The sequence below is a fragment of the Amphiprion ocellaris genome, chromosome 14, assembly GCF_022539595.1.
Source record: "Amphiprion ocellaris isolate individual 3 ecotype Okinawa chromosome 14, ASM2253959v1, whole genome shotgun sequence".
Taxonomy (NCBI): Eukaryota; Metazoa; Chordata; class Actinopteri; family Pomacentridae; genus Amphiprion; species Amphiprion ocellaris.
In genome coordinates this window covers 16,234,091-16,522,448 of record NC_072779.1, presented here as the reverse complement: position 1 = coordinate 16,522,448, position 288,358 = coordinate 16,234,091, and the positions used below count along the sequence as shown (strand labels likewise).

Genomic DNA, 288,358 nt, shown 5'->3' with positions numbered 1-288,358 from the left:
CTTAGGTGGCCAAGATAAAAACCCTAATTGGTGCCCTTGATATATAAGTGCAATTTTAATCATAAAGTGTAGTTTCTACAATTCTAACTATACTTTTACATATGAAGCTATTTCTACCACCCTTATCGACATGGTAATGATTTTTTTTCTACCATTTTGTTCGTTTTGATTCTGGTGCAAATCCAGAAATGGACTTCCAAATGAGGGTGCCATAGTGCTGCAAGATCCATGATGTTTCATATAGATGCACAGTGCTGCTTATCCTAACCTCCAGTCCAAAGACCCAACATTTAAACATCTATTAAAAAGTGTTGATGAAGCTGGAAGACAACAGGATTTTCACAAAGGTGCATGATCTTACAAACACGTTAATTCAAACTGTTCTTACTGGCTTCAGCTAACGGATGAGAAGAGAAGAGCCTGCATAGAATGATGATACAATTATGTTGAAAGTTAGTGCAGCTGTTGTATTTCTTGTTTTCCGTACGAGCCCCTTTGAAACCCAAACTGCAATCTTTTCAGACAGGACACTTTTTCAGATTTTGTCAATTATTTTGGAATGACCTACATTTGTGTTTGGTGGTGACTCTGTTCAAGTGATGCTCTGGAACAATCTGAGCAAGCATGACACTGATAGTCCCTGAGATCACAAACCCCCAAACATGCATTCCCAAAGAGAGCATATTAGCAGAGTCAGCATTAAATGAAATGGAATTTAATGAAATTAGCTTATGTGTAGTGACAATCATGTTGCATTTTCTTTGAATTCATGCAAGTTGCACAACCTTTTCATCTGAATGCATAGAATCAGCAACATGCTGTATGCAAACAGATGAATATCTGGCAAAGCACTATTATTATGACTTGATACAAAAGAAATATACTATGAGATATGAGACTATGTGTGAAGTCAATAATGACACATTTCCTTTGAATTCATGGAAGCATGCATGTCCTTCACATCCGGATGCAGGGGATTAGCGACATGCTGAATGCACAACAGATAAACATCAGGTGAGGCACTACTATAGTGACTTGATACAAAGGAAATATATTATGTGAGATGTGAGACTATGAGTCCTATCCTTTGCATGCACAACCTTCATAAACTGACATGAAACGGTGGCCCAATTATCTGTAGTTATCACAGATTGAGTATAATATGAACTATTCATGGTCCTTGAGCAATATTTGACTGTATTCAGGCACTGGAAATGGTTATATGCTGCAGAGGCTGAGGAATGAAGAAATAGGTTGTGTAGTTTAAGTGAAAGACCACGGCGTTGACATGGAATGTGGAGGCAAGCAAACCAAGGCCTGAACAGGGCCTTCTCAGAGTCCATGTTGAACAGAGGCTCATCTTTGCTTGCATTGGTTAACCATTCTAGGCACCGAATCATAGAAGAGAGGGAAGAGAAAACATGTGAGCTCCGGCAATAAAGATCAGAGCACCTTTGTAATAATATTAATCAGCCTTGAAAGTCTAAGGTCAATGGATTGCTTATGCTTATCTTGACAGAAGACAGATATAGTGAGGTCAAGGAATAGAATTTCACTGTGCATGAAATGACCTTCCTATAACTAAGAAACACCCTAAGCCACAAGGAGGAATATTCTAAGAAGGTATCTACATATAGACTAAGTGAGAACTGACTTTGCACCAAGAAAGTGTAATGCTAAGATGTTTATCGTTGTCTGTTGGATGAACTTTCTTGGTCCACTGAAGCGGTAACAATATCCTTTCCCAAGAAAATTAGACTGCAGAGCTGATGATCAACTTTAGTGTGCCAGACTAATTTTAGTTCTATGTATAAGTTTCAAAATCCACCTTAAAACCAGTCACTGTAAGATTCTACGACAGCCTTGAGTCATGATCTTGAGCTTAACAGATATTTCAACACAATCACCAAGAGTTTTCTTCCACACTGATTCAGAAGAAATCAACAGAATTTTAAAAAATAGATTGATATCATTACCTGCCAGTATGTGGCTACAGAGGCAGAGGGCGCTATGACGTCACTCGAGTGGGCGGAGACATCAGACTTGAACCCTGAAGTTGTCCAACAGGTGACAGTCGCTGAGGAAACTTGATTTCGGGGCTTGAATTAGAGTTTATGGTAAACGTTCTTGATAACTTACGTTGCTTGAAGGTTGAATTTGCCTGCTAGAAGTTCGTACTGGGATTTGAAATTGTGTGAGGGGGATGAAAGGGCTTTCTCGAGTGACGACAGTCCGACCGACGCTCGAGATTTACGTGTCATCAATAACATCTACAAGGTTGGCCCACTTCGACGACACTGAGATCTGCTTTAAAGAGGGATCATCCCGTCCTGACATGGTCACGGTCAGAAGGTAAGAAGAAATGTATAAACACTGAGTTTTATAACCTGGAGGACGGATCTCTGAAGATCAGCAGATGTTTGGCGGCTGCTGTAGCCTTGTGGATCAGGCGGAATGAATGAATGCTGCCTCGGTTATAAAGCATGGTAAATGGGTGGGCTGGACTTGAGTAGCAAACGATTGGACGCCCTGACACTGTGGATGTATAAACCAGCGCGAGTATGTCTTTAGTAAAACTTTCTTGTACACATTAACTTTTAAGATTTAAGATTTTCCCTTTTTACCAAACCTGTAGTTCACAATTTTTGCATATATGACATTAAAATCCTGTGCTGAACTGTGTGGGAGACTTAAACACTAACAAGAGGACAAGATAAAAGAAAGACAGTCTGCTGACATACTTCCAAAACCACTGCATTCATTGAGGGCAGTCATCCTCTCTGTGGCCCATTAACAAGTAAAACTTTGCAGTGTCTAGTACAAAAGGTGGGGTTTGTTCAGGTCTTTATATTGATCTGCAAACTGTGAAATCAGGAAGGTTGCGTTCATCAAAGAACCAGGAGAATAGTTTCATCCTCCTGATAAAAGTGACGTGTACAGCAGACCTGCTCAAAGTGACCAACCTGCAGTTGGCATGAAACATCATGGCGGTGATGGTTTGCAAAATTTCATCATATTCCATTTCCAATTAAAATTAATGTCATATTTGACTTTGGTACAGAACAGACATTTTTAATATGTTTAGGTGTTAAGACTTAATTATCTCATATTATTTCTCACAGTTCTTACACTACATCTGGCTAAAATCCAAATTATGGCTAAAAAGTAATTTTAAAAAGTAATAAAAACCATCCAAAAGTAAGGCTGATGAAAACGACTTCAAGCTCACTGTCCATATGCCATGAAGTATAATTTGAAAAATATAGTATTTGCACTGTACAACATTTAGAAACTTAACATTCATACACATTTCAGTGCTTGTTACAGTACAGCCTTTCTACACAGTGTGCACCTCTGTATCAGTTCCCTGCTGATTCTGAAGGATTTTCTGGAAAGAGTTCAAGGTAAACAACAGCAGCAGGAAAGCTGGGCGCACAGAGTTCTGATGTACTTTCTAAATCTCAATAATACACCAAGTCTTTCCCAATGTCTGTGGTCAAGTTAAAAGCTTGACGGATCAAGGAGAAAAGCTGCATCTGGGTCGTGCAAATAACCTACTTCTGAAGTTCAAAGTGTCATTATTGAGTAACCTTTTATACACTGTGAGCATGTGTGTGTCCAGGTATGAACTACTGCAAATACTGTGGATGTCAAACTTCACAACCAACGATTTAAAGCTTAAACCTATGCTGCTCACTGGCTTTGTCTGTTCTGCACCAGCCTGTGTAGCGGCCCCTTGGATTCACTCAGCAAGACGCAGAGTTTCAAACGGGTGTTGATTTATTCTCACTCTCGACCAGCACCGTGTACCATAAGCACCGTGAAAAATACAGAATTAAACAGAATACAAAATACCTCACTGTAGTATCAAACAATTCACATATAAATCATGTTCACATCCAATACAAATAAACGCAACTCATCTGATAATAATACATATTTAACATTTTCATACCTCATTCCGCCGTTCCAAGGGCGCTAATTTAAGTGTTAGCCATCAGCTAGCATGCTCTCCTGCTCGATATACACACACGTCGCTGTTCAGAGCTACGAATACAGGATAATGAGGTCAATCACAATGTAAACTTGTCCTTAATACAATTCAAACAGACAAATGTGATGTATAGCTACTGTTTTTAGACAGCTTTTACCGTTTCTCCGACGATGCGTGAGCACAAAGTTGTTTATACAAAGAAACAGGAAGTTCGGCGTCACAAAAACCGCAGAAGAAGAAGAAGAAACGCGCGGGTAACAAAATAAAAGCGGAACAGACCACAAGGTGGCACTGCAGGACTACAATGTCTTCTTAATACATAAACAATATTGTGCAGGAGAATAATAATACAATTTATCAGACATTTACAGCCTGTAGAGCTGTTTCGGAGACAAAACTGGTCCTATAACATACAATCTGTTAAAGACAGATATGCCTCAGAGACACCAGTCTCTGCCTGAAGTCAGGGCCACTGTATTGGTGTTTTACTCTCTGGAAAGAAACAATGTCGACTTTCTTGACATCTCAGCACTACAGAGATTCTTTGTGGTCTGTGATGCCTCAGTGTTTTAAACACCACAAACAGCATTTCATTCACTAGTGTTATATCATCTGTAGATATCTCAACGCACTGGCATGTAAACCAAACACGAAGTTTTTATCTCTTTAGCTGATGATGGGTTTTACCCAGATCTATTACTGGATATCAATTTGTGTCAACTCTTATTCATTTTTAATTTTTTTGTAAATATGAAAAATAAAAAAAATGCGTCAGTCCTATTGAAATGATTGGTAGGATTTGAGCTACAGCTGTCTGCATGTGGATCATATTGTTATCCCACAATGCAGCTCCTCTGTTGGCCACTAGATGCTGGGAACAAGGACAGTCAGACTGTACTGAAGATCTGCAGAAAGCTGCCACACTGTGGTCACTGTGGTCTCAGTAAATACAACAATGCATGAACAGCTCATCATTAAAAACATATTAAAGTTTAGAGAGACATGCTTTTGCTTCGTGTTTGAATTTGTCTTCACAAATCTATGGATTAAGTCAGATTTTCATATTTCTTTACAGTCTGTAGTTTCATCCAGGGAGGATCTAAATAAATGCACTCATATTTGAATTTATAATGCAGCTGTTAGGTAAACACAGACGGTGCATTCTGCCAGCAAACAACTTGTTGCTCTTTATTTTTCACTGTTCTTCCATGGGGCAAAAAAAGTTTGATGTTGCATGAATACAGAATACACAGTGAAGACATAATACCACATTACTGACTAAAACTACCTGGTATAGACGACAACTGTGACTGAATTTGTGTCATCTTGCTTGTAGATAGGCGGCTTGTATTGTCTGCTGTGGAGGAGCATCTGGACTAAGTAAAACACATTTCAAAAAAGTGGGAAAACTAAAGTAGCGCAAAAAAAATATGGACATGATAATAGGTGTTAAATGGCAGCTAACAGTGAGGAGCGAACTTTTTTGATTGGTTCCTGTGTTTTGTCTGCCACACAGGTGTTTCCATGTGATGCTGGATGTGGGAAAGTGTAAAGTGTAATCAGTAACTGCAAAGTTGACAGCTGTTATGTAACACAAACTTTACTGTTAATATACCATATTAAAATATATCACAAACAAGTGCCACCAACACGATGCCAGAAGATAGGTTAGTCTGCATAGATGAGAAAAAAAATCTGCTTTTTGCACCGGAATGGAAGTTCTCAACTATGAGCCATATCTCTGTTGTTTAATTCATTCTATGCAATGTCAGACTGACCTGAGGAGGCTTCAACTTTAAACAAATAGTGTTTAAAGAAACACACTATTTGTTCAATGAAAGATGTTATTCAGATTGCAGTTTTATTCACAAGAGATCCCACCACACACATATTTGTACAACCTTTTTCATTGTGTTTCCAATAGTTTTCAAATAAAAAACAAAATCAGTAAACTGAAACACAGAGTCAAACAAAGCATCATAAATACTTTTCTCATGAGCTTCTTAGCCAAACATAATTTAGCTGACACTTAAATGGCTGCATTAGCTTTTGCTTGCATTGCATTCCAAAACATCTTAAATAGAGTCACATACATTTGTTAAAAGACCCTGTTTTACCTCCAGGCCTGGTCAATCCTCAGAACAACAGCAACTTTAGAGTAGTCTTTCTCTTTCATATATATATATATATATATATATATATATATATATATAGATATAGATATAGATATAGATATAGATATAGATATAGATATAGATATAGATATAGATATATATATATAGATAGATAGATAGATAGATAGATAGATAGATAGATAGATAGATAGATAGATAGATAGATAGATAGATAGATAGATAGATAGATAGATAGATAGATAGATAGATAGATAGATATAGATATAGATATAGATATATATATAGATAGATAGATATAGATATGGATATAGAAATATAACAAATTTATTTTATCAATCTTTATCCTGACTTGTTTTTGCTGCCTGTCGGATACCATGCACAGCACTGTGGTCAACTCAGGTTGTTTTACACATTCTATATGCCTAAATCTGATTTTAATTTAAATAATTCAGTAAGGAAAATGAAAACTGTCTGAAACTTATCAGATGGCACAGATTAACCAGGATTGCTGTGGCATTAAATCACAAAGTTATCAATTCAAAACTGCGCTTCTGAAAGCTGCCATCATTCTCAGTCCAGTCTAAAATGTTCCTGAAGTAATGTAAAGATATTGAAAAAATAACTGTTGAATGTGTTGGATGCTCAGGAGATTTTCTTTTTGCAGTAATTTCTTTACAACGACAGCATGCAAGCTGTACAACAGGTTTGTAGGTGAACAAGTTTAGAGCAAGCCTGTGGGATTTAGACAATTACAAGATTATGATGTCCAGCATGATACATCTTGTTAGGTCATTCCCTGTTTCTTTGTTCTTCCTCTTGAAGGATGGAATTTAGTTCCAGCAGGCACAAGCACTATGAAGGCCATGAATGACTGCCAGACAAAAATGTCCTCGATAAAACCACAGTCAGCAACATTTAACACCTGCATTTGTAGTTCTTTTTTGACCTCGCTTAAGCCTGTTGGAAAGGGAGTCTACCAAACATCCAATTCAGCAAAAATGATTTTTTTATTTATCTTTGATGAGATTTTATGTGCTGTTCTCAATGAAATTGGTCCGTTACGATCCTTTTGTAAACATTTCAGTGTAACTCCACATGAGTTTGCTCTGCCTGATACCTCGCTGGCTTTAGAGCGATGAAACCAACATACTAATTTACAGTGTAAAGATTTGGCAAAACTTCAAAGTAATTTACTGTAACTCTTACTCTTTATCACATTAGTATAATCTGAAAACTAATATTAGCCACATCCTTGAGCTGGAAGAGGGAGAGGATAAAAGAGGGAATGTGTGGGAGAGCGGAGAAGAAAAAGCAAGGTTTCTAAGAGGCAAAATGCCAAGGCTGACACATTAGACCTTCTGCTCCTGAAAAACTGGGAAATCTGTGAAACAGAATATTCAAGGTTACAAAGATGCATGAGAGTTCCCAGTTCCTAAAACCACAAAGATCTCTAGCAGAGAAATAAAAAGGTGATTCCTGCCACTACTTATAGAATAGCAGTTAAAGATAGCAGTAATATTTTAGTTCTAAAGCCTTTAAAGTGAGCTCGTAATTTTAATGCTCCATACTTTTTGTGTAGGAACATTTAAAATGATACCCGAGCTGTTGTGTCTGCGTGGGTGGTAGGAAGAGTGCTGTCACCTTCGCAAGTTATTACTGACTGGAGCACATGACACTGATACAGACAGGTTTATCCCCATAATGTACAGAATTGAGCACTGTACAGAGTTGATCCATACCCAAGCTGGTTATCTATGTCTGTAGTAATATTACCTAAACTGATAGATTACATCACAAAGCACACCACTTACACAAAGGTAGGAAAAACACTATTTACAAAAAATATATACTTGCATTAAAAAAAAATATTGTACTAGAAAAAAATAGAAACAACAAAAAAATACTCAAGGCCAATCAGAAAATGAAAGCTGGATGTGAAACACTCCCAGATGATAAGTTTCTTCAGAGAGGAGTTTAACGAGCCTTTAACTGAAAACACTGGTGATATCCATTATGTTGTGTGGCATCCTCCTCTCAAGCAGTCACCACAACAGACTGGTAAAAATATCTGCAACATCTTGCTGCACACATTAAAGGACCTAAGCTTCCTAAAGAAACAGGAAATTGAGCCTGCTCTGTTGCTCCGTCCAGTCGGCTGTCATGGGGAACTCCTGGGTATTTGCAGTTCTTCATCACCTCCACCTCTTCTCCCAGGTTGAAAATTGCATTAAAATAACCCTTGAGCCTTTTAAAGTCCACAGCCAGCTCCTTTATCTTGATCATATTTAGGAGAATATGGTTATTCCCACATCATGCAACAAAGCGCTTGACTGATTCCCTGTACTTAGTCTCTTCTCCACCACTAACACTGGACAACGGCAGAGTCATCAGAGAATTTCTTCAGACAGGACTGTGATTTATACCAAAGGTCAGAGGTGTAAAAGGTAAAAATAAAAGGTGAGAGTACAGTCCTTTGTGGTGTCCCTGTGTTGCTGACAGACTCCCCTCAGTCTGGCTTTGTCTAGATGAGAGTGGGCTCGCTGACGCAGATTGATGATGGCATCCTCAACACCAACCTCAGAGTGGTAGGCAAAGTGCAGTGGGTCCAGGAAGTTGGCCATTTGAGGTCAGAGATGGGTCAAAGCCAGTCTCTCCGGGACTGTCATGATCTGAGGTGTTTAGGCAATTGGTCCGTAATCATTGAGGGCATATGGAGAGGAATTCTTTTGAACCAGAACAATGCAGGATGTCTTCAGCAGTGCTGGAACTTTCTCCTGGTGCAGGTTAACGTGCTGTAGAGGTGCTGTAGAATTCCCCATAGATGGTCCGCACAGGCCTTCAGGATCCTGGGGCCTGGTAACATCTAGACCTGCAGCTTTGTTCTGTCTCTCCAGCTGTCTCCTCATCTGGCTTCTGGAAAGAGAAAAGAATGTGAGGGAGGTAGAGAGGGTGCTTAGTGTTTCCTGATGTTGGAGGAGGTGTTGGTGGGGCTGTGTGGATGTCCATGGTGGAGGTCAAGGGTTGTGAAAGTAACAGTCTGAATACACATGATCTAAAAATTTGTCACCCACACAAATCAAGGATCATTGAGGTTCTGTGTGGACCCCTCAGCAAATGTCTACATGCAGCCCAGGAAAACCAGTGGTGCTTAAAACAAATAAGGAGGGGCAGTGCGAGGAGATTCTTCATCATCAACACCTTTTTAATTCATCATTGAAAGAGTTCTAATTGAAGTAGTCACTGCTAGATTTTGGAGGTGCTTTGATTTGTGTATGCTTGCCATCAACAAAGCTGAAATACAGTAGAAAGTCCTAATTTCTCCAGAAACCCTGTGCAGCCCACTGTGGTCCACACACCTCAGGAATAATCACATTAACATGGTGCTACAACGTTATCTGTAACCAGCTGCTTTATCCCCATGTGTTTGTGCACAAGGGTACAGTCTGGGTTGGGTGTTGTTTATGTTTTATTAGTTCAGATTCCATTTCCGATTCTGTTATCAATTCCAGTTTTGTCTTGATTCCCATTCTATGACTTGCAGGTAGTTAGACTTACTACATACATCAAGCTTTTATTCTTTATGTGCATCAATTAGTGCATGAGTAAGAATATTCTAATGATATAACACACTGTATTATAGCATAACCACCACTGGAGACATTTTTCTGCAGTGCATGCTTCCACCATTGTACATTCTTTGTGGTGTCAGTACTTTCACTTTAGTAAAAAGTCTGAGTATTTTCTCCATTACTGGCCGTCTGAGACTATCAAGGTAAACAAACACGTTTACCTTTACTATATGTTTACCTAACTACATGAATTAACAGCCTCACTGCACATCTCTTTTAAGGAAAGTGGTGATTAGTGGGGTTGCTGTGTTAAGTGCATCTCGGCTGGTGTGTGGGAGAAGTAGCAGCATGTTGCTGCAATCACAGTAAAGTGTTGGTCTGAAGGGCAGTAAAAGTTATTTCAGTCAGTGATAATGAGCCTCGATAAGCAGAGTAGTTACTGAAAGTCTGTGTGTTGCGTTTGCTGTCAAGGAAAAGAAATAAATAGCCTGTTCGTGTCATGTTACTATGATGTCCTCCTGCATTCTTCACAGCAGAGTTTGTGAAACTCTGCTTACCACAGATAAGTGCTAGCAGCGGAATCACAGAGCTAGATAAGGAAGATCCACGTGGACCCTCCGCGTGCAGAATGTCTGCACTACAAGCGTGCCGACATATGCCAGAAAGACAAGCGGTGCTTAAAACAAGTGTTTGGTATGAAGGGAGACAACGAGGAGATTCTTGGCCATCTACACCAGTATAACTTATCATTAGCAGAGTCATGTTTGTAGTAGTCAGTGCTAAACTTTGGAGGTGTACATGTTTTCCATCAATAGTGCCAAATACAGTGGGGAATTCTAAATTCACCAGAAATCCTGTGCTATATCTACCCACAGTGCAAAACACCTCAGGAAAAGTCATTAACACGGTGCTTCAGCTCAGTCTGTCAGTTGCCATGTGTGTTTTTCTGTGTTCAACATGAAGGGCAATGTGACCGTCAGCGCAAACCAGCATGGGTCTATTGTAGCATGAACGGAGCCATGTGCTCATCCGCTGATCGGCCTGCACAGACAGACAAGGAAAACATGAATTGGCCTATACCTCCCCTTTCAAAGCCTGCACTGGTTTGTGCACATGAACGCAGAAAGCATGAATTTGCCCCAAGTCACTAACCCTTCTCACTGAGGAGGTGTGAGCTGTGAGCAGCTATGGGGGCAGGAACCGCATGGGGTCAGTGTGACTGGAGGAGAGGGATGAGGACGCTGTTGGGCAGCACATTCAGCTTGTGGGCTCTGTTAAGGTTTCCCTCAGTCTGATTCTCTTCACCTTGAACCCAGTGATCTTCTTCATTCTTGACCACACACCCCTCACATTGTTTTGCTTGAGTGTATTCTACAGCTTTCTAGTTTACGTTTCCCTATTTTCTCTTGGTTTCACTTTCAGCTCCTTCTGCATGCTCCTCACTGCCTCTGTTTCCATTGCATCTTCTTCATGTTAAACAGCTTCTTTAGGTCACTGGTGATATAGGGGTTTTTACTGGGGTGGCATCGAACCGTCGTGGTGGGTATGACATTATTAACACAGATGGTAATGTACTTTGTTGTGCAGTCAGCCCTGGAGTTGATGTCATCTCCATGGAGTTCAGAGTACATCCAGATCTGTGAAATGAAAAATCCCTGCAGTGTCTCATTTGCTTCTTGTGACCACTTCTTTATGACCCGCATGGCCACTGGGCACTACTGAACAATGGTGTGTAGGTGCGGGTAAGAAGTGTCAGGTTGGAATCTGATCGGCCAAGGAAGGGTAGGGAAGTGAAGCTGTGGGTGTCATTGATATTTACACAAAGTAAGTCCAACATTTTACTATCTATAATGGCCAGTTGACAGACTGTGGAAAAGTTTGAAGTGTATCTCTGGAAATCGCCATGAAAGCATTGAAATGTTGGGTTCCCACTCTAGCAGTAACAGCAGCAACAATTATGTTGCATTAAACTCTCTTGGCAGATAATACGGACGCAAACTCACTGCTAACAGTGTCAGTAACCGACAGTGGTTATAACACTGATGAGTAACAGAAATGCTCCTTTGCAGTTTGTTCACACAATCTGTAATCCCTCCTCCTTTCTTCTCACCACTCTTTCTGCAATGTCCGTACTGTACTATTTGAAAGTCAGGTACAAAAGAGTTTTAGTATATGTTCATGCAGCTATGTGTCAGTAAAACACATAACACTGCATTCACGATATTCCTGAGATGTCTTTATCGGGCCTCTAAGCTGGTCAGTCTTATTCCCCAGGGACCTCACATTCCCTAAGACAATCGATGGAAGAAATGCTTTATATTTCCTCCTCCTTGTTTTTCATATTGGCACTAGCCCTGCATCCTTCATGTCTCCTCTTTACCTCATCTGAGATTTGTGGTCTAGCAAGGGTTTAGAGGAGTAAACAATATTTCTGCACCAATTGGCATGGTGAGCTGCTACAACAGAAGCTGAAAGCGCCAGGAAAATGAGAGCTAGTTGGTTCAGCTACGAAGTGGCCGTTTCAACTTGCAAAGTTCTATTGAAAATTGAAAGTTTAGCACACAGCAAAACCAAACAACAGCACTAAAAAAACCTAAAAACTCAAGACACTGACTCAAGCATCTGCTGCGACTGGAGTGGTGTCATTGTATTGAAATATAGAAATATTAAGTGGTAAAATATCTACTATTATATAATAAATATATGAAGTAATATCAGTAACTACTGTGTGCCTGTTTACACAGATATTGGACAAACCGAATTACAGTGTCATTATCAGTCTCAGCTAAAAGTCACTGTTGCTGATCAATAATTCAGTTTGACTTCAATGAAAGTAACATGCTGATGTGGAAGTTGCAGCACTTTGTCTGATGACTGCACTGCAGAGATGGTTGTCCCAGACAACATCAAGGTAAACACAGATCAAAAGAAGACATCCTTGGCCTACATGTATTCCATGGTAGGAAGCCAAGGCTTGGTCTCACGAGTCAGGGCTTTTGATGGTTTAATGCCTAAACAGTTGGTAGCCCCAGCTTACTTTGATAATAATGTCATCTGAAAATCCTATTCATCCATGCTATTAATGTTCTTAAGCATGTCTTCCAAGCCAACTAACTGACTGAGTACATCTATTCTGAGCGGGTTTAAATGTTTTCCTGTTGGTTTGCTTTTATTTGCTGTGAATTACAATGTGCACCGCTCAGTGTAGATCTACTTAAGAACTGGCTTTTAGGCTTTTTGTTGGACACTTGTTAACTGAGAGCAACAGGAAATTCTGTGAGACATGCAATAACATGCAACAGAATAGAGTATGCATACTGGACTATGGATTATTGTTCCTGGGGGGTTTCCAATTCATTTCAAGTTTGTTCTTACCAACTGAAAGTCCTCAGGCTATAGGATTACAGTGCCACATTTTCCACAGTTTTTGAATGAGGTTGGGAGTACGTTGGTGAAATTTATTTGTGGTGATGACTAGAAGACTGAACGGCATGAATGAGCACTATTAAGTTAAGGACTTTTGTTCTTTTTCTTCTTTAAATTCATTTCAATGTAGTATGGCTACCTTTTCATTTTGTATTTCAATGATGATCCAATGATTTAACTACGATAGCTTTCCTTTGAACATGCCATAATTATGTTCCTGGTCGTCTGTTGTGTCAGAGCAGCCCTCAGACTGTGCTGAACCCGTAACCAACAATGTAAAAGACAACTGTTAGACAAAAAAATTAAAAGCCAACTAAACAACCAGGCACATTCTCGAAATTGGGCAAGAGGCTTAACCCTGCACTGTTTTAACTACTCAGTGGTTACCCCAACCAAATGCATCGTAACTAGATGGACTTTGAAGGGTTCCACCGGGGATGAGTAGCCTTGACATTTTAAGGAGGACCTGAAGTACAAATGTCAGCAGATTCTGAGAGACAAAGAGCACCAGCGAGTCCTGCTCTAGTAGAAACAGCTCGGTGAGAATGACCACTGTGTCAGAATGACAGAAGACTGCCGCCCACAGAGCCATCTTCTCCCAGCTGGCAATCAGTAAAATGGTCACACAAGGGACTTTTTTTTTTTTTTTAAATCCATGAAGGCCACCTTTTAAGAGAAGTTAAGATCACTTCTCAACCTTATGAGAAAAACAGCCCTTGGAGCGACTATAATGATCAGTGTCAAACCAAATTGCACCGAGGACACAGCACAAGCACAGAATAACACAGATTCCCAAAGATATCACCATTGTGGCAATGTAGGATTAACGTTTATATGTTAAATACCATAATAAGCTGGATTCGTCAAGTCAGAGATGAACTATTTTATGATATGCAGCAGAAAACATGAGGTTTTGGCTGCATATAAAAGAAGAAATGCCTTTGTTACACCTAAAAACAAATACAGTAGAGATAATACTGAGTAGTTTGCATGCAAACCATCACGCATACTTATTTGCGTACAGTGTGCATGGATCACGTTACAGCTGTGGCTCATGTAAATCCACATGGACCAGATGTGTTCTTGTTAAAATGCAGGCTGTACACTTTCAATTACAAGAGCTGCTGTAGGAATGAAGATTGTGTTAACTGTGATGTTTGGGCCAAAGCGGCACTGTGCAGCTTTAAAAGTGGCTTATGGTGACTTTCTGCCTTCACTGAGCTGCTAAAGGTCAGTCTTCCAACTAATCAGCACTTGGTAATATAAAAAAAATGTAATAAAAACTATAAATTCATAAACATTCAGTTTCATATCTAAATTGACAAAAATCCAGGAGACAATAGCTTTTGTCCATAATTGACAGCCACTGGAGATCCACATGAATGTACAGAAGAAATAAGTCTATGGAGACAAAAAAATAAATAAATTCATATTTATGTATTATCAGGTACTTTCTTGTTTTTGTTTGCCAACAGCAGGTCTAATTTATATTATTTCATGCACCTATTTTGGATATAAAACACTGACAAACCTAATAAACAGTTTGAATCAATTTGTTAAATAACAGATGTGCTGAACAGAACAACAGTGTCAGATGGGTGGGTAAAATCCAAATTGTCAGGCCGTTAATTATTAATTATCATGTATTACGTGATAAAAGCTGAGCCTTAATCCAAATATGTGCACTGGAGACAAAATAACAGAGCTGTCGTCAAATACATACATGCTGTAAAGCTCTTTAAATAAACATTTTAGGTCATGTTGGCCTCCACTAGGGGATGAGTTAGGAGGCCCAAGTGAGCCTTTGTGTGGGTGTAAACTGTGTCACCGTGTCCACCAACATCAGGAACATCACAGCATCAACACACAAGCAGCAGCATTCACTACACCTGATGCTGCTACGTGTGAAATACCCACCCAGGTGACTAAACTGGAAGATTAAACCAGCTCACAAGATTCTGGCGGGAGATATGAAATGTTCACAAACTAGATATCTAACGAGGCAAAAGAAAAAAAAAAACAAGAAAAGCCTCAGAGAGCGCAGTACTCCACCAAGGCTGCTCAGTCGTTATGTCATTTCTGACGGATGAAATCCTGAAAAAATTTGTGGCAGAAATCACAGCACCATAGAATGTGGCCATTTAGTATAGATGTACCCATAAACAAAATGACCTTGCGCTCAGCACAGGTGTGTGTTATGCATGTGTACATTATGTACGGATACCGAATCGTGTAATCTAAATATGTAGCGGGCAGTGGGAATTGATGGGACTCGGAAACACCCCCACAATTTAATCAACTGTTTCTTTATCATTTCCGATGGATAAGTCCCGATAAGTCCGCAACGGTAGATTTGTAGTTGGATCACAACCATGTGATCGTCAGCAAGCAGTTGACATAGCGTTCACTTGTTGTCATAGTTACAGTGACGCTATCTCGCAATAATCTGTGGATCCAGACTATAAGCTGCATCACTGCCAAAATCTAATCACTTGGTCCCTGCATCATTTCTGACCTTCCCTGAAAACTTCATCTAAATCTGTTTGTCTGTTTTTGAGTAATATTGCTAACAGAGAGACAAACAGACAAAGCAGCGCCGATTGTCACAAAAATCCACCGAGGCAAAGTAACAACAGTAACAACTATTAGATTCAGATACAAAGAGCTTAAAGCAGTAAACCAAACTTCACTAAGAATCTAGGCTTGCATGCATTTAAATACTGCAATATGCATTGCCTTCTGTAGTTTGGAGGTGATCTAGTCAGTTCATTCATCTTCATATTTAGATACACTACTGTTCAAAAATTTAGGGTCACTTAGAAATGTCCTTATTTTTGAAAGAAAATCTGTTTTTTTTCAATGAAGATAACATTCAATTAATCAGAAATACAGTTTAGACATTGTTAATGTGGTAAATAACTATTCTAGCTGGAAATGGCAGATTTTTAATGGAATATCTACATACAGCAACCATCACTCCTGTGTTCTAACGGTAGTTTGTGTTAGCTCATGGTGTTGAAAGGCTAACTGATGATTAGAAAACCCTTGTGCAATTATGTTAGCACATGAATAAAAGTGTGGGTTTTCATGGAAAACATGAAATTGCCTGGGTGACTCCAAACTTTTGAATGGTAGTGTAGCTTGCAGGTTTTTTCAACCTCGTCAGGCCCTCTAACTTACACATCACAAACCGTTCATATCACACAACATTATTATCTTTTTAATTGTCAAAATCCAAATATTTCAAACATCCAAGTGAAGTTGTTAAGTAAACATTTCAGCTTGACAGTGATATCAATAGTGTCTTGTCACAGATATATCAGTAATAGTGTGTATTCTGTTCAAAGACACTGATAATAAAGGGGGGTTTATTAGTTTTTTTCAGAATATAATAAAGGAAAAGATGCTTTGGGTAAATTATGAATAGCATCATGAGATAGTTCATCCAGCAGAGCCGTTCTGACTGCTTATAAAACGCTCAATGCCATCTGCAGCACATGTAGCAGAGAACAGGTCACACTAAGCAGACAGTTTTATGGAATCAAGCGGCGTCGTCATGGTAAGTTGCTAAATAGTTTCTTTTAGAAAAAGAATGCCAAGTGCAAATCTAACATACTTTCTGCCGATATATTGATTTGCACATTTTTTTGCTTCTTAAAAAAATGGTATTTGGTATCAACCCCACAAAGTGAGTAGAATGTGAATTAAAAAATACTCGGAAAACAGGGCTGCAAAGGAATTCCCATATTGTAACACTTGCACACTACTTAACAGTGACATTTCCAAACATTAATCTCAGCTTGCACTGGTGAATCCTACTCTTTTTATGTAAAATTAAAAAAAACAAAAAATCATGTCCTTTTGACCTATTAATTTGTAGTTAAAATGACTGCAAGATAAATGGAAGGATTACAGCTGCAGAGCACTGAGTATCAAATTTGCACTCTCAGTCTGTGTTTATGGTTCTGATGAGAGGCTTGTATATATGGGGTGGATATTAACAGGTTTCAGTCCTCAACTCTCTGACTTTGACGTGTCTATAAAAACAACCATCAAAAAATTATATCAGCATGTAAACTTTAGGAATCTGATTCAACACCCAAGGCAACCGATTAACCGTGACACAAGCCACGGTTTATCTCGTGAAGAAAAAAAAACAGACTGAGTCAAAGCTTTCATTTTCCATTTAGAAAGGTTATGATTATGTCTCGAGGAAATTGGCGAATAAATCAGTGTCGAGTTGATAAAAATGTGACCCACATATGCTGTAAAACATACATTGTGTTTTAAGTTTGGTCTTAAATTCCACAAATGAATCATTTGTTAGTGTGTCTCTGGGGGAAAGTGCGCTGTTAGTTGGACACAAAGCCTTAAACTCTTTTCCTGAATTAGCCAAACTGAACTGGAGCGCCTGTGACTCGCAGTTTAGGAGGAGTTTGTGACTCCTGTTGCTCCACTAGGACCTTTACCAAATCGCTTTTTTTTTCATTACGTGACAGTTGGGCTGAGCAGTAGCTAACAATTACTGGGACCAGAGGACGCTGTAGTCGTGCAAAGTCCGGTCTCCTGTCCAAGTAAACACTTTCTGGGGAAAGAGCCAACCTGACCGAGGGTTATCCTGTAGCAAAATTTGCCCAGGGGCTAAGAAAATAAAGACAGGCGACGGTGTGAGCGCTCCCACTATGGCACTAAAAACTGAGGAAAGTCACGTTTATTTCTCCAAAAACCCAACTGGAAGCGGTGCCGAGGGGCTGGCGGATAATGCGGTCATTTACGGATCCGGACGCGCTGATCCGCAAACCTGTGACATGGAGAAACAGCGCTGTCAGACAGCTGCTGCCCCTCAGGAGGAGTTGCTGAGCGCAGACTGCCGTGTGGGCGACAGTCGCTCCTATTCTGCCTGCGCCACAATCTCAGAGACAGCCAGGGAGCTTTGCAAAGCCGTGACCGTGTCGCTGGGTCTGGCCATGGAGTCCGGTGACACCAGCGACGTGGATCCCGCTCTCCAGCCGTGCGCCGCCGCTGACCAAATGCGCGGGGAGTATTTATTCGGGGTGGAAGCGGCGCCACTGAGCTGCCCCATAGTCCAGCCTGAGTTCACGTGTCCCGACCGAGACGAGCGACCCCTGCACGGCCAGAGGCAGCAGGTGAAAATGTTCAAAAGTTCCGAGACCGTTGCGCCTTTCCACCACATCACCTCCACTCGGACATCTGCGCAAAACTTCCCACTGTGCGAGGCTGATGACATAACTTCAAAAGAGACGCATCATCTGGACACAACGCGCGCTGCTGTTGCTGCCTCTTGCCCTTATGCCCCGAACGCGCCAGACAACTTGGCACACTTCGCCCATGCGGCTGCGGAGAGGCCGTGCCAAGCCTACAACCCGCCCGACGAAGCGGCAGACTTCGGGGATGCCGCGGAGAACAAGTGCGGCGGTTACCAGCTTGAACCCTACGGCGTCAAAGTCAAGTGCGAGGAAGGGGAATCCGCAGGGCCGTTGTGGGGCAACAATTACCCCGTCAACAACTCACAGTTCTGGGGTTCCAGGCAGTATGTGAATGCGCACGGCTCAGGTGCCAACACCACGTTCGTATGTAATCCATATGAACGCAGCGTCGTGCGTCCTGAGCAGTGGTACCCAGGCGGGATGCTGAGGCCGCCCTATCCCAACTCCAACTACATGAAAAGTGCAGTGGGTGAGTGGCTGGATGTCGCCTACAAAGATACCAGGTGAGTTCTAACAGGATAGCAACTACATTTATCTCACATCACCATCAGAAATGTGAAATGATACCTAAGGAGCCAAAAACTAGTGAGTTTGTTTGAAAAAAAATAAATTACAACCTGAGCACAGCTTGACCTTAGTGTGACCCCAGACATGAGTGTGGGGATTCTGTCTCCCAAAGAGTTATTTCTGGCCACATGTAGAGAAACTGACAATCCAATAAGCAAATCTAACAACAAAATGCAGCCAAACATCATCACAACCACACATGCATTAAATCTTTACATGCACATTGTTTCTGTATTGCAGAAAGCTGTTTGTCCTCTTGATTATTTTTTAGTGACACTGGAGGTAGTCATTGTATTTACCATAACATTTATTTTTTTCCCAGTTAATACCCAAATGGCAAACTGAAGGGATCACTCCAAAATATCACATTTTCCCAGCATGCAGGAGAAAATTTGTATTTAAAGTCTTTACAGGGCTACTTTATAAACTTTAATGAACCAGAGGTTTAAGCGCATTTTCAAAAGATGTAGGAATGCATTTGGCTGATTCATATCTTTGGCATTTTAGATGCAGTTATTTTTTTTATTTCAAATCCTTTAATGATTTATGAATGTCAAGATTATTAAAAATAACAATACATGTTAGTTTAGTTCTGCTATATAAACTTTTAAATCTTTTTGTTGGCTTAGGCTTCCATTTTGTTTGTTTAGCCACCAGCAGCAAACATAAGAAATATTTAGAATATGACCATGATGTTTTAAATAGATAAAGTGTGATGCAGTTGTGTTCTAAACTATCTCTGAATGCAATGAATGAAAAACCTACGGTGGAAGAAATGTTGTTGTCCTCTAATAATAACCAGTTTTGATTTCAAGATGGAATGAACCTACAGCAAAGAAATGCTGCTTGATTTTTCTTTCTTGAGTGTTGATGGTTCCTGTGACAGGTTTATTTTGTTATGTGCTAATTTTATGAATGATTTTCTAGTTTTTTTTTTATGTGTGTTTGGTACCTTACAATGACTCCACACATTTTAACTTGTGTCCAGCCGTGAGGAGTACGAGGGACACGGAGTGAGCATGTTGACTGACAGCCGTGGTTATCATGTGTACATCAGGCGAAGCTTTTCTGTAACTACCTGTGAGATTACTGAAGTGAATGATTGAGAGCACTGCCTGACACCGGCGTCTCCGGCTGTTAGGGTTCAGTACACTCAGACCCTGCATAACTGTGTATGTACTGTAAAGTCGTGGTGCTTTTATGGTACTTTGCCTTTATTGAATATTTTGACTGAAGGGAGCAACTAGAAAACACCGAAACAACTGATCGGTGACAGATGCCTCCAGCCTGACCTCAGACTGAGTTCAACAAGCTCGTATTGTGTGCAGTTTAGATTACTGGGTCAATAGTACGCCTCCAAGACATTCCTCAGGTCCAGAAGCCTGTTCCAAAAATTGGGTTTTGGTCAGCATGTAGATGTACCTGGATTTTTATTTCTTAGTTGAGTAATCATGTGGATTTACACATAATACAGCTGTTTTATTTTGCTTTTTCTTTTTTCCATTTAGTGATGGCTGATCACTAATACCCATCACTGTACATGATGGGTGCAGCTTTATCCTGCTATAAAGACAAGCAGATATTTGAAGGAGAAATGAATGGGACTCGTTTGGAGATTTAAAAAAAAAAAATAGACACAATGGAAAAAAATTAAAAGAAATCAACAACACAACCCACTGTAAACACACTGAGTCTTTGTTTAGCAAATGCAGGAATGATCTGCAGCTAATTTACAACAAGCTGACCTTGGCTGGACTGGTTCCTGTTACTGAGCTATGTTGTTACTGCTCCTGAGTTCAGCCTAAACTGAAAGAATCTGTGACTCCGTGTCACTTACAGGGAAAAAAAAAAAATCAGCTCAGTAGGTGGATACATACAGTCAAGTGTTCACTTGATGAAAGCTTGTTGGAGACCTGTGTAGTTTACGGCACAATAGATCTGAGAAAACATGGGCGTTTTCCACATGTTTTTGACCTTGTGTGGCAGTTAACTCTGACTGAGGATCCACAGCAAAACTGTTAAACTCTGGAAATAAAGGCAGATGGGTCTGCAAAACTGGTCTGTCCACATTAATCCTGCTATGCCTTAAGGCCAAAACATGTTACCAGAGCAATTTTCTGTTCCCCATAGTTAGAAAACATTTAACGTAGTTTAACATTAGCCAGGGATGGTGTTTATCTTTAGCAACCGACCGGATTTGAAGAATTTTACAAGGACTGTGCAAAAGAGCAGATCGAAAAGTGGCTCTGGACATTGCTATGCAGAATGCAGTGGAACCAAAGGGAATCATAGCGAGAAACATGTAAAAACATATGCTGGCACACTTACAGACATGGGATCCATCTGCAATCAGACCAAAAATGCATCATCCTCGACCATCTATGTCAAGGAGAAAGTGCATGCAATGACCTCACAGTGAGTGAGTGAAAGCAGATGTTTACTGAACTGTGTAGTTCAAACATACAACACTGTATACACAGCATGACAGAGATATATTTAAATCAGACAACCTGAAACAAGCTGAAGCAGCTTTGTGCAAAAAATAAAATTAATAAAAAGCAGGCCAATGAAATGCATCTGGCCAGCAAACATGGAATCGGCTCATGCAGCTTCATAGAAAATGTTGTGGATGCACCACAGCCCACTAAACACGCAGAGGTGGGTGTAGTCCTAATAATCTACTGCATGAATCAAACAGTATTTGGGAATGGACAAGGGCTTGAATAAGATTTTACTTGACTCTATAGGCATAGAACAGTAGATGACTCAGTTCTATTTTTTGTGTAATTCAATTAATTGAATGAGATGGTTTAGTAGCAATGTCATGTAAATGTAAAGGGGAAAAAAACTCATGTGTATAGAGTCAGTGGACATAATTGTTTCTGTACTTTTGTCTTGTCCAAGTCACGTATTTCTATTTTCTGCAATAAAATAAATCCTGTTAAAAAATATACACTCGAAGGATGTGAGAAACACGAACAGGATCACACCTTTTATCAAAACTCTTTAGACAAATCAGCTACTGTACCACTGAATCATTAGTATTCAAGCCAGTATGTCAAAAAAGCTGAAAAGTAAGAATGAATGTCTGTATTTTCAAACTCTGACTGAGAATCAATTCTTTAAGTAACATAAAAAAAACTATATGTAGTCAGACATTATCTATGTACAACTAAATTTGAACAGAGACTTATAGTTGCTTGCTTGTAAATGGAGGAACTTCAAGATCACAGGATGGTTTCATCTTAAATGCTCCACACTAAAATACCACTCTTGGCAAGCTGTTATCATGACCGTGTAACTGGGGATGGAACTAATAACAACACACAATCAAAGTGAGAATTTATTTTGAGTTTGTAACTCTAAATCTAGCATGTTTGAATGTATTTTTTCATCCTTTGCTGTTTTCTGTTGTCTGATCTGTTGAACAAGTGATCTGGATTTTATTAAGATGTCCTGATTAATTAATGACTTCATTTTTCAACATCTTCTAAAGATAGGTGGATGTCATTGCAGTGTGTTGCATCCTCTCATCAAAAAAGTTATTTTTTTTATTGTTGATGGAGCCCAAAAGCTGAAAGATACAGTACATCAGCCAGACTGCGCTGTACAATGCCACATTTGAACTTCACTGCTCTACCTCATTTACTGCTGCACTTTTTTTTAACATACACATTCCACTGACTTATCTGCAATAACTGTTAGGACCCCAACCTCTTCTATATAGTGTTCTTGAAAAATGTCATCTTGTGTATATAATGTTCTCTGCATTTTTTTGCACTGTGTCTTTAAGATATTCTTTTACTGCCCTTATACCTCTGTCTTCAACCACTGCGGGATCAATAAAGTTTATCTTATCTTTTCTTAAGACACTCTACACTTTTATACAAAGAATCACAAACTGTGCTCTATCTCAGGCTTCATCTAAGGCAACTTGGCTTGTTAAAAATAACATGGTTATCACCTTTGTTTTGCCATCAAGGCCTGTAGACATGTCTAACAATGTTATTTTCGAGTGTTTGCATCAGTAGAGATAACGGCCCTATTACAGTGCGTTTACACCTGGTGAGAAGCTGCAGCAGTAAAGGGGGTTACAGTGTTACTGTGTCTGTTACAGTGGAGGTTATTAGCAGTTGCCTTTGTTGTGTGCTCTCAGAGTACTGGCATGAGGATCTTGGCATGTGCGATTTTCACCTTTATTGTCCACAGATCCTGGGCTGCATAAGATTTTTCTGTTGCTTTTTTATCACCACAGTTCTTATTGTTTAAGCTGTCTTCTCATGTCTCACAGCCTGACTGGACTTTAGACGGAAATTTCTAAGTCTGATTGAATTCAAAACTGTGAATACCAGAAGTCTTGCCTAAAATGAAACAGCTAGTGTCCTTTTTTTAAAAAATAAATAAATGAATAAAGCTACTTGAATTGAAATAAAATGGCAAAAAAGAGAAGAAATTGCTCTGGAAACAGTCGACATTCTTCACTTCAGCTTCATCCTTGTCTCTTTTAGTCCGAACCTTGATATCTTAAGTTGCACGTCACTGAGGCAGCGTTATGTCTGAGTCTTCTCCAATCTCTCTGTGTTCAAGGCTGCAGCTAAAGCCAGCCTACCCCACCCCAGCCCCCAGCCCCCCTCCACCTCCTAGCCTCAGAGCCGGCGCTTCGGTCTTTCCCACACCATCATCAAGTCATCACACTCTGCCCTCCTTAAATAAGCCACACAGAGACTTTAGTACGGCTCTGGAGAATGAGTAGTAGCCACTTTGTTGGTGGGACAGTTTGTAAGCGCATGAGGTCTTGCTGTGATGTGTGAGTTCAAGGTGTAGTCGTCCCAATTTTGCTTTTAGTCTTCCAAGACAATAACCTTAAATTGAATACAAAATGTTGAAAACAGGGGAAAATATCTAATGAAAATAGTCATGAATATAAAAATGCTGTGTTGTGGCATGTCAACGCTAAAGCAAATGTAAGTCGCCAACAGATCACCTGCTAGTTTCTATTACACAAGCATGTGGTAGCTGTTAAATGCTTCATGTAAGTCACGTCTCATATGTCTGTCGGCAGGTTCGAAGCCGGCAGAGAGCATGTGTTCCCCATGGAGTTCTTCTTTCCTCCGCAGAGGACATGCCTGATCTGTTCAGACGAGGCATCTGGCTGCCATTACGGAGCGCTCACCTGTGGGAGCTGCAAGGTTTTCTTCAAAAGAGCTGCAGAAGGTAAAACCAAAGAGGTCCAGCTCAGGATTCTGCTGTCCGTTTCTATAAGCATCTTACCCTTTGCCCTGTTAGCGATAGTTTCACATCCTGTTACCCTCTTTCTGCTTTTAATGATGCCAAGGTAACCGATTACCTTCAGCTCTCAGTTGGAGTGATGTGTACACTATTTTACTTTTTCAGTTACCTGTGATTTCAATGTTTCAGGCAAACAGAAATACCTGTGTGCAAGCAAAAATGACTGCACTATTGATAAGTTAAGGAGGAAGAATTGCCCCTCATGCCGGCTGAAGAAGTGCTTCGAAGCTGGAATGACTCTCGGAGGTGGGATGGATTTATGTACTAAAATCTGTTATTGACAGAAATTATTAGTATTTATTAATATGATGCTTACATTTATGACAGCAGTTCTAACCACTAACTGTTTTATTATATATACACGATAGCATCAGTCACATGTCACTTCAGATGTAGGAAATATAAAGTGCTTTTAGTATATATCTATATAAATATATATACAGACACTCAGTATGGACTATAGTAAATACTGTGCACTACACATTAAATGAACAAAGCACACTACAGAGAAAGTAAAGTCCTAAAAGTGAAATTATTAATGGTTTCCCAAGACCAAGTACTTTATTCTCTCTACACTGCACATCTTAGCTCTCTTCAATTGCAGCATCATCACAATAGGGGATGTTACTGATAATCAAGCCCCTGACTGAGCTGCCATGCAATTTAGACCTCTTCCATTCACTTCTCCTTACTGTCACCCAGACCTGTTCGTCATATTAGGCTGTAAAGATTGACATGTAGTGGACTAATTTTAGTCTTGTGTTCAATTTTCACTCTCTTCCATTTTCTCATTCTGTTAACGGTGAAAATTGTACTGGAAGCACAAAGCTGACATGAGACATGTGAATTAAAGCAGCAGACATGCTGGTAATTTTGCCACCACTCACTGACAAACCCATGGAGGGAAAATGTGATCTAATGCTGTGATTGTAGTAAAAAGGCACACCTTTTCTAGTTGTGGCTTAAAAGATCCTTTCACTTATGTTCTCATCATAGACATGTAATTCACTCCCGGCATTTCACTGGGAAATTTGTGGCAATAATTTATTGAAGTGGAAGCAGGAAAATTATACATTTCGTCTTATTATCCTAGAGTTTTTTTTTCATTCAAACTACTTGAAAATCCAGTCGTAAAGTCCTCAAAGAAAGGGAGAGTTGTAATTTGACTAATAAGATTGTGATTCATTTAGCTTTCAAATGTAATTAAATTATATGGTGATCACAACTCATATCAATTACATCTGTTTTCTATTTCACTCCTTGTAGTTCGGAAGAGCTGAAGAGAAGCAATAAAATCTTTAAATGTCGTTGTGTTAGGCTTCTTTTCAAGACTGAAGCTCAGTTCTTATTAGTGGTCTTTGGTTTGATTTTTATCATTTGAATTCCGTATTATTTCTGGAATGTTAATTACACACAAAAATAGAAGCAGAGCACGGAATTTACTTTTCCAAACCATGATAGAAGTTTCATTATACAACAACCTGGAGGACGCTCACTGCACATCTGCTCTCTCTGCTTCTTGTGCTACACTGAAAATACATTTCGCATCATACTGAAAATCACATCATACTAAAAAGCTTTTATTGCAATAAGATTCCTTGGACCTGGCTGCCATTTCACACCTAGCAATTGAGAATTTAACTTAAGTTAATAACTGTCTTAGAGTTCCTTAACGCAACTAAGACAGTGCAGCAGTTGCAGGACTGTCCCGTCAAAGTCCACTGCCAGGTTTGGTGTAGCACTTAATAAAGAAAACAATTCCCATGCAGTCAGGGTGTTCGTTTCATGCCCTATTGAAATTTCTTTCAAGGAAGTTTTTCTTTGCAGCTGCATGCCAGGGGATAATTATACTGTGGGCGTTAGCTCAAGGGCTGAGCAGGTCTGATATATAAACAGGTGATGCTAGTTACCTTAATTGCAGGGCAGAACTCTCAGATGGTTGTTTCAAAAATTAATTATATGACAAACATCGTTCTGTAATAGCTGCCAAAGCTGTCTTTTCTCCAGAAACTCCTCAAACTTGTTCTGTGGGCTTCTAAAGTGCAATGTGTGATCGTAAAATCAGATAGGAGTTGCCATCACATCAGTCCACTGCTCGCTTGTCAAGTTCAGTTTGAAAAGAACAAAAAGGCAACTGTCCAGCGGCAAACTTCAGGCTTCACAACGGTACAAACAAATGTTGCTACATTCATCTTTTACATACAGTCTATGGTCTAAATGCTAGAAGCAGTCAAATCTGCCTCTTATACTGTATACTAGAGTCCAAGAAACATCTTATTTTGTCCAATGATCAGTCAATAGCTCAGAGAGAATCTTTTTACAGTTATTAGTTGGTTAATAAAACAGTGATACCCTTTTAGTCATTAGGCAATATTTGTGTCATATTTTAATTACCAAAAACATAAAGCTGATATTACTCTGTGAAGGAATGCTGTTAAACTTCAGATATAACTAATTCCTCACACAAAAACACATACAGTAAAAGAAACCAATACATACTGTACAAAAGACTGCAGTAGTTGACAAGATAATACATGCATTAGTGGGTTAAAGCAACAGCATGTTTTGCATTTTCAAGCGCTTAGTTGTCATTTTGACAGAGAAACTATCCGTGTGTTGCCAAGTACATGTTCTGGCCTGTGATGTTGAGCCTAAATTGAGTGACTTAAAGCATTCAGCCACTAATTAAGAAGAAATAATAATGGTTTGCATCCACTCTTGAAATATGGACATTTCCCTAAAACTACCGCATGTGCAGTTTTGACACCATCAATTATTAGAATCAGGATGCCACCTTGATGTAACCAGATTCATTTGAGAGCAAAATCTTCTAATAACTTTTATCGCCATATTATTACGGAAGTTTAGCCCTGTTTATTACCTATCTATTTATAGGGAGCTCTAACGCAAAGAGCTACTACGTTGTTGATTACTTCTCACAGATTTGTTCAGAATTGCCCTCCCTTTGTGAGTGTTTCTCTGGATTTTGCCTGTTACTTACTAATGGGAGGTTGCAAGTGACAGGTGATTTTTATCAGATCTCTCGTGCTTCCTTCTCTTTGTGTCACACTGCTCCAGCCTACCCTTCCAGAAACACAATTTACATTGGTGAAATAATGATGTAATGACATCTACAACCTGGACACCAAAGTGAGAGTAAAGTGGGATCTGAAAAATCTCTCATTTACACAAAGGCATTTCCAGAGAAAGAGAAGGTGTTAAACTGACCTTTGTGTTATTTTTTTATGCAATCAAGCAGCCTAAAAAGACAGATATGATAAAGACGGTGATTATAATGACAATGAGGCTGGTAGCAGGCACAGAAGCAAGTGAACCGAAAAATGTGAGCCCACTGAGCAGAGAATGGGCGATAAATTCCACATGTGCAATTTGATTTGAGGGAAAATGGGCTTGTAATGGATAAGTCTGCAGCTTATTCACTGGAGGTCAGTTTTAGCGGGAAACAGAAAGTAGCACCTATGCTCAGGAACATGGCCAACCTATGGTAATTCTTCATGCTGACAGTTGACAACGTGTTGACTAATTAATTGCCTCCTGAGCTAAATCTGTGAGCATAACAAAGACTTTCGCTTGAATCCACCTTTTGGGCGTCTCTATTTATATTGGCTTCAACTCAAGTTTGGAGATCTTAAGGTTAGTTCAACCCTACCTATTTACACTGCACTCTATAAAGATCAGATACCTGCCTGTTACACAGTCGAGAATCCCAGGGAAGATTTTTTAATTAATCATTTTTGCACAAAATGTTTGTTATCGGATCAGGAATGGAAATATGAGACTTAGAAATTATCTTATATAATCTGCAGTTTTCTTTCAACCCTGCTACTTTTGCGAGAGACTTAAGTCGTGTCTAAAACTGGCGAGTCAATATTTATCAAACTGAACTGAAGAGCGAGGCTTCAGTTTTAATGAGACACCCTCGACACAGAAGCTGCAAGAGGCAATTGCTCGACAATTAACAGTTCCTTTTCACTGTCAGTCAACACTGATAAAAATGGACTAAATGATTCGTATGTTGCCTCATATTTCAGTTCTCGTAGTTTTTCTTTCGAAAACTGCAAGCGATTAATTGTATTTTGATTTAGATTGCATTATTAGGTTAAAGATATTTGTTGCACTTTAAAAGAACTGTCTGTTCTTCAATGCTCTTGCCAAATGGTCACCACTGGTATTCTGCCGTCACTCACTCCAGCACAGGTGTCAGTCTGAAATAACAGGCTGAGCTGACTGTTCGCAACTCTGTTAGTTGTGGAAGAAAACAGTCGGTGATTGAGTGTAGTGAATGACCTGTCTGTTAAAGAGCCAAATGTATTTGGCAGCTGTTTAGCAGAATATCATCATTCCATTATGATTGTAGTACTGATTACTCGACATGGTGGTCTGCTTTAGCAGATCACGGATCGTGCTTCAGTTTACTGTGTAAGTGCAGGCTGCCATATGAAGCAGCTGCTGCAGGATTTTTAGCATTTTAGGGAGAAGAAATTGCAGCTTTGTCAGTGCTCAATATGTGAGCTTTTTTTTTTTAACATACATTATTTGTTGCTTTTGCTTTTTCGTCTCTGAATTCTTACGTACGTGCTTGAACAAACACAAATGTAAAGCAAATATGCCCGATTTACCGAGTTGTATTATTGCATTTAGAAACCTGCAGAGCCATAAGAAAAAGGGGGAAAAAATAATTTAAGCTTTCACATTACCAGTAAGGACTTACAGATGATGACGATAGGCCTTTTCTATCAGATGAGGCTCATCTGCTCAGGGCGTTTTCTTTCAAATGGAATATGATTCAATATCTTCAAAGCTATTAGTAGATCTCTATTGAGTATTGTTGAGTAAAATTGATATTGCCCTTAAAAAGGTTACTTAAAATCCACAGTTGCAGTATGAGACATTGCTAACAGACGATTTGGAAAGTAGAATTGCATTAATTCTCAGCACAGTAGGTTCTGCTGATAGTTTCTCCTGATGTTCCGAGGACAGGAGAGTTAATATGTATGTGTTCTGATTGTCTGATTTAGCAATGGTGACCTGGAGAGATGTAATTTGTTGATTTATTCAGCTGTCCATAATTCATATATACCAAGATTTACGTATTTTTTAAATCTTTTCAGTCTGTATCTCACATTATGGAAGAAAAATCCATAATGTTGGATTGCTACAGACACAAATCTTTGGATTCATCGGTTTAAAAAAATCATCTAAATATCAGGCTTTTGACTGTTGCTTCACTTTATTCAGTGTCCAAAAGTCTTATCTGAATGTCCCTTTGTTTCATTGCAAAAGCCGTTGGCCTCATGATCAAAAACAACTCTTGAAATGTTTGTTTGACGCTTTAGCACGAACACTAATTATCATTGCTGGAACTGATGACAGGTTTTAAACTCCTTGCTATTGTTTGCAGCACGAAAGCTAAAGAAGATTGGACAACACAAGAACCCAGAAGAGGATCAGCCTGTGCAAGAGCAAGCAGACGTCATCCCAAACATCTCTCCAAAATCGGGTCTGAGTTTCAACTCCCAGCTGGTCTTCCTCAACATCCTGGAGTCCATTGAGCCTGAGGTGGTGAATGCAGGACACGACTGTGGACAACCAGACTCGGCCGCTACGCTGCTCACCAGCCTCAACGAGCTGGGAGAGAGACAACTGGTCAAAGTGGTCAAATGGGCCAAAGGATTGCCAGGTAGGACACTGGTTAAAGAAGTGATCTTTGATATAAAGACACTTTTTTTTTGTTCAGAATAGACAGATTTAGAATTTCACAATGAAAGAAATAACAAATGTTTCAACTTTTAAATATGCACGAACTAACTTTGTGACCAGCTGGTGGCAGCAGAAACAAATTGTACAGTTGCATATTATCACCTTTAGGTTGGTGGACTTGTTTGCTGCTTATTTACGCATTCAGCAAACACTGAGCAGCATTTGCATTCTTTTAAGGTTGTATATGTTTACCCGTCTCCTTTTTTCTCTGTTTTGCTCTCTACCAACTCCTGAGGGAAATGTCTGGCTTTTTTTGGGTAACTTTGCTCATTAGTTAGTCTGAACTAGTCTGCACTGTGGATTTATGTGAGCTTCTCCACCTAAAACAGCCGCCTATTGTGTGACAGCAGTATTGATGAGAGCAATGAGAGTAAATCAAACCCAAACTGTGAGCTAAAGAATGCAAAGTACTCTGTAGAGCTCTAAGGTACTGCAGAGTGAGGCGATAATTTCTGCTGCTTTGTCACCAACAGGCCTACATCATATTTGTGCAAGAATTTGATCAGTTGTTAAGATAAAAAAAAAATAATAATTACAGCGGATGCAAAAAGGCAGCAGCTTCAAATACTGTTAGAAGTCTGAATTTTTTTTAAAATAATATGATTCCATCTCATACGCGCTTTCAGACCTGTAGCACAGTGCAGTGAAACGGCTCTCTTACATTTTGGAGGTGCGACCTGTGGTTTTTCTTTTCACTTTTGTCTGATAGGAAAAATGTGGCATGAGAACAGAAGTGCCACTGTGCTCATAAACTTGGAAACGCTAACTGGACGGGTTGCAGCAGTACAGCCTGATGATTTCTCGAAAATTCTAAATAGAAAATTTCTCCAGTTACAGAATATCACCCTTCTCGTCCTACCAGCAGGGAAATGACTGGAGAAAAAAAAGCTTGATTTGATGTCTTAATAATTATGCAGCACAGCAAGATACTAATATATGACATACTGGTAACTATGAGGACTCTGAAGTATGTGGACCAGACATTTGTTGTTTACAATTTTACAGCTAAACCCCATGCAGACTTGAAAGTAACTGTAAGAACTTTGCCGTATTGTCCTTCTAGCACGGCATCTGAGCTCAGTCTGACGTCATGTTACAGTGGTTTCTGAACATGGAGCTCCTTGAACCACAAAACTCTTGGTGGTTAATAATTGTCAGAAGAGCAGAAAGAATTGTTGGATGATTTTTGGTTTTTTTGGCTGATCTTGTCTTAACTGCAGGCTGTGTTTACAACAAGCAAACAGGAGACAAGTATGGCGAGAAAATAAAATTGTAAGTAGTAAAATATCTGTAGTATGTACAGTGACTATTTTTCCAGTGACACTTGTAGGCACTTGGAAAAACACTTTACAAACTGATTCCATTTTTTTTTCTTTTGCATTTTTTGTAAAGTCAACAATCAAAGAAATTCAGTCAATTTTTTTTCTTTTTGGGAATTATGGCATTATAACTGTCTCATGCTGCATAAAACACATTTTGATGTCTGCTTTTCCAGACATGATTGTGCTGTTTCCATGGAGGTGCAGGACTTTATATTGAGCAAAAATGTGACAGGAGCAGAAAGCTTTGAGTTTTTAAAGGGGTTAAAGAAGTGAATTAGTCACCAGAAGGTTGCTGATTAAAGACTCGACAGTGGAGGTACTGGTGTATTCTAACAGAAGTTAAAAGGGAAAGCAAGTTTATTTGTTTAGCACATTTCATACATGAAGGTAGTCCAAAGTGCTTTACAAAGTGCACTGATATGTTTAACAAGAAAAACATAACATTCACAGGAAGAGTAAAAGAACTAAAATAGCAAAATATTTAAAGGTTAAAAAAAAAGACAAGTTTAAACCTGAAAACGCAAAAATGGCACATAATGTAAGAACAGTGGGGAAAAAACAGCTTTGTATTAAATATGGTGGTAGTTTTTTAAGTCTCCAAAGGAACTGATTCTAGCATTGAGCAGCATAATGGCTAACCACCATTTCACTGTTTGGTTAAACTGCAGACACCACTAGCTGAACTGCAAATCAAATCAAGTAAACCTATTTCATATATATTGGGCCCTGAGCTTAAAAAGACTTACAGAGAATAAGTAGGGCTTAGAGTTTTCTTGCGTGTGATTTGGAGTCTTTAGAATTTATCTTTGCAGCCAGTTCTGTGAGAGTTTTGAGCTTATGACTAATCTACATGATATGATCTTCATTTTACCATGATTGAGCTGTAAAAGATTTCTTTTTTTTCTTTTGACAAAAAAACTGTTAATTAGGGGTTCACTCTTTTCAGTTTTTTGCTTGACATTCTAATTCAGTGTTACTACAAAGTTACTATAGTAGTATAGTAAGCTTCTGCAAAGTCACAGCATTTATTTCTGTCCAGAGATGCATTAATTTTCTGCCAATAACTTGCATTGATGGCGGGAGAGTTGGATCAGTGAGCAAAGTCTTCTCCAGCACAACTCAAAGACTTTCAGTGGGGCTGAGGTCTGGACTCTGTGGAGGCCAATTCATGTGTGAAAATGACGTCTCATGCTCCCTGAACCACTCATTCACAATGTGAGCCCCATGAATCCTGGTATTGTCATCTTGGAATATGCTTGTGCTATCAGGGAAGAAAAACTCCATAGATGGAAAGACCTGGTATTTTTTAGCATACTTAGGTTGTCAGCTGACTTCATTCTTTGGGCACATAACGTTGCTGAACCTGGACCTAACCAACCCCAGATCATAACCCTAACCTCCACAGGCTTGTAGAGTAGACACTAGCCATGATGAGTGCATCACTTCATCTGCCTCTCTTCTTACCTTGATGCACCCATCACTTTGGAACAGGGTAAACCTGGATTCATCAGACCACATGGCCGACCACATTTGTTCCTCGAAGACGATGGTTCACCACTATCCTTCCGGGTTTAAGTGATGCATTGGATGGTTCAAAACCCGATTTTAGTAGTTTTAGCAATCTTACGGTCTCATCATCTCATCATCTTAGTTGTTTACTTTGCTTGATGCAGGCCAGTAATTTTACCCTTCTGAAACAGATTAACATCTTTTCCATGACCACAGGATATGTCTTCCAACATGGTTGTTTCAGTCATGAGAAGCTCTTCACTGCATCAGCTAGGGTAAATAAGTTGTTGCCTGCTGAAATATACTCATCACTGCAGTAACTATCCAATGGAAGATTCTTACCTATTTGCTTAGTTAAATCCAGGTGGCAACTCTTTTTTTGGACAGGCAGTGTATAATATTATAGGAAGGTTAGAATGTCACTGGGGTAGAGAGCTTGAGAGAATAATGGCTGGCTGAGCCTAAATTTAATAGAGAGCTTGGGTGGCAAGCCAAGGAAGGTATTAAGCAAAGTGGGCTGACTTAATAGCAGAAGCAAGGTAAACTAGACTTCAGACGATGAAGCTGAAGCACAGGAAGACACTGGGATTAGTAAACAGATGTAGAGACAAGGGAAAATTTAACTGATTTGACCATAGCGTTAGTACTATATTGGCAAACCGAACGATCTTGCAGGGAGTGGATGGTCGATGTACTGCTGGATCTTGATTGACGAAGGAGTCTCAGGTGATTAGTTGGAGTACCATGCCCACACACACAGCAGAACCAACAAGAGACACAACGAGAAGGTTAAAAAAAATGGGGGGGGGGGGGGGACAACAGCCGTATCGTGGACAATAGCTAAAACCATTCCAGAATAGCCAGTGAGTTCCCCTAGTCTACTTACAATGAATTATTTGATGGATTTTGAGTGATTTTACACAATGTTCTAGTAAGAATTCACGGTTCTGTTAGTACCGAATGTACCATGTTAATATTGTGCCATATTTTATAATTCCAAATGTTTGTCCTTAGGTTTTAGAAATCTCCATGTGGACGACCAGATGACCGTCATCCAGCAGTCATGGATGGGGGTGATGGTGTTCGCCTTGGGATGGAGGTCCTACAAGAATGTCAACGGCAGGATGCTTTACTTCGCCCCAGACCTCGTCTTCAATGAGTATGTACAGCTCTGAATTTTTGAATTTAATTATTTCCTCTACGATGATTTCATTAGGTGGTGACCAACACGCTGAACTCTTCATTATATTTAGAGGTCATCCTCCGTGAGCAAGCTGGTGTTCTCATCTGTCTTCATCTCTTTCTCTCTCCATCTTTCTCTCATTTGCTTTACTTTTCAAAGACATGGGCAGAATTTCAAAAAATATAAAGCAGAAATGTCTGCAGGCCTTTTAGGACTATCGTGTTCATGCAGTTTCCTCCTGTTTTTTTTGTTTTGTTTTTTTTGTTACTGTGAAATTGGACCTGCAGAGTGAAGCTGTTTCTGATCTGAATATTCCAGACAACAGTGACGAGGTCTGCCTGAGTGTTAGTGGGGAATACTAATAGCTACAATACTCAAATTCTTATTTAGTTCCTTCAAATGTTTACTGTCACAGACATATAGTAGTAGATAATGCAGCTTAATTGTTGTTATTGTGACGTATAGGGCAAATAATCTTTTACACATTATATTTAAAGATGCCATACAACTGTAAACATGCATTATTCCTTTGCATAAGTTATTTTTGCGTGGTTAATCGACAAAGCTGTTCAAACAACCTTTATACTCATAAATAATGTTTGTATGAAGTTTTCATAATGTCAGAATAGACTTGTATGATTCTAAAGGGCTTTTCAAAAGCCAGAATTTTATTTTAATTTTTTGGGGGGAGACAGCTGTCTATGTTGCATACTACATTCGGTTATAATGAACAATGGATTTGCTTTTGAACTTATTTTATATTATATAGTTTAGAGTTTACAATATACTATAGGTATGAAAGCACAATGAAAAACACACAGCAAAAAATAACGTTTGATTGACTCCTATTATGCAATTGTAGATTTTTACTCAGCGAACTTGTGCAGAATAAGTAAAGCTTTTATCTAAGTAGTTGTTCAAATTATCCAATCAGACAAGCATCAGGAAATATGACGAAAATAGCATCTAACATTGATTCAACTACTCTTTTGGACACTTAATCACAAAAGCCAGAATTCTGAAATAAGCACATTAAGTAAATTAAGCTATTTGCATGTAATTATGCGTAAAATTTAGCTGTTAGCCGACTCTGTAGCTGCTGTTCGGTCCACTAAACCCAAACTGTATAAGTTAATAAATAAAGAGGTCCATTAGTGTGCTGATTTTGAGAACAAAAACATATTGGTTTATCTTTACACTAATGCACCCTCTGTAGAGAATTGCGTTTGCTGTTTTTTTTTTTTTTTTATTACTCATACCATTTTATTTGCAACTCAAGGACGTAAGCAGTAAATGTCTTATTTTGTTTTTTGGGGTTTTTTGGTATGTGTGTGTCTTTTTAAAGTGAGGTTGATGGAAATGCTGAGAGAAAGTGCATTAGGACAGTGTAATTAAAAGGCCCCTCCAACAGTTTGCTAAGGCACTTCCATAAAGTTGACAGACAAGAGAAACACAGTGGTCAAAACTGAAGCAGCAGAAGCAAAAGTCCTGACATTCAAATAGAGTTCTTTTTCTTCATTTTTGTTTTAGTTTCCATCAGCCAAAGTAACTGTAATACTTTGCTAATAGAGAAGTTTTTCCTTTTTTGCATTTCCACTGTCAAGTACAAAAAATTAAGCAAAAATGCAAAAGCACTGCTTGAAATTTGATCACAGGATTCCATTTTTTTTAAATATGCGTGCGAAATGTCACCTGATCCAGTAGCTGTACAGGTTATTTTGAATATAACATATTACTAAAACTGCTACCTTGGAGCACAAAATGTCACTGCAGTGATGAGTTCAAACCTTCTTTTTATGTGGTTTCCACAACCTTATGTCTGGTCAAAATCCAAATCCAGGAAACTAAAGATTAAAAAATAGTGGTCTGTTTTTTTCAAGGTGAATCAGGGCAGATCAAGTGTAGAACATACAGGCCAGAATAGGTGATAGTGTGAGTTAACTGAAAGAAAAATTAGCAAAAAGTGTAAATGGATGGTTTGTCATCTTTTTAATTTGCTGCTTACCTTCACCTGCCAAGTCAAGTTATTCACTCAGGAGAAACAGAAAACCCATTACAGTCATTGTAATTGGAGACTAAATGAAGGTTTGATTGACTGATTGTATGGCTTTTCCACAAAATAGTTTAGCTGTACTGAAATACCTCATCTTCATTAAATCCCATTAAGACCACATCAGTTCTGTGGTCTGATTTAATGGTTATCGATATGAGAGCAAAAATCTATTGTGGAGTTATCACAGAAGAAAAAGTCAGTTATCAGAGAAATATGTTTGTATGTAGGTAGTCCCACAGACAGTCTTAGATGTTGGTATAAATGCCCTTTTGGGAAATATTTTAATATTATGATATTTGGGAAATACTAGTTTTCTTGCCAAGAGCTAGAGGAGAAGATTAATGAATAACCATTCTCATATCTGTGCAGTAAACACACCAAAAACCACAGCATTAAACCACCTGCCTAATACTGCGCAGACTCCTGCTGCCAAAACAGCTCTTGCATGTCAAGGCCTGGACTCCACAGACCTCTGAGTGTGTCTTGTGATAACAGGCCTCAAGATGTTAGCAGCAAATCCTTTAAGTCCTGTAGGTTACGAAGTGAAGCTTCCATGGATGAAACTTATTTAACCAGCACATCATGCGGATCAGATTGATATCCAGGACATTTGCAGGCCAAGTCAACATTCTTTTATCATGTTGCTCAGACCAATTTTTGCAGTGTGGCAGGAAGCATTTTACTGCTGAAAGAAGCTATGACGTGATGTTCTTGGTGTGCAACACTGTTCAAGTGTTCAAGTAAATGCAGGGCTCAAGGTTTCCCAAAGGAACTTTGCCCAGAGCATCTCACTGCCTGCTCTAGCTTGCCTACCTCCTCTAGTGCATCCTGCTACCATCTCTCCACATTGTGCCGCTTTGACGACGCAATAGTCGCCCCGCAAATAGGACACATACATTTATCTTTCACTGTCGTGAAAAAGAACTCTTCCTCCCAGTCATCGTGAAAATAGTGTTTTGGGGCTAAAAACCACATCTAGCTTCTCAAAGCGTCTGCGCCCGGACGCTTCAGCAGTGACGTGGTGGTTTGACATGCGCAGTGAACTTTGACTCGGACAAGGTGAAAGTTAATTTACACCAAAGACATTTTTGTTTTAAAAAAAAAAAAAAAAAAAATTATAATAAATATTGTAATTTAAAATCTGTATTAATGTAAGTATTTTTGATTTAAAAAGAACAGCAACTATAATTTTTTATATGGAATTTCATTGTGACTAGTGTTATATTTAGAACAGGTGTGGTGGGCAACTCACATGGTCTCTGCGGGCAACCAGGCGCCCACGGGCACCATGTTGACTACCCCTGGTTTATAAGATACAGGGTAGCCAATTAACTTAGCTCAGCATACAGACTGAAAATACCTGGAAATAGCCTGATGAATTATGTTTACACTGTCAATATAAATTAATGAAAAAAGCTACATACTGGTAATTGTTGAGCTTTAGAGGTGCTGGTAGGTGGTTTTTGTGACCACTGGACAAAGATAGAGTAGCTTCTGCTATCCTCAGTTTCCAGTCTTTACTCTGTGCTAAGCTAAGCTAAGCTATCAGACTGCTCATAGCCACATGTTAAGTAACACACTAATCTTATTTAACTTGTGGCAAAATAGTGAATAAATGCATTTCCGAGAAAGTCAGTTTCTTTAATTAAATGTACACTTTGCAAACGGTTTGGCAGTTTTAGGTGTGTTAGTTTTCTATTTCACCTGGTTGGTGGAAGTCTGCATTCATTTCCATAGAGATGGAGAACATTCAGCTCTATTAAGCTCCATTTCACATCTCTTTTTCTTTCAATTTTTGCAATTTTGGTGACATTTCTATTCTAATTCCTAAAATGTGCTTCATTCCACCTTTATCTTCACAGCATAAGAATACTAATATGTTACAAACTATCATTTTTCTGATTCATAAAAAAGGCAGAATGATTTCACGTTGGAAGAGATGTTAAACTTTGATGATAATTTCTCTTGTTCACCCTTTGTTCAGGTTTCACGCCAGTGATAGATGATGGAATTCTAGTGTAACAGAGTTTTGTGTTTTAACATCTTTCTCCGGATGTCAAAGATTACAGAAATCTGTATTGTTGTAATGTAATTCAGTCAGTGGTATAGATATGGATTTAACCTCTGACTTTCTTTTCTCTTCTGTAGTCACTCATTACGGAATAAATATCCGAGGTGTAAAGCTATTTATCCTTCACCTCTTACAATTTGAACATTACCACTTGTTCACATCTCTCATCCTGACCTTTTTGTGTCTGCAGACATCGGATGCATATTTCCACCATGTATGAACACTGCATACGGATGAGACATCTTTCACAGGAGTTATTGCTGCTGCAGATCACCCAGGAAGAGTTCCTCTGCATGAAGGCCTTGCTCCTCTTCAGCATCAGTAAGTACTGTCCTGTGTGCTGAGCATCAAAATGTAAAAGCCAACTCCTTTCCTTAATCCCAGAAGTGGACATGCAGAACAGAGAATAAGGTCAGAAATGTATCTGCTGAGCCTGTAGGCAAACCCGTTTCTTCTGTTTTCATCAGTTCCAGTTGAGGGTCTGAAGAGTCAGAAGTACTTTGATGAATTGCGTCTCACCTACATCAACGAACTTGATCGCCTCATTAACTGTCAGATGACAACAAATTGTTCTCAGAGGTTCTACCAGCTCACACGACTCCTGGACTCCCTCCAGATGGTGAGTTACACTGGTTCTAGTAATCTCAAGTTAAACTGTTGTGACGTGCCCACATTAGTTTCCCTTAGAAGAGGGAAAAGATACAACCGTGCCTCAGCTACCTCAGAATACAGCATAAGTTGTCTGAACATGAGGGTGCATTTTTACCTCTGGACAGATTGGAAACATAGAGTAAAGAGCTGTTATTACATTACACTAAAATATTTCTTGGCAGCTTATGCATTTAAATAACAGGAAATGCTGTGTTTTTAATAGCACATGTACAATTGTACAAATAGACTCTGATAACTGTACTTCAGAGTAAAAAAAAAAGCCTAATGGACGAGTTCACTATGATTCAGACCCTCCAGTTTCCTAAGCCAGGCCACTTGTTTTAGGAAAGAGCATTAGCTGGTTGTATACCTTCTGTTTTTGTGACTCATGTTTCCCGAGTCATTGTCAAAACACTGCTTGTAGTACATTTCACTGAAATTATATCATGTATTTCTTTCACCTCTTCTGTTTCAGACGGTAAAGAAGCTCCATCAGTTTACGTTTGACCTGTTTGTCCAGGCTCAGTCGCTCCACACAAAGGTCAGCTTTCCAGAGATGATCGGAGAAATAATCTCTGTACATGTACCAAAGATCCTGGCAGGTTTGGCTAAACCAATCTTGTTTCACAAGTAGAAGGATTTTTTTTCAACTCAAAAATGACTCATCTTTGCTGCCTCCATAAACTTTAACAAAGGCTTTGAACTGTTTCCCCACATCTTCAATCTGATTGCTTTTAGCCCTGTCCTGTAATAATTATTTTATTGCTCAAGTTCCCCCCCCCTTTTTTTTAGCCATAATTGAGATTGTGTGTTCAGGACTGTTAAAGCTTTTATCTGGAGAGATGCAAGGCATCACCTGTTGACAGCTCTGCAGTTTCTGAATGGAGGTTTTTTGTTTTAACATGGAGCAAAGATGCTACTTTACATACACAGAAAGCCTGTAAATTGTGATAACAGCAATTAAAAGTAGCAGGGTTAAAAACATGACGTTTTGCATATGACCTTCATTATACATATACTTGACATGATAATCAGAAATCCAAGAGCTAACCTTAACCCTAACCATACCAGTAGATGAAAATTGGATCGCAGAAATAAACAAATACTTGTTTTTCATAAACTTACCAAAAACTGTTTTGTGGAAGTCTGCGTAATGCTTTGCAGTGCTTGTAATTAAATACTAGGCATGAAGCTTACATTATACATGTATTTTTGATTATTCAACAAATGCCTAATGGTGTCTCAGTTAAATTTTTCATTGTTCACATTTGGGTTGTCGCTGCAGAATTATGTTATATTTCTATATTTAACAATGAAAAAAATGGCACAATGCTTTAATACTCCAATTCTGTGTCTGTTGCTTATGGTTGGGCTGTACCATTATTGTTTGGGAGAGTCTACAGCCGCATTGTGTATTGCACAGCACGTCTGACCATGCAATAATTGCTTGGCATCAATATCATGCTAGCCTAAAGACAATGTGTTGTCTGTGACATTATTATAATTATGTTGTCTTGAGGCTACTTTCATTTTATGATTAAATCAGTCTAGCCATTTATTAATTCAATTTATTAATTAATATATTTATTCATTCATTCATTGATTTATGAGCCTTAAAGCTATATTTGAGGATTTGTATCATTACATACATGCATGGGCAGACACACACTTGCATACATACACATCTGCCTTACGAAGAGTGGAATATTGAGGTACACTGCTAACAGTGGACCAGTGTTTCTGGTCATTTGAAGAAACAAAAATGAAATAGAACATTTTTTTAGAAGGTTTTTTGCCATAATGAAACTCCAAATACACATTTTATTTGGAAATTATGTGTTGATTTAATATAACTAGCTATTTAGCCATTTAGCCATTAATTTAATCATCTATTAGCCTATGCGGTTTTTTTGAGGATTTGTATCCTTACATACAAGCACACTCAGATTCATGCACCTTTTCAAAATAAGATAGCCAATAAATTGCGCATGATCAGATGTGCTAAATAATACAGCTGCACTACTGGATCTGTGGCAGGAGCAAAACACAAAATGGGATATCCTAATACTGAGACATTTTTGACTTCTGTTCAAATACCAGATTCTGAAGCAACAATCCACACAAGAACAATCAAAAACCAAACTGAGAGGCAATTACCCATTTGTGAAGTAATTAGAAAAAATACTGATAATTTCAAAAACATTTTCATCATCATTTTGATGGTGCAAATTGAGCAAAGAACAGCAAAGCGTTACACCAGCTGTTTGTGGAATTGAGAGTGTTAAAAACAACTTGGGAGATATATTTTCATTTTACTTTACATTAGTGCCAAATCTGAGGTATTACTATGACAATCAGTGTAGATTAGATAGTCGGGTATTATGCTGACTTAATATGGTACATTACATTTGCTGTAAACTAAACCAAGAATATTAGTGAAGTGAATAGAGTACATTGTGCAGTAGTTGCAGTGCTGCACAGGACTCATCAAATATAAACTCTGCAATGATTAAGTTTGGTTTTTCCATTAGAATCAAAAACAAAACAGGGAAACTACAAATCCATACCGACAGGCCCACACCTGCTGTCACACACACACAAAAAAATCTCTCCCACTTCCTACTTTGGATTGTTGCTACAATGATTCTGCAAGCAGTTAAAAGCAGTCATACAACAAAAACCTCACATTGTGCATCTCAAGCATAAATAATATTTCACCAGATCATTACTATTTACTCTTGTCTTCTTCTAAAATCAAATATCACACATGATGAACAGTTCATTTTTTGTTGTAAAGTATATCTTAGCATAAATTTTCAGCTAACAGTCATTTAATTTTTTTATTTTTTTTAAAACACTGTCTATCCGCTGTAAAGTGCTTTTACACATGTTGCCTTAAACAGTACAATTAATCATGCACATAGAACCCACCAATGCTTCTTGGCACTCTTTATTTAAAACCTTTTCTCATCATATGAACAGCAAATGTGTAGAACTTATGTTATCATTTTCTAAGCATTAACTTATAGATATGTCGTGGGTCAAGATGGTAAAACAAAAGAAAAAATATCCACGACACGGCTTTAAAATCAGTTTTGCTTTTTTTTAGGAATTAAAATAAAGTGTTAGAATGATTTTACAGTTCAGTCTTAATGTACCACAAATTCCTTGTGAATGCTTCATGAAAATTCAAAATCACAATGCAGCTGTTATATTGTGCCGACTTTTGCATGCCAAACTATCTGTGTAAATATAGTGCCTTTGATTTTTGAATTTACCGTGTGACAGCCTGAATTTGGCAAAAAGTGTCCTGACATAAAGTATTCTGAGGTAAATCAAAGGAACAAGAAGAATTACAAGCTTGACGTACGAGACTCATTGATAAACTAACATCAAATCATCAGCTGCAATGCACTGCGTGAAGAGTTTCTTCAATCGCAGTGTTGACAGCATCAAGCCGTGAGCAGCGGCTTGCAGCAGCAGGGACTTGGAGACTTGTAGGGATACGAGAAAGAGAGTATGGCACCAAATACAGGAAAATACTAAAGGAGAACTTGATTCCAAGTGCCAGAGATATTAGATTAAGGCAGTAATGTTCCAAAGGGGCAACATATACGGAATTAAAGCCAACTCAAAACTGGAAGACCCTCAGATGTAGAATGTGAAAGTCCTTGACTGGCCCTGCCAACCGTCAGAGATGAAAACCAAGAAAAATCTGTGGAATGCCTTGAAGATAACTGATCCCAGACACTCAAGCTAGAAAGTATTAATGCATGAAGTTGAATACAATTGTCACTGGAAATTTTATTTTAAAACCATGAACCAAATGGTGAAACACAAGGCATTTTGTACAACTTGGTCTACATGACTCAGAATGTAATTTTAACTGAAACAGCATCTTTCAGTAAATGAACATAAACTGTAGCAGATCATGACTTCTAACAATCCAGCTGCTCTGTGTTTATCAGAGACTCGACTCCTGTGGCTTATTCTGCAATGTTCAATCATTTTCAACAATGTTTTATAAGTCTGTAAATTCAACACTTTTTAATGATTCCATGTTATTTTTCAAGCTTGTAGATGCATGCATCATGTGTTTAACTGTTTGTGTAACTTTTAGCTTTATAAAAAGCAACATGTGGACATTAATATATCCCTCCAATTACTTGTTTATTGTATACTGACTCGTAGTGGCATTATTGTTAAATGTACAGGACTTTTATCATAAGGTGCCAGAGCATTTTGTTGTACAGTACAGTGATGAGTTGACTATGACGGTCAATTTCACGTTTTTTTTTTCTAACTGATTATTTCATAAGCTTTAGTGAAATGTGTAGAGTACCTTGCTTCATCTGCGCAAATGAATTTGTCATGTCTTCTACTTGTCTTTTAATATGTTCCTTACACAAACAAAAGCGGGGACAAAGGAAATCAAGCCGCTGTGTAAAGTACATGTGACTTGTGAGACTTGTCATTTTACCCTGACATTGAACAAAGAATAGAAACACTACACAGAAATCAAAGAAAACTGATGGCAAAACACAGGTATATATTTTTCATCTGCAAAAATAGTAAACTAATTTTAAGTATTAGAATTTTCAGAGCTTTTGATCAAATGTGAAAATTCAGAAATACATATTTATCACCCCATTTACATTTCCAGACTGCACTATATTGTTGCAGCAATTCAATTTTTTAAATTAACTCTGGTTTTCAATAATGTAGTTATTATGTTGTTTTAGTTTAATTATGCATTACACAGGGGGAATATGAGAGCATTACATGTGAGAGTGCAACCTGCACATCAATGGGCCACATAGAAGCTCCTGTAAATTTTTAATACTTATCTGATTGAGTCATCTAAAGTGTTTGTATTTTGTCAATGGATAATAGCTGGTATGTGCCCAATGTACTGCATATTAGCACAGTTCTTTGTACATGCTACAGTAACTGTATATATAGATTAGTTTAATGTCTGTTTGGGTGTCTAAACACAACTCTTGTATGATTTATATCTTTTGTGACCTGTGTTTTTCCAATATGTGTGTTTTTCAAAGATGTAAAGTTGCATCAACTTTTAAAGGTAATTAAAATAATTCTGACTCTATAAATGGTATGGCTTTCTTTGAAACGTAAAGCACTTTCACAAGTGTGATAAAACAGTAGTAGCAGAAAGTTCAGCTTTTTTTCCATTCATTCTGGAGGTAAACACTGAGTAGCATCACAGAGGACAATAAGTAAGCAATTCATTATATTTATAAGCAGAAAAACAATTATCTACTGCTGTCAGGTAGTAGTAGTACAGTCACTGAAGCACAAATGGAAAACAGCACAGTAACGTTTCAATGAGAACACACATTTTGTTCTTGTGTGTACTCCCGTTTGAGAGTCATGGGCTTGGTGGTAAATTAATTTACTGAAGCTCAAGGCCATATGAATTGGCTTAAAACTGCCATGGGAATTTCCACCAGTTCCTGGTGTGTGCCGGCCATCCGCCCCTTTCAGCACCGAGGCTGGTGCAGTAAATGTGACAAATCGAGGCACTGGCTGGTGGAGTGAAAAAGGCCAAGGCGAGGAGGGAAGGCTGTGGCTGGGCAGTGGAGGTTGGAATGTGGTGGGAGAAGTGGATGGCAAAATAAATACATAGATTTCAGATAATCAGTGTCTAATTTTAGAAATCAATTTGTTCCTTTTTTTTAATTTACAGTGTTGTTTTTTTAGTCGTCAAACGTCATGGAGGCACATGATCAGTGATGCTCACTGAAGGCTGGTTGAGGCTTTACAAAGTTTCCAGTCATGGTCTGAGAGTACTAAGCAGTTTCTTCATGAATTCAACGCCAGAAAGACAGACACCAGAAAAATTGGAAGAATGTTATCAGCAAGGCTTTAAGGGGGGAAATGTTAGGATGTTGGATCCAAGCAACTGTTTGATGGACTGCCATAAAATTTTATGGTCCTACAGCTATCTGACTATTGATCTGACTTTTATGCTGGCGCCATCACCAATTCACCATGTCTTACTTTATGTCTGTCTAAATACCCACAAAATTACATGAGCCTCCTCTATTATTTAGGTTTCTGTCCAAAAGCTGATCTTAACTATGATGGTAAATATAACTGTTTAAAATTATTAATGTAATTGTGAGCACATTGCCATGCTGAGGTTATCACTCTAAGCACCACTGTGCCTGTTTATAGCCTCCCAGAGGTACCAGTATGGCTCCTCTTGGATAATATCAGTTAAAAGGGCAGCGCAAAGATGAAAACCAATTGTTATAGTCAAGCTTTTCAGCCAGCGTCAAGTGGTTAAGTCATCATTCTGAGCTGGCATTTATTTGTGGCATGTTGGTCACCATCAAATTGCCACAATTCACATGCTTCAAAGTGCATACTTTTAAAAAAATAAATAAAAATCATATGTGTATATATATATATATATATATATATGGACAGAAGAAAATGGATGGCTGGAGGGATATATATATATATATATATATATATATATATATATATATATATATATATATATATATATATATATATATATATATATATATATATATATATAGCCATTTCTTGAAAATTCACTGAAGCTTGTAGTCCTTCCTGTTACTTGTGCACCTTTTCCTACCACACTTTTCCCTTCCTGCCGACTTTCTGTTTATATGCTTTAATACAGCACTCTGCCAACAGCCATCCTTTTCAGCGATGACCTTCTGTGACTCCTTTTGGAGGGTGTCCATGATCATCTTCTAGACAACTTTCAAGTCAGCAATCTTTTCCGTGATTGTCGTTGTTTACTGAACTACACAGAGAAATACACACTGTTATTATGTTTGAATAGTAATTTACTGAAAGTCCAAAGGAAATATTGCAATACTTTAGATGCTGGATTTTTGATTTTCATGACTATGACCACTAAAATCAAAACAAAAAAGGGCTTCAAATATTTCACTTTGCATGTAATGAACATAGAACAGATGAAAGTTTATCTATTTGAATGAAACTCTGAGAAGAAAAAAAAAACAACTAACTTTTTCCACAATACTCAAATTTGTTGAGCTGCACCACAAATCCCTCCAGAGAGTTCTGTCTACTCTGGAGTCTCCTCCCAGTTGGATGTGCCCAGGAAACCTCGAAATGCCTGGCTATAACTGTGACCTTTTGTCATTTTAATATAAGGTGACCTTTTAAAGTTGCTGGCCAGAGTAGTGTCTGTGTACCGGAGACACTGTCTGATCAGTGTCCTGTAAAGCCACACCTGAATAGAGTGAGGATTAGTTTAATGGTTGAGAATTTATCACCAGTTGAACAACTGACTAGCTATTTAAAGCCTTTTCAAATCATAACAATGGACATTAGATTATGAACTTGTTTTGGAAGTCTGAAAACAAAACCATTTACATTATTGCCGTCATAAAACTAAGACGAGTGAATAAATTGTTGACAACCCATTGATTTAATGAGGTTATTCAATTTCATTAGGTGTTTCTAAACTAAACCAGTGTTAAGATGTTACACCCTGTAACGTTCTTATGTGTAGCTACTGTGTCTAAAGCCGCGTTTCGACAAGCACCTACTCGGCGCGGTACGGCTCGCCACTACTGTACTGGACTCGGCTCGACTCGGTTTAATTGTTTTTCCATTACATTGAGTACCACCTCATCGTGGGTGGAGTCGTCATAGCACGACTGGCCAAAAGTCCCTTAACGTCATTTGTGTGCGACACAAACGCAACACAACAATGTACATGGAGGCGATGGTTCACCTGCTGCTCAGTCTGTGGCTTTCTGTCAGATTCAAAGTAATAGAAGAGTCGGAGAAAGCTGAGAGCGGCGAGTCGAAACACTCAGGAGACACACAGGAGAGTTTGGGAGGCGATGCAGTAGTATCAAGCTGAAGACAAGAAGATATGAACTAGACGACATATGAGGGTAAGCTAATGCTAGTTCGCTAGCATTAGCGTGTATCAGTCCTGTGAACGACCCAGTAATGGCGGCAGTTTATCGCTATTAGGTATTAAAATATGTATGATGTGTATGTGTTTCAGATGGCTCTTATGAGACTTCCTGGGATTTACCTGAAGCAGCAGCACATGAGCCTGCAGTGGCACAATTGCTATTGTTTTCTTTAATGCAATTCTGACAATAAACTTTTCTACCTTTTGCAGATGTGCCTATGCTATTGTTTTATTTGCGAAGGTTAGCAAAATTACATGACAAATTAAACGCCAAAACATTAAAACAGCTGTTTTAAGAATATTCCAGTTTGATAAATCAGTATTGCTTTGGTGTAATTCAGTCAAAAGAATTATGAACTATAAAGTCGTTTGTGTTAACACATTAAATCCCATTAAACATAAATGCATTATTAGGGAATGCAGAATTGTCTAGTTAAGACTGTTGACTCTTTTCCTACCAGTGACTTAACAGACAAAATGAAAAGTTATGATGCAATCACATAAGTCACAAAACAGTATATTAGTCAGCAGCAAAAACAAAAATATTTACAATGTGCAAAGTACAAACTAGTCCCCAGGAGCTTGAGGGACTCCACAGCTATGATGTGATGTGTTTAGCCACCTGTCCATCCATTTTCAATCATGATCATGTCTTTGATAGTTTTACTTTAATACATTTTTGGCACTCTTCACTTTAACCAAAGCACAAACAGTACCTCCTCCACCACAACTAAAAACAACGTGGTTTGAACTTCATTTCATCTTGTGCACATTTTGGAGTTCCTAAGAACAGCTGTGTTTTCTTATTTCTATGTATATTTTCATCCAGTTTCACAGTTACCTAGTGATTATAAGAAGAATGGTTGCAATACTACACTGTACCAGAACGTAAATTAATTAGAGTGACTTACAAGTTAAGTCAATGGGGAAAAAATGCAGCTGCATGTGTTCTGTTCATGTGTCACTGTAGCTACATGTAGCTTTCATCAGGTGTTCCTGAGCTGGCATGCTGCACAGTTTGCATTTACACCTGCCTGAATTCTTGGTCGTTGGTCTCGTTGTTCTGATCATGTTTGCAGGCATTTACACCTGCAATAACAATAATGCGAAAATCAACCATGCTTTCTGTTTACCGTGTCTTACCGGTGATAAGACGTTGCTGTGACGTGCTGGAAGTTGATGTTGACAGGGTCGGTGTCCGAGCTGGTACTGGTGTCGAAGCTGGTGCTGGAGAGGAGGCAGGGGAGCTGGGGGCTCCATGACGGAGGTGGAGCAGGCTTCGCACGTGGAAAGGAATTTTTGAACAGAAATAAACATTCACCCTAAGTACACGAAAAACACAACATTGTAACTTGTGAAAAAAAATGAACCTGTAAGACCACTAGCTTAGTTCGTCATGCTGACTGAAGTATTAGCTTCTGAGAGCTAAACGTTAGAAACAGCAGCACGAAATACAAGCAGAGCACGGAGTTAGCGCTGATGGCTAACTAGCTATCTTATTGTCTGCTACAGGAGACAACAACGTTACTTTCTAAATATACTTGTTTGCTTAAAGGGAGCTTGCCACCAATGGGATAAATGATGTAAAAGTTTCTTGAAGTTACAAAACACTCACCGTCCTCGAACGTCTCCAATAATGCAGCAGCTGAGTCTCCCTCCTGTTGCTCACTGGTGCATTGCCAGTAAATAGCTTCCATTAAACCTCTTCCAACACCTCCTGGTTGACCCACGCCGGCCGTTGTGGTCCTTGGAGGATAGACATTTTTGAGCTTTTTCAGCTTCTCCCTACACTGCTTCTGTCCTCTCTATATACAGTCTACTGTATGTGAAGGTGACCATCCGCTCAGAGACCTCCTGATAAACTTTCTCCGTCCAGCTCCCTCTGTATTCTTTGGTCCGCCACCAGAAACAGAAAAGTCTCGACCTCTTCATTCACCCACGGTACAGGTCTGGCTGTCATATTAAAATTATGAAGAACAGAGTGCTCCGTGAAGAGCAACGCACACGCTGTTTACAGTTTTTTTTGTTTTTTTTTTTTTTTAAATGCCGGTTTTGTTTACACGCTGGAGTCGCTCTCCTGTGTCGTCACTCCCTGTTCAATCAGCGGCCTGCACTTCTGTCCAATTAGTGGCCTGCACTATGTACACGTCACATCTGGCTCACTTCATCTCGCTTGGAACCTCAGCCGAAAAGGTACGGAAAGTCGTGCCTGGTACCATGCACTAATCCATATGGAAACGCTCGCAAACAAAAACGAGCCGAGCCGTACCGCGCCGGTAGATGCTTGTAGAATCGCGGCTTTTAATGCCTGTAGGCTGCGCACAATATAATAGCTTCTATTCTTAATGAGCCAAAACCAAAAAATATTACAAAGATGGAGGTGGTACCAAATACCACCACAAACTGTGATGAACCTTTTGAATAAATCAGATTCTGTTCTGCAAGCGGCAATTAAAAAAATAAAATATTACATAATAAATGTGACACAGAAGTCTCATGAAAAGAGACAGGACAAAAACACCGTTAAATAACACAGAAGCGAATGATGACAGCTCTAGTCTAAATACTAAAACAATAACATTCATGATACGTGTCAAGAGCTCTTCATGTTTATTTTCCTCTTTGAAAGTCAGACAACAACGGGTATTTTCAAGCTGGGTTATCAAAAATACAAGAAAAAAATTTACAGAACGGCTATAAGAGCAAAGAAATAAAAATAAAACAACGGAGTGTTATATTCACATATTGTAACCATCAATTTTGTTTCATGTTTGACCTACTTTTTAATCTCAACCATTCATCTGAGGTGCAACAAATTCAGGTAAACTTTGAGGACTCTCCTGTACAACCTAACCTACCCACATTAGGTAAAAAATGAAGGAATGCACACTTGGAAATCTGTCTTTAAAAGATTTTTTACAAAACAAAAAAACTCTACCATACATTCACTGTAAAGTCAAACTACGCTGACAGGAATACAGGCTGACACTTGAGCAAAATACTTCTCTGTAATGCCTCTTAAAAAGTGACTTATATTTGAGTTATGTCTCAATTGATACGTAAGATTAAAGTTTGTTCTAAATATTCTTGATGACCAACAAAAATAGTCTTAAGAGATAATTAGTTTGAATGTAGCTTTTGCTTATTAATTTTTCGTCCAGTTTGTTCAGACATTTACTGTATGTCATTAGTAAATTCTGTGCCACACTATTTGATTTAATACTGAAATGTAATTCCTAGTAGTTTATTTATAAGCAAATAGTTCCCGCCATCTCAACCCCAATACACAGTCCATTTTATAAAATCTAGAAGTTAATATTCAGACAAATTTTTCCACATTTTCAAATGAAAGCTGATTAATTCAGTTTTAAATCATGGAGTTTTCTTTGGGAAATCTATTTCACACTGCTGTAATCAACTGTTAACAATGCAGACACATTAGAATCAGTACAGCAGTTAATTCCACTAAGAAAGTTGGCCAAGAGTTATTCAAACAATTAAACGCAGTAAAATGACCACAAATTGTAATATTCCTTGACAGGTGTGGAACAAGGAAGAAAAAGGGAGCTTTTACTGCAGCCTCACTTTGGAATAAGGATCAAATACAGAACCAGTTACTTTACGAGGTCATTCTAAAGACATTTTGCTACTGTGTTCCTGTACAACACAATTCTTACCGCTAAAAACAAAACTGAAGAAACTCATCTAGTTCTGTTGAGAGCTTTTTCTTCAGTCAATTCTCATGCAGTCACAGCTGACCAAGTTCATCAGTGGTGACCAGCTTGATCTGCGCATGCAGTGGTCACATGATATCGCTTATGTCTCTTCGACATTAATTCTGGGGAAACAAAACAAAAACAAGATAATGTTCCTTTTATTACACCACAAAATTATGATAAAAGGATAAACAGCAATAAAGTACACTGAACATGCTGAAAAATTAAAGTAAATCTCACCTGTTTTTTTATATTTGTCACTACTGTTGGTGACGGAGAGGCTGGTGGACTAAATTAGAGGAGAGAAAAAGGAGATTAAAATAAAATGAGTTATTTTACAGTACACCCATGTGTGATAATCTTAAAAGGGTAAAGAATTAATTATTAAGCCTGAGATGATGTAAATAATATGGTAATGCATAATTTTCAGTGTTGATGTCAGAGAGCCTGCTCAGATGGTGACAATGTTTTAACTATAGAATGACAAGTACTGCAGTCAGAATTTGCTTCTATGCTTATGAGTTCCACAAGCCAAACTGAAACTTGACGCCTCAGAGGCGCTTTACGTGTCAGCAGAGGCTACAAACTCTCTTTTGGACGCGCTAATGTAAACTGTACATGGAATCAATCGAGGAGATTACAATAAAGAACAATACAGAGATGAGCTCTCTTTGATAAAACTCCCACATATTCTTCCCACTCGGACATTCTTCATTTATAGCCTCCATCACTGCCTGCGCAGGGCCCGACAGCAAGGAACTTAACTTGGCTCATCTTTGCAGACCATGAAAGCCAAGATGTGTCTTTTTCCAACTCACAAAGGATCATGAGGCAGCATGGGCCAAAATGGGAGGCTACATTTAAGAACAGAGTTACCATCTACACATAGCTTGGTGTTGTTGGGGATAAGGGTTTGTCACACACAGACACACACACACTCCTATCACATGGGAGTCAGGCTCTAAGCGAGGACAAACACAACAAAGATATGTTTTATTTTCTGAAATAAAAGTACCAAACTGCCCTAAGCACTAAACATCTGAATAACGTTCAGTAGCTTACATTTATTCAATCAGCAGGATGACTTAAAATTAAATTGAATTCTGACTATTTTCACCTTCTGTTGTGGTCTTAATTACTGAAATCTCCTGTGATTACTGTCCTGGGTTACAGCAAAGGACAAACTGGAGCACACACAAAGAAAAAGCCCATTACATACCTGCCGACATTCCTGGAGGCATTCTCAAAAAACTTGGTTTTAGATGCAACACTGCAGGAAAAAAAGACAACTGGCATGTTGATATTGCAGATAAAGAAATGATGCATTTCAGATTTGAAACCTGTTGGTAAAAGTCATTTGGGATGCAGCTGTCTGCGCTTACTGTAGGCAAAAGGCTTTGTCCCAGTAACAGGTTGCTTAATCCTTTTTAATTAATTTAACAAATCAGCAACTTAAACCTGCAGTAACGTATATAAGGCAGAGGGAAAGTAAACACAAGTCAACAGGTTCCATATTGTGTCGATTTTCAGCAAGTTAACGAAAGTCTTACATGTCCCCAGAGTGTGTTTTTAGTCTTTCAGCTCAAAATGTTGCAGTGAAGGTTCATTTCACTATGACACTATAGCCACTGGTTTTAGCTCTATTCTAAATGCTGTCCACACCCCCTTAGCATACAGTGTTTTTGATAAAAATGTATGAAGTATAACAAAAATATTTTAGAATCCATTCTAATAATCCTGGATTCAAATAATTGTCACCAATTCTGCTTTTGGCGTTCATACTAATCACAGTCCAAAGTGAATTCAATCAGCTGTGCAGTCAGGCCATTGGATGCGATAATGAGATTCGGTGCCTATAAAAAATAAAATAAAAAAGCATTCACCTGGCTTAGAAGTTTCCTCCTTTTATTACATTTCAACACTGAATACTGGTTAGTTTAATGTGGCATTTTTTGACAACAATTTACCAAAAAAAAAAACCTTCTACATATCGAAGTGATAACAGACTTCTACAAAGAAATGCCATTTATTTAAAAATCGAAAATGTAAAATAAGTGACTGCATAGGTATCCCCCCCCCTTTATAGTGACTCTGCTAATTCAATACAGGTGCAGCCAGCTGGAGTTGGATGTCACACAATTGGACTTAGAAATGCAGTTCATCTAAATGCAGTGAGTGTCTAGAGTGACTACAATATAATGACACCTGTACCTGGAAGGTTCAGTCATTGATGAATCATTACTCCTGTTTATAACTACACCAGAAAGACAAAACAACACTCCAGGCAATAATGTGAAAAGGTTATTAATAAGCATAAGTCAGGGCAGGCATACAAGGAAAGTTCTAAGTCCCTGAATATGTCTTGGAAGTACAGTTAATCCCATCATTAAGACTTGAATAGAATATGACGTGTAAATCTGAAGCAGGCCATCCTCAAAAACTGACAGGCAAGTAAGAGAAAAGACGAGCAAGAAAGACTAGTCAGAGTGGCCACTAAGACACCTATGACTCCTCTGACAAAGTGACAAGCCTCAGTTTCAGATAGGAGAGACTGTGGATACAGCAGCTGTCGCCAGTCAAAGCTTTGCGGGAGAGTGGCAAAGAAAATCCTGGCTAGCTTTCACTAGAGGGCATGTGGGAGAGTCTGACATCTACTGCAAGAAGGTTTGTTTTCCAACAAGCCAGTGACCTGAAGGATACAGCCAAAGCTACACAGAAGTGGTTTAAAGTCAACAAGGTGAACCTTCTGCAGTGGATGAGTCCGAACGAAGGCTTCAATTTAACTGAGAATTCATGGCTGGGCTGTTGACTGAAATTACATGGCCATTCAATGTTGAAAACCAATAAAAGAGGAAAACTTCCAAGTAGGGTGAATGTTTTTTTTATAAGCATTGTAAATGCGTGTCCCTGATTTGATGCTTCGTCTCAGAAACACACCATAATGACGCCGCCATCAACAGCCTGCAGCGCTGACAGGGAGGATCTGTGGTCTCTTTGTGTCCATGCCAAAATGTGGCCCATGTATCTGTACCAGTGCAAATACCTCTATTGTTTATTCATTTGATTTATTTGATGGTTTTTATTAACAAAGCTCATAATGGCTTAAGTGCTCCTGATTCCGACACACTAAAATTTGCATGTCTGCCACAAATTAAAAGTAGCCGAAACAGTGCATTATATTGTTCTTCGACAAAGAGAGCACATCCTGTAGTTGAATATGCATTGGACCTCTTCTCATTTGCATACCTAAAAGGTTGTGGCTACAGATTTTTGTAGTTGTGAAGAGCACTTACTAGGATGTAGCTGTGCCCTCACTGCTGGCTGCACTTGGGGGCTTTAGTGGGGCGGGGCATCTAGAAGGGGGCTCCGGAGGCCTGACTGGCGGTCTACAAATGGCAGGTTTCTCTGTCGACTTTGTTCTTGTCAGACCATCAGAATCTCCTGTGAAACAATACAAAAGCCTAATGTAACCGTGCATGAGAATGTGCAGGAATTACGGAACTTGCAGAAGTAGAACTTGGAAATGACAATCTTGAAGATCTTCATTTTGGTCTTGTTGGCTGCACCTACAGTGTTGAGCAATATTTGATATAACATCAGAACAATATTTGCAAAATCACATAAATTAAGTAAACATACTTTCTTTTCAAATCCTTTGGTTTATGGGGCACTTGCTAAACACAGGACTGCACTTTTGCTTTTATAATGCTGCGTGAATAGTTACTTTGTTTTAAGCATTCGAGCGTTTCAAAGGGAGGGACTCACATGCACTCACAAAGACAGCGTGGTTTGATTCTCAGATAAGGACACCATTATTCCACTCTAACATTACATAGCAGATAATGGCTTGCTGCAACATTTCTGTTAGAAATCTTGCATACTGAACCCTTATGTTACAATATTTAATCCACCAAGGAACGGCAGAGTTATATGACGATCGGCATACGTTTGTCTGTCTGTCTGTCTGTTAGCAACATTACACAAAAACGGGCTAACAGATTTGGATGAAATTTTCAGGAAGGTCAGAAATGACACAAGGACTAAGGGATTAGATTTTGTCAGTGATGTGGCTTATAGTCTGGATCCAGAGATTTGTTAAAGATTTCATCATCATCACGGCATCACTGTAACTATGACAACAAGTGAACACAATGTCAGCTGCCTGCTGACGATCACATGGTTGCGATCCGACTACAAATCGACCACTTTGGACTTATTAGGACTTATCTGTCTTAAATGATACAAGGAACAATTGATTAAATTGTGGGGGTGTTTCCGAGTCCCATCAATTCCTGCCACCCGCTACATATTTAGGTCACGTGATTCGGTATCTGTACATAACATATACATGCATAATACACACCTGTGCTCAGCGTAAGGTCATTTTGTTTGTGGGTACATCTATATTAAATGGCCACATTCTATAGTGCTGTGATTTCTGCCACAATTTTTTTTAAAGATTTCATCCATCGGAAATGATACGACTGAGCAGCCTTGGCAGAGTACTGCGCTCTCTGAGTGCTTTTCTTGTTAATGATTTGGTCACTAACATCTACACACTTCATTGAACATATCAGCAAAATCTTGATATCTACAACCGACCAACTCGCAGTGACTGCTTTTTTCATCATCAACTGTAACTGCTTGCATAACACTTGACTGTAGTGCTGTGTCATTTGATTTTACAGACATAACAAATTTCTTAGTAACACTTAATTTGAATTGAACAAGCTCAAATATAATAGCTTTGTTTGTTTAACAACGATCTGTGGTACCGAGAAGTCAGTTACATATGACTAATAATACAGCACAACTTTGCTTATCATTTTGCTGTACTCTAAATCTCATGATCTTTATCTATTAAAGCACATGGATGAGGCATTCAATGTGCAGGTTAACAAGGATGAGATAAGGGGTTATCATTGGCATGAAGAGGGTTCCTCATACCTTCTCTGTTGGCTGATGTGTTCTTTGGAGGTGGTTTTCTGCTCTGAAATGATGGCACCCTGCTCACATAGACTCCAGACTCCCCATTTGGTGCTGAGGATGAATCTGGCCTTTGCCTTGTATCATTTATCTTCGCAGCATCCGAGTCCATTTGTCTATCCTGACGGTTAGCTGTCCTGGGCATTAATGCTTGTCTCGGTGGAGGCTCTCGTGGAACAAGCGGAGCAAAGCTTACAGGTTTTGATCGCTGAAGAGGAATGGGGTTCACCGAGACGTCCTCGTCCACAGTGGGGGTGTCATTCTGACCATCTATGACAAAGGAGTAACATTAACAGCACAGTCATTTTAAACGTCAGGTAAATGTAAATGTTCTCTTCTATCATGTTTTTCAGGTAAAAATTGAAACGTAGAAGGTATAGAAGAGCTTGGGGTTAAATTAAACTGGTACAGCACTTCCCTGCACGCGTGCTTCAAGCTCTCAAACAGAGCTGGTTATTTGGTTAAACAGAGCAGTTTAATATCACACAACACACTGAGGACAAGCACTGTGTGCTCCCGTCGTCTCTGCCTCAGTCTATGCGAGGATGGAATCACACCCACTTAACAAGGGGTTCAAACAGACAGAAAATTACATGATTTTGCCTGAAGCGTTGAAAAAAAAGACTAATGTGAGATAAAAATGTAGAGTAGATACATTTATTTGTACTTTAAAAGAATTTTTTAAAAAGCAGCAAATGATTTTCTTCCAACATTTAAGGATGATACAGAATAAAGAAAAAAAATAATAGAATTTGATTTGACAAACAAATCCCATGTTTGGGAATATGTCATAATTGATTTGATGGACACACACACACTACAATAAATCCCATTTAGGAAATGTCAAGAAATGACCCTGCAGGTACGCTGTGGTACAAGTCTTTAAAAAAAAACTTTTTTTTAAACAAATAACTTTCTAAATCATCTACTGTATGCGCCGCAGAGAGAGGATGGGATAATGATGAGGACGATGACGACAATCAGGGCAAGAGAGGCTGATAATTACTCTCTGTGTGTTGGAAGTGGTCGTGACTAAGAGCTTGATAAACACGGGCTGGCCGCTTGGAGATTGTGATGGGTTGCCGCTTTCTCGGGGTGATGCGCGGAGGAGGGACAGGTGGGGCAGCGCTGTCCTCTGGCATATAACTGAAGATCTGCAATCACATTTAAAAAAATAAAAATAAAAAGTTAGTTGGTTCAGTAGCTGCTTTTAACAGCTACATGCAGCCTGTAACATAGTTGAAATAATGGAATGATTTGCATGACAAAGAACAGGACAAACAGACTGGTAAACTAAATTACTGTATTTTGGTAGAATGATATTAACAAAGTAGCAACAAGTACAAATACCCAAGCAGTGATTTAATGATTTAGCTTATGACAAAGGCCTCTGCAGCACTGAGCAAGAAGAGGTTCAGTGCAGCAAGAAGCGAGGTAGTCAGTAGTCCAAATGTGTTGAATGTTGTTAAATTAAATTGGGATAAAAACCTGAAAAACATAAAAATGTCAATTTACGATTTTTCTGGGGATTATGTGCAGGAGTATTTCTTGGCCAGAATCAATAACCGTCTGGAGTCTTCACAGTCTCCAGCTTTGTGGCAACTGGATGGAGCCAAAAACTACTTTGGTTTACAACTAGCTGAGGCTTTATGAATGGTTTAAACAAAAGAGGCAAAACGAGTCCAAGAGTGACTTTTAAATGTGCTCCTAGGTACATTTTAGTATCTTTGGAGAAAGCCCCAGTGGCACTTTTTCCCCAGTCTTCATATTAAGCTAAACTAACCACTTAGTAGTACTGCATCACAGCAACTACATATTCTCTGTACGGACACGTAGGTGGTAACAATCTTCTCATGTAACTCCATGCTGTCCATTTCAGCCATACCTTTTTGTAGTCCTCAATCAGAATCTCCACCACAATATTTTGGAACTTGATATCCAACATGGCCGCCACCGTCTCCTCCTTCGCTCTCATGAGTGTGGGTCCAAAGATAACCGCCATGTTGGAAGGTGTCATCAGGTTTTCCTCACTGTGACTGCACACACTGTCCACACATGCCAAGCAAGGCTGAATAAAATGTAACTTGACACAAGTAGTTACACATTATCTCAGAGAAAGAGGTACTACTGTACAGTATAAACTTTAATATTTAAACCTGCTGCGTCAATCCTATTTTTCCATTTGGAAGGTTTTGACGTGATTTGACTCTAAAAGCAGTAAAAAAAAAAAAAAAAGAAAAGAAAAAAGAAGACCGTGTCACAGTTAACTAAACAAGCTTAGTACTCACTTGACCAAGTGTTTAATAAGCATCTCCAGCATTTCCCGATTCTTCTCTGGTAGTTTGTAGGTAAGAGAATGAATTTCACTGAGTCGAAAGTCCAGATTATCTGACTCTGTGAAACAAAGAGAGCAAAAAAGAAGCTATTAATTGAAGTAATTAAAAGTTACATGCAGTTTACCTGTGTAGACCTAAAGCATTAATCCAGCCAAAACTAAGAACAAATGTCCTCGAAGCTGATAAAGAAATGACCGTTTTGCTACATTTTCTTTGGTATCATCTCAGTACAACCTCAAATTCAGGATTCAATATTTTGTGTTGAACACAACAGACATTAACCAATTATACACCAATCAGCCACAACATTAAAACTAGACAAGGTGAAGTGAATAACAGTGATTATCTTGTTGCAATGGTGCCTGTCAAGGAGTGGGATATATTAAGCAGCAAGTGAGCAGTCGGTTCTTGAAGTTGATGAGTTTGAAGCAGAAAAAAAATCTGAGAAAGGTTCTGAGACAATTCATTGTGGACCAGATTGTGATGGCTATACAACTGGGTCAGGGCACCTCCAATACAGAAGGTCTTGAGGCCCAAAAAAATGGCCAGAGGAAGAACAACGCGTAAATCATCAATGAGGTCATAGGTGCCCAAAGCTCATTAATGTCTGTGAGGAGCAAAGGCTATCATGCGTGGTTCAATCCCACAGAAGAGCTACTGCAGCACAAACAGCTGAAAAGGTGTCAGAGTGCAGTCTATCAAAGGTTGAAGCGTATCAACCTGAACCATGGAGCCTTGAACTTTGACAAAGAGTTCAAGGTTTTAACTTCCACAGATGTCAATCTGATCGAGGCCTTGTGGAGTCCTTACCTCGACAGATCAGAGCTGATTTGTTGGGGTGGGGGATTATGTAGTATCAGGTGGGTGGTTTTAATGTGTGGTGGATTGGTGTCTATAATCACAAAAGAATATGAAAGACAGCGCAGCCACCCAGTGCAATGGCATGAAACTAATAAAAGAAAGTCTACAAGCAGTCAGCCTGTATAATGAGGAGCCCCTTATTCAACTAATGAATGGCATTTCCAGTAAAAATGAAGCCACCAGCTGCCTTAATGCAACATCCTGACAGAATGAGGCTGATGCTATTAAACTCATTGTCTTGTCAGTTTTACAATAACGTTGTGTGACACACAAAAACAAACAGGGAACTCAGATTTCCTCTAATGTCCACACCTGCACTGCACGGCACTCCTGTACTCTCTCATGCCTTGAATCCACATTCTTTTCAGGCATTGCATACCCATGGAAAAGTGGATGTAAGCCTAGATTACATGGCAAGTTCATAAACACTGAAAAAATGATCAGCAAAAAACACGTGAAATTTCCACAGAGCAATAAAACTGTACGCCAACAGGCCAGGACACGTGTTAAAAAGCTGCCTGGAGCATTCAAACACTACAAACGATGTAGCGGCACACCTTTACCTTTTTGGATTCTACTATGATGATGATACACACAACAAGTTTCATTGGTAGGCTGAGATCCAAGAGGAGAATTTAATGAGGAGACACGAAATGTAACACAACCTCCTCGATCTCAGCGCTGGGTAATTTCCAAAGCATCTCTTACTTGCAGCACACATGAGGTCTCTGTGCAAACTGTAGGTCATCAGAGGTTCGGACAGACTCCTGCAGAGAAATAAGGACACGCAAGTAAACACAAGTGCAGTATAACTCACCATAATAAACATAAGACAACCAAAAGCAGCAGCCACAGGTTGCAGTTACAACAGAGAGCAATGACAGAGTGCACACATCATTACATGTGTTACAATCAAGCAGGTTTAGGAAAATACTTGAATCATTGGGATTTTTACAAACATAAATTTAGCTAAATGTAAAAGGAGTCAGATGTAGGACAAATTAAAATGTTTTTTTAACAGAATAGCCTGACTATATTATGAAGTAAACTCATGTTTCCAGTTGCACACAAACACACCTGAGATAAAACTTCAATGCACTTGTGATGGTTTTCACATCCCAGTCGCTGCTGTGGAGATCCACATCTCCTGGGTTTGTAGGATCTATGAGAAAACAAAGAGATTTAATTCATCAAAGACGCTGCCAGCTTTAATACATCATATTTTACATAGGACTGAACAAGGTGCCAAAAAATATCCACTCTGCGAAATGAGTTCAGTGGAAATGGTAAGTTTTGCATTTCTTTTCAACTAAAACAAATGATTATGTGATTCTTGCTACAGTCTGTACAAATGTTACTGATTAACTGATCATAGATTTATTCCAGTACAGCAATCATTTGGGTTATTTGAATGAGTGCATTTCAAAACAGCTCAGAAGAAAGAAAAATGCTGTGGTAACCCAGAGAGAAAATCCATAGTTTATTTATGATTTAAACATTAGACATTCTGTTATCCAACTAGATCTGTGTAGATTCTCAGTCATGCAGGTCGTGGTAATCGTGGGAGTTTCAGCAAAAAGCAAATGGACTTCTCTTTTATATTTTTTTGAAGAACTTAAAAAGAGAAGTCCAACTGTTTTTGACTGCAACAACTTCTGCTACAATAAAATGTGTTTCCATTGTTACTCGGCTACCTGTTGCCATATTTTCTTGGTTACTTGAAAGGAACTAATAGAAACCTTGACAGAAAAATATTCTGGCTTTATTAAACAGATGAGACTTTTACAGTGTGACAGTAAAATAGTGTTCAGCTGTGACGGAGCTCTGAATTCAACAAGTGTGTAACGAGGGATTTTACTGTAGATGATAAAATGTTACTCAGACCGTCTGTTTGAAGTGAAATCGCTTAATGATAGATCCTGACAGATTCTGTCTACATATCTGGCATAATTTAGAATTACAAGCAATTAATGATGTTACCGCTGTTGTCTATTGTGCATAAATGTGAGCAAATCTGTCTGCCTGTCTCTCTGTTTGGTGACTCTCATATGGATCCTAATGCTACTTTTGGTTGTTGTTGATGGTGAACCAAGCGAGTGTGTGATGTTTTGCCCGTTTTGTGGGGAACATATGAACCGATTGACGCGGTTTTGTTTTTCGTGTGGTCGGTCTTTAGAGTGTTTAAATGGCGCAGATCAGACCGACAGAGTGCATTAGCCGCTCCTCGTCGTCACTTCCGGTTCAACCCCGGAGTTGGGACATTCCCTTTCCGGTTAAATTTGGATTTGTAAAAGTGTTTTTGGACTTGTAAAAGTGTTTTGTCGCTTGTAAATTTGTCTTGGAGGTTGTAAAAGTGTTTTGCATTATGTAAATTTGGTTTGCACCTCTCGGCCACCGTAGATTTGGCCATATATTTCCATTTTTTATAGCATTTCGATTAACTGTTCAGCTCTATTTTTTTAGTTATTTTTTTGGCCTTTTGTTGGCTTTATTAGATTGGTTAGTTTAGAGGCAGACAGGAAAGTATGAAGAAGAGTGGGGGGAAGACCTGCAGCAAAGGGCCTTGAGCTGGAATCGAACCCAGGCCGCTGCATCGGGGAACTATAGCCCACTCAACCTGCTGAGCTATCTGGACACCCTCAGCTCTTCTTTTTAGCTCATTTTGCCAACTTGCTGCATATTTAAAGGTCCAACAAATACAAAGCAACTTTCAGTTTGAGTTATGTCTCTGGCCACCTCTCCACTGACTGCTGGGGAAATATCTTGGTCTTCAACAGCGAACTTCTCCGTTACTTTCTGCTAACCAGCTGGCCTCTAATCTGGACTGTCTGCCATTTGGTTTTGGCCACTGCCGCCTGCTATGACCAAACACAATGCTATGAGAGTAGATCAAAACCAGAAAGTTGCAGACCGGACAATCAAAACTGTGCCATCAAGCTCAGTGCGGCTGAATGGAGAAGCAGAGCTGAATGTTAATTCTCTGTGGGTTTGTCGCTACAAATTATTTCCAATCATAATCTCGATCGCTCTCCAGAAAGAACGCACCATCAGCCAGAGACTTTTGATATTTTCCATCATATTTACAACTAAGTTTCACAAAAAGTTGCATAGTGTATTTCACTGTACAGTCACGTTAGCAAGTTCAACTGAGGGAAACCGAGTGAATGGACAGATGTTGCGCATATTCACTAGCTTACTTCCTTACCAAAGAAGGCATTTAGAAGCTTCTGCACTTGGATGTTGCTGCCAACTGTTCTGTACACTCCTTCTTGTGTGGCTCCTGGAGAGAGATGAGGGGGAGGTGAGCACGAGAGAAAAAAAAAGAGGGGAGTGCAATCTGGACAAATGTAGAGCAGTGGAAATGTACCACATGCTTCAACACGAGCCAGAATTAAGATACAGATGTTCTTTCCTTCATTTAACTACATAGTTCGAGACACTTCAGAGTCAAATTACGTGCCGATGGCTTGACTACTTAATTCCATTGCTGCAGAATGAGTCATGACAGTACAGAAACTTCTCTTGATTCTGATTAAGTTTGCATGTGTTTGGTTTGGAGATGTTAAGTGCAAAGGGTGCATACAAGGAGAAAAGAACAGTCCAAAAATCAAATAAAGAGGATTCACTAAAATATGGAAGGTACTGATACATTATGATGAAAGTTTGTTACAATTTGTAATATACTGTATTCGCTGGTTTTGTAATGAAAGACATTTCTCCCTTAGAGCGGCCAGCAGGACTGGCATCCACATGGAACACGTCTCAACTATGCCCCCTTAAGGGCAAGACAGAAAACTAACAGAAGCAAACTGTTGGGACGAACCCTTTTTAACAGGCCCAGTTACCTTTTGTTTCAATGTAGTTGATGCACTTTCGCACAAACTTGAACCCAATTTCATTCAGTTCCACTGCGGAAGGAAAAAAAACACGCAAGAAAGTTAGCACAGTTAACAAGAAAAGACTCATTTTAAGGCCGTACTTCTTGGTAAAACAGATGCAGTCAGTGACATGAGATGTACAAGGAGACATCACTCTCCACACAAACATTACACATGCACACCTTCAGGATAATGACTTACTTTCAGCTTGCTTGTGAATTGGGGAATGATAAATCTGAAATGAAAAAAAAAATGTGAAAAGAAAGTGAAGAAAATCTACGACAGTGTGACGAATGAACACATCTATTATAAAATGAAATTACGTAAACGTAACAATAATGAACAGAGGAAGGGGAATAAAAGGTGGGTTTTATCTTGGAGCAAATTTGTCTCCATGACTTCAGACACAGTCGCCAGAAACTCAGACACCAGCTAGTCACTGACAGATGAGGTTTTTATATCAAAGCTTTGTCCGACTCTCCCCTTAAAATAGCTCACTGCCCTCCCTTCTAACGGACATCAGAGGTCAGAGCAGCCACAGAGCAGCTGGAGACACTACAGTCTTGTTCAAGGGCTCTTATGCAGGATGAGCATTTGTTGTCAAAGGTGGCTGAAGTGTGAAATATCACGGTCACACCCCGTTATTGATTTAGCACTGAGAAAAGAACTTCAACTCAATTATCGGTCACATCTGTGTGAATGAGCTGATTCTCAGCTTTCTGTCACTGACGTAATGTGTATTCTGTTAAGGCATTCTGATGGAAACCACTGAGTTACTTTGCTATTTTAAAAAAACAGAATTGCACAGTGGCTGGGCATTATGTTTCAGAACTCACAAATCTGACATATGGATAAAAACATAATAGAGCTGTCAGAGAGCGACATTACTAACAGTTACAACGGAGCTTTCTTTCCCCCCAAGACTTGAATGATGGAAAAATACTTTAATTTCTGCGGCTAACACAAAAATTGCCAAAATGTCCAGTTGCTTTGGAAACTCTGAAGAAGTACACACAGGCATTTTTCTTTTACCGATGAATAGTTATAAAAAAGACTGAATGTGTCGGAAGAGTTGAATTTTATGTGTTATTTTGGAGAGTGAGCTCAATCATGCCAATTTTTTGGATTAGAGATCCGACTAACTTTGCCAAAACAGACTTTAAATATAAATTCGTAAGAGACGATGTCAGTCTAGTTTTGCTTCAGGAGAGGCTGGACATGTTGCTTTATGTGCACAAGATCACGCAAACTTTTATTTTCATCGCTATTTATCCGGCAGCTAATTTGCTGAAGCAGTTGACGAGTTGTTGCAGGGCCACATGGAAGTGTAAACTGACATTGTAATAATTAGTTTTTTCTCTGATAAATTCTATGATATGAAAAAAAGACAGGAATTCTAACTAGATGATTTGAATTTGGGAAGACTTCATCAGTATAGAAAGACTGGGGGGATTTTAAAGAGAAGCTAATATGCATCAGAAATGGTGAAATAAAAGCTTTGAACTTTTGTCATGTGGCGTAACAGTAGCAAAGCCATCTAAAGCAATAGTTTATTTGCTTTGGATAATATTCACGCTGGTCATACAGAGCCCTGTGGTGTTAACTGAAATGGTCGAACACATTAGCCACGTGGCCTCGTGTGCTGGCAACAACTGCAAACAAAGGACGCGCTTTGTATTTTTTTCTGCAGCTGAAATATTTACATGCATTGTGTTACTTTTTGCAACCAAATCTTCCTTTTCAGTGTTTTTCTCCTGTTCCATGTGCACATGTAGATGCACGTCAACAAGCTCTTTGTCTTGTAAATATGGTAATAAAATAAGAAATCATTTCATACCAGAACCCTCGTATCAGAGTTAATTACATCAAACACATTTCTCTTTAGATTGGTCATGGGAAATGAGAATTGTGCAACATTTTCTTTGTGACAAGCAGAAAATAAGCTGCGTCATGATGCGTTTGACCGTCCTTAACTCGCCACTTCTTACGATGGCACACAACAAAACGTCGACACAGAAGCAATATGTTGTGTAGCATGAAGCTGCTTTATCAAGGGTGATAAAAATGCCATAAAAGGGTGAAAAATGCAAATCTGAAATTAGAGGGGCAAAGATTAATCGATTATCAACTATTAAAATGCTCGGTAACTATTTTGATAATTGATCTGTTTTTAGGGAAATAAAGAGTCAAATTTCTTCTTAAAGCTTCTTTAATTAAAACATTTTTCTTGCTACTGTCCTCCTCTATGACGTTAAACTGAAAATCTTAGATTTTAGGTTGTCATCTTAGGCTTTTTGGACACACTGTTTGATATTGACATTCATTTGTTTTTCAGCATTTTATAGACCAAGTGACTAATTAATCAATAAAAAAAATAACCAACTAATTCATCAATAATGAAAATAATTTTGCATTATCAAATCTGCAAGCCTACAACCACCAAATATTCAATTAACTCTCATATATGACAAAGACCTCCAGAAAACTGTCCCATTTGAGAAGTTGACCTAGTAAACTCAAAAATTCAAAATCAGTTACAGGATTAGTTGCTGATACTTTTCTACTTTTATGAATTGACTGATCAGTTGTTTCAGCTCTAGTGTTTAATGTAAAAGGAGATAGAAGAGCAAAAAGGAAGTACAGAAAGACCAATGCACAGACATATTGAGCTATGTGTGCCACAGAAAGCGTCCTAATGGCAGCACTGAATTTTAGAAGTGGGGCTGCGCCTTAAATTTCAGCGATACAAAAGGCATTCAGAGAGCGGTGAAGTTGACAGAGAGGGTGTGGCAGAAGCTCAGAGGTTCTGCATTGGATTTCTGCTTTAGAATATTGGTGGAAAACCTCTTGAGTAACTTTTAGACAGAGGTTAGTGGGGAAGTTGCACAGGAAGAGGGCACTGAGAAGTGTGAATTCTGTCGTTTTCACATCCTCTCGTCGTTATGGTTTGTTTGTTTCGTTCACAAGCTCCACCGACAATCAGCCTATTAAGAAACCGATCTGACAAGAAGCGCCCAGAGCAAAACTGAAAGCTAAACAGCGCTGACAGCTACAAGCAAGTGAGGAATTAGCAATGTTTTACATTTTTTTCTCGTGACGCACATCAGTGTTAGATCGCCTCATGCCTGCTAGGTACAGAGAAGCTAGCAGTTTTCTAGTTTCTCTGGATTTCAGAGGCAAAAAAGTCCAACAGTATGAATTCAGCCGTGCTACCAACTAACTGGGTGCTGTGTTGACTTAATGTGTCCAACAGACTTCATGCAATCTCTCACACATCTGTAATAGAGAAGCCAAAGTGAGATTAGCCATGACTCCACCCTGCAGTGCCTAACAACTGTCAGATCTGAGCTGTTGCATGTCTGATACAAAAGATTTGAAAAATAAAATACCGATCCTGACAGCCATGATATCTATGAATTATTTTTTCTCATTTGTTTCAGTTTTTCTTTTCTGGGTTCAACAAATTGATTTTGTAAAGACTTTACAACTGGCTGTGATGCAATTAGGAAGCTGCAAATGACAAAAATCCTCACAAAAATAGTTGTAATTACAGACTACAGGAAGATTTTACTGGCAGAAAGAAATAATAAATAGGTTCAGATTGACTCTATAAACCCTATAGGAACTGCGCTGACTCCATGATGTGAAACTCCAGATTGTCTGGCAGTGAAGCAGTTTTCACATAATCCGAAAAGAATAATCCCTAAATAGACGGGAAACAAACTCACAGGCTCCTTTCCGTCCATGGCCTCCATCCACAACTTCCGGTCTCCCTCCGAAAGAGCCTGGAAAGTGACGGGTGTGTTTCTATGGAAACAGTAACAAATGCTATTAAAGAGGTAAAGGTTGCAATTTAATTACTCTGTTAAAAGGATGCACTCTCACAACACCCAACCATTGTGAGCAGCAGCTTTTTTAAGGTCTTGCACGTCACAGCTTGTGCACACTTTTCAAGCAAAGCAGCGTAGACAAAATAACAAGAACACCAGCAGAAGAAGGGTCTTTGAAATAACTGATTGAACCCCATGTGGCAGTGACGGTAGGAAATTGAGATACATAAGACAAACATGAACAGATGATGAAAATCTATTGCTGCGAAATGTCTCCTGCACAAACAACACAGTCTAGTGCCAGATTTTAAAGCTTGTAGGCAACCGAATCAATAGTTAACTAAAACAACTGTGCAATGACTTGAAAGCTGTTGCTGCCAACCGTACTACTCAAAACGCTAAAACCTTAAAAACCCTCTTATAATATTAATTTTCTATCAGCTTTCATAGTTAAACTACCCTGATGTCTTATTTTTGGCATGCAGGATGCGTTGCTGTTCTAGTGATTCAATGATTTATGTAATTTGCTTTGAAGCTGCTGCAGGTCAGTAAACCCAAAGCACCTAAAAACAGCCAATTAAATGGCGATCTACAGCATGGAAACTGAGGTGAAAACAATTTTGGCAACAAATGATCAGGTAGATGAATGTGTGGAGGCGTAATCAGCGTTTATTCATTTCCTGTAAGGTCAAAGGTCAGGCTCAGGGCCAAGCGCTGGAAACATTACAGGGACATTCAGACGGGCTTTTCCTCAAAGCGTCTTGAGCCCACAGCATCACCTTCTACCTTAGACAGCACTGCCACCTTGAGTTTATCAAACAGCAACTCCTCATTATGTTCAAATTAGCTCCTTACATTCTGGCTCTCAATGCATAAATCAAGCTGCTTTTAAACCTTTAAAACGCTCAAGTATTTCCACGGATTTCAAAAGACAAACCCCGTTAGGTGGCGGAGCAGCTTATAGCTCAAGAGACTATTAAAATGCATTTTGTTCAGAATGGCCTGCTTATAAAAATATGAGCTTGTTGTGTTCCTTCCCCTTAAAGCACTGAGTTTGCCATCTGTTTCCAGCACAAGCCCCACTGCTTAGGGATTGTTTGGGCTACAGTCCATTTAGCCTTCACACTCTGTCCTTGTAAACCACCTGTTCACCTCGCCGCCCGGACCTGTTTATCCCACAGGGCTTTCGTGTTGCCTCGTTTCACACTTCTTTTTTTTTCAGATTTGTTTGCGCTAACCTCTCGTTGGTTTCCACGTCAAAGCAAAAGCGCTTGTCGATAGACTCTGTCTTCCGGCGGATGCAGGATTTCAGTGTCAGCTGTGTTGGGCCCTGTAGGGAAGGAGGTAAAGTTGGAAAGTGTTCAGTTCAGGTGTGATGGTGAGAAACATCAGTCAGAGGCTATAAACTGAAAATAATGAGTAGTAAAGGCACACATTTGGCTTTTGATCATATATATATATATCTTTTCAGTGAAGCACCTGTTTAGTTGTAGGCTTCTGTTCACACGGTACCATGACCAGCCGTCTACCTTCCTTGTGATACCGGCAGTAATATTTGACCCATGTTACACCCAAAGCCCCTGGAGGAAGGAATAAAAACAAGACGCTGCTTGTCAGAATTGGCATCAGAGGGAATCCTGTAAAAGCACGGAGCTTTTGTGTAAACACCTGGTGCACTTACACTTCTCCTGGCAGTACAGATAACCCTCCATGGGCAGAAAACTGTGCATTTTATACAGCTGGGACGGGTGTTTCATTCTCTTCATCAGCTCCTCCAACTCCTCACAAGTGCTCTCATAGTGGTTTCGTGTCTGCAGGGAAACCAGAAAGCACTCTGGAAACTTCTAAAACATCAGATAAAAGGGATATTAAATGGATCTAATAATACGATTTGTTGCCAGTAACACTACTTACGTTCTGCAAGCTGAGCTGCAGCTCCTGCTTGTAAGGCATGAAGTCCTGAGTCATCTCCACTGTCAGGTTGTTGAGCGTTAAAATGCTGTGAAGAAATGCCAGCACCTGTCCAGCCAGAGCAAGAAGGACACGCTTAAAACAAAGAACCATAAAACAATGGATTTGTTTTCCACCCAAGCGTACTGTGTATGTGCTCAGTTCTTTGCTACATATGTGTGGCAGCACAGAGGAGGAGACATCAGGCTGAACTCACCGGCTCCACCACATCAAACTTCTTCCTGTCCTGCACCTGATGGATCTGGTACACGTACTCCACGGATGATTCATAGAAGTTCAACCGCTCTTTCTCTAAGAGTTCATCAGCCTACAGTTTATAAAAAGGGAAATTTTTTAAACACTTGTGCTCTCAGTTCTACATTTCACTACACAACTGCTGCAAAATGTTTGTTGTACTTCACCGTACCTCTTGGAGTTGAGTCTCTTTCTTCTTAGCAGAAAGATTCAAGTGCTTGTCCAACTGGGAGTAATATTTTTCACTCTCTTTCTCGAACTTCTTCCTCTTTTCCTGCAGATCACATGTGGAAATGACGAAGAGGAGAGATCAAGAAAAGATTGGATAAACTGAGTTACAGCTGGAGGACAAATAGTTAAGAGGACATTTTAACCACCATGTCCTCACTTGGTAAACACATGTTGCTCTAACAAACCAACGCTATCGAGTCATTTCAAGCATATTTTATAGGCTGATATCAATATTTACAACTTGAAAATATTCTACAATGCATACTAATGTTCACTTTTTGGACAAAAAACATCAAAAACAGGACAAAGATTCCTTTTAGAAGTGAGTGTGTAGTTAGATCACAGCATGTAATTGGCTCTGAATTCAGCAGTGGTAAAAATTTTTCAGAGATTATTTATATTATCTGCATATTTCTGTACTAGTATTTCCAACTGACATTGTTAAAAAAAAAATTAATTTCACAGAACTTATCATTTTCATGTTAGAAATTGTTTTCGGTATATTTTAAAAAGCACTAAAATGTCTTTAGCTGTGAATTTACATTGGTAATGTTAAACAACATTAAAAACCTGTAAATGTGAATAACCACAAAATTGTATTTTCTTACACCGTTAAAATACATTTAGCGTAATTTCACAAATTTTTCCCTGTTATTGAACTGATAAAATCCTTGCATTCCAGTTTGATATTGTAAACATGTTTCGAAAGTTAGACACCATTAGTGACAATTAATAGAAAAAAATGTATTTTAATTATAGAAAATTACTGTACTTTTATTAATGTTATTATTCTTATTAATTTTTTCAATATTTTTTGCACCCTAAATGACAAATTATTATATTTGGTTTTTATTTACAGGTTTGTTTGTTGTTTGCAGTGCACATATGCATATAGCTGATACCAATACATACGTAGCAAGTTAGCATTAGCTATTATATCAAGGTTGATTTATAAGTCAAACTGAAGCTAACTGAAGGTAATTACACCCCAAAGAGTACAGCTGAAAAAAATGTAAATTACATTTTAATTAAAAAAAAATAATAAAAATATATATATATATATATATATATATATATATATATATATATATATATATATATTTATGTCCACATACTGAGCCAGTTTCAACAATATGTGTCGTGGCTGACAGAGTCTTAGCTGAGGAGGTCTAAATGACTGCTAAAAGTGGCAAGTAAAAGGTTTAAATAGCTCTCCAAAAATAATCAATAAACACTTCAAATCATTAACTAAACATTATGCAGCTGTTCAAAATGTTAGCTAACAATAACCTGTGGGAAGAGGGCCTAAAAACCATGACCGAATAGCACAAATAATGCAAATTTGCTAATTTTAAAGGATGAACAGATAGTTTTAGGTAATAGAAGTTAGCTAGAAGTAACAGTTTTGCTACAAGTAATCAAAAAATGGTATAAAAAGACAGCTGAAAGTCGTGAAAAAACAGTGAAAATGTTAGATAAAAATTAACATTTTCAGTAGACAGCTAAAAATACCGGATAAGTGGTGAAAAATGCTGACAAATAATTAAATTAGGGAAAATGAAAACGATTCTAAATGATAGAGAGTAGGAAAGATGGACTAATGGTTGAAATTTAGCTTTTGTCAGTTCAAGTGGAACCGACTTAAGACTGGCAAGACTCCAAGGCTTTCTGAGTTATTTAATATAAAGTAGTGTGTGAGTCAAGTGTGGATATGTAATATGTCAACAGGTTTACTACAAGATCTTAATCAATAACTTTCAATTTCAATTTTACTCAGTTGTACATATAATATTTAGAAGAATCCTTCTCTAAAAATGCCATGTGGTGTTTGGTTATAGACGGCCGTGTTGATGTTGAAAACAGCAAAAATGTCAACTATGTTACAAAAAGACCTGCAATTATATATTGACCCACTTACAGTTCAAATACGTGTGAAACACAATGTGCCGTACCTCCACAGAGGATTGTGGGTCAGAAAAGCATGTAAAATCCAACCTAATGCAGCAGGACATTCTAGTATTTTACTGCAGTTTACAGGTTATATGTGTATGTATTAGGACATAATCATTTTTCAGTATACTAAAGTAGTATAGATATTGGAATGCACCTATGTTTTTTATCTAAATTCATGTAGGACCTGAATACTTCATGTAATATTTGATTGGTTTTAGCAGAAAAATAAAAATCAAAAACACAGCAACAAGATTTAAAAAAAAAACAAACAGCAAGTTAATCAGCATATTTTGGTCATCAGATGCCCATATCTCATCTTTATTATTTTAGGTGATTTCCCACAGAGTTTCCTGATGACTTTGAAAGCACCACCATAGAGAAGCCCGAACTGTTCTCAACAACAGAGCGTACTTTCCAAAGACAAAATGTCTTCATACATTTAAGGAAGACCTACACGTTGCTGTTTGTAAAAACACAAATGTTTCATATATACACAAACACAGAGATTTGAGGAAGTAGATTATAACAACCCGTTTGGTCTAAGTAAGCAGCTCTACAGGTTCTACACTACCAGTCAAAACTTTGGACACACCTTCTCATTCAATGCTTATTTGTATTATTTTCTACATTGTAGACCAATACTGAAGATTAACACATTTTTGTTTACAATATAATTCCATATGTATTCTTTTATAGTTTTGATGTCTTCAGTATTAATCTACACTATACTAAATAATTAAACAAAAGCCACTGAATGAGAAGGTGTGTCCAAACTTTTGACTGGTAGTATATATATACTTGTACCAATTTGAAACTTCATGTATAAAAACAGGCAGAATCATGAACCTGCTGTGCTTCCTGTGATGACTCAAAAGCTGACTAGTTTTCTTCACAGGAGTGAATTATTTCACCTACAGAGCAGAGGAATCAGACAAAGGACTCACTTTTGTTACTCCTATTTGCTCCTTTCTGAACTTCTCCAGGGGCTTGATGAGCAGATCGGATGCATTTTGAACCTGAACAGGAAAACAGGGAGCAGTTGTTAGTTTAGCCCAATTGAAAATGCATAAATACTGGTTTTGCACATGCAGGTCACTGTCTGTGTTTGGACATTTGAGCTGTACAAGCATGAGCAGAGTATGAAAATAAATACCATGTGTGAGTTTGTAAATACATTTTTCATAACCGGTCCCTGTTTTAGAAATGTTTGAGTATCAGGATTCCAGACGACCCAGTCTGACTGGAAAAGCTTCTCCTACTGTGACAACTTGACTGATGAAGTGTGATGATGGAGGATCTGCTGCTGATAGGAAACTCTGCTAAAGCGTAGTAAAGTGTGTTAACCAACAGCAGCCTCAGTGATAAAGTCTGCACTGAAACGTGTCAGCATGTGGGTAATATGGAAGCCTTGTTTAAAAAAGGGGGAACAAGAAACCAAAGAGGGGAAGTGATACCAAATAATTAGCAGCATTTCTCCAAACAGTTCTGCATGACGGACGACATTTACACAATCAGCACCTGCGTGTGTTTGTTTGGGCAGATGTATCATGTCAAAAGTAATAGATTTAATATTTTATCAACACATTCAAACTCATAATAAACAGAAAGTTAGTTTTTTGCAGCAGAACGTGCCAAAGGTTTCCTTCCAAGTTGTCTTATCTTCAGCGCAGGATACGTTGAAGTGGATTCTAATGTCTAATGAGGGCTTAAATAGGATGCAGCTCGAGCGTGGAGGAAGCTGATAACCCACCAGCATCGTCCTGTCGTGCTCCACTTCCTGCAGGAGGCCGGCGAACTCCTGGAACGACTGAGCTGAGGACCAAAACACAAAGATGATGACCGGAATGAAGACTTTGCATGCTGTTATCTGAACCGTGTGATGCAGGAAAAGCTTCTGGAAAGCATGCTTGATCAAGCCATTACATTATATGCACAGGATTTTTTTTAAAACACATTTGACATTAAGCTCTAAGACAATTGTTTGGGTTTTTCCAAGTCTTTATGTTTCCTGATTCCTCACATTCAAGCTGTCAGGAATTACCAGTTGGCTGCCAAAAATGTTTCTCTGAGCCGAGGTCAAGTAGGGCAAGTCTTATTGTAAACTCTAGTTTAAAACCCAAAAGCTTTATAATAACAAATTCTATTCATTTTGAACTGATTTGCAAGTTCTCTAATAGTTAATCCACTACAATGAGTTTAACAGTAAAATTTAGCAGTGTGTTTGTGTAATTTTACCAATGTTGATCTCATCATCTGTCAGGGAATCGCCGATGAAATCGAACTGGAACATACTGAGAGTCTGGGAAAACTTCTGCACTGCCACAGAATATCCTAGAAAACAACATTTAGTCTTTTAAAGTTTGCTGAATAGACCAACCACCACACACACATTTCTTCTTCATTCTTAGAATTGGTCTAGCGGCGCATTTTTTTCTTGTTTTTCCTGGTAGGAAAGTGTAAAGTACGAAAGACATCCTTGGCAGGATTCAGCAGCAGAGCAGCAGCCAGTATGCGGTCGATGCAATATACTATCCCTCGTATGTCTGGCTTTTATTATCAAAACAAAAACCGAGTCTGTCAGATCAATACTGTAGAGCATTTGGTCTGAGGAACTTGGCTGGCACATCTAGTCTCATATTCTAAATCCTTCATTTTGTAATGGAACAGTCTGCAGTCATTTTGTGGTTTTTCCACTTATCCCAATTGTGCTTTTTCTTATTTATTTTTTAACTACTGGATTCCTGCATTAGCTGTAAAGAAATCATACTTCATTATGCATGTACTCAGTATGTAAGTGGTGACTCCTGATCATTACAGATTGACATTAAAATGGGACTTTGTTGGAGTGGTGCAGTTTATTCAGGCTACAAGCACTCGTGACCTCTGACTATTATGCAGACTGACTATAGGACCCTCACTCCACTGTTTTCGAGGTGAAAAGCTTGTCATTCAGGATGTACACAGCAGAATGGTATCTTAATAGGGGACCACACAAAACAGACAGTGTTCCTCCAAAATCTAAACACATCTCCAGTGCAGAGAGCTGCTCCTCACCGTCTGACTGATGGGGAAAAGCAACACATGGGAGGATGCGAGGCCTGCAGAGGGAGTTTTGAACAGACAGCACTGGTCATCCTGCACATCTGCATCAGATCCATGGCCTTTCAGAGCAGAGGGGGAGCACTAGCACCTCCCTGAACGTGCCTCCCACACACAGTGACCCTGCAGGGCCTCCAGAAAGGCCCCACTGATGCTGCTGCTCCCCTGTCATCACTACATCCACATGCAATATGCAACATGAAAACTCATAAGCAAGCTCACCCTTGATTGCAGTGATCACACTGTTGCCATCTTTAATCAGCTCTTTGAGGAATTTACTGCTCCTCTCCAGGTCCAGCTCATAACACTTGAGAGTCTCCCTGAAGTCGGGACTGTCCAGATAGCAGTCACTGAACTCCAGGGGAGGATGACCCATCTTGTTCTGGGCGGCTCGGTTCGACGCAGCACAAACAATGGGGTTGTTTTAGAGACACGCTGCCTACGCTCGTCTCATTTCTGCTCCGTTGAGGCAACTCATCTGTTGAGAGGAGCACAAACCATGGTGTCCGGGGGAGCCTGCAGCCGCCGCAGCTCGGATACGAAGTGAAGTAAACCGGGGAAGGTGCTCGGAGCGGGTTCGCGTCCCTGTTTCCCCTCGTCCGAAGCTCTGTTCACGCTGTAATTTAATTGTATCCTGCTCCTCTTTACCACTTTTTCCTCGTTACGGTGTCGTGATTAGAAGAGCGGCTAGGTTCCCTGTGGACGCGTCCTATTTCGAAACGCTTCACACTTCCATCAACCCTCTTTTCTGTCCTTCGGCAGGTTTAAAACCAGCTTTTAATCTGTAAAGTCAACAAGACGCTCTAAAAACTACTAAACATGAGTTAGTCTGTATATATTTTTAAAAAAAAAAAAAACTTAAACTGAATTATATCATATTTTAGTCCCAAAAGCGTGACACAAAGCGCAATTGGACGGATCCAACTGGCTACAGCCTCACAAAAAACTTCCCATTTTCCACACCCAGGAGGCTCTTAAAGGGGCCGCAGCCTGTCCGAGTGTCTGTTGGTGCTGCGTTCAAGTACCGTGGGAGATGATAGATAGATAGATAGATAGATAGATAGATAGATAGATAGATAGATAGATAGATAGATAGATAGATAGATAGATAGATAGATAGATAGATAGATAGATAGATAGATAGATAGATAGATAGATAGACTTGAGCAGTTCTTTTTAATTGTACTATTTTTGAATATCAGTGTTTATTCATACAAATGACAAATTAGATTAGTAATGAAAACAATAATGAAAATTCCAATAGATAAATAAATAAGATTGCAAACATGCCAGCTTCCACAGAATCATACATGTTCTCACACTGGAAGAAGTTCTCCACCCAGTGAATTCAGTTTCATAAGTCTCATGTGAATTATAGCATTCTTGCAGGAAATCCAGGGAAACAGTGGATTTGTTTGTTCTAAATTAAAGAGGTTTTTCTCAGTAATCAATGATACTGTAAGGTCTTAGCCTTTTTTTTTGTTAAAGTCATGCACAGTTTTATTTTATAGATTTCTTTGTGGGATTTTAATACTTAATATGTAAATTACTCAAGTGAAAGCACACCATAAATAACACTGTAGGGTCCGAATCGCAATATTTGTATTTGTTAGGTTAGTTCAAAATGCCAATTTTAATTTTTTACTGGAAAATACTGTGGTGCAACAGCTGTTGCTTTAAATATACAGTGTAAATTGACGTAAGGTGAAAATTAATTTGTGAGATCCTTCTGTGAGGCAATTATATGATATAATCAATCAGGATTTAAGAGTTATTTTCATTGTAATCTACTATTTTACATGTTTAGCAATTGTCTATACAAATTTCATTTTATGGGAAATAACTGAGAATCAGATAACAGCAGAGATTATTATTTAAATTCGGAATTACATAGAGGTAAAGACCTCATTTAACAATAGAGCTAAATAAAAATTTACATAAATTGTGGGCACACAAATGCCAGAAAGGTTCGAATCAGATGGCCTGAATATGAAAAAATATACCCATCACATAACGTTCATCACAACCCGTATATGCAGATGGGCAACAAAATAAAGAAAAAACCTGAACTTTTGATCTCTACAGTGACAGGTCTGGTGGCTCTGTGATTCTGTATGATCATTTTGCTGCTGTTGTTTGGGTCCACCTGTCTCCTCAGAGGGAAACGTCTCTGCAAATCAATATAAATCTGTTCTCAGTGATCACCTTTGTCTATGAGGAAACATGGGCTGATGAAAAACAATGCAGCAATTGTCCATCTACGGCTGGTTTAAACACAGAAGCAAGATTACTCACAAACACTCAACACAGGGAACACGTTATTCCAGTCGTTTTGGAATTACACTGGCTCCACATTAGCTACACAGTTCAATTTAATATTCTGCTGATTACGTTTAAATGTCTGGCTTCGCCCTGTATTTCACAACTTTTAACCTCATATTCTGCACCTACACCCCTCAGATATGATGCTGTTAAAAATTTGAAACCTTTCCACAGCAAACGTTTAAAACAAAGGGGAACATGGTTTCACTGTTGTAGCCCCAACGCCCTGGAACAAACTTCCCCTTACTGTCAGAACAGCTCAGCCACTTTGAAAAGTTCTTGAAAAGAAACATGTGCAGCCAGGCAGTTATACAGCATTTTATATTGTCCACTTTTATGTTGTATTGTTACTCGTTTTTATAAAGTACCACCTAACTCCAGTTTTGAAAGGGGTCACTGAATGGTTTGATGATGTGAATCATATAATATATATTTTTTCACTAGCAATCACCAGATCTCAACACCTACGAGAGATTTTGGATGTTAGACAGTTCTCTGGACCACCACCATAAAAATACCAAATGAAGGATGTATCTTTTGGAAGAACGGTGTTCATCCCTCCAGTAGAGTTTATTGGAGAATCAATGCAAGGGTGTAGGAGGACTGAAGGTGTTCTAGTGCCACACAGAGACCCAACACCTTACTGAGATGCTTAACGTAGTTTGTTTTTATACTTGTCACCTTTGTGTATTATTAAAGTCAAACACTATTCAGTTTACCTTTGTCCATCATTGCACTACTGGTTGGATGCCAGCTGTGTTTCTTTGTTAAGCACTATACTTGTGCAGTCATGAATCTAATCCAGTCTAAGATGCACTCTTGCAACAGAATAACTGGATAGATCAGGTAGGATATTGCCACCACATCACCACCAGTGAGGTGCTCTAAACCCTCAGCAGCTCTGGAGATCATCAGTTCAGTTCCTTGGTTGTAATGTGCAGCTTCAGGTGCAAATAAGCACTTCCAAGTAGCACTGTGCTCAAAACAGCTCATAATACTGACCGTCGCATCAATATTATGAGCGTTCAGCAGTCCACACCCAGAGTGGACTGTTGAACGTATCGTAAGAGTCATGTGGTTCTGTGTGAGAGTCACACCTGCCTGTTACTGGGTGTGTTCCCGGATTCAGGATCAACTACCAGATTATTTGTTGCACAGGCAGTTTCACCAGATTCGGTTTGTTCGGAAGTGTTCCTTCCTTCCTTACAGCACGCAGCAACAGCAACAGCAACAGTGCAACATATCTAAACACACACATTGGAAACCTGTATGTAAAACTATGACATCATAGAAATATAACAATGATACTAGCAGTGGTGGGAAAATATATATATGAATTTCTCTCTACTCATAGTCTAGCAATATCAAATAATATATAAACATGATTCTCTGATCTGATTACATGTTGAATAGTGCCTGATGGCAAATCTTATGAGTCATTGTTATCTTGTCGTGTCACATGTTTCTTTCTTCAGTCCTGTGTTGAGGCGTCACATTTGAAGAATGTCGATTTGGATCACTGAATGAATTGCTGCTCTCAGTCTTAGTGGTGGAATGTAACAAGTTCATTTACTCAAGTGCTTATCTTAAGTACACACTTCAGGTACTTGTACTTGAGTACTTTCACATGCAGCTCTATTCTTTTACTTCACTACTTTACAAGGGAAATAAAGTACAGGTCACAGCCTTAGTGAGTATGCAATTGTCGACTTTTGCAATCAAAACAGATAAATAGCCTTTAAATGTGTTTGTTTTAAATTAAAATATCAGACATCAATATACACAATAAGCTAAAACTATTTCTGGTTAATCTGTAGAAAAATAAGTAACACTGTTTGCCAGATTATTATTGTTCACTATAAAGTCAGTATTTTTTTCCAATCAGCAGATAAGCAAGCTGTAGCATAGGTCATTTTTCTGCATTCAGTAGATTTATTTTCAGTACCAGATTTTAATTATTAAACTTATTATACTTTCAGTGCATTATATTTACTTGGAAAGGAGTGTTTTGATGCAGTGGAAATAGTACTTTTACCTAAGTAAAAGGATCTGAGTATCTCATTGCTCAGTGACTGTATATTTACTGCTGAACATTCACTTGTGCAGAATCAGAGAATCTTAACTGAGTTGTTGCAGTAACTGTTAATAACCTGCAGATGTCATCCTGCAGACTGAAGTGAAGCATGAGATGACAGTTACCCTGCAAACACACACACACACACACACACACACACACACACACACACACACACACAGAGAGAGAGAGAGAGAGAGAGAGAGAAATACACAATGTTTAACTCCTTACTCAAATCTCAAATCCACCAGCTGTCTTGCAAATATACAAAATTTGATGAACAGTCAATACATTATGGCTTTTTTCAGACTTGACATAATATGGAGAGAAAATAATATACCCTTGCAACCTATTGGTAATATTGCTCCTAGAGGGAACAGCAGCAATTCAATCAAAAATACAGTAGAAGTGTTACCTCTATCTATCTATCTATCTATCTATCTATCTATCTATCTATCTATCTATCTATCTATCTATCTATCTATCTATCTATCTATCTATCTATCTATCTATCTATCTATCTATCTATCTATCTATCTATCTGTCTGTCTGTCTGTCTGTCTGTCTGTCTGTCTGTCTGTCTGTCTGTCTATCTATCTGTCTATCTGTCTGTCTATCTATCTATCTATCTATCTATCTATCTATCTATCTATCTATCTATCTATCTATCTGTCTGTCTGTCTGTCTGTCTGTCTGTCTGTCTGTCTGTCTGTCTGTCTGTCTGTCTGTCTGTCTGTCTGTCTGTCTGTCTATCTGTCTATCTGTCTATCTGTCTATCTATCTATCTATCTATCTATCTATCTATATATCTATCTCAGATGCACAGATATTTATGCTGATATTTGACAATAAAACTGAGGAAATTATTTGAAAAGTGCATATGATAGTGATGTTATGGCACCACTGATTCATCAGTTTGTTATTCAGCTATTAGAGGCTGGATCCAGGTTGTGGACATGAACGTGACATTTTGCTTCCATTGAGTTTCTTCGTATCATTCAGCTGCTCATACAGGAACATAAAGCAACAGTCTCCAATCTGAACTAAATTCAAAGATGTTTATAAATCTGACTCTTTCTTTCTCATGTACTTTATGTATATTTATGTAATGCAATGTTGTGCAAATGTCCAAGGCTTTAAATAAGGTTGATCATGATGCTGCCATCAGATGGTTGCTAAAAGTGTCCCTCAAGGATCATAATTAGGAATATTACTATTTACTGTAGAAATAATATTTATCGTCCAACTGAACAGTGCAGTGTCTTTTGTATGATATTTACAATCTCAGTCTTGGCCTTCTTTGGGTTACAGCCAACTGTTGATGACCTTGTTTTACTGGTTTAACACGTGTTCTAAATTCCAAAAACATACCATGCATTTCACAGCTTCATGGAGTTTTAATGTTCTTTCCAATCATTGCTCTTAATGTAAACCTATTAGACAGTAGAGGTACTTAGACATATGAGAAAGGCCATATATAACAAATCAAAAATGTCAAACTACTAACTAAATAAATTATTAACAGCTTCAGAAAAAAATATGCAAATTGATTGGACTTCTTGATTTTATCTCTCAAAAATCATTTCATGTATTTTATTTGTCAGGCTCTAAAAATTAGTTTTGCTTGAAAAGCTCATAAATATTAATGTGGAACTCTTTGGTCAGTGACTTTTACAGACGAAAATGCTCGTGTTGATTTTGTGTGGATGTATCTGTCGATTTTCATTTTTTAAAACGGTGGATTCACGCAACAACATCAAACCTCGCTGTTACTAGGAGGGAGCTAAGGAGGTCATTCATTGAGAAAATCTGGCAATTAATCCCACTTTGCTGAAACACGTCAAACGGTGAAGCACAATATATTCACTGGTTGAATCAAAATATTCAGCAGGCAGCAGCAGCAACGTGGATGTAAAGGTTGAGCAGAAAACTAGACTAGAGTCTGATTCTTAGGATAACAAACCTCTTGTCCTCTTATCTTTAGATTTCATGTGTCATTCTTTGTTGTAGACCTTTATGTTTTACTCCATATTGCGTCAAAAACGTCCTCCACTTCCTCTGGGGAACACAGCACAATAAGAACAAGTGGACAGACCGCAGACCCCACACAGATTCTTCAGCTGGGCAGAAATTAAAACGTTTGATCTGAATTCTGAAGCTGTTTGTTTGCTCGGGGTAAATGGGGCCATTGTATGCAAATTCTTTGCACAGAAGCATATGACCTTCTCAGTGCAGGGCAGTGGCTAGTGTGAGAGAAATCATTAGCAATGCAAAGTCATGGTGCTCTGATACTCTTGTTCACAGTCATAGGCTGAAAAAAAAAATCTGCTAATGTCAACGTAAATGTTGCTGGATGTACTTTATTTACAACTACAGCTGAGGGTAAGCTAATTTTATTTCTCACTGTATCACCAGATTGTGTAGCTGTGGAGATGTGGGATAGTTTGTTTTCAGTGTGTTCAGCAGGTTTATTCTGTGCTTATTTGTAGTCCGTGCTTTGCTGCTGTTCTATTTGGTACCAGGGAGTTTAGAAAGTCAGATGAAAGAGAAAGATTCTCTTTTAAAATATGCTTTATTAGAAATTTCATCCAAAAAATGGATAATCAATCTAAATTATTGGCAGTCTTTATTAGTTATGCTCAACTTGGTCACAAAATAAGGCTTGAATGATCATATTGCTTAAAATGTTGCAAGTTAAAAACCACACTAGTGCTTATATATTCCTCATTATGTTCGTTTTGGAGCACAAGTTATTTTCCTGCCAAAAAGTGAAGAAGGTATTACAGAAACCGTTATGCTGAGTACAGATGCCCACTTTGCATGCTACACCATGGCGACTGGTGAAAGCATGTCACATGACACATGGTGCCAGACCTCAGTGTTGCACTCTTAAGGTGCCTGCCAGCAGCAGAGGGGGGCAGAGAGGCTTTCTTCTTCTCTGGATTCACATCCATGCCAAACCAGCGGGTCAACACTGTCCTCTACGCTGCCTCCTATGCCTCTTACACCTCCAGCTGAGCCCGGTAACAACTCTGACATTTACACTAGACTGGAAATGCAAACATGTGGAGGTCACACATACATCAGTAATGATCAGCACAGAGGAGATAATGCACTTTGTCTGTTAAACTTGAAATGAATGGACTTGGAAAAGCTGGGATTTACTAATATGGTGAGATGGAAAAACTGGAAAACTGGAAGGTTGAGTGTGCAAAGTTTAACTTTAGTTCATTGTGTGCACATTTGTTAGTTGCTGCAACTATACTGTCCCACTGATAAAGGTACAGTATTATGTGGATTCATATTTTTAACTACTTAAGTTAGACTGGAGTTGGATTTTTAAGTTTGCCTCTGAATATGAAAACATCTTCCTTTTTTCTCTGTTCTCCGACTACATAGATAGCACAGGGTTAGGTGTTGAACCTTCTGCTTCTCTACTTTGAGGCAATTTGTTCTACAATAAATGTTAGTTTCTGGGTTTACTTTTTTTATTTTTGTAATATTGTGTTACTGAATAATTTAAACTATAAAGTGCAATAAATATTGAAAAAATAGGAATCAGAAGCTTTTTATGTTCCGTTTCAAGTCTGATAATTTCTTGTTTTGTCTTACTGAGAATTGAAAAGCTAAATATTTTCAGATTTTTATGTCACAGAAGAGAAGAAAAGCAGTGAATCTTCACACTGGAGAATCTAGAATGAGACAAGTTTGGGTATTTTTTGCATCTGGATAAGTGAAATTGGAAATCTCAATTGTCTGCCAGTTGTTTAATCGATTAATCATGTAATCCTGATTTCAGCCCTAAAATGCTCTATTTAATCTGCTTTATTAAAGCTGATATAACTCAGGGCCATAGTTTGAACATATTTAGGTAGTATAAGTAAAAACATTGATAGAAGCACTGAATATTGAAAAAAAAAAAACAGTATACCACTGCATCATTATACAGAGGCTACTTAATTCATTTTAAACAATTTTTTTCTCTTTTCCTCAAACATCATCACATTCATTTATAAACATCATTTTGTGCTAAATTCAGAAATAACATTTAACAGTGATTTTCTATAAAGTAGCATTTAAATTTTTTTTCAGAGAGCTTAACGGGCATGGCTGAGCTTTAAAGATGCCTGTAAATGAGGCGCTGCATAAACAGTCTCAGGGTTTTACTGCATTAAAAGAAGAGTAAGGTATATGTGAATTATTATGCCTTTTAGTGCACACTTTGGTTTGCTGACTGTTAAAAGAGAATAAGAAAGTAAAGGTGGATTCAAATCGGAGATTTCTACACTATGGCAAAGCATTGTGGCTGATGCCTTGAACTGTGATGGTCAAATCTATATATTACAAAGTGACTCACAGGTATTACTGGAAGTGTAGAAATGAGTAAATTAGGTGCATTGCTTCATTTAATGTGGGAGTGTTCTTGTTTTGTATTAGGGAGAGTTTGCGTCTCAGATTAATTTCTATAAAGCAAAAAAAAAAAACAATAAGAAGCAAATATTTTATTTAGTTGTGAAAAACTTTGATTATGTTATTTTTGAATTGTATTTATTATTTCTATTAGTTGGGGCTTGGTGGTTAGCACTGTTGCTTTGCAGCCAGAAGATCCCTGGTTCACATCGTGTCCTTCCCAGGATCTTTCTGCATGGAGTTTGCATGTTCTCTCTGTGCATGTGTGGGTTTTCTGCAGGTTCTCCAGCTTCCTCCCACAGTCCAAAAATAAACTGAGGTTTATTGGTAACTCTAAATTGTCCGTATGTGTGAATGTGAGTGTGATTGTTTGTCTGTACATGTGGCCCTTCGATGGAGTATTGACCTGTCCAGGGTGTCCCCTGCCTTCACCCTAAGTCAGCTGGGATAGACTCCAGCACCCCCACGACCCTAGTGAGGATTGAGCGGTGTATAGATAATGGATGGATTTCTATTACTTTCCATTATGCGCTCGTGTTTGTTCTGTTTATTATATTTAGTGATTTACTGCAGGTTTGTGTTATCTTATGTTGCATCAAATTCTCCACGTGTTGGTAAAAAAAAAATGCAATTACAAAGCTATAAAACAGTACACAGTACAACGTTCTCCTGGATGCTGATCATTTCGTATGCGTTTCTGCTTCAGACCCGGAACCAAAGATGAACTGGGCATCATTTTATGCTGTCATCAGCGGTGTGAACAGACACTCCACTGGCATCGGCCGCATCTGGCTCTCTGTCCTGTTCATTTTCCGCATCCTGGTCCTGGTGGTTGCTGCTGAGAGTGTTTGGGGCGACGAGAAGTCCGGCTTCACCTGCAATACCCAGCAGCCGGGCTGCAACAGCGTCTGCTACGACCACTTCTTCCCCATCTCCCACATCCGCCTCTGGGCGCTCCAGCTCATCCTGGTCTCCACTCCGGCCCTGCTGGTCGCCATGCACGTGGCCCACCGCCGCCATGTCGACAAGAGGCTCTACAAACTGTCAGGCCGGACCAATCCCAAAGACCTGGAGCAGATAAAGACCCAGAAGATGAAAATCACAGGAGCCCTGTGGTGGACGTACGTCATCAGCCTGCTGTTCCGTATTGTCTTTGAGGTCACTTTCATGTATGTGTTTTATATGATCTACCCTGGTTACAAGATGATCCGGCTGGTGAAGTGTGACTCGTACCCCTGTCCCAACACAGTGGACTGCTTTGTGTCGAGGCCCACGGAGAAGACTGTCTTCACCGTGTTCATGCTGGCTGCGTCAGGGGTTTGTATTCTGCTCAACATCGCAGAGGTGGTCTTCTTGGTGGGGAAGGCCTGCAGTAAGCATTTGCACAATGCTGGAGACTCGACTATGGGAGCTTGGATCCAGCAAAAGCTTTGCTCGTACTAACAAAACACACAGATTTCATACCGACTCAAAGTGACAAAAAAGTGACCTTTTACTGTCAGGTAACAACTACTGATTCAACTTGTTAGTAGGGTTCCTAAAATATACTGGACATCACAATATGACATGGCGATGATTTATCCAGTGAAATATAATCTTACCATCCAGTTCCGGTGTGAGGAAAATGTAGCGTTCAGACTTTTTGCACCAGTAGTTTAGATTTTAGTATCTATTGATAAGTTACAGCCTGTGCAAAGAACCAATAAACACTGCATACAGCAGTACACAGTATTTACATAATACAGTGGCTTGATATTTGGCCAACTAAAGGTCAATTAAGTAACATTTTGAAAAGAAGTGTTCCAGCTTACCACATTCTTCTCTTGTCATGGATTTGTTTTAATTTTTGATCTTGACATGAGAATATCAATTTATGAAATGTGGCTTCTGACACATGCAGACTGTACCAGACAAGTGCTCCAATGTTCTAAAATTATGGGCTATATAATTAACTTTACTCTATTATATAAGCAAAATATAATTAAAAATGTCATGGTTTTGTTTTAAATCAGTATGGAATCTAATAGACTGGAGGATTTACACCTTTTCATCAGCTGTTATTGGTGAGATGTACTAATACTTGGTAAACATGCTGCACTTCATTCATCCATTCATTAGCTATACCTGCTTTATACTGTAGGGGGTTAGGGGTTTTTTTGCATTCATGGACTGTGTATAAAATGGACGTAGCATTTGGGTCTGAAAAGTGCTGCCAATGCAGAAGTGCTTTAAACCTGCATTATTTATAAAGGCCAGTAGGGGGCAACTCCGCTGGTTGCAAAAAGAAGTCTGATTCTATAGATGTCTATGAGAAAATGATCCCACTTCTCACTTGATTTTTTACCTCAGTACACATTTACCTAATGGCTTTATGGTTTCAGTCGCTAGTTTCAGGAGTTTTTTAATAAACAGTGGTGTTCATTTTGTAAACTTTTGTTAAATTAGGAGTAAAATAATTGAGCAAAACACCCAGCGTATGTTTTAGAGTAGGACTTCCTTGTGATTGTCAAGGCGCTATTATATATGCAGGTGTCCCCAAGTTCACAGTCAGATCCACCCATTGCCCCTCATGTCAGGTTTCAAAAGAGCAACGTGACAACAGCCAAATTCCAATTTCAGCAGTCCGCAGATCAGTGGGTGATGTCAAACTGCTACCTCCATTTTCTATATACAGTCTATGTTAAAAGTAACAGTGTTTGCTTTATACAAATTCTTTACTTTGGTTTTTAAATCTCTTCAGATAAAAACAAAGCAGCAACTCCAAACTGAAAAAAACTTGAATTGCAAACTTTTTTTCTGAAGTTTACTACTGACTGCTAAACATGTTATTTAAATGTATTTATTTTAAAGCTGGATGTTTATATGTTGCCCATACAGAACAGAATAAAATCCACCAGAGTTCATGTAATTGTGTCCTTCTTACTAAGTTTTCTCACATGTCGAAGTGACTCATTTGTTTTTTTAATTACCTGGCATGACTCAGATTGGATTCAACCTGACATTGTTTTGATGCATTTTGATAGGATTTTCTAACGGATTAGAAGTGTAATACCCTAAATGACCAGAGGGCAGCAGTCATCTCTGAGAACAAATGAGAGTCAGAGAAGTACCGCTCTGTCATTCATCTTAGCTGTCACCAGGGGGACTGAGAGGAAAACAGAATATGTGAATGAAGCTTTATCATTCATCAAGTGGCTCCGTCATCATCTTAAGGCGTGGAATCCCAGAGTATGCACTGCCACCTGTGAGGAGACTTCCCAGGCTGATTCAGTACTTCTGCTGAAGGCCAAGCACAGAGTATAGGGGCAATCAACAGCCCTGCTATGTACAGGGGTCAGTGTGTGGGTGACAATGGTTGACCCTGCCGACAGCTGGACCTGCCACGGCTGAGGAATGAGGGCTCTTCTCTTTTTATGGAACGTGTCACCTGCACTCCATTTACAGAGGTCAGATTAAAGAGAAGCATATTGGCAGCACTTGACCAAAAACAAATCTCTGCAATCTGTTATTCTGGTATGGCGTTGGTATCTCTGGTGACCAAACTTTAAATGTTCCCTCCCAGAAGTTCATTTGAAGGAGGTTGATTCTGACATTTTTAAGGAAATGATCGATTTTTAGGCTGTTCAGAAAGTCAGCTACAACACTGATTGGCTTTTTTGTTTTTTTGAGCGGTGCAGTGGAGACTGACAGGAGGGAGAAGAGTGGGGGGAAGACATGCAGTAAAGGGCGGCTAGTGGGAATCGAACCCAGGCCGCTGCATCAGGGAGGCCCTGTACATGGGTCACCCGCTTAACCCACTGAGCTATACAGATGCCCGCTGATTAGCTTTTTAATTAAAAAGTAGTCATCCTGTGAGATGATATGAGTCAGAGATCGGGCTTTAATTGTAAAAGCTAATCAACTGCCATGTTGAGTGGCAGTAAAAGTAGTAGAATCCTAATTACACTTTCATTGCAAAGCACGGCATTCAAAAGTGTACTTAATTTCAATTTAAACTAAGCACATATGTATTATTAGCAAAATGCCAAAAGGAAAACTGTATACACTGTGTACAATGGCTCAATCAATGGTACAATCACTTAAATCACTTAAATTTACAACTTATTTTAAAGTAGTATAGCCTGCAGCCAGTGGTTGTTGTTCTACCCATAAAGTTTCTTTGTGAGAAATTCTACACGCCGATCACCAGCTTTGCTCTTGGCTTTGTGGTCATATTTCACTGAAGCGCATAAAACAAAAATGTTATCTACATCTTGCCTTGCGAGGATTGGTGATACGGCATCTCACACAATGCTGAGGAGTGATGCAAAACGAACGTAACGAGTAGTGGAAGGAATTACTTGCTACTGTAAGTCAACTGTTTAAGTAACGAATTGCTTACTAAAAAGTAAAGTGTAATAAATGACATTTTTGAGTAATAACCTTAAAACTGGATGAGTTTCGAAAAGGTTTGCTTTTTGCAGTACGTAATACCACCAAACATAAAGTTGGTCTGTTACTGAGTAGTAACCTTCACTGCAGAGACTCTAATGTGTCTGCAGCTCCTTCACACAGTCAAGGGTCAAAGCACCAGAAGAGTCACAACAAAGCCACTCCCTTTGCCGTGAATTCTATTTAGAGCACACTGACATGAAACCTGCATCCTCACTGGACTCCTCAGCTGCCACTCAGCTGAACAGGAACACCTCTTAAGAGAAGGGTTTTTAGACTTTTCTATAGACAGGAATTTTTTCGTGTGTGCTCTTGCTGGGAAAAGACGGTGGTTTAGCTGTGGTGGTGTGTTGAACGCTGGTCATTGATAAGCTTCAAAAGGGAGGGAGGGAGGGAGGGCAGCAGGCAGGATCACAGAGATCATCTGGAGTGAATAGTAGGCTATCAGAGAGAAAGTTCATGTTGGAGCTGCAGATTCGTCAGTGGTTCAGGAGAGCATGGCCTCTCTGTAAAGTGGAGAGGTTCAGTCAGCCAACGACTCTGAAGGAAATGAACATTATCAGGTAGGTCTTTCTGCATGAGGATACCTAGAATAAGCATTTTGTATGGTTTACTTGATTAGAGATCTATGCTATAGTTAAATATCCTCATAGTTTCAAACTTCTAATAGTTATCGATATTACCTCTAAGTAACCAAGTAAAAAGATATGAATGAAATTCAGGCTGAGGATCAGTACAATTTTAAGAAATACAACCATGTGAAAAGCTTCCTTCACCGTTGTCTCACAGGCTAAATGTGTTTCAAACAGGTGTTTAGACTCGCAGTTTGTTCTAATTCTGATGACTGATCGCCCTGCTTCTGATGGATAAGAAAACTATTTTTAACATTACTGTCTTTTTTGCTGTGCTGTAAGCAATAGGATATGAAATATAAACTAGAAACCTATATCTGGAGACGGGGACCACCGTCGGGTTCCGTGTCACAAGATCTATGAACTCTCACTCTGCCAGCTCCAGGGCTTTCCCTCAGACACAGTCATCTGTGTCCTGGTTCTTTTTAGCAGCAGACACTCAGAATGACACAACCTTTAGGAATACAAACAGTGAATTCATGATAGATCAATGTTTCCATTTGAAACAGTCCTGAACTACAGTGCTTTTTGGTTGTTGGCTATGTGGAAATGATAACTATGAAGAAGTAATGAAATGCCGCATTGATGTGCGGAAGGGAGCCAATTCCACAGCAACAATACGGCTTTAGTTCATTTCTACTGTTTACTGAATGTGATCATTATGCAAGAGCGCAGATGATAACTACTAAGAGATAGGATAAATTAGTGATGCGCTTGATTGAATGTATGAGCTCACACAGTATCTAAGTGCATGGCACTGATAGTGCCTGAAGAAATTACAGAAAATGTCTGGCCTAGCCACTTGAAGAGAATTCACTTATAATTGTAATTCTTAAAAGAACACCTGAAAACCCTCTTTACTGTACTAATTACAGCAAAGTTAGAAATTAAGTTGCAATTTTCTCCTGCATTGGCATTTTAGGAACTGGTGTCAAAAACAGAGCCAAAGGAAGAGTGAACATTCAAGCTAGGCAGAGAGAAGCATATCAACTTAAAAAGGTGTCAGTATTGTTTTCACAGTTTGTTTGAACAGCCCTTGAAAGGCAAAAAAGATGAAGTTACTTTCACAACTTTAACATGTTATATGATAACATCTAGTGTATTTTTGGAGTATTCAGTGGTATGAGGGTTAGATGGGTGTAACAAAAAGAACCAGACGTCATTGTTTAGGGTAAAACAATTTATTGCTCAGTGACAAAATTAACATAAAAGTGTTTAAAGAATAGAAAACAGGGCTGGTGGATGTTAAATCAAAGAAACAAGTAAAACCAAACAAAGGCTATCAGAGTTTTCAACCTAACTACAGAAAAACAAAACAACTAAAGTCCTTATCCAAACCTAAATACAATGCCAACATCCACAGCAAACAACAGAAACCAATAGAAATGAGTGCAGCGTGCGCAGAATTAACTAAATAAATTAAACAGTTGCCTCCAAAACACACATTACCAGCAAGACACAGGACGAGAATCACGACCCCTCAGTGGCTACAAGACACATACAGGAAACAAGTAACTTCTCACTGAATTAGCCAGCTGCTAACAGAAGCAAAAGTCTTCATGAAGATGCACGGAACTCCTCACCAAGTTAACAGCTGCTAACAGAAGCTACATTTCCAAGTAGCCAGCCCTCAGTGGCTACAGAAAACACAAAGACACAAGAGGCACCAGGGCAAACTGTTCACATTAAATCCCAGCTGACCTGCCAGAGAGTTTGATTGTAGAGTTATAGCAGGTGTGGCGAGGGCTGGGGTCTTGTGGGAGGAGGAGTTGTGGTTGTGGACCAATCCAAGAGGTCAAGAGGTGGGGAGAACCAGGGCTAAAGGCAGGTCTGGAGCTCAAGGCCAGTCACTCCTGAAGTCTGCCAGGTGTGATGTGGAGCTTGAGCTTCAACCAGTTGTGATCAATACAGTCTCCACAAGCCATCTCCCCACACAGAGGCTATACAAAGTCTATTAGCAACCACATGGCCACCAGAGGACGTAACATTCAGGAAGTTAAAAAAGGCACAAAGAAAGACAATCTATTTAAATGAGTTGAGCAAATTTTGCCTGATTACTGTATGTTTTTTTTTATTCAAGCAAAAATGAAAGTTTTTCCCCTCTCCTTACAGGCGTCTCTACTGATTTGCCAATAAAGCTGAAGGTATATTTATGAGCCATTATGGCAGACTGGAACCTGTTGGGGAAGCTGCTGGAGAGTGCCCAGGAACACTCCACCGTTGTGGGCAAAGTGTGGCTCACAGTGGTGTTTATCTTCCGCATCCTGGTGCTGGGAGCCGCCGCTGAGAAGGTGTGGGGCGACGAGCAGTCCGGCTTCACGTGCGACACCAAGCAGCCCGGTTGTCAGAACGTCTGCTATGACAAGACCTTCCCCATCTCTCACATCCGCTTCTGGGTGATGCAGATCATCTTCGTCTCCACGCCCACTCTCATTTACCTGGGCCACATAATTCATCTGGTCCGCATGGAGGAAAAGGAGAACCAGAAACTGAAGGACGTTGCCATGCAGCATGAAAACCAGCAGCAGTTACTTAGCAATAAGCCCAAAAAGGCCCCAGTTAAAGACAACCAGGGCCACGTGCGCTTGCAAGGTGCACTGCTGCGAACCTACGTCTTCAACATTGTTTTTAAGACACTTTTCGAAGTGGCATTTATTGTAGCTCAGTATTTCCTGTATGGTTTTGAGCTCAAGCCGATGTACACCTGCGACCGCTGGCCGTGTCCCAACATGGTGAACTGCTACATCTCCAGACCCACTGAGAAGACCATCTTCATCCTCTTCATGCTGGCTGTGGCCTGCGTCTCCCTGCTGCTCAACCTGGTGGAAATGTACCATCTAGGTTTCACAAAATGCCACCAGGGTCTTCGTTACAGACGATCTCGGGCTGCAAAGGAGGCTCCCAAAGTCCTCACCGAGGCAGCCATGCCCTTCGTCCCCAACTACAACTACTTCGCTGGTCACCATGCAGTGTCTGAACCTTTCCCTACACACTCAAAGTGCAGCATGGCAGAGCCCAACTCTGCCTACGGCCCCTACAACAGCAAAGCGGTTTACAAGCAGAACCGAGATAATATGGCCGTGGAGAGGAAAGGTAAAGCAGAGGGAGATGATCCGAAGGAGAGGAAAGCCTCCAGTTCTGTCTTTGAGATGCCCGTTGATAAATCGCGCAGGAACAGTCAGTCTAGCAAACACAGCAGCAACAAGAGCAGGCTGGACGACCTGAAGGTGTGAACACCTTCTGTGTTGTAATCCAGCGCTCATGAACAGCAGGAGAGGCCACGATTAGCCTGTGGAAATGTTTGCATGAGTGTGGAGGGGACAAAATACTGAGCGAACATGAAGATACTGTAGCGCTCGTAAGTTTGAAAATCAAGATCTGATGGCAGAACAAGCACGGAGTAGATTTTTATCAGAGCTCTCCAGCTCACAGGACGTTTCACTGTGAGAAGTCATTACAGCAGGATACACCCAGTATTTCTGGGTTGACATTTGAATGAATTTTACTTTGCTTTTACTATGAGTATGCATGTTATAGATGATTTTGAAAATTGCAAGCAAAAAAAAATAAACTCCTTGAGATTGTTTACTGTGTTACAAAAACTGTGAGATGCACCGAAAAGATTAGAAAAGTTTTTTAAAAGTGCTGCAGAAATGAAGCTTGTTGTCATGTTACTGTCTATTGTTCAATGTCATTTGGATTTCCTCCAAAAATATATAGTATGGTGACTTACATTTGTGAATGTGTACTTGGATTAAACTGATGTGCAGTAAAGGAGTGTTTTGTCAGAATTCCTGCTTTGTTTCAAATTTTAGAAATTCTGTGTTCATTGAGAGAATAAAAATAACTTGAATGCTTTCCTGCCTGTCACATAGATGTCACAGATAAACTCCTCTGTTTATATGCAGCTGTTTATCCCCTGCTGGAGGCAAGCGGGGGATTGTGTGATCTAAAATAAAATTCGGGTTAGAAAAACATATTATTCATCCCACAGCTCAGCAAATGTCACGGTTCCAGAGATGAACTACAGCAAATATTGATAGGACTCTGACAAGAGTAGAATTATAACAGGCTTAATTCACTAAATTTGGATTTAATATGAAGAGTATTCACATATCTAGAAGCTGTATGTTTGATTTGCACTGTTGGGGAATTGTGAATGTTTTAATCGTTTAGGTGAAAGTGAAAATGGGCTACCCTTCTTTTCAAGGTACAATAAATCAGACATGGGAGTAAATCTTACGACTTTGCCTGCAAATTGTTAAATATAACTGCATAGTGACGGCTTGTTGTTAGCCATCAACATTAGGAGCTACCAGATGCCATAGAGATTTATTTGTTGGCCTTCACAAGTTTTTTTTTCTTTTAAGCTCCACTTTATCACAAAAGTGCATGAAATAGTCCCTTGTTCAAGTTTAAGTGCCTTGACTTTCTTTGAAAGCTCACACAAGCAAATGTGTTCATCAGAAAAAGGCATTTAATACATGTTACCAAGGCCTGTATCACATGCTACTGGTGCTGCTGTTTCCATTTCTCATAGTCTTTCTTTGTATTTGCTGTGGTTCAGAATACTGGTCTTCATGATGTTTTACAAAGAAATGTTTAATAAAGGGTTAAGTGTAGACTCAGTCCTGACAGGCAGAAAAAGAAATCCTAATCTGGACTGTAATTGGCCAACAACAACCCCCTGCAGACAACTGCTTTCATAATATACTTTTACCTGATTGGATGGCAGCTGGTGACAGCTATGTGAGGGAGCCAGTCACCTCAAGTCAAGCTTTTAAATACCAGTTTAAAAAAAACATAATTTTCTTTTCGGTTACAATACGAGTGCAGGTTGAGTATCTGTAAAACATTTCCCTAACATGCCTACTCTGTGATGCTTCGCAGAGCTGTGTAGTGATGCTGTGTGGCCACGCTATGATTAGATCTGCAATGTGCATCAGTGTGCCCCTGATAATTTTTTCCCCCAGCGGCTGCCATGGTAGCTGCTTGGTTTCTTTCCGCTGCAACAGAAACACACAGATTAAACAGAGTGTGGATGGACCCATTTCCAAAACATACCCATACACTGGTGAGAGCTATGCTTCAAAGACTTCTTCTCTGACAGCTATAAATAAATCTCATGCACATTTGGGGGAGCACAGTGGATGAAATGGGGGTAGGAGACCAAAAGTTTCTTTTCCTATATCAGTAAGAAGCAGTTACCACAAATTTAGCCTCAATGTAGACAAGGGACCTTGTGGTTAATCAAATCCTCTCTTCTTTGCCCCGTGGCGAGACAACTCCAACAGATTAATTCATTCAAACACTGGCTGTGCATGTACTTGGTGATTTATCTTATGCAGTCCAGTTCTTTATTTTAAGACATCACATGGTTGTGATTGCATTTTTTAAGCAATCACAAGAAGCCTTTTATGAGATTAGCCAATGCTAGCAGTGTTTGATTAAAGATGAATCCTTATATATATTTTGTTAGTCTGGTCAGGTTTGGGAACCTTCAGGTCTTCTCTGACTTTCATTACTGTGATGAATCAAGATCAGAACTCTCAAACTTCCAAAGCTGCCCGATGTCTCTTGACAGAACCAGGCTGAGAACTGAACAGGTGACGGAGGTTAAGGTTGTGAACTCTAGGTTGAAACCATATGCAACCAAATCTCCGAGCCAGAATAGTGTGAGTGATATGCTGACGCTGTTCGTCACCCAGTCCCACTGCTCCTCATAAATCATGCCGACCGAGTGCATGTAAGTCAAGGAGGAGACATTTTACTGTTAGTGATGAATCATTATAGGCCTGTATCTATGATCCCGTGCTTTAGGCAACACATAAAGAGGCTATTTTTGCTGCTGCAGTGTTGCCTGTGAGCGGTAAACTAGTGTCTATAGTGAAGCCTGTTTTACAGGTCAAAGTATGACCCACTTATGGAGAAGACTGGTTTGTGCTTCTCTTTCTGCACAACATTAAAACCTGGCCTTTCGTACACACCGACATAGCTCATTTATTTCTGTCTAGTTGTATGTGGACTTACAAAACTGTAAATTTCTGGCTTGACATCCTGCTTCTGTATGTGACAAGTCAGAAAGTGAGCAAGTGATGCCTGTGCAGATCAGAGTATTGCGTTTTGATTCCCAGGTATTTTAATGGCTCCAAGCATTTTGAAAAGTCTCATTTATTGGCCATGAAGTTGTCACCATCAAACTGCATTACAAAATAACATTACCTAACATGAGTGTTTTTCATTTAAACTGTGATACCAAAAAAAACAAAAACAAGCTGTGATACCTACTGTGGGTTAGGTCGCCATGTGAGGTGAGAAACCTTCAAGGTTTTGGTGGGTCCTTGAGAGAAACATGCCAGGAACTGAAGATATTTATTGTTTGTTGTTGGTGGGGAAGTCAGCTGTTGTGAGGGAGCAATGAACTTCCAGACATGTGGGTGAAGTTTGAAGTTGAGCCAACACTAACTGGGACAGATACCCTACAGAAATAAACTGCAAACACGAAGTTTTTAAATGGCAATGCACTTTAGTTAATCCACTACTATAGTTAAGACTGAAAAACCTCAACAGGTTTTAAACAGCCATGAAATTTTGTAGAGACATGCTAGATCAGCTGAAGAGACACTTTCTAACCGAGAACATAAACTACTTTATTTTGTTGTTGTTTTTTTACCATTTGGGCCACTACACCTAAGAAAGTTCCCAATAAATCAGTCCCTCCTTCAAGTTATATAAACTTAATTGGCAGAGCACTGAGATCACAGGCACAGCAGTGACTGATGATCATGAAAACCAAATGTCATTTCAGTTTACTGTAACTTTGAACCCTTTCAGACATTAATATTATTAATGAGGTGTTCCTGCATGAAGTGTTTCTGCATGCCCACAAATGTCTCTCCCCTCTTTTCCTGTCTCTTTCAGCTGTCGATGTCTAAAAAATGCAACAAAAAAGCATGAAAAAATCTTTTAAAAATCTCATATTTGTGATAAAAACTTGTAAAAGTTCAAACTTTAGGGTCATGTGATTTAACACTGTTAAAGAAGTTGTAAAACTAAGAGTCACCCCCTCTTGTCCTTTGATTCTCCAGTAGGAAATGTAACAATAATGAGTTTGACTCTGTCATACAATAAAATACACAGAACTTTCCTCATATGGTGACATACTGACTATTATAAACATGAGAAACAGCCTGAAGTATACAAACCATAAGCCTTATTTTAAGTTAATTCTGGTGTGTGTAAATCTGATGTGCACAATAGGGTGATGACTTTTTTACAACCTCATATCCCTGTATCGTAATTTGATGAACTTTTATTAAAGATTAGATAAAATCTTACTTTTAAGGTGATTTGATAAAAAAAACCTCACGCACAAAATGATTTTAAAAATTTTAATTATCAGCTTTTTGGCCAGAATTTATCAACTTCAAAACAACTACCAACACTTAGATTATCTTTTAAGGCATTGAATCATTTACTTTTCTATGGTTGGTGCATTTGGTACTGTTTGTGAATGCTTCTTTGGGCTTAACGAATTTAGTCCCATTGATAGTAATAGTGATTTTTTCAAAGTGGTTTGTGCGTGACCTTTTTCAATATTTCAACAGAATAAATGTCATTTTAATCATTAATAGGCAAAAGTTCATTCATTAGTGCTACAGGAAATAATTTTTGAGAAAAAAAAGTCAAAAAGTCATCACCCTAGTGCACAAGCTCACTGAACCAGTACTTACACAGCAACAACACAAACGAATACACCTAATGTAAAATATCCATTAATTTTTAGAGAATTCCAATTCTATCACCTCTCAATAATTGCATTATTTCTATGTTGACAAGTACTTTCTTACATAAACAATCAAAAACAATTACTTGGTAGGGATTATCCTGAAAATATGAGCCCAAAAAAAACAGGAATCAGGGCAACAAAAGTAAATTGCCGGACAATTGAAAAATTGGATTCTGAGACTTCACAACGATGTAAAACAATACAGGAAGATTATGGTGACCAACTAAAAATCAGTCAAAACACAGTTGAAGCAGTAAAAAGGAGATACTGAATGAGTAGTAGCACTAGTCAGTGCTGCAGTGAACATGACACTAAAATAACACCACTCACAGACAGTGTGTAGAGCATTGCATAATGTCAACCTCTATGGACAGCATCCGAGAAAAAGCTTCTTACTTGCACTTTGGTACAAAACTGCAAGTTGATATTTTGCAAAAGAAAATGAAAGGAATCTTGATAAATATTGGGAGCACATTCTTTGGGCAGATGAGACCAAGACACATTTGTTGGATCAAGAGGGGAGGCAGCTTGATTGATCTGAATCTGATCAGGACTACCATAGTGAATGCATAGTCCTGACAGTGAAGCACAGACGTGGGAGTGCGACATTGTGCTACATTAGTGTGCTGTATTGGTAGGATGACATTTATAGATAGTACTAGATTTCCTGTGGATAGACCAAAATATTGGCTGACAAGATGACTCCCAGTTACAAAACAGAAAGTTCAATCTTTGTTAAAGAACCTAAGAAGAAGCCTAATGAATACTGGGGGCATGTTCTTTGGTCAGGTGAGACCAAGATAAATTAGTTTTGTTTAGATGGAGTCCAGCATGTTTGGCATAAACCTGGTCAGGGCTACCACAGTGAATCACAGAGGTAACAGAAGATGAATACTCCTGCACACTAATGATCCAAAGCACACTAACAAAATCACACAAGAAAATTTAGACCTGTGAACTATGTCTCCAGACTTGAATCCAGTACACCTTTGGGCTATTTCAAACAGAAAGCAAGACCAACACAATCCCTTTGCAAAGAGGAGCAAAAAAAACTGCCCTTAAGAACTGCTGAACATCTCTCCAGAAATTTAATATCCTCCATCATGTGGAAGACTGAATCCATTACCAAAATAAAGGTGGACATACAACATTTCAGCCTAAGTAATGAAATGTGCAGTGAAATGTGCACTGACTTTTGTTGTATTGAGTTTCTGCTGCGAGGTCTACATTAATAAGTGATACAGTTATGAATCATTTGGCATCTAGGTGAGATTGCACAGAGGTGGACTCAGCCCTGCTGTATGCTGCATGTGAAAAGACGCAAGAATGACCTGCACCTCACAATCCATAGAATCATCACTCTTTATTCTGGAACGTTTGCATGAAAATTAAAAAAAAAATAAAACCAAATCTTAATCAAGCAAGTAAACAGAAATATATGAGCATCTCAAATTCAGCAAAACAAGACTTCAGTCAAAAAGGCACAGCCTGTAAAAGCTGTAGTTGTAATGATAAGACCATATATTAATGCAGCTGCTGGAGCTCTATCCATGCCTCCTGTATACACTCTGATGTTTAATGGTTGAACTACCAGTATGCCAGGAGAATGACAATCACCAATCCTCTGATTTTTCTTCACCTGTTTCAACAAAGTCATCTTTTTTCATTTATTTCCCTGCCAAGAGAAAGCCACATATAAAAATCACTGTCACCATCAAGTGCCACTTTCAAGAAGCTAAGCCTGAAGAAATACAGTTAGGAACTATTGAGCATCATAAAGTGAGTTCTACCTTAACCGCTGCTTTGGACCTCCTGCAGAAAGACCAACAAATTAATTCTTGGAAGCAAACTTGACTTTTTATATAACCATTAGTCTTTAAGATACTATCAAATAATAAGAAACTGACTAAGCATGCGAGAACTCAACCCACACAGGTTCTCTTAGATAAGAGATTGTAATTTGCATTTTATAATAATTTGCTGACGTTTGGAAATGTTACAAATGCAGTGTGAAAGTGCAGGGAACCAGTCGCTGTGAAATAGTCAAATCATAGTCAGATCTGACTGGTTTAAATAATACAAAGAGAGTTGTTTGTGATCAGTTCAGATTTTGAAGTCAGATTCATTACTGAAGTCTCTGATCAAACTTTGGATTTAAGGAGTGACATGTCAAAGACGAATGGGGGTATTTTGATATTCTTGTACATCAGTCATGTAAACAGTGACTGATTATTTTAAGCTCCAATGAGAGGTGCTTTTTTTCAATGAATGTGCAAAACCCACTTCAACAAAATGACAAATTGACCGAATAATTACCTAATAAAATGCACTTCTGATTGGTCCTTAAGTCCCAGGTGAACAAATAAGCACTTACGCAAGAAAATAACAAAATATTTCCAAGCAAAATGATAAAAAATGTAGCCAAAAAGAATTGCAGCTGCACTTAGGAAGCATCTAAAGCACTTTTTCACAACACAGGCAAAGATAAAGCTTTTTAAATTTGTGAATTTGGCCCCTGGAGACGACAAGCTGCAGCTGAAGCAGTCACGACCTTTTGGAATCCAACGCCTCTGAGATTTGGCCAACATACAGGCACATCTACAGCTTGTGAATGTCAAACAACTGTGCAAATTACTCACTGAGACAGAAGCAAGGAGAGAGAAAAGAAGCAGCAAATGAAAAGAGAATAATAGTGATAATTAAAAAAATAACAAATCAGAAATACTGAGTCAAGTCTGACTCTCTGTTGCAAGCAGTCATAGCTGTTTGTCGAAGGCTGGCATAATGTGGCAAATCCTGTAACTATGCTACACATGCTTGATATTTAAACGTTACAGATAAGATGTAGGCTATGTATAACTTAGTCATATACTTTATATATCCCAGGTTCAAAAATATCCCTTTTCTCTCTTTCATTTTACACAAATGTCACCCTGAGATTTAATAAAACAAAATGTCCTTCAAAAGGTTTAAGGAGTCCACAACAGTCCACTAGGTCATATATTACATCTTCCATACAAGCCTGATAAATACACGCCTATTTAACTGACCTTTATGTACAAAATGCCGCACTTACACTAGAGCGTAACATCCCACATATACAGCAAGACGAACATAAGCAAACAATACATCGATCGATTGCACTGTGAAGATGACACACGGCACTTTTCTAGACAATTTCAGAGGAGGATGCAGGTAGTTTGCCTGCAGCAGCAGAGTGGATTTTTACCTTTACATATCCTATGTTTCAAGTATGACACACACTAAGTCATGCTATGTGGTTACCATGTGTGCTGCTGTTGGAGGAACGAGACATTCGAGTCTGCTGGGGCAGTACTGTCCTCTCTTGTACATTATTGCAAATGCTTTTACACTCTCAATAAAGTGTATCTCACATCTTTTAATCTGAAATCAATTTATGGCTTCCAGGGAAAACACTCTAACTTGTCCTTGACTCTCTGTACTACTGTTTGCTCCTACATTAACTGAAAAGCTGGTGTTTCTCACAATAAGTTGATGTTTAGAAGATAACACTCACCAGAAGACACTTAAGTCACAGGACGTACTAGAATTTACAGTAAATTTCACTTTAAAGCACTACTCTGAAAGAGATTATATATCAAGATATCCAGATGGAGAATCCTCTTGTGGACTCTCAGTCACCTTGTCTGGGTCATTTATTATGGAGTCAGACTTTAACATGACATCAGAGACAGGGAGGGGAAGGACAGGCTCTTCTGTCATGTCTCTGGACACAGAGGAGTAGTGAATATGCCTTATAATACAAAAGTATTTAGTTTAAATTGAAATCTGAAAAACCTGTGGTTAAACGACATAGCTAATTCCGTCACCCAAGTTAAGAATGCATAATCAGATCTGAGGAATGACAATCTACAGTATGTCTGCAAGATTTAACATGAAGCTCCACTGAAGGTGTAGGTCAGCAGATTGTTACAGAACAGCGTTTACCGTCTCGTGTTTTCTCAGCTGATCATAATCTGCCAGAAAGACACACATGCTGCACCCCAGGGTTCTGATGTCTACTCTTGATTTATATCTTACCGTCTGCCTCGCCAAAACCCACTGCCCTATCCAACTGGAGAAAGGAAATACATGGCGACCTCTAGGTGTCAGAAGCAAAGTCTATTCATTTATGTATCCCTTCACTTGTTTGCCTTTAGCTTCAGCTGGGCAACCCTAGCTTGACCCACTTTCGCCTGAATATCGACGGGCCTTTCAAAGAAGCTGACGATGGCGGGCTCGTTGAGCAGAGACGCGAGGACCTGCTCGAAGGAAAACGACCACTCCGTCTCTGAGAGGTCGGGCCCTGCATCCTGACTGTTGTGGGAGCTGGAGGTGTCGGAGCTCTCCGGGGTGGTGGAGGCTTCTTCAGTAGAAGACTCCTCCGCAGCAGTGGTGCTGGCAGGCTTTGCCGACTCAGGCGGGCTGCTTGCCTCCTGCAGCCTCCGTCCCACCTCCTCCATCCTCAGGAGGAGGCTGGTCACGTGGGCCACGGCTCGGTACAGCAACTCCTCCTCGGGATCCCCGTGAAAAATGTTGTAGAGGGTCTTGGAGAACTGGATGAACTGAGTCTGAGACAGAAGAAAAAGCTTGCCTAGTACTTATCAGATAACTTAATACATCGCATTGGTCATTTTACTGTGAAAATGCAAAATTAGATGGTCTCTTCAGTGAATAAATAAAACATGGATTTAATCACCTGATTAATTCTGGGTAGATCCTTGATGGTTTCCTCTTTTTTAAGTATTTCATTTTGCCATTGTTTTAGGTAGGCCTGCAGGTCAACCTTTCCTCTACCTGTCAGTTTCATAGATTAAATGAACACTGTCAGAAAACTAACATATTTACAGTATTTTTGTCATAGCCATGAATTGTGTGCAGCAAATGTGGGTGTAATATTACCTCTTTCAGGGCTTTTCTTTATCACGCCATCTTCTGGAAGATCAAATGCTGAAACATAGAGGCGACATGTGAACAAACTCCAAAGAGGCATGCTTCCAGGCAAATATCAAGACAGAATTATTGTAGAATTAAGGTAGAAAAGGGGAATATCTGAGCTTTAAGGGAAGAGAAGGAGTAAAGAGGCTAACCAGTGAGCCTACTGAAGGGAGAAGAGTCTTCAGTCACTGGAATAAACTGCTGGATTCTTTGTTCCTTTAAGTGCAAAGGACTACCTGTGAAAGCTAAAAGATACTGACTGTGAGTGCACTGAAAGGACACAGGAAACAAGAGGTGAAAGAGGATCCAGATGAGCAACGGAGATGAAATATTGTTCAGGAATTTGATTAAAAGAAACCATAGATATCCATATAGTGAGGATGCACAATATTGGATTTTTGCCAATATTCAATATGCTGAGATTTTCTATCTCGTTCTGGCCGATTGCCAACACTGATTTATGCACATTTTTGTTTCAACCTGATTGCAGAGAACATAAGGGCCCTTCTGTTGTGGAATTAACATATAATTATGACTTGTCTTATCAGGACAGGACCTTTACAGGTGCAGACATTAAAAAAAACATTTTAAAAAAAGCTTTTTGGGGCTTTTTCTGGGTACAGGAAGACACAATTAAAACATGACAAATTGATTGCTATTTACAATTTTGAGTGAATGAATCCATAAACGTTTAGGGTGACAGGCATCGTCTGCCAATCAGTGTTCATTTTGGATCGATGCCTGTAGTCCATTTTAAAGCTTTTATTGCCTGAAACAGATGAAGCTAATGATATCATTGTGCATCCCTACCATATAATCCGTGCACTGAGTTATGACTTTATTAAGTACAGTCTGATGCACTCAAATCTAACACTCCAGCAAAAGATTGCATTTTGGTCAAACTCACGAAGTTTTTATTAACATTGCATCAGAGAAAAGCTGCAGTGATGGCAAAGTGCTTATTTTTAAATGTGTTTCTTATAACTGACACACATGAGCTAAGTACACTCATAACTCATTGTAATGTACGATAATAGTACATGAATATCAACAATGATATGTGTACACTAAGTATTCTTTTTAAAAAATGAGGTATTCACTTGTAAAATGCTTTCTACCTGTATCATCATAATTTCTCAACCTTTTTTTTTTGATGTGTTATACATCTGTGCTCCAACTCCACTAACGAGCACATGTGGGTGCATGCATGCGTGTCACTTCACATGCCTGGATTACCCCAGCAAGCCAGAAGTATCATATTATTTGCCTCATAGCTCCGTACTACATTATATGTGCTGCCTGAAGGCTGACACTGAGCATTCCACACAGTAACCTTCTCCTGCATAAGCACCATGTGTATCAAATGCTCGTCTTTGTACATACAGTAACCAATGACAGACTGTGAAAACATACAGCGCAATGTGCTAGTTTATTTGCCATCATTCATGCTCCTTGAGGGTACGTAGAACAATGTAGAACTCTAAGTAAAAGCTATAGTAGACATGCGGTCATCCCTACAACCAATCACAATACAGGTGATGTAACTGAGTAGATTCTGCTCTCTGACTGAAGCGCATAAGTGAATACAGCTGCTGAACTACATGGCTGGACTGAAAAACTTGCAGACTCTCAGCACTAAATAGCACACGATTTCATTTCACTGATCAATAGAGTGTTTGGCCGAGTTCCAGCGCCTTTTATTTATAAAGATGGAGCAAATGACACAACATTGCTTGGTGCCTGTGAGGTGAATTGGAAGCAAGCCTCTAACATCTTTTTTGGACTGTGGCACCAGGATGTGACCTGTCCTTGGTGCTGAAGCACTGAGCACTCTCCCCGAGACGTAAAATAAGCTTTGGTGCTTGATGTTATTTGGCCTGGCACATCACAAACGGTGACTCAGTGCTCGTCTGCTGCTAAGCTGTCAGTTGTAATTTGAGCAGTTCTTCCTTGGCACATATCCTTGTTTAGAAGGAACTAGCCCACTGCAAAATGCCCTTACAGCTCCTTACACCCATCGTTGCCATGGCAAGTTCTTTCACCCGGCATAGACTATTCTTACCCCTGCCTTCAAGCAGGCAGCGCCACATCATCCAGATAAGAGCCGCACATTCAAGGGCAGTTTCTTCCCCCAGGCAATGTGCTCGTTCGACAAACGCTGAGTTATGGACTAGATTATTGAAATGACAACTTATATATTTTCAAACCGCAGACTGACATAACTCTATCTGATCTTATGTATTGCTTTGGGCTGCTTCTGTATGTCTGCTGCTGTAACGTCACTGCTGTACTGTGACTGCGTCAGGCAGAATTTGGAAACTGTAAAGAATCCAGTGAGAAAACATTTGCTGCACTTGAACTTTGAACCCTGCAGAAGTTTGTCATCAGTGTAGATTTGTTGAGAACGAAATAGCTGAGTGTAGTGGTAAAATCCCAATAATCAATGATCAATAATAAATAAACTATAATCAGTAATCAATAATCACATTAATAGTAGTGGATAGCCTTTAAGCACTAAGCACATGAACACCTGTGTACATAGACGTCCAGGTCACTGTGACCTGTGCCAGCTTGGCATGTGTTGTTTTGCTTACCTAAGTGCTTAGCAGGTGCTGTAGTCATTATGGTGCCTAGCACTGCCTCCATCGGTATGCACAAGTTTCTGTTTTTCTCATTAAAATGATATGATGCAAGACTGTGACTGAGAGGTGCCCTGCTAAAAGTCTGATGTACCCTGATGATGTGCTCCTAGGTCAATGTGACCTGGGTCAGTGTGGCCCAATGTACCCTGGGAAAAGATGATGTACTGTAAAAAGATGAATAAAGTGGTTTGATGAGGATGGGAGTGGAGCCAGAAGGAGGGGGGCTACCTCCACCTGGTGAAACTGCCCATCCCTCATTATTTTTTGGAAAGTACCGAGAAGCCCAGACACCATTAGAATTGAAACTAGTGATATAATGGTGTCAAATGTAGGAGGCCGGTCATAAAAGAAGGATGGGCCTGGGGCGTGGAAAACCACCAGGACCAAACAGTATAAAAGCCAGTGCATCAGGTGGGGTCTTCAGACATACCCCGGGGTATCTCTCAGTGTGTTTGACCTGTGCTTTAAGGAATAAACACATTATCTTGGAATCTGAAGACTGACTCCGAGACTCTTCACTGCCTTTATTGGTGAGACTTAGGCAGCTATTATTTTTTGAATCTGCAAACTCTTTAGATAATCAGCTAGAACTGAAGAAGCCCCAAGCTGTGAAGACATTTTTCCACAACAAGAGGTTGAAGACACTATTGTGCAGTTTACAAGCGACAGATGCCACTGAGACAGCGTAACGGGTTGGCAGTTAAAACGACAATGTATGTGATCCTGAAAAACTTTACTGTTTTTCAGATATTTTACTTTAAGGCTAAGCTTAGATCAGCTGCTTCTGTTTGTACTGGGTATTCATCACTAACCTGGAGGCAGGTGCAGCTTGAAGAGAAATTTCAGCTTATTTGTGAATGATCCACTGTATAAAGTATCTGTGTGAGAAGCAGAATGAAGTTATAACAGTTGAGATACTGAGGTTAAAAGCTGCATTAGGGGACAGCAGAGAACACAGGAACGTACCAAGGGCACAGCAGAATTCTTTGAAGTTTACGAGTCCGTCCTGGTTCTCGTCTATCAGGCGGAAGACCCAGAGGGAGAGGGTGCTCTTGGTGGTGCAAAAAGCCCAGGGCTCCAGCAGGGAGAAGAGCACGCTGAACTGTTGGAATCCCAACTGGTACTGCTCCAAATAGGCCAGACTGGGGTCATGATGGAGCAGAGCTGGACTCTTCATTGTCCAGTAGCAGCTGAGGAAATGCTGCCTCTGTAAAACGGACAACAATCTGTTGATTTTGCATTTCAATTGACATTTGCGATGATGATGCTACGTCGTGTTTTGGACTCACTTTGAACAAATTGTAAAGCTCATCCAGCTGTGACGCATTAAATCTGACATCTTGGGAAACCACCCGGATCTGAAAACAGATCAGAACAGAGCAGAAGGAACATCAATCCATAATGCCATAGAAACAATAAAATTATGCTAATCACTATGAGCTCACTTACAACATTTTGCTTTGTTGTATCCTCCAGTGTCTGGATCACATACAGTTTGTTTCTTTTGCGAGAACTCCCGACCTCTTCTGAACGGATGTTTCCATATTTCTGTAAACGAACATACTTTATTTAAATCAACAACCACACTGATATCACTGAATAAAACTAAAAAGGACAAATCTTGTAATACCTCGTAGGCCTCTCGGATCAGTTCGCTGATATCAACATTGATATGAGAGGCTTTATCATTGTTGCCCACCGAGGCTTGCTGCACTGTTGGAGGCAAAGGGCTGTCCTTGTTTGTCACACTATCAAAGAACCTAAAACACCATCATGAAAACACAGACAGTAATTTACAGAGCGATCGTGTTTAAAATGTGTCAGTCCTACTTTGAATGCATTCACACAGACTTGTTGAGGATGGTGACGGCCTCAGCATCGTCATGGCAGCTGATCAGAGCGTCCATGTTGTAGTCCAGCACAGCCAGGCCAAGCTGCAGGATGGCTTTGATGCCATCATAGAAAAAACAGTCCACCACGTTCACAGCACTTTCTATGGGCAGAACACTGATGAAAAGAGTGAGAAACCAGGACAAGGACACGGACGAGAAGAAACTCAGGTCTGTCATGTGCTCTACCAGCTGGGGGAGGTTTTCTCTGATCAGATCCTCAAACACAGCCTGGTCAACCAAAGCACCTGAAAAAAAAGAGTGCAACTTATTTCCTGAAATCATTAAAATTTTATGTCTGCAGAGAAAACAATATTACAATCCAACGCCTCCAGCCTCACCAATAATTCGGCGGTTAAAGTAATCCGGCAGCATCCTCTCACAGACAGCAACTAACAGCCAGAAAGCCTCCTCTTCTTTCGCATACAGCAGGAGAACTGAGGTGAGAATGTTCATGGCCTGAACAGCAGAAAAGTGCTTTTAGGGCCCTTTATAGAAATAATAACAAATTTGCCAATCTCACTTTAACAAAATGAGAGATTACAGTAAAAGACACCACAGTTTAAAACCATCATAACCATCACCCGACCTGAGAAACAGCAAAAACAAAAGATAATTGGTCATAAATGACCAAAAGAAATTAAGAAATGCAGTATGATTATGAGTACTATTGAGCTTTCTGATATTATGTACATGTTTTTATATTTCTAACATTTTTCAATGACAAATTTCGGGCTGCACAAAATAACTGGCAGCATTTTACTTTGGTTCTCTTGATCCAAAGCAAGGCAGAAGCTGCACATTTTAGTCCTGCTTCACTCAGTGTTCACACTGATATTTTTAACCCTATGAGCCCCAGGCTGTTTACAGGGTAATATCACTACCTTTGTTATTAAGCACTTATCTTGGTTATGGTAAGGACTAGCTATACATGCTGTATCTTCGTTTTTCTTAAAATGCCAGGCTATCCAGATCTTCCCTTAACATATGAAAATACTGCCAGAGTTTGTTATATTAGGCTTGATATTGAGAGAAAATGTTTTGTATTATAAAAATGTTGTGATTTCATGTGTTTTGTTTTGAGGGTGGATTCCATCTCACCATCGCCAACTGCTTGTTCATAGAGAATCCAAAGGCAGCTTTAATTGTTGGGTTCTCTGTTGTTTGTTTAAAATATGTGACGTGCTATGAGATGACATACGTTGTGAACTGGTGCTATATGAATAAAACTGAGGTGAACTGAATTGGATCTCACAATAAAACGTTGGCAGTTGTGTTTATTTTGTATACAGAGTGGGATGTAATGGTCAGCCCTATGTTGGAGACACTGAAGGAATCTGCTGTAATTTTAAACTGGATTATTCTGTAGCAAACGGAGAAACAATTAGCATAATTGGACAGGGTAAGTTCTGCTGTTCATTTTGATATGTGGTAAGAATACATAATGAAATTAAAGCGACAGGGATTTTTTTTTCAAGCAAGAGGAATGTGAAAATGGGTGAAGAAAACAGTAAAGACATTATTTCACAGAAGTTTGATCTGACATCTTAACACTATTACTTTAGTATGAACAAATATGCACAATTACAAACCTTTGGTTCCGCTCTTTCATCTGATGCAATATTAGCATATTTCTACATAGATAGTTTAATATTAATGCAATGTCTGTATTGCATAGACACTAACATACATAAATTGCATCTATTTCTATATAGAGATTAAGATATCTATGCAATAATGAGTTCCTGAGTACTTGAAACAAAAGCAATGGGTATGAAGATGGAGTCGCATCTGTATGCAGGGTGCAGGTAAATTTGATTAAATTTGTAAATATCAGATTTTATTTTTCCCACCGACACTGTCACACACAGAATTTCAAGTTGTGCCGTTTCATTTGATATGTGCTACACCTCGCTGGGATAAACCAGAAGAAATTCAAGAAGGGATATGAATTTAGGCGCAAAGTGGGTCAGGCTCTAAGGGTTAATATCAAACAAAGACACTGAATAAAAGACACGGGGGTAAGATCACAACCTGACTGGACAGCTTTCATGACATACATTTCTTCTAAAAAAAAAAATTAGTGCTGGGATAAATATACTCGTTGGATATGTATACGTTGGCATTTAATCCTGCTGGGAACACACAGAGTTTATAAAAGGACTCAAAAGACCACCAGAACAAGCACTTTGTACTTTCCACACAAGCCAAACCAATCGTTCAAACGCCTGTCCTGAACTGTACAACATAGCTCCTACGATAGGAATAACCAGGTATGCTTTAGTATTCTCTCTTGTTCTTGGTTCGTTTAGATGTTCATATTCAAATCGTACCGCATCAGAACTCATTTGGAAGCAAACAAAGAGGCAGAGGGTCTGCTTGTTCTGTGGGCACCAAAGCTTGGACGGCAGTGTTCACACTTGTTGCAAATGAGCTACACTAACAGAGCAAAGCTTGCATTAACTGAACCAAACCAAATGTGTATGCAAATTTACTACACCCTTACAGGTGCCTGTCGGCCATTTAACAACAAGCGGAAAGAAATGTAAATACCTGGCAGTATCCAATTTTAGGGTTCCTGTAGGCGTAGGCAGTGAGGACTCTGCGTAGAGCTGAGATTCCCGTGTCACTCTGAAAGGCTGGGTGCTCCGGCAGAGAGCGGTGCAGGTCTCTTTCGATTTCATCTGTAGCCAGAGTGCTTGTGCCCAGAGACTGCTCAACCAGCTCAGTGTAATAGCCGGGGTGAGTGGCCATGTCATTTACAGCTCCTTCAGAGTCAAAGCAGTCAGTCCAAAAACAGATATCATCATGATCCCACCCCACCCAACATTCATTTAATTACTTACACAGAGAGAGCCCTTGAATAGATGACACTTTGAATCATGCAATGCCTCATTAACAAATCACTTCCTATCAATGACTGCTTATGACAAGGAAGAGTAACATTCATTGTGTAAATACCTGAAAAGAGCATCCACAGTTCTCCCCTCAAGGCCTCGGGAACACCGCGAACAATCAAGTCTCTTGTCTTCCTGGTGAAGAACATACTTGTACCACGTCCATATTCAGAAAAATGGATGTTCCACGACTGCTCCTTCATCTTCTCCTTAAGCTGTTGAACACACAGATACACAAACACCAAAGTGTTATTTAACACTTAACAGTGTCAAATCCGGTTGTATTTCTAAACAGATGCATGATTCAGTTTCATTTATGTCAATACATTGAGCTCATTCACCCACACACCTGCAGACTGGAGCGGACAGGAATGTTCTCATACATTACAGTTACATGTTGGTTTTCTAACAAAATGTTGGTGATTTGAACAGAAGTTTGACATTTACCATTTTGGGATCAAGGTTTTCCACATCCTGGGGGTGGAATACAGTCATGAGAGCCTCAGTGCTCACGGCCTTGCTGCTGTCTTTCTGTCCCACCATTAGAGTTACGTCCTCTGGATTGTCCTCGAAGTGGTTTATGAGTGACTGACATTCACCTCGGATAGCCTGACAAACACATATATCATTTTCATTCCCAGAAACCACTGTAAACCACAGGCTGAACAGCAAAGAGGAGTAAAGAGTAAAACGGCATTTTGAGCGTGATACCTCTGATGAAGCAGAGTGCTGTGGGCTGGCACTAATCCCACACCTGCTACGGATTGTGTTTGCAAGCCTCTGGTAGTCCCGCACCTCAGAGAATCGCAACGCCCTCTTGCCACGCACACAAACTGTTAAAGCTCGGCTGCTGGAATCTGGCTTCTCAACATTAACAACCTGGAAGAGATCAGCGACGGTAGATGAGTCACTGTTGTAGTTTTTCTGCTACGCATCAGCATTTAAATGTTTATTTTACACTCTGCGTTTCAATATTTTTTGTCAGTCGATTAATACCGTTGTTGACTGACTTTACCTCTCGCATTGGAATGATGATATGACATTGGCTTCCATCCTGGCTAGCAAAACATAGGTAGTTCTCAGACAGGCAGATCTTGCCAAGTGTGTTAAAATGGCTGAAGGGCACCCAGAGGAAGCTCTCATGCACCTCTAACAGGTTTTCTTCTTTGGGAAGCCTGAAAAATGTCCGGAATTGCTCACTCTTTGCATGAGCTTCTAGGCCTCTGTGGGAGAAAGTAAAGCAGAAAGTACAGCCTTGAGCAGAACATCACATTTAAGGTTTTTTTCACCCTCTAACTTCACAGTCTTGCAATAGCCTCTGCATAACAATATTAAAACTGTCCTGTTTATTATTATAGCTGTTTATATATTATTATAACCATAAATTACAGCTTTCAACATTACCTTCTAAATCAAAAAGCATGACTATAGCAGAATAACATTAAATAAAAAGTTGAGTTTGTATTCACAGTGGTAAAACTTAACTAATAAGTTGTTTATAAAATACTGGTATTGTTACATGTGACCGACCTGCCACTGCAGGAAAGTTAAAACAAACACAAATGCTATGTGACTCAAGTCAGACTTTATGTTTACTCTGGTTGCTCAAGTTGGCAGCCGGCACTAACAGGATCACGTAAAGCTGTGCTGTGCAGCAGACCGACAGTACCTCTTGGTAATTTGTAGGGGGTCGGAGAGTGCTGGCACTCTCTGGAAGGCCTCTTTATCAAAAAGACGCTTGATGGAGTAGTCAGCCAGCTGTTCCATGATAACAAACGTTTCATTAAGGTGCAGCAGCATGGAAAAGTAATGATCCTCTCCATGAGCCAAAACGTGGATGCTCTCAGTCAGAATAACATTGGAAGTTTTCTCCAGCCTCCACATCTCATCCCAGGAAATGACCAGTTTCACTGCACAATACGTGAAATAAAAACAGCGATCAGGTGTGAGTATAACGAAATGCTGATTCAAACTAAACAAAAAGAAAATGTTCAGAGCATAATTGTGAAAATGTCACTCTGTGTCAGTGCTAGCAATCATCCGCACACCCTTTCAGGCCGCCACTATGAGGTCAGCTATAATAGCTTTTTCATAATTTTGGAGGCACAAAGAGCTGTTCAGTACAAAGAGCTATTTTCTATTGAAAAAGGAAACTTCAAAGAATGTTCTTTTCAAAGCATAAAATCCCATTATGATGACCATTAGGAGCTGCCACATTCTTTGTTACCACCAATCAAAGTTATCAAGACAAGTGTTAATGAATGGCACAGAAGCAGCTTACCCTCAGCTCCAAGAAGGTAGGAATAGAAGCACAGGAAGTTAGTGCTGAGGTAGAGCCAGCCCTGGCAGGGAACTTTGCCTTTCCAGTAGCTGCATGAGTAATATGTGACCAACTTTTCTTCTGGTGGCAGCTCAAACCACTTCTCAAACCTCAAAAGCGCTTCTCTGAACTTCTCAGGATCGTCCTCCAGCACCAGGGATGTCTTCCCTTCCTCAGCAATAAGACCCTAAAACATGACACATAAAGGCTTAATGTATTGAGGGAGGGAACAGCACTGTGTTTATTATTGAATTAAGAGGTCATTATCATATACAGCATTCTGTAGCATTACAGCCCTGCTAGGAGATTACATAGGGTGTTCTTAGTCTGTACTAGAAAGAAAAGAGACATATCCAGAAATTCTTACTCTTATCTTGCCCTGTACAAAGCTGGTGATGTCTTCGCTGGAGTCAAAAACAGAGAGCGTCCTCATAATGTTCTGCTGCAGCCAATCCCAGTGCTGAAAGATCTCCTCTTTGGTAACACCTGACCCAAAATCAAGGACAAAAGAATCATCAAGTTAGGACATATTTTTATGTCTGAAGGGAAAAAATATTGTTTCATAGTTGAAAAAGTCTGAGAGAACAAAAAAACCCAACATTATTTATTAAGATTAAGATTTCACAATTGGAATATGGGAATATTAGCTTCATTTGTTTTTTGCTGGACCTCAGTACATCAACAGTGAATGTCTTTATGGAGTTTCAGAATGTGACTTAACATGCAATTAATCAAATAAATGTTGGCATTAAATAACATTACATAGTACTATGGAAATATCTGAATGAGATGAAGATGCAGGGACGTACCGCATGCTATAGACCAGTACACTTGTGAGTCTGGTGTGTGGTGGAGAATACGGTAGGGAGCAACTTTGGATGTGGAGTCCAGCACAGTATCCAGAGTTCCCACGAGGAGGCCTGCAACATACAACACATGTTTCAGTATTTTCACCAACAGTATCACACGTGACCTTCAGCCATGAAACACCTCTGAAAACTAGAAAGACAAACATTGGATATAAAGGTTGTCCATAAAGTCTCTTTACAATTTTAAGAATTTATTACAAAGGCAGTTGATAAGATATCTTAACCAGATTTGTTTTATTGTAATCAGTGTTTATTAAAGTTTGTAATCACATTGAAATTGTGTGTTTCAGGTATCCTGTTGGTAAAAGAGGTACTGTTAAATGAAACCCTAAAAAATGGCTACTCCTCAGACCGGTGGATTGGAAGAGTTGGGCCAATCCCTTGGCCACCACGTTCACCAGATATCACTCCCTTGGACTTCTTTCTATGGGGTTATGTTAAAGATATCGTGTATCGAACAAAGAGATGGGACATTACTGACTTGAAGCAAAAGATTTCTGATGCCATTGCCACCATTGATGAGGCTATGCTACAGCAAACACGGCAAGAAACCGAGTACTGTCTTGATGTGCTTTGTGCAACTAATGGTGCCCATATAGAGGTGTATTACATTAAATGAGGTAGAAAAAACTTTAACAACCACTGATTACAATAAAACAAATCTGGTTAAGATATCTTAACTGCCTTTGTAATAAATTCTTAAAATTGTAAAGAGACTTTATTGACACCCTGTATATGTGACAGAAGTCCAAAGGCGTAAATTTATTATCACCTAAACTACACTTATACTTGCATGTGTAGATGAACATTTGAGCTCCGTGATTAAAAAAATCATTATGTATCGGAGAAGTTGACTGACTTGCGGGTGTTAGTCTGTGGAGGACCTCTTAGCTATTCTTTTTTTCATAGTGGGATAACAGCCTGTGTGTCTGAACTCATACTGACAGTGGGAATGACTGATCCCCCAGGTCCATGTCAGAACTAAAATTAGCAAAATCTGTTACCTTTACAAATTCCCTCTGACGTGCCCTCCATGAATAATTAACAAGGTCGCAGTGAAACCACCCTCTCGTGCACTGCATCAGCATTATACCGGCCTCCCTGCTGAACGAATTTCAGCTCTGTGAGCGGCCGAGTAGTAAAGCACTGAGCGGATCAAACGTGGTTCACATAATTTATGTTCTCGTCAGGGTAGAACAACATTACAGAGCAGAGCACAGACAAACAAATAAAAGACACTTCAGACATAAAAAAGCTCTTGTGCTGGAAAGGTCTTCAAGTGCAGCATCACATAGTATTTAACCACCACTATCATTAAACCAGCCAGATAAGGCATCAGTACTCTTGTCTTCATCCGGAACACCATTTATTATCATTAACTATCTATTAATTACCTTACAGCTGCCACACTCCGGCATGTGGTGAGGAGCTATAATCTACAATCACCGGCTGTATTACAAGCGCTACTTTTACTGTCAGGTGACAACAGTTCTCAAAGATCCAAGCTAGTAAAGAATGTCACACAATTACAAGACAGGTTGTGTCTAAATTAGAAACTCACTGGGGGTTCAGCTGCAATTGAGGACCCGAGGCTGCACTTGAACTTGTATAGCTTAAAAGGTGAATGAAAGAAGAGTAATGTGTTTAACTAGTTGCATTTCATCCACAACCACACCACAAAATTCATTTTAGTTCCACTGTTATCCCCCAGAGATTATCTGGCTACCAATGGCATAAAGAAAACCTACTAAATTAAGATCTAAAACCAGACAGAACAAAAGGAAAGCTGTTACGCCACCTGCACAAAACATCTGTGTAGTAAATGATTAACTGATAAATCAATAAGCTGATGACCAGGATATTCTTTTAAGAAATTTACCCCAGAAAAAATGCCAAAAAAATACTTTTCCAGCTTGTATAAAAGCTCGAAAAGTTATTTATAATCATGGGATTATGCATTTTAAACAACTAATAAACAGAAAATCAATAATTTAGTCAAGAAACAGAAACAGTTGTTTTCTCTCTCTGGTAAAAATATGACATGTCAAGTTAGCAAAGCCGGAATATAACCTGATTCACAGTGTGACAACTCAAGTAAGCATCACCGTCACCAAAAAGCCGCTGATGCATTTATTATCCAGGGAGCAGACCCTGATTTTGCAGTGAGATGACAAATTCAAGGAGTTTTATTTTGAGCATGCAGGAGAAAGTGGTGCACATGTTCACAAACTTACTGAAGTGAACATGTTAATGCATACAGAAGATGAGATTTCCTTTTTGAGGATGGATTTGTATGATGACTGTGGTAATGCAACATAAAATACATGACTCAGAGCTTGCTTTTGTTAGCTAGTAGAGTGTAGATATGACACATCGGTGGGTTTAAGTTTGTGTACAGCCTGTAAATTAATCCCGGAAAGTGTGAAATTAAATTTAATGTGCATTTTTCTCCCCATGTAGCCTCCTTCTTATCAACTGTGCTGCAACAAAACAACTAATAAGTCAATATATTGACAGACACTCCTTCACTGGTTCAGACTGCCTGTAAACCAGCTGTTCAGCCCCAAACTGTCTGCTGTAATTGTGACACTTGGTTCGTACCTGTTGCAACGAGGCTATTTTTCCGGAGACCAGTGGGCTGAACAGCAGCACCGCCCTGAACACGGCAGGCAGCACGCTAGCTAAGCTAATTCATGTCGCGTTAACCCGTTCATAACTTGTGTGTTTCACTGTGTTATTAAGGAGCGGCAGCAGCTGGCCCGAACCTGCCAGGAGGAACATAACAACCCCGCTAGCGTTACCTGTCAGCCCGCCGCCGCCTTCTCCGTAGCCCCGTCTCCTTTGCAGTACGAAGTACTCATTATCCTTCTCGGTGACCCACAATTTGAAGGCGTTCTTCAGCAGAATCTCTTCAGGTTTGAGCCACATGTTTCAAATGTCGCCGAGTTCCCTGTGAAACCCGCCTGACATGTCACGGTTATCGCTAACGGACTCCGACAGCAGACCCGTGGACGTTTGTTTGTGTCCGAATCCCTCCCTTCCCACGTCGACAAGAAATGCTGCCAAAGCTGCAAGGCATTGTGGGATTGTAGTTTTTAAACGAGAGGCGGTCCTACAGGCGCTTCATTCGTAAAAAACAAACAAACTACTGAATAATTAATTATTTTTAATTGATAAAAAAAAATCCCAAACTATATTATAATTATTATTATCATTTAACATATTTTTAACAGATAGAATTGCCAATACTTATGTGATTATCTTCATATATTTTACAGAGCATTCTTTCATTTTACACATCTGTATGGTCTCTTATAGCACATTCTGCACACACTACAACAATGTGATCCCATTTTTACAATCTCTTCCTAAAACACCAGAATAAAAAGGAATTTAATTTTAAAAAACGTGTGTGTGTATATATATATATATATATATATATATATATATATATATATATATATATATATATATATATATATATATATATATATGATAAAGTACACAATGTTGCTTGAAAAAATGGTGGACTCTATTTGTGCATAAATATAAGGTGAGTTATAAGGTTCAAAAACTTTCAGCCATCACTGTAAATTACAAAAATACAAAAAACTGATTTTTTTAAAGTAAAAATATGTCCTTCCATTTCCTAACACACACACAGATAACAGCGGCTAAACTGATACAACTCCTACACGTTGCATGAGGAGTATAATGTCCATTCTGTAAATTTGTAAGAAAAGCTCTTTGTAGGACAAGACTTCTGTTTGGCACCTCACAGACCACATTTTATCTAAAGCTGACAGAGCATGCAGCACCTAATCTGTCGCAGATGTGATGACAAGGGAGAGCATTTCCTTAGCACTTCTCTCTAGCACCGCTGCTCTTATCCAAACAGCTACATTCATCAGTTTGTTTAACACTGTGTAAACATCTTTCAGGATACTATTTAACAGCATGACACTTACAGGTCGTGTAGCCTCTTAAACATTACGTTGCCTTTGAGTTGGAGTCGTATTCATGACTTGAGTGTGCATGATTTTATCTTATCTCTTTCTTATTTCTGCTATTTTACAGTTTGTGAAATGCAATCCTGCCAGACAGACATGGCTGTTGCTTCACTGTGGGAAATAAGAGGACCATAACGACTGATTCACTTGCCAGGAAGTTGCAGCAATGATTTTTGGAACAGGTCAGCATAATAAATGACTGCATATCCTCTTTATGATCAGATACTGTTGGTGTGTGCAGCACAGATTAATGCTAACCTCTAGCTTTGTGGTGAAATAAATACAAAGGCATGAATGAAATCAGCCACTGGTGTTGGATGACAAGGCCTGGTTCTCTGTTGTTTTTAAGTTTATCCCAAAGGTGGTTGATGGAGTTGAGGCTGAAGCTCTCTGCAAGCTGGACAAGGTGCTTCACAACATCTCTGAAAAAAAATACTATAGACCTTTATTTCTTCCTCACACTGTTGCCTCTAATCTGAAAGTGCAACGCTGTAATATTATTTTATGCTGTAATATAAGATTTCCCCTTTTTGAGATAAAAGAGGCAGGTCCAATCAAGGAATTAATACAGCATGATTACTATAAAGTTGACATGTTGATGACTATATAACATGTAAGAAAATTAAACTATTCCTTTCCTGCCCAAAGAGGATGGTTTGCGTGTTCTCACTTTAGACAAGAGAGGTCGTGTTTGAGTATTTGGAGCTATGATGAGTCTGCAAAAGTGAGATGAAGTCACCCTCTGCTGGCACCACAAACTACCTAAAAATATGTGACATATTATGAATGACTTGCATAATGTATACAGTATATTTTCAAACAACTATCTGTAAGGGAAAAAAACAGTTCAGTTGCTTTTTTAAGATTTCTGTTATTTTAATTTAATTTTATTTTATTTGACAGTGTTATCCAGCCCATATCCACAGTGAAATATGAGGTCCACAGTCATTATACTCGGTGGGCCTAACACCCAACATGATCTTTACATCACAATTCTGCAGATACATTTTATATGTGCACAGAAAGACACCAACAAATGCATGAAGGTCAGAACTTGGCAGATATAAAACAACAGTGAACATTCAAAAGATGTTCCATTTCTTAAATTCCCTGAAAACCATCCTGCAGAAACCCTTCATTCCAAAACCTTCCAAACACGAGCAAACATTTATGTTTCAAACACACACTGACTGGTGCCACACGAACGCTGCACTCCCAACACTAATCGCAGTAAACCAAAGTATAAGATAATGAAATAATAAAGAACCCTATTTGGAGCATGGAAAGAAAAAAGTAAAAGTATTAGAATGTTATCTGACCCTAAAAAGAGAACAGAAATTAGCAGAATAGTTCTAGACTATCAGAGGCAAAAAAAGAAGAGAAATGAAATTCTGATGGATGACGGATGCCAACTATTAGTTTTAGTTGGCATCCTTAGTTTTTTTTCATGTTGTTGTAGTTCTGTCTACACAAATCAAACTGTGCATCATTCAGAGTTTGCATGTACAGTTGTTGTGTAACTAAGTGAAAATTTGATCTTTCTTATCAGGGAGGCTGATGACAACATTAAACTGGGTCAAACAGCCACCAGTAGTATTGATTGAATAACAGAGATTAGCAGCAGTAACAGATGGGTGGATGTAAGGAGACCTCTAAACGATACCACAGTGGATCAAACCCACAGCGAAACACCAAGCTGGGAATAGTCGACGTCTGAGGGTGTTTTGCCACCCTGGAGTTAGACACCTGCACTGAATCGATTCACAAACCCTGCTGACACAACAAGAAGCTCTTTGGAACACTGTCACATCATGCTGGGATAACACGGGTTGTCAGGTTTGAACAAGGTTACAGAGTCAGTGCATCTGAAGCGCTGCTGTCCCTGAAGCACAAGGGAGGCAGATAAGTACTGAGATATCCTAGAATTCATGCACATTTTTCATAATCAATATTTGACTCAAACTGTTAAGCTCATTCCTTCCTATTTCAGATTAGTTATAAAAATTAGTTGTTTACTTTTGGTTTCTTTTGCTGTTTATGAAACAAATTGGAAAACTCTTAGCCCTCTTTTGGCTATATTTCTTACGTTGATTTAGGAACATGGACACACTATTTTTGCTTGCAGTTTTGCCTCCTCCATTTGTTGATGATATTACTAAGCAAAAACAACAGTTTCTATATTGCTCTTCTTTACAGTAGCAGAGCTGGAACAAAACGCACAGACTCTGCAGTTATAGTTATTTATATTTTATGCAAATTGGCGTCCAGTCACCTAAATGAATATACTGCTGAACTACATGCCATTTTCATTGCTGTAGAATGAGTTGAAAGAAACTAATTTTAAAAAAGACCTCATCTACAGTGATTCAGTATCCACTCAGTACACTTTAATGTCAGGTATGGTAAGTAATTGTCAGGATTTACTTGGAATGAAATCATCTCAATACATGCAAGCGTAACTGACCAAACAAGCTATTTAAAAAAAGCAAGCATAGACACAAATATTAGTCTCTCCAAATCAGAAGGAAAGACCATTGTATTGAAAAAAATCAATTAAGAGTTGCAGCAGCACTGCGACAGGGAGATAAGAGGAGGACATGTATATTCCAGTCAGAATAGAATTGATAATATGAGAAGAGGGGAGGAAGCAGACAAGAGGAGACTATTGTAACTAGGAAAAATGTAGGACACAGTAATGTGATCAGCATACTTGACAATATATGGAAACTTCCTGCCAGGTGTCAAGAGACCGTAGAGCATGTGCTTGTTAGTTGTAGGAAAAATAAGGCAGAGAGACGGGACGTGATGAAAGGAATGGAAAGATCAGTGCTAACGGTTGCAGATATACAGAGAATGCTGCAGTGAGGTTGAAGTGAGAGAGGCAGAAGATGCTTCATCAGCTTGCAAACGAGTACAGGACTGGTGAGGAGAATCGAATACACTGGAAACTGCAGGGGTTAAATAAGTCCAGAAGATAGCAGCAGTGCAATATTTTGGATGTAAGGTGCTGTTAAAAACCAAGGAAGAGATTATGCTAATTTAAAGAGGCAGTAAATGTGTTTGAATAGATTCTCAGTGGACAAAACAAACAAACAGTAATGTTCACTAGAAAGAGAGGTATTTGGGACTGTCTGTCAATAAATTAGAGATAATGGATATTACATTGGTAGAAGAATTTTCATAATTCTGTGTCCAGATTTGTGTTCTGCATTTATATCACTACAGTCATTTAGATGACAGTAGACAGGATATAATTAATGAAATCAGATTAAATTGATTCACATTCTGATTGCATTTATTTGGGTTCCAGCTGGTAGAGGAATAAAGGAAGGAGGAGGAGAAGGGGACAGGGAGATGGAGGAGCAGCAGGAAAATTAGAAAGAGGAGGAAGAGAAGATAAAAAAGAGGAGGAGAAAAGGGAGGAGATGGATGAAAAGAAAGAAGAAACTGACTGGGATGAAGAGAAGAAGAGAGGAAGAGGAGAGGAAGAAGAAGAAAGAGCAGGGGAGGAAAAGAAGAACATAGTGAATGAAGAGGATGAAAACAGATACATTAAAGAAAGAAATAAAGACAGATAATCATAAAATATATTATAATCATTGAATATGATTAGTACATAGTCTAACAGAGATTATACATATGGCAAACACACAAAAACTTATTCACTATTTTTTGCCATTTTGTCGTTGTTATAATCATCTTATAAAATTTTGCTATCCCACTCAGAAAATGTCTTTTTTTTTTTTTACACCATCCTTTGTCAACAGTGTTAACCTGATATTTGACAAGCAAACGCGTCGCCTTTGATGACGTCAGCAGAGCGCTGCTCAGTTTAGCGCGAATTTTAAAAACAAAAATATCCCGAGTACACTAGCTGGGCACATCTGGAGTCAGAGTAAAGTATTCCCCAACTAAGTCGGACCTGTTAACGGAGTGTTTGTTAAAGTTGATCTATTTTTTCTTTGTGCAGGTTTCGGTGTAATAGACTGTGTAAGAAAGAGGCAAATAGTGACGCAATCAAACGGCACCGTGGTAACATTAGCCAGCGCTAATCGCAAGTTCGCAGGACACAAAAGTAGCCAAGTCTCGAAAATATATCCTGTGTAGACAACTGCTTATACAAATGCCAGTGCGGTATTAATTCAGATACCGTTAGTTTCTCTGGGTGGTTTTAAAAGTGTGTAATTCAGGACATTATTGCAGATACTAGCAGTTAGCCAACAAGCTAACATGAGAGAAGTTGGTTACACTGTCTAACAGGAAACTAGCTGAACTGCATGTTGATAATGGAGGATAGCTCGTCTTGCTCTTCGATGGTGACTGGTCCACCTCAAGCGTCTGTCCTCCAGAGGACGTTGGAGCGGTTATCATCCACACAGTGCCTGAAACTCAGAGCTGAGGAGGTGGCTCCCCTCGCTGTCATCGCTCTTCAGAGGTACCTGTCCGAACAAAGTGAGGGGCAGCAGCCGGACAGCTACAGCTACGACGTGACGGTGACCGATGGGGTCTGGAGAGCCAAATGCTTCGTTCACCCTGATTTAAACCACCTGGTGCACAAAAACACCCTGCGGACTGGGACTGACGTCTACATCACGCAGTGCTCTTTTGTTTACAACGAGAGGAGGCTGGGACACGGTTACATTTGCATCGAGGGGCTGAGATGTGATGCACAAGGATCCACTGTCCTGCCTCGTATAAACGATGTCAGCTCGCTGCCCATGCTGATCAGACACGGCATGGAGAGGAGCCTGGTGCTGCAAAGTGATGTTCCCCTTCAGGTGAACCGCAAACACTACCTGTCTCTGTGGAACAACGACGATCCAGAGGGAGACATCTGGACCTCAGGGTGCCCCCCCTCTCAGACAGTGCTGGACGGTGAGATACTGATCCCTACTTTGCTTTATGTACATTGTATGCAACAATCTGACAGTGTTTTAAGTATTGGGAGTGTTAGACCTGTAGTCTAAAGAAGACTATTTATAGAATAGCATAAACTGGATATGATGTGTGGCTTCAACTAACAATTATCCTCATTACCAATTTGTTGACCTGATTTATATGTATCACCTGGGCCAAATAACATAACAAAATAGTGAGAAATGCCAATCACAGATTGTCAGAGCCCAACGGGATGACTTCAGACTGCTTGTTAGTGTCAACATTTCATGAAAAACACTAATATGTTGAATTCATAGTGATATAGTGAAACAGACAAAGGAAGAAAATCCACAGATTTGAAAAGATGAATCTGGACAATGATTTGTTTAGTTTTTTTGCCTGTTAAGTAACTAAAAGTTATTAGATTATCAGAACTGCTGTCTTTAAATAAAGTCTGACATATTGTTCACAGAACCAACTTACATATTTACATAATAATTACGACTAATTCAGGATACTTTAGGACATGGAAACGACTACTTTAATGCAATATTTCAAGAAATTACCTCTAAACCTAGACAATGTGATTTTCATTAACTTTATCTTACACATAACTAATTGTGTAATTTACTGAATTGTTCATGGTAGGAACACAGCTGTTGACTAAAACTTATTTTTTAAAAATTAACTTCCTTACCATTCCAGATAATGCCTAGTCTATATAGATATATATTCATATAAATTTTATTTATTATTGGTTATTTTTTTCTCAACAGTGTCCAAGATTTCGCTTCTTTCTAGTCTGGACTTGTCCTCTAGAAACACATGGAAACCTCTCCCTCTGCTGGTGAAAATAATACACAAATCCCGATTGAGATATTATGGGAAGTTCGGGCTCAAGATTGATTACCCGTACCAGGTGAGTTTGACCTTAACAGAGATTTTGCACATCAGTGACATGAACAATTTTTTTTCTTTTATGTTGTGATAAAGTTTAACCTGGCATTCTGATGTTCATCAATATTCTTATTAAATGAATAAGTAGACAAAGTATATGCTTACATCAGTACATGCTTTCATCTTATACTTTGTCATATTTCAGGCATACTTTGAAGTAGCTGACCAGAGCGGGACAATGTCCCTTGTGCTGTGGAACGAACTTTGTCCTAAGTTTTACCAGCGACTGAATGTTGGCACTGTGTTGTACCTCCAAAATTACATGCTGAAGCAGAGTTATTCAAGCCGAACACGCCCGCAAATGGACCATCACAGAATGAAGACCTTTAGGTCTATAGGTATGTACTTAGCTACTGATCACAGTCTGGAATTTTACAATTTAGTACCGACATTTTGTGCGAAAACTGGATCGCATCATTATCACACACTATTTCAGACTGAAACTTTAAATGATCTATTCTAGCATTTATTTTTCATTTCTCCCGTTTTTTTTAAAAAAAATATTTAAAGCTTTGTTTGCCTTTATTATGCTATCTTTCATTTATTTTTGCTGTGTCTGAAAGCTTACACTCTGCTTTTTCAAGAAATCTGCCTGAACCCTCGCAACCCGGCTTCAGTTATCACTGTGGTCTCACCAAAAAGTGTTTCGCCTCAGTGGGGCTTGCCTGAGGTTTCCTACCAGTTTACCACCAGGTAATGAATTTTGCTTGGCCCATACAAAAATGAAATTCTATTTAATATTATTCTATTTATACAACTTCAAAAGTTGCTTCATGTTATGCTGTGATTGTTACAGGTCTGAGGTGGATAAACTAACCAACAATTCTACCCGTGATGTAATTGGTTTGGTTACATTTGTCAGCCGTGTTGAAAGAGTCAAGTGTAAAGTGAACAAGGGTAAGAAATGTCCATTTTTTTCATCTAGTCACTGGAAACTATTTTTGAAAACCTAAGAAAAGCTACTGAATTCTGTCTTTGATTTTAATTTGGTGATTGACCATTTTCACCTTTAAGGTCCAGAAAAATACTGGACGTATCGCTGGGTCCATGCAGTGGATGGTACATCTGACCAACCCTTTATTCTGGAGCTTTTTTCCTCTTCTCAAGCAGAAATCTTCAGCCGTATTTGTCCAAGTAAGTCAGCTGGATCAGCTCATGTCTGCCAGGTGTTCTGCTGTAAACACTTTACTTCATTTTTTTTAACATATCATCATCTCTTCCATAGTGACCTATCTGGTTTGCACTCAGATGAGGGTTTGTCAGGTGGAAGGCTCATTGCCGTACCTCACAAGCACATGTGAGACCGAGATGTTAATTACAGGTTAGCACAGCTGTAACAAATACCTGATAATATGTGGTGATTGTGTTTGAGTTACTCCAGGTGGAACTGAACTGCATGTGTCCAAAACAGGATATCATAAAGGTCAGCCATATGTGAATGACCCCAGAGTGAAGAGCTTCATCCAGTGGACCAAGACTCTGAAGGACAACGTTGTCCTACAGAAGACTGCTGTTGGTGGCCATTATTGCTACCCTCATCCCCCCCAGATATTTACACAGTCAATGGCAGATGCCTCAGGTGAGAGGGGAAAAAATCCAAATTATTCAGTATATTGTCACATACCTTGTTTTTCTTGACCTTTGTGCAACAGTTTAATTTAAGAATACATTTTTTTGGATTCAGAAAAAAAAATGAGCTTTCTTCTTTTGTAATATAGTGGCATGAAATGAACTGCTTCAGTGTTGAATTCTAATGAGATGGACTTGGCTCTATTGTGGGTGGCAGGAATAAAAAAAAAAATGTCAGCATTCTTCTGTAGTTCTCCCTCGTGTGTACAGTCGAGACAGATCATCTGGACTGTACATCTTATGCAATTTTAATTATTCTTCATGTAGACCTTCACTTTAAAACCTTTATCGTCTTTCTTAAGCTCAAGTTCCACTGGTTTCTACGGGTGACTTGAAGAAGGAATTGGAGACACTGCATTATAGAGAACATAAGAAACTTGCAATTCAAGGCCAGATCACAGCAGTGCGGTACATGAAAAACCCAAAGACCACTCAGTCACAACCACCAGAAGAGGTAAGAGACAGTATTTCAAAGAGGCTTCCCAAGAGTAGTCACCATTGAAAATGCACACTAATGTCAAATTATTCTTTGTAGGTGTCCACTGATGTGTGTGAACAGGCTGTACCTGACCCACACAATCATCCATCAGCGGCTGAGGAGACTTCAGCGGACAGTTTAACATCTTCCCCTTCTGACAAAAGCTCAGCAAGCAGCAGGAAAAGAAGAATTCAAATGCAGTATGATTTGAATATTACAGATATTTAAGCTGGATATAAAGCCATTAATTGTACTTTTGTGGCAGATAATTTGTTAAATGTAACATACCAACGTGTTTTTCAGTAAAGCCGCACAGTCCTCTCTGAGCCGTGGTGGCACTCCAACTAAAAGGTAGCTCAGATTCATGTGTTAGTGTTCATTAATAAAGCATTTCAACCTTTCTGAGATCATCAGTCTCTGCTCCCACAGAAGACTTAGACATAAAAACACTCAGGAAGAACAAGAGCAGGAGGAAGATGAGAGCAACTCTGAATTTGAAGAAGTTCAAAATGTGGACCACAGCTTACAGTCACATAATCAAAATCAAGGTGAGTTGATGGAGCTTCGCTTCACTGCAGTGTAACTTTTGTGTCCTGATACACTCATGTGTTTGTCTTCCACCAGACTCCAGTGTTTTATGCTGGGAGAGCAGCAGCTGGCCGAAGCAACGAGAAGACGTGTCTGAACATTTGTGTCAAGGTGGTGTGTACCAGGACAGCATCTCTCGAAGGTTCACGTTTGACGAGAAGAATGTTCTGCTGCGGTGGAGTAACCTGCAGCCAACACGGTGGACACCAGAGCAAACTGCTGACTCCATCCCACCTGCACTTTGTCCAGGGTACTACCAAGTAACAATACTAGGTAAAGCAGAATTGCTCTGAGCTGTGATGCACAAGAAAGTCTCTGACACTGAAATGTAGTCATTCCAGCCTTGAGTCAGAATGTCCTACTTTTTCCTACATAATATCTGTCTTATTCAGAGAATTTAGCCACAACTTTCCATTTTTTATGAGTGGGCATCTTAACTAGAAAAAAAAAATCTGTCTTATTCATTTAGTCTTTAGTCTTATTCATAGCTAATTGACATTTGTTTGTGTTATATTACCTTTACGTCATCACTGACTCATTCTGAGGTGGAGACCTGCTGTCAGCGAAGACAAAGACACAGAAGTCTTAATCACTTTTAGAAAGCACCAGAATTTATATAATTATTTTAAAGGGCGATCTGCTTCTATAAATGTTTCTTCGATGACTTCTATTCCATTTTCAACAAGTCTTATTTTTTTAGACATGGAGGCTGGGTCCATGTTTTGTAATTTGAGTTGTCTTTCAAACTGCAGCACTCGTTTGTTGCCTTCTAAGTGAGTGCTCTGTGAAACCACACAGGCCTGCCATCAGTTAGGGCTAAAAAAACAATATTTTAAAATAGCTACTTTTATGTCAGATTGTTGGCAAATAAACCACCAATTAAGATCAATTTTCTTGTCTTCATTTTCAATTTTTCTGACAGGCATTAACAAGAAGATTGCCTTTGATGCTGCGTATCTTCCTGTAATGAGGTCCGATGATCCCCGTGCAGTAGGCCTTCCTCAGGATCCCCACGGCAACACGATGCTGTCCTGCCTCTCCTCGGGTTTCCTCTGCCCTCTGAGAGACGCCGCTAGTCACAGTGAAGCACCTCTTCCAGAGCCAGGTAACCACAACACTAGTGGAGGGGCGAAACAAAACCCATATTTAGGAAGCGGCTGTTGACACGTGCTGTTCCCACAGATCTGTGAAGTGTTTTCTCATTAACACATCACATTTGGCTTTTGTTTTGCAGAGGAGATCTTGGTGACTGCCAGTGAGCTGGAGGACACGCATGTTGTGTGCATCGTGGATCTTTGTCATCTGGGTGGAGATGAGGTCGAAATACTGATCAACAAGGTGTACAGAGTGACGGAGGTGTCTCTTGACTAAAAGCTACATTAGAATAAAAGAGTATGTTGCAACTATTAGCAGTAAAGGTGGAGTCTGCAATTTTGTTGAAAGATTTTTTTTATATTTCGATAATTAGCATATTTAGATGGTAATGCATCAGATTTACTGTCTCTTCCTCTCTCTCTCTCACTTCCCCATTTCCCCTGTACTATGCACAAGCAAGAATGTGTCCAAGACATGCTGGAAGTGTTGTGTAAATCTGTTTCCCACTAGTGCCACACAGTCAGACTATTATCTGGCTCAGACACAGCGCTGTGTCAAAGTGTCTGACTGCACCTCATTATCATTGTGCTGTAGAGGAAAAGAAGTTGTGGCGTGTTTATATTTCTTTTAACCAATCACAGCTGGCGCTCTTCACTCAAAATACAGACGGGGAATTGTTTTATAACAGGGGTCACCAACCTTTTTGAACCTGAGAGCAACTTCAAGGGTACTGAGTCGTACGAAGGGCACCTTGTTTGATATAAACTTCCTCAATAGCAAACTTGCGCCATCATCTTTAAACAATAATAATAATAATGAAGATAATATGTAAAAAGACTGTGTGATCACATTTATGTTAATTATTCCTTACAATAATTAACAACGATTTCCACAACAATGACGGTAGGAAACACACACATGTATATGGAAATCTGTTCCAATGTCTAAAAGTCAGAGGTATCCCATCTCTGAAACTTTTGTCAATATCTTTCTTGGCAGTTTTGTATGAATCAGCATATTTGCAGCATTTTGTTCAGAATCACACCAGTTACATTTCTGTGCAAATTATCACTTCTAACATTTTTAGGAAATCATTAACTGTCATCAAATCATGCTTCATTTGTGCAAACCACTACCTTTGTAACATTTTTGAACAATTCATGAACTCTGTCCCATGTTTGTACAAATTATCAGTTATGTAAGAAAAAAAAATCAACTCTTTCACATTTTGAAATGAATCCTATCACATTAGTACTAATCACCAGCATTTTTCACCAGCATTGCAGCATTTTTAACAGATCATAACAACAAATCATTACGTGTTTTCAACAAATTATTTTTCACATTTTTGTGTAATGGCACAGTGTTTTGAATGACAACATATGTTACCTCTTTCTTTGTCTGTAAATGTGTGTTAGTGGGAAGCCTGGCATTGCAGAGCTTATCATGTCTTACCTTTACTTTGCAGCTCACAGTTCAGATGGTTCAGTTTCCCAGTGATGTCCATTAAAAATGAAAGGCAAGAATCCACTCAGTGTCCTCAAGCAGCAAGGTGTCTTCACCTTTGGATTGCATCAACTCTTTGATTTCGGCCAACAGTGACAAAAAACGCTGCAAAACTGTTCCCCTGCTGATCCATGGGGTTTCTGTGTGTAGTAACAGGTCACCATGTTCAGCTAACAGCTCCTCCAGCAGCACCTTCAATGTCCTGGTTGTTTGGCTTTGGAGCCATTTATGATCTTCACGACACGAGTCATCACATGATCAAATCCGACCACTTTTGTACATACATATGTCCTGCTGGTGAATGATGCAGTGGTAATGTAGGAATGTTGGGAAGTCTGGATCACCTCTGCATCGTACCATGAAGCCTGCATGCCGACCCGTCATGGAGGAGCCCCGTCCATCGTAACTGAAACAAGGTTTTCTAATGGTACATTTTTCTCCACGAAGAAGCTTTTCGTCGCGTAGCAGATGCCAAAGCTGCCTTTAAGTCCGGGGCTTTTTCTGTCCGTAGTCCGCATACAGTCTATGTGCTACCAGGCGGCTAGTTAGCATGGAAGCTTTGTAGCGGCTAAAGTAGCGGCTCTCCACATTGTGCCGCTTTGCCGACGCAATAGTCGCCCCACAAATAGGACACATACATTTATCTTTCACTGTCGTGAAAAAGAACTCTTCCTCCCAGTCATCGTGAAAATAGTGTTTTCTCTTTCACTTCTCCGTCATGTTTTGGGTGTAAAAACCACATCTAGCTTCCCAGAGTGTCTGCGTCCGGACGCTTCAGCAGTGACGTGGTGGTTTGACATGCGCAGTGAACTTTGACTCGGACAAGGTCAAAGTTCATTTACACCGAAGACATTTTTGTTTTTAAAAAAATATATAATAAATATTGTAATTTAAAATCTGCATTAATGTAAGTATCTTTGATCTAAAAAGAACAGCAACTATAATTTTTTATAAGGAAATTCATGGTGACTAGTGTTATTTTTAGAACATGGTAGTGAGCAACTCACATGGTCTCTGCGGGCAACCAGGCGCCCGCGGGCACCGTGTTGGCTACCCCTGTTTTAGAGGAACATTTGTATGCAGGGTGGCCAGCACCGAAAAAAACCCGACTCACTGTAAAAACAACTAGCGGGGCTGAATTACTGTGTGATCAGAATCCATAGCAAAACTTTAAATTTTCAGCATGTAGGTGGCTAGACAGAGGTTGTTGTTGTTTTAGAATTGAGTATTCACTGAATTTGACACAAAGTGTATTGGGTTAAAATTACATATTCTTTCTTTAATTAGGTAATGTAACAGTTTTTGTTTGTTTTGGATAGACAGCAAAAGAACCCTAATGTACTTACTTAGACTAAACCTTTGTGATACTTGTAAATTCTCTGATGAGCTGTTAAACATGTACATTAAATGTCACATCATTTGTAAGGAGTATATTTTTTATGATTAAAATTCTGAAATACATAAAACTGCACCTTTTTATCGTCAACCAATTTCAAATATATATTTGAGACGGTCAGGAGTTGCTTTGGCTACAGATAGGGTATCTGTTACACATACACACTACAATTTGTAAGTTGCATTATTTATATGCTCATGTCAAACCATTTTCCCCTTATCCAGTGGCCTGTTGAATCTTTCTCACACAGAAAATGTACATTTTTGCACTATAAGAAGCCGATAAACACTATTGTTCGTGAAAAGCTTGCCCAGAATAACCATCCATATGTTTAAAAATATTTATTTTCAAATATTTCACAATATCCAGGTTGATTTATAAATAATTCAATATATCATAGTTAATATCAAGATATTTTAGAATGTAAACTTAATTTGTAAATTTCTTTTAAAACAATGTTAACAATATTTTAAAGCTTATTTTGATGGTAAATACAGAAAGAAAACAAGCCATACAAGTGACTGTGCAACACCAACTTGGAACGCAAAAAAAAGCCTCACCTCCTCTAATAAGACACTTCATTATCTGTTACAAAATTACTTTAATTTTAAAATCATGTAACATACATATGTAATCTATTAGACATATAAAATAAACAACTATGTAGCCTAAACTTTTTTTTTGTACATTCTATTATACAATATATTCAATGTTTGTTTCTGCACTGAAACTGCAGAAATGGCTGTATACCAGGTTTGTTTTGTTCATGTCCTGGCAAATCTTACACAGAAAGCATTGATCTGACTGAACACCCTCACTCTTAAGGTGCCAGTCATTATTTTACAAATCAGAAAAAAAACAAGTTAAATGTGATTAAATTCACATACCTTCAAAAAACAGTGACACTCAAAAATGAAAAAAAAAAACCCATGAAGAAGAAAAGCATTCTGAAGGTTGAATGAAAAAAAAAGAATGCGGACTGTTGGGGAGAGAGTTTAACTCAACTACAAAGAAAAACAGTACCGACTGAGCGGATGGATTATTTACAACAGTGAAAAATACACGAAAAATCATCTCACATCCGAAGCAAAATAATTTAGATGGAGCACAGTGGAATTTAATGAGCAGAATTTCCCTCAACTACCTTTGCAAGGTGAAACAACATAACAGTTATTTTTGTATACAGACATGGACACAAAACTTCTCTGAATGATGCGTGTAGATGGAAAATAAAGTCAATGAGGAATTTTACTGCCACTGCCTCTGCAAAATTACTTTTTTTTCACACATTTCATGAGATTTTTTTTTTTATTCAGTAGTTGAATAATATGGATTAATGAAAAAAAACATACAGTTTCTATGGCACCTCTGAGTCGCTAGCGGAGATGAACCGTCACAGTGGCAGTCACTTTACTGTTCCTTTGCCAAACTTGTGGAAGCATAAAGATGAATAAAGGGAGACTGAGACTTGCTTCAGCCATTAAAAAAAAATAAAAGGTTTGATGATGATGATGATGTACAATTGCACTTTTTCTTGTGACTTCTTTCAGTTTTGGCTGAATTACAGTTTAAAGACTCAGCAGCAGTTACTGCACCCTGCTCCAAGGATTCGTGTTCTTCATTTCATCTTTTTTTTTTCTTTTTTCATTATCAAGGTGATCATATGACCCTTTACTCCAGAGTGTCTGTGTTTGGTTATCATGTTTTATCTGTCGTTTGGGAGAAACCAACACATTCCCATGCAGACATAATCCTGTGTAATCATAGTCTTCAGTGGACACATCTTGTACCTTTTTTAAGAAAAAAAAGGTACTGCTGATACCAACAGCTGAAGGAATGTTAGGACATTTTCATTAAAAAAATACTTCCATATAATTTACATGGTACAACGGCTTATTATACACCTCTATATACATCGTACATCTGTCCTGAAACATTTAAAACAGTATAAATTAACATTCTTCTCTTCAAATTGACATTGCACATAGAAAAGTGAAAAACGGCACTGAACATACATGCTGAAAGTGAAACTGACATTTGTGTCTTGTCGTCCAGAATGAACAGCACCAGTCTTAAATGGGACTAAACTGACCAAACTGCCGCATTAAGCGTTACGGGTGGCTTTTTATGAGGTGTAGCACAAGATGCACAGTGAGAATTTCAGCAAACATTGACTTGTATGTTGTTTTTTTCCTAGGGAATAATTTAGTATGAATACAAACTGCTACACAGGCAGTTTCTATACAGTGTACTGTTGTACGTTGTCATTAATAAAAGATGTCCATATGTTCTTTAGTGCATTTTCCTCCTGCACATTGTTCAACTGCTAATCTGGCTTCTCCAAAACACTCAAATCCTCTTTTTGTAACAACTGTCGTCCAAATCGTATCACAATGCCGAATATCTTGTTTGGGGTTTTTTTTGCCTTGTTAGCAGTCCATATGGTGGTTTTATATACTACAAGACACATTGTGAGGGAAGTAAGCAGTCAACACCATGGCTGAAATTTTCCACCTTGAAACTGCAGCGTCTTAAAAACAAGGATTCAAATTTATGTTTTCATATGTAACATCATGTCTATTGCTTGGTGAGATGCTCCCACCAATTCATTTCGTTGTACAACTTTTGTGTACAATGACAATAAAGGCTATTCTTTTCTATTCTATTCTAACAAACCAGGAACCAATCTGGTTAACTTCCAAGATGAAACTTTTCTGTATCATCATCTTCAGAATTTGTTTCGGGATCAAACATGTATGGCTGCAATATTACAACTTTTTATTGTAAAGTAGTTTTACAGAGTCACGGGTGAGCTGGTGTGCTCAGGGGGCATTGATTAGCGTAGGGTTGGGTGGAGTAAGAGGTGGGGGAAGAGGTAACAGTGTACAGTTAAATCTGAGCCATTATAAGGCAAGAATGGATTATTTCTATGGAAAAAAAACCCTTTTAAATATTTAACTCAAATACACAGAGATGAGTGGGAGTATATTCAGACTGACTGGTACTGGAGTGCAGTTGGTAGAGCTGATTAGCAGTTGAACATATCACAGCTTGATTTCCTTGCCCAAAGTAACATAAACATGTTTTTTTTTTTTCCAAAATAACACAAACTCTAAAGATTGTCATAGAAAAATCAGTACAGCATAAAAAACACTGTAGCATCTTGAAACAGTGGAAGGCCTGACTTCCAGATGTGTGAACTATCAATGCTAATACTTGCAATAATGTCATTTTTTTCCATCACTGCAGCTCTGTGACAATTAATGCAGTAGAGGCTGCTATATACTCTTAAGGTAAATTAATTGTCAGCAAGCAATATACTGATTTTGATTAAATCAGTTCAATTGGTCATTGTAGGAGCGACATTTTTTTCTTCTTGAATGTTCAAATAAACAGAAAAAACTGACCATGCTAGAGATGATGATAATGCTGTTCATGTAGCAGACAGACAGATCAAGAAAATCAAATCACAAAGCTTCCACTTCTGCAGCAGTTTGTTGTATTGTGGTGCAAAACTACAATTAGCCACACACAGATGAGTGGCGGCGTGCTGAAAACAGTCTGCATTAAACCATGATGGGGCAAGACACAAGGACCAGTGTTGACCTTTCAATGTCTAAAAGAACACAAAAAAAATCTGTTCTAACCTGTGTGTATAAAACTAGTTTCTTAATCCCACATATTGTTTCAAATATATATGTAATAAATAAAACATGAAATGATTTTAGTAGGGTTTCATAGATAAATGAATCTTATGAATTACTATCATTACAAAGTTGGGACTTATTTACTGGTAAGGTTGCAAAAATCATCCAATATATATTTGTTATATATCCAATACAAATCTAGATGTCTTTTATTCATATCTGATGTGGAATATAATAAATTAGGACTTTATGAAAATAGAACTTTGTATTCCAAATGGACCTGAGCTGGATTTTTAAAGCCGTAATCAGACAAAACCATCAAACCGCACTGTGGACGCACCACAGCTGAAGGCACAATTTTTCCCTCCTCTCTGGCAGCTGTTTACCACACAAGGACTCGGGCTGCACAGCTCATCTGAAAGCACAACTTCAGAGCTTTGTTGTCATTCTCTGTGAGACCCCCTCTTCACTCCCAGATTGAGGCTTTAAAAATCTAGATAGACCTTTCAAATAATTGGAGATAATCACCCCGAGTTTACCACTGTTCCATCGAAACTCCTACCAAACCTGACTGTTGATATGACGTCATCTCACCACTGCATGTTTCACAATCAAGCCCCTCTCTAGTGAACATGCGTGTAAGTAAATCGTTGTGGGGATATAAATGGAGTGCTCTAATGTCTGCCAGCTGACATGTACCTTGGTGCAGAGTTCCCATATACACAAATCCCTTTATGAGATGAGCCATTTTCACTGGAAATAAAAATCTTATCAGGGGCAATGACGGTTTGTCAGTGGGGAGGGGTGTCAAGCAGTAGATTTGAAAAATAATCTCAATATTAAACCATTATTAGTGGACAAAATAGAGCATTAATTCGTGGGCAAAATAAATATTCTACTTTCAGGTAGGGGGTGGTACCAAAGTGCAAAAAGACACTTAGGAGGAAACTCTGGTAGACGAAAACTTCCACATGTAAACATGTGAAAGTGTCTTAAGAGCTTTTTGATAATCCACTTGTTCCAGCACTTTTGCTGATGACAACTGACGGCGGCGCGGCCTGTTGATGAAGCCCAGCAGCTCAGGCTCTCTTCAGATCCTGCAGGTGACGTCAGCTCAGTGCAGCCTCTGCTTGTGGTTCCACCCAGCGACCGACAGGTCAGCTTCTTCTGAGCTTCACATCAGAAGTACGGTCACTACAACCATTTTTTTTTTCCACTGTCAAGCATTTTCCGCTGCCGAACTTGTCAAGTTTGACTTCCAAATGCCACAACGTGCTGCCACCTGCAGGGCGACTCCGCAGACGCAGATCTTGGCGCTCCAACTGAGTCCACAGCGCTACCGATTCAACAGGTTCTGGAAGTCTGAAACGCTGCCAGTCTGGTTTTGGGAATGTTGGTATTGCCTTTGCTGCTGTTGCGGCTGCTGCTGCTGTGAAAGCGCCAGTTGCTGTGACTGCTGCTGCTGCTGCTGTTGAATGTATCCCACAGTGTTTTGCTGCGGGACATTAGTGGTGTGTAAGAAAGTTGGAGTAGATCCACCTTGTACGAGTCCTTGAGTCATCTGCGGACACAAATGAGGATATGAATGTACTCTGGCAACCAGACAGAGCTTCCTTCATTAGCTTTTATAAAATCTAGTCCTTGACTGTGATGAATAATAAATAGTGTGTACATGAGTGCTGTCTCTGAATGTTAAGGAGACTCTGCAGTAAGTAATGAGGGTTGAAAAACACATTACTCTCGCATAAATTTAAATTGTGAGTGAAGAAAGGTTGTTTGGAACAACATTAATATGCAAAAACTATATTTTTATTATCAAAGATGACTGGAGCTCCTACACCCTGATGAGAAACAAATATATTAATCCAATGACAGCTGCAATCATGGACATTATATTAAAGGTTAACTCTATCTAATATTTAACTTTATCTGAGCTCTGTTGTAATGCAGAATAAAGTAAAAGAAATGGTAAAGACACAATGTACTCTTTTTCAAAACTGCCATATTAGTCCTACTAGCCACTAGAAAATTAACCCATGAAAGACGTGATTGTCCAATTATGTATGTATATATAGATTTTTTTTTTACACTATTGAAAAGGGGCATAGAAAAAAATTCTTAAGTGATTGCTTGAACCTTCACAGTGAGACGCTCTGATTAAAGTGAAGCAGTATTCTCTGGATGTTTCCAAGGATGTTTTGGCCTGCAGAGGGATTTAGGTAATCTGCTGATGAACTGTGATTTTCCATCACACTGACCACGTTACTTATCTAAGGCAGGTTTTTAACATCTGGCGAGTTGATAAAAAAATGTCTGGAGAACATAACAGAGTATAACATGACTTCAAATCTGACCAAAATCATTTTAGGTCGCATCTCAGCTTGTGGATGAAGCTGAGATTTTAGACCCTGTGGAAACAGCACGGCAGCCTGTTGCTGTGGTAACTAGGTATTCAGAGGGAGTATAATACCTAAACCCATCATAAATTTAAAAAAAAAAAAGACACCCTCAGGTAAATCCATTAAGCAGCATTATGCAACAGTCTGCCACAAATTACTGACTAATAATGCTGCATCATAAACGACATGTTTGTAGTACCTGAAAGAACTGCTGGGGCTGCTGGAGCTGCAGGGAGTGCTGAGAGGACTGAGGCTGAGCGTTGTAGGCTGACTGGGACTGATGCGTCATGAAGCTGTTGTGTGGGATCATTATGGGGGACGTGAAGACCGGAGAGGGCACGAGGACGGCGTTGCAGTTGACCTGTTGCATGGAGAATGAGGGGGCGATGATCTGCTGCTCCAAGGTGTATCTGTACGGACGGCACAAGGAAGCACTCAGGCTCAATATGAGATAACGCCACACAAACAGACAAGCGAGTACAAGTGTACGTGCATTCTGGTCACTCACATGGTTTGGGAGAGGCCCATGTTGCACTGGGAAGGCTGCGTGGTGACGCTGCTAGTGGGAACCAGCGTCTGCACTGGTTGGTTGAGGAGCATTCTGCAGGAAAGGAAATGCGTCAGTGGGAAAACTCCACGTATGCAGTAAGTAAAAGTCAAAGCAGGATGCCAGAGCATGAAGAGCTGGCTTGAATATTTTTCCTGTTTCATCAAAGAGATAAAGGACATCTTTGATCTCAGCAGGTCTTTCTTTTTGAACTTAAACTTTACAGAAACTACTGTTTTACTTTTCATTAAGTAAAAAAACGAGATTGTGCCTATCAGAGGGGAGAACCAAAATGAATGTCTTGTCATAGCCAGTAGAATCAGCACAAACAAAAGATCCACTACCTGCTACTTCGTATACTGCTTTGTGCTACATAGTGTCTGCCGTACTGCCACTGAGTATCGAGTGTCTTTTTCAGTGTCTCACCGTAGTTGTCCATCTGGGCTGAACTGGTTCTCTGTGTGTCTTTGGTTTGCATCATGCTGAGGCCTTGTGTTGGTCTGAGAGAACATCATGGGGTTGCTGTAGAAGGGCATCGTCAGACTCGTGTTTGTCTGCACAGGTAAACTCACCGACGGTGCCTGTCCGCTTCGGGGAATCCTCTGCTGGACCTGCAATCAAACGAAGCAAATGCAGTACAGACTGATCAGAAACACTGGACACCTACTGACAGCTTATAAAATACCAGAATCCAACAGTCAACATAAAATTGAAACCAGCTTGCCAGTGAAAATGCACTAAGATGAGGCGGCAGGAAAACCAGCTTTGTATTAAGGATCAAAATGGATCATTAAAACATCCATTTTGACAATTTGTGCTACAAAGTAAAGTATAACTTGAAAGCATAACACACAGCTGCCACATGTTGCTAGAATTTATTTTTATAACAGACTGATATTAGCAACTGAATCCAAAAGTAGCGTTCTGTTGAGTTGATGATAACTGAAGGTAATTTGATTCTACACCATTCAACAGTTTTTAGAACAGCCGTGTTTGACTTCAAATCTGGATTTTCCTCTCACACAGCTCTGTACCTGCGTGGACGGCGAGCTGTTCTCTCTCAGGAGTGAGTGAGGCGACGAGCTGTGAGACCCGCAGACTGGTGGTTTCGGGTGGCCTGAGAGCTGCCTGATGACCCCCGAGCCCTGGCTCTGCTGGGCCGGCCTGCCCGGACCCTGCTGCTGAGGCTGCTGCTGCTGCTGCACCTGGCCAAAGTCATTGTGGAGAGGCTGCTGTAACAACATCTGACACACACAGAAACGGACAAGATGAATTTAACAATGATCTAGACAATTTCACGTTTTCCATGAAAAGACACACTTTTATTCACGTGCTAACATAACTGCACAAGGGTTTTCTAATCATCAATTAGCCTTTCAACACCATTAGCTAACACAATGTAGCATTAGAACACAGGAGTGATGGTTGCTGGAAATGTTCCTCTGTACCCCTATGGAGATATTCCATTAAAAATCAGCCGTTTCCAGCCAGAATAGTCATTCACCACATTAACAATGTCTAGACTGTGTTTCCGATTAATTCAATGTTATGTTCATAGAAAAAAACTGCTTTTCTTTCAAAATTAAGGACACTTCTAAGTGAACCCAAACTTTTGAATGGTATCGTATGCACAAAGGGGTTGAACTTCTACATAGAGCTATAGATAAACTTAAAGAAGCATGTTAAAAACTTTAATGCAAAGTGTGCAGATTCACATGACACAGGAATACAATACAGGTAATACCAATAAATACATGATTACTGATACTTTATTTATGTGAGCTAGATGGACAATTGTGTAATAAAGCAGAGAGGGATGCAACTGGAGTGAAAAAAGTAACATGTATTTAACATACAGTGATTCATGCTTAGGGATTCAATAGACTGATTTCATTGTTCATCAGATTGACAGCCTGTGGGAAGGAACTGTTGTTTCTGCTCTGTAGCACTTCACTATGGGGAATAACTGGTAGCAACTGTTCTTGAAAATGTGTTATAAAACATATGATAAAAAAGTACAACACAGTCCACAATATGATACCAATGCTACATATCATGTAGAAATAGTTTTTGTGAACATCCATGTCTGCAGTGCCTTAGAAGTATTCATGTTTAGGTGAGGTAACGCTGACAAGCAAAGAGTCTCAATTTGAGTTTAACTGACTAGTTAAAAGATAATCCCTGGAATATTTCTCATTATTGTGGCTCTAAGTGTTACACTAACTTTGCACTCTTCGCCCTCACTGCAGAGATTGGGAGAGTTCAGAGGGACAATAAGCCAGAGCTCCCTGCAGCATTCCACAGAAAGCAGATGTTTACATGAATCATTTCAAACATTTGTTTTCGAGTCTGACTGAAAGTAAACACAGAAATTAGTCACCAAGGACGGGCATCCCTGTGGCAGTTAGCAAAAAGTCTGTTAGAGACGGATAACAGGACTGAAAACAAACATTTAAAATGATTCATGTAAAAAACGGACTTTTTCTGGAAAGCTGCGGGGAGCTCATGCTAATTGCTGTTCACAAGCTGTTTTGTGCAAACCTCCCTGAAGAGTGCAAAGTGAACATGAGTCACAGTCACTAGAATTCACCTGATGTGTGGGAATAAACTGCGTACTTGTGTTTCTAATCAAAGCTCATCTCATGTCGCCGTCACACCCAGGAGGCAGTGACGTGAAACAAAGAGAGAACTTGTCTTTCTTATGTGAACCCTTCCACGGACTCTCCCTGCGTGTTATGTGGGTCATGTAGGAGTCAGCGCTGACCTCTAGGTGGAGCCATTCAACCACTACTGCAAGGACTAGATGATGGAAGTTCACAACAATCAATCAATCAACAAACAATTTTCCTAACAGCTGATATGTATGGATTAAATAATCTGTTAATAGGTAGAATAAACTTTGTAGTTACCACTCTGTAAAAGAAATTCAATGTTTTCAAAATGCAGAAAACAAAACCAAAACTAATGGTTATCGTCACGGTAGATTTTATTTTCTGGATGAATCTATCAGCTGTTTGCTCTCTAATGTGAAAAGATGGTGAAAAATGTGGAAAAGTGTTTTCTTAAACGTCTTGTTTTGTCCAAAGATATCCAGCTTACTGTCACAGAGGAGGAAAGGAATTGCAGCTTGTTGCAAAAAAGCTTTTCACTCTTCAAAGTAAAACAATCTGAATGTTGTTGATGCTACTTTCTACTACAGCGACGGACTTAGAAGTGTTTTCTTTTATAGTGGGATTGCTACCTGTAGATTTGCGAGCTGAAGCTTCTCCTTAATGTCGTGCAGCTCCTGCTGCTGCGTCTTAATGTCAGCTTGCAGGATGCGCGTCCTCTCCTCCAGCTGCTCCTTCAGCTGGTTCATTACGCCGAGCTGAGGCTGCTGCAGCTGATACATGGAGGACTGCTGCTGATGCTGCTGTGACTGCTGTTGCTGAAAAGAGAGCAGTTGGGAACAGACATGAGCAAAACCTCTTTCAGGCACCGTTGTGTTCAGAAGAACTCACAAATGCGGCTGCAATCAGGTAGCATGAGTCACGTAATGCTTTATTCTTGCGATGATGAAAGTACATCAGTCTTCCATCTTTTCAAAAATGATGCACGTGACTGATTTCTTGAGTATGTAGAAAGCTCAGGCAAAAAAAAAAACATTTCAGATATACTGTGATGTCTCATTTCTTCCCCTTAACTGTCTTTTGCACTTGTAATGCCACAACCGTACTGAGAGGCACAGTACAGAAGCAGCAGATGAAATAAACACACACGGCGGCAACAGTCATAACAGTAAGATATTGTACACAAACAGAAGAGAGGAAGGCAACAGGAGGAGAGGAAATCTAAACACTAACCATTGCGGAGTGCTTGCTGCAGGTAGGAGAAAGGGGGAGGCTCATTTGGGGAACAAGGTCAAAGGAATTTTGTCTTTGTGCCAAATTCTACAGGGAAAAAAACAGGAAAAGGTTGCCCAATTTAACACAATTGGTGACATGATATTGTGTCACATTGTTTCTCACCGCCAATATTATCTCCAGAGACAGAGAGACTCACATAAGCATTGTATGAACTTACCTTTGAACTGCTCGGTTGGAGTCTGACAGACGTCTTCTCTGGTCCAATGGAAGCAGACTGCCATGACGGTGTGCAGGCATCAGTGTAGGAGTTAGCTGCTGCAGAAGAGAAACAACACTTCTAAACACACTTTGGTAAAATAGACTCTGGATATGTTCATAATCACCTGGTTTTCTCTGTGAGATAATAACTCCAACAAAGAGTGAGTAAATAAATGTCTTGATGATTAACTCAATTCACGAGTGGGATACAGTTTCTTATGAAACCCTTTAACTGTAAGTGTGCTACTGCAACCTTTGTAGGCTTCATTTTCACACCTACCAGCAATTAATAATGAGAATTTGTAATTATTGGTCTAACAAGTTAATGATGACAGTGAAGTTGTGAGTGTTTTGCTCTTATTGTAAGTTTGTGAAATGACTCTGCGATCAACAGTCACACTAAAAAAATTCAGGGACTTTTTGAATAACCTGCAGGCTGTTTTTACACAGAGCAGATAGGAGACAAGTATGGACACAAATTAAACAAGTAAAGTACTCAGGGAGCGTAGCACTCTGCCAAGGCTGCACAGTCACTGTTTGATTTTCGACGGATAAGACACGATTAGTCCACAACGGTGGATTTGTAGTAGGATCGCAATCATGTGATTGTCAGTAGGCAGCTGAAGAAGAGTTCACTTGTTGTCATAGTTACAGTGACGGTGTGCCGCTATCTTGCAATGATACAGAAATATTAAACAAATCCATGGATCAAGACTATAAGCTGCATCACTGCCATAATCTAATCACTTGGTCCTTGTGCCATTTCTGACCTTCCCTGAAAATTTCATCCAAATCCGTTAGTGTGTTTTTGAGTTACGTTGCGCACAGACAGACTAACAAATGGACAAACGTACACCGATCGCCACATAACTCCACCGTGTTCCTTGGCAGAGTGAAAAGTAAGCAGCAAAATGTCTATAGTATGTACAATCACCATTTTTTCAGCGTTGGTAACCTGTGCGCAATATGTTCATTCCAGTTCATTCTTTTTTTAACTGTCTGTAAAATAAATAAAAGAAATTTAACTTTATATTTTTCTTTTTTAAATATTATGGCATTATAACTTTGAGACTCTGCACTAAGGACATTATTTGAGTTCTCTCTACTTTTAGCCCTGGCTGTGCTGTTTCCATAGAGATGCATGACTTTATACTGCAGTGAAATGAAATGAAATGAAATGAAATGAAATGAAATGAGCCCAGAGTGAGTAAAAATATGACAGCAGCAAAAAATGCCCAGAAACTGCCACCCAGAAACTGTTTAGAGGGTTAAAGTTGAAGGGACAACAAGGACCATTTTTTCTGTCCTCTAACTGTCTACACTGTACAATGGAAAGTTGCCCTTTATTAAGTTCTTTTAAAATAAGCACCAAAATCAATGCAAAATCAATCCCTGTTGAAACCCAATGCCGACACTACCCACAATGCACCTCAGGGGGTCAGTATGGTCAGATATCCAGGTGTATGTAATTCTTGTAGCTGCAAATGAAGCCTTGACATATTGACCTTAAAACTCAGATGAGTAACATGGCACTTTCAAGCTCCCCTCGATTTTACTTTTCGTTTTTCAAGTTGTAGCTTCAGACTGAGCTGATGTCGACTCAAGCAACATCACATCACATCAGAGTTCCCACTGGAGCCACAGAAGGCTTTAAAAAGCTTCCACATAAAAGCAGCACTCCCTAAAACCTGACTTTGATGCGTCATATCAACTAAGTTCCCCTTTAAATCAGACTTAACATAAACAGAAACACAAACAGTCTCGCCTCTTTAAAAGGGAGCTTTTTCTCCCTTAACTGCAGCTTTTCTTAGGCAAAACTGAAACAACTTATGAAATGCATTTCTGTTTTGTTTTTTTTATAGAGTTGTATAACAATACTGCTGATTCACAAGCCACCTCATTCTGCAACTGACTTAAACCCACAAACTGTGATGCATTCAGTGAACGATTTTTCATTGTAGGCAACACAATAGGATGAAGCGAAGAAACAAATCATCAACAAGCTCATTTTCTTAAAGATTATTCTTTCTGGCATTGTATTTAGATGGGAGTAGTGATGGCAGGCAGTAAATATGTGAGACAGAGGAGGGAGTGACCTGTAATAGAGGACTCACTGCTGACGCCATTTGCACCCATTTAGCACACACCCTGAACTATTTTTGCAGTTTTATGAATAAAGTGTATATATGTGTGGGCAACAGGAAGATAGCAGCGCTGTGTTTACTTTTCAGTTGCAATCAATCTGCCACTGCTGCCGTGTATTCCTTATAAATATGCAGATGGGGGTGAACTGTTTTAGTACAGTGGCTGGTGGGTGGAAGTCCAGCAAAGTCAGAGAGAACGGGGGCTCGCTAAAGCAAGCCTTGGAAACCTTTCATCACAGATGCGTCAGCAGCACATATATCAAAGTAGGCGCTGCAATGATGTCTGGTCTGCTCATTTGCAGTTTTACCGCTGAAATTCTAGTCAGATTACATAACAGAGGATCAACTGTGGGATTTTCTCAGAAATTTAAAGGGAAAAAAATTTAATTTGCAAGTTAAACCCATCAACAGAGCAGTAAGTTAAATAGTCCATCCTCCACCCATAGCAGGAGCTTGGATTTGTGTCCATAATGACTTGCTGTTGAGTGAGTTAGCACTTTTGGGAGCAGAGGATGACTCACATGCAGAATCTGACAGCGCTGTGTGGGAGGACTTCCGGGAGCTGTGGGAGGACACCGAACGTGCACCGCTGTTTCTGTCCCGTGGAGCGTCCAGTGTGGAGCAGATGTCCAAGTACAGCTCCTGAGCCTGGAACACAGAGATATGTTCAGCACAGAGGGTCAGATTTAAAGCTGACCTGAGGGCTGCACTGCGAAGCAAGTCTGACATTTCTTTGTGTAAGTCGGCTCGACTAAAGCTAAAACCCCAGTCAGAGATAACAGGTATCACGAAGGTAGTTATCAGCTTTGTTTGCTAAATCGGACTTTCTGCTTCACACTCTGTGCACGTTCACATAACAGGGGCGTCACGTGACAAAATGAATCGATCGTGTGTCGCCTTCTTCAGACAGCATGTTGTTATAATGGAGAACAACAAGGAGCTGCTCCTGCAAATAATGCAAAACAGGAATGCTGGTAAAAACCTGTTAACCCTCCTGTTGTCCTCATTTACAGGCACCAAAAATATTGTTTCCTTGTCTGAAAAAAATCCAAATATTCTGCCAAAAAATTCCCCAAATTTCTGAAAATTTGCAAAACCTTCAGGAAGAAAATTCCAATAATTCCTTTATTTAAAAAAAATCACCCAAATTTGGAAGAAAAGAAAATTCTTGTAAATATTTTCAAAAAATGAGTAAAAATCTTCCAAAAAAGTCCTAAAAATATCTAAAGTGATTACATATATATCAGAAAACTTCTAATATTTTCTTTAAGAACATCCACAAAAAAGTCAACCAAAATCCAGCGAAATTCGCTGGATTTTGGTTGATTTTTTTGTGGATGTTCTTAAGAAACATTTTTAACATTCCTTTTTTTCCACCAAAAAATGTTAAAAGATTTCCCAAAAATCTTGAAAATGTGGACATCCGAAGTTTCACTGTGAAAACATATATTTTTTTCACATTTTCAAACTTTAAAATGGGTCAATTTTGACCCACAGGACAACACGAGGGTTAAACGCATTAATATATCTATTTTATCGATCAACGCAGACGCTTATGTCTATCTGATGGCTGCACATTAAAGCCGTTAAACTCGAAACTTCATATATGTAAACATGACATCATACTGAAGTGCATTTAGGTCGGACACTGTCCCATTATGAAGGATATCACTGTAATTTTTTTGGCTAAATCTAAATTAAATGATTGTTATTGATTGAATAAACGCTGTAATAACTAATCAGTTTTGCAGTATGCATTCTATCTGCTGCAGTACCAGCAGTGTAAACGGACTTCACAGCAAATCAAGCATAAAAACATATTTACGCGATTACTGCATCGCCATCTGAATACATATCGGGTTCCCATAGCAACACAATGACTACAGTGAGGGATACTGTAACTGCACGGCTTCATTCAGCGGTTTTAGTAATGTACAGCTGAACAGGATTACAGATAAATCATATTCCCCCACCTGAAAACCTGTGTCACTCAGAAAACATTGTCAGGAAATGATCTGAATCCGAAACTGAACATAACCTCCTCCGGACCAGGTTAGCTCTGCCGCATATGTTACTACGGAGATCTAGCAGGTGAAAAGAGAGCTGCCTTCACGACACTGAAAACTCTGGCTTTCAGCTCAACATACCTCGCTAACACATTACAACCCTCTGAAGTCCGACCTCGTAAACGTCACGTGTTGTCAGACTCTTACCTTCACAGAGGACGGAGCGATCTCAGGCGGAGACAGCTCTTCAAGACCTAACGCTCTCCTCCTCTCAGCTCGCACCTCAGCATAACTGAATGACGACAAAGAGTTATGTGACAAGTGTAAAGCCAACTTAATCCAAAAACCACAAGCACTACACACATCCTGAACTTACCTGACGACAGTGTGAGTACAGACAATGAACTCAGGTTTGGAGTTCCACTGGTGGTAAGTAATGTAGTAGTGAGTCTGCAACCAAATCCACTGCTGGCCTTTGGTCAGGAAGCGATAATAGCAGGATTTACCCTTTCCAAACTGCATTACTGTGGAGGGTAAAAAACAAACCGCATATCAGAGTGTTCGTGCAGTTTTCAAATTTATCTGAGATAGATTCCTGGATCTGGTGGTGATGAAATGCAACAGACGAGTGACTTACATTGGTTGTGACACTGAGCTATGAGCTCCAAGTCATCCACATGATAGTAATCATAGCCAGAAGTTCCAAGAACCTCGAAGGGTAAATAGCCTATGATTGGTGAAGCTCTGAAAAATGAGAGAAGATGGGAAACATGTAAGAGATACTATGGTTTCTTGCTAAACATCTACCCTGATGATTGTTGGGATCATGAAGATATTTTACCTGTGATCTAAAAACAGGAACTTCCACTCCAGGCTGTGTCTAGAAGTGAATTCATCACAAGGATCGTCCACATTACACAAATCCTGAACAGAGGCAAAGACACAGAAAGTCTGAATTAAGATCTTATAGCAAAGCAACAAATTAGCTTCGTGTCTACGTCTTGTTTTTGCTTTAGTGGTACAAGTTGAACAGTTGAACTTCAGGTCCACATTATTCCTCAGCTCTTAGATGAATTCCAGAAATCAAATTTTAAAAATTACAAGAAAAAGCATATTTTAGCAAAATCTGTTCTGAAAGATATAAACAGCAGCTAACTCTCTGAAACCCAAGACGTTTTACTTTGGTCCTGTCATGTTTTTACTCAAGGTGGGCTCATTTTTCAATATAAAGCCCTGCATCTCAATGAATTCAGCACCACAATGGTAGAAAGCACAGAGCACTCAAGAATATCTTTTGGGCTAAATAGAAAAGTTTAAAAACCTGGACTCCACATGTCAGTTCTTTCCAAGTGCCCATAGGTGTCACCAATGTTGAAAAATAGCAATGATTATGCATTTTATTGAATGTTTACTGCTTACATTTCTGTTTCCACACTTGTCTCCTATCTGCTCTGTTTAAACACAGCCTGCAGTTCAAGCTAGTTCCGAAAAGTCCCTGAATTTCAGTCATGTGATTGTTGGCTGAAGCCGAGTATCTACTGGTTTCTTGGTTAGATCTGGGAGTGCAAATTTTTTTTTTGTTATTCACAGAATATAATTAGGGAAAATGCTTTATTTTTGACAATTTTTTTAAACGAGGCATGAAGAATTAAGTGATTTTCACCAAATATCACAATTTTAAGCTTAGATTGGTGAAGTTTCCCAACCAAACAGTGAGTCACAGATAATTAGTTCAAGGATTGTTCACAATCTGGCTACTTTTACAGTTTTGCTGCTGACAAATATTGTAATTTCTGTGTGTTTTGGCTGACAACATGCTTTTTAATCACACTGGCGAATTCTGGGCTTCAGAGGGTTTAATGCTGCCACATGTTGCTCCCACAGTCCAAAAACATGCTGAGGTTAACTGATAACTCTAAATTGACCGTAGGTGTGAATGTGAGGTTCCACATTGGTTTCGGGGGTCAGGGGCTGAAAAGTTGGGTAACTCCTGCTGTAGCATTTGACAGGAGTCCCTGACAATCTTGTTGATGCAAAATCACTTTGTGATCACATTTTTGTTTGTGTTTGTATGTTCTGCATGTTTCCTGGGAGCTGAACCTTGAACACCGAAGGTTTGTTGAGAACAAAAGCGTGTGACGACTGACAATTACTCTGTGGGAGGAAAACTGTGTTTTGTGTAGCGATCAAAAGCAACAAATAAAAGCAAAGCATTTGCAAAGGATTCTTCTTGAGTCTGACAATCTGAGGGGAAAAAAAACTGTTGAATGTCATTTGGTCCAAAAGTTATTGTTACAGTCATTCCATCAGGCAAATCAGTGCAATCAATGTCTTCTACATTTTGGAATAAGCAGTGAGGGAGAGTTGAAGCCTGTCCAATACATCTGGTTCTTCTGAACTGACAGGATTTTGATGGCACTTGCCACGCTATAAATAATATTATTTGCACTCAAATGCAAGAGAAGTTAATCCTGCCTGAGCCATTACTGAATTTGAGCCCTTTTATAACTATCCTTTAATGTTTGGGAAGGGCAGAGGTAAGTGTTAAATTGTTATTGTGATCTGAGTTGATCTCAGAAAGGTTACAGCAGTATGACTGTGACTTTAATGTACTTCTGGAACCTGACAAGTGTCCAGGCTTCAACTCATGGAGCACCTCTGGGTTCAGATGGAAATGATGTCATCAATGGAAAGGTGCACAATGTGCCACACTGAACCTGTGTGCCATGAGACATTTCCATTGACTGCGAAAGAGTCGGTACGGACCAAAAGGTGTCATCCCTCTTGTGCCGTGAACCTCAGCCCACTGTTTCCATGCAGACTCTGACTGCTACTCCTTTGGGAGTAATGACAGCAGACATATCTAACACAAAGGCATTAGTTTTAAGATCCAAGCTTTTCTTACCTTTAGAAACTGTGGAGTGACTAATCGTACAGTAGCAATGAGGCAGACCTGCTCCTCCAGCGATGACTGCAGACTTCTTGGTAACGTCAACTCAAGCCCGTTACAAGAAGACGTAGGCACTGTGTGACAAGGAGCACGTCTTAGGCACATTGTTTTTCATGCATGACATGATAAATTAAAGGTCCCGTACCGTGCCCCTTTTTCAGCAAAACTAATGCCAGTCTCAGCCTCCCTCAGGAACATCTTTACATCTTAACGGATTTTACTTCACAACCCCAAGTATATAACAACCACGAAACACCTTAAAATGGCAGAAATTGTTAATGAAATTAACGTAATGGGAAAAATTACTGTCTCGGCCCATCTACAAATGAACAAATTTGTGAAATTACGGTCAAAATGGGTTTCAAATGTGCAGCTGTCACGACCACACCCTACATAGCTGACAAATTCGTGCATCCTTAGTGGATCGGTGGACAAAACTGGACAGAGAGAATACCACCTGGCTTTCTTTACTACTTCGCCAAGGAACGGCGGAATTATGTGACAATAAGCGTACGTTTGTTTGTCTGTCTGTCTGTCTGTGAGCAACATTACTCAAAAACGGTATAACAGATTTGGAGGAATTTTCAGGGACGGTCAGAAATGACACAAGGACCAAGTGATTAGAGTCTGACAATGATGCGGCTTATAGTCTGGATCCACGAATCTGCTGAAGATTTCTGTCATTGCAAGATAGCAGCACAGTATCACTGTAACTATGACAAGTGAACACTACATCAGCTGACGATCACAGGATTGTGAACTCTGAGTGCTCTTCTTGTTAAAAAGGGACACATTTGGTTTTCTATGATCTATTTGTTTATTAATTTTTCTTTGTCATAATTGATAAAGCAGTTCAAGCAAGCTGTATCTAAGCACTTTTGTCAATGTACACTACCAGCCAAAAGTTTGAACACACCTTCTCATTCAGTGCTTTTTATTTATTTGTACTATTTTCTACATTGTAGATTTACTGGAGATTAACACTTTTTTTGTTTACAATGTAATTCCATATGTATTATTTTATAGTTTTGATGTCTTCAGTATTAATCTGCAATGTATCAAATGATTAAATAAAAACCATTGAATGAGAAGGTGTGTCCAAACTTTTGACTGGTAGTGTAGATCCCTCTATTGATTTTGTAAAATAGTTTATTTTAATTATCATGAAAAAAAATGATAAAGAGAAAGAAAGAAAAGAGATTCAAGTTGTCCTCTACATGCAGAATACTTGTGAAAAGCTAGGTTTGAATCTTCTTGAAGTGTGTTTTGATATCCTTTGACAATAATAAATTGAAAAAAAAAAAACCACCTTAAAATGGATTTTCACCATATGGGACCTTTAATGCTAAATTAAAATGATTAACTGACCTAATTATAGTTTGCTAAATGCAATAAAGGAAAGGAAAAAGCTAAAATAGCATTTCTTACCATTGTTATGAAACTTGAAATCCCCAACAAACTTGACATACTCATACACAGGTGGCTCCTTTGGGTCGATGTTACCTCTGGCTAGATGACAGCAAAATTCAATATGTGCCTCACCTAAAAACAGATTTTTATGGTTAACACCCGATACATAATGCAGCACATATACATATTTATAACGCTTGTTTATGAGGTGCTTCTTGATGATAGTTTTATGGCACTAATAAGACAGTAGTTGTAGATGCACCATGCAGACATAAAGATCTGAAGTATAATTTCTATGCGACACACAGAAAACAGTTCATATCTTGTTTTCAGCAGCTGCTGGTGTAGATAATGTTATTAAAATAGTGTGAGAAGGAGGAAGGGGTTCACATAAAGAAAGGGGTCTGGAATAATGTTTATGTAATATTTTATTATGCTCATAAATACACTTCTTACATCCAGTGGGAGAGTTAAAAGGGCTGATTTATGGTTTGAAGTCATATCAAGTGCACTTTAAGCTGAACTCTGTGAAAAAGAAACTTTTACTAATGCATCAATCTGACCTCGACAACACGTGAATATCCTCAAAATCTACTGTTTTGCCGACAGTTAGAGGCTGGTATTTATTCTACTGAAAAGCTCAAAGATCTAAAAGTTTTGTGGAGACAGGCCAAGGTAGTTGAAGATTTCTGTATTTGTATTCAACTGATAGAGAACAGAAAAAAAAAGAATGAATTAGAAAACCACAGCTTATGTAACCTGATTCAGCAAAATTTAACATTTTGAAGCAGTGATGTTGTTAAAAAGCCTTTTGCACAAGAGGTGTTGATCATTCCAGACAAGGCTTTGTGACAGGTTGCTATTTAGGCTACTAAGAACAGACCAGAACAGTCGCCACACACCCTCTCTGTTACCCAGAAAAGCCAAATAGTAGCACAGGATTAAGGTCAGTGTCTTAAACCTCCCCATACTACAATGCTTTGGATTACTGTGCTAACATAACAGTGATTTAAAGTCTTAACTATGACACTAAGCTAGTTCCTATTATTAGCCAAAAGTCTAATCATAGATACACACTAATCAGCAATCCAATAAACTACAGACCCCAATGCAGCAGCCTGCTCTAAATACAGAGAGTTCAGTCTGTTGTGAAACAGCCTGTGAAACTCTAGACTCAAGAGTAAAGTCCCGTTTTGTGTTTCAGAAACAGACCTTAAACACATTTTTAAAAAAGAATTTTGAGCTCCAGCTGACCAATAACAGTCCTGACAGTCCTGTACACACTGTTTGTCCCACAAACTGAACTTCTGATCTGGTGAAATGGGAGACAATGTACAGGCTTTAACCTTTTCTGTTGTGCTTCAGCTTGATGACCCAGACACCGTGTGTGCAGAGAGTGGCTCAGCAGGATACTCACTGTCAAGGAAGTCAGCAGCAATGGGGTCAGTCATCAGCATGTGGGATGATAGCAGCTTATACACCTCCCCGTGTTCACGCTCCGGGAGGAAATTCAAGATATTTTGGTCCACCATATCTGACTGATATGAAAAAAAACACACAAATGACAGTCAGTTTTGGGGGGAATGTGTCAATTGCAAAGTGCAGTTTTAATGTGTGGCAGTTTTTTCAGTTTACTGGTGCCTCTTATTTGCAAGCAACAGATTGTTGTTTTAAAAAAAAAAAAAAAATACAGAAAATAGTGCATAAATCCTTTACAATGATATTGATCCTCTGAACCCCAAAATCCACCAACAGGTTTGAAAGACATACCTTTAAAATAATCACCACAGCTACAATTTATCAGAGCCAGAAAACAGAAGGAATCATCGCATTTTCAGCTTTCTAACAGAACTAATCATGTGTGAGATATCGTTTACTGGAATCGTTTAAAAAATCTAAGCTTTAATTGTGAGATTCCATCAAAATCAAAGTATTCTGCATGTCTCATTTAACAAGTAACCAAAACTAAACTGTTTGCTCTAACCAGATTCTGTGAAAGACAAAAGATTTGCTCCTCTTCAGTGCAACAGATAAGTCATTAATCACTCAGCTGTGACCAAAATACAGACATTTTTTGACTGAACTAGGTTGAACTGCAGGCCGTGTTTACACAGAGTAAATATGAGACAACTGTTGAAACAAATAAAAATGTAAATAGTAAAATAAACCTGTGAGCAATCAGGAAAATGTTGTACATGTTGCTTCAAAGTTGTTTTTTTTTTTTTGGTAAAACAAGCAATCAAAGAAATTCAACTTCTGTTTTTTCTTTAGTTTTAATGATTTATGGCATTACAATTTAGTTATACTGCACAAAAGGCACTTTAAAGTTGTTTTTAGTTCTAGCTGTGATTGTGCTGCTGCCAAAGAGGTGCAGGACTTTATACTGAGGTGAAAAATGAGCCCAGAGAGAGCAAAAATGCGACAGGAGCCAAAAACACCCAGAAAGTGCTTTGAGTTCAAAGGATTAATAAGCATCAAGGTAGTGCTTTTCCAGCTGCTCACAAATGGAGAAACCACAGAGTATCACAGAGAGACACTCAGAGCATATGGCAGTAAACCAGGTATTTGATTTCAATCATCAAAATAGAGGAAGTGAAGAGCCTTATCAAACCAATATTTACAGTTTGTGGAACAAAATGAAAGGAACATCCTGCCTCTAATCAAGTCAACTCAAATATTGGCCAACATTTATTGGTGAACCTGCAACTGGTCTGTTTTGAATCAAGAGCCATTTATATTTAAGTGGTGATGTGATGTAGACCGACAAATGTGTTTGGATGATTTATTTAAGCTCACTTACCGGTAAATGGCCAATAAGTGAAGACACGCTGTCAGACACGTATATAATGTTGCCATCTGTAGTTAATGCAACCAGGAAACCGTCCAGGGCCTGTAAGGAGAGGGAGACCGTTGACACAGAGAGGTTGTAATGTGTTACAGTGTGTTGAACAGTGGCGTAAGGGAGAAATTGCTCTGTGGAAGTCAAAGGCATCATAAAATTAGACTGACATGTTGCTGATGTGCTCTTATTATCTCCATTTCAACACCTTGTTTGCCTCAAAATTTATGAGCTCTCACTTCACCAGCAATGATTTTTCTGACAGAATAAGTGAACTTCATGAATACAAAACTCATCTTATGTCTATTTGTTTTTCAACCATCAGTATCAGTCAGTGTCAGAGCTGAATCGCCTGATTTACAAACACAAGCTCGAGCTTTACCTCCAGCATCAGCTGAGTGAACTCCTCGTTACTGAGGAACGAAGGCTTCCAGTCCTGCCTCACATCACAAGTTTCATTCTGTGCAGTGATGTCTGGAAAAGATGGAAGGTTTAATAAAACAGCGGATTAAGTCGACTAAATATAAATGTTTAAATAAGACCGCAGAACATCTCCCTACCTTTCTGCTTCTGCAAGAAGTCGATCGTCCTCTGCAGTATGGTGGACTTATCCATCTTGCGTGGATGACCTTGACCCTGCAGCATGGTGCACAGCTCTTTGATGAGCACATTGAATTGGTCTCTTCTTTTCTTTTCCGATTTGTTTCGGGATGCCCTGAAGCAGACAAAACATGGCAGAGAAATTACACACCGGTGGGAAAGCAAAAATCAATCAAGTGACTTTAGTTTATCTTTTATTTACCTTGTTCACACCTTAGATGGAACAATAGAGACAGCTGGGAATAACAAAATCTAATAGAAACCCAGCACAGTCCTGAAAGCTAGCAGAGTTTGTCCTAATCTGTGAAGAAACATGTTACAGTCAAAGCTTAATGAGATATGACCCTAAATGCAGATTAGGTGCCCATATAAAATACAAATAATGTTAAATCACGCTAAAAATCCTCTTTCTGTATTAATGCTGTTTCTTTCTTTCACTGTCCACATCCCAATTATTAAGGTTGATAATACTTTTTTCCACTTCAATGAAAATAGCTCTTATTATGTGTACATTTGCAACATTAAATTATATTAGAGCCAAAAGAAAGCAGAAAGAACACGTGGCAAAAATTACATTTGTGAATACAATTTTTCATTCATTCATTGTATTGTTTTTTGTTTTTTTTTTTGCTTCTGGCTCATTTTAATTCACTGTGGGCTCATTTTTTTACTGTAATTTACTGTTCTGGATCTCTATGGAAACAGCACAACTATTGCTAGAAGGAATGAGAACTCAAATGTGTCTTTGGTGCAGAACCCTACAGTTCAGTTCTGTGTAATCAGGGCCTGCAGTTCAACTCAGTTCAACCCTCAGAAAATGTAAAAAAATCTGTGAATTTTTAACATTTGACTGTTGGTGGCAGCTGAATAACTAATGACTTGTCATTTGCACTGAGGAGAGTAGAATTTTTAGTTTTTTACAGAAGCTCTGTTCAAGATTTAATGAGACATGTACAATTACATCATTTTGATAAAATATCCTAATTTTAAACTTGGATTTATTTTCCGATGGATCTGGAAGTCACTCGTGGTTAGTTCAGGGACAGTTGGAGAGTTGAAAATGTGACAATTCTGTCTGATTCACAGTCTCTTGTTCCAATAAATGGTGTAATTTTGGTGATTTTTCAAAGACAACATGCCTTTCAAACCCACCAGTGGGTTTATGGGTTCAGAGGGTAAAAACCCTGTAGAACACTTTGAGATAGAACCCTCATTATTAATGGTGCCAAGATACATATAATAAATACACACACACTACCAGTCAAAAGGATGGACACACCTTCTGATTCAATTCAGTTTTTATTAAATTATTTTCTACATTGTAGATTAATACTGAAGACATGAAAACTATAAAAGAATACGTATGGAACTACATTGTAAACAAAAAAAGTGTTAATATTCAGTATTAATCTATAATGGAGAAAATAATACAAATAAACACAAACCATTGAATGAGAAGGTGTGTCCAAACTTTTGACTGGTGGTGTATTTTTAAAATTCTAATAGCAGTAACAGGAAAAAAAAAACAGGGATATGTGAATAAAACGTTCAGGAATTACCAAATAAATAAAAAAATAATAATAATACAACATCAATACAAATATTCATCAGTACATTTAGTATGTCTATTTTAAAATATAAAACTGTGCTCATAAAATGATGCTTATGAAATGATAAACTATTATCAAACATATATATTTTCTATCCCTATGTGAATAAATTAAGACAAATTGTAAATACATTAGTTAAATACGCCGTGACATAAGCAGAGACATACAAACATAAACATACACACACCTTTTTGCCCTGTCCTTGTCATCTTCATCTTCCACGCAGCTGTTGGTGCTGGAAACACATGAACACACGTTAAAATGCAGTTCATCAAACATGGCAGACAAAGATACTACGACAACAGCACATCTTCAAATCTATGGTACACTGCCTTTACATTAGTCATTAGTCAGGCTTTAGTTTGAACATTAACAGTGGCTCTGCTCCGTTTAAGTGTCCCAGTAAGTCATGACAGTGTGACAGTGAATCTCTATTTACACAACCAGGACCCTGAAGCTGAAGCAGATAAATGGATTTGCCATCATACATGTTATCATTTATCTCTGTGCCTTTTGTACTGTGACCAGTCAGAATATGTTCTGTAATATAGGCCTATGAGCATTAACTGCCATCCAGGGTTTCAGGTTATGTGGAGAAAAAAAAAAGCTCATTCACTCGAGAGTCAAGAGATTATCACAGACAAACTGTGCACTTTCCACTATTAATGCCATGGTTCTGTTGGAGTAGCCTGGTAACCCAGATGACACTCCTGGTTTTCTCCACTGTTTAACAGGTCACTGTGACATGGAAACGGCCTACTCCATATTTGTACTTTCGGTTTATTACACCGTTTGATAGTTAACAGCAGCGAGTTTAATGAGCACAGTCATATTTTCAGTCAGTTTAGCTGGAAGCTGATGTTATCTTTTTAAACTTTGCTGCCGGTAATGTGTTTACGATCTGAGTCCACAACAGCATGAGTGGACTTTTTATACTACAACAGCCTCATCAATAGCAATAGAGATAATGAGTGTATGTAAACAGCCTCACCCAAGACTTTAACCTGAGCAGTAACAAGCTGTCAGGGCTGGATTCAGGTTTAGTTATTCTGTACTGTATTTTAAAGCTTCTTTTTCTTTGTCTCACTGTGCTAGCTGTCTGCCTATTCAAAGATTACAGCAGGTAATGCATAAAATAAAGCTGAAATACAGTTTCTCCACTGAGAACTCGGCAAATTTCACATCAAGAACATTTTAATTTGGCTGCACTGACTGGAGATGAGCAGTACTATGATCATTGCTTTAATCATATTAAACAGTGTCCACTGTGACATTGCAGGTAATGCAATGCCCATGGAAACCACAGGAAATATAAACCCACTGGAGAAGTTTAAGAGGGAAATAAGACTTTCTTCTGTGCGACTGTAGCCTTTTACTGGATCAAATTTAATTTAGCCACACAGTGATTCATTAAAATGCTCCATTACCCTCGATGGATGGAAGTGCTTTGATCACATCTGTGTTAAAAGCTCTTTGCTTTGTGAAGCAGATGGCACTGTGAGTTGTAACTACATAGCCTCAATATTATGCACAGTGTACTATGGACTGTGAATTAGACAGATTTCTTCAGTTATCCAAATCCAAAACTGGCTAAATGTCTTGTCAGAATGTGCTCTACACGTGTTTTTATTTAACATTTTATCATCTGCCTTTCCGTATTATACACTATTATATGTTATGTCAAACTTTTTTTTTTAAAAAGATGCATTCACTCCTTCCCTTTTATTCTTTAGTTCATAATCAAGCCATATTCTGCTCCACTTCTATTTAATAATAACTTTTCCATAGTTTGGGTGAAAAACAGTCTTTTTCTTTTCAGACTTTCTGGCTGACGTCTCAGCTTGACTTTGTCTCTTTTTTTTTTTTTACTACCTTTCATTTTTACAGAAATCATAATATATCTGTGTGATACACTGAGTCTCTGTTCACAGGCTTAGAGCAGAATAGAATGTGTGAACATTTTCAGAGTTCTCATTGTGCTGAACCAATTAATGACGAAAGCACGGCAACCATTGAAAGATTTCACAATGATGGAGGAAGATGAAGCGCTGATGTATTTTGAGGAGTGAAATTAAAAACTGGAATACTTTAAATAAGTTTTTTTTCACATCTACGTCAGCAACTAGAAGTCAGCGGCACTCATCAAAATGATAGACATACAGTTGAGTTTAGGAGTAAAGAAATGAGTTCAACAGACTGACACGCTTTTAAATAGTGCCTCATACGTCTAAAAGTAACTATTCACATAAAATAACTAAACTACTCACATTACATCATATGTGGACCCAGTATATAACTCTATTAAAGACCACAAGCAGAGGTTCACTTGGTTTGATACTCACTCCCAGTCCCTGCGGGAGGACGGACAGGGGCCACCGAAGTCAGAAAGGTTGTCCATACTCACTCCCTCTTCCAACCAGGCCCCTTCTGAAGTCTTTTAAGTCCCATCCGCGCTGACCTCGTCTGAACACTCTTTTAGAAAGACCTACCACGGACCAGTCGCCCACCGCCTCCTCGATTCCACCAAAGAAATGCCAAATCCTGTGGAAACAAGCAAAAGTGATTTAAACTCCCTGAGAAGAGAGCATGTTGTAAAGGATTAAAACTGCATCCACTCAGGGTAACATAAAGCAGCTATTTGGTTTGGGATTTGTGTGAAGAAAAAAGAAAGCATCTGCATTTTTTACCTCGAGGACTTAATGCGCTTTGCTGGAGAAGCTTTAATAATGCAATGTAAAGTGAATGAGCCATATTCACCTGGGCACTTCATCACTAAAGAAGAGGAGCTCCCTTGACCTAGAAAACTGTCTGAAGCAGACACCTCTTTTGATAAGCCAGCGTGAAAAACTGAGTGCAGAACAGCCACCTTCTTCACATCCTTTGTACATGGGGAGCTTAAACAACATGCAGCAGACACCTCTTTAATAAACCCAACTCAGAACTCACAGAGTGGAGCCTCGGCTAGCTGCATTTAGCAACGCAACATTGTACGTATTCAGTTACAGATATTAATAACAGGTCTGTAGACATTCTAAACTTCAAAACATGTGTTTTTTCCTTTATGCGGTTACCAGAACACACTGTACATCATCTTAGTCAGCCAATTTCAGCTGTCTGAAATACTAACAATAACAAAGAGCAATTATTTTATTCCAAGCCACCATGATTTTCCAGTAGGAAAACAACATATGCTTCCTTTTAACCCTGATTAAAGCAGCCCATGGTTTTGTGGTCTGGAAATAAATTACATTATGTTTCAATTATATTCAAGTTATAATTATAGTTAGTGGGTCATCTTAATTCAGGCAGCCGACAGTGTTTGTCTTATTCCACATGTACTGAGAGCAGCCGCGGGCAAAACTACCAGTTATTGCTTCATTTTCAAACTAAACAAGAGCCACGGTCAGAGGAGGAACACTTTAAGGGAAATACACAAGTGATGTGATGTAATTAACTGCTCTCTATCTAAGGCCCCAAAAAAGTCTGCTTTCTGCAACTGATATCAAATGAACTTATGCCCTGATTCCAAGAGAAAAGCAATACATTCTAATAATAAAACAAAGGTATTCCATTATAGAAATAATTTTTTGTCTTGGCTTTCTGAGCTTTTTCTCTGCTGCCATTGCATATAGAAACATACAGCTGTATGTAGTCGGCCTTAAAGCACAACTTCAGCTAAAATTACTGGGCCCACAGACCACTTGTGTTCCAACACAATGTGACCTATAAAAATGTAATTATATGCATTTCTTAGCGGGGCGGTATATGAGGAGAGAAGGAAGACATAAGCCAGTGACAGCTGGCGGATTTCAGAAAGTCTTTGGTCAGTTTACTTTTACCAGCAACAGGCGAATATGCCTCGCCAACTGATGTATTGATGAGGCAGATTTTATCAGCTGATAATTGGCCTATCACAGACACATTCGTATCAGTGTATATTTTGCTTCTGCAGCGCATAATGCCAAAAAAAAAACATGTTTGGTGTAAATTAGAGAAGGTTTAATCACAATTTGTTGAGCATCGCAGCTCAAACTACATTGTTTACAACAGCCTCAGTAATATCCACAGCACATGTAGCAGAGTTCACATCACAGCTGAGCAAACAGTGATGCAGAGTCAAGCAGTGTCATTCCCGGAAACCGCTAACTAGTTTATGACAGACACCACTAGGAAGTTGATAAACAATGGCCACATAATTAATCCAATACAATATAACTTTAACAAACTCTGTGAGTATACGCTAAGACATAAAGTATATCTATCGGCTGATATATTGATTGAATTTTATATATTAATCGGGCTCTGATGTCGAAAACCAAAGTTTAGTTTCAATTAACATTCACATCATCACTGAAGTTCTAAATTCACCCATTATTATGAGATAAAATAATCAGATTCAAACTCTGTACTAAATTATACTGTGAGCTGATATACCAATAGGGACCACTGCTGAGATAAAAGCATTCCACTTATTATTCCACTTATCTCAGGCTAATTTAGGAAAAAAAGTCTCAGTGGTACTTGTTGATTTAAAATCAGGCCTTGAGTTTCTTGTTTTGCTCATATGTTCTTGTTCTTTCTCTCCATGCAGCATTGGAAGCAAAGCTCCAGCACAAAAGAGTCCAAAATCTTGTTCAGGAGGTTAAATTCAAACACTAAGCTGTGATTTTTATTTTTTTTACATTGCCGCATTACTTTGTACTTGAAGGATGTCCAAACAGGTGACAAATTAAAGGAAAAACCTGCTCTATTGACCCTACAGTGAGGGGGTCCGGTGGTTCTTTTATACATTTTGTTGGCATGATTTGGATCCACTTGTTCCTTTAGAGGTAAAGATCACTGCAAATCAATACAAAGCTATTCTGAGTGATCACCTTAAGGCTGTGATGAAACACTTCTATCCTGATGGGAGTGGTGTCTTAAGGACGACAATGACACGTGTGATGTAAATCATTTCCTTTGACCTTCACAGTCACCAGATCTCAAACCAGTCGGACACCCGTGGGAGATTTTTGGACTGACGCATTAAGTCAGCGCTCTTCTCCACCATCATTAAAACACCGTATGCGGGAATTTGTTTTGGAAAAAATGCTGTTTATCCTTCCAGTAGAGTTCAGAGAATTAATGCCGAGATGCATTGAAGCTGTTCTGGCAGCACATGTTGACCCAACACCTTATTAAGCCACTGTATGTTGTTTTATTCTTTAATCTGTCACTGTCTATATATGTACTACTAAGAGCATCAAATAGGTCAGAGGCAGCTGATAAAGTAAAAGAAATCAAATCAAAGGCACAAAGCAACGAGGTTTAACTGAAAGGCTTTTACTGTGAAGCAGCAGGTGTGGATTTTTACCGAAGACATTAACTAGCAGGAGAAGACTCACTGTTCCACCATTTATTCAAGGAAACATATTCATATACAGCTAATTTGCTGGTTGCTAGGTTATGACTCAGAGTTCTAATGCAGTGCTGATGACTATACTTTGTGCTGGACCCAGTTTCACATTCCATCTCCTACTTCACATGAGGAATTTTTCACTTAATTGCCCAAACATGTAGTTGTGGGAAAATTTAAACCATTTTAACAATCTGGCTCTGTATTTTTTTTTGTTGGCAGATCGGATCAAACTTGCGAGAGCTCAACGCGACGGTGGCGCTATGTGGCCTCTATAATCTCACACTCCATGTATGATACACATGCTGTCGCCCCACCTTCAGGCTTACGCAGCTCAAAGAAAGTAGGATAACCAACCAGTTGAATGGAAACACAGATTGCAATTCAAGTCTTAATTAATGTAAACAAACCGGTATCTCCTCCCCTGACCACACAAACATGAGAGAAGATGACAATAAAAGCAGCAGAAAGAAACCAGATCCCCACGAATGTTGAACAAATGTCTAAAATGGTACAGAAAATTAGACCCATTATTTAATTACACTTTTCGTGTTCAGCTAGAAAAAAGCATCTGCCACCGCTGACGGAAACATCAATGATTAATCAGAGGCACAACTTCTGCATTTACAGCAGTGCAGTTCTGCCAAACTACTGCTTTTATTTACAATGTGAAACCAAAAAACACGCCCCAAGACGTTTAAACAGCAACAAAATGTGAGACAAAAGCTAAATTTCCTATATCGGCAACACAAATCAATTAAAATCGCTAATCTATTCAACACACAATTTCAGGCGCATCAAGAATGACTACATGCAGCTTTAACATACATGTCTTCCCTCTGCAACGCTACGTAAAATGAAACCTCATTCTTTTAATGTATCGAGGTTAAACCACACCTTGCGAGGTTAACAGCTAAAAAACATCAGAGTCTGGTTACACTGCTGCCTGCAGGTATTTAAAGCCTTTAACTAGAAACCTGAACTCCAGACACAAGTGAGCACACTGAAGTTCCAGTTCATGACCAACACTGTATGCAAACAGGCTGTAAAAGGGATTCACAGTTTCTTTGGGCACATAAAATTCCTAACAGGAAACTTAATGTGTTAATAGCTGATGGTTAATAGAAGCAACGCCGAACCTCACACTGTCACTGCACTATATTTTCTGAGGCAAATAGCTCTTTAATATTTAAAGTTTACATCTGGAGATTGATCCCTGAGCAAATTTTAAAAGATGAGGCTTATTTTGATTTCAAACACAGTGTGACTGAAATGCAATGATGGCTTTGATGAGAGAAAAAAAGTGAGCTAAAGAGATAAAGTCTACAGTTTCATCCAGTTTGTGCTGCAGCTCCACTCTGTCAGATGGTTGTTTATGTTTCTGAAGTTTAGAATATATGAAGTGTGGCTGTTACATAATCAAACTAATGCTTGAATTCACTTTCTTTTATTTCGAGAAGATTTAAACGGGCAGGAGTTAACTGTGCGTGTCCATCAATCATCATTCACACAAATTCACGTCATCCTCTCTGTATGTGTGACAGTCATGCTTTTGATGTTATCTCATGTGGTAAAACTCCATCACATGTTCTATATCTGTGACACAGTGCACATGAACTGATTTCAGAACAAACCAAATTGCAATATCTGTCCGAAAAATCACAGCCAGACTCTGGCAGCCGTTCAGCCCCAGTTGTTTCTCGTCCTGTTACAAATCTGAGATACCAAAACGACGTCATGTTTATCAGTGGAATTCAAACAGGTTGTTTCTGATGCCATCGGTAATTTTAATAACACCTCATAGAGGGCACAAGCGCCGATGACAAATGTTGACCGAAGAAATTTCCCTGTAGCTGTCCAAGAACAACCTGTTGAACATCATGACTGGGATGTGGCCCAGGAGCCTGCCAGTGCCAGCCCATAATGATTACAGCATCGAAGAATTTATGCCACATGTGATTTATAGATTTAACTCTTTCCTGTATTGACGGCTGCACATACTGTAGATGTGATGTTATCTGATGCATACTGAGCAGCATGTCATCAGAAATCCTGTTTGAAATCAATCACCTCACAATGGTTGGAATTCTTTTAGCATAGATCTTGTTTAGCTAATTCAAAACAATGCAGTTTATCTTTAGCCCAAAGACCAGAAAACCTACTTTGTAGATTTGTATCAAACTACACAGGAACTGTAATTTTCATTCCTAGAATTAATGCTGCAAACAAACTGGAATCAAGACTTGTACAGTTACATCTCAACAGGTTATAAAGATTTCAAGGAGAATTTTTAAGTGATTTAAGGATTTAAATGGAGTTATATTTATTCTTCCATCCTCTGGATCGCACTGGGCGTCCTAGACCTTTGAAGGCAGTGTTGCCAATGAAGGAGCAGGACTTTGATGAAGCACTTGGATCAGCTAAAACACAGAGTGAACAAAAAGTTTTTCCTAAGAAACCTTGTTACAACAAATAATTCAATAATAAAATGCATCTATATCATCCACTACTGTTATTTAATTAGTATGACTGGTGACTTATGTCAATTAAATTACAAAAAAATGATTTTTTAAAAAATGCATAAGTAGCTCAGACACTGGATCAATAATCAAACCACAAAAAAATTGAAAACCTCAAGCAAACTGCAAAAAAAAAAAACCTATACAGCTTCCATACAGACACACTCTAAAGAGGCTAAGTTGTAAATACTGGCTTCATTAATAAATTATTTAGCAATGCAATACTGAGCAGTAAAGACAGAAATACGAAACCTGCACATGCTGTGAAAAATAATTCAGGCCCTGCAGCAAACATAAGCTAAAGTCTGCTCTCCTGACTGAAAGCCCACAATAAAACAGAAGTTTATTATCACCACAGCACCGTCGCTGATTGCATGTTTGCATGTTTGCCCTGTCCTACAAGAAAGAGCAATAATAAAGCGATCAGACGTAGCTTGGTAATGTGACAACACAGGAAAACGAATCAGGTGACAGACAGGTGCACTCTTTCTGAAAGCTCAACACATTCTTTAAAAGTACTACGACATTCCAGTCACAGAGCTCATGCTGTGTTTGCGGCTCTTCTGCTGAAAGATGAGTTTGAGGTACCTGGAAATCTAGCAGCAGAGCCTGTCGCACTGACGACTACTGTCTGCTTGTCTAAAGGTTTACACCGTCGGACCATTTCTACTCCACCTGCTTTGGTTTGAGCTGTCAGGTAAACACCAACCGAGGCCTGGACCAGCTCAGTCAATCTGGAAAAGTTTGTTTAAATATAACTGGTTGCTTTAGCTTAGATTGCGCATAATCCGACAATGTACTAGAGGTTGACCAATGTAGGCCAGTATTATTATTTATTATTAGTACAGGCCGATATGTGATATTTGGAAACAACGTCTGTTTGTGGTAAAAATCAAAATGTTGGAGTCAAAAATTTGGAATAACACAAACTCTGGAACAAACTTTGTTAAAATGCTTTACATACGTTTATGTACATGGGAACTTTTTGAGTCACTACAGAGAGAGAGAGACAGTTGCATCAGAGCAAAACAGCTTTTAAATCAACTTATTTTGTCGGAAATCTGGTTTAAAAAACAAAACAAAACAAAAACAACAACAAACAGATAATCTGGAAAAAATGCTGAATATTGCATCTGAAAATCAGTCAAACCTATAATCTGTCAACCCCTGACATGCACTAGGGGTCAACCAGCACGTTTTTGTCAAGGCCAATGTCAATACAGATTATTAGTAACTGAGAAGACTGACAGCCGATATCTGGAACCAATATACACTACAGCTTGGACACGCCTTCTCATTCAATGGTTTTTAATTATTTTATACATTGTACATTAATACTGAAGATATCAAAACTATAAAAGTGTTAATCTTCAGTATTAATCTACAATGTAGAAAATAATACAAATAAAAAGCATTACATGAGAAGGCGTGTTCAAACTTTTGACTGATAGTGCATAAATCTGCAGTAAAAAATTTCAAAATATCACAAACTCCAACACAAAACTTGATTTAAATGCCTTTGTTCATTTATGCTTCACATGTTTCACTAAAAGAGAACTTTTCCACATTTATCCCTCAGTGCTGATTGGCTAATAATCATGATGAACAACCAATCAGTTTGTGCCAATCAGTGAGTGGTAACTACACATAGAGAGATGTGGCTGTATCAGAGCCAAACTAATTGTAAATTATTTTATTGCAAATTGATGTAAAATGACACACAGATAATTGGGAAAATGGTGAATATCAGATGCAATAATCAGCCAAACCATAAACCTGTCAACCCCTGATTTGTACAGAATTACCATTCACTCATGATACTTGAATTGCAGTTAAAAATGAAAATGTGGTCATTTAGAAACTATAACTTCAACGATATCTAACATCTACAAGATCACGTGTTTTCTGGTCCTTTGGGTTTATCATGAGTGTCTGACTCCTCACTTACAGCGTAGGAAATTATTATCAGGATTATTAGACCACATTGACCACCGTGTGCTGCTTCTTCTTTTGCAATTGTTGGAACCACATTGTTTTTCCTCTAATTTTTACAATAGATGCTGCTTTGCTGGATCCAAGCCGGTTAGCCATGACTCTTTCACTATATCTGTCAGCGTTAGGCAAAAACACGGCTGGCTTCTCATTATAAATAAATTTGGATCATCATTTGATGACATAATGGTGACTCCAAATGTATTTTGGGTCATTTAGTATGTATTTTATTGAACCATTGTGATAAAATTTACTCAAATATCAATGTTGAAGGTGGGTTGCGTAGATTGTGTAAAGAAAACAGAGCTGTACATTGTACTATGTACACACAGGGTGGATATATAGGAACATAAGAATTCAAAATGTTTGTAAAATGTAATGAAACTGGTTTCTAAGTGTTTACTGTCAGGTGTGGGTAAGGCGCCTCACAAAACATGAGAAGAAATGAGGAAGCACGTCTATTGGCTCCACACCAACAAATGAATGCCAGTGGGAAGGACGATTTGTGCACTCAGTGACCCTTTAAGTTCCCAGTATATGCGCAGGGTAAACAAGCAGTGGTGCCACACTTCATTACAGGGTCAACCAGTGGCAGAACCTCTTACAAAACCCTCGTCAGCTGCGAAACAAGAAGAAAACTGTGCGTAATTCGGAGAAATGTGAACTCCGGCAGACTTAAAGCAGTCAGGTTGGGTAACATCAGCCTGACCTGAGAAATTATTTAAGCATTCCCCCTTTTTTCCCCAGTGACATTTTAATATCTTAGAGAAGCCAATGACGAAAATCCTGTTAGTGTTTTTATGTCATGAATGTCATCAGTGGTGACACAACGGGGAGGACGGAAAAATAGGTTATTTCACCCTTGTAACCAGGGCGCACAGCTGAAAACATGTAAGCAGCGTTCAAGAGCGCTGCGGACACACGGAACAGAATAAATCTTTAGGAAAATGATTAACTAGGTGTAATATTACGACCACTTCGAGGCCCCGCTGCTGAACTTTGATGATCTAAATAGGATCCGTGTGACATTATTTGTTTGTGCGCTCCCCCGTTTGGAGCGATCGAAAAGCTTTTAAAAACCTCACGTACCTTGAAATCGATTCTCCGGCAGGAAGAACGAAGGTCCACACTTAACTTTAAACATTTTTTTTCCTCTTTTTTCTTTTCACGGCATAGCAGCCGACCAGCAGGCGAGAGCACCGAAAGCGTCAAATTGCATAACAGCGCCTAAATTAATAACGCGCCGTTTATTAATCTCCGGTGAGCTCCCGTCCGCGCCTTTGACGCACCGAATTTCCACCGCAAATTTCCCACTCGTGCCCTTTCCCTACGCCGTGTCCGTCTATTTTCCAGGCACTGTACTCCACATCCTCCGCTGGCAGGGGCTTGTAAACAGGACCGAGAGCAGAGAAAGTAGGTCAGCTGGTAGCTCAATACTCGGCTAACGACGGCAGCAAGCGGCGGTAGCAGCATAAGCAGGCGGCTGCGACCGAAAGAAACCTGCGGTGGCCGGCAGGAGGGGGCAGATTGTAATCTTTAACACGTGCTTAATGCATAAGAGCACCCCACTAAATGTCATTAGAGCAGGAAGTGTATGTATGTTGCGATACAGTTGGACTCTTGGGATGGTACAGTCTGAAGTGGAGCCACTTGGCCACGGGAGCGCACCGACATTTTTTTTATTATTTATTCTATTAAGCTACATATTTGAAAGAAACCGGCGCAAAAACTCTGAAAACTGGAGCTGACATGATGACAAATGATCGCCCTTACAGGTTCTACTGGTGCATTAAGGCACATCACATGTAAAGGGTAAATGGTGCCTCCTCCCTGCCTGCAGATTAGCCTGTCTGACCCTGTTTATCATTTTACTAACCATTTATTTGAAACAGTCCCTGAGTCCATACAGGAGAATGGCACTTTAAATCAGGAGCAAAAAAAAAACAAAAAACAAGAAGCTACAGACTTTTGTTCTCTCCCCTTAAGTACTTCCCCACGCACTTCCTCTGTTTTTTCTTTTTCTTTTTTTTTTTTTTTACAACTTCCTTGTCCCAAATGTGGGTCAGCAGCCTGCATGACTAATTTCAAGGGCTCATAATGGACCAGCTCCAAATATTTTTGCTCCTGTCCAGTGATTGCACAAAAGGCTGCAAATAATTGCCTAGATCCTCAGCTGAAGGAGAACACATCCAAGAAGATCTGTTTACTTTAAGGAGTGACTTTGAGATAAGACAAATGTGAAACTTTAGACTTTAAAACAACACAATCATTGCCTGATTGTCATAACCGTCGGCGTGTTAAGTCAGTCCGCCGCTGATCCAATTGTGCAGCGTCACCTCAGCCTATCAATATGTCAACAACTAGATCATCCATCCTGAATTTGATGAACACAGCTGCAGTGCGGTCAACAACAGGATCACACTGCTGCTGGTGATTATATCCCTCATTTGGTGATGATAATTGATTTTCAGTAGTCACATGGTGGATGCTAACTGTTTTATTTTAATTATTATTATTAGTTTTACAATGAACCTCAAAGAGATCCTGTATTTTAATGATCAAGGAACAAAATCATAACAATCGGCAACAGTGCTCCTGAATCTTTTCACAGTTTCATGATTTTCTACATATAGTAAGGAAAAAATAGGGGTGTTTTCACACTCATGGGAAATTTCAAAGCTGTAACATCTTACTGAAAATAGAAAATTGAGAAAAAAAACACATTTTAATTACATTAAAGCATGGTAATATTAAATTTGAAAGGGTTATTATTGCATTTTTCATTAGAAAATAACTGCTGATTTGTGTCAGCCAGCTATTAAATAAATTTCTATTTTTATTTCTTTGCCCATTTTCCCCTTTTAGTAAGCAGTTTACAGTGAATGAAGACTATGAGTCTACACAAATGCTACCATCTCTGTAAAGCCTTAATTAAACTCCCTTGCAGACGTGCACCACAAACACTTATTACACTACTTTCTAGTCGAGTGCGCTGGGAAGACTGGTCAATACATGCACAGTAGATCGGCATGGAGCTGCAGGTATGAACTAAAGAACTGCCAAGCATGTGCACTACTACCCTGGTAGCACAGCAAAACGTAGGGTTGCATGCACATGTCTGCAGACTGGGGGAAATTTACACCACACAGACCCTAGCAGACCAGATCACATACTCGTAGATGTGGAAATTATTACACTGGCCTAAGATTTAACTTAAATTTTTATTGGCAAGTCCCACCACACACACACACACACACACACACACACACACACACACACACACACACACACACACACACACACACACACACACACACACACACACACACACCCACATTCTCACAGCTATCATGTTAATGCCCCCAGACACTTTCAGGCTAACAAGACTAGGGGCCATAAGTGCAATTTAAATGGACACTAGGGCATAAAAACTCTATGTATAGAATCACCAGTCAAATCTGTTTTTAAAAATGTATTTAAAAGTTTAGTATTTTGCCCCAAAATAATATTTAAAAAGCATTTTCCCCACAGGGACAATGAATAAAGATAGATGACCCTTTTTTAAAGCTCAATGCCTCAAAGAGATTTAGAATGAATGGAGCTGAGACGAGCCATGCAAACTTCTCGGGGTCACGGACTGTCTTAGCTCAAAGCAGTTAATTATGTGCGATTTTAAGCCTCCCGTACAATGTAAACAGGTAAGTGATGTAAAAATTTGCATCCCGTACAGCCGTCACAAACAGGAAAATTAGCCTTACAGACCAAAAAAGTTTTTGTACCAGGCTACCAGCATGTTTATTTCTCCTTTAAAGTTGGGCATTTTAAAACTGAAGTCTATAGGAAATGATGCACTTTTGGAACCAGCCTCAAGTGGCTATTCAGGGAACTACAGTTTCATTTTCCAGGTCCAGAGGTTGCTGCTTGGTTGTACTTCTACTGCACATGCACACGATATCATGACACTGCATTCGTGTCAGCGCACCAACACGATTGATGTTTTCAAGTCAGACTGTTACAAAACTGACGTGTGGCTGTTTGGGGTAAAGGGTGGGTCATGCATTATCCAAGAGCTACCTCAGACGTTACAAAATTCTCTCATAGATTTCTAGTCAGGTTTCTTTAACTCTCTCCCTTCTAATGTCTGCAGTGCTTTGAGTTAAACATTAATACGAACATGGCAGCGTGACAACCGTCAGGTGTTCTTTTTCTCTCCTATGAAGTCATCTGAAAATAATAATCACAGCTGAAGAATCTTTCCCTCTGGTGTATTGTGCTATGTCTGAAAGACTTCTGACAAGATGTCAGCACATCTTCCGTAGTCTTTGATATTTACACAAAGCCTTATTACTTCATGTTATGTGACAGTTTTACAGCTCTTACATTGGTGTTTTCATTTCACATCCTCCTTTCTTTTTATTACAGGATGATGTGGTTCATATACGTTTTTCGCCAATGATAGGTGGTCTTGTGATGAAGGCCATGTGAGTGAACAGTCCAGAGCACATGAGAATCAACTGCTTTGATAAGCTTGTCTGTCACATCAGAAAGCCTTAAGTGCATGTTCCCAATTAGACAAATGGAGCTGCTCATAATGGAGAGTGTTCGTCTGCAAGTATCAACTCACATTTTGCACAGTTTCAGCAAATCCTTCCAGAGATTGAATTATTTCTGTTCCCTTCAAGGAGGTGCAATAAAACCTCCATGACTTTAGTAAGATGCAGCATAATGAAATATTCAATAGGTGTGTGCAGGACAATCTAAGCTGGATGTGGACAAAAATACTCTTTTATGTTCTGTGCTTTGGGGCTACAAGGAATATGTGTAACAGCTTTTCCCAAGATTACTTTTACAGACTGATTTTTATCATTCAGATAGCTGAACTGACAAAAGAAAATTTGTTTCAGCCCAGACATAAAAAAAAAAACACTGTCAGTGAACACGTGGTTTCTAGTCAAAGCCAACCAAATGGCTGTGTCTAGCTCTGCCGGTCCTCATTAAGCGATGATCAGAATTTCTCTCCAGATGTCCGTGAACTTGAGACACATGGCTGAGGCCGAGCTGGATCTGCAGACCACTTGTCTCAATGACCCCTCTTAATGTAATGAGTCACATTTTCCCCACAGCTGATTCAGACTGCAGCTGTTGTAATAATCCAGATTTTGATGAGTGATCTGGCTTATGATGTGGTACCAGTACGATGCCAGTTTCACCAGCTTTTGACACACGAAACCAGAAAGTCACAGCCAGTCTGTCCGGTCTTTTAGTGACTTATACCAGCTCCACCAAGGGAGCGATCTTTGTATGCAACCGACTATTTGTGAAAGCCCCACCTGTACCAAGGTTATAGCATTTACCTTGCTGTTTATCGGAGCTAACTAACTTGAATAGCAAATTTCCACTGTCTCACCACTCCTCACATAACATGTACAGAGTTTAAAACTTTCACACAGTTAGTCTGTCACACTAACTTTTCCCATCACCTTTATATAGAAAGTAATTGCTGATCAACTAGTGCTGAACACTGTTTTTTCATGCATAGTGGAACTTTTGTTGCACCCCAAAGATGTGTTGGCCGGCCACAAATTGAGAATTAAGATAGCAAATCCATTTTTTTACCCCGTCTTCTTCATTGTGGGATCATTTCCCCAACACTTACCGACATTTTGACTTATCATATTGTCAAAAATAACAAGAAAATGAAAAGATTTCTGTCAACTAAGACACACAAACTCATTGCCTTTACTGTACGAGGACTGATCATGCTTTCTGTTGTGCGTAATCACCCTCTCAAAGGCCCATTCTGAGCCAGGAAAAACCCTGCAAAGAACCAAAATATGCTTCTTATAAGGAAGTAAAAGTTAACTAGGAATTAGTTTGGATATTATGGACAAAATAACAGTACATCAAATCAGAGACAGAATCTTTGTTCCATTGCTCTACATTGGTTGAAATTTTCAAGCCTGTTATAGTTCAGCCAGACCAAAGACAGCAAACCCACAAGGCACCGCTGAGGCCCCCCACTGCAGTGGCCACATTCAATTCCCATTCATCCACCGCTGGCCCTTTCTGTGACGAGCTCCCACAGCGTGATCACACTGGTTGTTCTAGTTTCTCTCATGTCTGAAACATTTGAAAGTCAGGTAGATGACAACACCGTGTTGAGCAAAGCTAAACTGCACTATTCTTCAGTAACTATAGCAACTTATGGTTGCTGTTGAAATGCAGCTGATCAGGTCACTGTACAGACAGTGCAACTCATCAGGCTGCTTGCACTTTGGCACTTTGCAGCCAGCTAAGAGAACAGAGTTGAGTGACTACTTACTGGTACGAATAAACAACAATAATAGAAGAAAGTGCGACAGGCGTGATATATTGTTAATGTGCCCTGAAGAAGCTATTGTTAAAGACGCAACTGCAGGCTAAAAAAAACTAACAATAGAAATTATATGGTTGTGGTGAATAAACTCAGACAAAGACACTGCAGATTGCATTGTCTGCCAGAGTAAACCAGACAGAAGACAAAAGTATTCACCTGGCATCACCTGGAATGATGCCACCGTCATAGTGAATAGACAAAGGCTATAAACCTACCAAAAGCAGTCTGATTTGAATGGAAACAGTTTTTTCTTAGTGCAGTTAATTACAGCTAACATACACAAATGATGACATTAAAATACATTACGGTTAAATTATTATAGATCCTGGTGTTTTGGTTTATTTTTTTTTTGATGCTTTAGTCACAATCACAAAATTACTCCAACACTAAAGTACGTTCCTTTGCAATAACCATAAGCCCCATAAAAAAGGACACAGTAGAAAAACAAACCCATAAAACTCAGCGGAAAAGCTAGATTAAAAATAAACAGTCTTTTGAACACAGCTTAACAAATGTAAAGACGCATGAAAAATTCAGATATCAAGATTTCACTCTGCTTGTGTTGCTATCAGACCTTGAAAACCACAAGTAGATATGAAAGTACTTAAACGGCTTGAAATGTAGTAATGATACAGTTTTCTTATGCAGTACATTTGATAGGAACAGACACGGCAACCAAAAATAAAAAAAAAAGAAAGGACATAGATGTCATGAAAACGTCATGCAGGAGTGCAAGCGCTCAATTAAGAAAAAAGAAAAAAAGCGGCCTAAAAAGAGACCACAGAGAACCATGGAAGCTTCATGAGAGGATGAGTGATAAATGTCTAAAAACTGTGACCTTCAGTACGAACAAATCATGCAACATGACGTCAATAAACTGCACAGAGCACACTCATATTTACTCATCTGTCTAGTCTGAGATTGCTGTACTCCAAAGAGTACTACAGGTACAACATTGGCAAATTATCTGAAGATATTGATTGCAGCTTTTTTCTGACTAGAGTGCTACTTTCTAGCAGTCATCCGCTTTCATTGGATTCTACAAAGTAACATGTTTGCTTTGTCTATTAATAGTTCTGCATTCCTTATCAATGTCAATTTCTTTAAGCTCCAAGAGCACGTGCAAAATACTTGGAATGCCACAGCGGACATTGAAGTTCTTGAATGGCCTGATGAGTTCTGAAGTTCCCACCTGAACGTTTTACAGGACAAAGACCCTCAAATGTGGCCCGGTGTCTGTACCTGACAAATCATTTTCGTTGGGCCAATAGAGCAAATCTGAAGACTGTTATTTAGCAAGACTGGAACGCTCCATTCTACTGCAGCCACTTGTGGTGTGATCAGCCCACATGTTCAATGGGGTAGTTTAAAGATAAAAGTGTTGGGTCAGTTTGACTGTACACCACTTTGGTTTACATTTGGTCCCGATTCCCAGACAAGCATCTTAACGAGCCCCTATTATGCTTTTAGGGTTTTCGTTTTCCTTTAGTTAGTTAAAGGAAAAAGTTGTGCATGTAGACGGTCTGTAAACTTTAAAAGCTCAAATCACACACTAAAGGGAGTAATTCTCTACCATGGAAAACACTGCTCTTTACATAACAGACATGCATCATTAGTAGGTACAGGCTTTTGCCTTGTTTATCTACGTTATATTTGCATAACGCCTGCTGGTGGCTAGTTTGGCACAGCGTCAAACAGAAAATGAGCTACTTCCTCACAGTTCACCATTATCTAATCTGCAGGACTACGTCTCGCTGTTTATACTCACAGTTATAGTCACTGAGTGAATATAAAAGATTGACGCAGTGACTTTGACATCACCCACTGGTTTATTTACTTTTGTCTTCAAGCCTTGTGTTTGACATTTGGCCATTGCCATCTTGTTCTTTTGAAACCAAACATGACGAGCGAAGGGTGGATCAGACTCGAGAATACTACGCACGTCCAAATGGTAGAGAATAGCCACACCCTAAACTATTTATCACCATCAAATGAGACCATAATTTACAAAATCACTATCTGCAGGAGACTTTAAACAAGTGACTGGAACCAAAAACTCACTAGAAAAATGTTTACTAAGGAAACAAATCAAGTGAGAAGTAGGGTCATTTTCTCATTGACTTTAATGCAATCCAACTTCACTTTGCAACCGCAAGAATTGCCCCCTGCTGGCTGCTAGAAAGAATGCAGGCTAAGTCACTTCTGAATTGTCTTCACTTTTCAGACCCTGAAAATCTAAATCTTTTATATACAGTCTATTGTTACAATGTGTAACCAACTTCCCCTCAATTGACCAGCTGACCAATCAGAGCGCACTGAGTTTTTTAGGAGGGGGTCTTAAGGAAACGAGAGCTAAAACTGATGTAACTTCAGACAGTGTTAGAAGAGGTGCCAAAGCAATGTAATATAAGAGCAAATAACGTCCTCTTTTGAACACAGAAGCATGAAAGCATGTTCTAAAATAAACCTGAAAATGTTGTCGATGCTCAATAAATTGTAATAGTTATATATGCATTGTAAAATGAGCTAAAAATTACTTAAATGGACAATCATCAGGTCAAAGTTTCAATTTGTCACAACAGCACTAAGTGGTAGCATGCTAACACGATAAACTATGATGGTTGCCAAGGTGAACATTAATAGTGTTTAACGCGTCATTGTGAAGTATTAGGTCAGAGCACAGCAGAGCCAACGTGCAGCTTCTTTTTCAATGGCTGTGGACTCTTACATAAAAATGTTGCACCTTACTGACATTTAATGACAAATGAATGCAGAACAAGCTGACACTTGCTGCACAATAATACAACTAATAAGTCAACTAATGACAGACTTTCCATTAACCCTCCTGTTATGTCGTGGGTCAAATTGACCCATTTTAAAGTTTAAAAAAAAAAAAAAATCTAAAAAAAATAAAAAATTGTTTAAAGTATTTTTTTCAGAATGACATTTCTTCTGTTTGGCTTAACAAACGTAATCAACATATAAAAATGAAAATGGTTCATTTCACATTTTTGCACCCTGAGCAAAAGAGGTGTCCTGCATTAATTTATCAACTTCATGAAAAGAAAAAAATTCAAAATGTGAAATAAAATTTTTTTATAAATCAATGTCATGTAAAACCATTGCATTTTATATGTAGGTCTTTCCGATGTACATTTAAAAAACATTTTAATATGCATTTTTTAATGAAAAACGAGTGGATTATCCTCACTGAACCTTGATCTGTGAGAGGTAAAGAACACTACTGCTCTAAATATTAACTGAAATGATTAGTAATGGAGTTAACAATAAGATACAAACAATGTTTATTGGGATTTTTTGGTTTCGGACACTTTTGGATAATTAAACATGACCCAGGAACATTTTTACAGTTCCTGAAAAATGAACCTAACAGGAGGGTTAAATGAACACTTTCCATAAATCTGTGGCATCAACTCATCCCCCAAAGCATCCGACATACACAACACAGAACCAACACAATGATGAGAAAGTAAACAATACCAGACTGATGATATAGAATTATTCTGAAGTAAATTGTTGCTTTGCCAGCAACCAACAAGTGTGAGACATCCAAGATTCATAAAGATCCCCCACATTTTACTGCATTATTCACCATCCGCCTACATGGAGATTAGTTCTGCTCTTTTATGTAGGTCATGCTATTGGATAATGAGATGACATTTTGTACTCATAAGCAGGCGTCACTACATCATAAATGCTCATTGTTACGTCGTTTACATCCTGCACCTTTTGTCTAGACTGCTCACACTTCCACCAGTGAGAAAGTGGATTATTTGTATAATCACTCAGACATAAAGCCATATTGCCTCAAGCTGCATCTGTGGTGCTGGTATTGGTGATGTCATCGCGGTCCTCGGCTGAAGCACTAACTGTCATTAATTAGACTGTGGCACTGCTGTTCACTCTGTGTTCCCATGGTAACAATGTGCGGTGTCTACTTTCCCCCCAACCAAGGCAGCTATGTCCATCAAGCTGCTGGTTCCCATTTTCTTCAGGTTCAGGAGATTATTCATCTATAGCTCAGAAACCCATTTGTTAGCCTGTTGAATATTAATAAAGTGGCAGGCAACCTTCCTGGCTGTATGCTTTGATTCCTCCTCATAACCATTTCAACTCGCTCTGTACACATTGTAATAGCTGAGATAAACGTTTACGTGATACTGGGCTCCAATCATCACAATCATTTACTGTTTACTTATATTACATCAGACAATGTAAATATTTCCGTGAATGTTACCAGTTAAAGAGAAAATATATTTTAGATAATTATCTCTGACTTTTTCTTGCAGAAGAACTGACATTGCTTGTGTTGCTTCTTCCAGACAGACATCACATCCGCAATGGATGTTCTTCCTGCAATGTCTATTCTTATAATAAGGGCTCTTATTTGTACATAGCTCTTCTTTAGTCCACTCTGAGTTACACAGTGTTTGGGTCAAGGGCATTTTGCACCATGTAATTCAGTATAGATAGAACACCACAGGCTGAAACTCCAGACTTTATCCAACAGCAGAATAAGGAAATTATGGGAGAGGAAAAAAAAAAAAAAAACACAGAAGGGTCTGTCTGGGACATTCTCACCCCAAAATCTTCCACTGACCACCCGATGGAAAAAAAAAGAAGCAGCGGTCAGTCAAGAAACAAATCATTATGCCCCTTCCTCAGCAGTTCTTTCCCACAAAGCATTGTCCGTCTCAACCGAGCAGCAGCTTCCCACTAATCCTCCCCTGGGCAACAGCTGAACCCTTACACCCTCTGTCACTGGACAATCCTGTCACAATACAGTTTAGCACATCCTCACCTGCTGTGCACAGGAAAACAACACAAAAACACATGGCCTTTTGACCTGTTTTTCATAACTGCACCTGTTAAAGCACCTGTTGAATAATCAGCTCGTCAAGAAACACAGCTGAAATAACATTTGCTGGCTTTAACTATTAAGCATTTACACATTTTATCTAAACAAAGTAGTAAAATCACACGTGACAGATTGGAGGTTGCGGATGTTTAATGCACTAAATGAATGCTGATCTATAATAACTGATTAGTTATTATCATTACAGTGCGCAGCCCCACTCGGTCTAAGTGTACACTTTAAACAGGTCTCTTTCACTTATTCTGTGTTTACTTTTTCTCGGCGGTTCACCCGAAAACTGCCTTGTAATTACACATTCACCACACAGCCCAGACTCTGTGGGTGGTCGCATCCTCTGAATGAGAAAGCAGACCTATAAAACAAACATCCTTTCACCAGGTAGAGCCACTCTCAAATTTCCTCATAATTATATTCTTTCAACAATTCCAAATGAATCACCAAATTATTCCAGGCCTGTTATTGTCTGCTGCTGCTCAGGAAAAAGATGCAATTACCTAAGGCAGAGTGTGAGCAAATATGTGGGTCACGGTTCTAGGGCATGGGTGGAAAGGGCAATGCAGCTCTTTCTTTTCACCGATGTCTCAAGCTCAGACCGTAGGTTACATCTTTGATTAAATTTCCGGCTGTGGACAAGCAGCGATTCTTCCACAATGCCCCCGAAAGAGACGTTTTGAGCTGATAACATCGTCGTTATGAATACATCCGCGAGCAACGCAAACCGAGCCTCTGTGTTACAGACAGACTCTGAAGTGAACTTGAATAGCCTTTTGCAAGCAGTCCATGGAAAAAATGACCTTATGTCTCCATTCCTATCTATTGCTGTTTCATTTTCCTTGTTATGAAATGCTGCCTTCCTTATTTCCAAACCTTCCTGAGCCTCCTGAGAGCGCACAAATCTCTCCCGTTCGATTCAGCAGCTCGTAATGAAAAGATCTCCTTGAGGAAACAGGTAAACAAACACTAAATCAGAATATTGAATTGCGCTATATGGCCACAAATCCTTTTTGTTTCATTTTAAATTCACAGGAACCCAAAGCTAATTGTAGATATTTTTCATTCCCAGACTGATACAGCATTTGTCGCCATCATTGACAGCTACACATTAATGTTTCATGTATTTCACGGTAATCAACATTTAAGTTGAACTAATGGGCACCAAAGCAGCTACAGATGGAACCTTTCATCCACCTGAGGGCCTGTTTTATGGTGGGAAAAAATGAGTTTACACATAATCACAACGGATGCCAGGCAGAGAAAGAGTGTTAATTGCATTTACATTTTTAATGACAAAAGGCTGGATCATTGCTACTCTGAAGAAAAATAATCCCACTGAATAGTTTTTTTCACTTCACGCCTGATGAAAGTACAATATAATACGGCTAGTTTAGATGCTTTAAGTGGCCACAATATCAGTGGAATTGTGTGCACACTTTACTGAGGATAACAGCTCACATCAAGGGAAGGGAAGCACTGTGGCGTAGTGAGTGCAGAAATTATGCTTTGCTGCGATAATACCTCATGATTCATACACTCAGCTGAAGCGTCCTTGAGCAAACCCTAAATCACCGCCAGCTCCAGTGAAAGAGACCCTGTCCTCTGAACTCCCAGCTGATGGAGGGACAGAATTCCCCTGCAGACAGTATCACATATTTGTTTGTGTTCTAATGAGATTCATAGCGTATTGACGAAATGTTGAAAATGCTGCAATAGATGCTGGATATAAATCACAGAAATGGGAAACCTGTGTGCTGTACTCACCTCCAGGTCACAGTTATAGTATTAAATCACTTCTGAAAGGTCATGTTTTTAGGCTTGCTTGTATGTGATACTTCTATTTCTATTATTATTACTATTGTTATTATTAATTTTTATTGTCTGATTTTTTTTAAACTTTATTAATTGTATTGTTGATTTTTTTGAAAAAGTTTTTTACTTATCTACTTATTTGCATATTTGTTTTACTTATTTACTATTACTGAATTTTTTAGCCTTGTGCTTATGGGTTTACCCTCTATTTTCTTTTAATTCCACTTGCTCTTTCCCTTACTTGGAGTGGCATTTTATTATTCTATCTGGTGTTTTTGTGCTAATTTGTTTTTGACAATCTTTTACAGGGTTTGCACTGTTCTTCCTGAGCATCCTTTTTGTCTTTTTTGTCCTGTTTGTGAAGCAGCATTTTTTTTTAAAGGTCCGTTATAAATAAAGTCATTATTTGTTAGTAGCAGTAGGAATAAAGATCCCTGCTGATGTTTCCTGGGCCCAATCTGAGAATAAAACTCAAGTGTCACAGAGGTCTTTGAACTCTCCAGCTCAGCGACACCGGCCGCAACGAGGTTCTGCCTCTTGACATCACAGATTTCAGAAGACTTGCTGAACGTCAGAGGGAACAAAGATCCGTCTGGGAGTGCTGCTTTCATTTCAGCGTCAGACCTGCCATGATCTTGTTGTGTGTTTGACTCCCCAAAAACAAACAGCGTTGTAATGCACACTGAGCCAACACCCTGAACTAAAGATCTGAATCACATCTAGGTCACACACACTCACATACTCATGGGCCAGGCCCTCACATATTGTGAAGGCCCGGCCTTCACAATATGTGAAACACAAAGTGTAGCCACACCCAATTCCTGAAAGTAACCTTCTGTTGAGAAAGAAAGATAAAAGCTGAACCTCGAGTCCTGTAAATGAGCTATATTAAACACACACAGACACAAGACACATTTATCCACAGACAGAAGGGAAAAAAGAAATCACTGTGCAGCAGACAGTGTAGCACTTAAATAATGGCTGCTGAATTAATTCACCTGTAACTAAAAGGGCCTCTTTTATGTTGATCTTCACCCCTTTGAGTGATGAGAACTAGCATAAAAGCCACTCAGAAGATTCCAGGCCAGCAGTGTCCATTCTGCTCAGAAGAGACCCTCATGTATTACTGTAGTGTCATTGAGAAGATCTGAAGCATAATATTCCGATGTTTATCTCGGGTAATGTCACTAATTTCATGCCACAAATAAAAAGAGGGCACACAAATTCACACAATGCGGCTATATTTCTAGTGCCAGAAGAAGGGACTCTTTTTAAATAAATATATACATTTGAAAAAAATCATTCCTAGAACAAGAAGAATGGACTCTTTTTAAATAAATGTGTTTGGGGAAAAGAAAAGGATAAATATCTTAATCATGCACCAATGAATCTGAGCCTGAAGCTACGGAGGACAATCACCGTGTGCTTCGGAGCAAGAGATCAGCAACAGCAGCGAAGGATGATGACGTCTGTGGAGGCAGTTATATAACCGGAGCTGAACATTTTGTCTGTCATAGTAACAAGGTTAAAGAGGGTGATATGAATACCAGTCATAGTCTCAAGAGTCATGTGCAACATAGTTCCAGTGACTAAATGAAGCAAAGTTTATGGAGGCAGGCATTGACCTAACATGTAAGGAATGGAAAAAGAAAATGTCCCTGTTTGATGTTAACACTCAGCATGTGTGTTTCGCTTCTCTTAGGCTCTGACAAAACCACCTTCTGTCCTCACAGGGGATTCATTAACTGTTCACTATTCAGAAAACTCAATAACAATATGCAGTATGGATGACAGGACTGGACACAGAACAAGGCTGATTATCATAGAATCTTGTTTGTAAATGTTGTGGTCGTACAGATGGACATAAAAACAGTCCATTAAATATCAGCAGAAACTTTGTTACTAGTTTTATTGCTATACCAGAGTATACGGACAAATTCAGTAGTAAAATAGAAATGCTCATGTAACATTAGTTCAAATCATCTAAGGCCTATATTTAGCTCAGTGAACACGGGACCTCTGCAGGTTGCAGACCATCCCATAGATGCCTAATCAGACTGGGATCTGGGGAGTTTGGAGGCTGGGTCAACACTTGGGGCTTTTAGTCGTGCTTTCACCTGTCAGTAGTTTTAATGTTGTGACTGATCAGTGTGTATATAGGTCAGCCACACAGATATGTTATAGTTAACATGAAATCTACAAAAATGTGTTATGAAATAAGGAAATCTTCATTAAGTGGAGCGTGTAGCCCTTGTCACAAGTGCCTTGTGGATAAATATTATTGTGTTGTCCGTTTTATTGCGCATTTAAATTTCTTTTAAGAGGTATATATTTTCTTTCCTCTTGTCATATTAAGCGGAGACTGCTGCTTGCAGCAGAGAAGAAACAGCCCTGTAGCAATAAACAAGGTAAATGTTCACACCAGACTTTTGGCGTTAGTCCAAATATAGCACACAACAGATTGGGAGGGATTGTTTTCTGAAATGTCTTTGTCTGAGAATCAAAATGACTGAACCACTGGTTATACCAGCACATACAGTATACAGCAGAAGTGAGCGCAATATCACCTGAATGCAAAATGATTCAGATTTTTATCACCTTGCTTCTAAGTTGAACAGTGGGGTATTTGCTCTCGAGTAAAATTAAACATTAAGCAGTTTAGATATATTATATTGAAAATACATACCCCACAGTTGAAACTCAGTGCAAGAAAAGTCAGTATACCTTTCATTACTTAGATTCCAAAAATACTTTGTATGTCCACATTTATTTTTTGAAGAAAAACGCAATCCTCCTCAGCATGAAAGATACCCAATTTATGAACAGATGTTCTGCCATTTTTTGAGACAATATTTGCAGCTGCTCTTTCCTGGATATGTTGTGTTGCTCTACCATTCTCAGAAATGCAAACCAAAGGTGTTCTATTGGCTTTAAGTCAGGCGACATACTTGAATAGGTCAGAATTTTCTCTTTTTTCCTCTTGAGAAACTCTTGTGCGATTTTGGCAGTGTGCTTTGGATCGTTACCATGCTGGAATATTCCTCTTCTGCCAAGCTTCAACAGACTGGGAGCCATCTTGTTAGTTAGTATTTTATTACATCCAGAGGTATTTACAGTGCCAGCTATAAATGTCATCTCCCCGATACCTTTGCACCCATGCAGCCCCATATCACCAGACTCCCACCACTGTCAGGACTATGCATTCACTGTCCCAGTCTTAGGCAGACTGACATCAAACATGCTGGACTCTATGTGAGCCGAACAATTTTATATTATATGTCATATTTATTTTGTTCTCATCTGACCAAAAATGTGCTCCAAACATTTATCACCTTTTGTCATCTACTTTAACAAAGTTTCATCTTGCAGTTTTGTGCCAAACAGCAGGCAAGGGTGTTTGTCTTGGACGCTGTCCATAGAGACTGAAATTATGCAATGTACGTCACACTGTCTGAGCCTGAAGAGAAACTCAGATTTCCACTGATACCTCCTATGACAAGGCTGAAGCACATAATCGTCCCTTTTTTTTTAGAGTTAGATTGTGCAAGTAGTGCACTGTCATTTTTAGAGGACAGCCACTGTGGCTCTGGCTCTTGGTACTGTTGCTTGTTTTATGCGTTTTGATTAGTACATTTTTTTACAACCTGGGTGTCAGTGATCACAGGCATATTCACTTTTGTTGCAATGAGTTTCTACTTTGGGACCTGTATTCTGGACATAATCTTTCTAAATTATTTGTTTTTGATTGTTCATAAGAGAAAATATTCAACTCATAAACCTGAAAATAATGAAATTATTTAGAAGTGAAAATATTTTGAATCAGTTGACTTTTTAGTGATATTGTACAGAAGTGTAATAAATTCCGTTGTGTGCTGTAAATATATGGTTTCTAAGTTGGCCTCACTGTTGAGAATAATTGGTCAACTTCAGGCTAAATTTATGTTAATGTTGCACTGAGTCATGGTCCCATAAACTATATGAAACAGCATCTGATCAAGTCAAAATTTGAGAATATCAGTTAATCATTTCAGTCATTTAATGCACAAGTATTCTAATTATTAAATAAAAAAAATATCTAGATGTGAACTGAGAGTTAGTTATAGTCCTAAATAACATTTGGGATTTCAACTTTAACTGGACTTTATTAGGAAACTTGCTCATACTTTTTCTAGTATTTTGGTAATGTCATAAGACTCATTCAAATGACAGCTATTAGCTCACAGACTACATGATACTAAAATATCGCTAGAAAATTTAATACCAGCCTCTGTAGTGATCTTATTAGCATTCAAGGATTATATTTAATTCTTGTTCCTCAATCCAGGGTGGGAGAATAGAGCTGTGTTGTATGCTGTACAGATTTTACAGCTACATACGCCAGTCAAAACGTCAGATAAGACTTTTTATTTTGACCATTTTCTACATTGTACAACAAGACTGAAGACATCAGAAATAACACTAATGGAATTATGTAATGAGAAAAAAGCTGAAACAAGGTAAAATATTTATCCAACGCAGCCACTATTTGGCTTGTTGACAGCTTTGCAGACTATCTGTGATGTCCTGATACAGTGTCATGAGGTCATCCCCTAGAATCAGGATATGCATGAACTGTTTCAAAACTACTGGAAAACCAGGTGACAACCTCATGAAGCTGGTGGAGAGAGTGAAGAGTGTGAAATAAAAAAGTATTTTGGATTTGATTAAATCCCAATGTGCTATTTAAATGATCTGACCTCCTCTGTATTACTCTAAAATGCAGAAAATAGTCAAAAATAATGAAAAATTCTTCAATAAAGTCAGACTGTCACTGTAGCCTAAATAAAAGTGGCTTCCCTTGACTTGACTTTGAACTCTAACTTTTAGGACTGAACTGAGCAGGACTGTTGTGTACGACTATAATCATTTTGTCCACATCAGAAACTAAAGGTCTACTGTAATAAAAGCTTACCAGTAAACTTTACACTGAGCAATCCACAGACATCGATGCCAAATAGTAAGCTATTAACTCCACTTAGACTACATCATAAACAACAACACTTTTCGGTGAATGTAACTTTAATCACTTGGATTTATGGACAAATTTATGCTCAAGATAGAGATACGTGAAGGTGATAAAATAGCCACAAATTCAGCAAAGCAGATACAGGTTTAAAAATTGTATTTCTCCCATGATGAAGACCTTGACAACTAAATAAAACCTTGAAATACAACTCATTTCCTTTTCCAAGAGTGCCTGAAGAATATTTTCTTTTCCGCAAGCTATATTTTCTGTGCTTGTTTTTGCATCCACTCCCTGTTTGTGCCAAACAAAGTTTATTACAATGTCACAAAATGTCTTATCTAAACTGGTGTGGGACAAAGTATCTTACTTTAGATGCAAACAAGCCTCTCTGTGGGACAGAGAACATTTAAAACAGCTGAAACGTGGGGAACATTTGTCACTAGTTGGTGAGTAGCATGCAAAGTCTAGCTGTGATGGAAATAACTAATAGTCTAAATACTTCTCTAATATAGACAGACTTCCTGTTTGCCATCTCTCTCAGCTTTTTATATTTTATTACTTACTGTTACTGTTCTGGCTGCTTCTCTGTCTAACTAAGCATGCCTCTGATATTTATTGGGTTCAGGATGGCTGATCTGTGTGGCATCAACATGGACAGATAAAAGTTTCACATGCTTTTTTTGTTTGTTTGTTTTCTAGCTGCAGTTTTATGTATGTATGTAATTTTTAAATGAAGCTATAGGAAGTAAAATGCTGTGATAAGACGTGCCAGACAATTACCAAGGGAAACTATTGTTACAGTTACATGTGAATAACACCCCTAATGGCTGTAGGAAGCAAGTACAAAGGCACCTGAGCAGAAGTATAATCAACCACTGAGTCCAGTTTTCATGAAACAAACTTAGATTCCTTACAGACAGTATAGCATTTTGCCACTTATTACTTCAAATACAGTTGCTAAAATGTGAATATTAACACAATAAATACTAAAAATGGGGCTGTTCACACATAAAAGGATGAGACAGCGGATGTTTAAGGTAAGTAGGGCTTAGTCATATGCAACCTGTGACATTGGCCAACCTGTTGTCAGACTTCACTCCATTTCATGTGTGTTTGAGATGAATCAACATGGGTCGGACATTCAGCATTCACTCCTATGTGGAGCGCCGCTTTGTTTTCTTAAAGAGACAGAAGTTAGAACTGATCCCACTGCTGTTGTACAGACCTGCACCATTTGTGCATGCCCAGTCACACTAAGCAGCTCTGGCAATATTCAGACTAGCGTTCAGTTTAAGCTTGCAGGACATGGCCCAGTAACCTACTTTCCCCACAACATGCTCTGTAACATCAGAGACGAGGCTGTGTGTCATCAGTTAACTAACCTTCACCACAGCATAGTTTCAGCAAAGAGAAGCAAAAATCCAAATGCAGCAGTGCTAAAGCAAAAGAAACGAAAAGCGATCATCACATTTATGCACCACAAAGAGCTCTTCACAAGGCCTCTTGCTCAGTTTACTCTTAGTGGTAAATACGCTGTTGTGATCTGATGTTCTTTGCACTTAAATCTGCAGTCGAGACAAAAACAAAGACATGAAGCAAGGAAATGTCTCAAGAAAGAAGGCTGATAGGGGGACAAAATCTGACTGTTAAAAGGATTATGATAGCAGTGAGTACAGGGTAAGCTAATCAGGAAAGATTATTATAAGTGTGGCATCTTTAATGAGGTAGTAAGTGGCAAGAATAGAAGATTCTTGCCAAAATTTTCACACAGGTAAGAAACTGAATGCTTGCTGTTTGACCTGTAATGTCTTAATAGAACCTTTACCCTTCATATCTATGCTGCCACAACTGCTGAGGGGCACCGGGACAATGTGTTGGGTTTCCCCCCTTTTCTGTGCACATCCCATCCCATTATTGTCCATGTATCAGGTGAACAGCACTGTAAACGGTTAACCTCCACAACCTGACACCCTCAAACCATTCTGCTGCAGTTTCTGGGTTAACACAGAGTCAAATAGCCAGAGGAAAGGGAGAGCGTGGGTTAACATACTGCACAGATAGCACCGCCACTGACACAGATGGTGCATGCTCACTCTCAAACTGTTCAGTTCCCGGCCCTGATTTGCATCACTTGAGCATGTGGCAGAAGTGGGTTTCTTCAGAGTCAGTGTTGAGCAGCTACAGCACAGAAAAGGATCAAAAACAACCCCGAACCTCTGTTTCCATAGGGGTAGATGTTACACCAAAGTGGGATACACCATTTTATGATGTAAATTCAGATCGTCCCATTTAGTAACAGGAGTGAGAAAAAAAATGGGAAAAAAATAGCTGAAGGGAGAGGAAGATAGCATGAGTCATGAGGCTGGCCCAAATGTTTAGTAGCATGATGTAAAAAGGGGCATATGGCGCAGCGAACACCCCAGTTCAGTCAGTCATGGAGCAGCCCATCCTGTCCCACTCAGCTGTCAGCACACATCCTCATCACTATTCATGTCTGCTGGGCCGACCCAGTGCTCCGACGCAGCAAGCCGGCAAAATGGCTCAAGCCTCAACATGAGCGGATGGAGATGCAGGACAACAGGGCAATTCTGAGCACGATATGCAAAACCCTGCCTCTTTACAACTACAAACATGGACTCCGAGCAAAGTGACAGAGTCGCCATTAACTTGGCATCAGGCACTCAGATGGTCATCAAACCTCATTTTAGTGAGACAAAAGCCTTTTCTTACCAAACTCACTCGGTGAGGTCCACACATAGTGCAAATAGCCTTGTGCTTTTACATTTAAGCCACATTTATGTGTCATTCTCTCACAAAAAACTGTAATAAGTCCCAAATATCAGATGTTATAAGGTGTCTGCATCAAACCAAAAGCAGGTTTCCGGGTAGCAACACGTACTTCTTCACACTTCAGTTTCAGTGAGTTGTCGCACAGCTTCACACAATATTTAACCAAAGGAAACTTAAAAAAAAAAAAATTTAAATAAATAAATAATTGGCACAAGATTTCACAACAGTATGCTACCATGTCTGTGCTTTTAACCTTAAAAAACACAACCTGTATGATAATCCAAATGGTGCTGCTGAAAATCTGATTAACTGTACTATTCTTTGTGACATTTTTTTTGTTGTGTTGTTTGTGTGTGTTGTTTTCTTGTTTTCAGCTTTTCTATCAGAACTGAACTGAGTTAGTTTACTTAGATTCTGGGAAGTTGTAAATTTTAAAAAATATATGTCACTGAATATATCGTGTGAACCTATGCCACCTTTTTTTCTTTTAACATGTGGTCTATTTTATTACATATACAGGAATACAGATCAACATGTTGGTCATTTAAAACGTGACGAAGCGCAAATTGATCACTCCTCTGCACTAATGTGAAACTGAAACTAAATGTCATTCACTAATGAAAACATTTTTTTTAAATTTTTGCACACCTTTTTTAAATATTGTGAATATTGCCAATAAAAGACTTGGAGAAACTGTAAAGTATATAAAAAGAGCTTGTTTTCCCCTTTTATCTCCTACAGACCTTGTAAATTTCCAGTCGTTCAGGTTTGCTGAGCTAAATTTATAACAACCAAGACGCTACATTTTTCTGTGACAACCCAAAGCTGCGAACTCACCTTATTCTGCAGAATAAGGGTCACACGGATCCAGAGAGGCGCATGTGGTGAGAAAGTGGGCTTTAACAGAAAGAGGGGAAAAACCGCGACGTCCTACATTCCAAAAAGTTACACAGAAATGAAGCTGCGCTGGCGCCTGCCTTCAAACGATTATTCCCGATGAATTTGGGTTTAAGCCTGTTGAAAGGAGGAGATCCTGATCCAGCCCACACACCTCACATTTTACATCTTCATTAGAGGGATCAAAGCAGCTCCTGTCCGCAGACACACCAAGGCTGAATGAGGAGTATTGAGCAGCCAGTGTCCGTCCTCACGCTCAGCCCCGCCCACTGGACTACATACTAAATAAAGTTATGTGAGCGTGTGAACGTGTGCGCGCGTGCGTGTTTGCGTGTGTGCGGTGAGTGAGTGAGTGAGTGAGTGGGTGGACTTAAATAACGCCTCTAAATTAAAAAAAAAAATAGAATTCAGACGAACGATAAAGATTTTTCAGTGCGTAACAAGGATCTGCTCCATGCGAAGTTCAACAGGTTATGAAAGCACTGAATATGGCTCCACGCACGGACTGAGCACTGATTTGCTGCGGTTAGCGTGACTCACGCATTTTTTTCTGAGTCATGCTTTCAAAGGCCGTTATATATCTGATCATTAGATCCCGGGCTGATCACAGCAACGCAGCGCTGAGACGCTTCTGACCCACAAATCAATCCAAGACATCGGAAGACGCTGCAGCGCCACCCTTAGGTCAGCAGGTGTAAAGCTGCAGGGGAAATGGTGCCCTACAACAGTGATTCTCAACCTTTTCTCAGTGACGTTGGACGTACCCCCTGTGAACTATTTTTTCATTCAAGTACCCCCCAACCAAGGCAAAGCATTTCTGGCTGACAAAAAGAGACAAAGACGTAAAATACAGCACTACGTCATCAGTTTCTGATATATTAAATTTTATAACAATGCAAAAAAATGCTAATTTGTAGTGGCCTTTCTTCAACTATTTGGGGAAAAAAAAATAACTAAAAACTTGTTGAAAAATAATCGATTCAATTGTAAATAAAGATTTCTACACAGAAATAATCATCAACGTAAAGTGTCCTCTTACACACGTGGACAAAACTGTTGGTACCCCTCGGTTAATGAAAGAAAAACCCACAATGGTCACAGAAATTCTTTGAATCAGACAAAAGTAAAAAAAAAAAAAAAGAAAGAAATCTATGAAAATTAACCAGTGAAAATCAGACATTGCTTTTGAACCGTGGTTCAACAGAATTATTTTCAAAAATAAACTCTTCCATCTAAACTCTTCCATAAACTGGGTAATAAAATGGAATGGCCTACTTGATATGAAATTCAGTTTATGAACTTTCATTCATACTTTGTTGAAGTATTATTTAATAAATATATTTTATAAAGGAGTTTTGAATTGTTGCTAGTTTTTAATTGTTTTTTTAAATCTCACATACACCCTGGCATACCTTCAAGTACCCCCAGGCATACACGTACCCCCATTTGAGAACCGCTGCCCTGAAAGATGCAATAAAACAGTCATACAAGCAATACTAAATGCAAGATGTAAAAGTAAGCTTCTTGTCCATTCATCTTGAACAATGTGTTGTATTTTAAAAGGTTGTTGTACGATCTATTATGTAAAACATCCATCTTAATCTAGTGGAGTGGAAGCATAAAGCGCCATAAATGGGGAAATATCTTAGTAAACTAAAAGCACATTGAGACTGCATTTACGTACAGGACTGGAATAAACATACATAACAACACACACCACTGCCAGTAACTAAAGCTGTGAAATAACTCAGCTGAAGAGACTATTAAAAATATTACTCTAAAATAGTACAGCAGAAATGTAAAGCTGAAAAAATGGATGTTAATGTAGGAAAATGTACACATTTTCTGTTGCACTTGGGATATTTTGAGTCAAATACACACTGATCAGTATATTGTCTCTATAGAACATGTGAGAAAGAAGAACCACATGTCAAAGAACGACCAGCCAACAGTTTAAATAAACCTTTCCCCAATACACTCCTTTAATTACCTTCATTCAACAGTGATGTCTCACTTTGATTCTTTGATTTCACCACTGCTATTGCAAGTATCACATTATATTACTCACTATACAAACACAAACATATCGTGGTTCTGATTGTCGACGTGCCACACACATTTAATGAAAAGTTAAATATGTCGACTAAACAGCAGCTTTCACATGCTATAATTTAGTAAACAAGTACAGACTTTAGTGGTGAACCGCACGTGCTTTAAAATGTTTTGTTGAGAGCCGAGGCTTCAAATAAGCTCCTCTGGTTGTTCTTATGTGACGAGTATTTTTATACTGTACATACAGTGGGGTCCAAAACCCTGAGACCACATTGAAAGCAACAGAAGCTAAGATGTGTAAAAATGAAAGAGGAAAACTTAACCTTCTGCGCTGTTTCTAGGTCAGCAATCAGACGGAAGCAAATCTGTGACATTGACCATGTTAATTTCTTTGCACAAAAGGTCAGATCGCGTCCACATTTAGACAGCACTCATGAAGATTTGAACTGCTCATCATGGGCTTGTTTGAGTAAATCAACCTGCTGTCGTCGTTCATCTGTTATATAACTGCAGCTGTGCCTCAAGATACCAGTTTCTCACTAAGCAGCATTGTGATACCTGGAAACAAGGCATCAGAACTAAGTGAAAGAGTCAGAAGCCAAATTGTTATTCTAAGAAAAGAGGCTTTCTCAGCATCAAATCATGGCACGATTGAAAGTTTCTAAGAGGGCAGCGGATGGCACACTAAAACACTTTGTGGAAACTGGATCAGTTGTATCCAAAGCACGATCAGGCACCATCTGAAGATCAATACATTTAGCTTCGAGAGACAGACGACAACTTCAACACAGAATTGGCAAAATGAAGAACACAAGACTCCAATCTGCACAAATCCTGTCAAAAGAAGGCTGGCTAGCAGTGATGAGTAGCAGAGTTCTGTCTGTAAAGGAGGGGAAACAAGGCCAAACGCTTGGGGTGGGCTAAGACACATGACCATTTCACAGTGGACTGACTATGTAGTGATGGATCCAAGCTTAGGATTCGTGGCAGTAACAGAACATAAGTACACAAAGAGAAGACAGAATGATACCACAGTGTACCAAATTATAATCCTTAATCAAATTGTTTTCAGACCAACGTGGATCTAAATAGATGTTTTCTCTTTGGACAAAAAGCCTTTTCCAACAGCCTTAAGGTCCAATCAGCAATACTTTACCCCAAATGTGCCAGAAAGCTTGTGAGTCACACCAGCTGCTACGCATATTTTCCTTTACCAAAACAGAAAATGACGAATTTCCCATTACTTGTCTAATATATATTCATGTACTGGACAACAACAACAACAACTGCTACCTGCAGCATGCTCACTCACCTGAGAGCTGCCTGGTTAACTTCTAGATGTGTCCCATGTTTGTCAAAAGTGCTGCTCACATACGTTGTTGTTTATGGCCAATAAGCAGACACCATTTAAAAGCCTGGAATAACACTAAACCCTGTTTTACCTCTATATGCACACACCAAAAATCTGAAAATATTCACATTGGTTGGTCTTTGCACAAGGCTGCACAGTGGCTTGGTGGCTAGCACTTTGGCCTTGCAGCTTGACGATAGCCAAAAACATGCTCAAATAAACTGCCCGTAGGTGTGAATGGGAGTATGATTGTTTGTCTGTATATGTAGTCCTGTGATAGACTGGTGACCTGTCCAGCCTTCGCCCTAAGTCAGCTGGGAAAGACTCCAGCCCTCCGCGACCCTCATGAGGATTAAGCGGTGTACAGATAATGGTATTGGTGATAGTATTTGAACAGGAACCCTCACATCAAAAGGTCTTGCGGTCTGTGTTGTGTAGGCGAATGAGACTCATGCTGGTATTGAGAACAGGTAAAGGAGGGCAGCTCAAAAAAATGAGTCTCTGGCATGTTTTGCAGCATTCAGTCAACAAAACATCTGTGATATGAGAGGCCTGAATAAAGTTCAGTTGGGTAACTACTCTGCATCTATTCACATAAATAAGAGCAACTGCAAACACTATTGTTATAGTACTAGCTCAGACAGAAAACATATATATATATATATATATATATATATATATATATATATATATATATATATATATATATATATATATATATATATATATATATATATATATATATATATATATATATATATATATATATATATATATATATATATACATACAAGCAGATTTATGGTAATAAGCTTGTATTTAACAGTTTCATTTAAGGAATAAAAAGTAAATACCTATCAAATTACAATAAAAATGTGTAACAGTCTTTTCATGTCAAAAAAACTTGTGGCTATTCAGTCACAGGTGTTTTTATAGTGGCAGAATTTTTTTTTTGTGCAATTTTATTAATGTGTTTTTATTTCAATTTTTTTTAAAGTATAAGAAAAAGGAAAGATTGTATAAAATTACATTATTTAATTATTGATTAACTATATAAATTATTTTTTTTTTTAAATACAGTTGGAGCATCACATGTCCGGTTATCTATGTCAGACCTTATCACAATGTCAAACCACACATACACTCAGACAGTTCATATAATGTCAGAGTGAACATACACTGCCTATTCTCTCGAGCACATTTAATGAACAGAGCACGCTATAGAGGAGAATTTCCTTTTTATGTCCATTGAAGAGAGTGAGTGAACCTTGTTGAGAGCGTACGCATGTGTGTGCAGCCACAACTCACAAAACCCATAGCAATCAATCTGCCTTGCAGCTGCATTACCAGGCCAGGATGGGTGTTATGACAGTCATGCACTTCCTTTGTTGACGATAGTGGTGTGCATTTAATATACTGTAAAAGAAAATTATACGGTGCTTCCTTGCTCTTTTTGTCAGCATCAGATAAGTAAAACAGCAGGAATCATAGGGATACTGGTGATTTAGTTCCAGTTTTCCACATAACTAGTGACATCACCCTGGTTGTTAGTTGAGACTCAGACATGTTCTCAAGCTTTCCATGACTGGTTCTACTTAAGCACATGAATGTGGCTTATTCAGTTGTTTTGACTAATTCTTTTAGGTAGAGATTGTTAAGGGATTGATGAGTTTTGCAGTATACACACTTCAGTTTCATTGTAGTATCACAATGAGACACTTCAACACATAACCTGCACCTTTTCTTTGTTACGGTCAAGGAGGCCTCCTCCATAATTAAAGCCAGATGTTATCCCTATAGTGACGGTCTCCAAATACAGCCCTGCTGTCTAACAGGAATGCAGCTTTTCAATACTGGAAAATTAGTCAAAACAAGTTTTTGTAAACTGTGTGTCTAAATATGTAAAGATGAATAAGATTTTCCAAACAATTTCAATTTGATATATGTTCTGTGTATATGACAGCAATCTGTTATAAACATGTTACAAACCACAAAAGTTCTTTTTTTCATCTTCAAGATAACACTTGTGACCTTTTGAATAAATATAATCAAAACCTTACTTACAAATAGGGAAACGTATTTGACATGTTTATCTGACTGTTAAATACTTATCATCATTGATGAGGATGCAAATTTCAGTAGCCAACACTGTGACTTAATCCCCATTCCCGCACCATAAAATCATAGCCAAGCTGAGAAACTTTGTGTCTAAGCAAGATATATAAAAACTCACTCATGCTTTTATGACTTGGAGAATGGACTACTGCAATGCACTGCCCTTCCTAATGAGACCATGAGACATTTGAGAGTCATTCAAATGACTCTCAAAAATAGAATACGAAGAAACACTGAGAAGAGAGAGCGCATTACTCCGATTCTTAGATCCCTGTACTGGCTTCCAGTTAAACATAGAATTCAATTTAAGGCCCTACTTTTTGTCTGTTAGTCTCCGGATGGACTGGGCCCAAAATACATCAGAGATATGCTTGCTGGAAGTATCAGCCTGGAAGGTCTCTCACATCTGCACGGACTGGTTAGTTCGTGGTGCCTAGAGTTCAGAACACAAAAGGTGAAATTGTGTCTAGTCACTATGCTGCTGTAACCAGCTCCTGCTGGAATTTTTTCTCCTAATGTAACCATTTTTAAAAGAAAGCAAAAGACTGACATTTTTTTTCCATTGCTATTTATTATTGTTATATCAATTCTGGTCAGTGTCAGCCCTTTCATTCACCTAATTTCAATCAAGTCAAGTTTTTTTTGCTATTTTTTGTCTTAACTGTTGGATAAAACGCTATAAATTTGTATATTTTTGCCATATTTATCCATCTAACAAAACAAACCGTTCAGTATTACATTGTTTCACTGGAGGGCGCTGATACAAAGCACCAGGTGGTCTGGGAACAACTCGAGAGGAGGAGGCCATTCACTAGCCTGTTTTAGCTACACACATCTAGCTACTGTTAGCTAGCCGGCGGCTAACGAGCAAGCTAAAACATCAGTTTGTCTTAATGTCGCCCGTCTTATCAAGTGATGGCAAGAGAACAGTGTTCACAAACCGAAGCTGGTGAGTGCTGAGCGCCCCGTCGATTCGCGACTAAATATTTTGCACTGACACAGTTTACAGTTGTGTTTCAGCTAGCGGGGCTAAGTGAACGAGAGCAGCTCAAAGCTAGCTAACGTTAGCTCGGCTCAATAGCGGCATTAGTTAGTCCAGAGCTGATAAAACGTTTCTTTCTTTTCAGAACTGTATTACCTCATTGCCAGATTTCTCCAGTCTGGACCCTGTAAAAAAGCAGCACAGGTAACAACATACGATAAGCAAAATAATAACTCATACCGGTCGTATAAATTGGTAGCCGTGCTAGCATTGTGAGGCTAACCGTGTGTGTCTGTTGTTAGATTCTGGTCGAGGAGCTGGAGGAGTATGAGGTACGTTCAGCTGGACCTTTCTCTGTTTATTCTCATGTGTGGTTTCCGTAGTGCTGCCTATCTGCTGCTATTTCGGGAAACTTTTCAGTATTTTGGCCGACGTTAGATAAAGGAGCGCGTTTCCCAGCCGAGACGAAGCTAGCAGTTTAGTGTTACCTCTAATAGCTTGTTTTTTTAACTTTAGTTGGTCCCGCAACGATGGAGTTGGGACGGGGAGAAATACAAACGCACCTTTCAAGATTGGGTGAGTGTGAATTATCAACATTAACTTTTTAATCAAACGAAACGTTTTATTTATTTTTTATTCGACAGTCGCCTCTTGGCGTTTGTCTCCGTTTTAATGTCACTAATCATTCAACGCAAACGCGGTGGAAATGTGTTTATGTTTGTTATAATACATTTAAACATCTATATTACTGCAGGCCTGTTCATAAATATCTATATACAGGGTTTGCTATTGTGTGCTAGTAGGCGGAGAATGGAGAAAAGCGCATGTAGTGATAGGCTAAACCAGACCCAGAGAGCTGTCGATCTTCTGTTGGAGCCAATCAAATCACAGTTTCGTTTGCGAACGAACCGGAAGAGTAGAAAGCGAGTCTTTCGATTGGATGTGAGCTTCCGTGTCCCTCCTCTTTCTTTATCTCTCCCTCCGTGGCTTTAGATTGTTTTTCAACTATCTGCATGACAAAACCGTGTTAAAAATGATATTGACGAGCAACTGTGAACAGGAAATAGAAATGAAAATTGGTTACGTTTGAAAAAGATGACTGATAAATAGATGTGAGTGACTGCTTAGTTGTATGCATTGTATCCAATGATATATATTTCTTGTGACTATAGCTGTTAGATATGTGGTTAGGTAAAAATGAAGATGCAGAACATTTCTCCTCTGAACAAGTATAGCAGAAATATAAAATTGCATTAATTGGGAACACTAAAGTATTTACTTGTAATGAATCTAAGAATAATAGTCAAATAAACATAAATATAATTACTAAGAAAAAATTCAACATTTTCTGTTATATTTGTGCTATTGTGTGTCAAAAATGCACTGCTCATTAGGTTGTCCCTATAAAATCTGAGTGAAAGGAGTACAACGGACCCATTTCAAATTGAAAGTGCAATTTACAACAATGAATGCAATATATAATATATTTTGTGCAGCCATAACACCCAGGATTTAAAGTGTAAAGCATGACTTAAAAAAATAAGTCACAAATCAAATCACAATATATGTCAGAAAAATGTCAATTAGATTTTTCCCCCCAATCATTTAGTGCTCCCTAACAGTATGTGAAAATGTGAATGAAATTTTGCACTCAAAGATCAACTTTGTATTATTTTTTTAAATAAACATGTAAATAGAGTTTGACAGTATTAGCTTATTGCTTATGTGCTGATATGTTTACTAATAGATAACAAGAAATTACATTGCAGTAATGCCCAATATATGTTTGTTTTAATCTATAAACAGCATCTGTCATAATGTTTGTCCACCACAAACCACTGATATATTTTTTTAATGTGTCATCATCAGTGCACTTTCATGTTACAATTCAAAAAAAAAAATATTTAAGGGATCTTAATCAAATCAATTGATATCTTGTCTTCGTGTTGTCATCTGATACTTCAATGTGAAATAATTGAAGCTGTTAACTGTTGTAAAAACTGTTTGAAAAATCCAGTTTTGGTCAGTTTTAATCATTACAATGTGTAAAGTGTTAGCAGTTGTTAAGAATGCAACTGAGATGGTAATGTTTGGGTGTTTGTTTTTAAATGTTGTGTATATAGTTGTTGTATTACTTTGTAATAATTATCTGTGACTTGTGTAGGTGATTTTGAACCAGCATATTCCTGCAGACTACCTGCTCCGTGTTTGTCAGCGGATAGGTCCTCTCATAGAGAAGGAGATCCCACCTAGTGTCCCTGGAGTACAAACCCTCCTGGGGCTGGGAAGACAGTCGTTGCTTCGCACCACCAAAAGTGAGTCTTTTCCTCCCGTCCACCATCGTTCTGTTCTCTCGGTGTTTTTAGACAGTCCTCATACCATTGCTCGTGTAATTGTTGGATTTATTGTGTTTTCCTGGAAATAGGACAGTTTCCAAATAATTTTTAACTACCTGTCTGTGGAACTTAGGTTGTAGCCACAAAGTATGCCGTGGCTCAGCTGTTGCTGCACTCCACCGAGGACGTCCGCCAGAACCTCCAGTCAGCAATGGAAATCCTCCTAATGTTGGTGCGTGAAACTTTTTTGTTAATTTGAGCCTATTATGACCGAGAGCAGTTTTCTGTAATGGTCTATTGCCTCTACTAATCATCTTCATGGGTTTTCATATCAAGTATCCATCATGGGTGCTCGCCAGGCCACAGGTACGGCTCGTTTTGGCCAGGCTCTGCCGTCTTCCTCCTACCAGTACATGAAGATACACAAACGTATCCTTGGCCACCTCTCTTCAGTCTATTGTGTAGCCTTTGACCGCACTGGTCGTCGGATATTTACGGTGAGTGATTATTTCTGGGCCCACTGATTACTGCAGCACAACTTTATGTAATGTATTTCAGTTGTTACAGTTCCACGTGTCATGTCAAATCTGGGCAAACTGTTCTGCTTTTGTGACAAACAAAAGCAAACTAGTCTGAAGCATTTTTGTTCAATCATTGTTGTATTTGTGTATGCATGATGACGATCTTGAACTCACAAGCCTTTTCGTGAACAGTTTTATGCACATTGGACATTTTTCAGTCCTAGGTGGCTCACCATGAAATTCGCTCATTTCTTTGTATTTGTCTGATGTTGTTTAGGGTTCTGATGACTGCTTGGTGAAAATCTGGGCCACAGATGATGGCCGGCTCCTGGCAACACTCCGCGGCCACTCAGCAGAGATTTGTGACATTGCTGTCAACCACGAGAACAGTCTCATTGCCTCGGCCAGCTGTGACAAAGTCATCAGAGTGTGGTGCCTGCGCACCTGTGCGCCCATCACTGTTCTGCAGGCTCATGCTGCCTCCATCACATCCATACAGGTGATACAGATGAAAAGCTTAAACAGGTTTAGCATTAATCTCCAGGGTTTGTAAGTTTTTTTCCTCAGGCTTTCTTAAAACATCTGAAATAGCCAGTTAAAATGAAAAATGACACAGATAATTATCGCTTTGAATGCAAACCCATGCCAATTTCGATCTTGTATTGATTGTATCACCTTGATTCTCTGCGCTTCTGCGTTGTCTCAGCTTTAATCAGCTGTTTGCTGCTGTTGCAAAAAATTAACCCTCTGAACCCCCAGGTCTGCCAGTCTGTTGCCAAAACTACGCCATTTATCAGAGCCCAAACTGTAAAAACGGAAAGAATTATCAGTTTAATATCATGGTGTTTCAGCAAAGTACCTTTATTCTACGTGTTTCATTAAAAAAATCACCAAAACCATTAGCTCCATCAGATACACAACCATAACCATAAAGCCATTTAATTTTTCAATTTTTTTATGAGTTATGACATTATCGCTGCATCATACTTGATATTACAGTGAAAAATGAGGCCACAGTGAGAAAAAACTTGACAAGAGCGTAAAATGCTCAGAAACTGCTTGGGGTTCAGAGGACTCAATACCGGTCAGTCCTTGCTTGTGACTAACCAACGCTGACTTTCTCTCCTCCCAGTTTTGTCCTGCAGTCAAAGGAACAATGCGATACCTGGCCTCAACAGGTGCAGACGGCATGGTGTGTTTCTGGAAGTGGAACTCGCTCAGCATGAAATTTAAGTAAGTATTGTCATCTAACATAACTTTTTAGCTTTACTGTTCATCTTTTTTATGAAAATAACATTTGGTATTGTGTGCGTCCTTTTCCTCAGTGATCAACCAGTCAAGTTTGTCGAGCGGTCACGGCCAGGAGTACAAGTCTCTTCTTCCTCTTTCAGTAGTGGTAAGTGTATTTCCAAGCAAGCTATCACTTCATTGTTCAGATGCACTTCTCCTAATGTGGCCAGCAAAACAAAGTCAGATACCTAACTACATAACCCTTTGGTATGTGCTTTTTTGTACGCCTACTGGTAAAGGAGTCTGTCGATAAGGGTCTGTGTCTGAACCACCAAAGTTGTCAAGAGCTTTAAATGCATGCTATCTTTGAAAAAAAAACAAAACAAATCAAACCAGTGATATTGATCTTGGCAAGAAACTATGAAAATGTAAAGAATCGTAAGATTTTCAACTTTCTAGAAGTCCTTAAACTACTTATCTGTGACATGTCATTCATGTCATTGGGAAAACAAGACCAAATCAAAACTTAAAATTATGATATTTCATCAAAATCACTTTATTCTGCATGTCCTATTTAAAGATTCAAAAAAACAAACCATTTTATTTGAAATGCCAGCGAGACAATTACTCAAGGGAACTGTTCACACATCTGTTTCATGAGGCAGGTGTGTAGGAGAGAGAAGAGCACGTATCTAACAGGTACAAAAACAGACTCCTGAACGCTGTCTAACTTACTGGTGCAACGTTTTGGTACTAGACCTGAAGGTGTAGTATTGAAACGTTACACCAATAAGTTTATGATTACAAGTTAGACAGTGTGTGGGAGTCCATTTTTGTACCTGTTGAATGCAACAATTACTGCCACTGGATTACTAACATCATATCAATATGTCATTTTGTTGTCATCAGTTGTTATTAATACTGGTACAACACACGACTGCTATTATGGCTATTATTGTAAAGGGAATGTGTTATTCTCACTTGATTTCATTCTGTTAACTGTTAATAGGTGGCATGTTCATGGCTACCGGTGGCACAGATCACATGATCAGGGTCTACTACCTTGGGGCTGAAACGCCCATGAAGGTCTCTGAGATGGATGCTCACACGGTAAGAAATAAAATGCAGCATCCGCATCAATCCTGGTCCACTTTGTTTTACCATTTCAGCTTCATTTAAACAGTCCCAGGAACTTTCATTCTTATCTGCTTTTCCTCTTTTTAGGATAAAGTCGTAGTCGTCCAGTTTAGCAATAACAGTGACAGGTGGGTGTTTTTGAGACCTGCTTCAACCTCAAACTGTTTCTTGTGTGTTTCAAGCCTTTGACCTTTACGTGTGTTATGTAGCCTAAGGTTTGTGAGTGGCAGTCGAGACGGCACAGCCAGGATCTGGCATTACCAGCAACAAGAGTGGAAGAGCATCACTTTAGACATGGCTGCAAGGTTGCCTGGGTAAGAGAGAAAAACTGTATTACACAACGCAGTGTTTCACAATGCCATTTCAGTTGCATAGAGTCTCATGTCTGGTGGGATATTTCCTTTTAGGAGTACTGTTGCCAATGGGGACGATAAAACCAAGCTGGTGGTGACCATGGTGGCGTGGGATCGTGTGGATAGCACTGTCATCACTGCAGTGTCAAACTACTTGCTCAAAGTGTGGAGTGCAACTTGTGGACAGCTGCTGCATGTTTTGTCTGTGAGTTGTTGACGCAGGGTAAAAACAGAAGTAAAATTGCAGTTTTTGACAAACTGCCCACCCTAAATGTTTGTACTCTCTGTTGTCAAGGGTCACGATGACGAGGTGTTTGTGATGGAGGCTCACCCGTTCGACTCCCGCATCATGTTATCTGCCGGCCACGATGGCAACATTTACATGTGGGATCTAACAAAAGGAGCTAAGATCCGCAATTTCTTCAACATGGTAATTGAGAGTTACTATTGAGAATCACCCACCAGTTTTTCTTTTTGGCTTGTTTGTTTTTACCACTATATTTAAGTCCATGTTATAATGTTTCTAGATCGAGGGCCAGGGCCACGGTGCTATTTTTGACTGCAAGTTCTCAGCTGATGGGCAGCATTTTGCCTGCACTGACTCACACGGCCATTTGCTCATCTTTGGTTTCGGCTGCAGCAGACCATATGAGAAGGTAACAACATACAGCTGTTGGCTAAGATCTCATTACCTAAGAAAGTTACTGTGTAATTTACGTTTTTTTGAAGGAACACTAAAAACATATACCATTTGACAACATAGTGAACTTGTGATTATACAGTCTTCTTCATACAATCATACAACTTGAATTAATCTCGTTTTACTGAGTGCACTGCTAAAGAGTGGCAACTCCGTATTTGTACCATGCTCCTTTAACCCCAATGATCAGTATGACCTCTCTTGATCCCTTCCAGATTCCTGACCAGATGTTCTTCCACACGGACTACCGACCTCTTATTCGTGACTCTAATAACTACGTCCTGGATGAGCAGACACAGCAGGCTCCTCACCTCATGCCTCCACCCTTCCTGGTGGACGTTGACGGGAATCCTCATCCTCCTCACTACCAGCGCCTGGTGCCAGGAAGAGAGAACTGCAAGGAGGATCAGCTCATTCCTCAGCTAGGATACATGGCAAACAGTAAAATGCCCACTTATTGCTCATACCGTTCAGAAAGAATTTCAGCTGACGAAATGTGACTCACGGTGTTTGACCCATGATCTTCCTCTTTGTTGCTTAGGTGATGGAGAGTTGGTTGAGCAGGTACTTGGCCAGCAAACAGCAGAAAATGGAGAAAGCCTTTTGGACAATCTCATCAGACAATTGCAGAATGAGCAGGACGAACGTCAGAACGCAGAACAGCTGGCTGAAGGGGAAGGAGAAGGGGGTATGTTTGACTCAACATTATTTAAGCAGATTTAAAAGACATTTTTCTTTGTGATAAACAGTATGTCTTTGGCTAGTTCAGCAAACCTTAAAGCAAATTCATCAATGTCCCACATGTAGCCATAGTGTGTCAGTGTTTCAGCTCAGAATACTGCAAAGTTAGTTCACGTCACCATGACTATCAGTAAACTATTACCCCTGTTTTTAGGGCTGTTCTCAACAGGTTATAAACAACACACTGTCTGTGATTAACAGCGCAGCACAATTAGAGCTGGAAGACTATTGGTTAGTTAGGTGTTACGTAGCACCTTGGTCCACTTTTTACTGGCTTGTAAAACTGGGAGGCTAAATTAGTTGTAAAGGGACTTGAGGATCCACAGAAGTTAACTTCCTCAATCTTAATACCATTTATTTTCCACCTCCAAGTTTATAATAACCACAAAACACAATAAAAAAGTATTTTCGCTGTGTAGGGTGCCACATGGTGAAAGTCCTTTTCAAAATTTTTGCATTTAAAACTGTAGATGTGTTGCCAAAATAGTACACTTAGCTTTTTTTTAGTGAGAGATTTTTAATAGTTGTGTGTTGTTTTCCCAAAAATGTTGTGTTTCCCAGATAGCATATATCCATAGCACACTAATGTATTCTTATTTTTAGCTGAGGATGCAGCAGAGCTGGTGCCCTCCTCTCCAACTGTTGCACCTCGCAGAAGTGGGCAGGTGGATGGGGTGTGGCAGATGCAGCACAACGCCCTTCGTAGTCAAGTGGCCACAGAGAGGGACCTGCTAGCCTGGAGCCGCAGAGTGGTGGTCACTGAAGTGCCACAAGGGATATTCAGGTGAGGTGGATGAAGGGAATTACACTGATTGTAAGGACCTTACTTGGAGCAGTTAGTATTAGTAATGATGAAGTGTAAACTAAGTTACAAATCAAGGCCAGTGTCTATGACTTGACCATGTTCTGATCTTCAAAAAATCACCAAGAGAAGTCAGTGTTCAGAGGGCAGCAGGATTTATTTGTTAATTCTTAGCAGTGATAACCCCCAAGAAGAACTGAAGAACCTCAGCTGTGCACCGTCTTTTATGCTATGAGCGTTGGTCATTTTTCCACGCCTATAGGGCGTATGATAGGAGTGACAGTTTTGACACCATTGTACTTTTCTCAATGTATTTTTGTCAGATCATGACATCAGGTTATCATGATCTCACTTTACAGAAGACATGCGTTTTAAGTTGTCATTAGGTCATGTTTTACAGAGAACATGCCCAGACGTTCAGATTTTTTGCTCCACATCTTACCCTTATTATTTTGTGACAGATTTCATGCATAGTTTTCCAACATGTGTCAGAAGTTAGAATACCTAAAGTTTACACGATTATGTTTTGCATACCTATGTTTTACTTCTGGTCTTCAGTCTAATAGCATTTGCCATAATTATATCATCTCTTATTTTTAGCACATCGTACCCAAAAAGTATTAGACTGCAGTAATAGCGGTGATTTCATGATTGATTGGATTTTTAGAGTTTTGGAGGAGTGCCGGCAAGCCAAAGGCGACATGGAATGTTCTCTATACAATGCAGAGAGGAGGAAGAAACCGGTAACCTGCACCCCCAAGGTATGCTATTTTTGATGTTGCAGTTGTTTATGTATGTATGTGATTTCATTCCTGCTCTTCTCATTTTCCACCCACCTTTCCCACTTTGCAGAGCGATCCGCTTGCTTCACGCCTGCGCTCCCTGCGGCCGACCAAGAAAAAGCAGCAGCGCCACGCCTATCAGACCCGCTCTGCTCAGGTCCGCCGTCCCGGAAGCAGGAGTCGGACTTCCAGCAATCGCCGTAACTCTGGCAGCCAGATCGACTCAGACAGTGACAGAGAAGTATGATCCATTTTTCTACTGTACAATATCCAAAAATGAATCGCAGAATTTTGTGCCAACAATTGGCCATGTTGCACAAGCTGTGGAACCACAAAAAATCTGTTAACTATCATTTGATAACAGAGATGTCTGTCTTTTGTGTTGACAGGCAACGGAACGGGTGGAGCAAACTGACGCCTCCTCTGATGCTGAAACTCAGTGGCAGAGTGAAAGCAGCTCCAGGTAATTATCTTTGTCTTTGTTTTAATGATGTAGCTCTGATCACCCACCTAACAGCATCCCTCTTTGATTCTCAGCGACTCCTCCAGTGAGTATTCTGACTGGACAGCTGATGCTGGAATCAACCTCCAGCCACCAAAGCGAACAACCAGGAGGCCTGTACAGCCCCCAGAATACAGCAGCTCTGAGGAGGAAGAAGCTGGCGATGAGGCCAAGGAGGCAAAAAAGAAGGAAAATGAGAAGAAGAAGAAGCCCAAGGAGACCAAACAGGTGAGATAATATGATCCACAGCTCCAGTACTCACAGTCAAAGCATATCTTTGTGGACAGCATTAGTTTACTAGGTTTTAGTTTCAATGTAGACTGATCACAGAGTACAATAGGAAGTCTGAACCTAAACGTCTATCAACTCGTCTGTATTCAGAAACCCCCATCTTCTCTGGCTGGACTTGATGCGGAGGAGTGGCTGCCGCCATCGTGGATAATGGAGACCATCCCTCACCGCTCTCCTTTTGTTCCCCAGATGGGGGATGAAGTAAGGAGGACTGACACTTAGACATCAAGCAGAAAAATGTATTAAATATATTTTAATCTTGATTCTCTTGTCCTCCTGCAGCTCATCTACTTCAAACAAGGCCATCAGGCGTACGTCCGAGCTGTTCGCAGGGCCAAGGCCTACAGCATCAACCCTCAGAAGCAACCGTGGAACAGACTCAACCTCAGGGTGAGGCACCGTTTTATTTAAAAGCCTGTGCTGTGTGCTGTCCCTTACCATGCTCCATTAGAGCATAAGGTGTTTTAGAGTCAGAAAACTGCAGCCAGTTTTTGTAACTTGCAAAAACTGGTAACCAGATGGTCATGCCCACTTTGCGCTGCAGTTGGCCAAGAGAAGAAATTGGCAGACCTCTCAACCCTCTTTTGTTCACAGTGCATCATAATTTGTTGGTGTTTATTTTGGATGAAAGCAATTTGTGGAGCAGACGGGTCAAAGAATGTGGCAACAATCCTGAATCTAAATTCATCATGCATTGTGCAGAATGCCCCAAATAAGCAGCACTGACTAACAAGCAATTGTAGTGAACATACATTGATCTTGGGTCTTGCCGTGTTTGTTTTGCCCCTTCAGGACCAGGAATCTGTAAAGGTGGTTGGACTTAAGTATGAAGTGGGACCTCCCACCCTCTGCTGCCTAAAACTGGCTTTCTTGGACCCAGTCTCAGGGAAGATGACCAATGACTCTTTCTCCTTAAAGTGAGCATTTATTTTCAGTATATATTACCTAGCTAATAAATGACTGACATTTTCTGTAAAGTGTATTTCATCTCTTCTTCATTCTCCCACTCCCCAAGGTATCATGACATGCCCGATGTCATAGATTTTCTGGTACTGCAGCAGTTTTACAATGAGGCTAAAGAGCACAACTGGCAGCCAGGTTAGTCGGGTCTTTTGAAATGATGTGTTTACCCCTTATGCCCACTGTTGTGGTCAGTCCTCAACTTTTGCTTCATCCTCCCCTCAGGTATGAGGTTCCGCAGCATCATTGATGACGCCTGGTGGTTTGGATCTGTGGAGGATCAGGAGCCCCTGCAGCCAGAGTATCCAGATAGCCTGTTTCAGTGCTATGCAGTGAAGTACGTCTGTTTCTCTACAGCATTTCTACTGCAACAAAATGTATTAACAGTTCTTTCTGTTAACACCATGTTTGTCTCTGCTGGCCTCTTGTCATATTTCATTACAATTAAATCATATAAGCATCTGTAATCTCATACTATATTCTATAACAAACAAAAGTATTTTTGTCTCATCAGGTGGGATAATGGTGAACGGGAGAAAATGAGTCCCTGGGACATGGAGCCTATTCCTGAGGAAGGTCAGTAGTGTAACCTGCAAAGGTATTTTTTTTATGTGGTGTTTTATTAGAGTGCAGGCAAAATGTGAAAAAAGGACAAAGGATAACACAAAATAAACAATTGTAAACAATAAATACTATATAATATACAATTTCCACTGAAACTGTACAAAATATATGTCATAAGATTTTACTTCAAAAGTGGCATTTCGTAATGATATATCTCATCCTGTTAAATAAATTTTAAGCAAAAACTAAAGTTCTTTGTAAGGCTTTGTCTTAGAAAATGCAGCATTACATATATTGCCAGCAACAGTGGTTGTGAATCAGGATGGAAACCACAATTTAAAGGGAAAAAAAAACATTATCTACCCGTCATTTCTAGTCGATATCATCACGAAGTAACTTAGAGGCGTTCAGAAAAGACATGGTGAAAATAGTCATTAAAGTTTTTCACAGAAAATAAATCAAGCATACACCAAAAGACTGCTAAAAGTCATGGCAAACTATATCAGTTTAGAGTGGCCAAATATATGTAAAAGCCAATGTAATTAGAATTTTACATTTTTTATTTCATTCATCATTAGGGTCAGTTTTATTTTATGCTAAAAAATATCGGTAGGTAAAACACCTGGAAATGTGGGGAGACCTCATAGCCAAGCACCAGATCCCAAGTTTGATTCCCAGTCAGCTACATATCACTCCCCTCATTGTCCCTCTGTCGGTCCACACTGTCTTATTAAACATAGAGGCAAAAAGCCCGAAAAATTCAATATTTAAAACACATTGACCTGGATATAACATATTGCTGAAGGAACTAGTGCCATGTCTTTTTCAAGAGAGTGCAGTGACATTATTTTTTTTAGCATTTAGAGACCTTTTCCTGTTCAGAATAGTTGCCATTTTAATGTTCTTGATGACCTAACAAGCAACCTTCTGTTCACAGGACTTGCTCGAAGATGCGAACCCTCTAGCTATTCCTTTTTAAGTGTCATCTTTCTGTTATATTCATGTAGCATCCATTTGTCCATTTTAAATGCAGTTGGGTGTCAGTCAGTTCACTTTCATATCACAGATTTTTTCTCCCATTTTGTTTCAGAAGCAGAGTGGGTGAAAATGACAAACATTTTGACACTTAAGCATTAATATTTTTGGTTTATTGCATTCTATGCCTGAGATGGAACTAAGGGACATTTTTCTAGACATGTAATCTCCAACTACTAAGCATTGCAGCATTTTATCATTGTGTGCATTTTTTGTGTGCAGATACCTAACCATTGTTTTTGTGGCTCCATCAGCTGCGTTGCCAGAGCAGGTTGGTGACGGGGTGGAGGTGGCAGAAGAGGAGCTAAAAGCTCTGCTCTACAGGCCTCAGGAAGGAGAGTGGGGGGCTCACACACGAGACGAAGACTGTGAGAGAGTCATGAATGGCATCGACCAGCTTCTTACACTAGGTAGGCCACCAAAGGGTCGATCATGGTTAGTTCGTTACAGGGAAAGTCTGACTTTGTTCCCTTTTGCCATGATCTTATTTGTGTTTGTCCACAGATGTAGCCAAGGCGTTCTCATCACCTGTAAACCTGCGGGACTACCCTCTGTACTGCACTGTGGTGGCTTACCCCACTGATCTAAGCACCATCCGCAAACGACTGGAGAATCGCTTTTACAGGTGAAGGCGCACAAATGACTTCACACAGTGTCACAGTTTTTCTCGCTGTGATTTTTAAAGTCCTAGTGTGTTGGTTTCCGAGTGCTGATGTTCTTCTCTGCTGCAGGCGGATCTCTGCATTAATGTGGGAGGTGCGCTACATAGAACACAATGCCCGCACTTTCAACGAACCCCAAAGCCCCATTGTAGCGGCTGCCAAGGTGGTGACTGATGTTCTCCTCCACTACATTGGGTAAGACTCTGCTGAGTTCATGTTATATTTCATATCAGGGATGTAAAACTCATTTTAGGTCAGGGGCCACATTCAGACCAATTCATCTCAAGTGGGCCGGACCAGTAAAATCATAACATAATAACTTATAAATAACGACAACTCCAAATATTTTCCTTTGTTTTAGTGCAAAAAAGCACATTCTGACAATGTTCACATTTAATCAACTGTCTTTTTACAAAACATTATGAACAACCTGAAATTTCTTAAGCAAATTAAGTGCAATTTCAACAATATTAAGCCTCAGTTTATCATTTGTGTATCACAACTTATAGATTACAGTGTCTACAAAGACACAAAACATTTAGTCGCTGGTATCTGAAACCAAACAATATAGTATTTTGCAACGTATCAAGATCTAGAAATAATTTTGAATTCCCATTCATTTCTGCTTCTTTGTAGTAATCCTGAGCACCACACCACACAAACTAAAGTAGGAACTATTAAGGAAGAAGGTTAATTTATCTCTCTGCCTTGTAAATGTTTAAAATTTATCCATAAAAATACATAAAAGATGTGGCAGTATGTCAACAATAGGGTTCAACCAAACCAAACTCTGTCATACTGAAGCTGCTGAGTGACATTATATTGCACAATGTTCAGTGTCTTTAAATATTTTCACAGCAAGTGTTCATTTTTACCTTTGTAATTTTTACACTTTGCAAAGTCATCCCGCGGGCCAGATTGGACCCCCTAACGGGCCGGTATTAACCCGCAGGCCTTATGTTTGACACCCCTGTTTTCTTTGTTAATGCTTGAATAGTGAAGTAACAATATCCCTACACATGTGTCTGATTTATTGGCTCCTTGTCTCCTTCAGAGACCAGAGCTGCACAGACATCTTGGATCTGTATCACAAACTCAAATCTGAGGTCAGCAGTGGAGAAGAAGCTGAGGTGAGAATGCTGGGCTGTGTTGAATATACAAGTGTTTGTTTTTATTTGTTTTATTTACATTTGATAACTGCTTTTACTTTAGATGATTCTTTTTTGCTTTAAATAGTCATCTAGATTTGTATGTGGTCCTCTGCAGGTTGACTTGGATGTGGACTCAGACACTCCAGGGACATCTACAGGACATCGAGTAAGAAAGACCAGACCATTGCACAAGATTTAAAATCACTAGTAGCAGCCCCATTAGTAGTAGCTGAATTTCATTTTCTCTCTGTCAGGGAGCCGACCCAAATTCTAAGAAGCGTGGTGTGACTTTGGATGTAAAAGTATGGCGAGCTCAGTGTCGGGAGCTGCTGCGTCGGATGATGGTTTCGCCGGATTCAGAACCATTCAGACAGCCTGTGGATCTCTTTGAGTACCCGGTAAAATGATCTGAAACAACCTCCACTGTCAAAGTAGTCAGATTCACATGAATTCCTGAGTATTTCAACTTTTCTACTCTCTACTTTCTTTTTGTTTAGGACTATCGAGACATCATTGACACTCCCATGGATCTGGGTACAGTGTCAGAGACGCTGGTGGCAGGAAACTATGAAAATCCAGTGGAGTTTGCCAAAGACATCCGCCTCATTTTTAGCAACTCAAAAGCATACACACCGAACAAGAAATCACAGGTGAAGTGGAATCTTTGAGGTTAAAAATGCAGTCATCTACTATAAAAGTACTGTTCTTATAGATAGTAAAAGTTTGATAAAGTACTGGTTTAGTATTTTAATGACGACATTTCATTTCTTTCTTTAGATCTATACCATGACCCTCAGCTTGTCGGCCTTCTTTGAAAAACACATCATCGCCATCATATCCGACCACAAATCTGCCATTCAGAATGAACGGCGGACTCGTCAGAGACTCAGTTACAGGGACAGATTGCACAACGGTGGCAGCTCCCCGCCTAACAGTCCATCCAGCAGGTGCTGAGCGTCATCCACAAACCTTAACACTTTATCAAATTATCTGCTCAACTTAACAGCTGTAGAAATACTGTGTTTTCTCTCCAATGTCTTTTCAAATCCTAGTTTTGGTCTAAAAAGTTAGTTTGAAAGTTTATGCTGTATGCCATTACATATAGTAGTCTAGTATTCTGAAGTTTTTCTTTTCTGTTTTTTATGTCCAGCTCTAAAGGGAAGCACAAGTCAGGGAAGGTGTCAAAGCCAAAAAAATCCCAGACCTCAACGAAGAGTCGTTCTCAGAGATCATATCAGGGTAAGACCACACTCTTGTGCCTTACTGTGTTTTTAAGCTTGTTTTCTTGTATAGATTCCTGCTGTAAACTGTTTGGGGAGGTGAAAATTAGGGAAACATTAGAAAGGATTAGAGTTTTGCCCATATCTGAGTATCTCAAACTTTATTTCACCATTATCTCATAACGAGAAGGGTGTCTTCTACTACCAGGTTTAATGAACATGAATAAATTGCTTGCTTAACCTTTTCTCTAGCGGCCACATCAGGTCAGAATTTCTATTTGTGCTCCACTGTATAACCATTAATCAGACATGGTGCCACAGCCCAATCTGTATCTAACCACTGTAGCCTGTAAAAAGTGCAAAGTCACAGCCTTTCAGAAACATCTACAGCAATCCTGTATGTATTTATTTGTTCAGTGTGAGGGGCAGACAAATGTGTGCCCTGTAGCATGTGTATTATGAGTAGAAGTACATGTATTCTGTTGTCTACATTCAAAGTCTACATTGGTCCGCACACAGGGAAACAGAAACCATGAATTGGCCTTTAAGCGCAGCATTCAGGCCTCTGCAGAAATAACTGTAAGCTGTCGCCATTATTTGGCGATTGGCTATATTTATCTGACTTACACTGAAATCTTCACTAATCAATTCCAATATGATTATAGTTCTGATTGGTAATTAAACTGTACTATTGTTTCAGCTCAGCAAAGCAGCAGTGTAGCAGAGGAAGAGGACGTCCAGCCTTCTTCCCCAAGTTCAGGGACAAGCGACAAAGGCAGAAGTCAAGGGCCACATCGGGTGACCCGCAGCCAAGCAACTCCAGTGAAGAAGTCGGGTATGACAAAAGTTGCAGTCCACATAAAAATGTACCCACATTTTTCCTTTCAGTGTGACATTAAAGCTAAGGTGCAGAAATGAATCATCATCCTCTTGTGTTGCATCAGGCCACCGGCGTAACTTGCATCTAAGTAATGGCTCCAGACAGTGCCACGGGCGAGACACGCAACAGTCCGACGATGACGAAGAGGCATCTGGATCCAATAGCTCGTCGTCGGAGTCATCCTCCACTTCTTCATCCTCCTCTTCCTCCTCATCGTCTGACAGTGAGAACAGCTCTGATTCTGAGATGGAGAAGTACATGGAGGGAGGAGATCACGACTACAGCAAAGCTCCCTGCCTGTCAGTACGCCTCTCAGCGAAGGGTAAGGTGGCAGCCTCAGGGAAAAGGAGACACAAAGGAGGAGAGGACACGGCACAGAAACCGAAAAGAGCACGAGTGCAGCTGCCGGTAGAGAAGGAGGAGGAGGAGGAGGAGTCGGAGTCGGAAGATGAGGAGCAAGATGAGGAGGTGGCGGGGGAGGAGGAGGAAGAAGAAGAGGAGGAGGAGGAAGAAGAAGAAGAGGAGGAGGAGGAGCAGCAGCAGCCGCAGCAGCAGGTGGATGTAAGACATGAAGAGGAGGAAGAGGAGGAGGAGCAGGAGCCTGAGGAAGAGGAGGAGCCTGAAGAAGAAGAGGAGGAAGATGAGGAAGAAGACTCAAATGACGTGCAGAGAGGAGCTGCCGCAGCTGGCAGTCAGAGAGGCAACCATTGCAAGTCTCGTCGGGTCAACACGCGTAACCAGGGCCGCAGGACAGTTCTGTACAGAGACGACTCAGAGGATGATGGCCATGGGTCGAAGGACGACCCCCTCAACCTGGGCATGTCCCGCTCAGGACGGGTACGCCGCATGACAGAGAAAGCCCGTGTCAGCCACCTCATGGGCTGGAGTCACTGACACGTTGCCCCTTTTCAAACCTCAACAAAAGAAAAAAGACTTTTAAACATGAGTTAACACATCAGGGATTTTTTTTCTTTCTTTTTGTACAAGTGTATGTATAAAATATATATATATATGATTTTCTTTTTATCTGATAATGCTTATGACTCTCAAACTGATAGCTGGTGCTCAAGAAGTGTTGCCACGGATTTTCCTTCCCTGGTCAACAGAGCTACTGTTCAACACGGACCCTCTTCAACTGGACTAACTCACCTCGGCCTTACTGCTCGCTGGAAGAGCCTTTACGACGCGTCACTGCTCTTCTCCTCCTCACCCTGTGCGTTTCACGTCCAGTGTTAAAACACTAGATGAGTTCCTCCTCGTCCCTCTCACAACCTTTCTTACTCCTGGTCACCAAAGAAGGATGCGGAGATGCCAAAAAATGGTGCTCATATTTCTCTGTCTTTTTTTTTTTTTTCCCCTCAATGAGTAACTCTCTCATGCTAATGGTCACAAGTTCACTCATGACCATGGGGAGATGCGTGCAGTATCACTTACGGTATCTGATGTCAACTGTCATCTGATTTTTTGGGTGCTTGCTCTTTCTTCACAACAGCAAGCCTTAGTTTTCAGAACTCCCACCATTCTGATTTTGTTCTTTGCAGTGTAGTATGAGGACTAGCAATACTGGGAAGAAGTCAGTAGAGCACAGTACCATAAAAATCTCCCTCTGGACATCCTTGGCCTGTGAATGTTAAATGTTTTTCCCCTGCTTCCTTTTTCTGGTGTTGACTGTTTTTTGGCTGCTCAGTTCTGTTATTTAGGTAGCATTGGCGCTTTTCTTTTCATTCTTTTTAAGCGTGAAATAGATTTTGTTTTTTTGGGTAAAAAAAAAAAAAAAGCCACTGCGTCCTGTTTGTATTTGTACTGTTGCACCCCCCGATGGATCAGACCTGCATCCAGTCATTGTTGCTTCCACGACACTTTCTCCATCCAGCACGTGCAAAAACAAAAGGTTCCCTGGCCAACTCTCTTCACAGAAATATTTATTTTTCCGTTGTACTCTACTTATCTTACTTTAACTATTTCGTACATTTATTAGCGGTGAGGAAAAAGGAAGTATTTGCACATTTACCTACTCCATGTGGCAGCTGAGTAATGAATATATTAGAGAAAGAGAAGTAAGATGAAACCTCATGATTTTTGTGTGAGAATGTTTGAACTGTGCCAGCACACTCAATTCAGTTTGACTAGGATATAACTCGAAATCTCTTTCCGCCTGTGGATGATTCAGCTTAAAGTCTCATCTGATTGGCCTTCTCGATCGTGCTTTCTTTTGGTTTGAAGCAAAGGTAGCAACCATGGATCAGTTCTTTGCTACCGTGTTGTGCCATTTCCTTCTCCCTTTTGTTTCGAACCATCTGTGGACTGATGGGTTTCTAACTTTGGGTAGATAAACTGCACACATTTTGGCTTTTACAATCCAATCACTGTGTATATTTAGTTCGTAATCTGTGATTCTTGACTGATATGAATTCGAAATACCAGGCATCTCTCTAGCAGAATGGATGCCTTTTTCTTTTTTTTTTTTTTGGCACCAATTCACTCAAATCTTGTGCAGTCGTGAAAACGTCGTGCTGAAAAACACTTGAGGCAGCATCCAGTCAGGAGACATCGGAAAGCGATGACTCACATTTCAACACTCTCTGGGTGCTCTAATCCAAACACACCTCCTCATCCCTCTGTGTGTGGTCACTGACATGAGAGAGAGGCCTCGGAGGTTATTTTACAGTTTGGTTAGTGTCATGTTGTCACGAAACAAAACAGCAGAAAACGTGGGGTGCTCCGAGCGGCAGCATTAACTGGTGTCTTGAAATTATTCTGGTTGAGTGTGATAATACTATGATTCTTATTTTGGGATCTTATTTTCATATAGTAGATGACGCTTAGTCTTGCCTCAAAGCATCAAATTAGTTGATGACAGATACAACAATAACATTCTACTGTAGGTGGAATAAACTTACGTGACTGTCTTTTATACACAATGTTTTGATTGTATGTGTTTTCTTTTTTTTAAATAAAGAAATGAACTTCTCTTTAAAATAATGTATTGTTTGATGTTTTATTTCACAAAAGCATCGCGTCTGTCCGTGGTAGACCAGGACAAGCTTGAAGGGTTATTCGCCAGCGCTGGGACTAAGTCATCTGTTGTCTTTATAATGGGGTCGTAAACATCCACCGAAGGCAGAGATTCAAGAGTTTCAGAATACTGGGATTGTCTACTGACTGAGATAGGCAGACATAAACCTGACTACCATTTGCAACTGCCTAACTGCATTAATGCACTGAAAGCTGGGGTGAGTCAGACGAGGAGAAAACAAGGTTGAGCTGTGACGCACCATGCTCCGCCACACCTAGAAACTGCAGAGATGCTGGAGGATCGTACGAATTAAAATGGATCCATGCATTAAGTGGTAAAAGTCGCTTTTCAGAGGATAAGGGGGCAAAGCAAAATGTGTATGTAATAGGAAAGTCGAGGAAAAAATAAAAGGAGAGTTTTTTTGTTATAGCACCCTGATTTGTAAATATGAATTATGTGAACACTGCTTTGTTGGAATCTTCCAGTGCTGATAGTATCAAGTGACTAAAATGTGATAATTAAAAGGCTGAGTGACGGTGTGCAGCAGATGCTTTGGGTTAGAATTATGGTCAGGCAAAGATCGTGTTTGCCAATTTTTTTTAAAGATTAAAACCAGAGTCAGGATTTTGATTGCATGATCTTACATGATCTGAGCTTGTCTCATCTAGGTATTGGCAGCAAAAATAACATGCTACTAAAAAAATGTACTCTTATGAACTCAAGAACATCAACAGAATTAAAAGTTTTGTCTCCCAGAAAGACCAAGAGAAACTCATCCATGCGTTCATCTCTAGTAGACTGGATTACTGTAATGGCATTTTAACAGAGCTTCCCAAAAAGAGCATTAAACAGCTTCAGCTCATCCTGAATACTGCTGCTAGAGTTTTAACCAGGACTAAGAGATCTGACCACATCGCACCACTTCTAAAATCTCCACACTGGCTTCTAGTCAGTCACAGAATAGATTTTAAAACCCTACTGATCATTTACAAATCCCAGAACGGTTTAGGCCCAGAATGCATCTGTGATATTTTCAGAGAATACAAACCTACCAAGGCTCTTAGAGCCAAGGACTCAGGTCAGCTTGTCCAGGCCAGAGTCGGGACTAAATATGGAGAAGCAGCATTTAGCTGCTATGCTACAAACAAGTGGAACAAACTGCCAGTGGAGATTAAACTTTCACCACATGTAGACACTTTTATATCCAGGTGAAGAATTTGGGGAGAATGAACACCATCAACTCTTACAGGACTGAAATAATGTGACACGATTGTGAAAATGTGCCAAAATTTACAAAAATTCAGGATGTACCCGCCCTCAGGACCCTTTTTTTTTTTTTTTTTTTTTAAAGTTTGCAGTGTTTCAATTGTCCTTACACCCAAGAATAGGATGGATTAACACAAACCAATCAACCACAACACTGAAACAACCAGCTTGGAGACGACATGAACACAGTGCCTCTTGAGGTTTCTGTCAGCAACTGTAGGCTGCCAGGTGGGGCCTCCGTGGATCAAGTTTGTTCCGTTTCCTCCCATGGATCCCATGGTTAGAAGGATCGATTGGATTGGGATCTGTGGAGTTTGAGGTTGGATCAATGCCTAGAGGACTTTGTCGTGTTCCTCGAGCCGTTCCTGGTCAGTTTATGTCTTTTTTGTCAGCAGATGGAGGCATCCAGGACCCAAAGTTTTCCAGCAGAACATTGCATTGTAATAAGCCAATTGATGTTTTGAGCCAGCATTGAGGACCCGCAGGATGATGGTTGTCCAGGTTGACCAAACATGCAGGTTTTGAATCAAAAGAAGCTGGAAAAATACAAATATTGTTGGTTTTTGCTTCCAGCTGAAATATAATGCCTTAAACAACAGCAGCTATTACTCTTCTGTGTGCTTTGCCAGTAGTGTTGCCATGGCACCAAAAAAAAAAAAACAACAACCTACATTTGAGGTGAAAAATACACTTTAGCAAAACCCGAAGTCGCCCGAAGTATCATTGATGTGATCGTGCTTCAGAATTTAATTAAAAATGAATACGGTGCTAATTAGACAAAATGACTGGCCTTGCAGCTGGATCGAATAAACCTGTGAAGGTGCAATTTTGACCACCAAGGAAAAGAGTCCAGACAAGGAGCGGTTGTGTTATATTTATTACCACAATAACACAACAATCTGAGCAACTGGATATCATTACAGGGATATGTGAGTTTCTCTACGAGCATAACAGTTCCTTAACAATACACAACAAACCCAGAGTCTAAAGATAAGATAGATACAACCACTTGAAAGCTACACAGGGCACTACAGTATTTTAGATGTCTTCAATATTTAGTTGGAGAATCACAAGCAATTAAAACACCTTCATTACTCGACAACATCTAAATGCATTAACATTGTGCTTCAGTCTCAGACATGGTGTGAAGAGCTCACATATCCTAACCTGTGCTTAAATGGACTTTTTTTCTTGTACTGAATACATTACAATGCAGTGAACAAACACACAGGGACAGAGTGCAGTAACTCCTGGTTGCATTGTAGACAGCTTAAATAATTAAAATGAGCAGTAACATTTTTGCACACAATGGCAGGCAGAACCCCGACAGAACGTACATTCACTTCGTCCACTACAACAAATAACTGTCACCATGTAACACATACAGAAAGTCTATTCAGCCTGGGACGGCCGAAGGAGCAACTGGGATTGAACATGCTCTGTATTTTCAGCTGTTCAGTCTGGATTTGTGAACAAGTTCTCAAGTTTATCTATAATTTTAGAAGAAGGCAAATCCTTGTGATGTTCTCTGATAAAAGGTTGGAGAATTTATCTGGTAAAATGCAGGTAAATTCACTGATATATGGACATGGCTTCAAGTTCAGAATTTTGCACTAGTTCAAAATGATTACAACACAAAAGTACAACTCAACACCTCCTAATACGATAACATCGGTCACTGGTTGTGATCAAAGGCTTGGTTAATATTGTAAGGGACTGTTGGAAAATTATTAGGTGAAGAGTGAGGCCAGGAAAAATGGAGGGTATTTTATTTCTACCTTCTTTATTGATTACGTAGTTAAGATAAATGATTACATTAATACACATGTTTTCAAAATAAAGCACCAAAGATCCTGAAAACCTATTTTCTATATGAGCATTTTTAGTATGAATAATGAGATCCTACATGAAAGGTTGTGTTACTCCAAAGCAACATTTGCGACATTTGAATCAAGATCTGTTGCCAGTTTCTGGGTGGTTTTCTAATTCTTCTTGTCCAGTGAATCAGATCAAGACTCCACAGCATTTATTGTCTGATAAGATGGTCAGTGTGTCATATTATGGAGGCAGAAATTCATGCTATGACTTGGCGAAGACACATGACAGACTGGGCGTTAGTCACCATTCCATCCCAGCTTGCCATCTTTAAGAAATAGAACAATGTGAATGGGAAGGAGGTTCCAGGGACTGGAAACAAAACTGCAAACAAACAATAGTGTGAATGAGGTTCACCTTCAACTTCTACTAAACTTTTGGCGTCACATTAGACCGGACTTGGTACTCTTGGGTGTGACTTTTTCTAACATGTAGGGTAGTCTGCTAGATACCTAAAAATCTCAGAACATTAGAAATAGAAGTCATGAGTCCGTAACTACATGTTCTCTGCTGGTGTTGTGACTGTGAGAAGTTTGAATGTAACATCGTGGCTAATGTTGCAAAAGGGTGCATTTTAACCAAAGTCCCAATCTTTTTCTGAACTTAACCAAGTAATTTTCGTGCTTAAATTTAACAAGACAGTGAGTAAAATCGAGACTTAAGTCACAGTATCAAATGGTACTAAATGAAAAACAAGGGTTGAACAAATGCATACAAACCTCAATATTCTGGATGAAAGTTCTGTGACCTGGCCTCCTTATGAGGATCTTTTGAAGAGACCTTTCTGATGAAAATAATGTTTTTACCTTTTTTAACATGTCCATACGCTGTTTTTTTTAATGTTGGAAGACACATCATAAACAAAATAAGCAGGGAACCCTATGGCTGAGTATTTCTGACTTGAAACTTCAGTGTACGCACGGCAGTCTCAATAACACAGAGTTAGACTTCCAGAGTTTCATACATAACAAACATAAGGAACAAATCCTGTCAGTTTGCAGGGTGGAGCTTCCTGTATAAAAACCACAGTAAAGGAGGATTATTTTTATAGAAGTAAACTTCTGAAGATGTAACTCTGATGCACAGAGATTAGTTTTTAGGGGTTTAATCAATGACTGGAGAGGAACTTTAAACTGAAAAACTCGTATATGTCTATGGGCATCGAATGAAGACGTGGGTGGTATCAAGGCTAAAGGTCCCCTTAAGGCTGTACCACGCAGCAAGTTTAACAAAGCCAGGCTTTCCGTGTGTGTGAGCTGGTTCAGCTAAACATGCAACCCCAGTCAGAGATAATGGGTCATATGGAAAGCATAAGATACAATGGAGATCTAGCAGCCTAAAAGAGAGCCACTATTGTGATACTGAAAACATACCTAGCTAACCCACTCATCTCCCACTGTAGTACAACCCTCTGGTATATGATTTATCTTTCTGTTGTTGTTGTTGCTGCTGAGATGCCTGTAGTCTTGACAAAATGGTAGTATTTAACACCCTTCGAATGAAGAAGTTAGAATGGAAAAAAAGCGATGGATCATATGTGGGATAAGAGATTGATTTTTTTTCCCCCCAAACTTTCACTCAAATTTTTGTTTGAAAAGAAGGTCAGGTAAGTTTTCAGGGGCTTTAATGTCCAAGGTTTTGCTTTTTAGCCCAATATTTTTTGCACAGTCCCTTATGGCTCTAAACCATTGAACTCACTGAAATGAGGGTGTTTACATTCACAAATACAGAACTCACGATATCATGGAAATACCACAGGAGACTGTGTCCACAGTATTCCCTCAGTAAATGGTGTTCTATTTCTGTACAGTGAATACACAGGTAGCCACATGTTGAAGTTTACTCTACAGACCGATGACTACAAAACAGCTAAATGGGGTTTTAACCCCTCAGAAAGATTTAACGTGACTCAAACTTTAACCAAACTGATATTTCCATTGTCAACAGGTGTTTCATAGATTATGTTTTATATGTTGGATTATCGTCCAGCCATAGAGACATTACAACATTCTCCTCAAAAGGGGACAGTGATCAGTACAGATCTCCTCCAAATCTGAGCTGAAAAGTCCATCATCTTCCACAAAATCCTCTCTACAAGCTTTCGGAGAAGTGGGCTCCTCACATTTCTTTCCTTTTCAAAAGTGTTCATCTTGAAACGGTGACATATGCTTCGCCTCCAGACCCCTTTCAGTTCGGACTTTCATTATCTTTCACGTCATAATCAGGAGGGATTTCAAAACATTAAACAACACTGCGCCCATGGTTGCCTGTTGTCGCTAAAACTTCCATTTGTGCCTCTGCTTGCAGAGCACCATGCTAAAAGCAGCCTGCATGCCTCCCTGTGGGCATATCACTGTAGCTACACCAGGCCAGTCTGCATGTGCACGTGTAGGGGGTAGGGGTGGTAGACGAGCGGGGGCTGAGCCTGAGTGATGAAGTAGCTGTTGTAAATAGGCTCGGTCATATATGGAGCCGGCTGGTAGAAGCAGGTAACGTTGGCTGTGTTGGGGATGGCGTTCTGCTCGCCCAGCACCCTCAAAGCCAGGACTGTGATCATATTGAGCGTCTGTCTCCTCTCGTGTCCCATCAAACACACCGTGCTCTCATCTATCACGCGTCGCAGGGTCATCAAATAGTCGTACTTGCTCGTCTCCTCGTTGCCAATAAAATGGCACTGCAAGTAGGCCTCGATCTTCCGCTGCTGCTCGCTCACGTCGGGGAAGTCGATGAAGAAGCGGGAGCACATGTATCGCTCCAAGGATTTGATCTCGGTCTCGCTTGCTGGCCGGAAGTTCCTCACCAGCAGGTCGCTGTATTTAAGCAGACCCCCTCCTCGGATCTCCTCTGGGTTGTGGGTGGCGATGAGGCGGTGGCGGAGGTGATCCATAGCCTGCTCGAAGTCTCCGTACATGCACTCAGCCTCCACAGTGATGGTTGGTTCCCCTGCTGCCCCGACCCATGAGCTTGACCCATAGCTGTTTGGGACATCATCCGCCAGTCCAGGTTTTTGCTCATCTACTTGAGGCTGTGAGGCTACGTTTGCTGTACATGTGTGGATCTGAGTCTCTGAATCAGGAGGCTTCTTTGAATGTTTTGGCTTAACAGATTGTTCTACAGTTTCACTAGAGCCAGTCCCTTCCTGAAGCGTACTGGCTGGACACTGTGTGGGCTCTGCGAGGGCGTCCGAACCCTCAACGTTCTCCGTCTTGCCGTCTGGTACATTTGAATCATTAGCACTATCCGGCAAAGGAGGTTTTGGCTGAAGTGGTTTCGGTATCTCTATGGGTGGAAACAGCTGTGTTGTAAGGTCTGACAAATCAGTCAGTAAAGACCATTTTTCAGGTTTGCTGATCAACTTCCGTGACATTTTTCTTTGTAGCTTCGGTGAAGGGCAGTAGTCTGGCACAATGTCCTGTGAGGTGCTGCAAGTCTTTTTAGCTGGAGGAGGAAAGGAGAACTCATTATGTGAATCTTGTTGGCTTATGGTAATTTCAGTCTTGCAGATTACTGAGTCTACTTTGAACTGAGTAATTTCTTTACAATGGGACATTTCTTGTGGAACTGACGTCTCCGTGTGCATTATAGGCACAGGCTGGGAAGCTTGTGACTCACACAAATCTTCATTATTCTGCAGTTTTAAACTTGCATCTGGAAATAAAGTTTTAGGAGATGCAACTAAAGGATAATCACTGTGATTTTGTCCTTTATCTTCTCCGTTTTCTTCACATAACTCAAACACAATGTCCTCCTCTGAATGAACGTCCTCAATGCCATCCTCTTCTTCCCTTTGTAATTTCGTTCCTTCAGGTTCTGACACCTGCTGCACCTCATGATCATCATCGACATGCTCTGTCTCTGCATGTGGAAGCTCATTCTCAAGCACAGAAACTGCTTCATCCTGGCACAGACTCTCTGCATTGGTTGCCATTGCTGTATCTTTTTCAACATCTTTGTCAACATCCTGAGGATTGCTTGATTGCTGCTGTGCTTTATTTTCGTTCTGGTTGTCTCTTTTAGACAAATTCCCAGCATTCAGTGCCAGCCTTCCTCCTTGTTTCCTTTCAGTCTCCCAGTAGGACTCCAGCATACGATCTAATATTATCTGGAAGGAGTCCACGCTGAACTCAAACTGCCTGCGAAGGGAGCTAACAAATCGGAGCCCCACCGTTTTAGCTCTGTTGTTAGAAAGCGAGATGAGGCTCCATCTGTCGTGCTCATTGAAAACTTTCACCATCTTTTGCACGTAGGCTTCCTTCATTGTCAGGCAGGTGATCTTCCGTCTGTTGACGCCATAAGGGAGGAGGTCTCGCAGGCTGCCCAGCACCACCTCCTTAATCACCTGGAAGTCCTCCTGTCTGGGCAGCTCCACTCTAAAAATTATGTCCAAGTCTCTGTAGCCCAGGCCGTTATCTCTCACCAGGACGTGGCTGGCCGTCGCTCCATTAAGGCGTATGTCTTTAACCTGGATGTCTCTTTCAACCAGCCGATCTTTCACAACACGAATGATGTCTTTGGCTCTCACCTGCAGTGTGGGAAAATTTCCTCGCCCATGGATGGGGATTACCTCCGTCAAGACTTTGTCGAGAGCCTGAAGTTGCTCAAGGGTCAAGTTGTGGAACCTCTTCTCTGTCTGAAGCTCCATCGTCCGTTGTCACCTGTGGAAAAAGAGGTCTGACATTTGCATCACGTTATGGCTAACATGTCATAATAGATAATGAAGGGGTGAAGCAGTGAACAGATAAGAAAGCCCACTGTAATGTAGAAACTGTGCCTTTTCTTGGAGTAACACAATCCACTGTGCAGCTCTTTACAAATGTGCACAGGAAAGGATTTTTTTTTCTTCTATCAATATCAGTATCATGAGGATGTAGTCTGTTTACATCCTTTTCATGAGAGGATTTTCCACTCATTTGTTTGCTTGAAAGTCTAGACCTTTGTAGACTTGACATTTGCCCTTTTGTTTTCCTCTTCTTCGGAAAGTGTGAAATGCACAAACGTAACCAAACAAATACAAATAACTGGGCTAAAGGCTTCTGCAACAGATGTTTTCACCCTCAATCCTCTTTGAGTGCAATATGTGCCAATTGTTCATTAGCTAAATTTGAAATTCAGCTGTTTAACATCAAGCATAATGGGCAGCTCTGAGGACCGAGGATGTCTCAGTGATTAGTTTGTCTGATGTGCTGCCACTAGATGGCAACAGAATTACAACATATGGCAAAGTCAACTAAATGGCTTAGTAAGAGCTTATACATAAGCCACTGGTGGCGCACTGCAATCAATTCAATTTCAATTCAACAAGTTTATCTGCCAATAAAAATGTGTTTTCACATTTAATTCTTATAGTGATGGTGACTACAGGTGTCGTAAATGTGCCATTGTTTGATCCCCTTTGTGGTGCAAGAAATAAAGTCCCCCAGATATCCAACTTACAGCAAAAAAATTAAAAATCGTACACAAACCTGTCAGCTATGCATCGATTTATTAAAAGTCAACATTTCAGTTGCAAAACATCCATGACAAAGGTCCTCGAGACATCTGTGACCTTCTGAAGATAGATCCTTGTGACCAAAACGTAAACTTTTTAATAAAACAATGTAGAGGTGATAGGTGTGTACGGGAACTGACTTTTTTTTTCATGACAAGACATATTTGCTTCAGCTAATCACATGCAAATACATATTTTAACATGCGTCTGTTTGAGCTGTAAAAGAAGATGAGATGACTCCTCCCACAATGCATTGTGAGTTTTGAAAGGGACCTTTTTATGACATTCCAGTTGCAAAATAAACATCACCAGCTGTTTCTCACATCATTTCACTTGCTGGATGATCATTCAGGAGTTGCCAAGTTGAATTTTTTTCCATCATCACGTGTCCATCTGTTAGTTACAGGTGACTCACCTGTCTGTCATTCGCCAGTTGACAGCGACACAGACAGGCTGGTTGTCAGATCTATAAAAACAAGCTGGACGTGTGTGTTTGTTTTGCACCTGTATGAAGAATCCTCTAAAGGAGTGTTGACTCTAAGCTCATCATACCAAATGCTCTGGTTAGAATGCATTACTGCATTATGTCACCAGCTCATACAAAGCACCATGTTGATAGACAATGTGTTTAATTCTGGTTTTCCAATGTCACAGTAATTTATTTGTGAGAGTTTTGAAAAAGTCTTAGGAATAAAAAGGAGAAAAAATGAAAATAAGACGGGAAAAAAGGTACCTCATCATTAACATACGCTGACTCCCTAAGTGCAGAGGCAAATGTCACATTGTTAGCCTGTTATCAAAAACACTACAAAGAAGAGCTACATTTAAATATGTACGCACAGTTTAATAATGGTGAAATTCAGCTTATGACAGTTTTGGCAGTGGTTTTTGCTGCAACGCTGCACTGCTTCTTTTTTCCCCTGCTGATCAGTTATGCTACTAGAAAACATATTTGAAGAAAATGGAGTTGAAATCAAGCCAGATGTGTATGAAAATTTTAGATTTGAGCAATTTCCTAATGTCTGACAATCAGTGAATCATCATTTAAAAAGAAATGCCATTACGTAATCAGACATTGCATCAAGTATGGGGCCAAGAATTAGAAACAATTGCTATAATCTATATCGTATATTATTATAAAGACCTTTTCTTAGCAATTATTTAGTTTCAGTTAAGCGGTTTTACATATAGTTTAGAGAAAGGAAAACATATTGCTGCATTTTCATAGATTAAAAACTATTTTGCCTTGGTGAATAGAGCTTAATGGAAATACTTTGACTTATATGCCAGATTGTTTTGTGTATTTGTTGCTGTTTGCTTTTTAATAAAACATTTTTATTGTATGCTTTTCAGGCTGCCCTGGTCGGTGATGCACTGTAAACAGCACTTGATCATCTGTTGAGTGCTCAGCATGTGAGCAGCCTCCTGCACCATCAGTCTGTGTTAGTATTTGGCGGTCATCAGTGCAAAATGTGGCAGCAGCAGAAGCAGCTCTGGGGGGTTACAGGGAGGGAAGCAGGGCCCACAGCAGCCTCTAGTGAATCTCTGGGGTTACATCAGCTTGGTCCTGCAGCAGGACTGCTCTTCTGCCACTTGGCTTCTTTATAGATAAGACTATATGAGTCATACAGCCACTGAATGAAGCATCAGTCGTTGGCTCTCCTGGATTCTTTCCCTGTGCGCAAAATAAAAAAAAAACGACAGAAAATGCACCACTTGAGGTGGCATCAGGGCCGTGGAGCCCATAGAATATTTACCCAGTAAAGCTGGTTAGAGGATTGTAGCAGTATTATGGAGTATATATGGTCGTGATCTGGATGTATGCATGCATGCATGCTGCTGGGCATTTTTTTAAAGCGCTGCTTCCATCTACAAAATTGTGCAGAGGCCACTTTTCTGCTTTAATGCCCCACTACAGTCGCTCCGTGTTGTTCTCTTAACTCAAAATGTTGCTTTTTTTCACCCATTAGTTCAACATGTGAGCAGCATCTGGATTTTCTGGTGCATTTAGTTGCACCTTACAAGTTGACATGCAGTCATAAGTCTTAATTTTTGAGAGGGTTTGAACTGAATATTTATTTTTTTAAAAAGCCAGCATGAGAGAAAATAATAAGAGACGATTAAAAAATACATAAATTAAATAAAAAATAAACTCACCTGCTTTGTGGTGAAATTACAGAGGAAAAGTAAAGCCAGAGGAGGAGACACCAGAAAGAAAACAATGAGATATCCAACAGTTTTTTTTTTTATTTTTTTATCCGACCCCCGTTGGAAAAGGTTGATGCTGAAGTTAACACGGACACTTTCCCTTCAGCGCAGTTTCCATGGCAATCAGGCGTCACGAAATTTACGGTAAATCACGACGCTCTCTCGATGTCTCGCCAACTAACCGAGTGACAGCAAGTTTCAAACAAACGCCCGGATCTGGGAGGCTTCCACACGCATGGTAGCAGTTTGATAAAGTTTGGCTGCTATCGGTGGAGCTCGCCGCCCGATCCGTGAGGCTCAACTACCGGCGTGCCACCGCACTGCCGAGCTGTTGCGGGGTGAACATCACATCAGACGGAGTGAGTCATCCTCTCTCCCCGCCGTGATCCACACCGTAAATCTAATCATCAATCAACCGCTTTCACCGCCCACCGCTCCTCCGGCACAGCGACGCGGACACTTTCGCCCGACTGTTTTCGCTCGTCCGCTCCACTCGGCCACTGTTTCCTCACGAAAACGCTCAAAATGTCGCGTTTTAACGTTAGTTTTTTTTTCTCTTTTCATTCACATTTCGGGAGGAGGACGAGGAGGGGGGCAGCTCCCTGGTGACGTTTCAATGGAATACCGCCACCACGTGACGATGACGTAGTTCATATTTTGGTAACAGACCAGGAAGTGCGGAAGAAGGCGAACACCGAAACCAGAAAGGCTGAACTTTCACCGACGAGTTTGGTTTTATTTCACGTATTTTTCGGTGAACTTTCTGTGAGAACTTCGTCGTGGGAATTTTTTGAAGGCCTAGAGAACAGCGCCAAGATGCCAGCCATGGAGAGTATCCTTTAAAAACAGGGGAGAGAAGCGGACTGTGGTGAAACGTCAATACAGGGGCTAAAGGAGCGAACACAACACGGTAGTTTACGACGGGACTGGTGAGATTTATGTGGGACAGACGGCTGAAACGTCGATAAATAGGTCAGATATTGACCAAAATTAAATATAGCATCATACTGAATAACCTAAAGGTTTCCTGGTTAGTTCAAGCTTCGTAACTCGAGCTGAAGGCCGCGGAAGCTTCCAGCTAATGGCTAGAAATACAGCAACTGACACCCAGTAATTTACTTTTGACGCATGAAGTTATAATGTTGCTTAATACTCCGAATTATAAAGTAAAGACCTAATGAGCAACGGCGTTCTTAACTATCTATAGTTTATTCTAGCTCTAAGAAGCTTTCTTAGTAGCTAAATAAACAAAAGGCAAATTAAAAGGAGACTCCAAAAATACCTGTTATGTAACCTGTACTTTTCCCGGTGTGGCTAACTCAATACAACAGTCAAGGTAAATTGTTACTTTTAACAGAACAAATTCCTTTAAAAAAAAAAAAAAGAGAGTATATCTACACTGATTTAGGAATTCAGAGGCCAATACGAAAATTTGTGTTTTTGGACTTTTAAAAAAGTCCACTCATAGTCATTTTCATTATATCAATCAAAATCTTAATACTAATCCATATTATTATTATTTTTTATTTATTTATTTATTTATTTATTTATTTATTTATTTTAAGAATTATAGTCATGATCCATAGTAAACAAGATATTTAACACTTGGAAGATCAACTCCTCAGTGCTCTCTTGTGGACAAACTATAATAGTGAAACTCTTTCTAGTTCACTATCTGTCTTATCATTTCATATTTCGTAATGACAAACAGACCCTAATGCTGATATATTTATTACAAGCAAACATGTTGGCCTGGCCGATTTATCAGTCTAGATCTACTAAACCTGTGGGATTATTGTTGACAGAGAAGCATCTCTTTCATTTAATTTAGTCAGCAGCGGTTCCACAATCAAGCCACTGTATCGGATCAGGTAATCTGTACAGATTTGTTTGCTAATACTGTTTTCATCACAGTGGATGGCATTGAGGTAATTTAATAAAATTAAACAGCCTTAAGCAAGTTATCACAAGTTTTTCCTTACTCAGAACAAAAGTGGTCAAATTTCCTTGTTATTTGTCCTTAACTACTTGTCTCAGAACATCTCTTTAATTTAAAGTTTGCTGCCAAAGATCTCCAAAGAAATTCCAAGAAATGCGACAAAGAGGAAAAAATAGAGAAGGCTAAAGTCAAGAAGGTAAGCCTCTCCTCTGAAAGCAACCATCAAACAGCACTTCATGAAAGTCTGCTGACTGCTTTCTTTTTGTCATTTCTAGGCCATCCAGAAGGGGAATATGGAAGTAGCTAGGATCCATGCAGAGAACGCCATCAGACAGAAGAACCAGTCTGTTAACTTCCTGAGGATGAGCGCTCGGGTAGATGCGGTGGCAGCGAGGGTCCAAACTGCAGTCACAATGAACCAGGTGCACGACAGACCGCCATCGGCCCAGTTGGAGGCTGGAGGCGTTTCAGATACATGAACGCTTGTTTGTTGGCATTTTAGTGACGTGGTATTTTGTTTCTCAGGTCACAAAATCTATGGCTGGAGTGGTGAAGGGCATGGATGCCACTCTGAAGAGTATGAACCTGGAAAAGGTAGTGCCTTACTTTTGAAACACTAGTATTGTTTTTAGTATTTAACATACTGGTAATTACTGGATTACTTTAAATTGTGAAACATTATTCGTCATTTTTTTGTCAGATTTCAGCCCTCATGGACAAATTTGAGCACCAGTTTGAAACTCTGGATGTTCAGACAGCCCAGATGGAAGACACCATGAGCAGCACGACAACTCTCACAACACCACAGGTACCTTCATCTGCTGTGCTCTGATATTTTTTCTTATTGTCTGATAAAGACTTTCAGTAAACCTAATGTGTAATGTGTGTTTCAGAACCAAGTGGATTCACTGCTGCATGAAATGGCCGATGAAGCAGGGTAACGGTTTCATTTTTGACCCATCATTCTTTGTAAAGAAACTAAATCTCATATTAAGTATAAGATATGCAGTTATGTAGTTTTACAGACATGGACTGCCACAGCTGTAGCAGCTGGTATCGTAGATATTTGAGAGGCAATCAAAGTAATGTTTTTGACTGTGCATTGAAAGCAGGGATATTTTGTGTTCAAATGAAAGTGTGAGATTGAGATATGTGCTTTGTGCTTAGGTTGGACCTGAACATGGAGCTCCCACAAGGACAGACAGGATCGGTGGGTACCAGCGTGGCCTCTGCAGAACAGGTACTCTTACTTTTGAGGATATCTTTGTGACTGCATGGACTTATGTTTATATATTGAGTAAAAATCATGGCATAAATGTGATGACAGTAACACATTTCAGCTGCATTCTCCTGTGGATTTAGTGGCTTTTCCAAATATCCCTGGTTCCTCTTTCATCTTCATCTTCCTCACTAATGCCGATGACTCTCTCTCTTTCTTTTCTCTACAGGATGAACTGTCTCAAAGGCTTGCCAAGCTCAGAGATCTGGTGTAAAGAAGGACTGCAGTGGACTGGCACCGGGATGCAGAACTCGTAGACACCTTTACACTACCTGAATATTACTCCCAAACACCTTATATTTACATTATGTCTTCTCTTCTTACATCTCATGTGTCTCTGTCGAGGAGCTGCTGTATCACTGTTATTTTTTTTCCACATGTAAAGGCCCTTGTTGGTTCTGTGCTCATAACATCATGGCTGTTATAATTATTCCTTGGCCATTTTTCTATTAACAGATTTGCAGGTTTTGGAAAATGTACATATTTCTTAAAATGATATATATTTACCAATAGTGACTCCAACATTATTGCTAAATAGGTAATAACTCCTCAAATGCGAACAGCTGAATGGAACGTGGCAGTTATCGCCCTGCTTCATGTACTGGTGGTGAAAATGCTTAAGATGTTGGATGAAAAAATTCAATTTTTCTGTTCATACCTGCATGATTGCAGATGTCATTTATGCATTTTTCTCTTGATGGTATCGGAGTGTGAAAGACTTCCCTCCTGACTGGTTAAATGACTTCTTGAGTTGATTTATTGTATTTTATTTGTGATTCATATCCTAAGAAGATTCTGGACAAGTAGCCTGTGTGTTTGTCTGGTGGTCTTCAGTGTTTTCACTGATCACTTGGGGAGGGTTACAGTTTGGAGATTAAACATTAAGTGAAAAATAAAATTTTATAATAATTGTACATCTTTTCCTTTTCACTAAAGTATTTAATCCACTTTCAGTAACCATAAATATTTCAGCTGTAGTAAAATGTTAATTGTGAACGTCAAGTACACAGCAACATCACATGCTGTACATCTTTGACTGTATTACAAATGGAAAGCTTATTAACATAGAGGTGCTAATATTTTTAGGAAAAAAATGGCATTGAATTACTGCAGGTCCTCAGAAACACAACAACAACTAAGATTTAAGATCCAGTATTCAGCATTCATTAGAAATGTTGGCCTTTGGTGCAAGTCAACACTACAAAAAACCACGATATGAAAATGTAATTAAATCTGTGGATGTTCTCAGTCATCCAGGTCATGATAAGTCTCAAGCAAGCATAAGTTATGGCAACTGGACTAACCTCGTGTGAGTCGAAAACGTTTCACCTCTCATCCAAGAGGCTTCTTCAGTTCTGAAAGCCTGGTGGGGAGTACCAGATATTTATCCACCAGGAGGGTGGTGGCAAAAACAAGTGGACAAAGACCCGAAACCAACAGACTCGTTAGGTGTTAATGTGAGTCGTTAGCCTTTGATGGGCGGTCGTTACCCCTCCCAGCCCTCTAGGAGGGTGGTTGGGGGTCACCTGACTGCAAGTGGGACAGATGGCTGCACCTCCTTGGGAGGGCTCTAAGAACGGCGTTGTAAGTGGGAGACAAGTGGTGTCTGAGGCCCCCTCCTCTGTTCAAAGATGGCCGTTCTAGTTTGACATGAATGGCTTCTTTTACCCCTCTCTCAAACCATCTGTCCTCTCTGGCTAGAATGCGCACCTTGTGGTCATCAAAGGAGTGCCCCTTCTCCTTGAGGTGGAGGTGGACTGCTGAGTCCTGGCCTGTGGTCGTGGCCCTCCTGTGTTGTGCCATGCGCTTGTGTAATGGCTGCTTAGTCTCTCCAATGTACAGGTCAGAGCATTCCTCATTGCACTGCACTGCGTACACCACATTGCTCTGTTTCTCCCTTGGAATTTTGTCCTTGGGATGGACCAGCTTTTGCCTCAGAGTGTTGCTGGGCTTGAAGTGTACTGGGATCTGGTGGGTGTTAAAGATCCTCCTGAGTTTCTCTGAAATTCCTGCCACATAGGGGATGACAATGTTGTTTCTCTTTTTGTGGTCCTCGTCTTTCTTATCCTCCTTGCGCTTTTTTGCTGTTTTGATAAAAGCCCAGTTTGGATAGCCACAAGTTTGAAGAGCAGAGTGAATATGTTTGTGTTCCCTTCTTTTTCCATCCGCTTCTGATGGGATGTTCTGTGCTCTGTGCTTTAAGGTACGGATCACCCCCAACTTGTGTTCTAGTGGGTGGTGTGAATCAAACAGGAGGTACTGGTCTGTGTGAGTGGGTTTTCTGTAGACCTCAATGTTGAGTTCCCCATTGGTTTCAATGCGTACCACGCAATCTAGAAACGCCAGACAGTTGTCTTGGACATCCTCTCTTGTGAACTTGATGTTTTTATCCACCGAGTTGAGGTGTTCTGTGAAAGGTTCGACCTCACCCTTCCTGATGGTGACCCATGTGTCATCCACATATCTGAACCAGTGCCTCGGGGAGTGGCCACTGAATGTTCTCAGTGCCACAATCTCCATTTCTTCCATGTACAGGTTAGCTACAATGGGGGATACAGGGGATCCCATGGCACAGCCGTGTTTTTGCCTGTAGAAACCATTGTTGTACTGGAAATAAGTGGTGCTGAGGCAAAGGTTAAGGAGGTCACACACCTGTTCGGGGGAGAGGTTGGTCCTCTCAGACAGAGAGTTGTCAAGCAACAGTTTTCTCTTTACTGTCTGTATTGCATCTCCAGTGGGAATGCAAGTAAAAAGCGAAGTCACGTCATATGAAACCATAGTTTCCTCAGGGTCTAAGCTGATTTTTCTGACCTTGTTTGTAAAGTCCATCGAGTTCCTTATGTGGTGGGGGGTGTCCCCCACCAATGGGGAAAGGATGGTGGCAAGATACTTAGCAATGTTGTATGTCACAGAGTTGATGCTGCTTACAATTGGTCTCAGAGGGGCGCCCTCTTTGTGAATTTTTGGCAGCCCGTATATGCAAGGGATAGCATCGCCTGGATAGAGTTTGTAGTACAGGGCCCGGTCGATGATCTGACCTTTCTCCAGTTTTTGCAGGCAGTTAACCACTTTGAGTTTGTAGGTGTTGGTGGGGTCTCGTTTTAGGGTCTCATAAGTTGCTGAGTCACATAGGAGGCTGCTGACCTTTGAGTGATAGTCAGCTGTGTTAAGGATAACAGTACATCTCCCCTTATCTGCAGGTAGGATTGTGATGTTGGGATCCTTCTGCAGAGTTATCAGTGCCCGTTTCTCCTGTGCGGAGATGTTGGACGGGGGTAACTTGGCACTGGAGAGTGCTGCCGACACCTTAAGCCTGATCTGTTCCGCCTCTGTCTCTGACAACCTATTGTTCCTAATGGCCGATTCTGTGGCCGTCACCAAGTCCACCACCGGTAACTCATCTGGTGTGACTGCAAAGTTGAAAATGTAATGTAATCAGAGAAAAATCTGCTTTTATGCATCCAGATAAAATATGAATTAATCCAACAGACTGGCCTCTTAAAGGCTTTGTGAAGTGGACAAAATAATTACGCTGTGTTTAATTTCTAAAGTTCTATATTGTTTTTTGCCTTGACACATGGGGAGTGAATTTGAAACCAATCACTGCCCTCTAATGGAGCTGCTATTTATTAATACCGATTATAGAAACGGTTTTAGTGTGAGTATGCTAACAATTAGAAGAACTGTTTGTGACAATTACCAGCAGGTAGCAGTTAAGATAGTGCTTTCTGGTCGAGAGGTTGGCTCTATTATCAAATAATAGGTAGTGTATAATAGTGGAGCTTACTGTGATTTGATTTTCTTATAATTTTTAAATATAGTTAAGGTGAATTTTAAATCAAATATAAGTTATACACAGACTGATAAAGGTATTTTGAGGCCAGTATCAAAACTGGTATTTGGTGGTTAATCCATACATTCTGATTATGCTATAAACTGCAAACATTTGTTTATTTTTTGGTCACAAGTATTTGATTGCAAGAAACTGAGAAGTTTCCCAAAGGTACACTTCTGCTATGACCACAGACATAAAGTATTTTGTGTCTGTATGTTATAAGTTTGATCCAGATAAATGCAGCCACACATGTTTATAAAGCTGGCAATACAGCCTTTACATGAAGCGCGTTATAATTTTTTTGAGGACGATCACTCTTTGGCTCGACACCAACATCAGCACTGCAGGACACTATAAAGCTTTGGAGTAGATTTCAGTAGCAGCATGCTGGCAGAGAACTTAGAAGCCATGTTAAAAATGATAAATGAATGAAAGGAACATTATTATTGCATTTCCTTTTATTTCAGTTGAAACCAGACCTATTTTTGGCGCTTCCTATAGTCAAGAGATCTCAGCTGAGTCAGATGAAACTGCACAGCAGGTCAGAGACTGCAGAATCAGAGAATCCTGACTACAAGTGTACACCTCACACACCATACACACCATACATCATACACACTATACACACTATACCCCCATACACACTAGCACTAAAGAACACAGCTGAGTAAAATTTACTGCAGGCTACTGATCTGATCACATTTTTAATTGCTTTAGTTTTTAAATTAGCCTATTAGCTTTTGTTTGGCTGAGGCCTCCCTTTTACTCAGCCAACTGGACACTGAATCCCTTCTGTTACTACATAGGAGCCAAAAACATGAAGAACGAGTCATAATAATTACAGTGAAATGAAAATGTTCTGTAGTTTAAACAAATGTACTGTCTACTCCACCAACAAAAACAATAAAATAACAGTAAATATATCACAACTGAATCCGTTGGAAATAAGTACAAGAAATCCTCTAAAGAAATGTCCTTTTAAAATAAATACCTAATTTATTTATGACACTAATTTACATATTTATTGTCTGATTTCAGGATTTATTTCCTAGCCATATGTATTTGTTTCATCTGAGTATTTATTCTTTGGGTACTTATTTATTTGATGTAGCCAAGATACATAGTAAACGGGATATTTAACAGTTAGAAAATCAACTTGTCATTGCTCTCTTGTGGACAGCCTATGTAATTATGATGACTTATCTACTTAAATTCTCTCTATCTGTCTTGCCATGTTTTGTTGTTGTTGTTGTTTACTTAACGGTCAACATATACAATGATGCCAAAATGTCTGTAACAAGCAAATATACTGGCCTGGCTGATTTATCAGTCTAGGTTCAATATGTGGAACTTATTTGATTGTAGATTCACTGAGACGCACTAACCCAAGTTTTTTCTCTCTAATAATGACTCAGATACCTCAGTTCAAGGTTCAAGGTTACTTTATTAATACCCGTGTTTAGATTTGTTTTGCAGAAACAAATGATAGCATTTGGCATTCCATAACAAAATGCACATGGAACCTGACAGGCAGATACTTGATCGAGTGACAAGACAAAACAAAAAAAGTGCTCAGTGTTCCAGCCTTCACCAATATAGCAGCAAGGAAGTAAAAAGATAAGATGAAATAAATAAGATCAATATAAAAAATAAAACACAATAAAAAAAACTTAGGGGGAGAAAGCAATCTCTGGGATAAAAACCGGGATAAGAACGTAAAATTCAAAAGTCAAAATAACAAATAGAGCTAAGAAATAGGATAAATAAATAGAATAAAATAAATAAAGTGTAAATTTCACTACTTCTTATTGAGCTCAGTGACAGCGACAGGAACAAAGCTGTTTTTATAACACTTTGTCCTGCACCTTGGGACTAAAAACCTCCGTCCAGAGGGAAGAAGCTGAAATTCACCTCGTCAAAGATGGGAGTCATTATTAAGGATTTAAGTCATATGTAGCATATATACCTCAAATTGGAACACAGTGAAATTGCTTTAATGCAAGACTGGGATTTAGAAATATTCAGATGTTAACAGTAAAACATTACATCTGATATGTCATCCACTTAATATAAGTGGTACTCTTGAGTTTGCTGCAGTAACAACAGTCTATTCGCAAAAACACAACATGAAAACTGTGTTAATATCAGCTATAGTTATTTGATTGTATACATTTTTTACATGGTAGTGATTTACCTAAATTGTACTGCGGCTACTAAATGTGATTCCTGTTCATTTCAGGGGTGAGTAACGGTTACTTATCCTTTGCTATGTAATGTAAAACAGTAAAGCAGGCAGTTGTTTCTCTCCAGCTGATGCAACTAAACGCATTTTATCATTTAACTATATGAAGCTCATCTAACAAGATTGCTATTTCCACCTCATGATGCCTTAGAAATGAATCAAACAATATAGAACAGAATGTAATAAACTTTATTGTCCAGGCACTGCTGTAGAATTGCCTTTGGTGTCACCCATGAAATCACAAACATTTTCATAAGATCAGAAAAAACATCAAAAATAATAACAAAAATACATCACCCTTTATTGTACATCCAGCCATGATGTGGATTATTTGGACAGCTAATAAATTAAACTAATTCATTGTGAACACAACCTGTTACCATCCTTAAATGAATAGCTAAATAATGAATTGTAAATATATTTATATATCACACAGTCCCCTAGATCCGTTGCAGTATATCTGTATTTCTCAATTTGTCACTGATGCAATTCTATATTTGAAATTACTAGAATCTGCTATTTTTGACGCTAGGAATGATTGTGTTATTTTCTCTCTGTGCTCTGCCTGCTAGTCATAAACGTTTCCCAATCTAAACTCTGTCTCTATTTTTATCCACTGCCGTAACTTTTAACTTGAATTTCATCAACCAGAACCTAAACATTAAATAAATAATATAACGTGTCCGTGTTAAGGGGTGTAAACTACCTGGGGACCAAACAAATGCTGCCTGTCAGACAAAACTCAGAGCCCACAGCTCATATACTCGTCATGTGACTTTGGCGTAAACAGGAAGCAGCTGATCTCCACTGCCTGTTTCATCAAGTAATGTTCTCCACTGTGTTCTTCAAAACAAATAAAAACTACAGGATAAAACTGCTCGAACGTAAGTGACTGTTCTACCCTTTCGGGGTAAGTAAACGACGCTCTACTGGACGGCAGCTCTTGTAAGTAGCCGTTTAGTAGCGCTAAGCTAAAATACCTCACATTTATCTGGACTCGTGCTAGCTACGTTAGCATTAGCTTAAATGTTTGTACGGAACCGAAAAAGAGTTGAAGACGCTTTTTTTTAATAGCTGTTTATATATTTCCTGTGTCTAATTAAACCGTGTGTGGTTATAGTTATGTTTGACCTGTTCATCTTGTCGGCATTCTAGCGTGTCTTTTCTAGTTTCTGCCTCAGCAGAGCTCAGTAGCAGCGATGTGATATGTTTGTTTGCTCCGCAGCAGAAGGAGAGGAAGAGGAGCTGCTGCAGACACAGACTGAAGTCATCTGACCTGCAGCTCAGACAAACACTCACCATCGTGTCTGCTGAGGGGGATGTCAAGCACAGCAATGAAGAAAAAGGTACAGCAGGGCCTAATCATTCCCTGTCTGTATCATCTAAACAGTGGAGAAGTACAATTTAGGATTTTAAATGCCATGTGTGTACTTAAAATTGGAGCTTTGGCTGATTTCTGATATCTTAAAACTGATCCATGAAACCATGTTTATCCTCATTGGGGCTAGATGATGCAACTGAAAAAAATTATCACAATAAAATGTTTCATTTCAGTCGATATTGATAAGGATTGATCATTCTAATGATTTATTTTGATCAAAAACAAGCAGCAAAAAAGCTTAAATCAATTTTGACTGACTTACTTTGAATGTAACAACTTTATATTTCAGGGTACACGGATAATAAGTCTAATGTTCCATATTAATGGTAAAACACACATTTTAAAAAGTAAATGTACACACATAAATACAGATAAACAAGGATGAAGGAGTCATCTCTGCTTGATCTACATGAAATAACGTAAAACCAGGTGTGTAGAGGGCTACCAGAGGGGCTGGTCATAATCTAGTATCACCGGTCTTTACACTAACCACGACATCAAGTTTGTCAGCTCTCATAGCAAGTCCCCAGGAGTGTGTTGTTTAAGTGGAGCTGATGGGGAACTAAAACACAAAACATGAAATCAGTCTCGCAAGTGCTTCAAGAGACTTCCATGGATGCAAATGCTGAAAGCAATGGAGGATGAAAGGACTCCATTATTAAAGAATATGATAGGCAATTTTACATTTACATTGTGTGCTTTCAGAGCAGTGAAGCTATCAAACATTGTATTGAACAACTCGCTTGGTGTCTGTCACCTTTACATTCATATCAGCCACCCGGGCCTTATCCTAATATGGGAAAGTGCACATTTCACAAGAGTTTCGGTGTTTCTACATCCATGGGTGACAAGATTACAATCTAATCAACTATATTTGTACTTCCAGGTGCTACTGATGGGGAAAAGTGGGTCGGGGAAGACCAGTATGAGATCAATCATCTTTGCCAATTACATAGCTCGAGACACACGCCGCCTTGGAGCTACAAGTAAGAGCATTTCAAAGAACTGTCCGATATGTTGATTTATTTTTAATGCTGGTAATGTCTTAACCTCATTTCTAAAAAATCTTCTCATTATTTATTTAACTTAGTTGACGTGGAACACTCCCATGTACGGTTTCTCGGCAATCTGGTTCTGAACCTGTGGGACTGTGGAGGGTAACACAGATTTGTTCATTATTTGTCAGTTTTGGATCAGCTTTGGCAATTTAAAATCGTTCCGTCCTGTTTAAATGCTGCTCTGTACTTTTGAATTCATCAGACAGGACACGTTCATGGAGAACTACTTCACCAGCCAGAGGGACAACATTTTCAGAAATGTAGAGGTTCTTATTTATGTATTCGATGTTGAGAGCCGGGAGCTGGAGAAAGACATGCACTACTACCAGTCGTGTCTGGAAGCCATCCTGCAGAACTCCCCCGATGCCAAAGTGTTCTGCCTCGTGCACAAAATGGACCTGGTGCAGGAGGACCAGAGAGATTTGGTGAGCTTCACCGGACATTTTCTACATCATCCCCTCTGCTGTCCTGCTGTCACACATTTTTGCTCTACAACAAACAGGTGCACAGTTGATTTGAACTAAAATCCACAATAAGACAGATGTGTTTTATCTTTTCATTTATTGTCAAGACAGTATGAACAAAAAACAGTCACAATAGTTTATTTTCACAAAATTAAACATTAACTGTTGTCAAGGCTACAAGTCCTTTAGATGCTAAATTATTTTAGTATTAATAGTCGTTAAAAGAAGGTGTAGAACAAAACTGAGACAAGGAGAAAGAATATGATTACAGACATATGATTGGGTGGTGGAAGTTTTTTCCATCTGTTAAATGCACCCAAGGCAGGGTTTTAACAAATACATGGGGGCAAGACTACACATCTACAACCTGAAAACTTGAGCACGTTAATGTTCTCCATCTCCTTCAAATTAGAGAATGAAGGAATAACTTTTGGAAGAATGGTGTTCCATTCCTCTAGTAGATTTTAGCAATTTCTGTAATGAATGCAGAAGAGCAGTAGCTGTTCTGGTGGCACATGGAGGCCCAGCACCTTATTAAGACACTTTAAATTGTTTCTTCCAATTCATTTGCCACCTGTCTGCAGGAAATGTAGTGAACCCTCATTGTATCAGTAATGCTAGTAAATAGCTTAACAAAATGTCACCCCACCAAAAAAGTAAAAAAATATTACAAAGGAATGAGTACATTTTCTAAACGACAGTAATTCTTCGGATGACAGCAAAAGATGAACTGAATAAAAATTTTATTTGCCTGTAATGTTCATTACAACCATAATGTAATTATTCAAAATTTAATTATTCACTTTATACTGTTCCTATATAGTTTGTTATTTCATGCGCTTTTGATGTTAGACTCCACTAAAATACAAAAACTCAACTACTTCACTACCTAAATTCATTTGACTGACTGTCTTTTCTGTTTTCACAGATCTTTAAGGAGCGTGAAGAAGATCTGAAGAGACTCTCCAGGCCTTTGGCTTGCACATGCTTCAGGACATCTATCTGGGATGAAACTCTGTATAAGGTAGTGAATAAGACTGGCTTTTTAAAAAATTATTATTTACTTGGAAAATTTGACACTGAAAGAGGCATTTTAAATCATTTTTCAGGCCTGGTCCAGCATAGTGTACCAACTCATCCCAAACGTCCAGCAGCTGGAGACAAACCTGAGAAATTTTGCACAGATCATCGAAGCAGATGAAGTTCTTCTGTTTGAGAGAGCCACCTTCCTGGTGAGACCGACCGCTTTCTCTGCCACAACAGCCTCTTTGCAGGAACACTGAATCTAAAAATGAAAGTTTCTTGATTTTGTTTTTGTTTTTTTTGCAGGTGATCTCTCACTATCAGTGCAAAGAGCAGCGTGACGCTCACAGGTTTGAGAAGATCAGTAACATCATTAAACAGTTCAAACTCAGCTGTAGGTAAGTTCACTCTGCAAAAATATCAACTTCTCTTCATGCCAAATTTAACTGTAGTGCAGAATCAACACATTCAAACCTGTGCAATGTGAATATTTTGTATATTTAGAAGATTTTTTTGTACATTTAGAAGAATCTGTGCATTCGATGTGTTTTATCTGTGAAGTATCAACAGTACTATATTACTGTTAATTTGATTTTGTTTGCTGATGTTATCTTCACTTTTTACTGCTTATCATATCTTTAATACTGAGCTGTTATGATGTTTCACAATTATTTAACTGTTTTTATTCCAGTAAACTTGCAGCCTCTTTCCAGAGCATGGAAGTGAGGAACTCCAACTTTGCGGCCTTCATTGACGTCTTCACCTCCAACACATACGTCATGGTCATCATGTCGGACCCCTCCATTCGTAAGCACCGACGATGACATTTCTCTGCTGTCAGTGCAGAGTTCAGAAAACAAATCAGCATCATAATAATCAAATAATGTCTCCTTTTTCCCAGCATCTGCAGCCACTCTCATCAATATCCGTAATGCTAGGAAACACTTTGAGAAGTTGGAGCGGGTGGACGGACCCAAGCACAGCCTGCACATGCGAATGCGTTAGCCCTCGCGTTCATCCCAGTGGATACTCTCAGCCAATCAGTCCACAGATCGCTGCGGCCTCCCAGCTCCGATACATACGAGCAGCCCCGCACCGTTTCCTCTATATCTTCACATTCAATCACAGCTATCACGGGAGAAATCATAGTTTGTTTTGGTCTAATTTCTACAGTGATCTTAGGTATGTTGAAGAGATACATTCTGATGAAATATTTGTCCTAACTAGACGCATTAAAGAAAAATGAATAGTTGTTTGCTACAGAGTGGGCTACCTTTGCTGTCACACCGTCATATACAGTAGATTCATTCGTTTCACACAGTGAATCCTAGTGGTCGGGGATGTCGTCTCCGAATGTTAAGCAGCAGATACTGTTTGATTTTCAAATGACGTTTGTAAGCTGTTACAAACAATATAGTTATGTTCAGAAGCATTTGTGAAGTGTGTTTTTCTGCTTTTATATTTTGAAAATGCGCCCCACATAACATTATAAAAATGAACAGATATACATACTAGTGCATTTTAATTCATGAGAAGTTTCTTTTTTAGCCCCTTTTTTTGTCTGGAGTGTCCACATGAGGCCCTCTTGACACCGTACAGCAGTTGTCCTCTACATGTGACGTGGTGCACCTGTTAAGTTGACAGCAGTGTTTGGGCAGATGTAGCACCATGTTTCAAGCTCAGGTCAGTGAGTTCATTTATTGTACACTGAACATGGAAAACAGCTGCATGTAATGTATAGTGACCACGTTTTGTACTATTTAAATTGGCGCATACAGACCCTGAAAACTTGTCTTCAAAGCATCAGTATTTCACTACAACATCAAATATTGATGACACTAGAAGCACCAGTCACAGTTCTAAGAGTTTAAGAGTGAAATATATGATTCTGATATCTAATACTTCCTCATGGTTAGATAGCAGTTTGTTTGCTGAGTATTTGTACAGTCTGTAAATAGGAAAGTGGCTTGAACAGATCCACACAACTATGTCCTGTCCATGTTCGAGCTCACGTATGTTTATCCTCCAGCTCAGGACACAGGGAAAAGGATACTGACAGTAGGAAAAGGGGTGTGATGGAAGCGCAGAAGACGGCAAATCTGCACAGCCCAACTATCTAAATATGGTAACTAGCTAAATAGCGGTAATCTTTCTCTAGAATTGTGGGCATTATCTTTACTTTAGAATCTATGTAGGTGGGGCGCAGTCAGATTTAACTGAAACTGACCAAACAACCCACAGACAGTCATTAGATTCTGACTCAAACGTTGCTCAACTGTGACTGGCGCACAGAAGTGTGAAAATACAGTATTCATGTGGTACCTGATCACTCCTGGAAGCTGATTGACAAAATCTATTTTCAGGGCCGTTAGTTGTTGATTAATCCTCTAAAACTCAACTCTACGTCAAAGTTACATATTTATACGTTTTTTAAAATGAAAATAGTCCCTCCCTGTCTTGAAATGGCCTTGATGGCCTAAACTCTACACTGTTGTTTCTCTAGAAGGTGCTGATCTGTGAAGTCCCTGCTACCTACTGTAGCTGGAGCACAAAAGCTCACGTACGACTCTGCTTTATCCATGTTAAACTCCTCAACGCCACACAATTGCAAGTTGTGTAATTAATTTAGTCACACGTGTTCGACCTTGAAGCTGACTCTGAAAACAAAGATGACACAAAGTCCCAACCCACAGGTTTGCATAAAAAACAGCCTGAAAAAATCTGAACTCTTGATAAAGGACTTGTTTCATTTTGGTGACATGTTAGAGTGAAAGTTTTTGTGGCAAGGCTTTTGAATTTCTCTTTATCATTCCATAAACCTGAAAAATACTGTCTAGACTCTAGAGCCATAAGACAAACATTTTCACTGTGACTTTAGGAATAAAATGTTATACAAACCAGGCTGGCATGAATATGTAAGTACAAACTTTCAGAATATAAATAGGAATAAAGCAGTAAAGTTTTGTGTATGTAAGGTAAAATCTATACTGATTTGGATATTTCTTGCTCAGGATGTGAGAAACAAAACTCATTTTGAGAAAATGACCTTTAAAGATATGTATTGTCATTGAAATATCCAGATACAAATACATGTGTAGTTAAAATAAACACTTAAATGTGTATTTTGGACAATTCCTTTCCAAGGAAGCAAAAATAACCTAAAATCTCAACCACTTCATGAACAAAGTATATTTTTGCTTGAAGTGTATCGCACTGGAAACACACTGAGCTGTTGCTATGGCTGAGGACTGCATTTATTAAGCTTTTAAATAAACTGTAGAACATTTCACAAGCATGGATCAGAGTAATTACATGAGATCAATACAAGTTAGTACTGCTTTTATATCAAGTTCATTCAGGGACTTCTCACTTTTGCTTCTGAGGTGTATTCAAAATTGTGTTTAGCACAGACAACCAGACTAAACTTTGGTGCGGTCCAACCACAATTATGGTTAGCATAGTTTTGGTGACTATTTTGTGGCGGTAAACCATCATTCTAGCACGGTTTAAGCCAGATGATATCTTGGTATAAACAGATGTGGTTGTAATTTAAGTCTAGATTACAGAATTTCGTTATTAACAATCAACACTGAAGCTTCAATTTCAATTTAGCCTATATTAAAGACTGAAATCTTCATATACTGCCAACCTGAGTCACATATTTTAGGCTATCGAGTGCTTTGTCTGTCTTTTGTTTCTAATGCAATACAAAAGAATGGAATCGTTTTTACTCATGCTGTCGAAGGAGAGTAACTGGAGATTTTTTTTTCTCCCACGGCACTTGATACCACCCACTCCTTCAGGGGCTGCAGGGTATATACACTCATTACCTCCTGCCTCTGTATTATAGCCAGCTCTGCTGCAGAGGCATTGTTCCAGCTGCGCTTATCAACACTGCTCATGTGGTTCAGTTGTATCCTGGAATGCAGAAGCTGAATAACTGGAAAATCCCCAAACCCTCTCCAAACAGAGCGAGTTTGCATAAAATCAATGGGAGTGACTCGGTGCAGACAGAGGAAGCAGTGTACTCATTTTAATATGAGACTGAGTTTTGTAAGCACGTGAAAATTAACAGAAAACTGAAGCTCTTTTGGTGACAAATAATGAGTGAATGAGTCACTTCAGCAGCAAGAACTCTGATAAATCTTCAACAGAAGCCAAAGTAGGGAAGAAAAAGTCAGAAGATTGTCCTTGTAATCGTCATATGTCTGATTCAGATCGAACCTGGATGACACTGGAAAATAATGGTGTTTGTGTATGTGAAGTCAGCCAGTCACCTCCTACCATCTCTCCTTGGACATTTTCTTCCCAGGAGAAGCAGCAGTCAGAGACGAGGTGTACACAGCCAGAGCATAATACAAAACATGTCAAGAGAACTGAATCCCTCCGCTGATGCAAGCAAACACGAGATGTTTACAGGTGACCCAGAAACTCTGACATCCATCAGTTTTCAGTGCTTTTCAGTCTGATATCATTCCTTTATTCTATTTAAAAAGGTGACACAAACTTAATTTGCAGTTTGTTAATGTCTTTCATTTTGTCACTGTCACTGATTTGTTCTCTATACGTTGATTTAGCTTGATCCAGGATGTAACTTTAAAGCCACCCTTTGTATTCACATCCAACTCACTGGTTTTGGCATTGACATGAACTCAAAGACTGCATGGTCATAGCAATTATTACCCACTTTCTTCTCATTTTAATTCACATGCACACATCTCTTTATACCGAGCTAAACCAACAAAACTTTGTATGGAAGTTAAAAAAGGATGTTGATGCTTTCCTCTACTCTTAAAGCTGGAGTAGGCAGTTTGTTTGGGGGCGCTACTCGACAAAAATCCCATGAAACTTTAGTATATTGTTGTTCAAATTGTCTGAGGTAAAACTAGACATCTGAACCTCCACTTGGCTGTGTTTTCAGGCTTTGGAAAATCTAATTTGGGATGGGGGTCATTACCCAAACACTGTCTCACTTGATCTGTGTTTTCCCACAGATCAAGCGAGACAGTATAAAGAGTCGCAAAGTCCACATTGAAAGTAGGATGTGTTACATGGAGGACTTTCAATCAGGATAGTGTGCTTTAAAACAAATGAATTTTGGCTTGGCTCATCAAAGTTACTTCTGACAGGGAGAAAAGAGCTGCAGAAAGACGGCTATTTGAAATTCTACCACTTCCTGGTTTCTGTTTACTGCAGCTTTAATGAGCCAAAGTCTTTTAGGGGAAACACATCTAAAGCCTCCTGGCTGAGACAGTTAATGTTTTGATATTGGGCTCTTATTGTCTTCTCTTTGCACATTGCTGTGATGTGGTGACCCATCTGTACAGACAGCAGGCCCAGAGTCAGTTTCATTGGTCATCTCTGTATCTGCATCCACGTCTTTATTTGCCTCTGCGCCGCAGTCCGTCTGATTATGCTGCCGCTCCAGCAGAGTGATGCGCTGCTTCAGCCGCTGCTGAGTGTGAGTGTATTCGTTGAGCAGACGGGCAAACCGAGTCTGAAGGGTGTCCAGAGAGGACTCCAGCCTCTCCACCTTCTCCTCTGTGTCCTCTTTCTGCAGCCCCCCGCTCTCTGCATTCTCATCCAGAAGTCCCTCCTTCAGCAGGATCTCCCGGCCTCTCTCCTCCAGCACAGTCTTAGCATCTGGATACTCAGTCACTGCTTCCATCAAGTCATCCTTAGAGAGGCAGAAGAGGTCAGAGTAACCCAAGCTGCGAATGTTGGCTGTACGACGATTCCCCATTTTACTACCTTTTATATTCAGAATGCTGATTTCTCCAAAGCAGCTGCCGGCGGTGAGGAGCGCATACTGTGTGACCCCATCGTCTGCCACGACTGCCAGCTTCCCCTCTTTGATGATGTACATCTCCTTACCGATGTCCCCTTTTCTGCAGATGTAGTCGCCTGGACTGAAGACCTGTGGACGCAGTTTGAGCACGAGCTCCACCAGCAGTCCTGCCTCACAGTCTTGAAAAATGCGTACTTTCTTCAGGGTCTCCAGGTGTACATTGATGGCAATTTCAGCCCGCAGTTTGTTTGGCAAGTTCTTGAGCACCTCCTGCTCATCTACTGCTTTCTTGTTGGTCCACAGGTAGTCGAACCATTTAATGACACGTGTCTCCAGCTCTTTGCTCACTTTGCGGAAGTGCATGTAGTGTTTAATGGCGTCAATTCGAGCTTGAAACTCAGCACGGGTGGCATTCATGTTGGCAATCATAGAGCCAACATTTCCCACAATTGTGGCAAAGATCAGCACCCCAACAAGAAAGTCGAAGACCACAAATAGGTATTCTTCATCTCGCACTGGTGCAGGCATCTCTCCAATGGTGGTAAGAGTGAGAGTCGACCAGTACAAACAGTAAACGTAAGTCCGGGTCAGGGAGGAATACTCAGGTTTGGAGATGTTTGGGAACACCCAAGTGTCCGAACCTAAACCCAAAGACTTGGATATAGCATAGTAGATGCAAGCATTCCAGTGGATGATCACCAGGATGTAAAGCACCAAGTTGCAGATGCGGAAGATGTTGGGGTAGTTGGTGCGCGTCTCTGTGCGGTCAAAGAATTCAAACATTCGTGGGAAGCGAAGCAGACGGTTAAACCTGAGCTGAGGTGTGTGGATGCCGGTGGAGATGTAGGCCAGGTCGGTGGGCAGGATGGACACCACGTCCAGCTTGAACTGCAATGTTCGGACGTAGCTGTCTCTTAGCTTAGCGCGGTCCTTCACCAGCAAACCTTGTTCCAGGAACCCTGAGACGATATAAATACAGTACAAATTCAGCTCACCTGTCATTTCAACTGTTTTAGTGCAATCAGTTCTAATGAACAATTTGGTGTTCTTCAGCTTTTTCTCTTCTGTCTCACAACTTTACTGTTTATCAAAGTTCATTCTACAACAAACACCACTGGACTTGCTTGTGAGTTCATCTACAGTAATATGATTTAATGTTAAAGCATAGATTTAACACAAAAATGATCTCCATCCAGATTAACATTTTAGCACCGTTTTAGATATAGTCTGTGCATGCGGACCTGAGAATGCATATCACATGGTCATTCATGTATACTAAATATGCAGGTGGCAGTACAGACATGAAGCAGAGCCTGGTTCCTTAGTTCTATGAAATACTACAAGAATCAAGCGCAGCAATATCCAAAAGTAAGACCAGAAATTTCCTTAACTGCACATCTGCTACCGTAGACAACAAGGTAAGAAACAGCTGTCGTTTTTTGTCCATGTTGAATTAACCGCTGGTAATCAAGGCTTTTCCCCTTCACACACCTACTGGCAGTCTAATCTAAACATGAGAGTCTGCATCGTAGTCTCCAAAAGTCTCAGTTTCTGCCTGTACAAGTTGAAAAGCAAATGAAATTCCAAACTACAAGGGGGTCAGCTGTGTTACCAGAATTCCTAAAACACAGTTGTAGTGTGGCTTCAGAGTTTCTTGGAGGCTGAGTGGTGGGGAGTCCCTAGCGTTATGGTTGCTAGCATCTTGAGATCAGTTGAGGTCTGGTGGTCAGTGTAGGTCTTAAGAGCCCCGAGACAAGATGTGGATTGCTGTTGAGCTGTTAGACAAGTAATCTCAGAACTGCATTGTAAGTGGCTGATAAGTGGTGTCATAGACCACATCCTCTGTTTGCTGTTTGTGTTTCAGACATAGCTGACCTCTTCCACTTCCCTTTCAAAGCTAGTCTTCTCTAGCCAAAAAGTCCACATTGTTGTCCTTAAATGAGTGCCCCTTGTCCTTCAGATTAACTGTAGATAGAGTGCTGAGTCACAAACTGAGGAATATGTTTAGCCAAGCAGTTGTTTAGTCTTCCTAATGCACAGGTCTGTGCATTCCTCACTGCACTGAGCTGCATATACTATATGAAACATCTTCAACAAACTCAAACAAGTCCAGTTGGCTTCCTTTTAGCACTTTGAAATACCATGACGTGAATGTCCGGGAATCTTCACAGATAACTTTACTATTTGGTGCTCTCCATAAATTCTGATTCGAGCAGGCAGCTGTTCTTAATAAAAATATCTTCAATAAAAGCTTTGCGTGCTACATGCCCAGCAGCAAACAGCAGACAAAGTTACTAACTTTTGAACTGTGCAGACAGAGACAGTTTTTTCTGCAGAGTAAAATTAATTTTTCAAATAGAATTATTATTGTTTACACTAAATTGTGACTCAAATTACACTTATTTTGCATTTTTTAAATGTGTTTACTGACGTGAAAAAGCAGTTGGACTTATTGTAGGGCTTCAATGTAACACTTTGAACACTGAATCGCTGGATAATGCGCTCAAAGTGACACAACCTGCATCCATTCTACTATTATTTCTACGCACAATTTGAGAGCTATGAATCTTTAATGAAGCCAGAAGCTGTTTCTTTAAAGAGATTACCTGTGCGAAGTCGGACACACGTGTCCATTATGTACACAGTGTCGGACAGGTAGTCCAACACCAGCCAGCAGATGTAATTGCCCACCTGTAACTTGTCAAAGCATGCCCTGTGAGTACAAAAAGAAAAATGATTTGGTGTTCCGGCTAAAGCAGCGGGCAGTACTCCGGTTCACTACATCCATCTTCTATCTCTGGAGGCTGCAGGGCCCCAGCAGATAACTGACAGACTCAAGTGTTATTACCTCGCGACAACAAGGAACCAGTTGTAGAGCACCGCTGTGGCGATAACAAATAACCAGCGGTAGTATGCGTTATCAGATGGGGACACCACAAACACATCCCATTTTTTCCTGAAAGCAGAAGGAGATTGCAAGCAATACATATAGAGAAAATTGTTAGTGCACAATATAGAAAAACAGAAGCAGGTACAAGATATAAAACAAAGCAATACAATGACTCTACAATAGTTTGAACAATTTTAGGAGACTTCTCCTCATTATCTGTGTTCTGTTGATGGTCTTTTGTAATATATAATTTTTAGTATTTCCAGGTCATCATTGTAAATGAAAACTGGTTCTCAATTGACCTATCTGGTTAAATAAAGGTCAAAAGGGTGATTATGTCTATCTTCATTTCTGTATGTCGAAACGGGCACAAAATACATTATTTCACTAAACCGCAGCCATCAGAGAGATAAAACACTGTCTCTAACCTCTGTGTGATGTAATGAGACATGTCAAGGATCTGTTTTTGCCCTAAAGCACAGTGTGCCTTTCTAAATTTGCACCATTGTCACACTGTTGTTTTCTCTGAGACAAGTGAACCCTAAAAATAAACCCTGTGTGAAGCAGAGGTGCCCTGTAAACAATTAAAGTCCATGTGTGCCACTAGAAGCGCTGTTTCACAGAGGTAGCACCACAGTAGTACAAAGTTCTTGCACTGGCATACATCAAACTGCACGGTAATGGTTCAGGGTTGCAGTCGGGCATACCTGAAGATCCCTTTGGCATTGTTGCCACTGGCATCCGGTTGCGAGTTGCTGATGCGACTGGGGGCCGTTCTCAGCTCAGGGCCTCGAAAGCGTTCCAGGAAGGAGTCCGGTCGCTCCTCCTCCTCCAGCAGACTCCTGTGAGCCCATTCCCTCAGTCTCACCACCAGGCTCACCAGTCTGACACAACATAAACAGCATAAGGCCTCTTTCAGAGCCTCAGTCAGCTCGTGTGTTATCTCATCAGTGTATGAAAACAATGACTAACACAAAAAGCACACATCTTCATAGAGTCACAAATTATCTTATAAGCCAACTAAAAACATCAATTGAAGCATCATCGATGTGTCACCTTCAGAGAGAAGCCTGTGGACTTACTCACACTCTGTCGGTCTCTCACCAAACCAGACAATGGAAAAAGCTGATGGGAAAACCACTCACACCAACCCCTTTAGATGCCCTTCAGATAAATGGCAGCGGTGGAAAATACTGGGAGACCAGTAGCACTTGACTGCAATCTGATTTCGTTAGATTATTCTAACTAGGAATTCATTTGTACTTGTGCTTTTTACTAGTAAATTTGACCCTGGTGTCCATAAGAATTCTTTAGACAAACTTAGCATGATCCAAAATGCAGCAGTGCGTCTTCATAACAGACTCTAAAAAGCAAGGGACCTTTTTTTTTCCACCACTTAATTAAATACATGATTGCAAGATAAAAATATTGTTGTAAACATTTTCTGATGGTTGAGTTGACATAATTGCATCAAGTTAATATTGTGTGTATTGTGTGATTTAAAACAAAAAGTAACAATGTAATTGTCTCGATAACTGAATTCTTCTTGATGCTGAGTTCAGGCCTTTAGTTGAAGATAATTTTGTTCGAAGTTGTCAAAGCTCAAAAAGATTGAAGCAAACTGTTGCATTACTTTTTTGTTGAGCCAAAAAAAATTTTTTAGAGCTCAAAATCAAATGTAGAGAGCATGTAGTAGTGTGTCATTATCGGCTTCCTGTTTCCATTTGTTATTAAATTTCCTAATGTGCCAGCTCCTGATTTTATTATTTCGATCATTTGGTTGTGATTATGTCTCCTTTAGATCCCTATGATCCTCTAACTTTGGTCTCTTAAATGTTCTTCAGAGTAGAAGACAGATGTTCAGAGATTTTGCATTTTGTGTCATCAGCATTTGCCTTTTCGAATATAATTATAATTAGCTTCAAACATAACCTTATTTAGTTTTTGTGCCCTTTCATGTTATTTACTGGTATCAGACCACTTCATTACTTTTATTATAGGCTTTTCTATTTTATTGTTTTTATGTGTTTATTCATTATTTCATTTTTATTTGATTTTACTTTCTTGTTTTTATTGATGTGAAGTATTTTGAGTTGCAGCACTTGCTGTATGAACTGTGGCATATTATTGTATTATTATTATTATCACTACATCATATTCATTATCATACATTGTCTAGAGTTTAATATATATTCACAATAAATTATTTCCTTTTTTCACAAAATTTTGAATCCACAAATGAGCATTGAATCTATCTATTAGTAGATCTTTCAAACAGAGCTGCACCATTTCTGTGTAAAAACTGTTTCATTTGCTTGAATCCTAATTAGTTTTGTTAGTTTCATTCAAATCACGGAACTGGAAGGTCTTGAAGATGAAAGTAAGCACTAAAATATCACATCCCATCTGAAATTTACACAAGACCAGATTAAAAAAGGTAGAAAACATGTTTTCACCAGACAGATACACTGATCATCATTCTTGTCCAGTCTGTGGAATTAAAACATACCAAACTACATTTTGCTCCTAACTGAAAGTTTTCAAAGCCAGACAACCTTTTCTACAAAAAAAAAAATAAAATCTGCCGTGCTGTATGGAGTTATTATGGGATGTCACGGTTTTACCTTGAGATGGCTCCGTTCCTTTGAAAAGAATTTCTTGAATTGCCTCCGTGAGGGTCGAGAGCAGCGACTCTTTGCAGCTCTGAGGATGTGTCATCGCAGACAGATGGCACCCTGGGAAGAAATAGCGAAAAACTCTCTGTCACACATGTCAGCGTTCACTTTGTATGTAATAAGCCTTAAAAATGTCATATTTGGTTCTTGTTACCTGCTGAGAATACTCTCAGCCCTCTCGATCTCCTCTTCCAAGGTGGTCTTCGCTGACAGATTGTGGGGCGACCGATCTCTCTCAGCCACCTGACCCGTCATCTTTAGATCTGACAGTGCTGACGAACACTAATATTAAAGCCATTTAACCCATTCTACAACCGAGCGTGCTGGACGTGTTTTCCTGCTGCGACACTGTGGCAGGAAAGGAAAGTGTTTGTGGTGCATATGACAGATTATAGTCAGGGGAGGAGGGGACGACTGGGACTGACTGCCACAGTCCCTCACCTGGCCCATCACACAGCAGGTGGTTGCTGTGGCGACTTAAGCATCTACAGGTGAAACTCAGTGCAGTTTACACAACAGAGAAGCTGCAGGGCTTGAAATAAAAGTTTGAAGTTGATCTAAAAATCCACTCGCAAGCTGAGAAAGCAGCATGAGGGTCAATCACACACATCCACCCTGCAGCAGACACCTGATGGGGTGTTTAGATGACTGTTACCATTGCGTGGCTAATTGGTGGATCATTAACGAAAACACACACACGCAAACACACACACGCAGTCGGCCTGAAGCTCTGCAGCTCAGTGAGCCCATCAGCTGCTTTCCCTCAGGAGAAGCATCGCTTAGGAAACCAGTGTACTGAGTGAGAGCAAAGTGTGGCATAAATGTGTCATAAATGTACAAGATTGCTCGGTTAAATAAACTAAAATCTCCCATAAACTGATTCAAGTGCAGAGAAACAGTTGTTGTAGTTAATTATTAAACAATGTGGGGATAATTCAGCTTTTATATTACATAATGCCACACATTGTGCTGTGAATTTCATAACAATAAAAGAAGCAAATGTGGGTTACTAGCATGAAAATGTATTTTATGCATGAAAAAATATAGTGGGGAATCAGTAAATCTTTATTCCTACCTTCAGTTTCCTTCAGTTACTCCAATAAAGTCCTTATGGTAACTTCACACAGGCACACCCCCAGCAGGGCTTTTCCTGCCAATCCATCTTCAGTGCCTGCACTGAATGTTATGAGGGGAAAAAAAGAATCCAACTGCATCCAAAACCTTTAAAACACAATCACGTGTACCGGACTTGCAACATTTTCCATGAGTCTCGTCTTGAAGAGTGTCCCCACCTCAGATGTGTGAGCACGTGGTTCGGGTGGGAGATGGTGGAGGGCGGGGAAATCTTTGAATGGTGACGAGCCCAGATGTCAGCTTTAGTCCGAGGAATCTCCTGGGAAAACCTGTTGGCTGTCTTTCCTCTGTACATGCATTACACTGGAGGATAATGACAAGCAGCACAGTTCAGAAAGGTTACTCAGGTTTCTTCATAGGTCAGGTGCTTTAATAAATCTTTCATTGGCCTGATGTCTTTTATGTTTAGTTGGCACATCACCTCAATGCTGGTCATCATCAGTAGTGTATTTTGTTATATGATATTAATTTTCATGGTTCACAGGCCTTTTAATTTGTAAAATCTTACATAAAAATATCATTTAGTTGTGGCCCTGTGCAATGTTCCCTCTAATTTTTCCTGAGTCTGAGCAAACACACAAACTCCCTGAGCGTCCCTTGGATCACTGTGAGCAACATCAGACGTGTGCACTGTGGTCACACCAGCATCACATCCATTCAAGTTACATGGTTCATTAAAAGAATCAAATTACAGCATTTACATTTCTGTTAAAACACTTTGTCCACAGGAGCCAGTTGAAGGCTGCAGTGATTTTAGTGACACTACAATGTATAAGAGTGAAGTTATTGAATATTTGTCTCTCTTTACTGTTGCAGTGGTTTTGCAAATTGCAGACGGACCCTGTTCACTCCATAGACACCAATGTTATTCCTGTAGCTTGAAAGACAGCTACTTTTGATAAAACTGGGCTTGTAGCACATTGTCTGCCTTGCAACAATGGGAAAGAGGCACCGTTTATGTTTTGACAACCTATATCTAATGAGTTATTGATGCTGGAAGTCTGAATCTGTGAATATCTTTCCAACTTTACTGAACTTGGGGCCACTACCACCTAAGGAGTGATATATTTAATTATGAAAAAAGCATTTAGCCATACTTAAAGCTTTAAGTGCTTTATTAACACGGAACTAAAAATTTTGTATTGTTTTATTATCACAGGTTCTGTCTGAAAAGAGGTGGCATCATTTTAAACAGTGAAATCAAACTAACAAAATGTAATGACCAACCAGTGAGCAATACTGGATTCTGCAAAAACATAAACAACTTTTAAAAAAAAAAAATCTAAATCTTATCTTAACACAGTTAATGTATTAACTTATTTTTGTGTGTATGCATGTATTTATTGATTTATTTAGTACTGTTAACATCAGAGTTCTGAGTGAATTTTTCTTAAGATAGGCAAAGGCCATTTATTGATTACATATAGGCTCTTAAATGTTTATTAAAAACTAAAAAGCATTTTTAAAAAAACAACTTAGGCATTTATTGAGTCACTAAAATACTGTAGAGTACAGACCACATCAGCATGATTATAAGCATCCTCTGGTAAATTAACAACCAGATACTGATGTCTCTCACCATATGGACTTCAGGAGATGACTGGGGGATGATAAACTGTGACCTACTGGTTGGATTCTCTCTGTTCTCATGTTTCTTACATGTTTGTCCCCTGACAGCTGGGTCCTAATGTTTTTTGAGCAACACACCATACTATGATGTTTTTACAATGATGGTTCTACTATGGAACCAGTTTGACATGTTCAGGTGTTCTTTGTGTGAAAACTCAGAGATTTCAGGTATCAGAAGGTGGTTTTCAACTTTCTTTGTTAACTTTCTGCTTCAACTTTAAACTAAATTTCCTTCACTAAGCCAGCCCTCTGGACTCCCAGTAAGCTGTGTTCCTATTGGCTGTCCAGGTGGCTGCTTGGTGCTATTAGGAACACCTGAGCAGCTCAGTGTCTTCCTGCTTTATTTAGCTGCAGACAAACATTTCCTCTGCTTCTCTTCACCACAGAACCGGGTTTGGCTTCGTTGCTTTAGCTTGTTCTTTAGGCGTTGGCTTGCAGCTTCCAGCAGTAAAATCATCTTTAATGTGTTTCTTGGTGTGTTTTAGGGCTTTGTACTGGATAGTTGTCTTGGTAAATGTGGTTCTTTAGCCACAGTTAGCACATGGTGCTGATGTGTGCAGTGATTAGTGGATTTGGTACAGCTGAGTTGTGTCTTTATCTTGGCTGTAGTGAGTCTTTAGAGGTTTTTGGTCAGACACATTCTGTATTCTTGTTTGTGAACCAACGTTGGTTGTCCAGAAGGTAAGAGTTCCTGTCCTGATTCTCTGTTCTCAGAGGTTCTCTGGTAGGCTGCAGGAGACTTTAGCGTTTGGGTTGTGCTAGTTTGGTTTTTGTATGGTTTCATTTGGACGACTATCTTGAGGCCCCTCCATGTGGTTTAGTGAGGTTTTCTGGAACAGTTCTACAAAGCAACCTGCAGCAGAAGAGACTTTGAGAGTTTTTAGGAAGTTCTGGAGACCAGACTTTAGAGCAGCAGAAACATTTGTCAGCAGTTTGAGCAGGAGAAGGTGAGCTTCAGAGTAGAAATGAGATGGAAACCTTCTTGACCCGTGTGGTGAGGTCCTGTACCAAGAGTTTGAGCAGGTTGTGAAGAGTCTGTAGTTCTTGGGTCTGAAAGCACAAGAAGAGTCGACTCATTAAAGGAGAAAACAGGAGATATTGTTGGTTCTTCTGTTGCTCTGCAGTTTCCTTAGACTGAATATCAAGTTTATATTTTAAATGATTTCCCATGTGAGCCCAAGAAGACTGCAATAAACTCCCTCCATCCCCTGGACACAAGATATTTTATTACCATGTTAAATTTTTTATTTATTTATTTTTTTTTAATGTTTTTGAGTTTTAATCATAGTTTTAGCATAGTTTTATTCTCTTTGCTTGTTTAGTTTTGTCATCCGTGTAAAAGGTGCTAAACAAATAAAGTTGAATTGATAAACTGAATAATTGACTAACTCATGATTGTGACAACAGAAATATTTTCATTGTGATTTAAGGGTTTATTTCATTTTTAAGGTTGGGGTGAAAATCGTGACAGAAAAAAAAGATTAAAGAAATAAACTACATAACAAAAAGCAATTAAATCAAAGGGAAAAAATGTAATACAATAAAACTTTTAAAAAGGTTTATTATTAAAAAGTATTTTTTGAATGTTTAATTATTGAAAATATTTTATCTGTATTTTTTAATATTTTGAAAAATTTTGTTTAATTTCATAATGACATGTATCTTGTTTAAATATGTAATTCAATATTTTGTCTGTTTAATATAAACATTAAATACAATTAAATTCTATTAAACAGACAAAATATTGAATTACATATTTAAACAAGATACAATACGTGTCATTATGAAATTAAACAAAATTTTTCAAATACAAATATTAAAAATTACAGATAAAATATTTTCGATAATTAAACATTCAAAAAATACAATTAAACAAGAAGAATATTAAACATTTAAAAAAATACAAAACATTTAATTAGATTATCAAACCTTTAAAAAGACAAACCATTTAATTAAAAAATTAAATGTTTAATTAGAAAATTACATCTTAAAGACAATAAAACTTCAAATAGGAATTCAACAGAAAATACAATGAAGCATTTAAAAAGAAAATTAAACATTAAAAGGTGGTAAAACATTTAAAAAGAAAAACCTTCAAGATTTAATTGAAAAATTAAATATTGGGAAAGAAAAAAAAAATTCAAACAAGCCGATAAAACATTTGAAAAAACAATTAAACATTAAAAAGACAAAACATTTGGAAATCAAATCAGACATTAGAAAAGAATAAACGGTGAGAAAAGAGCAAAACTAAACATTTAAGAAAAATCAAACTAAAGACAAAACATTTGAAAAGACACCAGTTAGACTTTAGAAGATCAAATTAAACAGAAGAGACAATAAAACGATCAAAAAGAGCAAAAACAGAGAAAGGTCTTAAAGTGTTTTCTAGTCTGAAACGAAAACATCAAGTTGTTTCTTCAAACATTTCCTCTTTCTATGTTCTTGGTTTGATTGTGGATAGATTTACTAAGAACTCATTTCAGAAAACTGCTTTCCAGATAAAGTCTACTAGTAGTTGAAGGCATTTATCAAACTAATGTTACCTTCTGATCTCCACAAACTTTACTGTTCAGTGAAGAGAATCAAAGTTTGTTGAGGATTTCTAAAAAACCCACAGGTGAAGGTCTGAGAAGAACTCAGATGGATGGTCTAAATGTGAAATCAAGACTCATGGTCACAAGTTTTAAGGCTTCTGTTAACCAGAAAGTTCAAACTAACAGAGAAGTACTGAGAAACTTTCAAGATTTCATTCCTCATACTGTCTGAAGGTTCAAACTAACAGAGAAGTACTGAGAAACTTTTAAGATTTCAGTCCTCAGACTGTCTGAAGGTTCAAACTAACAGAGAACGACTCAGGAACTTAGAAGATATCAGTCCTTGGGCTGTCTCAAAGTTAGACCTAACAGAGAACTACTGTGGGACTTAGAAAATTTCAGCCCTCAGACTGTGTGAAAGCTCAGGTCCTGAGGACTCGGGAGGTGTGGAGGCTTTGGAAAGTCTTGGAACTGAGGGTTCAACCCTCCAGCACAAAGGGTGAAGCCCAACCTCCTGAGAAAAACGGTCGAGTCGAGACTCAAGTTAAAAAAAAAACTCGAAAACGAGAAAAAATAGATGATAAATGCGCAAAAAAAAGAAGAATTAGTATCTGAGCGAGTAGCTCAGGGGGATAAGAAGAGGACTACCAACTGGAAGGTCGCAGGTTCAAGACCCACCACTGGCAATTTTCTTTGTTTGTCTTTGTCAGGATTTCGATAAAATTTAAGAAGTGTCTGGTCTTGAACCAGCGACCTGCAGCTCCATAGGCAAACTCTTAACTCACTGAGCTACAGATCAGATGAAAAGAAGTAATTTCGTCGTCCCTTTGGCATCGTAGTTCCTCAAGTGACCACATGGGTGGAGCTGAGGTGGAGTCTGGGTGGAGTCAGGGCGGAGAGTAGGCGGGGAGGTGGGTGGTGGCCTCCCCCCTCTACTCCCCCTCCTCCCCCCACCACCCACCACACCTTCCCCCGCCCGACGAGTTTTTTGAAAATCTGAGTCTCGAGAGGTTTTCCCGAGTTTCTGGAGATTCCACCAGGTCGGAGGCAGAACAAGTTGTCATGAAGAGGTGCTGAAGTCGGTCAGGATGGACTGACTTTTTACAGCGACTAGAAGGAAGACCACTAGAAGAGCAGGTCTTTAACCACCATCCATAAAATCCATGGAGTCGACTCCAGAGAAATGAAAGGTCAACTTTTATCAACCTCCATCCATATGTTCAACTTCATATCTTTACTTTGACATTTTTAGCACCACAAACCTTTAGTATCACACTTTATTATCATTTATTAGGACTTTAATGGAATCCACCAGCAGATTTAGTTTTTCTTGACAAACTTTATTCTTGTCATCGTGGGACTGCAGTATTTAAAACTGTTCCTTCTATTTGACCTCATGTTTATTAGTTTTAGTGGAGAAAGTTATTTTAGTTGTCGATTAGTCTCTTAAAAACCAAATAATAAATTGGATTATTCAAGAGGTTTAAATTTCTTACTTTGTCATATTTTAAATATGACAAAAAATGGAAAAATAAAGTGTCTTGAGACAATTTGACCTGTAATTGGCGTTATATAAATAAAATTGAATTCAAATTGTATGTATCTTGTAATGGAGTAATTCAGCCATATATGCTGGAAAACACATTTTCTTTGACCATTAATCTGTTGATTGTTTTCTCCAGTAATTCATTTCTTGTTTTGGTTTATAAAATGTCAAACCCAAATATATTCAGTTTACTGTCATAAAAACTAAAAAGATTTACATTCATGATGCAGGAATCAGGCAGTTTTTCACTTTTTATCTTAGTTTAGTCAGAAAGATAGTTGATAATGTGTGAATTGTTGCAGCTTGTGAGCCGTAAAAGGTTTTAATCTTTGGGGCCGAGTGTCAAAAAACATTTAGAAACCAACATCAACAAAGCACTCAACAAAGATTTGAATATCATTAAAGGGAAATCCAACTTTTGCATGACAATGTCTAATTAAAGGACATTTATTTCCAACGTAAATGTGTGATATTCATCTTCTGGAGCTTTCTCTTCACATCGTCTTCCACCTGGACTGGTTTGGTCGGGAGCATGTGCAACAAACATTTGAAAAACTGCACTTTAACATCAATGAATGACACTGAAGTTTAATCGCTACATAAATGAGACTGAGTCTGGATGTGCTGCTCTGTCATTAACTCCTAAGTTTAGGGAAAGTTCAAACAAAAGAGGACTGTTCAGATAAGACTTCAGAATGAGTTTATTTTGAACAAACATCTCGGACTTTCTGAGCTTCAGCACCTCTAGCAAGATATTTTAACAACAAGCAACTCAAGAGATCCAGAAGTTGGAGAGAGTTAGCTTTAGCTGAGCCAAAGAACATGTGGGACGCTAACCTAGCAAACATTTCAGACTTTCCTCTGTGAATTCTGAGAAATAATTTACTATTTAATGACAGAGCTACACATCTTAACTCAGTCTCATTAAAACAGACTCTAATTCAGTGTCATCCATCCATATTAAAGTGCAGTTACCCAAAATGTTTGTTGCATGAGCTCCAACAAAACCTGTCCAGGTAGAAGGCCACTTTGACAAACAGGAAGTGGAAGATTCCAAGCAGATTTATAGAAGGGGAACCAGACTGTACTAAGTGTGGTCGAGTATAGAGGGGTGTTTTGTGGGTTGTTAAGGCTGATAATGATTATTAGTGAGACATTTGGAGTAGATATTCATTTGCAGTAAATGAAAGTATTTAAAATCTTGGAGTTAAACTCAGAAGAACACAAACTAACAGAAAACTTTGTTGGTACCTTTTTGTTTTGTTTACAGATGTTAAGTTAAAGGAGTTTTATTCGTGACATATAACCAATCAAACCACTCCAGAAGATAAAGGTTCAGAGCCAAAGTAGGACCATTTTTAAATGTATTTATTACCGTAAATCAGTAAAAAATAAAATACTGATAATCAGTAAATCAGTCAGGCCACAATTACTACAATTCCACAATGTATGTCTGATTCCTTTGACTTGTTATTTGTACAATATACGATGTATATGATGGTGTTTTTTCATACCAAAGGCTATACTATGATGTTTTCTAAGAGACATACGATGCTACTCTGGTTGTTCTGGCTCTAGGTCACTGCACTCCTCCTCTGTTGTTTTCTGGATTGTACTCAGCTGCATGCCTTCGTCCACCCGGCCTCCGTTGACTCGTCCTGCCTGCTGTCTCTGGAGCTGAAGCTGGATTGGAACAGACCAAAGTACAGTCCAATCACGATGCCAGCTGCCTCTCAAAAGGCTCCTTCATCTGGCAGGTGGCAGCACTTCTTCTGAGGGGAAGCTGAGCTGGCCCGGCAGAACTTTGGAGATGTGTTCCAGTGGTTGGTGGATGTGTGGGGAGATAGAGAGGGACCTTTGAATTGTTCAGAAAGGAAAACAGGGAACCCATTGGTAGTTTTAGTTTAGGGTGCTACTGCGGTGTGTTTTGGGGTTTTAAGAGGTGAACAGGAAGAGGTTTTTTTCGTATTGATTATCTTTTACTTTGTTCCTGGTTGGAATGCCCATCAATGTCAACATGAAGTTCACTTTTAGTTCTGTTTATTTATTTTTATTTTACTAACACCCATTTGTTTTTAACCCCCTCACATGTTGTGTTGTTGTAAACTTACTCTTTCAAATAAATTCTCATCTAACCCTCTGGAAACCAGCGTTTGGACTGTTTTTGTGTTGCTCCTCACCTACTGACAGCTGTGGACTAAAGGCTATACTGTGACGTTTTTAGAGCGACATGCTATACTATGATGTTTGTTGGGCGACACCCTATACTATAGACTTTTTTAATTGACATATTACTGTGACTTTTTTTTGTTTTAGGTTTTTTTTTGGTTTTTTTAGCAACATATAAGAATTCAAACAGTTTTAAAAGTTACTATACTTTTACTTTTGCAATGAAATTATTATTCTATGGCATTTTTTAGATGACATATTATACTCTGATGTTTTCTTGAATTACATACTATTTTGACAATATACTGCACTATGACATTTTTTGAACCACATATCATACATGACAATTTTAGGCAACATCCTATCATTTTGCGCTTTTTGAACCACATAATAATCTATGTTTTTTTTTTTTTTTTTCTTGCCAACATGCTGTACTATGAACTACAGGCCATACTATGTTATTCTTGAGTAAAGCATACTATACTTTGACATTTTCTGAACTACATCCTATACTATGGCGTTATACACAGAGTGCTTTGATTACATGTTGATTTATAATCTAGATTTTTTTCTGTTTTGTTTTTTGACAGGATTACCACAGACCTGACCGTGAACACCGTCGACACCCACCTGAGGGAGACGCTGCCTAAGATCTCAAGGCTGCTTGGTCGTGGTCTTTCTGGCACGTACTCTTCCAAGATGAGCCGGGAAGTTTAACACTGATGGAATGACACCAGGTCTAAGCCGACAAACTTCCAATTCCTCCTCAACCCATAGTCTCTGGGAAACCTACATGGAGTAAGAAAAGTAGACAGAGAAGTAATTAAGTCTGTACACAACATATTAAAAAGAAATCATGCTAATAAATTAAGTACAAAGAACCGAATTCGCCAATATACTGGAGACCAGAGCTATGTAATTTGATAAGTATAACCTTGTTTAGTAACATTTCAGTTATTTGAGAGCAGTCCTAAAGAACTGCCTGTAATTCCAATCATCACCTATGAAAAGTCATTTCAAGTTTCCTTGTCTCAATCGTACGACGCAGTGTGTAACTGTATGCAGCACAGTGAGACGGCATACTTTTTGTTTCCGTTTTCACACCGTCTACATCAGGGGTCACCAACCTGTTTGAACCTGAGAGCAACTTCAAGGGTACTGAGTAGTATGAAGGGCACCTTGTTTGATACAAACTTTCTCACTATCAAACTTGCGCCATCGTCTTTAAACAATAATAATAATAATGAAAATAATATGTAAAAAGACTCCGATCACATTTATGTTAATTACTCCTTACAGTAATTATTAACAACGATTTCCACAACAATGACGGTAGGAAACACACACTCACATATATGGAAATCTGTTCCAACATTTAAAAGTCAGAGGTATCCCATCTCTGAAACTTTTGTCAATATCTTTCTTGGCAGTTTTGTATGAATCAGCATATTTGCAGCATTTTGTTCAAAATCACACCAGTTACATTTCTGTGCAAATTAGCACTTCTAACATTTTTAGGAAATCATTACCTGTCATCAAATCATGCTTCATTTGTGTAAACCACTACCTTTGTAACATTTTTAACAATTCATGAACTCTGTCCCATGTTTGTACAAATTATCAGTTATGTAGGAAAAAAAATGAACGCTTTCACATTTTGAAATGAATCCTATCACATTAGTACTAATCACCAGCATTTTTCACCAGCATTGCAAGATTTTTAACAGATCATAACAACAAATCATTACATGTTTTCAACTGATTATTTTTCACATTTTTATATAATGGCAGGGTGTTGTGAATGACAACATGTTACCTCTTTCTTTGTCTGTAAATGTGTGTTAGTGGGAAGCCTGGCAGTGCAGAGCTTATCATGTCTTACCTTTACCTTGCAGTTTACAGTTCAGATGGTTCAGTTTCCCAGTGATGTCCGTTAAAAATGCAACGGCAAGAATCCACTCAGTGTCCCCAAGCAGCGAGGTGTCTTCACCTTTGGACTGCATGAACTCTTTGATTTCGGCCAACAGTGACAAAAAACGCTGCAAAACTGTTCCCCTGCTGATCCATGGGGTTTCTGTGTGTAGTAACAGGTCACCATGTTCAGCTGACAGCTCCTCCAGCAGCACCTTCAATGTCCTGGTTGTTTGGCTTTGGAGCCATTTATGATCTTTACGACAGGAGTCATCACATGATCAAATCCGGCCACTTTTGTACATACATATGTCCTGCTGGTGAATGCTGCAGTGGTAATGTAGGAATGTTGGGAAGTCTGGATCACCTCTGCATCGTACAATGAAGCCTGCATGCCGACCCGTCATGGAGGAGCCCCGTCAGTCATCACTAAACAAGCTTTTCTTAATGGTACATTTTTCTCCACGAAGAAACTTTTCGTCGCGTAGCAGATGCCAAAGCTGCCTTTAAGTCCGCGGGGCTTTTCCTGTCCGTAGTGCGCATACAGTCTATGCGCTAGCAGGTGGCTAGTTAGCATGGAAGCTTTGTAGCGGCTAAAGTCGCGTCTGTCCACATTGTGCCGCTTTGCCGACGCAATAGTCGCCCCGCAAATAGGACACATACATTTATCTTTCACTGTCTTGAAAAAGAACTCTTCCTCACAGTCATCGTGAAAATAGTGTTTTCTCTTTCACTTCTCTGTCATGTTTTCGGGGTAAAAACCACATCTAGCTTCCCGAAGTGTCTGCGTCCGGACGCTGCAGCAGTGACGTGATGCTTTGACATGCGCAGTGAACTGTGACTCGGACAAGGTGAAAATAACACCGAAGACGTTTTTTTTTTTTTTTTTTTAAATTATAATAAATATTGTAATTTAAAATCTGCATTAATGTAAGTATTTTTGATTTAAAAAGAACAGCAACTATAATTTTTATAAGGAATTTCATGGTGACTAGTGTTATTTTTAGAATGTGTGGAGGGCAACTCACATGGTCTCTGCGGGCAACCAGGCGCCCGCGGGCACCGTGTTGGCTACCCCTGGTCTACATCAACGGAATGCACTGAAACTTTGCCCCCACTAGCTTAGCCTCGCTGTAGCACGCAGTTCAAAGGGGCGTGTCCTATCTACTCATTCATATCTATGAGAACAACGGTGGCTACACATAAGGACGCCTGACGTTGATTAGCTGCGTAAATACCATTATATACAGTCTATGGTAAATACGTATGTGAATCCCATCATTAGCTGCAGCAGCCAGTCACCCGTCACTCACTGACTCACATTGAAAAATAGCACAGATTGAATTGTTACGTGTTTATTTTATTTACAATTTAGGTTGTATTTTTTTGTGTGCGCGCAGAGACCGTGTCAGCAGCGCGCAATTGCGCACGCGCGCAGCTTAGAGGGAACAGTGGCCCTGTGTCACATTACTTCCCCTCACAAATTAACAAAAAAAGACATATCAATCAAATTCATCTTGAACTTTGTTTAGTGTGTTTTGTCTCTTTTTAAATAAATTCGACTCAAAACGTGACTGTAGGTAGATTCTGAAACCATTATTATCTGGCGGCAATGTTTCACTTTTAAAACATCAAAGCTGTCGTCAGTACAGTGACATTCCTTCTTCTACCAAAGCGATACTGCAGTTATACCATCTCTCAACATCTCATTACTTTCAATAACAGTTTGCAAATGGTCGATGGCCAACGCTTGCATATCATCTTTTAACCTTAGCTAGGTTCTGCAATACTTTACAATGAGGGTCCAACCTTTCAATTGGTGGGCAACCCGCTCTACCACCTAGATCAGAAGAGGTCAACTGATGCAATATTTGTGTGGAAATGACTAAAACCTGCATTATTTCTAACAGCCTGCAGGAGGTGACTCCTCTAATGGTGAAAATATGTCAGATTGTATAGAAGTCTATGCAGAAAGGATTCTACTTCTCACGTAATTTATTCCCTCAGTAAACATTTTCCTAATGAGTTCATGGTCTCAGTCACTAGTCTCAAATCTCTTTCAATACAGCATGACATTCATTTCATAAAATATGTTCCCATTTAGCATAAAATAGACAATAGAACAGAGTATGTTTTAAGCCAGAGCTACCTTGTCATGGACAGGTTGCTGCTGAATGGCATGTATAGAGCCCCCAAGGTCGCAGTCAGATCCACCCCTCAGCTGTTACATTTTGTTTTAAAGACCCAAGTTGGTGACGACCAAATTACAAACTCGAGACTTTGAAACTGTAGTCCACAAACCAATGGGTGAAATCAAAGTGGCTACATCCATCTTTCATATAAAGTTTAATCTAAAAAGTAGTGAAACTAGCTCCACCTCCCCCACCTATACCAGCAAAATGCTGCTTAATATGTACTGATGCAATAGTGGCATATATAACACTGTCAAAATACATTTTTTCTTTTGATTATGATTTTTAAGTACATTCTGTTCACAGTATTTCTGTATTGAAGTAGGATATTTATGTTGGATGTTGAAATTGGATATTCTTACAGTGGTAGATTTCGTTCAGTGAGGGATCTGAATACTTCTTCCACCACCTTTGTCTTTATATCTCTTTTATCATCATTATATTTCACTAAAACATTTAAAAATATATTTTGTGATGTCTTAATTTAAATGACTGATGTTTTTTGTTAAGATTTTTAAGATAATGTCAAGTTTGGACATGAGACTTGGACTAGCTGTCTTCTGAGTATAAAATCAACAAGGGAAGTAATTTGAAGCTCTTTATGAAGCCAAACTTTCACCACACAGACACACTCTGATGCAAATGGAGCTTGAAAACCCAGATGATGAAGGCCACAGGAGACAAACCTCCTCATCGCACAGCTTCCCGACAGAGTCTGGCTGTCTCAGCTTTAATCAGATCCTTGAAAACTGGAGCCTTATTGGGAGAGAAGCCCAGAGGGCCTTTACATCGGTCTGAGATACAGGCCAGTGAACAGTAAACTACAATCTGCCACTGCTTTCCCCTGGTGTACTACTAGACTGTTGATGGACTGTGAAGAAAGTCCTGCTGTTAACAAGACAGAGGAGACAACAGTTAACAGATCAAATGTGTTGACAGGACTTTAAAATTCTCTGCAGTAAAAATCTCTGGTTAGTTACAAGCCACAATTTAATGTATTATTACCATATAAGTATTTTAAAATCCTTTTTTACAACCTATTTAACTGTAAACGTTAAAGTTCTTTATCAAAACAAGTCGGGGACAAACCCCACAGACAACAATGACTGTTTTTTACAAGTCTTTTTAAAACAGGTGCAGGGTTTTATGATGAAAAAAAGGGAAGAATATAAAAGCACAATGGCGATAAGAGTCACAGAGGCTGAGATAACAGAAAAGAGAAGCAGTAAAATGAAAATGAGGTCAGATCATAAAAGTGATAGTGGTAAGTTCCTGCTGTTTCACTTCTGCAGGTTGTTCCAAATTCTCAATAGCCCCTTGCTTTTAAATCGGCAGGACTCTTGCATTCTCCTTTTAAAATGTTCTAAAATGTAAAACATAAGCATAAAAATCAATCACTCAGAACAGCATTGTATTTATTTGTCAGTGGCTCTTCCCTGTGAGAAGCAAGTGGGACCAAATCTTTCCAGCAAAATGTGCCCCAGAGCAGAAAAGAGCCACAAGAACTACTCACTGTAGGGGTCAACAGTTCAGGTTTTTCCTTTAATCTGTCACCCATCTGTAGATCATATTAAAGTCACCCAGCATCAGCTGCACTAAAAGGTGGCAGGAGACAGAACTACTTACAGATTGCTTGAGTTTTAGTCAAATTTAAGGCAAGTCTTTGTGTACATTTTTTTTCAGTTTTTTTTATTTATTTCAAAAATTAAACAAAATTCTGCCTAATTATTATCTAACATGTTGGGTTACTTGTGCGTACTACTCCCATGTCTAAAAAAATAAAAATAAAATATTGCATATGGAATATCAGCAAATATCAAATATTGTGATTCTCTACTTTTTTGTGCTGATCTGTATCAAAAACACGTCATTAAAAATCTGCTTCCATTGAATGTTGTTAAAAACTAGATCAAAAGAAAGATAAATTTTTGGTCAACTCTACAAATTTCTATCGAAAATGTCTTTTCCAGAAACTTCAGGGATCAAACGTAAGAGCTGATTTCAAAGTCATATTTATTGTTATATGTAAAGCACTTAAGAGTAGACATGAACATGAGACCAAATACAATCTGGCCATTGTCATAGAATATCATGAAGCTACCTGGAATGAAATTACTGTTTATATTTGGTAATGTTGAATACAAAAGAAACAGGAAAATCCTCAAAGCACAAGTACAAGTTGTCTTTGAGACAAGAAGGCACAGCAGAAGCCAGGAGTCTAGTCCGCCTGCTCCTCATCCAACGTAACAGATACTTAAAAAAAAACAAAACAAAAAAAAACAATAACAAAAAAAAAAAAACAAAAGCCCAAAACATCAAAGACCAGACGACCCAAAAACAGCACTTACCTCGCGTAATAATCCCAAGAAACAGACATATGACAGGTACAAGAATACAGACAGCAAATCAGGCTGGTCATTAATATAACGTGACCTTATGGCTTCTGTATACAGATATGTTTATCGTGCCAGTTATTAAGACATGCTTGTACTTCATTAAGTGAGACGAAATGTTCGGGTGTTTTTTTTGAAGTGTGCTCCACCGAAACATCCCGCCTCCCTGACTTTCTTACCTTCTCAAGCATTTATTCATAAGTATGTTATTCAGGAATGTGTGTTGCTTATTCAAGGCTATAATTTACTTATCAGTCTAAATAAAATATGTAAACAACCTTGCAGCTGGAAATATGCATACTTGCATAAAAAAAACAGCATTCTTATACATGAAGTGTTGTGCATGTCGAAAGTAACAAGTTGATGAGAGCCTTCTCTTTAGACAATTTAGTGTTGTAGCCTCAGTTTTAAATGAGAGAACAGCACATTATTCTTCAGAAAAACGCCTCTGTTAATGATAAAGAGGCAGGGAGACATGCTAATGTATGGTTCTGACTGATTTCCAGAAAAAAAAACTTCATTCCTTCAGTTGGGGGAGCTCTTTCAAAATGCTAATGGCCTGTGAGTAGGTAGGAGGAAGTGTCACAATGATTCCAGCTTAGGCTCGCTTCATCCCCCGACCCATCAAGCAGGCGAAGACTGTCATCACCATTTTAGGCTTGACCTCCACCAGGTCTTCTGGCAGGGCGTAGACACGGGCTCCGATCTTCCTCGCCATAGAGACGGCGTATCTACGAAGGAATCAGAGATTTACTCGTGTATATAGTCAGCAACATAATGACAGAAGGCCTTAGCTTGTAGTTACTGCAGTCCTTACTTGGCATTCTCCAGCTTGTCGTCTTCACTGAGGCTGCCAGTTTTAATCAGCTCGTAGTTGATGCTGCCGGGCTGGATGGCGTCTATCAGTTCCAATACTGCCAAACTGCTGCTGATCTCCTTGTCCTGTTCGCCATACAACACACAGATTAAGGATCTTGTAACACGTGTAACAAAATAATCTAAACTCAAAAGCCCATGTGTGAGCTTTTCAACCCATTTCATGGTATCTATTAGCAAACGGAGCCATCTAAAGCCAGTATTATACTTTATGTGCCCACGACGGTCCGCTAAGGTCAGAGTAGTCTGACTCACTGGATGGAGGATGCTGCCATTAGCTGCTGATTTCAGGCAGTTTTGTCCTTCCCTTCCATTATCTCTGTATTACCAGTTTCTTGGCTACAGGAAACAACAACAACAACGTCCAGGAAGGCAAACCGCCACACTGAAAATTTCAAGTTTTCAAGGCGAGGATTTGGATCACCACCACCAGTCATTATTTTAAGAGAACGCAGAAGCCGCATCCTTTGCTTAGTCTCACTCATGATGGCTGTGGTTAGTTTAAAGAAACACAAACAAGCCAGAGTGTGTTTTGCCCTCTATAGCAGAATGGTAGTGTGGTGCAGCCAGATCATTATGTTCTACAGAATGGGCTGGGGAAGTGAGACTAGGATCCAAGAGGCTAGTCCACGTTGACCTCTATGTGGACATTTTGCGTGCAGCCCAAAAGTTGTGTACGCACAACGACTACCCTACAACGGCAGCAGCTCACATGGAGGGAATACAGTATGGAACGGACATAAAGCTGTCATCACAGCTGTATGATAGCAATAGAGGTAATTACGTTTCTGCTATCCGTGTGCGCATCCACAAGGTTTCAGTGAAATAACCCCACTCATATGACCACATCTTTTCATATTGCTCAATTTGGTGATAAAGACCTTGAAAAAGTGGAACGTTTATTAACCCTCGTGTCGTCCTGCGGGTCAAAACTGACCCATTTTAAAGTTTGAAAATGTGGAAAAAATATATATATAGTTCCACAGTGAAACTTCTGATGTCCACATTTTCAACATTTTTGGGAAATCTTTGAACATTTTTTGGTGGAAAAAAAGAAATGTTAAAAATGTTTCTTAAGAACACACAAAAAAATCAACCAAAATCCAGCGAATTTCGCTGGATTTTTGTAGATTTTTTTTGTGAATGTTCTTAAAGAGAATATTAGAAGTTTTACTGATATATATGTAATTACTTTAGATATTTTTTAGGATTTTTTTTGGAAGATTTTTACTCTTACAGGAATTTTCTTGCCAAATTTGGGGGATTTGTTTTTAAAATAAAACTTTTAAGGGAAACTTTTAAGGAATTATTGGAATTTTCTTCCTGAAGGTTTTGCAAATTTTCTGAAATTTGGGGAATTTTTTTGCTGGATTTTTTTTTTTTTTTTTCAGACAAGGAAACAATATTTTCTGGTGCCCATAAATGACAACAACAGGAGGGTTAAAAGCTAATCAATGGAACTGAGGTCTCACCTTAATTAATAATATATTGTCATTTTTATTTAAAGGTGGAGTCTGTGATTCTGGAGACAAAGTGTTGATATTAAGCTAGTTAGCATTTACCATTGCTGATCTCCCTCCCTCTCTCTCCCCCCATCCTGTGAGCACAAAAGTGCACAATCATGAACGTCCACAAGACATGCTGGAATAGTGTTGGGTGTATGTGCAACATTGTCTGGTTCCCATCTACAGCGATAGGGATGTAAGTGAAGGCTGGATGTTTTTCTTAAGAAGACTATGAAATACAATTAAAAAAGTAAAAGCGACAAACACAGAATGAAGTTTATTGGATTAGTATTACATACTCCACCTGTAAAGGCAGTTAGTTTACACATACACATCAACAAGAAGTGAGAAGGTTGGTTTACCTTAAAACTTGAAATCTTGGTCGACTTTCCAGCCTCTGCTAACGTTTTGTTCACCCATTTCACAATGATGTCATCATTTACTTTCTCTCCATCACCCAGGTCCTCCAGTACATTCAACGTATACCTGAAAGAATGGAGGGGCAGCATGGTAATATGAACTGAAAATTCTGTTTTCCTATTTTCTACTGAAAGTCCAGAAACAACAAGGAAGAAACTTTAAGTCTGGACCCTGTCAACATCAACACTAAATGCACATGTTTATGTTTACATTCTATAAACTCTAATGCAAAGCACAGTAACTACAGAAGCTACTAAATATGCCAACAGAAATCCAAATGAATTTATTAAAATGTGGTTGTAATCTGGAGGAACACACACTAACAGCACCACTGAAATGAAATGCTAGTTACAACTACCAACTCCCTACAAACAGTTTATAGTAAATATACAGAGGTGGCACAATAAATCTAACAATGGCTAATGACTAATGGCAAATATAGTGTTTTATAACCTAAAACTGCTAACTGAAAATCAAATACAACAATCCATGGTTGTGTACCAAATTACAGGAAGCATTTTTATTTGTTTATTTTTAATAAAGCTTTTTAGTTAAGCTACTTTCTTTGTCATGTGTAGGGTTTTTTTTAATATTTTTAAACATAAATGTTGTTTTCTCTTCCTTGTTTTCATCCATTTATGTACTAAATAACTGTAAAGCTCAAAATCTAACACACGTTCCAAATCTTACGTGTGATTAGCACACCAGGCCATCTATGTTTTTATGTTCTTGTTGACTAAAAAGGGAAAGTAGTATGCACCCCTCACCTTACATTTCATTCCTTCCTTAAATAATATTGTTGTAATGATGTCTCACCTCCTCATCAGCTGCCACACCAGTGCCAGAGTCAGGGTAGCGTTGCCATCGTTCAGGTCCTGCCCGCCGATGCCAACGAGGGAGAACTTGGCTGACTTGCCCAGTTCCACTGCATAGTTACAGTTCTCCAACTGGGGGCACAAAATAAAATAGTTTAGATAAGAAAGCCAAAACATTTGTTCTCGGCTCAGAAAAGGTCACAGAAATCTGATCTACCTTCTTCATGTTGGTTCCCAGTTTGGGATAAGGTGGCTTGTTGACCTTGTTGTTCCAGTCAACTGCAACTTTAATCTTCTCATAGAGCTGAAGGATGACCATGGCGTCCTGTAGGTCTCTGGAAGAACATTGAACACCGTGCTTGATAATCATCAATATTAAATAAGATATAAAAGAAGATCTATGAAAACTTATGAAAACTCTTCGGGTGCCAGTGTACACAGGAGTGTGATAAACTGTGCTCTGGTGTTGTTGCTGGTGCATACCCATACAGATGATTCACATGCGGGTTCACTCCCAGGGAGTTCATCCAGTTTCTAAATGTCCTCTCTTCCCTCGTTTCACCTAGACAGCAAAAGATCACAGGATTTAGGAACTTAAAGGAGAATGCAGGACTGAGTAGTTGATGTAAATATATGATCTGTATGTTACCTACTGTATCCGCTAGAAGCTAAAGCTAGGAGTGTGTTGCTGTCTCATTAAACTTATTTCTATGCAAAAATGAGCCTGCAGCCAAGGCAGTTGTTATTTTAGCTGTGTGTTCAGAGCTGGTTCTTCTCGGGCAGTAGCTTGATTTGGAGTTTGAAATGCAGCTACAACATTTGTCTGTGAGTGAAGTCCTTCATAAACACAAAAATAAAGGTTGTTTCACATGTGACATTTCTGCATTTGTTTGTGCTGTTCTCCTTGGTTGTAAGAAACCAAGAGACCAAACTTATAGAGTGAGGGTTACATGTGTTTCCAAGAGTTTCTGGAACACAAACTGGGAGCCAGAGCCTTCAGCTATCATCTGCTCTACTGTGTTAACCAGCTACCAGTTTGGGTTTAAGAAACAGACACCCTCTTCACTTTTAAAATTAGGTTAAAACTTTACATTTTATGAAACCTACAGTTAGAGCGGGCTAAGGTGAATCCCTTAGTTATGCTGATTAGGCTGATCGGCTCAGGCTACAGCAGGGATTTCCCATAATGCACCGAGAATCAGAAACCTCTTCAAGCCTAAGTGCTCAGTAGGGAATTGTTGGATTTGTTGGGTTTTCATTACGTATAAAATTTTAAATTCATCATCTTACTGTGTGAAGTGCCCTGAGATGCTTCATGCTGTGAGATGGCACGATAAAAATAAAATCTAAATAATTAGGAACACATTCTCCAAGCAGGCTAGAAAGTACAGTAGGATAATAAGAACAGCCACATGTCTGCAGCTCTCCTTGTGCTTTACCACACAGGACTGTAACCTTTCTACAATTGATAACAGCCTTAAATCCGTCTCCGTACCCACCTTCCAACAGCCCCCAGTCAATGTCTTCACCCTCAGGTTTGGTCAGTGCTGGATATTTGTTAAACAGATTAGCCACAAAGGCAAGGTTGAGTTTGGGGTTTCCGCTGACAACGTCAGCTGGGGTGACAAACTGTCGACAGCCGAGCCTGTCAGCCTGCTGCAACATGGCTTCTGCCCTCTTCACGTCGTCTTTCTCCTGAACAACACACAGACCATACACATGCTCGGGTCAGGCAGCTGCTACCATGTGGTGAGGATGCTCAGCTGTGAGCGCCGACTTACACTGAAGCCTGCCATGTTGATGTCTATGCGTGGCTGATCCTCATCTGTGCCTTTTGGAGAGATTTGATTCAGGAGGTGGAAATAGGCCCTTGAATCCTGGAAAACAAACAAACAGGTAAAAATGTAATTCCTATGCTTGAACCCAGTAAAATAAACCCATAAAGCAGCTCTACTCTGTGAGAGACATTGACAAACTTGATAAATTGACATCTGATTTCTAATGCAGGGATAACAAGAAAAACATGTAGATGAAGACAGGTGTAGTGGCTACCTGTACATCTGACTGGTTGATTTATGAAGTGGCCCGCCAGTGCCCAAAAGTGTAATGAGATTTTCCAACCAACAAATACTGCACACTGTAATCTGACATAGTGATTACTTTATGACCATCCCAGTAAAATGCATGTTTCCAAAGAACTAAAAGCACTTTTTACTTGATCCTCTACATACACTTTTGTCTGTGATAGCTAGAGACACTACCCACTCACTCCTATTTTTGGAGCAGCTGAGGCGGATATTTATGCGACTTTGTGCAAACACAAACAAGGACTACCTGTTAAGGTGTGCTGACAGACGCCTGCGTTGGTGGATCTAGTCACCAGATAAGTGCAGGAATATAAAAAAGCAAAGAATAATTTGAAAAAAAAAAAAACATAAATTCTTCTTGCAAGAACCTTAAAAGCATGTGATTCCAAGTAGTTCCTTGCAAGTAATAATTTGTGGTAAAATTTCAATTTTTTTTCTGTTATCTGCAGCCTGTGTTTAAATACACCAACTGGATTCAATGCCAGTGAGTAGACCCACTTTAATGTCAGAGCTGAAGTTGTTGATCTTCTGCCAGCCGGCATTTTCCAGGTGAAAGTTTGCCCAACGTAACAGCAGCTCTTCTGGTGACAGCTTCATCAGGTCCTCCAGGGTTTCCCCGTCTCTCAGCAGTGCCGCCAGCGCTGTTGATGGACGTTAATGATCAGTTAAATTACACAACAAGAGACCAGAGAGTCCTAGAGGTAGGACTCAAACACATTTATATAATTTATCCTCTCAACTATGCACTCTACCTTCATTTCTGCTGAGTTCAATGTCAGCAAATAGACCAATCTTAATGATCTGCCACAACAGGCCCAGCACCAGATGAGGCTTCCCTTCTTTCAGGTCTAAAGCACCGATGTTCACCACATGGCAGCCGATGGCAGAAGCAGAGTTCAGGGCCAGGTTCAGATTCTCCTGTAGGGCACAAATCACCAGCTGTGAGAACATTTACAAATACAGAAGCAGCACCAACATAAACTAATCTTGACTGACCTGTGTTGTGAATGCCGTCAGCTTCTTCTTATTTATGGTCCTCTCATCGATAGTGTCTGGCACCGACAGGTTGATCATTTTGCTGTGCAAACGTACAAAATCAAACATGAACTTTTATCAGATGTTAATCAGCAACCCAAATGTTCATTGTTTGCTCAAGATCAGTGCTGGTGAACTAACATTAAAAAGTAACAAAAACGAACAAAAAAAAAATCTAATTTAAACCCTCTATTATTGTTGTAAACACAAAATTAAATGAATCTATTTACAGTTACAGAAATATAACAACACTATATCAAATCATATTATGATAAGCTTCACCCCAATTAGCTTGTGTTGAACTGATTGTTAAAATCCTGCTAAATTAACTTCAACTGCAGAACTGTTCTGGATAACTATATCATTGTGAGGCTTGACAAGTTCACCTGTAATTCAGGCTCAGATAATTTGGCTCTTTGGAGCTCCACATGTTGGTCTAAAAACTCACTTTACCATTTATCCCAAAGCAAGCCCCTTTTCAGCTGTGTTTTCAATGTGGTTGTTACTTTAGTATTAAAGACCTTCTCTGTTTCGGATGGTTCTGATTTTTAAGAATAAGCAGAATAGCTTTGGAACAACAGATACCATTTCTCTAGATTTCTTTCAATGGATGTACTATTATTGAAATAATGTGACTGTTTCCTCTGCCACAATACAGAACATATGTGCATTTTATGGCCCGAGTGTGACAACAAAACTAAGTGCAGTTGGATGCAGGTATCTGTCACTTATTTCAGAAGTGTAGCTGTGTGAGGGAGGAGAACAGGAACTCTCACCAGAGCACTATACCGTCTCCGACAGCTGTGAAGAGAGAGTCTGTGTTTGGATCCATGGGCAGGACATGTTGGCAGTCAGGGTCTTTTTCCAGGGCAGTGTTAATCCAGTTCACAAAGGCAAATCGCTCTTCCTCTGCAAAGATGAACGTATACAGACGTCAGTTAAAAGCAAAATATTAACAGCATAATGTGACAGCATCGCTCGTAATAACTGATTTCAGTCAGTCACATTGTCCATTATGGGTTCCTACTGACGGCGAGTACAAAGTCAACAGCTCGTGACAAACATTAGCAGCAAATGGAAAGAGGAAATACACAAAGACCGTGACATCAGGAGTGTCCGTGACGTACCAGAGAACGAGTGTTGTGTGCCTTCGCTTGACAGCTCAGACGTCCCTCCAATAGCCAGGATGCCTTCTTTTCTGTTGATGGCCTTGCGGAAAGTTTTTGCTACTTGACTGCCCTTCAGCTCCTGGATAATCTAAAATTAAACCAAGGAATAGTCAGAAAGCAGTCACCACTTACTACATTCATATTTAAGATGAGTTATTAGGCATTTTGATTAGCGGATAACTGACTGTGTTGTACAAATTCAGTACAAATGCTAACAAAATAAACCTTCTAAAAGCAAATCTTCAGTGTCAGCATCACACTAGTTTGAACAACATAACCGTCACCAAAGAATCTTTACCCTGAAAGCACGAACTGAAACCTTTTACTGACGCAGTGGTTCCTTTACAAATAAATCTATACAATTCAATACAACACCTCTGTAACAAATTCTGCCATTACAAACTTTAAAATGTTCAGTTTTTGGTTGGGAAAAGGAGGTAAAAGTAGACTACATTACATCGACAAGTGGTTCTAATCTGTGCACTCTAAATGGGCTGCTCAGAATGTCACAAACACCTCACCAGCATCACAAAATAACCTCAGTTCTAAAACATATGGTATGAAAATAAGTAACTTCTCTGTGGCAGTACCAACTACAAATGAAAATGACAGGCAAAATAAAATAGGGTTGCAACAATAACCGAATAATCAATTAACTGTCAACTGTTAAATTAGTCTCCAACTATTTTGATAAGGGATTAATTAGTTTGAGTAAAGCAGTTCATTTAGTTCTCATTTTCATTTAGTTTTCTTGACTGAGAAAATAATTGATTAATCCAAAACAGAAATAATTAGTTTCAGCCCTATAATAAGTAGCATTTGAGACAAGCCAGTTTCATTTGATTACAATAGATTACATTTGATCATACGAGTAATCGAATAAGTGTACATACATCAGCAAATCTACGTAAAAATCACATGATCAGCTGTGTGTTGCATTAGCCATGATTCTGGTGAATCCGTTTGCAATCACGGACAATTTTTGAGACCACAAACTAGCTATAGAGGGTCAATGACATATTATGCCAAAAATTTCAACAAAGTCAAAAAAAATAAATCAAAAGGTCAATCAATGATGGCAACGATCTTTAGTTATAGTCACACTTCTGTGTAAAATCCTCCATCTTCTTCTCTCCTTTAATTGATGTTTCCTTGCTGTCTTATCAAGCTCCTGTTAGCAAACGTGGTGGCAGCCAAGGTCACTTGGCAGACACAGCAGTAATGCTGGAATTTCTCCTCTCTGGCACAGAAAGATAAAAGCAACCTGTCAGCTAAAGAGCTAACAAGATATGGTGAATATCTAGGATAGTATTTGAGGTTTTAACAATGTGAAAGGGCTGAAATAACTAAAACAACAACAAAACAAAACATTTATCATAGCTAGAAACAGTAAAAATAGAAATATTCACTGGATTCTCAACTTTCCAACGGTCTTCGGATTACTCAACTATGATGCACTGTTCTGTTTAGCTATTTGTTGACAAAATCTAATCTTTACATCATGATATTTAAAAATCACTTAATACTACATGTTTAAAAGTTTGACATATGTAAACCATTTTCATTAGCCGGGCACTGTAAGAAAAAAAAAAGTCTGGACTCGTCAGCAGAAGTGTGAAGCCATCAGTGAATCAGCTGCGACCAACAGTCATGTGACAAATATTATGAGACTATTTGATTGGTTTGAACAGCATGTTGTGTTTACACAGAGCAGATAAGAGATGAGTATGGAAGCCAAATAAAGATGTAACTAGTAAAATATATATAGTATGTAGGGTCACCTTTTCTTCCAGTATTAGTAACAACTGTTAGTACTTGGTAGAATGCTGAACATGTACAAAGTGAAGAAATTTCAATTTTTTTCTTCTTCTTTCTATGATTTGTGGCATGATAACCTACTGTACAATGACATTTTTGAGTTCTTCCTAGTTGTAGTTATGGTTGTCCTGTTTCCATAGAGCTGACACTGATCAGTGAGACTGGACAGTCACATCATATCCAGTCTAAACATTACAGTGTTGAGTGTGTGACAGTCAGTATGTCATTAGGCTAATCAACAATAACAGTGAAACCCCAGAGCTGCAGCTGCTATTACCCTCCACATTACTCCACCTTCAGGCTTTTTCCCACATCCCAGCATTAAATCAAGCCTCAACTACTGAAAGCATACAGAACCCAGCAGTGAGTGTTCACACTGCATGTCCCTTATCAGTAGAGCACAACATGTGGGCGGCTTCGGCCCGAGTTGCTTTGACAATATGTATTCTATGGTAATATATCTGGTACTTCCTGCAGCTGAACTTATCGCTGCTTCATCAGTGACCTCAGCTCCACAGGCACTGCTGTGACCACAATGAACTATTAAGCCTGGCACTGGGCAACTTGTTTAAAAAGCACAGCAGTCTTTACCACACACACACACAAGGTCGCAGTATACTAGCTTGCATTTCATATGCAGGTAACCACAGCAATACAGTCATGACCTTGGGCATAGATGTTCAGTTAGCAAATGTAGCAAAAAGCATTTTTTTTCAGTTGTACATGCATGGGCTGGAAGAAGGATATTCACATTCATTTCACATGCACTTAATCTAGACTGCATGCACAAAAACATACGTTGTTTAGTTGTGTTTTATCAAAGCCTGTACTGAACAGTGTTGGACTGTAAATCAAATCTTACCTTTTATGTGTTTTGCCTTTCAACTGTGTTTGCAGTTTCTTCCATGAAGTGGCCACATAAAGGAACATGTGTGCCTTTTTTAACGTGTATTTTCATCCTCTTGAATATCTTGTTTAAGTGTATTTTATTTCACATGCTTGTTCTTATGCTAAATTGCCTGATATTGCTTAAGTGCTGCCCTGCTAAAACCCTGATTTTCCCATGTAAAGAATTTACTTCAAATGGCGCAGTATTAATAAAGGTTATTAATATTATTTTAATACTATAAAGTGGATAAAACCATGAACCATTGTGAAATGATAAAGACTGCCTCAAATTGCCTAAACAGAAACAGCAACACCGCAAAACTCAGCTACTTCTTGGTTATCCCTCCTGATCCTGAGGTTTTGAATCATGAGACGCCTGCACCAGAAACCGTGAATGACTGCCCCTTCATCACTTCTGAAAAGAAATACTGGAGCTCACTTAACTTTGCTGACCTCACTTCCACATTCCTGGTGTGTGTGTGTGTGTGTGTGTGTGTGTGTGGTTTGTAAAGGCCTTTCAACTATCGTGCATGTAGCTGCTAAAAGTTGCTTTGCATAGACGTCTCACTCAGACGGGAGAAGTACTTTTAGGAACAGCAGAAAACAAAGACTGATTCACAGAAAGAAAAGCTCTGATCAGAGAGTGAAAATTTGTCAGGTTTGAGATTATGAGCTGCTCTCAGCTCTGTTTAACGTACCGACAAAAACTCTTCAAAGCTGATTTTATTGTCGTTGTTGCGGTCGAGTTTCTGGATGATCTCTCGGACCCTGAATCCAGGTAGGGGATGGCCAGCTTCTTTAAGGAGCTCATGGAGTTCATAATCACAGATATGCCCATTGCCATCCAGATCTACACAAACAGAGAGAACCATTAGACACCAGGTGTAAACACGACTAGAACATGGGGAACTGGGGAGTTTAGATCAGTAATGCTCTTTGTTGTGTTTCTCGAGCAGTGATTTAGGGGTGGTAGGGTGCAAAGACCTGCTGGAAGGTGCTATTGCCATTAGGGGCAGGGTTCTTCATCTGCATTAATGTTTAGGTGGGTGATACATGTCAAAGTAACATTTCCATAAATGCCAGCATCCAAGGTTCCCCAGCAGAACATTGCATTGTAATGAGATGATCAGTGTTTAGTGGTTGTAATGTTGTGGCTGTGATGTAAATGCTTTAAAAAATGCCAAGCAGATTGTAAAATCACAGTGATATAAAACAAAAAATAAAGTCTGCACCCTTATAATCTCATTTGCTTACTCTAATATTTTTCTCGCATAGTTATTTATCCAATTAACAGCAGAATATCACAGTAACATGGCTTGGACTCACCAATTTTCCCAAAGATCTCTCTCATCTCCTCCATCTCTTCTTTTGTTATCTTTCCAGACATTTTTCTGTGATTGACCTGAAGTGGTCACTCAGAAAAAGGTGTAACTGCAAAGAGAAAAGAGTCATCAGCAAGGTCTGAAAACAACTGGAAGAACAACATGAGCAAGTCTCCGTCTTCTTCATCAGCCTCTCAGAAACATCCTTCTAGTCATTACAGTTCTTCCAGATGGCCGCAACCTTCTGTGTCCTCAACAAGCAAAAACATCAGTGCAGCCTTGTCTAGAGTTGATAATCCGCACCACAGATTGCCAAGCAGTCTCATGTTTTCTGCCTTCTTCAGCAGAGAGGTGAACTTTCCTCACCAGGTAGAACAAAACTCACTCTCCATCTTCTGTCAGGCCTAAAAAGTCTTAAAATAGCACCTAATTTACCCGTCTTCTCACTGCTCCCCACCCTGCTGATCTCATCTACGGTTCTCTTTAGCCCTTTTCCTTTTCCAAGCACATCTCACTCCCATAATCAAAGCAATTTCCTGTCAGCTCCATTGTATGGCAACAAGTCCATACTGTATTAAAACTGCCATATGAGCTAAGACCAGAGTAGCCGTTCTCGTACATTTGCTTACAGCCTCTGCGGTATCTTCTTCTAAATGGTCTCTCACTTTTTATCTTGCCTTTTTGTCTGACCTACAAAACGAATGAAAAACAAACCTGACTGCATCAAGTTTTATGTGGCAACACAAAATCTGGTTGATTTTTTTTAACCTTCTGTGACGTTTATATTTTAGGATTTTATCGGCTAAAAGTGACTCAAGTCACAAAACGAGATAATCAGTCCATGAAACTCAGACGCAGCTATTTTGCTCGGCAAGAAAAAAAAAACATCACTGTTTTCCCGACCTCCTCTGAGGCAAAGAAACCATCTGAAAATCACTAAAAAAATAAGGAATTTCTCCCAGTACCCCTTTCCTGTTCTTTAGTGGCGGAGGAATGCACGAAGCCGGGGCAGATCGAGCTTCACTTTCAGAGAGGTGAGGCAGAGAGTGCTGCCTCTCTCTCCAAGGCCATACTGGTATGATGGCATTCCTCTCTACACACAAGTGTTCAGAAAACAAAAAGAGGTTTATATTGCGGTTAACTGACGATCAAAGATTTTTCCAGACAGAGACGTGTTCCCGCTCCCTGATTTAAAGTACAGATTGTTGATCATCACAGCAGATTAGTCAGAAATCCTGAGCAAGGCTATGTGTAGTTTCCACATATTAAGGAATGTCCAGTTAGTCAAAATGATCATAACTCACTGTATAATAAATATTACATTTAATTTATGCCTGACTTCCGAGTGAATTCAGTCATCCATTCTCTTTTTGGCCACAGCAGCATCAGACAATGAACCAGATTCTACTAACTGTACATCCTGTTTAATGAATTAAACTATTAATAGTATTCAAAGAGATGATTCAACAGCAGCCATGTGGTCACTGAGATGTGACTCAGTTCCTGTAAAGCTATTCTTACAAACAACGCGATGAATTAAAAACCCACTGGCCTACAAAAATCAGCAACGATTTTCGCAACAAAATCATTAAGTATTTATAATGTGCATCTTGTATATTATAAAAAAACTGGTTCAAGATAACACTAACAAAGGATTTGTCAAGTTATTCAGCCACAGCATGAACAGAGATCATTTTTAAATGTCTCACATGAATCAGAGAGAACAGAGTGTTTTTATATCACAAAATAACACTAAATCAGGGCAAGTACAAACTCCTGAGTAAACGATTAGGAAAATAACGGTGCCAGCATTGCTATATTTAACTTTTCTCTAGAAGGATGTGAAATGTGGCTGCTGAAGTCGAGGGCCGACAAACATTACCTCATTTGCCAGCCCTTGTCACACCCTCGACAGATTCAGAGTGGAAACAGAAGAGGGGTTAAGTACATGGAGCAAGGGCACAGATGGCAGCGGACAAATGTGAGACGTATCGCGGGTGGTACAGAAGAATAGAGGGTTTGTAATCACCGTCACAAACCACGGCAATAAATCCCGTGTTATACGAGAAAATGAGTCGGGAGTGTCAGGCTCCAAAGACAGTTGCTCTCTTTGACAGCTGGACCATGTGTGTGTGGAGCGAAGAGAAAATTCCTGCACTGTCCAAGCTCCTAAATGGAGTGGCTCATGTTTGCCTAAAAGCACATCAATACCTCTGATAGAGTTCAAGCGCATTATTGAAACAACACTACTTGGCTGCAGAAAAACTGTTTGACAGATCAGAGCGATGCTGAGGTGCATTTGTCTAAAAACACTGCGAAGAAATATACCAAGGTGCCAGATTTTGTATTTTAAACTCAAATCAAGAGACATTCACTCAAAACAGACAACAAATACACTCATCTGTATTGATTTTCAGTCATCCAGGTCACTTGATATCTCGCAGTAAAACAACAAGAGCAACTGGACTTACTTTGTAGCCTTTAAAGTCCTTCTCCTGTCATTGATTAAACCCCTAAAACCTTGTCTCAGTGTCTCAAAGTTACATTATTAGAAGCTTTTTTCCATGAAAATAAAAACCTTGTGCCTTAAGTTACCTTAGATGTAACCAACTTCTCTAGATTGTGTAGATCTATAAAGTCCCTGCCTCTCTGTTCACCCACACCTTTTCACTGCAGCTCAGCACACCAGCTCACCTACGACTCTGTAAAACTACACTACGTAACACAGTAGCAGGTTGTGATAATGGAATAATTTAGCCATACATGTTCAAACTGGAAGCCGACTCTCGATAAGAATAACGACACAGAAATCCCCAACCTGCAGGCTGACAGGATTGGTTCTTTAGGTTTGTTGCACATAAAATCCAGGAAGTTTTTGACATTGTCATCAGTACACTGCAGTTTCAAGGTTACAAATGCTCAGCAATGATGTTGACTGCTGGTTCGGTCATTAAGTGTCTTCTAGCACATAAAAACACAATTTAGACATGTTAATAAGGTGAAAAACTTGATTTTCCCCAAAGGGAGACAATTTCATTACTCATTCAAGAAGCTCTCTCAGTTCTCGCACTCGTTTTACAACAGGATATCATCACCCATACACAAATATTTCTTTCCAAGCACCAGCTTTAATTGTCAAGCCAAAAACAGCACATTGACGCTGTTTACAATCGCCTTTGATGGATCTTTCAGTCAATTTAAAGGGCCGTTCCCAGATGGCTCAGTTATATGCGTAGAGGCGACACACCCCGCCCTGCCAGTGTTTCATCCACAGTTACATGGGAAATGTGAGGCACACAAATAGATTGGGCACCCTTCCCAAGTGTGGTCAACTTCATATGCACACACCCAACACAGTCTGCTAAGAACACGGACATTTTTACTCAGTCACAATCGCCTGCAGATGTGAAGCAAACTGACTCATAAGCACCGAACAGTCTGCAACACCGGCCCTTTATTTCCTTTCCAGGCTGTGTGGATAAGATAAGCGCAGCCACACTGACAGGTAAGGACGAGGTGACGACAACAAATACTGTACGTGGAGTTTACACAACTGTGACATCATGTACAGCTGCAAGCACAACACCCTGGGTTGGGCTTAGTGGTATTATAAAGCTACAAAGCTAGAGAATATGGTGAATCATCAAGGAAATATTCAAATGAAATGCCCCTTGACAGGTTTCATAACTGTGATCAGCCAACCTTTACAACCTGATCTCTATAGTATTGTAGGTTTCACCAAAGAAAAGCATGCAGCTGTAGTAAATGATGCAAAAGGTTTGATAACCGGGAACAGGAATCCATACCATCACTTAGGAATGTCATTGGACAGGTTACAGAGGTGCTGCTGCATCAGGTGGGTTAGCCTGTTTCTGCAACAGTTGAGCAGCCACACCTACCAGCATCTGCAATTACTCAACAAAAAAAATGTAAAGCATTATCCTTTAAATACTGCACAATCAGACACGAGGCACAGTAACAGCGAAATACCGTACTGTCCTAATGTAAGCCTCTTGCCCTTGAGCAAGACATTGTATCCCTGTTTGCTTCAATACCATGTTAAGAAACTGAGCTCTGACCTCCAACACAAATGACACAAACAGTAATGACACATTGCATGAATATTTTTAGCTGTATTCATTGTAGAACATTAAAAATCTTGATAAAGGGTGCGCATCTAACAATATTTCATTGCCACATAATCTTCCCATTATTTTCTTGATTAATCAATTAGTTGTTTGGTCTTTAGTGCCACTGAAAAGGGTGAACAACCTCAAAGGTCTTCTTATGTACTCAACCCATGGATCTTCTGTTTACTGTCAAAGAGGTGTCAAGAAACTAAATATTTACATTTAAGAAGCTGAACTGAAAGAATTGCAACTGTTTTCATTCAACAAATTACCTAAACCAATTAACTAATTAATAAAATAATTGGCAAATGAATTTAATCGTTCACAGCTAATCGATTACTTGATTATTTGTGAAGCTCTATTTGGTACATGACATGTGGGTATAATTCTGTGACCACTGTAGTGCAGTCCACTTAAATTTTTAAATGAACTCATAATTGAATAGAGACCCAATATTCAATGAGTTGAGTCAGTGTGTGTTTTGTTTTATTTTTTGCAGCTTTTAGAAAAAAAACATAGACTTAGAAAGTAGCAAATTACGGGGTTTGTACACCCTTAGTGGAAAATATTTCCAAATTTTCTTTCATCACAGCAGATGCAACATAGTCCATACATTTCTTTAAAACCCCTTTTTTTCAAAAACAGTGCAGCTAAAAAGTAATGTGATCACTTTCGCTGAGCTGCACAACAAGGGAAGACGCCTACTTAAAATCCTGACAGAGCAGAAAGTGGGACAACCTGTTCATTCGCACAGGTGCAAGCAAGGGTGGAGATAAAATGTAACCACACTCCCTTCTCCTTCCTGACTGTCTGGTTTGGTTTTACACAGATAACATCAGAGACGTAACGTCTGTACTTAAAACACCTACAGTTGGTCGTCATGTGGTTCAACAGCATGAGCAACTAAGGGAAACTTACATTTTACTTCAGCTGTTGTGAAGCATAGCGCTCATACCACACATGCACATTCATGGGTAATTTAACAACACCAATATGGTTAATGACAGGCACAGTTAGAACAAAATACAGTTTTTCTTTTTCTTTCCCACAATGGAAATGCAAGCATCCCCTTCTCTGCTGCTGCTGCTGACACGATTGAACAAAACTTCGACTCATAATGCCCACAATAGCTTTTCTTTTGTCTGCCTTGAAGAACTAAATATCTCCAACCTGAACTGAAGGATCCTGCTGTGCAAGACAACACGACTCAACCAAGGACAGACAGCAAGATAGACTGAGCAATACTGTATTCACAACACACGTCTTGTTCTAAGTCACAACATCTATCAGGGTAAAATGTGGGTCTTTCTGATACAGTCAGACAGCCGTGTTGTTCGAGCCCGTTCCAACAGTGATTCACAATTGGGATCCCAGATGTAAGTGTGCTGCAGCCCCAGATGGGCTCCAGGAAAAATCTGGGAAATCACTCAGTGCAGTAAACAAGTTTTCTGAGCACAAAAAAAAAAACATTGTGCACATAACAAAACTGTATTATTCTGGAGTAAAAACATCCACCAGTCTTTAACCAGCAAAGAAAGGCCAAATATCCTGACATTTCAAAGGGAGGAGGAGGTCTATTAAATAGAAAGTAACACATTTACTAGAATTATACACAGTGTCAACAAGAACAAACGTGGTCTGTAATCAGGAGGGCAAACATTGAGGTTACGTACACACACGCACACATAGCATTACAAAGGATCTATTACACTCGGGTTAAGCTTGTGTACCGGGAAGATTTAAAAAAAACCAATAGCACAGGCTCCACCTATAAGGCTTCCTCCGGCGTACTAAAGGAACGAAACTGGTTCTGTCTAACTTTTTCCAAGCTGTAGCATTTTACATTTTCACAAACATAAAGACCCTCTAAAAATCTCGAAAAATACCTTTCAAAGCCACATAATGAAACGAGCACCGATGCTCAGTTACCACTCGTTGCCTTAGTAAGGTCTTGGAGGAATAGCTACTACCTCTTAAAGTTATTTAGTCACAGTTTGAAGGAATTAAAGAGTAGTTTATGTCAGTATTTGAGGACGTATCCACCGCGGTGAGGATGAATAGGCTACAGTGAAGGTGTAGCTAAAGCTAGCCGGCTAGCTACAGACATGCAAGTTTTATAGGCAGGAAACTGTTTACTGGTGCAAATCCTCCCGTCTAAACGGCAGGATAACGGCTATCACAGAGAGGAAGCATTAGGACAAGAGTGCTATTTTAATAAGCACTACCGAGACGCACTCTAGCTGTAAATAGTTGTAGGGTCAAGAAGTTGCCAGGAAATTGGTACTCACTGTCGGTGCGCCTGAAATTCCAGACAGCGTCCAGTTTTGAGTCCTGCCTCCTCCACGTAGAGACAAAAGTAGAGGGCAGGAATGTTGGCCCCGCCCCGCCGCCGCGTCACCGCCAGACCGACCGCAGTATGGAGGATCATCCGTGTCAAAACTACACTTACAACGAGCATCTAAACTCAGACTGAATTCTTCTTGTATAGTAAATGTAATTATTTTAGCAACTTTCAAAAAAAAAAAAAAAACCTAAATAAACATTCAAGTTTTTCTACCTTTTCAAAGGCTCTCACAATGGCCCCAACATGAAATTACTCTACAACAGCAGAAAGTATTTGGGGTTTTTTTTTTTGGTTAAGGTTTTTTTTTTTTTTTCCCACAAAATGCACATATGGCCCCTACATCAAGTATTCAGCCAGATTCAAAGTTTTCTCCCTTTATTGCTTTTCAACATTAAATCACTGTTAATTCAAATTACAGTTAATATAATTATTTTTTTTATATATATATATATATATATATATGTGTGTGTGTGTGTGTGTGTGTGTGTGTGTGTGTGTGTGTGTGCAATTTGTACCCACCGCATTGCCATATTGCACCTGCATTGTTCATTTGTATTTGCCTTAGTATGTCATATTTGCTATTTGCATTAGTATGTTACTAAGTTGTTTTTTCTTTTTTCTTTCTTTTCGTTTTCTTTTGCTATATATATATATATATATATATTTTTTTTTTTTTTTATTTGTATATATATTTATCCCAATTTGTTTTGCTCTACTTGCCTTTTTAATTACCCACTGGGGACAAATAAAGTTTTCTAAATCTGAATCTGAATCTGAAAAGTTCTTTTCTGACAAGAATATTCAAAAAATAGACATTGAGATTTCTACAAAGCAATGCCAATTAATCAAAAACATAAATTGTAAACAACGCATTTACACCTTTTTAAAGCGACTCACCTAATTCAACACAGGTGCGGTCAACTGGAGCTACAATCACACAATTAGTGTAATAGAGATAACAAGGAAAGCACTCAGAGAGCACAGTACTCCACCAAGGCTGCTCAGTCTTTGTATCAATTCCGACGGATGCAATCTTTAATGAAAAATGACCTTGCACTGAACACAGGCGTGTGTTATGCATGTGTACGTTATGTACAGGTACCGAATCGTGTGACCTAAATATGTAGCTGGCGGCAGAAATTGATGGGACTCAGAAACACCCCTACAATTTAATCAATTGTTGCTTGTATCATTTCTGACAGATAAGTACCATTTTTGAGTAATGTTGTGCACAGACAGACAAATGAGAAGTAGGTTCATTTTCATATATATATATATGTGTGTGTGTGTGTGTGTGTGTGTGTGTGTGTGTGTGTGTGTGTGTGTATTCTATACAACAAAGCAAGGGTGTTAAACTCATTTTAGTTCTTCCAGTCTATGAGAGCTAACTAGTTAGCCACTAGCAAAACGCTAAGGCGAGCTAGCAGCTTGACAACCAAATACCAGACGATTAATAGTAGCTGTAGTATAGTTGTACAAGCAGTAGTAGTAATACTAAAAGTACAAGCAGCAGTAGTAGTATAAACAGCTGTTAGAGTCATAGAAGTAGTATCAGCATTTGTAATAGTATTGCCAGTTGTAGTAGCAGTGCCAGTATCAGCAGCAGTAGTTACTGTACTACCACTACTACTAGTAGTAGTCACATTGCTATTACGACCACCAATACTACCAATAGTAGTTATAAAGCCTAACTCATGTATATCCAGATTACTATCTATGTTGTACCTCCAAACCCATTTTATGATTGGGATTACAGGCAGTTCTTTAGGACTGCTCTCAAATAATTGAAATGTTACTAAACAAGGTTATACTTATCAAATTAAATAGCTCTGGTCTCCAGTATATTGGCGAATTTGGTTCTTTGTACTTAATTTATTAGCATGATTTCTTTTTAATATGTTGTGTACAGACTTAATTACTTCTCTGTCTACTTTTCTTACTCCATGTAGGTTTCCCAGAGACTATGGGTTGAGGAGGAATTGGAAGTTTGTCGGCTTAGACCTGGTGTCATTCCATCAGTGTTTAACTTCCCGGCTCATCTTGGAAGAGTACGTGCCAGAAAGACCACGACCAAGCAGCCTTGAGATCTTAGGCAGCGTCTCCCTCAGGTGGGTGTCGACGGTGTTCACAGTCAGGTCTGTGGTAATCCCGTCAAAAAACAAAACAGAAAAAAATCTAGATTATAAATCAACATGTCACCAAAGCACTCTGTGTATAACGCCATAGTATAGGATGTAGTTCAGAAAATGTCAAAGTATAGTATGCTTTACTCAAGAATAACATAGTATGGCCTGTAGTTCATAGTACAGCATGTTGGCAAGAAAAAGAAACAAAACATAGATTATTATGTGGTTCAAAAAGCGCAAAATGATAGGATGTTGCCTAAAATTGTCATGTATGATATGTGGTTCAAAAAATGTCATAGTGCAGTATATTGTCAAAATAGTATGTAATTCAAGAAAACATCAGAGTATAATATGTCATCAAAAAAAGGCCATAGAATAATAATTTCATTGCACAAGTAAAAGTACAGTAACTTTTAAAACTGTTCGAATTCTTATATGTTGCTAAAAAATACAAAAAAAACTAAAACAAAAAAAAGTCACAGTAATATGTCAATTAAAAAAGCCTATAGTATAGCGTGTCGCCCAACAAACATCATAGTATAGCATGTCGCTCTAAAAACGTCACAGTATAGCCTTTAGTCCACAGCTGTCAGTAGGTGAGGAGCTAGGTGTTGAGTGTTTTGTTGATGTTGGTTTCTAAATGTTTTCTGACACTCGGTCCCAAAGATTAAAACCTTCCATGGCTCACAAGCTGCAACAATTCACACATTATCAACTATCTTTCTGACTAAACTAAGATAAAAAGTGAAAAACTGCCTGATTCCTGCATCATGAATGTAAATCTTTTTGGTTTTTATGACAGTAAACTGAATATATTTGGGTTTGACATTTTAGAAACCAGAACAAGAAATGAATTAGTGGAGAAAACAATCAACAGATTAATGGACAAAGAAAATGTGTTTTCCAACATATATGGCTGAATTACTCCAACATTACAAGATACATACAATTTGAATTCAATTTTATTTATATAACGCCAAATACAGGTCAAATTGTCTCAAGACACTTTATTTTTATATTTTTTTGTCATATTTAAAATATGACAAAGTAAGAAATTTAAAACTTTTGACTAATCAAATTTACTACTTGGTTTTTAAGAGACTAATTGACAACTAAAATAACTTTCTCAACTAAAAGGGGGCAGTGGTGGCGTCCAGTCTCTGGACTACTGATCAGAAGGTCAGAGGGTCAAGCCCCGATGTGGCCACTGTTGGGCCCTTGAGCAAGGCCCTGAGCCCTTCCTGCTCCAGGGGTGCTGTACCGCCGCTGACCCGTCACTCTGACTCCCCCAATTGGGGAGAGATGCGAAAATCAGAATTTCCCCTTGTGGGATTAATAAGGGATAAAATATAATAAATAAAGAAATAAAACTAATAAACATGAGGTCAAATAGAAGGAATAGTTTTAAATACTGCAGTCCCACGACGACAAGAATAAAGTTTCTCAACAAAAACTAAATCTGCTGTTGGATTCCATTAAAGTCCTAATAAATGATAATAACAATAATACTAAAGGTTTGTGGTGCTAAAAATCTCCAAGTAAAGATATCAAGTTGAACATCTGGATGGAGGCTGATAAAAGTTGACCTCCCTTGATTTCTCTGGAGCGACTCCATGGATTTTATGGATGTTGGTTAAAGACCTGCTCTTCTAGTGGTCTTCCTTCTAGTCGCTTCAAAAAGTCAGTCCATCCTGGCTGACTTCAGCACCTCTTCATGACAGCTTGTTCTGCCTCCGACCTCGTGGAAACTCCAGAAACTCGGGAAAACCCATGGAGACTCAAAGAACTCATGGAGACTCGAAGAACTCATCGGGCGGGGGAAGGTGTGGTGGGTGGTGGGGGGAGGTGGGGGAGTAGAGGGGGGAGGCCGCCACCCACCTCCCCGCCTACTCTCCACCCTGACTCCACCCAGACTCCGCCTTGGCTCCACCCATGCGGTCACTTTATTAACTACGATGTCAAAGGGACGACGAAATTACGTGTTTTCATCTGATCTGTAGCTCACTGAGTTAAGGGTTTACCTGTAGAGCTGCAGGTTGCTGGTTCAAGACCAGGCCCTTCTTAAATTTTATCAAAATCCTGACAAAGACAAACAAAGAAAAATGCCAGTGGTGGGTCTTGAACCTGCAACCTTCCACTTGATAATCTGTCTTCTTATCCACTGAGCTACTCACTCAGATACTAAGTCTTCTTTCTTTTGCGCATTTATAATCTATTTTTTTTGCCATTTTCGAGTTTTTTTTAACGAGTCTCAAGTCGACCGTTTTTCTCAGGAGGTTGGACTTTAGCCTTTGTGCTGGAGGGTTGAACCCTCAGTTCCAAGACTTTCAAACCCTCCAGACCTCCCGAGTCCTCAGGACCTGAGCTTTCACACAGTCTGAGGGCTGAAATTTTCTAAGTCCCACAGTAGTTCTCTGTTAGATTTAACTTCCAGACAGTCTAAGGACTGATATCTTCTAAGTTCCTGAGTACTTCTCTGTTAGTTTGAACCTTCAGACAGTCTGAGGACTGAAATCTTAAAAGTTCTTGAGTAGTTCTCTGTTAGTTTGAACCTTCAGACAGTCTGAGGACTGAAATCTTAAAAGTTTCTCAGTAGTTCTCTGTTAGTTTGAACCTTCAGACAGTCTGAGGACTGAAATTTTAAAAGTTTCTCAGTACTTCTCTGTTAGTTTGAACTTTCTGGTTAACAGAAGCCTTAAAACTTGTGACCATGAGTCTTGATTTCACGTTTAGACCATCCATCTGAGTTCTTTTCAGACCTTCACCTGTGGGTTTTTTAGAAATCCTCAAAAACTTCTCTTCACTGAACAGTAAAGTTTGTGGAGATCAGAAGGTAACATTAGTTTGATAAATGCCTTCAACTGCTAGTAGACTTTATCTGGAAAGCAGTTTTCTGAAATGAGTTCTTAGTAAATCTATCCACAATCAAACCAAGAACATAGAAAGAGGAAATGTTTGAAGAAACAACTTGATGTTTTCATTTCAGACTAGAAAACACTTTAAGATCTTTATCTGTTTTTGCTCTTTTTGATTGTTTTATTGTCTCTTCTGTTTAATTTGATCTTCTAAAGTCTAACTGGTGTCTTTTCAAATGTTTCATCTTTAGTTTGATTCTTCTTAAATGTGTAGTTTTGCTCTTTTCTCACCGTTTATTCTTTTCTAATGTCTGATTTGATTTAGAAATGTTTTGTCTTTTTAATGTTTAATTGTTTTTTCAAATGTTTTATCGGCTTGTTTGAGTTTCTTTTTCTTTCCCATTATTTAATGTTTCAATTAAATCTTTGTTAAGGTTTTTCTTTTTAAATGTTTTACCACCTTTTAATGTTTAATTTTCTTTTTAAATGCTTCATTGTATTTTCTGTGTAATTCCTATTTGAAGTTTTATTGTCTTTAAGATGTAATTTTCTAATTAAACATTTAATTTTTTAATTAAATGTTTTGTCTTTTTTGGCCTTTTCCAGCTTTTTATTGGATATTAAGAGAGAGACAGGAAATGGGGGAGAAGAGTCGGGGGAAGACTTGCAGCAAAGGGCCGCGAGCGGGAATCGAACCCAGGACGCTGCGTCGGGGACCAGCCCCTGTACATGAATCACCTGCTTAACCTGTTGAGCTATATGGGCACCAATGTTTCGTCTTTTTAAGGGTTTAATAATCTGATTAAATGTTTTGCATTTTTTAAAACGTTTAACATTCTTCTTGTTGAATTGTATTTTTTAAATGTGTAATTCTGGAAAATACTTCATCTGTAATTTCTAATATTTGTATATTAAAAATTTTGTTTAATTTCATAATGACATGGACTGTATCTTGTTGAATGATCTCATTCAATATTTGTCTGTTTAATAGAGTTAAACATTAAATTACATTAAATGCCATTAAACAGACAAAATATTGAATGAGATCATTCAACAAGATACAGTCCATGTCATTATGAAATTAAACAAAATTTTTAATATACAAATATTAGAAATTACAGATGAAGTATTTTCCAGAATTACACATTTAAAAAATACAATTCAACAAGAAGAATGTTAAACGTTTTAAAAAATGCAAAACATTTAATCAGATTATTAAACCCTTAAAAAGACGAAACATTTAATTAAAAAATTAAATGTTTAATTAGAAAATTACATCTTAAAGACAATAAAACTTCAAATAGGAATTAAACAGAAAATACAATGAAGCATTTAAAAAGAAAACTAAACATTAAAAGGTGGTATATGTATATATAATTTAATTGTATTTAACGTTTAACTCTATTAAACAGACAAAATATTGAATTAGATAATTCAACAAGATAAACTACATGTCATTATGAAATTTAACAAAATTTTTAAAATACAAATATTAAAAATTACAGATAAAATATTTTCCATAATTAAACATTTAAAAAATAAAATTAAACAAGAATAATATTAAACATTTTAAAAAATGCAAAACATTTGATTAGATTATTAAACCGTTAAAAACACAAAACATTTAATTAAAGAATTAAATGTTTAATTAGAAAATTATATCTTAAATTTCTTAAATCTTTTTAATAAGAAAACTTTTTTTCCTTTGGTTTAATTGCTTTTTGTTATGTAGTTTATTTCTTTAATCTTCTTTTTCTGTCAAGATTTTAACCCCAACCTTAAAAATGAAATAAACCCTTAAATCACAATGAAAATACTTCTGTTGTCACAATCATGAGTTAAACAGTTATTCAGTTTATCAATTCAACTTTATTTGTTTAGCACCTTTTACACAGATGACAAAACTAAACAAGCAAAGAGAAAAAACTCTGCTACAACTATGATTAAAACTCAAAAACATTAAAAAAAAACAACAAAAAAAAAAACATTTAACACGGTAATAAAATATGTTGTGTCCAGGGGAGGGAGGGAGTTTATTGAAGTCTTCTTGGGCTCACATGGGAAATCATTTAAAATATAAACTTGATATTCAGTCTAAGGAAACTGCAGAGTGACAGAAGAACCAACAATATCTCCTGTTTTCTCCTTTAATGAGTCGACTCTTCTTGTGCTTTCAGACCAAAGAACTACAGACTCTTCACAACCTGCTCAAACTCTTGGTACAGGACCTCACCACACGGGTCAAGAAGGTTTCCGTCTCATTTCTACTCTGAAGCTCACCTTCTCCTGCTCAAACTGCTGACAAATGTTTCTGCTGCTCTAAAGTCTGGTCTCCAGAACTTCCTAAAAACTCTCAGTCTCTTCTGCTGCAGGCTGCTTTGTAGAACTGTTCCAGAAAACCTCACTAAACCACATGGAGGGGCCTCAAGATAGTCGTCCAAATCAAACTATACAAAAACCAAACTAGCACAACCCAAACGCTAAAGTCTCCTGCAGCCTACCAGAGAACCTCTGAGAACAGAGAATCAGGACAGGAACTCTTACCTTCTGGACAACCAACACTGGTTCTCAAACAAGAATACAGAATGTGTCTGACCAAAAACCTCGAAAGACTCACTACAGCCGAGATAAAGACACAACTCAGCTGGACCAAATCCACTAATCACTGCACACATTAGCACCATGTGCTAACTGTGGCTAAAGAACCTCATTTACCAAGACATCTATCCAGTACAAAGCCTTAAAACGCACCAAGAAACACATTAAAGATGATTTTACTGCTGGAAGCTGCAAGCCAACGCCTAAAAAACAAACTAAAGCAACAGAGTCAAACCCGGTTCAGTGGTGAAGAGAAGCAGAGGAAATGTTTGACTGCAGCTAAATAAAGTAGGAAGACACTGAGCTGCTCAGGTGTTCCTGATAACACCAAGCAGCTCAGGTGTTCCTGATAACACCAAGCAGCCACCTGGACAGCCAATAGGAACACAGCCTCCTGGAAGTCCAGAGGGCTGGGTTAGTGAAGGAAATTTAGTTTAAAGTTGAGGCAGAAAGTTAACAAAGAAAGTTGAAAACCACCTTCTGATACCTGAAATCTCTGAGTTTTCACACAAAGAACACCTGAACATATCAAACTGGTTCCATAGTAGAACCATCATTGTAAAAATGTCATAGTATGGTGTGTTGCTCAAAAAACATTAGGACCCGGCTGTCAGGGGACAAACATGTAAGAAACATGAGAACAGAGAGAACCCAACCAGTAGGTCACAGTTTATCATCCCCCAGTCATCTCCTGAAGTCCATATGGTGAGAGACATCAGTATCTGGTTGTTAATTTACCAGAGGATGCTTATAATCATGCTGATGTGGTCTGTACTCTACAGTATTTTAGTGACTCAATAAATGCCTAAGTCAACCCGCCCGGCCAGCAGGCAGATGGGTTCCCCCACATTAGAGCCGGGTTCTGCTCAAGGTTTTTTTCCCTGTCAAAAGGCTGTTTTCCTTGCCACTGTCGCCTTTTGGCTTGCTCTGGGGGTCAGGCATATGGGTTCTGTAAAGCGTCTCGAGACAATTTGACTGTAATTGGCGCTATATAAATAAAATTGAATTGAATTGAATTGAACTGTTTTTTTAAAATGCTTTTTAGTTTTTAATAAACATTTGTATACATGCATACACAAAAATAAGTTAATACATTAACTGTGTTAAGATAAGATTTAGATTTTTTTTTAAAAGTTGTTTATGTTTGTGCAGAATCCAGTATTGCTCACTGGTTGGTCATTACATTTTGTTAGTTTGATTTCACTGTTTAAAATGATGCCACCTCGTTTCAGACAGAACCTGTGATAATAAAACAATACAAAATTTTTAGTTCCGTGTTAATAAAGCACTTAAAGCTTTAAGTATGGCTAAATGCTTTTTTCAAAATTAAATATATCACTCCTTAGTTGGTAGTGGCCCCAAGTTCAGTAAAGTTGGAAAGATATTCACAGATTCAGACTTCCAGCATCAATAACTCATTAGATATAAGTTGTCAAAACATAAACGGTGCCTCTTTCCCATTGTTGCAAGGCAGACAATGTGCTACAAGCCCAGTTTTATCAAAAGTAGCTGTCTTTCAAGCTACAGGAATAACATTGGTGTCTATGGAGTGAACAGGGTCCGTCTGCAATTTGCAAAACCACTGCAACAGTAAAGAGAGACAAATATTCAATAACTTCACTCTTATACATTGTAGTGTCACTAAAATCACTGCAGCCTTCAACTGGCTCCTGTTGACAAAGTGTTTTAACAGAAATGTAAATGCTGTAATTTGATTCTTTTAATGAACCATGTAACTTGAATGGATGTGATGCTGGTGTGACCACAGTGCACACGTCTGATGTTGCTCACAGTGGTCCAAGGGACGCTCAGGGAGTTTGTGTGTTTGCTCAGACTCAGGAAAAATTACAGGGAACATTGGTTACCCCCTTCTGGCTGTTAGAGAGACTGCATGTTTAAGGCACTTCTGCATTGGCTTCACTTTTAAGACATCTTTTATATACATTCTATGGTTCCAAATACATCTGATTGCGCATTCCTGGTAAACCTAATCTAACCCAACATAGTGATATAAAGATATTAATTAAATAACAATAATAAAGATGTACTGTAGTGTCCATTCTTTTGAATCAGCCTGTTGGCTGACATGGAGCTTCACAGTATTTAATATTAGATAAATGCCTAAATAATTGATCAAGCAAGTAATTACATGAATAAATTGTGAATAGGCTAGTGAGCCCAACCGTGGATGTACTAAGAGGGCTGAATACTGGATACAGTAATTAACCGCTCAGGCATGCAGCCAGTTTGCACCAGTGGTCACTAGCAGCATTGCAGCAAAATACAGACCAGACACAGACCATTTCATAAATGAAAGATGAAATAATGTGTCGTACTTAGTTTGATTTCAATACTTTACTTTGATTCTATTTTTTGCATTAATTTCATTCACTTAAATATTTTACACAAGTTTTTAAATGTCACTATTTATGTCATGCATCCATTTTTGAAAATGTATTTAATATTAAACATTTTGGGGTTTCATACATTCAGTTTTCAGTGTGGAGTATGCGTGATCTGTCAGGGTTT

At 39.2% G+C, this 288,358-nt stretch overlaps 14 protein-coding genes and 2 long non-coding RNA genes across 31 annotated transcripts; 7 read left to right on the top strand and 9 right to left on the bottom strand.

Annotated features, from left to right (window-relative positions):
* The first annotated feature begins 17,599 nt into the window (after positions 1–17,599).
* ar (androgen receptor) lies at positions 17,600–43,889 on the top strand. The gene is made up of 8 exons (XM_023297283.3): positions 17,600–18,855; positions 23,982–24,133; positions 24,338–24,454; positions 29,631–29,909; positions 33,835–33,979; positions 38,318–38,448; positions 38,595–38,746; positions 39,254–43,889. Exons 1-8 carry the CDS (start codon positions 17,807–17,809, stop codon positions 39,410–39,412), a joined length of 2,184 nt encoding a protein of 727 aa, XP_023153051.2. The 5' UTR covers positions 17,600–17,806; the 3' UTR covers positions 39,413–43,889.
* A 5,436-nt stretch (positions 43,890–49,325) lies between these two features.
* LOC111587368 (oligophrenin-1) lies at positions 49,326–74,769 on the bottom strand. 2 transcript variants are annotated; one of them, XM_023297296.3, is made up of 24 exons: positions 74,056–74,768; positions 72,970–73,065; positions 72,485–72,546; positions 71,679–71,750; positions 68,723–68,824; positions 68,513–68,623; positions 68,260–68,364; positions 68,027–68,156; positions 67,825–67,925; positions 67,584–67,675; positions 66,244–66,322; positions 62,717–62,750; positions 62,483–62,545; positions 61,843–61,917; positions 59,715–59,799; positions 59,346–59,404; positions 57,729–57,834; positions 57,326–57,485; positions 56,447–56,594; positions 55,402–55,710; positions 53,748–53,895; positions 51,674–51,724; positions 50,695–50,743; positions 49,326–50,576 (listed from the first exon to the last, which is right to left on the bottom strand). In XM_023297296.3, exons 1-24 carry the CDS (start codon positions 74,207–74,209, stop codon positions 50,571–50,573), a joined length of 2,397 nt encoding a protein of 798 aa, XP_023153064.1. In that variant the 5' UTR covers positions 74,210–74,768; the 3' UTR covers positions 49,326–50,570. The 2 variants fall into 2 exon arrangements, with proteins under 2 accessions (XP_023153064.1, XP_054873426.1); XM_055017451.1 differs by lacking the exons at positions 49,326–50,576; positions 50,695–50,743; positions 51,674–51,724 and having other exon boundaries at positions 53,751–54,020; positions 74,056–74,769.
* Positions 74,770–80,488: 5,719 nt separating this feature from the next.
* gjb1a (gap junction protein beta 1a) lies at positions 80,489–85,547 on the top strand. Of its 2 annotated transcripts, none has more exons than XM_023297291.3 (2): positions 80,489–80,611; positions 83,346–85,547. In XM_023297291.3, exon 2 carries the CDS (start codon positions 83,360–83,362, stop codon positions 84,080–84,082), a length of 723 nt encoding a protein of 240 aa, XP_023153059.1. In that variant the 5' UTR covers positions 80,489–80,611; positions 83,346–83,359; the 3' UTR covers positions 84,083–85,547. The 2 variants fall into 2 exon arrangements, with proteins under 2 accessions (XP_023153059.1, XP_035798357.1); XM_035942464.2 differs by lacking the exon at positions 80,489–80,611 and adding an exon at positions 80,925–81,252.
* Positions 85,548–87,460: 1,913 nt separating this feature from the next.
* Positions 87,461–91,479, top strand: gja2 (gap junction protein, alpha 2). The gene is made up of 2 exons (XM_035942463.2): positions 87,461–87,633; positions 89,815–91,479. The coding sequence occupies exon 2, from the start codon at positions 89,865–89,867 to the stop codon at positions 90,933–90,935; it is 1,071 nt and encodes a 356-aa protein (XP_035798356.1). The 5' UTR covers positions 87,461–87,633; positions 89,815–89,864; the 3' UTR covers positions 90,936–91,479.
* A 5,356-nt stretch (positions 91,480–96,835) lies between these two features.
* tbc1d8b (TBC1 domain family member 8B) lies at positions 96,836–114,115 on the bottom strand. 2 transcript variants are annotated; one of them, XM_023297288.3, is made up of 21 exons: positions 113,869–114,115; positions 111,008–111,118; positions 110,566–110,684; positions 110,160–110,385; positions 109,548–109,788; positions 108,894–109,101; positions 108,590–108,757; positions 108,326–108,487; positions 107,943–108,093; positions 107,535–107,749; positions 105,323–105,440; positions 104,944–105,229; positions 104,723–104,852; positions 104,542–104,640; positions 104,382–104,450; positions 104,059–104,299; positions 103,905–103,970; positions 100,603–100,695; positions 100,415–100,462; positions 100,212–100,309; positions 96,836–100,083 (listed from the first exon to the last, which is right to left on the bottom strand). In XM_023297288.3, the coding sequence occupies exons 1-21, from the start codon at positions 113,993–113,995 to the stop codon at positions 99,655–99,657; spliced, it is 3,405 nt and encodes a 1,134-aa protein (XP_023153056.1). In that variant the 5' UTR covers positions 113,996–114,115; the 3' UTR covers positions 96,836–99,654. The 2 variants fall into 2 exon arrangements, with proteins under 2 accessions (XP_023153056.1, XP_023153057.1); XM_023297289.3 differs by lacking the exon at positions 100,603–100,695.
* A 4,719-nt stretch (positions 114,116–118,834) lies between these two features.
* On the top strand, positions 118,835–125,016 carry radx (RPA1 related single stranded DNA binding protein). 2 transcript variants are annotated; one of them, XM_055017069.1, is made up of 15 exons: positions 118,835–119,952; positions 120,732–120,874; positions 121,058–121,250; positions 121,497–121,605; positions 121,709–121,809; positions 121,927–122,046; positions 122,138–122,233; positions 122,324–122,491; positions 122,844–122,995; positions 123,077–123,219; positions 123,323–123,370; positions 123,452–123,567; positions 123,644–123,880; positions 124,530–124,712; positions 124,842–125,016. In XM_055017069.1, the coding sequence occupies exons 1-15, from the start codon at positions 119,355–119,357 to the stop codon at positions 124,976–124,978; spliced, it is 2,544 nt and encodes an 847-aa protein (XP_054873044.1). In that variant the 5' UTR covers positions 118,835–119,354; the 3' UTR covers positions 124,979–125,016. The 2 variants fall into 2 exon arrangements, with proteins under 2 accessions (XP_054873044.1, XP_023153060.2); XM_023297292.3 differs by having other exon boundaries at positions 118,837–119,952; positions 123,449–123,567.
* Positions 124,511–126,295, bottom strand: LOC129350493 (uncharacterized). The gene is made up of 2 exons (XR_008603907.1): positions 126,158–126,295; positions 124,511–124,724 (listed from the first exon to the last, which is right to left on the bottom strand). It is a non-coding gene; the product is annotated as an uncharacterized LOC129350493 (long non-coding RNA).
* A 1,635-nt stretch (positions 126,296–127,930) lies between these two features.
* npas2 (neuronal PAS domain protein 2) lies at positions 127,931–189,476 on the bottom strand. 7 transcript variants are annotated; one of them, XM_035942467.2, is made up of 22 exons: positions 189,372–189,476; positions 154,202–154,400; positions 152,047–152,094; positions 150,210–150,364; positions 150,032–150,123; positions 149,611–149,700; positions 148,228–148,348; positions 146,829–146,942; positions 145,356–145,474; positions 143,292–143,374; positions 143,088–143,194; positions 142,827–142,974; positions 142,658–142,742; positions 140,966–141,092; positions 138,260–138,357; positions 138,040–138,126; positions 137,439–137,624; positions 135,232–135,441; positions 134,624–134,808; positions 134,159–134,251; positions 133,850–134,060; positions 127,931–132,812 (listed from the first exon to the last, which is right to left on the bottom strand). In XM_035942467.2, exons 2-22 carry the CDS (start codon positions 154,255–154,257, stop codon positions 132,588–132,590), a joined length of 2,640 nt encoding a protein of 879 aa, XP_035798360.2. In that variant the 5' UTR covers positions 154,258–154,400; positions 189,372–189,476; the 3' UTR covers positions 127,931–132,587. The 7 variants fall into 7 exon arrangements, with proteins under 7 accessions (XP_035798360.2, XP_023153055.2, XP_054873041.1 ...); XM_023297287.3 differs by lacking the exon at positions 189,372–189,476 and adding an exon at positions 183,477–183,927; XM_055017066.1 differs by lacking the exon at positions 189,372–189,476 and adding an exon at positions 162,855–164,049 and having other exon boundaries at positions 135,232–135,402.
* A 370-nt stretch (positions 189,477–189,846) lies between these two features.
* Positions 189,847–208,380, top strand: brwd3 (bromodomain and WD repeat domain containing 3). The gene is made up of 40 exons (XM_023276903.3): positions 189,847–190,003; positions 190,182–190,240; positions 190,339–190,368; positions 190,553–190,612; positions 192,201–192,351; positions 192,506–192,604; positions 192,709–192,869; positions 193,171–193,392; positions 194,026–194,126; positions 194,219–194,289; positions 195,133–195,233; positions 195,348–195,388; positions 195,470–195,574; positions 195,668–195,818; positions 195,909–196,043; positions 196,141–196,269; positions 196,529–196,754; positions 196,855–197,001; positions 197,658–197,838; positions 198,524–198,617; positions 198,709–198,879; positions 199,028–199,101; positions 199,176–199,368; positions 199,522–199,632; positions 199,714–199,821; positions 200,224–200,348; positions 200,447–200,529; positions 200,617–200,728; positions 200,906–200,967; positions 202,245–202,400; positions 202,495–202,615; positions 202,722–202,847; positions 203,707–203,782; positions 203,919–203,969; positions 204,058–204,201; positions 204,301–204,453; positions 204,581–204,750; positions 204,954–205,042; positions 205,724–205,858; positions 205,968–208,380. The coding sequence occupies exons 1-40, from the start codon at positions 189,970–189,972 to the stop codon at positions 206,795–206,797; spliced, it is 5,388 nt and encodes a 1,795-aa protein (XP_023132671.2). The 5' UTR covers positions 189,847–189,969; the 3' UTR covers positions 206,798–208,380.
* Positions 208,381–211,047: 2,667 nt separating this feature from the next.
* LOC111572993 (uncharacterized) lies at positions 211,048–220,353 on the bottom strand. The gene is made up of 2 exons (XM_035951298.2): positions 219,706–220,353; positions 211,048–216,715 (listed from the first exon to the last, which is right to left on the bottom strand). Exon 2 carries the CDS (start codon positions 216,700–216,702, stop codon positions 214,420–214,422), a length of 2,283 nt encoding a protein of 760 aa, XP_035807191.2. The 5' UTR covers positions 216,703–216,715; positions 219,706–220,353; the 3' UTR covers positions 211,048–214,419.
* Positions 220,354–220,410: 57 nt separating this feature from the next.
* On the top strand, positions 220,411–223,888 carry chmp1b (charged multivesicular body protein 1B). The gene is made up of 8 exons (XM_023276901.3): positions 220,411–220,588; positions 221,794–221,891; positions 221,971–222,117; positions 222,221–222,289; positions 222,396–222,503; positions 222,589–222,632; positions 222,863–222,935; positions 223,144–223,888. Exons 1-8 carry the CDS (start codon positions 220,573–220,575, stop codon positions 223,186–223,188), a joined length of 600 nt encoding a protein of 199 aa, XP_023132669.1. The 5' UTR covers positions 220,411–220,572; the 3' UTR covers positions 223,189–223,888.
* Positions 223,889–224,457: 569 nt separating this feature from the next.
* On the bottom strand, positions 224,458–226,391 carry LOC111578482 (uncharacterized; the record flags this gene model as incomplete). The annotated part of the gene is made up of 1 exon (XM_055017445.1): positions 224,458–226,391. A coding segment is annotated over one exon (1,914 nt), but the record flags the coding sequence as incomplete, so codon positions are not given.
* A 3,409-nt stretch (positions 226,392–229,800) lies between these two features.
* Positions 229,801–234,409, top strand: rraga (Ras-related GTP binding A). Of its 5 annotated transcripts, none has more exons than XM_023276909.3 (10): positions 229,801–229,935; positions 230,277–230,397; positions 231,319–231,418; positions 231,523–231,589; positions 231,693–231,915; positions 232,883–232,978; positions 233,064–233,186; positions 233,284–233,375; positions 233,669–233,784; positions 233,879–234,409. In XM_023276909.3, the coding sequence occupies exons 2-10, from the start codon at positions 230,371–230,373 to the stop codon at positions 233,980–233,982; spliced, it is 948 nt and encodes a 315-aa protein (XP_023132677.1). In that variant the 5' UTR covers positions 229,801–229,935; positions 230,277–230,370; the 3' UTR covers positions 233,983–234,409. The 5 variants fall into 5 exon arrangements, with proteins under 5 accessions (XP_023132677.1, XP_023132676.1, XP_023132678.1 ...); XM_023276908.3 differs by having other exon boundaries at positions 229,806–229,961; XM_023276910.3 differs by having other exon boundaries at positions 229,846–229,996.
* A 2,577-nt stretch (positions 234,410–236,986) lies between these two features.
* On the bottom strand, positions 236,987–245,821 carry cnga2b (cyclic nucleotide gated channel subunit alpha 2b). Of its 2 annotated transcripts, none has more exons than XM_023276919.3 (7): positions 245,406–245,821; positions 244,485–244,602; positions 244,280–244,390; positions 242,363–242,539; positions 241,614–241,721; positions 241,372–241,478; positions 236,987–239,724 (listed from the first exon to the last, which is right to left on the bottom strand). In XM_023276919.3, exons 2-7 carry the CDS (start codon positions 244,583–244,585, stop codon positions 238,232–238,234), a joined length of 2,097 nt encoding a protein of 698 aa, XP_023132687.1. In that variant the 5' UTR covers positions 244,586–244,602; positions 245,406–245,821; the 3' UTR covers positions 236,987–238,231. The 2 variants fall into 2 exon arrangements, with proteins under 2 accessions (XP_023132687.1, XP_035807203.1); XM_035951310.2 differs by having other exon boundaries at positions 244,485–244,678; positions 245,406–245,820.
* A 6,651-nt stretch (positions 245,822–252,472) lies between these two features.
* Positions 252,473–256,283, bottom strand: LOC129350465 (uncharacterized). Its single transcript, XR_008603876.1, has 3 exons — positions 255,228–256,283; positions 253,976–254,134; positions 252,473–253,031 (listed from the first exon to the last, which is right to left on the bottom strand). It is a non-coding gene; the product is annotated as an uncharacterized LOC129350465 (long non-coding RNA).
* Positions 256,284–259,444: 3,161 nt separating this feature from the next.
* pls3 (plastin 3 (T isoform)) lies at positions 259,445–278,288 on the bottom strand. The gene is made up of 16 exons (XM_023270219.3): positions 278,195–278,288; positions 271,781–271,885; positions 271,153–271,304; positions 267,707–267,836; positions 267,356–267,488; positions 266,541–266,622; positions 266,297–266,462; positions 266,043–266,185; positions 265,239–265,334; positions 264,957–265,152; positions 263,941–264,019; positions 263,675–263,792; positions 263,459–263,589; positions 262,585–262,708; positions 260,659–260,783; positions 259,445–260,572 (listed from the first exon to the last, which is right to left on the bottom strand). Exons 2-16 carry the CDS (start codon positions 271,839–271,841, stop codon positions 260,440–260,442), a joined length of 1,869 nt encoding a protein of 622 aa, XP_023125987.1. The 5' UTR covers positions 271,842–271,885; positions 278,195–278,288; the 3' UTR covers positions 259,445–260,439.
* Between the last annotated feature and the right edge of the window lie 10,070 nt (positions 278,289–288,358).

What these genes read in the sequence shown, in the direction of transcription:
- ar (XM_023297283.3), top strand. Translation starts at nt 17,807, where the DNA reads ATGGCACTAAAAACTGAGGAAAGTCACGTTTATTTCTCCAAAAACCCA. An exon ending in AGCTGGAATGACTCTCGGAG is followed by an intron (nt 24,455 to 29,630) that starts GTGGGATGGATT and finishes TATTGTTTGCAG; the next exon opens with CACGAAAGCTAAAGAAGATT. An exon ending in CTTGCTCCTCTTCAGCATCA is followed by an intron (nt 38,449 to 38,594) that starts GTAAGTACTGTC and finishes TGTTTTCATCAG; the next exon opens with TTCCAGTTGAGGGTCTGAAG.
- LOC111587368 (XM_023297296.3), bottom strand. Translation starts at nt 74,209, where the DNA reads ATGGGTCATCCTCCCCTGGAGTTCAGTGACTGCTATCTGGACAGTCCC. An exon ending in AGTTTGATGTGGTGGAGCCG is followed by an intron (nt 68,365 to 68,512) that starts GTGAGTTCAGCC and finishes CTGGCTGGACAG; the next exon opens with GTGCTGGCATTTCTTCACAG. An exon ending in CAACTACATTGAAACAAAAG is followed by an intron (nt 61,918 to 62,482) that starts GTAACTGGGCCT and finishes ATCTCTCTCCAG; the next exon opens with GAGCCACACAAGAAGGAGTG.
- gjb1a (XM_035942464.2), top strand. Translation starts at nt 81,225, where the DNA reads ATGCCTCTTACACCTCCAGCTGAGCCCG. An exon ending in TACACCTCCAGCTGAGCCCG is followed by an intron (nt 81,253 to 83,345) that starts GTAACAACTCTG and finishes TTTCTGCTTCAG; the next exon opens with ACCCGGAACCAAAGATGAAC.
- gja2 (XM_035942463.2), top strand. Translation starts at nt 89,865, where the DNA reads ATGGCAGACTGGAACCTGTTGGGGAAGCTGCTGGAGAGTGCCCAGGAA.
- tbc1d8b (XM_023297288.3), bottom strand. Translation starts at nt 113,995, where the DNA reads ATGTGGCTCAAACCTGAAGAGATTCTGCTGAAGAACGCCTTCAAATTG. An exon ending in TCATCATTCCAATGCGAGAG is followed by an intron (nt 108,758 to 108,893) that starts GTAAAGTCAGTC and finishes GATCTCTTCCAG; the next exon opens with GTTGTTAATGTTGAGAAGCC. An exon ending in GCCGTCACCATCCTCAACAA is followed by an intron (nt 104,853 to 104,943) that starts GTCTGTGTGAAT and finishes ATGGTGTTTTAG; the next exon opens with GTTCTTTGATAGTGTGACAA.
- radx (XM_023297292.3), top strand. Translation starts at nt 119,355, where the DNA reads ATGTTGATAATGGAGGATAGCTCGTCTTGCTCTTCGATGGTGACTGGT. An exon ending in TCCTACCAGTTTACCACCAG is followed by an intron (nt 121,606 to 121,708) that starts GTAATGAATTTT and finishes TGATTGTTACAG; the next exon opens with GTCTGAGGTGGATAAACTAA. An exon ending in CAAGTGTAAAGTGAACAAGG is followed by an intron (nt 121,810 to 121,926) that starts GTAAGAAATGTC and finishes TTCACCTTTAAG; the next exon opens with GTCCAGAAAAATACTGGACG.
- npas2 (XM_035942467.2), bottom strand. Translation starts at nt 154,257, where the DNA reads ATGGACAACCTTTCTGACTTCGGTGGCCCCTGTCCGTCCTCCCGCAGG. An exon ending in GCAGCAAGCACTCCGCAATG is followed by an intron (nt 137,625 to 138,039) that starts GTTAGTGTTTAG and finishes CTCTCTTTTCAG; the next exon opens with CAACAGCAGTCACAGCAGCA. An exon ending in AGCCCCAGCAGTTCTTTCAG is followed by an intron (nt 132,813 to 133,849) that starts GTACTACAAACA and finishes TTGTGTCCGCAG; the next exon opens with ATGACTCAAGGACTCGTACA.
- brwd3 (XM_023276903.3), top strand. Translation starts at nt 189,970, where the DNA reads ATGGCAAGAGAACAGTGTTCACAAACCGAAGCTG. An exon ending in TGAAGGGGAAGGAGAAGGGG is followed by an intron (nt 197,002 to 197,657) that starts GTATGTTTGACT and finishes TCTTATTTTTAG; the next exon opens with CTGAGGATGCAGCAGAGCTG. An exon ending in GTGCCACAAGGGATATTCAG is followed by an intron (nt 197,839 to 198,523) that starts GTGAGGTGGATG and finishes TTGGATTTTTAG; the next exon opens with AGTTTTGGAGGAGTGCCGGC.
- LOC111572993 (XM_035951298.2), bottom strand. Translation starts at nt 216,702, where the DNA reads ATGGAGCTTCAGACAGAGAAGAGGTTCCACAACTTGACCCTTGAGCAA.
- chmp1b (XM_023276901.3), top strand. An exon ending in CAACTCTCACAACACCACAG is followed by an intron (nt 222,504 to 222,588) that starts GTACCTTCATCT and finishes TGTGTGTTTCAG; the next exon opens with AACCAAGTGGATTCACTGCT. An exon ending in GAAATGGCCGATGAAGCAGG is followed by an intron (nt 222,633 to 222,862) that starts GTAACGGTTTCA and finishes CTTTGTGCTTAG; the next exon opens with GTTGGACCTGAACATGGAGC.
- rraga (XM_023276909.3), top strand. Translation starts at nt 230,371, where the DNA reads ATGTCAAGCACAGCAATGAAGAAAAAG. An exon ending in AACCTGTGGGACTGTGGAGG is followed by an intron (nt 231,590 to 231,692) that starts GTAACACAGATT and finishes TGAATTCATCAG; the next exon opens with ACAGGACACGTTCATGGAGA. An exon ending in CATGTCGGACCCCTCCATTC is followed by an intron (nt 233,785 to 233,878) that starts GTAAGCACCGAC and finishes CCTTTTTCCCAG; the next exon opens with CATCTGCAGCCACTCTCATC.
- cnga2b (XM_023276919.3), bottom strand. Translation starts at nt 244,585, where the DNA reads ATGACGGGTCAGGTGGCTGAGAGAGATCGGTCGCCCCACAATCTGTCA. An exon ending in AGGAACGGAGCCATCTCAAG is followed by an intron (nt 242,540 to 244,279) that starts GTAAAACCGTGA and finishes ATGTTGTGTCAG; the next exon opens with ACTGGTGAGCCTGGTGGTGA. An exon ending in AATGCCAAAGGGATCTTCAG is followed by an intron (nt 241,722 to 242,362) that starts GTATGCCCGACT and finishes TTCTGCTTTCAG; the next exon opens with GAAAAAATGGGATGTGTTTG.
- pls3 (XM_023270219.3), bottom strand. Translation starts at nt 271,841, where the DNA reads ATGTCTGGAAAGATAACAAAAGAAGAGATGGAGGAGATGAGAGAGATC. An exon ending in TGACGGCATTCACAACACAG is followed by an intron (nt 266,463 to 266,540) that starts GTCAGTCAAGAT and finishes TGTGCCCTACAG; the next exon opens with GAGAATCTGAACCTGGCCCT. An exon ending in GACAAGCTGGAGAATGCCAA is followed by an intron (nt 260,573 to 260,658) that starts GTAAGGACTGCA and finishes ATTCCTTCGTAG; the next exon opens with ATACGCCGTCTCTATGGCGA.